At 43.1% G+C, this 243793-nt stretch overlaps 5 protein-coding genes, 1 long non-coding RNA gene and 1 pseudogene across 18 annotated transcripts in view; 1 reads left to right on the top strand and 6 right to left on the bottom strand.

The window, feature by feature from the left end:
- Window positions 1–10500: 10500 nt before the first annotated feature.
- On the bottom strand, window positions 10501–36270 carry SLC19A2 (solute carrier family 19 member 2). 2 transcript variants are annotated; one of them, XM_045453004.1, is made up of 6 exons: window positions 33355–36270; window positions 26721–27308; window positions 16907–17129; window positions 15186–15378; window positions 14699–14840; window positions 10501–12459 (listed from the first exon to the last, which is right to left on the bottom strand). In XM_045453004.1, exons 1-6 carry the CDS (start codon window positions 33550–33552, stop codon window positions 12331–12333), a joined length of 1473 nt encoding a protein of 490 aa, XP_045308960.1. In that variant the 5' UTR covers window positions 33553–36270; the 3' UTR covers window positions 10501–12330. The 2 variants fall into 2 exon arrangements, with proteins under 2 accessions (XP_045308960.1, XP_045308961.1); XM_045453005.1 differs by lacking the exon at window positions 33355–36270 and adding an exon at window positions 31518–33281.
- A 5181-nt stretch (window positions 36271–41451) lies between these two features.
- LOC123586582 lies at window positions 41452–54081 on the bottom strand (annotated as a pseudogene).
- A 9014-nt stretch (window positions 54082–63095) lies between these two features.
- Window positions 63096–138074, bottom strand: F5 (coagulation factor V). The gene is made up of 25 exons (XM_045452992.1): window positions 137796–138074; window positions 133733–133824; window positions 127980–128102; window positions 106724–106936; window positions 105375–105518; window positions 102700–102921; window positions 101035–101200; window positions 96194–96371; window positions 94614–94713; window positions 94027–94238; window positions 92788–92938; window positions 90698–90910; window positions 86696–89150; window positions 83841–84015; window positions 82390–82626; window positions 81324–81540; window positions 78490–78669; window positions 76037–76153; window positions 75104–75175; window positions 73765–73865; window positions 73182–73337; window positions 70601–70745; window positions 68280–68431; window positions 64873–65055; window positions 63096–63517 (listed from the first exon to the last, which is right to left on the bottom strand). The coding sequence occupies exons 1-25, from the start codon at window positions 137951–137953 to the stop codon at window positions 63371–63373; spliced, it is 6309 nt and encodes a 2102-aa protein (XP_045308948.1). The 5' UTR covers window positions 137954–138074; the 3' UTR covers window positions 63096–63370.
- A 2033-nt stretch (window positions 138075–140107) lies between these two features.
- LOC123585148 (selectin P) lies at window positions 140108–181149 on the bottom strand. Of its 11 annotated transcripts, none has more exons than XM_045452995.1 (17): window positions 180511–181149; window positions 171736–171826; window positions 169472–169858; window positions 166977–167084; window positions 166336–166521; window positions 165176–165361; window positions 164382–164567; window positions 162715–162900; window positions 160420–160605; window positions 156613–156798; window positions 150304–150489; window positions 148727–148939; window positions 147269–147454; window positions 145944–146063; window positions 142757–142787; window positions 141439–141494; window positions 140108–140770 (listed from the first exon to the last, which is right to left on the bottom strand). In XM_045452995.1, the coding sequence occupies exons 1-16, from the start codon at window positions 180511–180513 to the stop codon at window positions 141440–141442; spliced, it is 2496 nt and encodes an 831-aa protein (XP_045308951.1). In that variant the 5' UTR covers window positions 180514–181149; the 3' UTR covers window positions 140108–140770; window position 141439. The 11 variants fall into 11 exon arrangements, with proteins under 11 accessions (XP_045308951.1, XP_045308949.1, XP_045308950.1 ...); XM_045452993.1 differs by lacking the exon at window positions 180511–181149 and adding an exon at window positions 173939–174106; XM_045452994.1 differs by lacking the exon at window positions 180511–181149 and adding an exon at window positions 173939–174106 and having other exon boundaries at window positions 148727–148936.
- Window positions 181150–188877: 7728 nt separating this feature from the next.
- On the top strand, window positions 188878–198242 carry LOC123585149. The gene is made up of 2 exons (XR_006705946.1): window positions 188878–189158; window positions 197022–198242. It is a non-coding gene; the product is annotated as an uncharacterized LOC123585149 (long non-coding RNA).
- Window positions 198243–209272: 11030 nt separating this feature from the next.
- Window positions 209273–231360, bottom strand: SELL (selectin L). Its single transcript, XM_045452991.1, has 9 exons — window positions 231212–231360; window positions 230086–230167; window positions 227513–227899; window positions 226477–226584; window positions 222006–222191; window positions 220633–220818; window positions 218702–218830; window positions 214737–214755; window positions 209273–210158 (listed from the first exon to the last, which is right to left on the bottom strand). The coding sequence occupies exons 1-9, from the start codon at window positions 231224–231226 to the stop codon at window positions 210140–210142; spliced, it is 1131 nt and encodes a 376-aa protein (XP_045308947.1). The 5' UTR covers window positions 231227–231360; the 3' UTR covers window positions 209273–210139.
- Window positions 231361–237442: 6082 nt separating this feature from the next.
- The window catches only part of SELE (selectin E), a 9722-nt gene continuing 3371 nt past the window's right edge, over window positions 237443–243793 (bottom strand). For both annotated transcript variants that reach the window (XM_045452989.1, XM_045452990.1), the window contains exons 6-13: window positions 243520–243705; window positions 242678–242866; window positions 242373–242561; window positions 241986–242162; window positions 241382–241492; window positions 240379–240400; window positions 240201–240273; window positions 237443–239322 (exon numbers count right to left, since the gene is read on the bottom strand). In XM_045452989.1, the coding sequence (XP_045308945.1) occupies window positions 240216–240273; window positions 240379–240400; window positions 241382–241492; window positions 241986–242162; window positions 242373–242561; window positions 242678–242866; window positions 243520–243705 (932 nt within the window). In that variant the 3' untranslated portion in view covers window positions 237443–239322; window positions 240201–240215. The remainder of the gene's footprint in view (window positions 239323–240200; window positions 240274–240378; window positions 240401–241381; window positions 241493–241985; window positions 242163–242372; window positions 242562–242677; window positions 242867–243519; window positions 243706–243793) is intronic.

Here is a 243793-nt window from a genome sequence, read left to right as displayed (position 1 = left end):
TAATTTTAAATCTAAAGTTTAGTTTTCAATAAATTAAGAATAAGAAAAGCAAAAGATTTTATCTGAACTTCATATATTCCTTCCTTGAGATTTTCCTTTCTTTATGTAGATCCATGTTTCTGATCTGTATCATTTCCCTTCTCCCTGAGGAACTTCTTTGAATATTTCTTGCAGAGCAGAACATTATAACATTTCTTCCTTGCAGTAAATTATCCCAGGTTTTCTTTTCTGGGAAGGTTTTTATCCTTCACTCATGAAAGATAATTTTGCTGGATATAGAATTCTAAGTTGGTGGGGTTTTTTCTTTCAATACGTTAAATATTCTACTGCATTCTCCTCTTGTTTGTCTGGTTTCTGACAAAAGTCTGCTGTAATTCTCCTTGTTCCTCCATAGGTGGGTTTTTTCCCATCTCTGGCTTCTTTCAAGATTTTAACATTTGTTTTTGATTTTCTGAAGTCTCAACATGATATGATCAGGTAGAGATTTTATATCTATATCTATATATCTATATATCTATATATCTATATATCTATATATCTATATATCTATATCTGTATATCTATATCTGTATCTATATCTATAGATCTATATCTATATCTATATCTATCCTGCTTAGTTTTCTCTGGGGTTTTTGAATCTGTGGTTTGCTGCCAATCATTAATTTTGGAAAGTTCTTGGAACATTATTACTTTGTTATTACTTTAAATATTTCTTTGGCTCCCTTCTCTCCTTCTTGTCCTTTTAATATTCCAATTGCATGTAGGTTATCCTTTGGATATTCTATTTTTCATTTATTTGCATTTCATTTTGAGAGGTTTCCTTTGACTGATATTCAAGCTCACTGGTTCTTTCTTCTGCCATGTCAAGAGTACTGATGATCCCACCAAAGGCAGTCTTCATTTCTGTTACAGTGCTTTTGATTTCTAGCATTTCCTTTTGATTATTTCTTAGAGTTTCCATATCTCTGTTCATGCATGTTGTCTTAAACTTTCCACAAAAGCCCTTAAACATTTTGACCATAGTTAAATTCCCAGTCTGATAATTCTAATATGTGTGTCAACCTGACTTTAGTTGTGATGCTTTGTCTCTTTAGACTGTGTTTTTTCTTGCCTTTTAGTATGACTCGTACACTTCTTTGTTGTTGTCGAAAGCTGGATATGATGCATCATGAAGTAAATAGGACTTTAGTGTGAAATTTTATGTTAATCTGGCTAGGAGTTGGGCTGTGTTTAATGTTTTCTGTAGCTTTCTCTAGACTTTGGGCTTCCATAAGAACTCCTTTTCCGAGAGACTCTGTGTCTTGTCACTCCTTCAGCTGTAATTCAGTGTTATTATACTGGAGACCTATTGGTCCGGTGGTATGGTTTGGTAGAAGAGAATCACTGCATAACCTTATGATTAAATCTCAACCTTTGAGTAGGCCTGTGTCTTCACAAGTGTTTGTTAGCCTCCTCCACCATGCATTTAGGTGAGAAAGAAGCCCTACAGAGGGCTGGAGATGAGAAAATGCCCTTCCCCCCACGTAAGTTAAGGCTCTTATTGTCTTTTTCCCTGAAGAGTAGGTCTTTGTTTTGGAAAAGGCTGTAGGCATATTTCACAATGGTTACTTTCCCCCTTTATCTACAGAACTTTTCCATCTTCCCACATTGGAAAGAAACTTTATATTCATTAAACATTAACTCCCTAGTTTCCTTTTTCTCCAGCCCTGAGCAATCACCGTTCTTTCTGACAATGTGTAGTCTTTTGTTATCTGTCCTCTATCACTTAGCATAATGCTTTTGAATTCATCTATTGTGTAGTATGTATCAGTATTTTGTTCCTTTTTTTCAGACTATAGTATTCACTGTATGGATGTACCACATTTGTTTACCCACCCACCAGTTGATGAACATTGGTGCTGATTCTACTTTTGACTATCACAACTAATGTTGCTATGAAAATCTGTGTACAAGTCTTTGTGTGAACACGTTTTCATTTTCTTGGTTAGATTTCTAAGTGGAATTGTTGCGTTGTAGGTAATTATTGGTAGTTTTCAAAAGTGGCTGTACTGTGTTACATTTCTACCAGTAACATGAGAATTCCAGTTCATTCACATCCTGACCAGTACTTGGTATTTTCTCCTTTTCTAAATTATAACTTCTTCAAGGGTGTGTAGTGGCAACTCATTTGGTATTAATTTTCATTTACCTAATGACTAATGATGTTACACACTTTTCATATATCTGTTAGCCATTAGTATGTCCTCTTTGGTGAAATGTCCATTGAAGTATTTGGCCCATTTTTAAATGGGGTTATTATTTGTTTGTAATTGAGTTGTAAGGATTCTTTATGTATTCTAGGTACAAGTTTTTTATCAGATACATGATTTATAAGTTCTTTCCCCTGGTCTATGACTTGTGTAATCTTACTTTTGGTTCTAATTAATCCACCCACAAGCTCAGCCTTCAGATGGTTTGTAAATCATCATTACCTCTGATCTAATGAGGAAATTTCCAAGGGAGAATTGGACTCCAGTAACTCCTACCCCTAGAGGAGTTGAGCTGAGACTGCTCAGCTGAGCCATAACCCTTCTTACAGGAGTACCTGTTACAACCTGAGGCAGGGTGCTTTTCTAAAGTGTCGATATTCATACATAGCAGACAATTCAGCAGACTTTCCCATCAAACCAGCAGTGATGGGGTGACATATATTAAGAGCTTCACCAGTATATATTTTATTCCTGTAGGTCACAGGCGTATCAGTAATAAAGCCAGAGTTGTCTTTAGTCACTAGGTTTGAAATTGTAAGATCTAGACCATATTTCCCAAAGAAATCCTATCACTAAAGATGTAAACCTTAGAAAAACTTAGAAATCTCCATTTTATTTATTTATTTTTTCAACATTTATTTATTTTTTTTGGGACAGAGAGAGACAGAGCATGAACGGGGGAGGGGCAGAGAGAGAGGGAGACACAGAATCGGAAACAGGCTCCAGGCTCTGAGCCATCAGCCCAGAGCCTGACGCGGGGCTCGAACTCATGGACCGTGAGATCGTGACCTGGCTGAAGTCGGACACTTAACCGACTGCACCACCCAGGCGCCCCAGAAACCTCCATTTTAATCAGTCAATTCAGTGAAATTTTATAGGGTATTGTGCTAGGTAGTAAGAGACAAACAATGAACGAAACACGTTCCTGCCTTCAAATAGATTGAAGTGTATATTTTCATACAAATGACCACAATACATAGCTGAGTGTATGTATGGTCACGAGGAACATTAGGGAAGGCTATCAACAAAAAGTGGCACTTGAGCTAATCTTGATGAATAAGTTGGATACCAGAGGCAGAAATGGGGATGAGAGCATTCTAGAAGCATGTGCAAATATACAGAAGCTGAGGCTGGTAGAGAACGTTAACACCACAAGATGTATTCTGGAACAGTGTAGGATGTGAAACAAAGCTGGAAAATCAGGTAGGGAAGGCTGTAAAGAACCTTAACCACCATCCTTTAAGGTCTGTTGACCATCTTACTGTGCCCACCATTGCTAGCTGGGCAACGGTGGGTTCTGAACTCACGGCCCAGAGATCAAGACCTGAGCCGAGATCAAGAGTCAGACGCTTAACCGACTGAGCCACCCAGGCACCCCTCTAAATGACTTTTTATAAACTGCTGGATTTTTGTACAACCCTTTCCCAGTATAATATGCAGATACACAATCATTCAGCCTCTTCTAGAAGGACACAGAATCTGCCGCTTTCCCAGGGAGCCCCTATTTTTGTTGCTTCCTCTGCATCAACATTATGGCAAAGAGCCGTATGACTGCAAGTGTGGTGCAGAGCCTCTGACCTCAGCAGCACCGCTCCCAAACTCACTCTCCTTTTCGCTCTTCTCCCACCTTTCCCCCAGGGCTCACCTTTTGTTCTCTACAGGCAATCTCCGCTCCCCTCAGGTCCAGCCCCCCACCCCCTAGCTTTCCGGGCTCAAATTTAAAAGAACAAAAACCGTCAGGGAGAAAACGCATTCGTGGAATCATGACTGCCACAATAGGAGCAAGGGGACAAAACACCTGCGTAGCTGATGAATCCCAGTTAAACGAATTTTGAAATGACCTCCACCTGGTAGCCGTGGCCTTTGGTTCCCAAGTGACGCCAGGCTTCTCCATCTGGATGACACCCGTGCATTCTCCATAGCTTTACACAAGTCGTCGCTTTTGGTGTCTCTTCTTGAGGATTCAACAGATGCATTCTTGAAACAGTTTCAAACCCACAGCTGACATTTTCTATTTTCGGAGTGTCTTTTCATTATAAAAGAGCCATTTTTGCAGTAGGCAGACAAAAGCATAACCTCTTTCTTTTAGATGTCTTTTTTTTTTTTTTTTTTTACATTACTACAATGCTTTATAGTACTATAATGCTTTTCATCAGGAAAAAATGGAATCTATATTTCACTGGAGTACAATATAGGTAACATAGGAGGAATGGATTTTTTTTTAATCTCCATTATTCCAAAGAATGAAAATACCCTGACTCATTTGTCTCTTTAAGTAATGTGGATTGTAATAGTTTTGAAGTAACCATACCTCTCTTCCATTCCTTAAAAGTAGACGCTTGGCTTTCACAGTCACCATTTTTGTTTGATACCTTTACTACTTATGTTATATAGATTTAAACAATATGGTTTGTCCGCTTTTGAACAAATAGGATTGCATTGATATATTCTGGTGTGTCTTAGTTTTTTTACTCAAAATTATAGGATTCATTGAAACTGTTGCTTGTGGCAACAATTATTCATTCCTGTAGAGTCACATGCCTAAGTGCCCAGTGGGCACAAGTGTCTGGGACTTACCATATGAGAAAACGCAGCTCTATAGCATATGCGTAGGAGCAGAATTGCTGGGTCACAGCGCATGCACATCTTTGAATTTAAAGATCAATGCCGCAACATGCTATTAAAAGGGGTTGTACCGATTTACACTCCCGCCAGCAATTTCTGAGGCATGACCTATGGAATTTTAACTCAAATGTTTCTATTTTTAATTTCTAAAATCAATCTTTATGGGCTTTTTCAAATCAGTCCTTTCATTTTGGTTAGCCTCTTGTTACTTGCTCATTTTTGTGATCTTGAGTTTTCATATATTTTTCAAATGTTTATTTATTTTGAGGTAGAGAGAGTGCCCGTGTGCGTGCCAGAGAGGGGGGAGGGGCAGAGAGAGAGGGAGAGAGAGGCTCCGAGGCAGGCTCCATGCTGTCAGTGCAGAGCCAGATGCCAGGCTCCATCTTACCAATGACCTGAGCCGAAATCAAGAGCCAGCTGCTTAACCAGATGAGCCACCCAGGTGCTCTGATATCATCTTTTATATTTAGAATTTTATACATATTCATCTTAAACTCTATATCTAATAATCCCAATATCTGAAGACATTGAGACTCTTATCTGTTGTTCATTGTTTCTGCTGACTCTCACTTGTGGTTGCTTTCTGTCTTTGGTTGTTTTCAAAATAAGATATTTAATTTGTAATAACTTAGGAATTTCCAACAGTAAATATTTTATGTATTTGACCCGAGAGGGATCTGCCACCAAGTGTCCTATTAACTGTTCATGCTTTACTGTGGTTTCTTGGGGCTGTGAGAGGATAATAATTGTACATATGGGATTAGAGTGGACAAATTAAAAAAAACACTTTTTTTTTAATGTTTATTTATTTTTGAGACAGAGAAATACAGAGCATGAACGGGGGAGGGTCAGAGAGAGGGAGACACAGAATCTGAAGCAGGCTCCAAGCTGTGAGCACAGAGCCGGATGCGGGGCTCGAACTCACAGACTGTGAGATCATGACCTGAGCCGAAGTCAGATGCTTAACTGACTGAGTCACCCAGGCGCCCCTAGAGTTGACAAATATTAAGAGTAATAACACTTCTTATGCTCTTTTGCTGTTGAGGGAGGTCATTGAGAGGACATGACAACTGGTTGGCCTGTGAGCTGGACCCTGGCAACCGGAGGCTCCACATCCCCTCCCCTGTCCTTGGAATGTGCATTCTGCTTGCCTTTCCTGCTCCCAGCAGCTGTCCAAGTGCCTAGCCTTAAAATAGTGATGTGGTATTGAGATGATACGCACGGTCAGCATGATGAAGGCATCCATATAAACTTACAAGATTTGGTGGGTGGGTGCAAGGATCCACTCATCTTGCAGCAGCCCAAGATAAGCCTTGTACCTGCGTTCCCTTTGCTTATTCAACCTGCCACCTACCAGTCTGGAGTGGCCTCTTTCTTCGGTCTCTCCCTGCTTTCAGTAAGGAGGCCACTTTTACGTTACACCTGGAAGGCTCCCGAGGCGCTTGTAAACCAACACATTTCTCTGTCTCAGATTTCCCACCGTAAACACATAATGCTCTCAAAATCATGAAATGAGGTTAAAATAACCATGGAACCAAAATATTTGCCGACCACAAGTAGACTCAATTAGTAAAATTTTATTGTGCCTTGTGAGGTGGGATTTCCGCTCACCCCTTAGAAGGCTACTTATTGAAGATGAAGGCATCCTTTTCTCTGTGCTTTTCTATTCCACACTGTATAACTCTGTCAGTGCAAGGGGCTTAAGAGGGAATGCTTTTCTCTAGAAATAATTTTAATTTTTTAAATTTTTTAAAGATTTTATTTCAATCCAAGTTCGTTAACATATAGCGTAATAATGATTTCAAGAGCAGAATTTAGTGATTCCAGAGATAACTTTTTAAAGTCCTGCTTCTGCCATAAGCCAAGGGTTTCTTCCCATCCGGGGCCACTTTAACTCCCACTTAGAATCTCTGGTTTAGGCTAGAGTCCCTTCTACCACAAGGCATCTCCAGATCTTTTTTTTTTTTTTTTTTAAATCAAAGAGGATATGGAGGAATGACTTTGGGTATGAAATGGCTCATACCTAAGGAAAGGAGACAAAGGTGAAAAAAAAATCAGGGTGGGGAAGACAGCATCAAAAACTATTACTGGCTCTTAGTTACAAGAGTTGGAGATAAGGACAGATCTTTAAGCTGACTAGGATACTTTCCCACTATGGACACATTCTGACCCATGGCCTCTTAATCTGTCAAGCACAAGACAGGAGCAAGAATTTCTAGGTGGCTGTTTCTGTCCCTCGATCTGTAAATTCTGATCTAGAGTTCAAGGTTTACCCTTGTCAACACTCGCAGAACACTGCAGGTAGGTCCTCCAGGATTTTAGGCATCCTGCAGGGAATGACGGTCAAGGCATACAGTTTGATACTTTAAGGGGGGGGGGGGGGTTGCTGAGAGGAGAAATTGGAACTATATCAAACAGATGAATATGCTCAGGGGTTTTACCTATTTAAGTATTCAATAGTTTCCGTTAACATTTCAGCATTGGGGGCAGGAGGTTGCGTTTTCTGAGCTGCGATTCTTTTGGAGGGTAAGATTCTTCCTCCGGAAAAAGCTATCTCCCCTTCAGTTCACTTATTTTAAAAGAAGGCAATTTGGTAACGAGAAACGATTTCAGAGTGACTTCCAGCAGCCCATACAGATTACCGAAGACGTTTTAAACGTCCTGGACGGCAGGTCGCCCCGCTCAGCACAAGCCCTTCCCCGAGGGTTTCCCTTACGCCCGGGTGGGTGTGGTATGTAGGGCCGCAGTTTCAAACACAGGTCAACCGCAGCGCGTGGCCCGGCCCCACTGAGCCCTGCTCCCGGCCCGCTGCCTGGAGCGGCGGGAACCTGAGGCCCGGCACACCCGCCAGCCGCGCGCAGGGGCCTGCGGCAGGGCGCAGGCACGGGATGGGGAGCGGGGCGGGGGCGGGGGGGGAGGAGCGAGGGAGGTGGTACGCCCCGCCTCCCACAGGCCCGCAGGCCGGCCTCGGGTCTAGAGCCGCCTTTCCTAAGCGAGGCCCGGAGGTCGCGCTTCTTCTGGTCTTGGACAGCTTTGCCTCACCCTGCACCCACAGCTTGTACCCGGGGCCCCTCACTCGTCAGCCCCTCAGTGCGTCCATCCTGCAGCTCCTGGTGCCCTGCCTGGCATTCTTCCCCTCCCGAGCTCACCCCTGCAGACTTGATAGGGATGGGGGGGGGGGGGGCGGCTAGGGAGGGGAGGGCAGAAGTGACCGGTAATTTGCAATGTAGGGTGGGATTCAGAATCCCAAACCAGCTTCTCCACTTTACAGATGCGTGACCTTGTGTGCTTGTTTACACTTTTTAAGCCACCTTTGAAACGGACACACATTCTAGAATGTTGATTTAGTAACCTCAAGTCAGTCCTGTTTCTTACACTGCCAAGTCAAAAAGGCCTTCCTCACCTACACCTAGCCAATTGAAATGGCCATTCGACTAGAAGTTTTAGGTGGTTATCTTCCCGTAAAATACTCCTATATACTGTACTGCCAGATTAACTTTCTTGAATATAATGAATATAAGCTTATAATGAATAGAAGCTTAATCATTACCCCCATGTCCAATTAATAAACAGAAAATGAACCCAAACTGTCCAGCTTTGTCACAACCTCTCTCCGGTCCCTGCTGATCGTACAGTGCACCTACTGGTCTCAAATACATCCCGACGTATTTGGGCCTTCTGAACTATTTATGCCTCTTTCTCCACTACACTGGTTCCCCTTTCCAAATTTCTGTTAAAAATCCTACCCTAAATGCCATCTCCTCCAGGAAGTCACTTAGGGTTTTCCCGATGTCCTTGTTCTCTTGGAGACAAGGCTTTTTCTTACTGGAAAATGGTTAATGGAATCTGCCACTATTTTTTTTAATACAGTTGGACATTTATGTTGGGTTAGGGTCCTACTTTCCCATTTTTAAATTCCTTGAGAGCAGGAATCATGACTTTTTCATCTGTTGTATCCCCTGAAGAGCTTTCCAGAATATAAAAGTAAGGGGAGGGGCGCGTGGGTGGCTCAGCGGATTAAGCATCCAACTTCGGCTGGGGTCATAATCTTGCAGTTCGTGGGTTCGAGCCCCACATCGGGCTCTGTGCTGACAGCTCAGAGCCTGGAGCCTGCTTCCGATTCCGTGTCTCCCTCTCTCTCTGCCCCTCCCCCACTCATGCTCTGTCTCTCCAAAATAAACATCAAAAAAATTAAAAAAAAGGGGAGGAGGTGTTTGAAAGCCTGTGATTGTTTCCATTTTGATTGAAACATTAAAAAAAAAAAAACTTCCCTTGAAAAGTGCAATTTTGAGATTCACGGCTACAAGCTAATTGTAAACACAAAGGATGAAGGAACAGATTTCTCAGTCCCCTACTGTGTCTCCAGTGTGCGGGTGCTTTCGGATATGCTTTCTTGTCTTTGCCGGTCATTCCCACTTACCCATGAGGACACTGAAGGTCAACAGAGTGACTTCCCTACTGTTGCCCTGCTTTGAGTGGCAAACCTAGCAATTTGAACTCCCTTCTATCATACCAGCATCACTTGATGACAAAGTAATCAGTACCTCCACAAGATCCTTTTCCAGAATCAAAGGAGGGGATGTTCACAAATGCCTTTTCCAAGCTAAAACTTGTTACTCAGGTGTAAGGGATTAGTGACAAGGAGGCCACCATAGTAAGTAAAACAAACAGGTGTCCAATCTCGATCATGTTGAGCACAATGCCATGAATAAACCGTCTAGTGGAATGGAGGTCATTGATAAGCATTTTAATCTTAACATTTCCTGTTAAGTACATTTGATGCACTTTAAAAAAAGTAATGGCATTTAGCTGTTACACTGGCAGGTATTAAGTCTGTTACATAGTATTTATGTAGTTGAATATTCATATGGCACTAGGATGTGATTTATACAACAAAAAAGATGAAAATAAGACACGGTCCCAGCTCAGAAGGCTTACAATCCGAAAGGCATCAAGATACAGGGAATAGAACTATAGGGACAGAAAGCTTTATCTTCAAAATATCCTTAAGAAACTTTTTGGCATGAAAATGTATGAATCTTTGATTGATAATCAATGAATTGCTTCAAATGAAGCAGATTTAGGGATGGGATATTAAAGGGAAGGTACTCCTTTGGATACTATGAGAAACGAGTGACTTGGTTTCTGGGACATAATGAACAAGTGATTCTCAACTGATGGCAAGAAGGTGCTTTCCCGGATGTCAGAATATTTGGGGCTGGAACAAAGAGGCTAGGAAGTTGCAAACTACCATGGCACCTTCCGCCCTTGGTTTGACTGAATTTCTTTTATTTTTAAAAGTCAGTTAACGTTGAAGGGAATGTGAGTCTTTTTGGTTTCTCAAAGGACGAGTGCTTTAAAAAGAGGGAGGAGAGGTGCCAAGAGGAAGACCAAGAAAAACAAACAGTGCAGTGTGGTGCTAGAAATAACAGGGAAAATGACAGAAATAAGAGGGAGGAGTCAAGGTAAGGATCACAAAGCAGTGGGAGGAATTAACAGGATAACAAGGTTAAATACCAAGGCCAGGTGAGGGAAGGCTTATAATGAAAAGGTTTCAATACGTAATCCAAAGCTCCCACTAAAGCAAACAAATACATTTAAAATAAGCTGACTAAAAAAGAGAAAATAGGATGTAAAATATTTATTTAATAAAAATAATTTCATAATTTATACAGAGTTGGATAAAATGTACAGATGTTTTTCACTTCTCTGCAAAACTGCACACAGCACAACTTGCACACTGGTCTGGGCGTTCTATAAATATGGTCACGTGCCAGGAGATGACCTTGTTATTGTCTTCAATAAGTCAAGGCTCCAGTGGTGCACCACAAACTTTGAATTGAATTCTAGGGAAATATTGCTTTGGTAACATGAGTGATGTGATTGTACCACCATTTTATTAAAAAACATTAAATAAAATCCCTTGAACATCACTTTTCTACTTGTTTCTGAGTGAACAATTCCCTACGCAGCAAAACCAAAGATAAGGTATAAAATTAGAGTCTGTACTTTCATAATATCGCTTCCCCTTCCCTTAGTGTTCTTTTCCTTCCCTTGATCAGAAGGGAAGGTGAATGGAAAATGACCTATACTCATCTGCATTTACTTCTGGAATTGCCGCTTACACTAAACAAATATGTCAATTCCGGAATCTTGAAACTAGTATTCACACTGTGTACCTGTGTTATTCTAAATAAATTAACCTAGGTTTTTTTTCAAGATAAGGCAACAAAGTTGGCTTTAAAATAGCTATCATGACTCACATACACTAGCAGCCACTTGGTAGACTAATTACAGAATTAAATGTATACACAACATTTTTTCCAAGTACCCTGGAAATGGAACCACTAGCAATTATTATTTTAAGCAGATATTCCAAGATGATCCGCCCTTCGAAACAAAGGCAGATTTAATGTACAAAATGCAGGAATCAGGTCTATCCTAGTTCCTGTCCCATTGAAATAATCAAAAAGAGTCTCAGTTTTTGAAAAGGCCTTGTAATAATCCAACAAATCTAACTCCTAATGACATCTTGATCTTGGATAAGAAGGACAAAGCATACAAAAACTATAAATAGGGATGAAGATATTAAAAAAAAAAAAGACTTCTCATTTTATTCTGGAAATAAAAGGGAGTGCAAATACAAAATGAGCTGGTTGGGCTAGTGGTATCTTTAGCTCATAGATGATCTTCTCCTTATAGGATTAATAGTCCTTCACACGCAAGGCTAAAAGATAGGCAAATAGAACTTAAGTTTTCTGATTAGGTGTCTTCATTTCTATTTATCAGCAGGCCTCAAAACTTGCCTTATTTTCTAACTAAAAGAGCTTCTCTGGGAAGCATATGAATAACGCAAAAGTGTACTTCTAAAGACCATCTACACAAATACGAAATTGTCAAGATGGAAACTGACAACATTCATACAATAAGTGTTTTAAAAATAACTAAAAATTAGAAATGACACACATTCCCAATAGGACAGAACAGCAAACCAGAGCAAATATTGCCGGTGATAAAAACAACTTTCATCTGTAGAAACACAAATGCACATGAGTAACAAAGAGATACGAGTGAAGTTGAACAGACACAGGTGCTGTTGGAACATAGTATCCTGTGGCCCGCAGAGCCCTGGTCCCGAACCAGGCCTCTGAGACACCAGACTCACTGTCAAGTATAAATGCCACGTGTTGCTTGAGTGCTCTTGAGTACCCGGTTTTCAAAATCAAGTTCACTTTTGTTATCAGAAGACAGTAATCCTTAAATTAGCTTCCATAAATAATCCGCGAGATAAACTTCGCCTCTGACTCCCCTAAACAGGATTGTTACTCTAGGAGCACAAGGTAAAGTCAATTGGCTGCTCTGAAGCCTTAAAAAGCACGTTCATAAACATGTCTACATACTAAAAAATTAAATATATCCAGGCACAGTTGCTGTGCAGAGTTTGCTAAGCAGTGTATCACAAAGTGGTTACTCGAGAACTTGATTCCGCGTCTTCTTGCTTTCTGCATTTCTTCATAATACTAACTGAACCACTGGCCAGGAAAACCACAGCGATGAGTGCAAAATAACCGGCGTAGATCAGGAACTAAAAGGGGTAGGGATAATTTAGAGAATTATCGATTACAAGAGGAGACATTGTATTGGATATAGGTGAACACCTCCTATGATTAAAGGTATATTCAGTGTCTCTATAAACCTTCAAAAAACACCGTGTGCTCACACGATGTGCCCGGCACGGGCAGCGCAAGGGGCAGCACAGCGTGGTCGTACTGAAGCCTGACCGCCTCGGCGCAAATCTGGACTCCATCCCCGGCGAGCCGGGTGACTCTGACCGAAATACTTCATCTCTGAGCCTGGGTTTCATTTACAAAACGGGAAGTCACAATATCCCCCATTTTTTTCTGGGTCACTGGGAAGGGATGAAATCATATGTGTTTATCCACACAATGCTAAAGCTGATAATACTACTGCTTTTATTTTTGTTGCTGTTGTTATAATTGAAACTGCTTTTATTTTTGTTGCTGTTGTTACCATTGCATCACGGTCTCTTCCCTCAAGCTGATAGGTTAAAGTACGACCACCAGGCCAAATTCTGAAGATAAAGAACTTCTATTCCTCCCCAGAGGAGGGCAGTAGAGAGTCTACTATATTCCGCCCTAGGATGACTTTTTGTAAGAATCTTCTCTAGGCCAGTATTTTAAGGTGACTATACAGTTTATCAACATCTTCATCACCACCTTCTGAAAATAACTCACGACGTACTTAGAAGCTGGCTCGGTTGTGCGGTAAGAGTGTCACTCTGAGCCAGGTTCTTTACAATTTGGATACATTTTCCTATAGGAAACCTGTTAATTAATCATGGCCGAGTTTCGGCACAGCCTGCAAAATTCTGTAATCCCGTATTTTTAAACCTGCCGCTTCTACAGCAGGAGGACAAGCACTTGGCTTCTCTCCCACCCTCCATTCCAAATCTGAGCGCCTAACCCTTGAGAAGTCCTCTCAAGCTTTTCACTGCTGGTAGTGACTGGGAAACAGAAAGTAATGCGCTCCCGCTCTACTCCCCCCACTCCCCGCCCACCTTTCTGAGGCACCACCATCCAGGGAGAGATAATTAGGCCTTGAAGCTGGTTTAAAGCCTAGCTTTGCCACATTACTACTGACCACGTGACCTTAAACACTGAACGTTACTTAACATCTCTCAGACTCGTTCTCTCAATGTCCAATCCTGCCTGCAGCTCTGTAAAATTCTATAGAGTGCCTGGCACACAGGAAGCACTTAGTGCACATTACCAACTGTGATTACGATTTCTCTTTTAGATTTTTCAGTACAAAGTTCATTACTGCTAATGTGCTGGGTCTTTGTATTGAAAGAAAACTAGTATCTTAAGTGTGGAGGGAATAATGGAGAAGGAATCATTTGGGCTGGGCTGGGCTGGGGGTGAGGGTGGGGTAGGCACTTTTTGATTCAGTTGCCCATTCTGCCAAAGTACAGAGCAAGCCCCACCTACTAACTCACAATGCACGAAGGCATACACGACACACGGTTCCAGAATGAATAAGAGTGTCCACGCTGGCTTTGGGCGTTTGTGCAGGTGTTTTCTCAATGGGTCATATGTTAAGAATCTTACTGCTGTTCATCAGAAGTCATTACCTTGCTATTTGGGCAGGCGGCATTTTTAATAAAGAAGGGAGGAGCCTTCAGAAGGGTGAGTCGAAGCAGGGCATCTCACACACAGGAGCCAGTATTCCACGTACAGAATTAAAAATGGAGGGAAACGGGGGCACCCGGGTGGCTCAGTCAGTTGAGCGTCTGACTTTGGCTCAGGTCATGATCTCGCAGTTCGTGGGTTCAGGCCCCGCGTCGAGCTCTGTGCTGACAGCTCAGAGCCTGGAGCCTGCTTCGGATTCTGTGTCTCCTCCTCTCTCTGCCCCTTCCCCACTCATGCTCTGTCTCTCTCTGTCTCTCAAAAATGAATAAATGTTAAAAAAAAAATTAAAAAAAAAAATGGAGGGAAATGATGGATGAGGCAGCGGAAAAGCTCGGCCTGGAGGGCACCAACATTACTTCTCGCCTCTGTCAGGCTCTCGAGTGACGCTCAAAAACGTTCTAGGTCCTCGCCAAAAAGATGACGGTCCCACCATCCTCCAGGGAGAAAAGAACTCAGGACGGGGGTTGGCCAAAGGAAGGAGGGAACACTCCTACTTTTTATTTTATATCTGTCTGTACTGTTTGAACCGGCTCGCAGTAGGCATGCTCGACTTGGTCACTCTGATCACCTGCCGTTATGACTGGAACACCTTGCGTGTCGAAACACAACTCTTACCTGGGTGGTAATTTCTAAGCCGAGGCCGCTGGCATCCACCACGATGAGAGTAAGCAGGGTCTGCAGGACCAGCGCAATGAAGGTATTGACACCAAACACTAGGGCGTAGCGCTCCATGCTGAGGTTGGCAGCGATCTGAAAACTTCAACAAAACAAAACAAAACAAAACAAAACACAAAAGGATGAGTAGACAGGAATTACTCCCCAGGTAGTTACGACTTTTGCTTCAGTTATGAAGAGCAGCCCCTTCTTTCTGCTGCTGGGTAATTCCCTTCCCAACCAAGTGAAAGGCACTTTGTTGCCAAACGCTGTAAATCTCGTGCAGGCATCTGAACAGAGCGGGACTACGGGACCAAGGACATAAATGAACCTCGCCCTCGAGGCTCCCTCGGGAGGGGAACCTACACTTTTCATGGGTTTGTGAAGAGACCAAGAAGTTTATCCTGTCACAGCTTTTCCTAGCGCTTCCTTGAGGCAGAACACATACGTTGCTATAGTGATTAGTAACATGTAGATGATCCTGAAGACGACGTAGGACGTGTAGCACACCCAGATGTTCTGCACGGTATCCATGATGTAGACCGCGGCGGCGATGAGCAGAGAAAACAGAGACAGCATCATCTCCCCCCAGGTAGACCAGGATATTTTTATGTAGCCGACTACAAACACGGCAACAGCACCTACAAAATGCAGAGAGAAAAGCGCTCTAGTTATTTTGCTCCACAAACGCGATTTCAATCAACTAAAAATTCAGCTCGGGTTATTACATTTTAAAATCTCGTAACTTACAAATAGGGTAGCTCAAGATTATGGAGGGCCTGGAAAGGCAGAGAATTTGGGACTTGACGGAATAAGTAACTTGGAGCCACTGAGAGACCACGAAGAGACCAGATGACAGCAGCTGGCGAGGAGACGGGAGGACGCAGACCCAGGGGTGCCGCCAAGGAACAGGGTGCTGAGGTGGACGCAGAGGCGGGAGTCAAAGAGAGCCGCTGCTTCCGGCCTGACCACACGACACGGCGGGAGGGATCGTCTCTCCTCCTGCCTAAGCAGCAGTCCAGAGCATGGCAAAAGGGCATCTCCTCTCTTTGGGAAAACGATGACGCTGGTAACCATAGCTAAGATGTGCAGAGTGCCTTCTAAGTGCCAGACACAGTCAGAAGTGTTTACAGAAAGCACGGAATGCCGTCTAAAAACCTTATGAGGGGGCGCACCTGGGCGGCTCAGTTGGTTAAGCGTCCAGGCTCTTGATTTCAGGTCATGATCTCACAGTTCGTGAGTTCAAGCCCCGCACTGGGCTCTGCGCTGACAGCGTGGAGCCTGCTTGGGATTCTCTCTTGCCTTTTTTTTTTTTTTTTACGTTTATTTATTTTTGAGAGACAAGAGAGAGACACACACGGCACGAGAGGGGGAGAGGCAGAGAGAGAGGGAGACGCAGAATCCGAAGCAGGCTCCAGGCCCTGAACTGTCAGCACAGAGCTCCATGTGGGGCTCCAACTCACGAGCTGCGAGATCGTGGCCTGGGCCAAAGTCGGATGATGCTCGGCCGACTGAGCCACCCGGGTACCCCTCTCTCTCGCCTTCTGTCTCTCAAAGTAAATAAATAAACATTAAAAAAAAAAAAAAAAAAAAGAACCGTATGAGATAGGCCAACAAATTAGAACGGGACGACAGAATATAATGGTCAAGGACACAGGCTCTGAGTTCAAACCTTAACCTGACTACGTACCATCTGTACTGTCTCAGGCGAGTTATTAACCTATCAGTCTGGGTTTCCTGTAACTATAACTGTCTCAGGAGTTTTGTGAGGACTGAGTTAATATACCTAAAGTCCTTAGGACAGCATTTGGTACATATTACCACTCAACGTGTGCTAGTTATTGTCACAGACTTGTATCATGCCACTCCCAAGCGTCACATTGAGTGACGGAAGCACCCAAAACACCCGGAGATGGCGCAAACCCGCATAGGAGGACAATTCTGCAAACCAGTACACTGGGTTTCCCGACAGGGTATAAAGGACTCCAGTTTGCGAATCACGGCCACCCGCAACTGGAGGACTGCTGAATTTCTCCCTAAATCAGAAAGCCAGAGCTCAAAACAAATAAACCAGGCCTTGGGGGGTCACCTCCAGTTCCCGAGGGCAGAGAAAAATCAGATCGTGGCGGACTTGACCTCCGGGGGAATGTGCCGCCCCACACCGCTTACCCAGGAGGGTGGACACGGCCTCCACACCGCCGTTGTAGATGGCAGCATCGCGAGAGGGCATCACCATCTCCCACAGGCCCTGTGCGTAGTTCACGACCTGGAAGTAGCCGCAGGTGGACAGGGCCCACCACACAGACCAGCAGAGCAGAGGCCGGGAGGAGTAGCACATCAGGAAGTCATCCCACAGGACCTTCAGCACGAGGAGCCGCTCCGGCGTGGGTTCCTTCACAGCAAACGGAGAGAAAGGTGCAAATACTGTGAAGGCGACTACAGAAAGCAACTGTATAGACCCGGTTTTCTATTCGTCTTTTTCCTTGTGAAAGGCAACCGCTTATTTATTTATACACATCTACATTTTTTTTCATGTTTATTTACTTTGGAGAGAGAGAGAGAGAGAGAGAGAGAGAGAGACAGAGCGTGAGCAGGGGAGGGGCAGAGAGAGAGGGAGAGACAGAATCCGAAGCAGGCTCCAGGCTCTGAGCTGTCAGCACAGAGCCCGATGTGGGGCTCGAACCCATGAACTGTGAGATCATGACCTGAGTCGAAGTTGGACACTCAACCGACTGAGCCACCCAGGTGCCCCTATTTTTATGCATATAAATGGTGTATATACAGGCCTACCTCATTTTGTGGTGCTACACTTCACTACACTTTGCAAATTTGTGTGTTTAACAAATGGAAGGTTTGTGGCAACCCTGTGTGGAGCCAGCCTGTCAGAGCCAGGTTTCTTCTAGTATCTGTCACTTCATGTCTCTGCGTCACATTTTGGGAATTCTCACGAGATTTCAAACTTTCTCATTACTATTGCATTGTTTTTAAAGAATTTTTTAACGTTTATTTACCTTTGAGAGAGACAGAGCATGAACAGGGGAGGGTCAGAGAAAGAGGGAGACACAGAGTCTGAAACAGACTCCAGGCTCTGAGCTGTCAGCACAGAGCCCGACGCGGGGCTCGAACTCACAACCTGCAAGGTCACGACCTGAGCCGAAGTCTGACGCTCAACCGACTGAGCCACCCAGGCGCCCCTCATTACTATTACATTTTTTATGGTGACCTGTGAAGTTACTACTGTTGTTGTTCTGGGGAGCCATGAAGCGTACCCACAGAAGACGGCCAACTTAATCAGTGCAAGTTGCGTGTGTTCTGACTGCTCCACCGACTGGCTAGTCTCCCTCCACTTCCCCCTTTCCTGAGACACAACGATATTGAGATGAGGCCAAGGAATAAGCCTACAGTGGCCACGAAGGGTTCAAGTGAAAGGAAAAGGCGTACGTCTGTCACTTTAAATCAAAAGCTAGAAATGGTTAAGCTCAGTGAGGAAGGCAAGCCGAGAGCCTGGACGGGCAGAAAGCTAGGCCTCTTGTGCTCAACAGTAGCCAGTTTGTGAATGCAAGGGAAAAGTTCTTGAAGGAGATCAAAAGTGCTACTACAGGAAACACGCAATTGATAAGAAAGTGAAATGGCCTCATCACTGACATGGAGAAAGTTTCAGTGGCCTGGATAGAAGCTCAAACAGCCACAGTGTTGCACCGAAGCCAAAGCCCAACCCGGAGCAAGGCCCTCACGAGCTCTTCAATTCTGTGAAGGTTCAGGCAGCTGAAGAGGCCGCAGAAGAAAAGCGTGAAGCCAGCAGAGGCTGGCTCACGTGGGTCAAGGAAAGAAGCCGTCTCCACCACGTACAATGCAAGGTGGGGTGGCAGGTGCTGGCGGACAAGTTGCAGCCGGCAAAAAGATCGCAATGTGCTGAAAGCCCAGATGGTGGTTAGTAGTTTTTAGCAAAGTATTTTTACACTAAAGTACATGCATTGTTTGTTTGTTTGTTTTCAGACATACTGCCATTGCACATTTACAGTATAATGTAAACACAACTTGTAGGTGCACTGGGAAATCCAAACATTCATTTGACTGGCTTTATTCCAATGTTTGCTTTATTGCGGTGGTCTGGGACAGGACATGCGAAATCTCTGAGATGTGTGTGTGTGTGTGTGTGTGTGTGTGTGTGCGCGCACGTTTGCGTATATATATAGTACGATTTTTTCTTTTAGTGCTCTATGAACAGTAGCATAGCTGCATGTAATCAACCCAGCAACGATGTACTGTTTACCAAGTGAAGGTAGAAAGATGGTCAAAGACTGCACGTTTCAGCCAAAGTGAGATGCCACCCCACATCTCCCCACACGGTGGCAAGCGACGTTCAGAATAAGCAACCGTTAGTAACCTTATTAAATCACCGGTCAGTTAGGGTTTGTCAGTGAGAACTTCCTATCCTTAAAACTGACCGATTCACTGTAGAGTAATGGTTGAGACAGAAACCTTAGGAAAAACCAGACCCAAATATTAGCAGCAGTTCTCTACTTAGAGGGTAGTAAGGTGATTAGTGACTTTAATTTTCTTTCCTACGCTTTTTATATTTTATATCACCCAATGCTTGTACAACGGGAAATACTACCACTATAATGAAGTAATAAAGCCACCGCGTTTGTAATGGGGCAAACCGAGGCATTACCGAGCTATGTGCCATCCCCACACCATGCCACAAAGACAACGTGAAATCCCAGACACCCCAGGAGAAGTCTCTAACTCCTATCTAAGGTCTAATTTATCCAAGTATGCCCTACTTCCTGAGCGACAGGAACTTACACTTTTGTGGCTAACACGGAAAGGCAAGAGGAGAGAACCCAAATGGAGCAAAGCGGAGCTCATCGTGAAGCAGCACATAAGCGCCAGGATGTGTGACAGGAGCTACGTGCCAGATCTGTAAATACATCGGTGGCAGCCGCACAATTCAACTTGCTCTTGTTGGTTGGAGGCCACATGTCTTGAGGGGCACGAGAACCTGTAAACAGCACCTTCCAGTAGGTAGAGTTAGGTGTTTGCCAGACCAAGTTAAATACCACTGTTTTCTCAGCCCCGTTGTGCAGAGGGAGACTCATCTGTAGCCAAAAACAATGGCTGGGGTAGAAATTTTCAAGCGCATTTGCTTCTTTTATTAAGTGCTTTTGAAGGACACAGTCCCGATACTAACTCTTGCTACAAACAGCAAACGTATTTTCCTGATGACAAGAGGACTATCATTGTTTCCTCTGCTGGTGATGTTCCAATATCCGAAACATAGCAAAAACGTACGGAGTGAGCCTTAACTGATGGGAATAACATACGTCTGTTATTAAGAAACAAGACAAGAAACAAAGTAAAATCTGTATCAAGGAAGAATTGGTGTTTGAGATAGACTTTGGGAGACAGATAAGATGTGAATAGAGAAATAATGAAGAACATTCTAGGCAAAGGAAGTAACAAGAGCACGGGAGAAGATGCCGTTGTAGTATATTTGCAATTTAGCAACAGTAGAGTTCTCGCCACACATCAAAAGCTTCTAGGACACTCTCTCTCCTGCTCTGGCCTGTTGTGCACTTATATTGCTCCAAGAATAGTCATTCTTGCCTTGGCCTGGTAGGCTCACAGAGCCTTAGTTCCTAAACCTGAAGTTAGGGCGTTAACAACCTGCTAAGAGTTGGCTTAGAGGCCTGTCTTTGGCTATTCTTTTTCAGGGGGAGATGACACCTGAAGTTCAAGGGCATTAAGCTGTAACAGGGAGGGGGTGCAGCCATGTACACACTCTCTCCTCCATCCCAACTCAGACATACCCATTGGCAGGGGTCTCACTGGAGACATCCAGAGGGAACGGTTTGTGACCACAAGGGAAAAAGGGAGAGTCGAAAGGCAGACTATGTCCTTCACACAAGTCTCTACACAACAGTTGTGGCTTTGTGCTCAGGGCCAGCCTGGGGGGAGACTACCAGCCCAACACAAACCTCCCACCAGTCACTCGCACCATTATGGTTCCATTTCTTTGGATTCCGAAAGAAAGCTATTTTGCATGAAAAGACATCGGAAAGCAAGTATTACATAACACTGAGTAAAAAAAACAAAAAACAAAAAACCATCAAGTTACAAAACTACATGTAGATTATAATTTCATTTACTATAAAATGTATACCTATGAATACATACACATGTGTATATGGAAAGAGATGTTTAGGAAGAAGGTCACTAAACTATTAAGAGTGGTAATCTTTGGGAGCAGCAGTTCAGAGGATTCTGAATTCTTTTTATGTAGTTTTCTGTTTTGTTTCATTAAAAAAATGAAGTAGGAGTCTTTTTTATAAAATCAGTAAAAATTTTTTTCCTATTCAGATGATATATCTATTAGCTGTATATTGTGTGTGTATATATGTGTGTGTGTGTGTGTGTGTGTGTGTGTGTATATATATATATATATATATATATATATACACACATACATATATAGCGACTCCTGAAATTAAGTAAATAAAGGCCATTTCTCCCTGAAATGCTAGGAAAATCTCAGTGGAATGAGAACCAAGCAATATTCCATAGCTGGGCCTACTCACACCATCCCTAGGCTCAGCTCACTCGTTTATCAAAATGGGCACGTGGTTTCAGATTTCACTCAAAAAAGGGGTTCTGACGCTTAAAAGCAAAATGACAAAACTTGGAGTTATTTCTCTACCAAGGAATAGGAGTCTCTATTATAGTGGATTTTGAAGTCAACTAGATCTGGGTTTATTTTACTGAGAGAGAGAGAGAGCATGTGTGAGAAAGAGAGAGCAAGCAAGCACGCAGGGGCAGAGAGAGAGGAAGAGAGAGAGGAAGAGAGAGAATCCCAACCAGGCTCAGCTCAGCGCAGAGCCCGACGCGGGACTCGAACCCACAAACCGTGAGTTCATTACCTGAGCCAAAATTGGCGCTTAACCGACTGAGCCATCCAGGCGCCCTGATCTGGGTTTATTCTGACTGTGCTGTTTGTAGGTGCCTTTGGGTGAGTTATCTGACATACGCTTCAGTTCCCTCAACTGTAACATGGGGATAGTGACACCTACAACACAGTCTTAGTAAGAATTAAACGAGCTCATGAACCTAAGATTCTTAGCACTGTCCCACAGTGTTAAGTGGGAGTACAGTCCCACTGTACTTAGCACAGCACCCAGGTTAAAATGAAAGACAGCTGAGACGATAATGATGAAGTGCGACAGAAACACACCTGCCTGCCTGCAGATGGAACCAATTTCTAAGTCTTAGGCTTTTTGCTACAAAACGGAAATGAATGTTTACTTCAACAGGCTATTGGAAGAACTAAATGAGGACTGTGCGGTATGCAGCAAGTGCTCAATACATGCTCCTTTCCTCTGTACTCTATCATGACTCACTTATGCAATCAACAAATATTGACGAGTGTCCATACTGCGCGTTTGGCAATGTTCTAGATCCTGGGAATACAGCAGAAAAGTCCCTGTCCTCCTTAAACTGACATTTTGGTAAGGAGGACAGACGATAAACACACAGACAAGACAGCTGACAGTAAGAATGATACCATGAAGAGAATAAACAGGGTAATGGACTGGCAAGTAGTGATTAAAGCTGACTTCTGAGTTGATACCTGAGTTGACATAAGGGAACCAGCCATGAAGATGAGAATGAAGGGCAGTCACAAAGGGTCAGATTGTATGAGGTCTCATAGTCCGTAATGAGAATTTTTGAATTTATTCTACATACAATAGGAAAATATATGGGGGAGAGGGGAGATAGGTAGGGTTTAATGCCTAAACTGTGAAGATTTAAGTCAAGGGCTGATGACTACAATTAAACCACTCCTATGATATTATGTGTTCTTTACCTATCAGAAGAAAGAAAGTGCTTTCAGATCAATCAGTTCATAAAACTCAGTATGCTAGAGCTAAGGAAAGTTTACTGATCATCTGGTTTAACATTCTACATTTAAGAGTAGCCTCAGGGGGGCCCCTGGGTGGCTCAGTCGGTTAAGCCAGCTCAGGTCATGATCTCAGGGTTTGTTATTTCGAGCCCCGCATCAGCACAGAGCCTGCTTCAGATCCTCTGTCTCCCCCCACCTCTCTCTCAAAAAAAAGAGTGGTCTCGGTTAAAGAATTAGTGGTATGGAATCACTACCAGATTCTAGTGACATCTTTCATAAGGTTAAGACCAGAGGTAACCTGGTCATTCCCTCATTTACATTGTGGTATTTAATACTTGAAATAACCCGGTGAGGGAGACGGACAAATGAGGAAATTAAGTCTCAAAGAATTAAGAAACGTGCCCAAGATTACCCTGCTGGTGAGTACGAGAGTCCAGGTTTCAACTTCCCCTCCTTCGAAATCCACTATAGTGTGCTGCTGGAAATGATCTTACTTGCATACAAAGTAGAAACACTAATTTTGCTACAGTCAGTGTTCTATAAAGCTCAAACACACACATACGCCAAGAATGCGAATGCTTACTAACAGCAAAGGGCATCTGTCTACCAATAAAAGTATAGGTATGTTAACAGGTGTCATTTATTAGGTATTCATTACGTGTCATGGGCTGTGCTAAAGAAGTGGCTTAATTTACATCATTTCTAGCGAATGAGCAATTTAAAATAAAGCAAATCCAACTACAAGCCAAGCACAGAAGGAATCCCGTTTCCTATTTAGGAAAGAAAATCACCAGCTCTGCTGTAATGTCAACACGCTGGGCCCCACGGCAACAGGCTCATTCTGAAAAGGACTCACAAACACCTTAAGGTAACTTGCGGACAAGGGCTATCGCTCTGACTCCTACTTCATCTTCCCTTTCCAGAAGATCAAGATCAAACCACCCACCCGTCTACCTACCCCCTTTTTTTTACTGTATTTACTACAGTTATGATTTATGGTTCAGTTATGGGCTTTTTCAACTTCAAATGGCACTATGATCCCCGACAGCCATGTTCTGACTCTCCTTCAGGCTCGTGAAAGAGAAACAGCATCGTCTGGGCCCCGAACAGCTGTCCAGCAGTCACGACTGCCTGTTACGGGGTCAGCAGCGGAACCAAGGATATCATGGAACTGACCTGAGTCTAACTTTTACCACACTGTAGCCAACACGATGGTTCTCACCATGCTGTCACCCCAGGGAAAGACTTCATGGAGTGAAGTACAGATCAAGGGGAGTCTCCTATATGCTCTTTAGTTATGTTTCGGAGTATATCAGCACAGTTCTGCATAAGTCACTAATCTCTGTTCCCTATCCTTATCTCTAAAATGAGAGGGATGATGAGATCTAAAGTCCCTTGTCACTGTAAGATGCTCTGATGGTCCTGTGACCTGTGGGTAGAATCACTTCTAACTCTAGAATTTCATAATTCTTCAGCATGTCAAGTACTGACATCTTGCGTATCTATAAACAACAAACATCAAGTTGGTCTAGGACAGAGTTTTTTGTAAGTGGTAGGTTACAGCTCATTAACAGGTAATAAAGTCAATCCAGTGGGCAGTGATCTGCATGATAAAAAAAATAAACTGAATGGAATGCACCAGAATCAAGTGTTGTAAAACCTCTGCTTCAGTTATATCTAAAATATATACACACCTATGAATGGTACTGGTTCCTAAGTAAAATGTGTTTCTTTCTTACTATGTTTCTTATTCTTTCTTACTATGTTCAAAATGGTTTAAAACTTACTGGTCTATAAAAATCTTTAGAACTATGACCAATGTTAATATTTAAGATATATATGTATACAGGTATTATATGTATGTATATGGATACTAATTTCCACTAAAGCCATTTCACATCTTTGAAACAATTAACAAAGGATCCTTATTCTTTTTTTTTCTACTACACGAGATCTACAGCTTTCTACTTTTTTGTACTCCTCATGATTCTAACTCTTTCCCTCCTCCATCAGCCCTGGGTTGACTTGCCAACATGAAGGAACTGGCAATTCATTCCTACTTAATCCCTGGTCTTTTGACTGAAGCTGCTCACAGGTGACCCAGTAACCCAAGTTTCACAACGAGTGTCACCTAAGCTCAAGCTCTTTGGGATGAATAACCTACGTTTCAACCGGTAACCACAAGTGAATGGTGGGGGTAGGCAGAAGAGAGGTAATTAGATGCCACATTGAAACAATCTGAGTTAACTCCAGGGGAGGAGCCAAAGACTTTCCTCCTGTAGGCTCTCTCCTCTCCTTCAGCCTATAAGGCCCCCAGAGCATGGTTTTAGGACTGACAGAGCCCACCTGCAAAGTGAGAATTTTAACAGGCTTGTTTCCAAACATGTCCCATGAAAACTGAGACCAATTCGGTATGGTTGGAATGAACCTTGCCCCTCACAGCTTACAACCTGTTGGAAAGATAAGAAGCTATAAAGAAGGGTGAGTGATTGGAGGAAGCAATTAACCTTCCCGGCTAGCCAGAGCAGATGGACGGATTATTCAGATGCCATACCTCTCTGAGAGACAATTTCATAGCCACACTTTTAATTAATAGGTATTCCGTCACCCATCTTAGATTTTCCTCTTGTGATTATCTTCTCTGTGGTACTCATTACTACCCCGTTCTGGTGAAATGTCATTTGAAAATGAATTATCAGGGGGCGCCTGGGTGGCTTAGTCGGTTAAGGATTCGACTTCGGCTCAGGTCATGATCTCGTGGTTTTTGAGTTCAAGCCCCACATCGGGCTCTGAACTGATGGCACAGGGCCTGTTTGGGATTCTGTCTCCCTCTCTCTCTGCCCCACCCACCCCCACCAAAATAAATAACGTAAAAAAAAAATAATAATAATAATAAAAAGAAAATGAGTACCAGACATCGCTTCCAGCACAGAAGAGGGAGAAAACTTTCTAACCTTAAATACTTTAGGCGTCAATTCAGAAACTGGAAGATGTTCATCATTTATTGGAATCATTTCAACTATTTATTCAGTAAAAATTTCAGAGGGCTTTCTTTGTATAGCCAGTAAAGATGAGGAAGAGACAACTCCTGCTGTGGCTTGTTTTTTTGTTTTTCTTTAATTAAAAAAAAATTTTTTTTTTAATCTTTTTATTAATTTTTAAAAAAAATTTTTTTTTTTTCAACGTTTATTTATTTTTGGGACAGAGAGAGACAGAGCATGAATGGGGGAGGGGCAGAGAGAGAGGGAGACACAGAATCGGAAACAGGCTCCAGGCTCTGAGCCATCAGCCCAGAGCCTGACGCGGGGCTCGAACTCACGGACCGCGAGATCATGACTTGGCTGAAGCCGGACGCTTAACCGACTGCGCCACCCAGGCGCCCCAAATCTTTTTATTTATTTTTGAGAGAGAGAGACAGTGTGTGAGTAGGGGAGGAGCAGAGAGAGAGGGAGACACAGAATCCGAAGCAGGCTCCAGGCTCTGAGCTGTCAGCACAGAGCCCGACGTGGGGCCCAAACCCACGAACTGTAAGATCATGACCTGAGCCAAAGTCAGATGCTCAACCGACCGAGCCACCCAGGCGCCCCATTTTTTTTTTAATTTTTTAAAAAATGTTTATTTATACTTAAGAGACACAGAGAGAGAGAGAGAGAGAGAGAGAGAGAGAGAGAGAGAAATGGATAGAATCCGAAGCAGGCTCTAGGCTCTGAGCTGTCAACACAGAGTCCAATGAGGGGCTCAAACTCACGAAGGGTGAGATCATGACCTGAGCCGAAGTAAGATGCTTAACTGACTGAGCCCTGCCCCCCCTCCCCCAGGTGCACCTCTCTGACACAAGCAGTGTGATGTGGTGCTGGTCTGACTTTAGAGGTTATTCACCCCAGGACAGAATGTATTGGCCATCCCTAATATAAATCAGCCCTCTCTTTAATCAATAAATGAATGAACCAGTGAACCAACCCAGGATAAAAAACTGAGTCAAGATGAATACAAGGGCTAGCAAGAGGGGTTTTCCTGTCTGTTTTGTCATCGTTGCTCTAACAGCCAGAGCAGCCGCCGCAAGGCGTGTAAGGCCACACTTACCAGCTCCTCCGTATTTAGAGGCATTTTTGACTCCGGGTCCTCCCACCCTGGAAGGTGGTTTGCAGCCGTGGTGTTGGTTACAAAGCCGCCATTCTGTGCCTTGATGCCATTCGTTCTCTGGCAAGTGGAAGGAACGTGGTGAAAGAACAGGCTCTTCTGTGGCATGGGCAGAAACCAGGCCACGGCAAAAGCCACTGAGACACAGGTAAGAGAGATGACATTCAGGCTGAACAGGGACCAGCCTGCCACGGAGACGAGGATCTGCCCGAGGACGGAGCCCACCGTAAAGCCCACCAAGGTGGCACTCCGACAGTAACTCGTGACCTTCTGGTACATGGTCAGGTCTACCACACTGTAGATGTAAGAGTAATAGGCGATTTCAGTGGCTGTGGCGATGCCATAGAAGAACTCCAAGAACTGAATGGCCAGCAGTCCCTGGGCGTAGAGCAGCATGAACCACGTGACAATAAGGCTGAGTCCCTGCAGCAGGATGACGGGTTTGTACCGGAGGTAGTCTGTGGCAAGGAACACAGGAAAAAGCAGCACCAGGTACGAGTAAGTCCATACTGGGTAAATTTCATTGAAGACCTGATAAAAAGAGAAAATTAAAAACCTATTAGCGAGATCAACGGACCGGGAATATTCGTAACAATTTATTCTCATAAAACAACCTACCAGCACCTCTGATAAATCCTTACTGACCAAAGAAGTCTCGACAGCAATTCTGATAATTGGAATATACTTCCCCATTTCCGCCCCATCATCTTTTTTCTTTTTTTAAAGTTTATTTATTTATTTATTTTGAGAGAGAGAGAGAGAGAGAGAGAGAGAGAGAGAGTGCACGCACATGTGCGTGCATGAGTGTGAGGAGGGGAGGTGTGGAAAGAGAGAATCCCAAGCAGGCTCCACGAGGTCAGTGCAGAGCCTGAGGCAGGGCTCAAGCTCATAGACTGGGAGATTGTGACCTGAGCCAACACCAAGAGTCGGATGCTTAACGCTTAATGGAGTGAGGCACCCAGGCACCCAACCCATGATCTTTTTCTGAAAATCCTCCCCATTCATCAAGGCCTAGTTCAAAGCCTTCCTCATCCTGGAAGACTTTGCTGGAGCAGATAATATCTGTACTGTAACATTCAGAGCTCTCCATACTGCTTTGAACGTGTTGTCTCCCCAATTACCACAGAGCGCTGGTTCCTAACCGTGGTTGCACATCTCCCGTGGAGTTTTAAAAAATCTGGATGCCCAGCCAAAGGCAAGTCTTTACGACCTCCCAGGAGATTTTATCTGAGCCAGAGCTGAGGACCACTGCCTTAAAAGGGTGGACTCTTCAAGGGTTGACCTGCCACAGCCTTCCAGTTAGCCTGCTGTGTGGATACGTGGCTCAATAACTGTGTTGGAAATGGATAAATGTTTGGGAATGATCATCAATTCTTACTTCTACCCACAGAATAGGGAGCCTTGATCCCACTGTTTGATTAGGTTTCTCTGATTTTCAGTTTAATTTCTTTGGGGGATCAGGTCAAGAGGATAAGTCTGTCCTACAGTCTTGACAGAATAATTATCTGTGGATGACAGGCTTATAGGCAGCTTTGATGTCCTTCTTTTTGCTTGCCTGAAATATGAAAAAAAAAATAGAAGTTTTTGTTTTCTTTTTAATGTATTTTTAAAGTTGGGATAAAGTAGAGGTATCTTTACAATAAGCGTTCTACCATAAAGACCCCGCTGGAATTTCACTCCCATCGTTTGCTGTGTGATTACAGGCAAGGCTTTTTTTTTTTTTTTTTTTTAAGTTCCCTTTAGCCTTAGTCTCCATTATCAGTAAAAGAAGGGTAAGCCCTGGGGCGCCTAGGTGGCTCTCTACTCAGGTCACGATCTCATTGTTCCTGGGTTCGTGCCCAGCATCGGGCTCTGTGCTGACAGCTCAGAGCCTGGAGCCTGCTTGGGATTCTGTGTCTCCCCCTCTCTCACTCTGTCTCACTCTGTCTCTCAAAAATAAACAATAAAAAAAAAAAAAATTAAGAAGGGTAAGCCCTGCAACCACAGGGTTGTCTGCTGCAAGGACTAAGTGAGAGAATACATGTAAATCATTCATTCTACTTTATTTACAGGTCTCAAGCCTTGAGGACTGAAGCTGAAGCAGACCCTTTGGGACAACATAACTACGTAAATCAACTGAACTGTCATCCCCACCCTTGCAGCATCAATCACCGTAGGAGACTTTCCCCTCTCTTAGGCCTACCCCAGGGTCTAGCAAGGTCCTAGTGTGGATACAGGGAAGCCAGTTTCTCAAATGACCATTTCAAAGTCTGGATCGGTGGCCCCAATTTTTAAGTGCTTTCTGAAAGGCAGGCTTTGCTCAACCAACTGAGCCACCCCGGTGCCCCTCATCCTTTCAAATATCAACCTAAAGTGCTTATATGTGTGGGTCGAATCCACTCCTAACTCGAAACCACGGTTAAGATGATAAAGATGAGGAAAAGTAACATTGCCCAACCTGTAAGGCCGCGTAGTAACGAAATTAAAGGCAAGTGGGGTGAGGTGTGATGGTGGGGGAAGGGATGGGTTCTTGTTTACTCATTCTAAATACAAGACCGATTTCATCTCCAGTGAAAGAGATCAGCCCAAGATGTATGAATGTCCCTCTCACAGTGTTATCAGCATTATAATAGCAACCTCCGCTGACGTGCACACACTACGATACCAGCCTTACCTACATTGCTTCGTTGAATCCAGCCAGCCTAAGTGGTAAATGCTTTTATTATCTCTATTTTACAACTGAGGAAACTGGGCCTTACAGGAAGGTTAAGTGAATTATCCAAAGTTAGCACAGCTAGTAAGTAATTGGTAGAGGGAGGATCAGAACTTTGCTATTCTGAATCTACCATACTGAAAAGCCTCATTTCTTCAAATGGAAACCTGTTACCGATCATGGACTACGTTCCAGGGTTACTTCTATCGCCTGCGCCTTTTTCAACCAGTATGGAGGCGCTTTTATAGGGCATTCACAAAGACCTAAAGACCTAATGACACAATCACCAGAGCTTAGTCACTGGGTCTCCAAAAGATCCTTTCTCTTTCAATGTTGCCACCGACAAACTGTGACACCGGAAAATGTTTCTTCAATGGGTACTTTTAATCTTGAAGGGAAACTTCCTCCGTGCAAAAATGTACAAATTACAGACTCTTATTGTCCATACCCTAGACAATACCTTCTTATCTCGGGTAAAATCTGCCATGTGAGCAAAGGGAACTGATTTTTATCATCAGGTGCCTGCCCCCAGTCTTTGGATCAGAGTTTGCTTGCGTTTTCTCTCTGAGATACAGAAAGTTAAGAGAGAACAGATGTTCATCTTTTTTTTTTTTTTAATTTTTTTTTTTTAACATTTTATTTATTTTTGAGACAGAGCATGAATGGGGGAGGGGCAGAGAGAGAGGGAGACACAGAATCGGAAACAGGCTCCAGGCTCTGAGCCATCAGCCCAGAGCCCGACGCGGGGCTCGAACTCACGGACCGCGAGATCGTGACCTGGCTGAAGTCGGACGCTTAACCGACTGCGCCACCCAGACGCCCCCAGATGTTCATCTTAAGCTCTAATTCGATTTAGACTTTATTTTAGAATCAAGTTTCAAGTAAACAAGTAGCTAATAAGCTCTTCTTTACACAACACTTCAAGCTGTATGGCTATAAAATAAAAAATAAAAAATAAAATAAAATGAAACTTCTGTTCTGAACCTAATTAGGATATATATTCATACGTCATTATAAGAGAGCTAGGAAATATGGACCTTGAAGGAGAAGAAAGGTAGAGGCTAACAGAAAGAGATCAGCAGGTAGGTATGGGAAGCTTATTCCAAGCAGAGATCACAACTTTGAGCACAGGCTAGTAGATGAGAGACTGGATATACTGGATTTTGGACTAGAAGATTAATGTGGACAAAGCTTGGGCACATGGAAGAAGGCAAGAAGAAAGATGTAGCAGAGGCTAAGGCTGTCAAGGAGGTAAGAGCCAAATTCTGTAAGACTCTGAATACCAGACAGAATAGGTAGAATGTTAAAAAAAAAAAAAAAAAAAAATCAAAGAAAGGTGGTGAATGTCGAATCATATGCTAAAAAAGATGAAAGAATAAAAAAGTGCTGGTGACATGGAACTCTATTTTATTAAAAGACTGGCTTTCAACTATTAGAACAGAGTCCATTTTTAACCTGTTTAAAACTTATAAAGTGGTATCAAAAACGGGTTAACATTTTTCCTGAAATCTAATAAGAAAATCCTTCAAGCATGCAAAGATAGAGGAAATTCTGTCCTTCTTCTCCTTCCTTTGCTTTTGGACTTGGTTAACCATAGCTCCTTTTAAGATGATCTAAGTTGGCCCTTCTGAAGTCTTCTAGGGGTAAATACAAACTTCAGAACATCACTGACCATGACCTGACATTCACTGTGCCTAAAAATCATGTAACATTTTTCATTTCACTGCCCACTGGTGAAAGCAAGCATTAAGTCAGGAAGAACAAGTTGTCTATTTATTTCAGTTCTTAGATATTCCAAAAACCCAGGGTTCTGGAGAGGGTGGCCGGAGCCATACTGTGCACCAACAACAGAATCAGCCCAGGTCCAAGGTACTCACGAACAAATGACACTCCTTTCTAGACCACCAGATTTCTCTTCAAACTCTGCCCTCCTCCTTCTCCAATTTGCAGGCACAGGAATGTGCTAGGTGTTTGTTACAAAATCAGCAAATATTTACGGGCCCTAGCACCCCTGTCCGGCCTCAATGCCAGTGAACATATTCTCTCACCCCAGAAGGCTCTGAGTAGACAGGGCACATGATGACACATGACATAACTCTCGGCCCAGGGCATATGACAAAACAGATCAGCTTTCAAATATCAACACAGAGAGCATGTTTCTTCTCCCCATGTGGCCCTCAGTCCAGCAAGGTGAACAGACTGTGCAGATCACATGGCAGTTCACATGAAATTTTCATTATTTGCAGCTCAGGCAGTACTGCTTCAGAGTCAGTAGTAGTTCTGGGCCTCCAGAATCATTCTCTCTCATTTACTGCAGTCATTTTCTCCTTGTAAAATTATTCTGTTCACAATGTTAAAATGTTAACGATGTTAAAATTCAAATAGGGAATGAACAGCTGTCACAGTCCTTCGTGGAGTGGTCCAAAAGACTGAGAAACAGAAGAGGTGAAGTTGGGTAAAAGTCAGTGACACTTGCTGAAGGTAAGACAATATGAGAAATTCAAATGAAACCCTCAATCCAGGATCCAACACCGACTTTCAATTCCCTGCTAAGCATCCTTGAAAACGGAAAGGCAAAGCCAACAACAAACTGGACTGTGAATAATTATATCCTGCTCTGGCCTGTTATGCAGGGACGGTGAGTTGCTACTCAAAAGAGGTGATTACTAACCACAGGAAGAAGAGTAAACTTTAAATGGAAAAGGAATTTCACAGCAACTAGGGCAGGGAGGGGAAGGAAGGAAAAGTAGACATAGGAAAAATAATAAATAGTTACTAATAAATGCTCACTCATCTTTCACCCTTTGTAGTGTTCTAGAAAAGAATACCAGGCTTCAGCTTTCAGGCTTGTGGTTGAAAAGCAAAACTAACATCTGTGAACCAACAATTCACCATGCAAGACAAACTGTAATTAAATGCCAATTATGTGATACCATCTCAGTATCTGCTTTTATCCCAGGAGGTAGGATTTGGGGGCTGGGGGGCAGCATGTCCCTGGACAACGTCTCACTAAATAAAAATCAAAACAAATTAAGGGGACGGATAGTTGTTTGTCGTTCTGCCCTTATTCGAGCACATCCAAAAAGCCTCACCTAATTAAAAGTCAAAACAAATTAAGGTGATAGATTTTTGTTTGCTGTCCTGCCCTTATTTGAGCCCGTCCATCCAGTCAAAGGTAAACAAAGTAAGGTATGGGAAGGAGGAGGGTGCGGCTGGGAGAGGGAAGATCCATTCCGAAAGCAGGGGTCACTCCGCACCTGGTTCTCTACTTCCTTCTTTTTTAAAAACAAAGTTTGAGAGCGCGCGCGCCACGTGAGCAGGGGAGGGGCAGAGATGGAGAATCCCAAGCAGGCTCCCGCCGTCAGGGCAGAGCCCCCGCACGGGGCTGATCCCGCAAACACCAGATCGTAATCGCAGCCGAAATCTAGAGTCTGAGGCTTACCGAGGGAGCCTCTCAGGCACCCCATGGTTCCCTACTTTCATCATTTACTAAACCTTTGTCCAAAGTACAACTGGCGGTTTCCACTTTTTTATCCGAGTACCCCGCAGCGCCCCCTCCCGCCCCCAGCAGGAACTGCTGGACCAATCTGAGCGGAGAGTTGCTGAACCACAGAGCAGCGTGAGGAGCACGCCGCCGGCAGCACACGCGTGCTGGGGCTCCTCACCCCGACACGAGCCATGCCCCACAAATCCAACAGACGACAGAAAAACGGCATGGAGTAGCGCAGCGCCAGCCCCGAGCCTCCTGCCAGCTGCGGAAGGGCAAGAAACCCCTGCCCAGAAAGCCTCCGGGGAGCGAGAGCCGTTCCACTCGCTCTTTTCCTGAGCCGCCTCCCGAGCGCCGGCAGTCGGCCGCGCCGGCCCCCAGCCCGCCGCCGCGCCTACCTCCCTCTCCGTCAGGTTCTTGTCCGGCCCCAGCAGGTAAGGGGTCAGGAAGGGCTCGGACGGCCTGAGGCTGGCGAAGAAGCCGTAGGCGCACAGCAGCGCGGTGGGCAAGAACCAGCACTCGCGGGGCACGCGGGCCGTACGCAGGAGCGCGGTGGCCGCCGCCGCCCGTCGGGACACCGGGCCGGGCACATCCATTCGCGGTGCGGAGGGCGGGGACGCGGCCCGGGCCCTAGCTGTTCCCTTTCCGACGCCCGCCGCGGTGATGCTCGAGCGCTGCCCCGGCGCGGGCACCTGGACCCGCCAGCGGCGCCCCTCGCCCTTCGCGGCGGAGCCAGGTCGCGCTCGCCGAACCGCGGCCTCCGCGGGCAGCACTCCAGTCCTCCGTGGCTGCGGACGCCTCACATGTTAGCACCGGAGCCCCAAAGCGAGACCCGCCCCCGGGTCCGCCCCCCGCCGCCACCGCCCCCGGGCCCGGAGCCAATCGTCGTGGATGCCTGGAATTGGACTCTTCTCCCATTGGTGGTTGGCCCAGCAGAGGAGAATCCGCGCGGGCTGAGCGCGAGTCCGCTGACGTTCCCCGACCTACCCTGCTAGTGCAGAAAGTCATGGAGGACTGCGACTGAGAAAGCGTGCTTCTAGAGCCGGTGCGCGGCAGTCAGGCCGAGAGTAATCGGAGCACGCTCGCGGGCGGCCTGGGGTTCCTCCCCGTGGGCCTAATCCCCACGGAACGGAACGCGCTCCTCCACACACTCACTCTCTCCGGTTCTTAGTCACAGTCCCTCTGGACGCGCGTTTATTCAGACTCTCCTCACCGGAGACTCGGCCAAGATTTAACCTTGGGGCGGGGTGGGAGGAATGCCAAACCTTTCCACCTGCAGCTTTCGTGTTTTAAATTGCATTCGTCTGCCACAGACCCCAGAACCCCAGGATCTAAGCACTCGGGGCGTTTACCAAGACACCGAACGGAAGAAAGCGCGAGCAAGTCACTTAATAGAAGGACCGTAATGGAGTCCTGATGAAAGGGCTTTAGCTTTATCTCGGTCCTCTTTGGAAGCAGGATACAAAGAAAGCAAACGGATCCGTAGCGATAGCCTGTGTTTTAAAAGGAAAGTGGGAAATCCTGAGTCACTAAAGCAATCAAGAAATATCGATCTCTTTATTAAAAATAAAGAGTCTTGGCATAATTTTCAAGGGCAAAGCATGACAAGAATACCCGGTGCTTTCTCTCATCTCTCTCTCAGCCTCTTTCTGCTTGACTCAGCCTGATTCTCTCCCGATAACTTCCACCGCAGACGGAGCTGCACCATTTAAAGCATTCTTTTCCTGTGTGGTATTTGCAAACTAGCAGATCCTGCCAGAAGCTCACAGAGCGCATTTTTGAACTATTTTGCTTTAATACATGTTACTACACATGGAGCTCAATTTCCTCCTGTGACAGCAAAGAACACTTTTTGCAACGAGATACATCAGCCACAAAAATCAGTGGGGGATGGGATGACCTAGCAGGAAAGGGAAAGACTTGTCTTTAAGGCTGCACAAGTGAATACACCAAAATATGTGAGTTGATTAATCTGAAGAAATGCAGTTGGTGGTATTTACATCTGTCGGTGAGCCTCAAAGTGTGATCCAAAAAGCCCTGGGAGTCCTTGGAACCTGTCAGAGTTCCAGAAGGTCAAAACTTACTTTCATAATAATACTAAGACTTTATTTCCTTTTCCACTCTAGAGGCTACCTGATATGCGATGAATCATCACTCCAAAAGCTAAGAGCATGTGTGCTTGTACCGTTTTGTGTTTATTAAACTTTCCAGATTTAATTTCTGATCTGGAAACTAGCAATAGGAATAAGCCACAAAAACAAAAAGTCTTTAGTTTAGGGTCCTCGATAACAGGAATCTTGAGACCAAAAAGTGAGAACATCTGATTCTCTATAACACGATTATCGAGTCCCCTAGACTCCAGCCGTAGTATTTACCTCTCATCATGACTCCAGAGAGAACACCTCTGTCCTCTTGGCAATTGCTTTGTACATTCAGTGCTGTAGCAGAAGAAAAGGAAAGAGAAAGAAAAGCAGTAAAGGCCTCAGAGAAGTCTATCTGTTCAGAACAGCTTTCTGTCCCTTCCGAGGCTTAGACACCTGAACTGTGTTAATCTGTAAATCACTGTTTCTGAAAAATTTCCTTGGCATAAATCACTTAGGCACCTCAAATCCTCTTTGCAATGTTGGGCATGAACAGACAATAATTGTTCTGGAATTGGGTAGAAAATGTCTTCTCTGAGAGGAATATTTCTCTTGGAGAAATGTATTTCTCTTGGAGAAATGTTTTTCTCTAAGAGGTCCCACTAGGCTGAATTCTAAGAATGACCCCCAATGGCCCTTGCCTTTGTATAATCCCCACGCCTTTGAATATGGGGTGGAACCCGTGAATCTGATAAGATAATGCACCTGTGATACATTATACAGCAACATGAGATGATCCAGGTGGGCCCAATGTAATCTCAAGAGCCCTTTAAAAGCGGAGAATTTTTTTCCTGCTGGTAGCAGAAGAGAAAGAACTATTTGAAGAGTGAGAAAGATTCGATGTTCTACTGGTGGAGGGGGCTCCGTGCCAAGCATGTGGGCTCCTTGTAGCGGCTGAGACCGACTCTTGGTTGACAGCCAGCAAGAATTGAGGATTTCAGTCCGTCAACCACAAGTAACTGAATTCTGCTAACAACCTAAAAGAGCTTGGAAGTAGATTCTTCCTTGGAGCGTCCAGGTAAGAGTCCATCCTGTCCAACACCTTAATTTCTCTCTGTGAAACCCTAAGTGAAACTTGGGAATGCACCCAAGCCCACCTGGACTTCTGATCTTTAGAACCGCGAGCTGAATTGTTGTTATTGAAAAAAGAGTAATAAATTAAAAACAAAAATGTAATATTATTACATTTTTATGACATCTTATTACATTAAACTGTTAGGTTTGTGGTAATTTGTTAAGCAACAAGAGGAAACGAATGCAGAGGAAAACAGAATATATTTTGAAATTGAGGTACCAGTCACATAAGATTGTCCATTAACCGTATTTGTGTGAACAGCTCAGTGGCATTAGTACATTCACAGTGTTGTGTAACCATCATCGCACCAAGTTCTAAGACATTTCCCCACTCCAGAATGAAACTTGTAGCCATTAAGCAATTGCTCCCCCTTCCCTTCCCCCTCCCCTGGCAAACACTTAGGTGCTTTCTGTTTCTATAGAATTACCTATTCTGGATGTCTCATACAAAAAGAATCCTACAATATGCGACCTTTTGTATCTGGCTTCTTTCATTTAGCGTAATATTTTGAAGGTTCATCGACGTGGTACCTGTTTTCCACACAGCGGCACCGCTTTCTCAACATCCTTGCCAACACTTGTTTTCTTTTTCTTTTTTTGGAAATACCTCACCTAAGGGATGTGGAGTGGTAGCCCAATATGGTTTTCGTTTGCGTTTTTCTGATGACTAATGCTCAACACAAGCAGCTTTTTCACGCATTTGTTAGCCATTTATATATACCTGTTTTGGAGAAATGTCCATTCAAGCCATTCAGGTCTTTTGATTGGATAGTTTGTCTTTTTGTTGTTGGGTTGTAAGAACTCTTTATATATTCTGTATATTAGGCTCTTGTCAGGTATATGATCTACAAATCTTTTTGCCTATGTTGTAGGTGTAAATAAACTGGTGAGGGACATTTTTTCTCTGTTAATATGTAAAAGCACGTGAGGACATGCGTTTTTCAAAAAGAATTATACTCCATGCTTTTGAATCTTGCTTTTCTCCAGGAATAATTTGTAGAAAACACTCCACTGTGGTAAGGTTAAGCTCTAATTCTTTCTAATGCCCCATTGTGTGGGTGCACTATAATTTATTCAACCATTCCCTATTTATGACCACTGACTCTGTTTCTAGTTTTTTGTTCATTGTTAACAATGCTGTAATTAACATCCATGTACAATATATGTCTATGTATTGTGTGTTTCATTTTTCCAGGATTTATTTCCAGGAGTGGGAGAGCTGGGTCAAAGAGTATATGCATTTTTATTTTAATAGGCATTGTTCAGTTGTTTTGCATAAACCAGCGACATGTGAGCGTATTCCTTTTGCACCGCATCGTTGTCAACAATAGATGTAGTCAAGTTAAAAAAATTTTTTTTTCTAGTCTGATAGTTGGAAAATAAGGTAATGATTTTGTCTCTTTCAGGGGATATTTGGCAAAGTCTGGAGGTATTTTTGATTGTCCTGTTAATCATGGTGTCGGGGGGAGGTGGGGGACTAGGTGTGCTAGCTTCTAGTGGGCAGAGCCAGGGATTCTGCTAAACATCCTCTAATACTCAAAGCAACCCCCACAACAAATGGTCGTCCAGCCTAGGATACCGACAGTGCCACAGGTAAGAAACCCTGGTATAAAGAGATACTTCCTTTTATCTTCAGTTTGAAAATCTTTACGGGTGAGTTTGAACATCTTTCCATATATTTGTAAGCTATTTGGATTTACTTTTCTGTAAATTACCTATTCTTGATCTTTGCTCACTTTCTTTTTAAAAAAAATTTTTTTTTCAATATATGAAATTTATTGTCAAATTGGTTTCCATACAACACCCAGTGCTCATCCCAAAAGGTGCCCTCCTCAATACCCATCACTCACCCTCCCCGCCCTCCCACCCCCCATCAACCCTCAGTTTGTTCTCAGTTTTTAACAGTCTCTTATGCTTTGGCTCTCTCCCACTCTAACCTCTTTTTTTTTTCCTTCCCCTCCTCCATGAGTTTCTGTTAAGTTTCTCAGGATCCACATAAGCGTGAAACCATATGGTATCTGTCTTTCTCTGTATGGCTTATGTCACTTAGCATCACACTCTCCAGTTCCATCCACGTTGCTACAAAGGGCCATATTGCGTTCTTTCTCATTGCCCTGTAGTACTCCATTGTGTATATAAACCACAATTTCTTTATCCATTCATCAGTTGATGGACATTTAGGCTCTTTCCATAATTTGGCTATTGTTGAGAGTGCTGCTATAAACATTGGGGTACAAGTGCCCCTATGCATCAGTACTCCTGTATCCCTTGGGTAAATTCCTAGCAGTGCTATTGCTGGGTCATAGGGTAGGTCTATTTTTAATTTTCTGAGGAACCTCCACGCTGTTTTCCAGAGTGGCTGCACCAATTTGCATTCCCACCAACAGTGCAAGAGGGTTCCCGTTTCTCCACATCCTCTCCAGCATCTATAGTCTCCTGATTTGTTCATTTTGGCCACTCTGACTGGCGTGAGGTGATATCTGAGTGTGGTTTTGATTTGTATTTCCCTGATGAGGAGCGACGTTGAGCATCTTTTCATGTGCCTGTTGGCCATCTGGATGTCTTCTTTAGAGAAGTGTCTATTCATGTTTTCTGCCCATTTCTTCACTGGGTTATTTGTTTTTCGGGTGTGGAGTTTGGTGAGCTCTTTATAGATTTTGGATACTAGCCCTTTGTCCGATATGTCATTTGCAAATATCTTTTCCCATTCCGTTGGTTGCCTTTTAGTTTTGTTGGTTGTTTCCTTTGCTGTGCAGAAGCTTTTTATCTTCATAAAGTCCCAGTAATTCATTTTTGCTTTTAATTCCCTTGCCTTTGGGGATGTGTCGAGTAAGAGATTGCTACGGCTGAGGTCAGAGAGGTCTTTTCGTGCTTTCTCCTCTAGGGTTTTGATGGTTTCCTGTCTCATATTCAGGTCCTTTATCCATTTTGAGTTTATTTTTGTGAATAGTGTGAGAAAGTGGTCTAGTTTCAACCTTCTGCATGTTGCTGTCCAGTTCTCCCAGCACCATTTGTTAAAGAGACTGTCTAAAAAATTTTTTTAATGTTTATTTACTTTTGAGAGAGAGCGTGTGCACACAAGTGGGGGAAGGGCAGAGAGAGAGAGAGAGAGAGAGAGAGAGAGAGAGACAGAATCCAAAGCAGGCTCCAGGCTCTGAGCTGTCAGCACAGAGCCCAACGCGGGGCTCAAATTCACAAACTGTGAGATCATGACCTGAGCCGAAGTTGGCCCCCCAACTGACTGAGCCACCCAGGTGCCCCATTTGCTCATATTTCTGTTGGTTGTTTATCCCTCTTTTATTAATTAATAAGAGCCTTTTATATTTTATAAACCTTTTATTTGTCCTTTCATTGAAAATGTTATTTCTAAAAATATACTTTTTATTGACTTGTCTACAGTTATCTTTTGCCACATAAAATCTTATTGATAAAACAAGGTCTGAACACATGATCAGACATACTATGTCCTTAGATAGGAAAACATCATAAAAATATCCCTTTCCTCAAAATTAATTTATAACTTTAATGCAGTTCCAATTAGAGTTCAAACAATATCCAATTAAGATTCCAAAACTATCTTGAAGCTGATATAGGAAACCCAAATGTACAAGAATGACCAATAAAATTTTGCAAAGAAAGACTAGCAAGGGTATTCTTACATCACCAGATATCAGAACACACTTTAAAGGTGCTGGAATAAAGAAGATTTGGTAATATTATTGGAATAGCCAACTACATAAGCAAAACAGACTAGAGAATCCAGAGATAGACCTATCTATGAACATTTAGTAAATGACAACTATTGTCCAATTAAATGACAAAAGGGGTTGGGGCTCCTGGGTGACTCTGTCGGTTAAGCATCTGATCTTCGGCACAGGTCATAATCTCACGGTTCATGAGTTCAAGCCCCACATCAGGCTCTGAAGTGTCAGCACAGAGCCTGAAGCCTGCTTCAGATTCTGTGTCTCCCTCTCTCTACCCCTTGCCTGCTCACTCTGTCTTCACTCTCAAAAGTAAATATTAAAAAAAAAAGAATTTGGGGTGCTTCCTGAATAAAGCTGGAACTTGTTATTTCTGACTTTGGCTAACCCCTCCATTCTTCACTCCTTGCCCGTAGACTCGCTCTGTTCAGCTGCGAGTTGCTTGCCAATTTCTCAAGAGGCTGCTCAGAAATCATCTCTCTCCCACCCTACAACCTTAGTCCAGTTCGCCTCTGAGCTACCACACTAGAAGTAGAATTCACACAGCCCAGGGTTCAGGGTGTGCCTTTGGAAGGTCCCCGGAGGCTCCGGAGTTTGCCAGAGGCACACTGGGAGCAGACAGTCACTGAGCCATTGGGAGGGAACAGCCCTGGATGTGCTGTCTGTGACTCAGCTATTGAACCTCCTCGTGTCACACAGAATGAATTTCATCGGAGGCCAGAACAGACTAGATTATTTAGCCAAGCCAAGTGGTGAAATAATTTATTTTTGAATACACAGATCTTCCTTTACGTACGTCCCGATAAACCTATCGTCAGTTGAAAATATTTAATACACCTACCAACCATCATAGCTTAGCCTCGCCTCTCTTAAGCATGCTCAGAACCCTTACATTAGCCTACACCTGGGCAAAATCATCTAACACAAAGCCTGTTGTATAATAAAGTGTTGAGTATCTCATGTAATCTATTGAACACTGTACTGGAGATGACAATAAGAATGGCCATGTGGGTACCGAGTGGTTGTGTGTCGTTAGCTTACCCTCATGATCACGAGGCTGAGTGGGAGCCGTACCTTGTTTCCTGTGACCAGCGTCATGAAGGAGGATCATCCCACATATGGCTAGCTGGGGAGAAGCTCCAAATTAAAACTTCAAAGTACACTTTCTACTGAACGTGTGTCGCTTTTGCACCATCGTGAAGCCACAAAACTGTTTTAAGCCCATCAGAAATCGGGAGCTGTCTATACCTTACTGTCTTTAAAGAATGCATGTCACTTGTTAGAAAAATATTTGAAGTCCTGTTTTAGAAACATGTGGAACTTCTTATGGCCACCTCCAAAAACAGCACTCATAATCACAAGACCAATGAGTCATAAGTTAGGAAATCCTAAATGAGTTGAAATAAGGGCGTGCTCATTGCTCTCATCTAATATTCATTTGTGGCACATAATTAACCCAAGGAATAGATCAAGTGCTTTATGAGATTCTCATGGCCACAGAGTCAGGCCACAACTATTCAAATGTTTCTGATGTGTCACTCTCCTCCCTTTTTCTCAACCACGCATCAACACATGCAAACATACAACCACACGCTCATTTCCTCTCCTCTCATTTGCTTATGAATTCTCCACGTGATTTTAGTGAGGTATTTTCAAATGCTCTCCAATCGAAAAATAAAGGTTCAAAAAATTTGATGTTTTGAAGTCCACCCACAGAGAAGAGATTACGAAGGAAATGCCCTTCTCAACTCAACCTGAATACTGATTCGGGACCTTCTGTCCAGGCTCCCGTAGCCCAGACTCCCATGAGCCGTTCAATTTTCCTCTCCCCCATCCTGAGGGTGAGGGTTCCTGCCTGGAATACATCCTAACAAAGGGGAAATTTTCAGATTTTGGTGAGGTATTCAGGTGCTGGGAGCCGTGGCTACTCAAGCCACATTGACTCGTGCCAAGTCCTTGTCACATCCTGCCTGGTAAATGATTTCTGAGGGTTTTACACATGACTTCTCCCCCGCTAACTGTGGGCTTTATGTGCGCAGAAATGGAGTGTGATCTTTATTTTTGTATCCTCTATGTCTATTCTGGCATTTTGAACAGGGGTGTGATACAATAACTGTTTCTTGGCAGACATGTTTCCCACACGTCATGAGTTACACTTCCAACCTTCATTAATCCTTTTTTTTTTTTTTTTACTGCTTATTTATGAGTATTATGACATCATACTTAGCTGTAGTGAAGTCTTCTTGGTTCTAGCCCAGTTCTTCCATTTTTTTTTTTTCTTGTTCCTCGACTTTATCCAGTGGCATGTTCACGGCAGGGACGGGGGTAGACACAAGGTTGGGCCTGATCTCTCCTGGAGCCCTGGGGGCACCACACACCATGCACTATGGATGGGAGGGAGCACAGGGGGGCCTGGTGGCCCCAGCAAAGCCTACATACCCGGGAGGAGGCTGTGAGTGCATGGGTTGTCTTGGACGAGGCCCACAATGGGAGGGGCTGATACCAGGCTGAGGTTGAAGGGTTGGCGTGGGGGACACAAAGTGTCTGCTCCAGAGGGGCCAAGTGGCCAAGTCCTTACCCAGGACACAGGTCCACAGGGTGGACTGGGGGACACTGGATGCAGAGCCATGCCACTCCCCCTTTTCCTCTCTGGTGAGGGAAAGGAGGGTTCTAGGCTGAGCCAAGCAGCTACCCTGTCCTGCCTCATCCCGTCCTGGGCCAGTCAGAATAGCTTCGATGTCTGCTTGAAGACGAGGCCTTGATATGCAAGTGTCTCCATGATGTTGGCAATGTTGTAGTCATCGTGCTACGGTGGGACCGGCCTATGTGTTGCAGGCTGGGGTCCTGGTTCCTGTCTAGAAATCCATTCCTGGGCCAGCAGCCCATGGTGAAGCTGTAAGCCTTTTTCAGATTAATCCACTGCTTGAAGTAATTTGCCACTGGCAAACCCAAGTATGGCCCTGGCCTGGGACTTTCGAGTCCCAGTCTCCACACGTGACAAAAATTGACTTGATATTTGGATCGAAGAGGCTTTCTTTTGCTATCTGCTCATCCACCGTCTCCACCACTTGCTGCAGGCTTAGCTGACCATCCGCCATGGCTTGAATAATCCTGGTGAGCTGGGTACAGAATGGAGAAAGCTGTGGATGGACCACAGGCTGGACATATGTGGGAAAGGCAGACCCAATCTCTGTGTTCTGCACACTGACCCCAGCCAGTGAGACTCAGTTCTTCTATTTTGATGTAAGGATCTTCTGATGACATCAACTTTAGAGTGTGTTAAGAATCACAGGGTGATGGGGTGCTTGGGTGGCTCAGTCAGTAAAGCGTCCGACTTCGGCTCAGGTCGTGATCTCGCGGTTTGTGGGTTTGAGCCCTGTGTCGGGCTCTGTGCTGACAGCTCGGAGCCTGGAGCCTGCTTCGGATTCTGTGTCTCCCTCTCTCTCTGCCGCTCCCCTGCTCGTGCTCTGTCATCTCTCAATAATAAATACACGTTTAAAAAAAATGAAAAAAAACCCCAGAATCACAGGGTGAGAAAAGGCCTACGATGGTAGTAGTGCATGAATACCCTTTAAGGAAAAGCAAAAATATACGAGAGGACGTACGGGTTCGGGATCCTGTGTCCGATGGTTCCCAGAAACCCCTGTGCTTCAGTTCCTTATTCTGGCAAGGATAGTTTGGTTGGTAGCCTTTAGATGTGCCCCCAGCAATGAAGACAGGGAGTTCACACAGGAGAGAGAAGTCCTTGAAACTTGTGAGCAACCAACTGTTCAGATCTCTTACCTCTCTGCTCCCACCCAACCTAAAACCTCATCCCGCAGCTTAATATATGCAGGACTTAGTGGTGAGGCGCATCGGAGGGACACGGGTTGGGGGTCCTGTCCCCACCATGCTGCTGGGAGAACTTGGGCCAGTTATCAACCCCTTCTAAAGGCTCAGTTTTTCTTACGTAAAATGTAAATCGTAGTATTTACCTCTTAGGGTAGTTGAGAGGACTAAATTAGGTTAGACACGTTAAAGGCTTTGCACAGTGCCAGGCACAACACTGATCCAAGAGGATGAGATGTATTATTTGCTAAGTACCATAGTGGGTCAGCTTCCAAGTACTTAGGAGAGACACTGTCACACAGTTGGAGCTCTTTAAACACTTAGGCAGCCAGCAAAGGCAAAGGACATTTCGAATTCAGCTTTTGTTTATTTTGTCAGAAGCTGAAGTGTATTTATGAGCAGAGAAGAAAAGGACAGAAAAGAGTCAGGTTTTTTTTGTTTTGTTTAAATTTTGTCATACGTAATTTTTATCCGAAAAACCCCCATCCATTTAAAATATATGGTTCAGGGGCCCTGGGTGGCTCTAAGACTCCGACTTTGGCTCAGGTCACGGTCTCCCCGTTAGTGGGTTCGAGCCTCGCATCGGGCTCTCTGGTGACAGCTCCGGGCCTGGAGCCTGCTTCGGATTCCGTATCTCCCCCTCCCACCTACTCCACTCGCGACGTGCCTCTCTCTTTCAACAAGAAACATTAAAAACGTTAAAAATGAAATAAAATGTATCGTTCAATCAGTTGAGGCAAAATAGTCCTATAACTACCACTAACTATCCAGGGGTTTTTGAAACAGGCCCCTGAGGTTGGGGGGTGGGGGGAGGGGGAGGCTGCTGGGATCCAGAACCGAAGTGCAAGTTTTGGCCTCGACTAAAAAAAGGAGGCTCTCCCCTCTCCCCCTCAGGGAAGTAGGTAAGGTGGGTGGAAACGCAGGGAAATAGGCCCTGAGTAGAGGTGCAAGTGACCTTGGAAGCATTTCCTAATGTTTATTGCCCCGTATGGCAGGATGCTAGGTGTGCGCTGAGGAGAAGGGAAGCGGGAACGGACAGGCTTGACCACAACGCGCGCGGGAAGCTGAGAGTCGCTCCCTGGGGAGAGACCAGCACGGAGGTGCAAAATGGCGGCCCCGCGGCGCGCACGACTACTTGCGCCTGCACCTGCGCCGGCGCGGTGGCCCCTGGCGGTGGGCCGGCGGCACGAGGAGGCCTGACCGCTCCAAGGCTGGACGGAGGACGCACCCGAGAATGTTCGGAGGGTTTGGAAGCAACGCTGGAGGAGGCGGCCACGCCAGGAGGGAGCCTGTGGAAGACGGAGGTGGGAGAGGCGTGGGCTCGGGAACTGGGAGCCTCGGGGGAATCTCGGGGCGGTGAGCTCTGAGTGCACGAGACCCCCCCCCCCCCCCCCGGGAGGTTCGGGCGGGTAGCGTTTCCCGTTGCCCACGTGGACTCCTCATGAGAGGTGAGGAGGTTCAGGCCACGCTCCCAGCAAGTGGCCGGTGAAATGGAGTGGAAGGCCCAGGGGAAGCTGTTAACAGCGGGCGGAAAACACAAAGAAAGGAGCGTTTGGACAAACGCTAGGCTTTTAAAAGAGCGCTGCTGGTGCTTCACCGGGATGTGGGCGGATGTTTACCGAGGACCTGCGGGAGGACAGCTGTCGTACCGTCCGCCGTCCGGTCCATCAGCAGATAGCGTTGGCTTAAAATCTGTCCGAAGGCCCCACCGCTTTGACCAGCCTCACGGCCACCCCCGACCTGCATGGGTGCCTGCAGTTGCATCTGATGGCCTTCCTGGGACTATCCTTGCACCTTTAGAGAACGCGGCAGCCAGGAAGGTTCTTCTCAAGCAGAGCCCGGGTCAGAACTCTCCTGTTCAAAACGCCTCAGTAAACTTCCCATCTCGTTCAGCAACCCCCCCCCCCCAGGGCTTTCTAGAGCTACAGTGCCCACCCCCCAAGCCCCCAGACCCTCGCCTCTTCCCACCCACCTTACGGTCCCATCTCCGCTTCTACTGATCTCACCTTCTTACCCCCCTCTTGCTCAGTCAGCTTCAGCCTCCACGGTCTCCTTGCTGTTCCTGCACCGCCCCCGAGGTGTGAGCTTTATGGCAAGATGTTTGCACTCACTGGTCTGTCTGCCTGCCTGTTTTTTCTGCCCATCCCTCTGTATTGTTCGCCTCCTCACCCCACCTCCTTCCGGTCTCTGCTTCAATGGTGCCTTTCTCTCTAAGGCCTTCCCTGACCATCCTGCTTAATATTCACCTCCGTTCCACAAACGCCTTGTTCCCTCCCCTGGTTTATTTTTGCCTTAGGACCTAATAATGTCTGACACCCTATATGTTTTCCTTATTGTTCCTCGTCTTTCTTTTTCAACTTGAGGGTAAATGCCATTAGATGACAGATTTTGTCTGCTTTTGCCCTCTTCAGTACTCGTAAAGGTGCCCGGCACTTACAAAATAATCGATAAGTTGAAATGACTGAAGAGATACTTGCTTATGACTGTAAGGTGGAATTTTAATTGAATGCAAGCTTCAATACAAAGGAAAAGGAGAAAGAGACAGGATAAAAAGGTCATTTGCTCTGGAAAGAGGAAAGAGAAAATGGGAAAAGAAGAAAGAAGAAATTAACAAGCTACTAATGTTTTCTAACAGATCCTTATTAGTTCAAAGACTGGGCCAGATCAAAGGTCAGAGACAGAAAATAAAGGGATAGGATAAGGATTTGGAAGGTTTCACACTCCAAGTATATACTTTAGGACAAGTCTGCAACTAAATTTAACATCCCTCCACGTCCACACAGATTTAGATTGTAAGAAACTGCACAACATCAGTAGAAAGGGTGTTTAAAAAAATTTTTTAATGTTTATTTATTTTTGAGAGAGAGAGAGCATAAGCAGGGGAGGGAAGGAGAGAGGGGGAGACAGAATCCGAAGCAGGCTCCAGGCTCTGAGCTGTCATCACAGAGCCCGACACGGGGCTCGAACTCACAGACTAAGAGATCATGACCTGAGCCGCAGTCGGATGCTCAACCGACTGAGCCACCCAGGCGCCCCGAAAGGGTGTTTTCTAAAGTGTGGCATTAGGTTTAGGTAGGCCAGTACTTTAGAGGGGGCTAAACACAGAATGACAAGAAATGTTTTGGTAAAATACGCGATAAAGACGGTTGTTTTCAAAGAAGTTCTCTTAACATGAAAACAGGAAAAACTTGCGTCCTGTGAGCATTGAAAGTACTGTGAGCAAAGTGCTAGGGAATCACCGCTGTGGGGGAGAAAGAATGGGAGAAGGTAGTTAAATATAAACCTGGTTTTATTTGCAAAGCTTAATCTCCATAAGTGGCACCTTCTTAAAGCAAATACCTGGTCCAGGGAGCTCCTAACATTGATGTGTCAAAATCTAGGCTGTAGTCTGAATGATTCCAAATTCTGGGGGAAACAATGTGTTTAGAGTCCATTGTTCTGAGTGTTAACATGGCAGCACTTCATAAAATATTAAGAAGGTAGCTACTAAGAAAAATATTAGTATGTGATTACTAAAACCAGGCTTTAATCGCTAGAAATTTATGAATAAGTCTGTTAGTTCCTTGAGGGCAAGGCATTTCCCTACCGTAACTAAAATTTTGCTTCCCACAAGTGATGAGCGATAAATATTTGTTTAATGGAATCGGATGATGCCAAATATGTTATATTCATTTTCAGGAAAGGTGATCATTAGAAATGATCAGTCTGTACTAAATGAAATTATAAATAAGAATCTGATTTCGCCTCTACATATAATGTTTGCACGTCGATGTGTCGTACCATCGGTATTCTCCTGTGAGCCGCATTCAGGTGTTTCACTACCCAAACAGAAGGGTGCTCTATTCCAAGATTACAGGCAAAAATTAGGTGAACGGAAATAATTTCCTCAATTTACATTTTCTTTCCCATTAGTTGTTCTGAAACATTCAGCTTCTCCTACCGTTTGCTTATAATAGAATCTGGTGCAGGAACATAAGAGTTCTGCAAAAATTAGGGTAGTGTGCAATTCTTGAGCTCATTGCTAACGGAACGGCCATCAAAATCATGACTTAGAGAAGACACTACTTATGATATGAGCTGTTGTCTGAAGGACAACTATTTCCCTTTAGAGACTGTGACATCTACCTTTGGCGTAAGCCAGGCCATCCCGAGAGCGTTGCACTTGGATCACACAGCACTGGACTTTTACTGAGCTGCTTTGGTGGGAGTCCATTCAGCCATTCCTGAGGGATTCAACTGGAAACCGACCTATAAAGTCTACTCTTGCCATAGACGCTCTGCACATTACATGATGGTCTCTTTCTGTGGTCCTTTGAGAGAAATTTTTAATTTTAGCACCAAGAAAAGTGCTTCCTTCGAACATTGGTGGGGGGGGGGGCACTCTATTGTATAACTGATAAGGTTTTTCTTTTTGCATCTGCTCTGAAAACTTCCTGCTAAACCCAAACCCACTCATAGCAAGGCATAGGGGTTTACAGTCCCCATTTCCATGTCCTTCTCTTTCTTGCTTCCCTTTTATGTTCCTGCCTCTGTTTTCGCCTTCTCTCCTGCTTCCAACATAAGTTGTTTGATAGGAGTTTATGTTCTCTTGGAGGCAACCTGACATCTTTTAGGGGACCCAGATGAGAGCTGAATATATTCATTCATATACACATTATGTCCATAGAATGATATGGTGCTTAGTTATTTGAGATTTATTTCCTGCTGAGAGCATGGTGCTTTCTATTACTTTGCCCTCGGAAGAAGTACAAGACTCTTTGATTTAGGAGGTTAGCTGCTAGGAGGACGGAGAAGATTCTTTATAATACGTGGCCAGTATCAAGCCCCACTATGGTCACTGGCGAATTGTTTGTAAAGGCCTTTATAGCTCACTGCAGAAAAGTATCGTCTTCACACAATCTATTATAATGTAACATGCTGAGCTTTCTTCCTAGTTTAGTCTCTGGCACAGCCGATTTACACGTCCATGCTTCTTGCCTCCTTCGTGGGCAACCAGTCCACTGTGCACTCAAAACACTTTTACTTACTTCCTTTAAAATGATCCAATTTGTGTATGGATGATGTACAGTAACTCCTGAATCCCCGATTAGCCGGAGCGTGGACTCCGGACATCATCTAACGTTAAATAGTCCCCACCCCTGAGAAAAACGTAATTAGTCCGGTTAAATCCACCGAAGAAAGTCAGTGCGAGCCATTCAATTCTTTGTTTTGCCTGGATAATTAAGGCTTGACCTCTGAGCGGAAGCCCTCACAACTTTGGCAGTTGAGCCAGAGGCCACCTACTGGGAAGACGTGGGGTTACAGAAAATAGAGCAGGGATGAAAAGTAACAATGGTCGTTGAGCAGTGCGAACGAAGGCACTTAGTGCCACTGGATTGTCTACTTGTAAAAGGTATCGTGTCAACCATTTTTGTTATGTATATTTTACCACATATTAAAAAAAGTAACAAGTGATATAAAACAAGGTGTTCGACACAGCAGAAATTAGTAACAATTGTTCATCATGATACCACTATATTGATGCTATAGTTTATATTTATATATCGTTGTTATTAGTAATAATACATATACATACTGTTTAATATGTGCCATGTACTATTCTAATCGCTACACATAGAAATATAGTCTTTGTCACTATTTCCCCAAGACTACTGAGAAACGTTTTGCATTCTCTTTTAATTTTTTTTTAACATTTACTTATTTTTGAGAGACAGAGAGACAGAGCACAAGTGGGGGAGGGGCAGAGAGAGAAGGAGACACAGAATCCCAAGCAGGCTTCAGGCTCTGAGCTGTCAGCACAGAGCCGGATGCGGGGCTCGAACTCACAAACCGTGAGATCAAGACCCGAGCCCAAGTCGGTTGCCCAACCGACTGAGCCATCCAGGTGCCCCACCTTTTGCATTCTTATCTGTCACATCTGGAAACATGGTTGCCACATTCCATCCAGACTGTCAGAAAGCCTCTTCAGTCAACAAGAAGGAACTTTGATTGAAGGCAGTTGGGATAAACAGAACAGTAAACCCATTACCAAATTTCATGCCCCCAGAAGCAGCTGGGTATATGAAAATATCTGGAACATTGACAAGTTGCCCCTGAAGGTGAAACACGAAAGAGCTGGCGAACCTCAGATGGCTCAAGTGTGGGCGAGTGGTAAAACACAACGAAGCAGAACAATCACCTAAGCATTGAAAACTCTCGTCATTATCCAAATATGCCCATGTGATTGTCTCACCTCTCGGCTGGTCAGTGTCCCACATATGACACTCTTTTGTCCACCTGGCTTCCTACCCCAGTGCCATGCCTTCTGACCAGCATGCCCTGTCCTCTCAGCAAGCCAGAGTCTTGTCTGAGGTTGGCATCCTCCGTCACATCTCCAAAGGTAACCTGCTTTTCATCTGGTTACTACCATCCTATCCATTATCCTAATCCACTGATCTGGCATTCTGCACAGATTGCCTTGATACGCATACAATGTCTTCAAGATCTGAGTCAAATGACCTTCTCCAAGAGCTTTCACAACGTGACTCATCTTACATAGGTACTCTTTTGGTTGACTTTTTAGTACTCGGAGTGTAGTCTGCCCATCGTCTCTCTTTGCTTCTTCTTCCTTTTTTTATGGAAGTACAGTGGACACACAATGTTAGTTTCAGGTGTGCCACATAGTGATTCAACAACTGTACACGCCACAGGCATAGCTGCCATCTGTAGTAATACCATTGACTATATTCCTGAGGCTGTACCTTTCATTCGTGTGACTTATTCATTCCGTAACTGGAAGTCTGCATCCCTCACTTTCCTTCACCCATTTTACGCATCCCCCTCACCCCTCACCCCTCTCCCCTCCAGCAACCACCAGTTTGTTCTCTGTATTTATGGGTCTAATTCTGCTTTGTTTGTTTCCAAATCTAAGTAAAATTATGTGGTATCTGTCTTCCTCTATGTGACTTATTTCACTTGGCATGATAACCCTCTAGGTCCATCCGTGTTGTCACAAATGGCAAGATCTCATTCCTTTTTAAGGATAAGTAATATTCCATTTTGTGTGTGCGTGTGTGTGTGTGTGTGTGTGTGTGTGTATACACACACACACATTACATCGTCTTTATCCATTCATCAGCCTATGGTTTGCCTCCATATCTTGACTATTGTAAATGATACTGCAACACAGGGGTGCATATATGTTTCCAATTTACTGTTTTCATTTTCTTTGCCTAAATACCCAGTAATTCCGTTAATGGATCATATGGGAGTTCTATTTTTAATTTTTTTAAGGAACCTATATACTGTGTTCCACAGTAGCTACACCAATTTACACTCCTACTAACAGTTGCACAAGTGTTCCCTTTTCTCCACATCTTTGTCAACTCTTGTTAATTTGTTGTCTTTTAAAGTTCTGGACACTCTGGGGGCACCTGGGTGGCTCAGTCGGTTAAGTGTCCGACTTCGGCTCAGGTCATGATCTCACGGTCTGTGAGTTCGAGCCCCACGTTGGGCTGTGTGCTGACAGCTCTGAGCTCAGAGCCTGCTTCTGATTCTGTGTCTCCCTCTCTCTCTGACCCTCCCCTGTTCATGCTCTGTCTCTGTGTCAAAAATAAAGTTCTGGACATTCTGACAGGTATGAGGTGATATCTCATTGTGGTTTTGATTTGCATTTCCCTGATGATGAGTGATGTTGAGCATCTTTTCATGTGTCTGTTGGCCATCTGTATGTCTTCTTTGGAAAAATGTCTGTTCAGGTCCTTTGCCCATATATATTTTTTTAAAGTCGGCTCCTCGCCGAGCACAGAGCCCAATGTGGGGCTCAGGCTTACAACCTTGAGATCAAGACATGAGCCGAGATCAAGAGTTGGATGCTTAACTGAGCCACCCAGACGCCCCATTTTGCCCATTTTTTAAATCAGATTTTTTTGTTGAGTTGTGTAAGTTATTTTGGATGTTAACCCCTTCTTGGATATATCATTTTCAAATATTTTCTACCATTTAGTAGGTTGCCTTTTTGTTTTGTTGACCATTTCCTTTGCTATGCAAAAGCTTTTTCTTTTGGTGTTTTATTGTCTTCTTATGTTTGTCTTTTCTATCCAAATAGCTAATACATGTTAAAAGAGCCAGAGCAATGTCTTTTATTTTTTAAAATATACTCTCCCCTATAATTCCTATCATAGTACTTTTTTGTATAAATACAACAACTTTGTTGTGTGCTAAATAAATGTTTTTAAAAAGCAAATTAACATGGTAGTACATCTAGGGATGCTAATACTGTTTTTTTCTTTCCATATACCAAATGCAAAATACATAAGTATCTTTGGTGAGGACAGTTCATACAACCCAGAGATAGCAAATCTTATATCTACAGTACCTAGATGTAAAAAACTTCTTACTACCTGGGCATTGACAATGTAAATGTCACTCCACACAGTCATTTTATCTGCCTGTGTCTTATTGCTTGTCCCATCTCTAGTCTCTGACAACATAAGAACTTAGAAGAATTAGGCATTCTGAATTTTCCATAAAATCACTTTCTATTAGGAAAAAATGCGAAGAAAAAATGGTAGCATAGAAATCACAGATATTTTTAAGTGTGTGTTAGGGCATGTGCCAGTTATAGAAACCAAATCCACTGACCCATGAATTGCGCTTTCTTGGCCTATCTAGAGAAGTAAATGGTAAAACTCTAGAGGATTCAAGCTGTTTCGTTAATGTGTTTTCCCCAAGTTTGCCAGAATGGTCCTGAACTCAAATAATTATGATTATTCAAAGTTATTCTTAAAAACAATGAAGTTTGTAATTTCTTTTAACAGCTTGAAAAAAATTCTAGAGCCTTGATACGCCTTTTCCTCTGACCTTTTCCTATTTGTGATACACTCACAGACCCTCTTTTCTAATTTTCAATTATGATTATTGGTAACATTTAGGATTTTATCTGTTAGTTTCTTCAAGTCATGATTCCACTGTGAGTCACTTAGCTCCTTTGCATAGAAACCAATTATGATACAACAGTGGACAGTGATATGTCAGTGGAGGATATAGTATACAACAAAAGTTGTAATACCATATAAATGACTTCAAAGAGAGGAATAAAAATACAGAAAATGCTTTTTATTTCAAAGAGGGGTTTTCATTTTCCCACAGAGCACCAGATTTAACCCAAACATCTCATTGATCCCCAAACAAGTATTGTTCAGATTAATAGGATTTATTAATTAATATTTATATATTAATAATTAATAATTCATGTCTACCTGTCAGTGGGGGAGGGGATGAATTATAAATGTTACAATTTTTCCATTCTATGGAAGAGAAACCAGACTGAAAAAGAGTCTGGGAGTCTGATCACCTGGTTTTTAGTTTCACCTCTGACACAAACAAGCAGTAGTTTCAGGCAAGTTGTTTAACCTTTGGAGACATTCTTCTCACATATAGGATAACGAAGTTGGAGCTCATGCTCCACCATCATCTCATCCCCTACTTATTATTCCATATGATTTTCTTGTCCCTCTTATATCTTGGTAGAATCTAGATCTGGAGAGATCCTGCCCACTTCTTCAGTAGACAGACCATGACTAGCTACATAATTTGCAAAATAAAAATGGCAGCCTCCTTGTTAAAAAATTATTAAGAATTTCAAGAGCAAGATGATGGAGCATTAAACTAAGCATGGGGGCCCCTCTGAGCATGGGGGCTCTTTGAGCAGATCGCACACCCACGAGGCTGGCCCTGCAGAGACCAAAGGAATTTTTATTTTATATTCAGACACTCTCTTTTGCTCTTAACAGAATGAACATCAGAGAAATACTGGTGGAACACTGACATGCCTCATTAAAAGACAGAAATAATGAACATACAGTATTAGAAAGCCAACGTTTTAGATAGACCAAGGTGACAGGATGGGAGGCTCCTGACTTTCCCTCCTGCCATGGATTTGCCAAAGGTATAGCTACACACGGGTCATTTCCCTCTGAGAGAAATCTAAAAAGCAACTGAGTAATCCCTTCACATCAGCTTATTGAGAAAACACCCACATGAAAGTGGGTAGGAAAGGCTGAGACACACACCATACACCCCACCCCTGGCACAGAGCCTTATGATTGGGAGGGAACCCAGAGCTCCCAGCCTCCCTATGAGTGAAGGGTTTGGACCACACATCGAGTGCTCCAGTTTTAAGGCTACTATGCGAGGCATGGGTCCCCAAGTCTCTTAGCTCAGGGAGCCAACAGGGCTTGGCATTCACGAGTCCCACAGGACCATACCAAACAAAGAAGCAGTTGTTAAACACGCCCCATAGCTCTTCCCGGGGCTCAGCGCACACCGACCAGGCAAAGATTATCATCTCCTCATTTCCCCCTGGAAGGATTTTGAGAGCACAATTTCCTAGCTGCTCCATGATGGTCTGGCTTCTAATCAGTCTGTTTCTGGGTGCTGGCTGGGATCCTCCCAGGAGCCCTAAAAAGCTGGTAGGCACTTGTCCCACATTCTCCCTCTGGCTCATTTCAACAACAATGACAGCAACAAACAAGTTGCCAGCTTCTTCCTGGAAGGAAAGTGCCCACACATAAAGCGCTCCAAGTTTTGCAGCTGTCACCCTAGGAACAGGTTCTGAAGTCACTGACTCTAATAGCCACCAGGGCTCAGCATTTAGAAGTCCCCTAGGACCATATGAAACAAACAAAGCAGTTTTTAAATGGGCACACAAGCACTTTTTGCAGCTCTCCCTTCCCTGGCTCAGTACAGAAGGAAGAGGCAAAAACATTCAACTCCCAGTTTCTCCCTAGAATGCATTGGACTAGATATTTTCCTAGCTGCTGTTTGAGGTTCTGGCTTCTAGTTACACTGCATGGGGGAGCGGACTGGGATCCTCTCAGGAGCCTGAAAGAGCTGGTGGGAATGTCCCCTACCATCTTTCTTCAACTTGTCCAGCAGTAAAACCAAGGCTCCAGCTTCTCCCTGGAAGGAGCATGTCCACTCATGTAGCACCCCAAATGCTATAGTTGCTACATGAGGGACTGGCTCCTGAATGATCTAGCTCTGGGGCTGACAGAGCTTAGCACTCACAAGTCCCCCAGAACCACACAATGCAAAGAGATGACTTTATATGGGTATACAAGCACCTCTACCAACTTTTCTGTTTTTTCTTTTCTTTTTTTTTTTTTTTTAAATTGTTTTTTTCAACGTTTATTTATTTTTGGGACAGAGAGAGACAGAGCATGAACGGGGGAGGGGCAGAGAGAGAGGGAGACACAGAATCAGAAACAGGCTCCAGGCTCTGAGCCATCAGCCCAGAGCCTGACGCGGGGCTCAAACTCACGGACCGCGAGATCGTGACCTGGCTGAAGTCGGACGCTTAACTGACTGCGCCACCCAGGCGTCCCCCAACTTTTCTCTAGCTCAGCACAGAGTAAGCAAAAATACCCGGTTCCCAGTTTCTTCCTGATAGGGACTAGACTGTACATCTAATAACCTGACTCTCCCAGCTTCTGCCTGAAGGTCAGGCTTCCAACTACCCTGAATTGGTGGGATGATGGGGCAGACAATTAATAGTCCATGAAACTGAAAAGGCATGTGGGCATTTCCCATATCTTTGGGACTATAATGGATCACCCCAATCTACTGGGACCCGTAAAAAAGTCAGCAGGATGGACAGTCACAGAGATTTGAGAAGCAACAATAACGTCAGGCTAGGCTGACCTCGCTAATCAACTACACAGTCTAGTCAGTCAAGACTAGGTGGGGTGGCTATTTCATCTAAGGCACAGACAATTCAGAGAGCCAAGGAAAATGAAGAATCAGGGAAATGTATTCCAAACAAAAGAATAAGACCAATTTTTGGAGACCAACCTTAATGAAATAGATATAAGTGATTTACCTGACAGAGTTCAAGCTAATGGTCATAAAGATGTGTGAATTTCAGCAAAGAGATGGAAAATATGAAAAAGTGCCAAACAGTAGTCACAGAGCTAAAGAATACAATAACTTAAGACTTCAATAGAGGGGTTCAATGGCAGACTAGATCAAGTGGAAGAAAGGATCAGTGAGCTCAAAGTCAAGGCAGTGAAAATCGTCCAATCAGAGGAAGAGGAAAAATTAAGAAAGAATTAAGATAGCTTAAGGGACATATTGGACACCATCAAGTGGACCAGTAGATGTATCATAGGTATCTGAGAAGGAGAAGAGAGGGAAAGGGACAGGAAGCTGATTCAAAGAAACAATGGCTTAAGACATCTCAAACATGAGGAGAGAAACATCCAGATCAAGGAAGCTCAAATATTACCAAAGAGACGAATCCAAAAGAGACCCACGCCAAGACACACTATACTTGTATTGTCAAATGTTAAAGAAAATGAGAGAATCTTAAAATCAGCAACATAAAAGTGACTTGTTATGTACAAGGGATCCCCCATAAAACTGTCATCAGGTTGTTCAGCAGAAACCTTATAGGCCAGAGGAGAGTGGGATGATATATTCAGAGTGCTAAACAACAACAAAAACAGCAACAACAAACAAGAAACAGCCAGCCAAGAATACTCAGCCCAGTAAAATGTCCTTCAGAATTGGAGAGAGATTTTCCCAAACAGAAGCTGAAGGAGCTCATCATTACTAGATCGGCCTTACAAGAAATGTTAAGGGTGGTTCTTCAAGTTGAAATGAAGAGATGCCAACTACTAATATGAAAATACAAGAAAGTGTAAAACTCGCTGTCAAAAGTAAATATGGAGCTAAATTTAGGATATGCTAGTATTGTATGAGGATGTGTAAATTGTTACAACAAAGGTATAAGCCCTAAAAGACGAAAGTCTTAAAATAACTATAGCTACAGTAATTTGTTAATGGACACATAGTATTAAAAGATTTAAATTGTGACATCAGTAAAAAAAAGGGGGGGGGACATACAAATGTAGAGACTGCATGTGTTTGTAAGTTGTTATCGGATTAAAATAGACCATTATATATACAAGATGTTATGTATAAGCCTTACGGTAACTACAAAACAAAACCTTTAGTAGATATGCAAAGGATAAAGAGAAAGGAATCAAAGCATACTTCAGAAAACCATCAAATCACAAAGGAAGAAAGCAAGAGTGGAACAAAAGTGGGACACATAAATGGCCAGAAACAATGAACAAAATGGAAATATTAAGCTCATATCTATCAATAATTACTGTAAATATGAATGGACTATAAATTCTCCAGTCAAAAGACATAGAGTTGCCAATGGATATAAAATAAGAGCAAACTAGGGGCAGCTGGATGGCTCATTCGGTTGAGCGTCCAACTTTGGCTCAGGTCATGATCTCACGGTTCGTGAGTTTGAGCCCTGCGTCGGGCTCTGTGCTGACAGCTCAGAGCCTGGAGGCTGCTTTGGATTCTGTGTTGCCCTCTCTATCCGTCCCACCCCTGCTTGTGCTCTGTCTCTCTCTGTCTTTCAAAAATGAATAAACATAAAAAAAAGAGCCAACTACATACTACCTATAAAAGAATAACTTCAGCTTTAAGGACACATGTAGGCTGAAAAAGAAGAGATGAAAAAAGATTTTCCCATGCAAATATAAACAGAGCAGGGTAGCTATATTTATATCAGACTAAATAAACATTAAGCCTAAAACAACAGGAAAAATAAGTATATAATAATAAAGGGGTGAACTCATCCAAAAGATATAATCACCGTAAATACTTACGCACCCAACATTAGGCACCTACAAATAAGAAACAGTTATTAACAGATCTGAAGGGAGAAATAGCAGTACAATAATAGTAGGAGACTTCAGCATCCCACTTTCAACAATGGACAAGTCATCCAGGCATAAAATCAGATGGACCTCACAGACATTTACAGAACATTGTAACCAACAGCAGCAGGCTACACCTTTCTCAAGCACACATGCAACATTTTCTAGGAGAGATCATACGTTAGGCCACAAAACAAGTCTTCGTAAATTTAAGAAGGTCAGAATCATATCTAGCACCTTTTCCAATCATAAGGGCATGAAACTAGAAATCAGTTCCAAGAAGAGAATAAAAATTCACACATAGAGATTAAACAACATGCTCCTGAGGAACTGATGAATAAGAGAAGAAATCAAATGGGAAGTCAAAAAATAACTTGAGACATATGAAAATAGAAACACAACAGACCCAAACTTATGAGATGCAGCAGAAGCAGTTCTAAGAGGGAAATTTATAGTGATAAATGCCTACGTTAAGAAAAAAGAAAGATCTCAAATAAACCTAACGCTACGTCTCAAAGAACTAGAAAGAGAAGAACAAACCAAGCCCAAAGTTAGAAGGAAAGAAGACAGTGGACATAAATAAAATATAGACTAGAATGGCAATAGAAAAGATCAGTGAAACTAAGAGCTGATTTTTTGAAAAGATAAAATTCACAAAACTTTGGCTAAACTAAGACAAAAAGAAGTAAGGCTCAAATAAATATAGGATCGTAAGTGAAAGAAGACACATTACAGCTGATATCACAGATATACTAAAGATTACAAGAAACTATTATGAACAATTACACACCAAGAAATTGGACAACCCAGAAGAAATTAATCAATTTATGGGAACGGGGCATCTGGGTGGTTCAATCTGTTAAACATCTGACTCCTGTTTTGAGTCAGGTCATGATCTCACAATTCATGAGTTCAAGTCCCATGTCAGGCTCTGTGCTGACAGCTCAGAGCCTGGAGCCTGCCTTGGATTCTGTGTCTCCCTTTCTGTCTCTGCCCCTCCCCGGCTTGCACTCTGTCTCTCTCTCAAAAATAAATAAACATTAAAAAATAAAAAATATATATTAAAAAAAATTCCTGGGAACATCTAACCTACCAAGACTGAATCATGAAGAAATAGAAAATCTGAACAGAACAACGAGTGAGGAGATTGAAGCAGTAATCAAAAGCCACCCAACAAAGGGAAGCCCAGGACGAAACAGCTTCATGGACCAAATATTTGAGCAAGAATTAACACCAATCCTTCTCAAACTCTTACAAACAATTAAACAGGATGATATTCTCCCAAACTCATTTTATGAGCCCAGCATTGCCCTCATACCAAAGCCAGACAAAGATGCAAAAAAAGAAAATTACAATCCAATATCCCTGATAAATACAGATGCAAAAATCTTCAACAAAACATTATGAATTTGAGAATACGATATAAGGATCATACACCTTGATCAAGTGGGATTTTCTTGGGATGCAAGGATAGTTCAATGTATGCTTTCAATAAATGTGGTATGCTACATCAACAAAATGAAGAATCCATATTACAATATCACTTAAATAGATGCAGTAAAAGCATTTAACAAAATTCAACATCTTTTCATGATAAAAACTCTCAAGTATGTATGGAAGAAATGTACTTCAACATAAAAAGACCATCCAAATATGGCAAGCCAATAGCTAGCATCATATTCATTGGTGAAAAGCTGAAAGCTTTTCTTTTAAGATCAGGAGCAAGACAAGCATGCCCACACTTGCCTCTTTTATTTAAAATAATACTGATAAGGGTGCCTGGGTGGCTCAGTCGGTTAGGTGGCTGACTTCGGCTCAGGTCATGATCTCGCGGTTTGTGAGTTTGAGCCCCGCGTCGGGCTCTGGGCTGACAGCTCAGGGCCTGGAGCCTGCTTCAGATTCTGTGTCTCCCCCTCCCTCTGCCCCTCCCCTGCTCATGCTCTGTGTCTCTCTGTCTCTCAATCGTAAGTAAATGTTAAAAAAAAATTTTTTTTAATAGTACTAGTAGTCCTGGCCAGGGCAATTAGGCAAGAAAAAGAAATGAAAGGATGAGAAAGGAGGAAGTAAAATTGTCTCTATTTGCAGATGACATGATGTTATATATAGAAAACACTAAAGACAACACAAAAGCACTATTATTATGGTGTTATGTATTTTATATATTATAATTAGAGCTAGTAAATTCATCAGAGTTGCAGGATACAAAATCAATATGCAAAAATCAGTTGCATTTCTATATACTAACAACAAACTATTGGAAAGAGACATTAAGAAAAAAATCCCATTTACAATAGAATTGAAAGAATAAAATACTTAGGAATAAATTTAAGCAAGGTGGTTAAATTTAAGAAAAAAATCCCATTTACAATAGAATTGAAAGAATAAAATACTTAGGAATAAATTTAAGCAAGGTTAACCACCTTGGTTAAATTTATTTAACCTCTCATGGCTTATAAGAATTTGTATTGCTAAAGTGTCCACACCACCCAAAGTGATCTATAGATTCAGTGCAGTCCCTATCAAAGTTCCAATGACATTTTCCACAAAAATAGGGGGAAAATCCTAAAATTCATCTAGAACCACAAAAGATTCCAAATATCCAAAGCAATCATGGGGAAGAAGAGCAAGGCAGAAACATCGCACTAGTTGATTTCAAGCTACATTACAAATTTATAGTAATCAAAGCAGTAGGATATTGGCATAAAAACAGACATAGATCAATGAACAGAATAGAGAGCCCAGAAATAAACCCATGCATGTATGGTCAATTAATTTTTGACAAAGATGCCAGAAATACACAATGGGAGTAGGATAGTCTCTTTAATAAGTGTGTTGGTATCTACATGCAAATGAATGAAATTGGACCATTAGCTTACACCATACAGAAAAACCAACTCAAAATGGGTTAAAGACCCAAATATAAGATCTGATATCATAAAACTCCTAGAGCATTGAAGATAAGGTCTTTGACATTGGCCTTGGCAATGATTTTTTGGATATGACACCAAAAAGCATAAAGTAAACAAGTGGGACTACATCCAACTCAAAGTCTTCTGGGCATAAAAGGAAACTATCAACAAAACGAAAACACGATGTACTGAATTAGAGAAAATATTTGCAAACCACATATCTGATAAGGGATTAATATCCAAAACACATAAGGAATTCATACAACTCAATAGCAAAAAACCCAAATAACCCAAATAAAAAAATGGGCAAAGGATCTGAATATACATTTTTCAAAGAAGACATATAAATGGCCAATAGATGAAATGGCCAGTGAAAATATGCTCAACATCACTAGTCATCAAGGAAATGCAAATTCAGAACCATAATGAGATATAAGCTCATACTTGGTTAGAATGGCTATTATCAAAATGACAAAAGACAACAAATCCTGGTGAAGATGCACACTTTGGGTGGGAATGTGAACTGGTACAGCCTCTATGGAAAACAGTATAGCACTTCCTCAAGAAATTAAAGACAAAACTGTATCATATTATTTAACAATCTCATTTGTAGATATATGTAGAAAGGAAACCAAATCATCTGCTTAAAAGATATGTATATTCCCATGTTCATTGCAGCATTATTCATGATAGTCAAGCTATGGAAACAGCTTAAGTGTATGTCAATAGATGAATGGATAAAAAAAAAATGTGGTATATATACAATGGAATATTATGAAGCCTTAAAAAAGAAGGAAATCTTGCCATTTGTGACAACATGGATGAACCCAGAGGTCATTATGCTAAGTGAAACAAGCTAGACAAAGACCAATACTGCATGGTATCACTATTCAGAATTAAAATAAAAAGCTGAAGTCATAGAAGCAAAGAGTAGAATGGTGATGCCAGGGGCTGGCAAGTGGAAGAAATGGGGGAGAACCTGGTAAAAAGGGTATAAACTTTCAATTATAGGATGAATAAGTTCTGAGGATTTAATATATAGCATGGAGACTATAGTTGATAATACTGTATTTTATATTTGAAATTTGCTAAGATAGTAGATCTTAAGCATTCTGACCAAAACAAAACAAAACAAAACAGTAACTGTGAGGGGATGATGAGTTAATTAACTTGACAATGGGAATCCTTGACAATGGGAATCCTTGACAATGAGAATCATTTACATATGTCAAATCATCAAGTTCTGCACTTAAACATATTATAGTTTTGTCAAATATATTTTAATAAAGGTGGGGGGGGGGAGAAAGCCATATTTTGTGGATGTTTGAAGTTCCCCTATGCATTCACAGGACTCAGCCCACCCATGGATGCAATAGGTAACTCTGATAGTTAGTATCTAAAGATGTTCCCAATGAATTCTACTCTTTGGGATGCACCTGTGACTTGTGTTAACCAATAGGATGCCGCAGAGTGAGGCTGTGCCAGTGCCAGGCCTTACCTTTAAGAGGACTGGCAACTTTTGCTTCCTAAACCATGAACACTTGCTTTGAGGAGCCCGAACCACCTTACATGAAGCCCAGCTCTCCTATCGGAGACAGCAAACGGATGGACCACTTGGCTGCCATGTCATGAGGAAATGACCTGAAACCACTTGAGGAGTGACAGAAGATCAGCTGTTTCAATGTCCTGTTGAGCCTTCTGATGACTCTGCCTCCAGCCCTGCCTATGACCTCACTGGATATCCCCACAATGTAGTCAGGAGTCAAACCACCCAGCCGAGCCCAGTCAACCCACAGAATCATGAGAAAGAATAAACGTGTTGCTTTAAGCATTCAGATTTGGGGTGGTTTGTTCCACAAAAAGATAGTCTTACCAGTGACTGCCTATCCCATGTGGCTGAAGTGGACCAGAGAGCTCCCCAGTCTCATGGTATCTATGGGATCATTGGATGCCAAGTTCCCATGGAAGGGAGCGCTGAAAGGGGAAGTTGTTGAGGAAGGGCGAGGGGGAGGTTGGGGCCCTGGAAGGAAGGGCTCTGAAAAAGAGCCACAATTGCTCACCAGTTTTAGCAGGAACAGCTGCATTTGGGCCAGTGGTTCCAACGCTGCTTTACAGGTTTTAGCTTTCCCTTAGGTGAACCTATGCTTTGAAAAAACAGTATACCATTGTAGTGTCAGCTAGACTGAGGCCAAGGGTTCATTTCTCCCATGGTTACTTGGGTTGTGTTTTGTATCTAAAGACCCCTAACTCTGGACATCATTTTATCTCATAGAGGGTCAGAAAAATCATTGTCACGTAAGGAAGGCAGGGTATTTTAATGACTCATTATTTCATATGGTAAGATATTTTTCTCTTCATGTCAAGAAAAATGAACCATTTAAAATTTTATTTGTTTCCTTTACTCTTAAATCATAGTTTTTTTTTTTTTTTTAAGGTAGGTGTGAAAGCTATCCAGGTCTATAAATGGCTTAAAAAAGTAATATCTCTTTTATTAGTGTGTACAGGTTTAAAAAAAAAAAGTGTTTATTTCTTAGAGAGAAGCACACGCTAGCGGGAAGGGGCAGAAAGAGAGGGAGATAGAGAATCCCAAGCAGGCTCTACTCTGTCAGCAAAGAGCCAGATGCAGGGCTCAAACCCACAAACTGCAAGATCATGACCTGAGCCGAAATCAGGAGTTGGACGCATAAATGACTGAGCCACCCAGGCGCCCCTAGTGTTTTTAGGTTTCAACAGAACTATAATGAAGCATGCTAACTACATAAATATTACTTTCTATAGCATTTTTAATCATTGTGACAGATAAGCCATTTGTTTGTTGGTTCTTGATATTTTCCCATATATCTGAATAAATAATAGCCATCATCTCACTGAATTGTAGCAAGGAATGACATTATGAAAGTTTCATACATAAAATTTTATTCTCTAATAGAGAAAAGGGAAACAATCAAAATTATTATTTAAAATATCTATAAAATACATTGCCCGCTCTAAATGGCTTGATATCTTTAAGAGTCTTTCCTATGTCCTTGAATATTCAATTCTAGTAAATATCACAGCCAAAGAGTTCCAAGCGAAGTGCAATACTTTGGTTCCATGTTTTAGGAATGATGCGGATAAACCTGGAAATAATTGGTGGGTTGAAAAAATTCTTCACATGTCCTTTGACATTATTATTTCCTTCAAAAATCTGAAAGGAAAATATGAGAAGATCTTTGATGATGATGTAACAGATATAAAAATCTTATAGGTGATTTTTGTAAAAACAAAGAACACAGACATCATGATCAGAGATGATCTTCAGTCAATTATGAAATCATGTGCCTAACAGACCTCTTTAGGGATTCTACCTCACCAGTGATCCGAGCTGGGAAAATAAAGAAATCTGACATCTGACGCAGTCCCTTTGTAGCTGTGTGACTTCTGGCAGGTTACTTATATTCCCTGATTCTCTATTTCCTCATTGGCAAAATGGGGATAATAAAAGTTTACCTCACAGAAGGCGTTATAAAGACTTTTTTTAAGTATGTACACATATGACAAGTGCCAGAGAGTAGTGGTCACCAACATTTAAAATAAAATGCAATGATATGTGTTTTTACTTATTCTTTTTGCCAAATGCCTTATATCCTCAATTGAACTGTGTTTTATGCCCCCCCTTTTTCTTTTCCAGTTTTGCATTCCCAGCAGGTTCCCCCCAGATTTACATACACCGGAAGCTAAATCACTATTTGTTTATGACAGTGATGCTTATCAAGCTAGAAAGACATCCTGGTACAGTGACAGATAAAACAAACTGAACCAACCAAGCGACCAAACAACCCAGGAGTTTAAAAAGAGAGAGAGGTTCAAACTCATTTGCTGAGATAAGTGCTGAGCCCAAGCTGAGCAGTCAGTAAATGTCACCCCCTTCTCCTGCGCTGCCCCTCCACCTGGCTCCAGCCTCACTTCCATTTCTGGAATATTAGGCTCATGTCCTTAGTTTTGCCCCAGCAGCATCTTAACACCATATGACAGGGAATTAAGGAGAATAATGGCGTAGTTCATCTTGAAGGAAATTAGTTTCCTCATCAGTGAGGCTAACAATTGTCTCCTGCTTAATAATATGATACAGAAAGCTTTGGGGCATGGGCATTTGCTGGGCATCAGTCAAGAATAACAAGTATACCCAAGGTAATGCCAACATGATGTTATTTCACGGTGGAAAGTTTTCTAGACCCTGTTATGGACTGCATGTTTGCATCCCGCTCAGATTCCTACATCGACACCCTAACCCCCAATGGGATAGTATTAAGAGGCGGGGCCTTTGGGGGGTAATTAGGATTAGAGTAAATCGGGAGGGTGGGGCCGTCACGATGGGATTAATGTACTCATAAAAAGAGGGGGAGACATGGGATCTCTCTCCATACAGAATTCTTAGAGAGGAGGTGCCTGTCTGTGCCTATTTGTCAAATCCCAAAAGCTATGTGCAAATAAATGTAGGGTACTTTTCTCATCACAGCAGCTTTCGAACTGCTTTGTCTTTGCTGGGACACCGGCCGGTACCTTGTCCGCCATGGAGGATTTCTGCCTGTACGATTTCCAATCCACTCCCTGGTCGCTGTAGTGGATGGTGTAGCTCTTCACGTACATTTCCGAGGACAGAGACTTGCAGCCCTGTGTTACAATCGCAGTTATTTTCTTGATTTTGAGTAGGTCAATTTGTAACCACTGCTTGTTGTTGTTTGCCTGTGAAAATGATGAGGACATATGAATGAGGCAATTAAAACCTTTGATTTTTTTTAGACCAAGATACTCAGAAATGTACAGAGCTCGAGAGGATTTCTTTTCTGTCTCATCCCTTAAGATCCTTTCTCTCAGAGGATTTCCCTATTCCTTCGTGTTTGTTGTCACCGACATATATAAACTTTTACTTGAGTATCACAGACACTGTACAATAATGACTTACTTCTTTGTATCCCTTCCTTTTCGAGTGCCGGAATCTGTTTTGTTTCCACGTACTTACCACAATGCATGGCACATGGTTGGTGTTCGACAAATACTTGTTGAATGAACACATAAATGAATCCTACTTGAGAAAGAATATCATATTGCTAAGTTATCTGTAAATATTATTCTCTGAAATAAATTTGTGTAAATGCCATGAGGGTATCAGGGAAAGAATCTCTATTTAACTTATTTTAGAAAAGTCTCACTTTTCTTCCCATTGCTTATATCAACGAGGAGAAGTCCAATTTCTTCTCTTCTGATATTTCAAATAAATGTAATATTTGAGAGGCTTGATAAAGCCATACCTGGGACTTTATGGCATGGTAGCTGTCCTGCCTTCTGGCCTAACAAAATGCCTAATCATATGTTTGCTGATACATACTTGGAGAAAGAGGATCAGAAGGACTGAGTACGAGAGAAATCTAAGAGAAATTTTCACCTTTGGGAGATTTATCATGCCCCATAGTCTCATTCAGTTCTATATGAAATAATGAATATTGACATATTTCTTTATCATCACTTATGTGTACACATATGTATGTGTATATATTTATACACAGATATATGTATATACTCATATACTATGTATTTTTAAAGTAAATTAACTGAATTAAAATTATCATGTTAATTTTTTGTCAAGTTTGTTAACACTCTCTAGGGACTTCGGTGGTTTCTTTTTTAAAAAAATTTTTAATGTTTATGTTTTATTTTATTTTTGAGAGACAGAGAGAAAGAGAGAGAGAGAGAGAGAGAGAGAGAGAGCGCCAGAGCAGGGGAGGGGAAGAGAGAGTGAGACACAGAATCCAAAGCAGGCTCCAGGCTCTGAGCTGTCAGCCCAGAGCCGGACATGGGCTTGTGAACCTTGAGATCATGACCTGAGCCGAAGTTGGACACTTAACCAGTTGAGCCACCCAGGCGCCCCAAGGGAATTTGGTGGTTTCTTAGTGTACCTTTAAACTGTATGGTATCCAATCGAAGTTGTACCGGTGATATAGAATATAGATTGCTAGAGGGTTTTTGAAGGCATGAGAATTTTCGTAGGCATGACAGAGGTAGAGACACCTCAGTCTGTGTGTGTACTTGCGTAGGTCTGGCTTAGATTTTTAGCCTCTCTAAAAAGACCCTTTAAAGACATATGATCCTAATAGAAGATTAAGTGAAACAGTTCTGACCTAGAATTCCAGATTTTAAAATGACAGCATTAAAAATTAAAATCAGCATTTCATCTTTGAAGCCCTTATTATATTACAAAGACTAAGTGCAAATCATATACAGAGCAAAGTATTTCAAAAAGTTGTAAAATACGGAGTAGGGTGACACAGTTATACCATGAACAGATCTAAAGAGTTATCTGGGAAAAAATTGGATGACATCTCTATGTAACTTAATCTTTCATTTTTTATTATTTTATTTATATAATTAGTATAATGTAATACATTATTACTTTTTAAATTTTAACTTCTTCAGGTCTGTTTCCCCCTCCATGAAATTGCATAATAAGGGGTTTGGGTGGCTTTGAATGGCAGAAGGACCACTAAACTGTTTATCGGGAGAATGGGTTTCCTGATTCTGCCACCAGACTAAGCGAAAATGATGCAATCTTCTCTGTGTTTAAACTTAACAGGAAAAGTCTGGACCATATGCTTTGTAACCCCCTCACTGTTCTTCTATTCTGTGAGTCTGTGATGGACTAGAAATGAGTTCTGAGATACAGATGTCAGTTCCCAAGACTATCTGTATGGGGTCCAAGCTGTTCTACTTTCTCTACTCCCACCACAGCTCTCTTTCCATTTCCGACAGCCCAACTTAGGGTTTAGGACCTGGAATTCTATGGAGTCCAGGGAACTAGAGTGTAGGTGTCTTAAGGGAGGGACATAGGAAGATAGAAAATAAGGAAGGGTTAAGTTGACTGATAGAATTATTCTGGTTTCTGATGCCACCGTAATTTTTCAAGTCAGTTGAAAAGTGCAATAAAAATGAGTCAAGGGGCGCCTGGGTGGCGCAGTCGGTTAAGCGTCCGACTTCAGCCAGGTCACGATCTCGCGGTCCGTGAGTTCGAGCCCCGCGTCAGGCTCTGGGCTGATGGCTCAGAGCCTGGAGCCTGTTTCCGATTCTGTGTCTCCCTCTCTCTCTGCCCCTCCCCCGTTCATGCTCTGTCTCTCTCTGTCCCAAAAATAAATAAACGTTGAAAAAAAAATTAAAAAAAAAAAAATGAGTCAATATTAACAGTTACCCTAAAAACTAAGACACTGGAATTACTCAATGGGCTAATATTAGGAGCAATATTACTCTCTGGAAGATGCTTATTAAACTTAGGCCACTGATTTATAACCCTGGTTTTGTAGCATTTTACCGTGCCTCCAATTGTCCAAAGGAATGTCACAAAATTCTAAAAAATGGGAACATAAAACATTTAAATAGCACTATTAAGAAAATGAAAAATATTGCTAAATTGTGAAAAAAGAGAGAAGGTGTTGGAAATCTAAATCATTTATCACTAAGTTGTCTTAATTCAGAGGTGGCAAGCTACAGCCCAAGGGCCATATTTGGCCCCCTGCCTGTTTTTGTAAATAAAGTTTTATTGGAATACAGCCATGCTCATGTACTTACTGTTTATAGCTGCTTTCTTGCTATAGTGGCAGAGTTGAGTAGTTATGACTAGAAATGTATGGCTCACAAAGTCTAAAATATTTATTATCTGGCCCTTTGCAGAAAAAATTTGCCCAGCCTCGTCTAAATCAAGACTAGACCAAAAACCAAGGAGATGGTAACTTCTCTCTGAGCCAAAGTCAGAGCTACAGCTATCAAGTCAACAGACATCCTAGGTCTAAGGACCTAGGATCATAATCTGCAGAAACAGGAGATAATATTCTTGCTTCCCAAGATGCCCATGTTCCTTGTAGTGAGGGCCGTGGTTTTCTTCTAGAAGGCTGAGAGAACTCCACTCATAGGCGTTATTTTACCTTGGCTTGCCAGGCATTCACACGGCCCTGGGCATTGAGACGGGCACGGAAGGGTTCCCAGTAATCTCCCCACCAAGATTTTTTAAATGAGGAAGCTGTGATTTGCTTGTTTTCTATCTTTCCACTTTCCATACCCAGCGGTGTGGAGCATCCTGTCAAGAGAAAAGTAATGTGATTAATTATGCACCACCAGTATTCCCTGTGTGGTGGTTTGCACTACAGAGGAGACAGTATTCATACTCGGTGACAACAAAACAACCATCGCCGACAGTGAACATTATTGCCTATGTGCCAAATCCTATTTTTAGGCTCTCCATGTATTATCTGATGCTGCTAACCACCTCCATTTTACAAATGAGAAGACAAAAGCAGAGCAAGAAAGAGTAACTTGCCTGAAGTAAGACTACCAGAAGAATCAGAAACTAAATTGGGGCGCAGGAAGTCTGACACCAAACACCGCGTTCTAAATATTTAAACTCATTTTCCTCCTTCAGAGAATCATGGAAACTGTCTTTTCTTTGAGGTAGAAAATACTCCTAAACTATCTCTGTATATAAGAATATACTCTATTTCTCTTTCTAAGGAAAAGCTACAAAGAAGAAGATCCCTGGGGAGTCACATTCAATATTTTATTTTTAACCCTTTGAGGGTGGTTCATGTTATGAATTTTGCAAAGACGTGAACTTGAAAGTCAGGCTTCGAGGCTGGGCTGCAAATGTAAGAAACGTAACTAGTGAGTGAGCCCAGCTGACCACGCATCATCATCACCTCTGTGACACTTTGTTCTTGTTAGTAGATCATGCTGACATTTTCTTGAAGTGACATCTTTCTCCATGGAAAAAAAAAGAGTTTTAAAAAAGAAAATCTACTCTAATAATTATATCAAGAAAGTGTAGAGATTTTTATTATTATTATTTTTTAATGTTTGTTTTTGAGCAAGAGCGAGAGAGAGACAGAGTGTGAGCAGGGGGAGGGACAGAGAGAGAGAGGGAGACACAGAATCCGAAGCAGGCTCCAGGCTCCAAGCTGTCAGCACAGAGCCCGACGCGGGGCTCGAACTCACAAACTGAGCCGAAGTCGGATGCTTAACCGACTGAGCCACCCAGGCGCCCCAAGAAAGTGAAGAGATTTTTAAAAAGTAATGCTTCTTGAATAGAATATAAATGTTTTAAATAGATTAACAGAGTTGAATGTCACATTTTAGAGTGGCTTGTCTCTATGATCTGAACAAACTACCATTTACATCATGTGCCAGAGGGAAAGAAAGGCCAGTGATTACGGAGCTGTCTCAAGGACTTCTCCTGCTATACAGAATTAGCATTTTATGTGGGAGGTGTTACATACCACTGCTAACTGCGCTTTGACAAAATGCCCATGTCCATGCCCCTCATGGTATCGGCAGTATAATGGATACCGTTATCTGCCTCGATAAGAAGCGGATTCCAAGTTTCAGCTGCTTTGTCCACTGTGAGCCGTGCGAGACTGAGAAGGTACTGTAGCTCCCCAACAGGTGGAGAAATGCACGTTTCAGGTGCGCTATGTATTGATCTCCCTCCCGCTCAGAGCCCTTGGGCAGCTGAGATGCAACGGAAGATTAGCCAGGGCCTTCTCTTACCCCAGATTGCTAGACAGATATTTTCTAGATGCGCTTTGAAGTGAAAGAATGTGGAGAGCTCTACTTTAAGAGTCACCAAAGGAGCATAGTTGATCAGATTCTTAAACATCTTTGTTCCACATGGTAGAATTTTATTATGGCCATTTGTGAGTACCTGGATTTATTTATACCACAGGTCACATTACATCCCTTGAAAAACAGCAGCTTACAGAGAAAGAGCTTGAGCGCCTACATTGGGTGCCGAAGAGAATGAAGAGTTCAATCAGAGTTTCAGGAGGTTGACAAGGAGTTTAGATTCGTTGAAAACATTCATCGAACATCTAATATATGCCAGTAATGTTGCTATGTTCTTCTACTGCATTAAAATCTGGGTGACCTGGAGAACTATGGAAGAGTCAGGCCTAGTCTGAACCTTAGTTCTTATTGAAATGGGCTGATGCAGTTATTCTAAGCTAGGGCCCTTCCTCGCAGGGTCAGGGCGGTGCCCATGCCATCCTGGCACTGTTCAGAGATGGTGCCTGCCCTTTGGCTGGTAGAACCAGTTTTGGCCCAGATCACAATGAGAGTTCACCTGAGCAGAACCGGTTTCGCCAAGGTTTTTCTAGGCACCCAAGTGATTGAAGAGAACTAAAAGTTCTAGCCATTCTTCCATATCTACTTGATTCTCTGCCTGGTGGTTGGACAGCAATGCATCTTAGTTCCTTACCGTTAACCTCACAGCCTTGTAGCTCCAAGCGAAGGGCAGCTCTATTGTAGGATCTGGTTGGAGAGATCCTAATATATCTAGCCACGATGGGTGGGTCAAACTGATTGTCTTTTATTGTAGAGGCATCTGAATTGCCATCAAAATACTAGAGGAAAAAAAGAGGAAGGCTTAGTTATGTAACAATTCTCTATAAAGTGATTTTGTAATAAAATTCTGGATTAATTTAATATTGTCATTTTCAGTTTTCATGTGACCTGAATTAAGTCTCTTGGTTTTAAAAAAAATAATTGGAGGGGCGCCTGGGTGGCTCAGTCGGTGGAGCGTCCGACTTCAGCTCAGGTCATGATCTCACACTCCGTGAGTTCGAGCCCTGTGTCAGGCTCTGTGCTGACAGCTCAGAGTCTGGAGCCTGCTTCAGATTCTGTGTCTCCCTCTCTCTCTGCCCCTCCCCTGCTCATGCTCTGTCTCTCTCTGTCTCAAAAATAAATAAAAACATTCAAAAAAAATTTTTTAAATAAAAAAATAATTGGAGATCACTTCAGGAAGATGAGGTAGACATATTTTGCCTCGTTCCTTCTGCTGAGTACTACTAAAACATAAGGAGCCTCGGAGAGGGGGAGAGAAGAAGGCAGACTGGCTAGGGTCCTTGGGACCCAAGGAGCAACATGGTGGTGGGCTCCCTGGGTTTTATTGTTGCCTCATATGCCCCAGACTGGGAAGCAAAGAAGCCAGCAACCAAGAAACACCAATGGGTGCAGCCAAAAAAAAAAAAAAAAAAAAAAGCCCCAATGAAAACCTGCTTTCTCTAGCCACAGGCCCAGGAAAGAGCAGCTCAGCAAGACAGAAAATTCTCAGATGATAACTGATCTATGTCCAGCTCAGCATTATAGAAAACATCATGGCCCTTCCTCTACTCACAGCATCAAAGGCCAAGTGGGGAGCCTAGACTTCCATGCTCATGAGATTGTAATGAGGCACCCCAGCACCCTCACTGGGATTGTGTCAGAGAAGGGCAAATAGGAATCCAGGACTTTGATCCCCGCCAGCTCCTAACAAGACTCCCACCACCGTCGTATCAGTGGACACTATCCCATCCCCACCCAACAGCAAAGAGGAGCTCCCCTTTAGTGGAGAACCTGGACTTGGAAAGAGGCTGGAAAGAGCCAGCAAGGAAAGAGCCAGCTAACACAGGAGATAAGAGCCGCAAGACTGAAAACAGAAAAACAGTAGATAAACACAAGGAAACAGAATCAATTCTTTGAAAAGATAAAAAAAAAAGGCAAACATCTAGCAAGACTGACAAAGCAAAAAGAGAAGAGGTGAATATTACCAACATCAAATTCAACAGGCAATATCACTATAGATCTGCAGACATCAAAAGGATAATAAGAGTATACTACAAACAACCCTACACACATAAATTTAACAGCCTAGAGGAAATGGATCAGTTTCTTGAAAAACACTATCTAACTCACCCAATATGAAATAGGTAATTTGAACAGCTTGTAACTACTAAAGAAGTTGGATTTGTAATTTACACGTTCCTGGAAAAAAAATCTCTAGGCCCCTATAGTTTCACTGCTGAATACTACAAATATTTAAAGAATTAACACCAATGCTAGAAAATCTCTCCCAGAAAACAGAACATGCTTCCCAAATTATTTTATGAAGCCAGTATTACTCTGATACCAAAACCAGAAAAAAAGTACAAAAAAAAAATAATACCGCACACCAATGTTCCTCATAAGTATAAGGGCAAAAGTCTTTCAGCTATGAACTCTAACTGTAACCTGTGTTCTCTTTCCAAAACTGATCAGTAGGGACGATAATTTGAGATTTTCATGATCTGTTCTAAGGTATAGTGCAAATAATTTATTACCAGGGATAGCTAATAATAATATACAAACTAGTAAAATGGTAAGTGATTTACAGGAAAAATGAAACAGGTTCAAAGTTATCAGCATAATGACAGACTGACGCCTTACATTCTGATAACTTTCTTTGGCAAGGGGGTTAGGGAGGAAGAGAAGAGTTAGGGCTGGTACATACGGGTTATTGGGAATAATCCCGCTGAGCCTCTGAAAGACCCAGCAGGGGACTGTCACTCCGAAGGCAGGGTAGCAAAAAAAAAAAAAAAAAAAAAAAATCCGAAAAGCACACTGCCTCAGAGCTGCTATTTTCTTCAAGTACACCGAAACAAAGAACAAAATAAAATGTAAAAGTTAGTATTATCAAAACTTGGAGGCCAAACTCCAAGCTTAAGGAGCATGAGCTCCTTAAGGCACAAAACCAGATTAAATGCCCTACACCATGTCCCAATCTGAGAAGCATGGGCATTTAGTTTGATCGAAAAGTGATTTTTTTTGTGTGTGTGAAGTTTTGAAGTTCCATAAATCAGGCTTATCCCTTTAATTTGTATAACAGACCCATGATTTTGCCACTTTCTTTCATAAAGCCCTAAGAAAGCCATTTGTATTTCTACCACCCAGAAAGGTATTTTTTAAAAAGACATAGTCATAGGCATAGTAGCCTAGTAATCCTGGGGTGAGTCTTGAGACTTGGAAAGAAACTGTCCACAGACCATCACGTTCCTTGTGCTGTTCCCTTTGAAGATCTGCCAGTTTGTCTGGTCAGAGCTGTAGGCCACATAGAACTCCATGGTGTAGTAGGACTTCAGATAGTGTTTGGCACCTTGGGTCTGGATCCCTGTGAGGACGACTTCCCTCTGCATGTCAACCTGCAACAGAGCAAAGCCATTAAGCAGATCTGTCCTTGTCGACAACTCACATATCACCTTCCTTAATTCATTGTGTAACCAGCTTTCTTTAGAACTAAAAAGCCAGCACCTAAGTCAGCAAACTAATAAACTGGCTAGATACAATCCATATTTGAGCACAGAGTACCTGGACTTGAATCCAAGTTTGACCACTTACTAGCTGTGTGTGATTTTTGGAAGTTAATCAGTCCCTCCGTTTCTTTGTTTTTTTCATCTGTAAAAAGGATATCTAGGATAATGCTAGAACTAACTTTATAGGGTTCATTTTGAATATGTAAAGCACTTAGAATAGTGCCTAAAACACTGCAAGAACAAGAAAGAAAAATATGAAATCACTGTCATTTTATTATTACAGCACAGTAAATACTATCAGGTTAATAAGATATACCTGGATCCAAGGTTTAAGGTCAACTTCTGAAGGCTTTTCTGTGATCCAAGCATTATATGATCCACCATTGTTTAATCTTGCTAGTTTGGGCTCCCAATAACCTAAATTCAAAAGAGAGAAAAATTTATTCTGAACTTAAAAAAAACCCAAAACATACAACTAGAAATTTCCCAAGTAAGTTTAGTCCCCTTGGAAAACCAGATCTCTACAGGAGCCTCTATTAAAGTTAGGCAACCAGGTGGTTGTCACAGGCCTCAGCTACTAAGTCAGTTCATGATTATGAAATCTCGGCTTCAGGTCTGTGCTTGGTTGGTGTCAACCACCACCCACCCCCTTTCTTGCATGCAGGTTGTGTTTATCTTTTCTCAGCTATGTTGGTGTGGTTGCTGCTGAGTGTGCCTTGCCTAAGCGGAGGACATGGGAGGGATTATGGGAAGCTCGTGATCCCTTGCAACTGACCTCTTCATCTTGGGAAGTGCTTTGAGGCAGAGTGAGGCAATTTAGAAGGAGATCCTGACACAAAGTGGGTGATCAGCAGAGTTTCTGAATAGATGAATGGTTAGCACAGCAAAGGGCCCTATTAGAGGGCAGTATGGCATGTGGCCAATAGACCTTGGGAATCTGGCTGGAATATCTCATTTGTGATCAAATGTGGAATGGGGATGAATGTGGAGAGTTTTGGAAATGGGCATATGGTCACAAGAGTATGGGATCGGAAGGAAAGAAGGAAGGAAGGAAGGAGAAAACAAAAAAAGAAAAGAAAGAAAGAAAAAGAAAACGAAAGAAAGGAAGAAAGAAAGAAATGAAGGAAGAAAAAGAAAGAGAAAAAGAAAGAAAGGAAAAGAAAAAAAAAAGAAAGGGGGTGCTTGGGTGGCTCAGTTGGTTGTATCTAACTCTTGATTTCTGTTCAGGTCATGATCTCACAGTTTGTGGGTATCAAGCCCTGCATCAGGCTCTGTGCTAGGTATGGAACCAGCTTAATATTCTCTCTCTCAGAGAGAGAGAGATCCACTCCTCGCTCAATCCCTGCTGAGAGGCTGTACTGCCTGTGTAGAGATTCTGAGGACCCCTAGCTCTTGGTCTCCCGGGGGAGAGACTCCTTAGGAACATTATACACCAGGGAGGGAGGCAGTGATAAAGGAATGCCAACAGGTTTTTTGCTCCTTCCTCTACCAGATGAGCACCTTAAGATAGAGGTGCTTTCCTGTGGTAGAGAAAAGCCTGGAGACAAGCAATGATCCATAGATTCAACAGGCAGGGTTGTCACGGATGGTTTTTCAGGCTGTATACTGCACAGTTATAGGAGGTGCCTTTCAAAGGCTATGATGCTACTACTTACCCCAATGCCCAGAAGCCCTGATCTGTGAATCAGCTATGATACCAGTGCTTAGTCCCATTGGCATCTTACATTCTACAAAAAAACAGAACAATGAATAATTTTTGCTTAGAAAATACATATTAACAAAGTAAAATTTCGTGGCTAGAGAGTATACCTCTGGTGGGTCAGTGATTCAATAGTTTCACCTACCTTATGTGGCACTGACCTAAATATGTTGGATCATAACAGGTGAATGTACTCGCAAGACTGGTGCTCTAACAGAAATAGTGATACCCTAGAGGAAAACCACTGACGTCCTGAAATGCAGTTAGTCTTAAACTGATTTCCATTTGCTTGTATCTTAAATTAAAGCCATTTTACAACATTGTGTACTACCCTTATAAGTCTATGTTCCCAAAAGTTGGACCAAAAGTTACAGAGCTATTTACATTCTGATCACAAAAGAAAATACCAGCCACTGAGATACCTGGATGTGGACACAGTGCTTGGTATTCGACAGGTACCTAATAAATGCTGGCTGGCTGGCTGCATGGATGGACATATGGGAACTGTTTCTCAAATACTGAAATGCCAAGTTCAGAGACTATCCTAGTCATTGTTTAATTCCTGGTATCTTTTCCCTCCTCTGCTCTAGGAGTCTGGAAAAATTCTTCCACTCACTTTCCCATGAATCACATGTCATGAAGGAAGACGCTTTATACTGGTTTCCCAATTGAAAGGCATGCCTTTGGGCTGAAGCATGTGGTTTAAGGTTCCTAGAAGACTGATGTTTGCAGTATAATCAGACCACGGGTCAGAATACAAGCAGCTACTGCTACAGATTGTACCTCTGTCATGCAGAAGTCCCAGAGTTGAGTGTTTCGAACTTAAAAGTTAATAATATTCTAGCAGGGACTGTCCTTCTAGAAACATCCCATGGAGCTCGGAGTGTACCTCTGTCTATGATGAGAAAAGGTGTTTGCATCCCAGCTCTCTGGTTTTCTCCAACCTCTGTGTCAAGGAGCCACCAACCGGATTTTGATGCCTTCATTTCAAGAGTTTTAAATGAACCTAAAATAGAAAGTGAAGCACGACATTACATACCCAAAGATTAAAAGTTAATATTAGTCGACAGCTGTCAAAGAATCCTAAAATCCCTGCATCACAAGGAGTTTTAGAAAAGAACGTATGAATTATCCATTTCTCTCTAGGCCAGGCTAGAGTTGTAACAAACAGATAAAAACAAAACAAAACAGGGGTGCCTGGGTGGCTCAGTCAGTTAAGTGTCCGATTCGGCTCAGGTCATGATCTCATTGTTCATGAGTTCAAGCCCCACATCAGGCTCTGTGCTGACGGCTCAGAGCCTGGAGCCTGCTTCGGATTCTGTGTCTCCTTCTCTCTCTGCCCTTCCCCTGCTCATGCTCTCTCTCTGTCTCTCAAAAATAAATAAACATTGAAAAAAAAATTTTTTAAATGAAACAAAACAACACACACACATTACTAAAAGTTAATTGGCCCAGACTTTAAAAAATTTCCAGCATGCCTTACTAGAAAGTAACTTTTACTGATCTACATTTAATGTCACAAGCTAACCCACATACAACACAGCATCACAGTCTTAAGTATTAAAGCGGCCTTGAATGACTCATTATTGGGCCTCAGGAATATTGTATGTGTTTCCTTCCTCTCCCTTCATTTCACTAGTGTTTCTTTTTTTACATAAGAAAAATAAAAATAAAACATCTATCTCCCGTGTTTTCAAATTTTCTATTAGGTTTACATAGTTGGATAGAGATACACATAAACTGACTCAGAAAATCACTGAAGGGCGTTTCTGAAACCTCTGATTACCCACCCTATTATTTCAATGCTACTCACTGCCAGTTTACACTTAAATTCTGCTGACTGTAATTCGTGACTATTTCCCAGATGGCGAATAAAAATTAATAGCTGATGGTCCTCCTCTAACACACGAAAAAAGATTCCAGCCTTCCACTCTCCAACGGAGATATTTAGATTTGAAGATTTGGATGGGCCAGCCAATTCCAGCTTCTCAGGCTCAAGGGAAGGATGATGGATCTGGTAATTTACATTTGGTAAAAAGCCAGAAGTTTGACCTAATCGCCTCTGTCCCTGATTTTAATAAAGTGGGTCTTCACAGCTCCATTAGTGAGCCACTGGCTTGAACAAACCAACCAAGAACACTCTTTCCCCCCACCTTTAACCAAACCAGTCCTGTTTGGACTTCTGTGCCTAACTGAGGCTGACCCACATAGGAACTTCCCAACCAAAGTTCTGGCAAAGGACTGACTGCCCTGCCTAGCTTCTCAGAGCATTTGTGGAAGCAAGGCTGCTTGTTAAAAATGCAGAGTCCGGGGCGCCTGGGTGGCGCAGTCGGTAAAGCGTCCGGCTTCAGCCAGGTCACGATCTCGCGGTCCGTGAGTTCGAGCCCCGCGTCAGGCTCTGGGCTGATGGCTCAGAGCCTGGAGCCTGTTTCCCATTCTGTGTCTCCCTCTCTCTCTGTCCCTCCCCCGTTCATGCTCTGTCTCTCTCTGTCCCAAAAATAAATAAACGTTGAAAAAAAAAATTTTTTTTAAATAAAAAAAAAAATGCAGAGTCCTGGGCCCTTGTCTGACATCAAAGTCTCCAGAAGCAAAATCTCTGCCTTAGCATTTATGTTTTAACCGGCTTCCTAGAATTTCACTATGCCTACTGCAGTTTGAGAATCAGGGTCCCTGGCACTCACACCCCTGCAATGCACAGATATGCCTATAAAACAACTCACTGGCACATAAAAATCCTTTGTGATGGTTTGTTTAAGCCTTTTCATTACTTTGTACATGAAAGCTCTAAATACCCCTCTTATTTTTTAGCTTTTATAATCCTTAAAAACACTCCCCCCCCCCCCCACCCCGGCACTGCCCCAACAGCCTCATGAGTCAGTTTAAGATTAAGATTCCTGTAGTCACTTGCCCAAAGGTATCAGGGTCAGAGTGTGCGGAACAGAATTCACAGATGCAAGAATCCCAAAACCCTAGTAAGTTTTTAATCTCCTTCCCGACAGAAAGCTGCTAAAGCAGCCTGAGCCCTGTGGGATTCATTTTGTAATCTGTTTAAGACCTGGCCTACGTGACACAGTGCGGTTTGGAAAAAACTGCGTCAGACGCATCTCCGTAGAACCGAGTTGAGCCTGTGGGGAGCTGCACTCAGTGCCTACACTGGCTGACTTTTTCATACTCTGTCTGCAGTTTGGGGAAATGGCTGTGCCCAGGATCTGTGCCAGAACCCACTCCTGACCCTTAGGAAGCAAATGCACAGGACGGAATGAGGGACAGTTACGTTGCTGAGATCGCCTTCCCTAGCCATTTTTTCCATCCGGGACCTCTTTACAGCATGCAGATCTTTACCAGGCAGAAGGGGCCAGACCCCTAGCTGGTGCTGTTGGGTGCCGTTTTCCAGCAAGGTCTGGCCGTGAAAGTGAACCACATGAATGTCTCGGGAGCCGCCCATGTTCAGCAGGTGCAACCTCACCCACTCTTGCTCATACATTCTCAGGCCAGGCAAGCTGTAAATCATCCCATTAATGGCTGCAAGGACAGAGGTGCAATCGATTAGAAATCCGTGTACACCGGCAGAGGGGCTGGTGAGGAAGTAGGAGGCGTCCTGTTCACCACCCATCTTCTTATCACTCCACCCGTCTGGACCCCTGTGTGTCCTGCTACCAGAGGGAGGCTAAGACGGGCCCTCCAGCTCCTCCTCATGCCAGCCCACAGCAGCTTCTCATGTGGCTTCTCACTCTTCACCCTGGACCTCACACTTCTTCCCTGGGCTCCACTCACTTATCCTTGACATTTTCCTGCACTACCAAAACAGAAAGACTAACACGAGCCAGATGACTGAGAGCACACACAGCACATCACCCTGAGGCCTCCTAAATTCAGAGATAGTTTCAGGCAAAATTAGGAAGGCAGACCATAAGGGTTCATGTCTATTGTCTCATTTGTATGATAGCTCCTCTGCCCTCTTCCCAGCTTAAATGTCTGGGGTTCTCAGGCTTCATCCACTCTCCCTCAGTGGAGAGAGAGAGAGAGAGAGAGAGTGTGTGTGTGTGTGTGTGTGTGTGTGTGTGTGTGTGTGTGTGTTTAAAGCACTTCGCAAATTTGATCACCTTAAAAAATAATACAAAATTTTACTGATAAAGCTCTGGGCTACCATGCATTTAGCTGAGATTGAAGTGAGGGAAGTTTTTATTAGTAGTGTTTTTCCAAAGTAAAAAGAACTATATGGGACTTCAGGAACTGAGCGAGTGAATTTTGGGAGCAAAAGGAGTTGAGGTCATTTTGGCACCCTTAAGGTTACATCAAGTAAAGAGTACCTATCTTCCTACTCCTCACACCAGGCCTAACCCCCTCACCTGTGCAGGAAATAGATCTCCTAAGAGTGAAACGTGTCTCAAGCAATTATTGGGTCAGCATTGCTAAATCATTACATCAGGATGTGGAATGAAGTCTCTCAACATAGCAGGTGCTCAGTAAACGTTTGATAAATTGAACTGAGTAATAGAATTCCTTCATTTACTCCCTATTTCACCACCTAGTTACAAGCACGCACTGCACAGGCCAGGTGCTGAGTCTGAGGCTGGGAACTCGGGCTGTCTGCTTACCAAATACCCTGATCAATACTATGCCATGGGGATTACCAAATTACAGAGTACCTTTCAAACTAAACTATCCCGGATGCATTTTACTCTTTCTTTGAGGAATCGGAAGCAGTGGCTCAAGGGTACTGAACAGGAAAGGGGACAGCCAGCTGACAAGCCTATCTGAGTCTGCAGCCATTGCGTTCCCACCAGCTTGGGAGGTTTTCAGCAGCGTGTGTTTGCCACCCAAAACACCAAGTAGCCTAGGCTGAAAAACCTAGAAATGCTAGAAGAGAAAAGGAAGCTCCGCTCAGAGTTATTGGTCAGCTTTCCATTGACACTCTTCTAGAAAGCTTAAGAGAATCTTTTTAACTTCTTTGTGTGATAAGCAGTCAGAGGGTAGGGTTTTGGAGCAGATCATAAATTATGTTATTCACCTTCCTCTACCTGCAAGCGTTTATACGGGTGAGATCAGATCAGAAGGGCAGCCTGAGTGTGTAAATGGGCTAGGGGAGGCAGAATACACCTACTTAGCCGTGGTGACTGGCTGGGGGAGGGGTGGTGGTGGCACTGAAGTGGATGTGGTATATAAGTCTTTTTTTTATTCCTCAAGCAACCTTCTCCTTTCCTGTTTCATGGAATGACCTACCCATACCCAAAGCACAGATCCATCCTGATGAGAAACCTTACAGCAATTCCCTCCACTCATCAAACTCTAAAAGCAGGGCTTCTCAGTCTTCATTTATTTTTCTAATCCCCAAGTCATTCTCTTTGTTTTTCACCTAATTCTAAATTCTGCCTTTCTCTAAAACTACAGTAAAACCTTGGATTGCGAGTAACTTGCTCTGTGAGTGTTCCGCAAGACGAGCAAACATTTCTAATAAGTTTTAACTTGATAAATGAGTGTTGTCTGGCAATATACGTTGTACGTGATGCCAAATATCACATGACCACAACTGAGCCAATGGTTCTTGAAATTCGCTTTGATATATGAGTGCTCTGGATGACAAGCATGTTTCCGGGACAAATTATGCTCACAGACCAAGGTTTAATTCAGTAACAATTTACAGACAAAATTCCTGAATGGAGTTCAGAGTACATTTGCTTTTCCCACTCACCCCTCACCCCCCCCTCCAAAGATGCTCTCTTGCCATGATTCTCCTGTGACCCAACTACCCAGTTTCCTATCTCATTTTGTTCTAGATGCTTCTGATGCCACCTGGGAAGTGCTGAGGGCTGGAACTGTCATGTTCTTATTTAGAAAGTACACATGAGTGATCACTTCTTCTAGATACATGGTTGTTCCTTTAGATCAAGGAACAGGTTCGTTAACTGTTTACACTGCAGAATAGTGCTAATCCCTAAACTACCATAGACTGACGCACACTGGCTCCTTGTTGGCTGGTTGGGTCAGTTCTGAGGGCTCCTGCACTAGCTTTCAGACTTCTCTGTCCCCTTCACCTGCAGCGCCACCTACCGGGCGACATCGGAAGCACCTCTTTAGAAGCACCTCATGTCTAATCTTATGAAGACAGAGGGCAGGAATCACGTGCACCCAGGGGGATTTAGGTCAGAGATTAGATCAAAGTCAGAAGATGATACCATGAAACTCGTGGGAGGTTTTTTCTTCGGAGGATGACAGTCTCCAAGCCCTGGGAGACTGGGGTTTCTTTTCATAGTACCAGCTCTTCCTTTCGTCAAAGACCATAAAGAGTAAGACAAATTCTCTCATGTCCACGGGCGTGTTGCTCTCCTTATGAAGTACTCCTTTTTGGCAGATCAGAAGGGGACCTATCAAGCCAGAATGGATATCTTTTTCCTGGAAGACAGTAGGGACAAATTGCACATATTTCGCTCTCTTGCAGGATTTCCTCTGATGATACAGAAAAGGAAACTTCAGGGGCTCCGAGTTGGAAGATTATAAAGGAATAGCTTACTAAGCCTAGGTATCATTATCAAATACTGTGGCATTCATATTCCCTTCCTCTGATGAATCCTTTATCTCAGCATGGCAGTCATGATAATGTTGCAATTAGTGACAATATCGACACTATTATAATCACTATTTATTGAGCATCTGCCAATACACAAAACACTTTGCCTGTAGTGTCTTATTTAATTCAGACAACAATCCTGTATATTAAATACAAAGAAACTCATTTACTGAACAAATATTACCAAGTGCCTATTGTGTGCTATCTACTGTTTTCTCATTTTTAACTTTTGGAAACTGAGGCTGAGAGAGGTCAAGTAATTTTCCTAGGCCCACGCAGGAAGTGACAGGAGGGTTGAACTTGAAGTCTGTGCTCTCTCTCTCTCCCATGCCCCAAACAAACGAGTCTTGATTTTGTAGCTGTTTCATAAAGGCAGAGCTAAAGAAAGCTAATACTTGCTCGAGGACATTGCAAATAAATGTCTTCCTCTGCAAATGTAGTCACTCTAACCAGGTTCAACAATTTAAGTAATCCCCACTGCCCTTCCTGAACACTTGCGTCTCTCTCGCTGACCTCTGAACACAAGTGGCTATAGACGACTGGCCACAATCCTCACACATTCCTCATGGAAAACAGGAGAGACATCTAACAGGAGATCAACTTGACCCTTCCATTTGGTGGACTCAAGTTATAGGGTTAGGGGAATGACAGAAATTTTTAATGGATGTACCTACCGGGTTCACTGCTGAATAGTAGGCCCAAGCCCGGCAGGCAGAGCCAGGGTTTTCTGGCCCCGACCTTGGAGTGGCGTGCCATACGTATGTATAACTGCTGTTCGGCTGAACAACATTATCTTCCTTAAACCATTCAGGAGAATCATCTTCATAAGACTTTCCCTCTGACGACTTTTCATAGGAAAGCCCATGGGCATGAAGAGAATATGGTCTGGATGCTAAATTTTTAAAACGAACCTAGAAAAAGGAATGGTCCACAAATGTACTTAAGATCAACAAAAATCCAAATTAAAGAATGTCATTATTATAGGCCCAAGTAGATGGCTATTAAATTAGACCTAGATCTATATACAGTACAATATATTAATTGCATGCAGGTTCAAAGTCACATATGTATTATTTCACCTGATTTTTACAATATCCTATGAGATAGGGCCCAAGTAGTTTACCCTAGAAATACCAAAACATGTTTATTCTTCTGCTAAGCAAAAGTACTGACATTATGTTCGAATGAAATGATCACAATAGGTGCTGCAGATGTGGAGATGAATGACGTTTGGGTCTTGCTAACAATAAGCTTTCAACCTCCTGATGAAGAGACACGTGCACATATGGATTCAAGTTAAAAATCTGGAGACCCAGGGCACAGGGAGGGCCCAGTCAGTTAAGCAACCGAGTCTTGATTTCGACTCAGGTCACGATCTCACGGTTCATTAGATCCAGCTCTGCATTGGGCTCTGCACTGACAGCACAGAACCTACTCGGGATTCTCTCTCTCTCCCTCTCTGTTCCTCTCCCCTGCTCACCCTCTCTCTGTCTCAAAATAAATAACCTAAAAAATCTGGAGATCAAAAGTGTTGTAAACAAAGTATGAATGGGGTTCATGGGAATGCCAGGAAGGAGCTATTCGGTTGAATGTGCAGGAGAGGTTGGGGTGGCAAAAAAAGTTTCTTAGGGAAAACAGAACTGACCCTTGCAGTGATGAATGGGAGATCAGCAGAAGGGGAAATAAAATCATGAGATCATTTTTTTTCTTGAAGATTATCAAACGACAGTAAAACCTTGGTTTGCGAAAATAATTCGTTCTGGAAACATGCTTGTCATCCAAAGCACTCGTATGTCAAAGTGAATTTTAAGAACCATTGGCTCAATTATGATCATGTGACGTTCGGCGTCATGTACTACTCATATTGCAAGATATCACTCATTTATCAAGTTCAAATTTATTAGAAATGTTTGCTCGTCTTGTGGAACGTTCGCAGAACAAGTTACTTGCAATCTAAGGTTTTACTGTACTTGGCAAGCAGTCTCTGAAAAGATGTGTTATTATTTGTTAATTTTGGAAAGTAAATAAATTACCCATAGCCCTCCTGCCCCTTTCACTGTTACAACCCCCTGGTGCTTGTGGAAATTCCTCTGATGATCTTAACAATGCTCAAAAGATGACTTACTTGGATGACATCATCCACTTCAGCTCTAATAACAGGACCAAGAATGCCGAGATGAGCTTCAAGCTCCCCCGTAGGATCACGTTTGGTAAAAGAGCCATCAAGGTACTTTCGAAAGACCACTTTCTTGTATACGGTGTTCTCTGGAACATCGTCAATGTCTTCATTATCTACTTCACTGAAATAATAACAACAACAACAATAATAGCATTTGTTTAAAAGAACAAATGAAAGACCATTGAAGAATTGGAGGAATTATCCCTGCTTCTGAATGTAGTGTCTAGCAGAGATATTTAATAAATACTTAATGTACAAATGAATGAAACTATAAATGAGTAAAAACTTAAGCCAGTAAATATCCTTCTGATCTCAGCTCATGTATCATTTCTTCGGTAAGGGCTCCTATGATCCTTTAGAGTAGGTGAAATCTGTGTATATTATTCTCTAAGTGTTCACAGTATTACCATAGTGTATATAGTATATTCCTGTAGTATTCTTAAATTTCTTTGTTATGTACAGTACAGTATATATCATTTATTTGTGATATTATCTATTAAAATCTGACTCTGACACTAGAGTGAAAGTCCCATGAAGTCAGGGATTGTGCCTAGTCTGCTCATTATTTAATTTCCAGTGCCTGGCAAATCATCTGACACATGACAGGCACTGGATCGACTTTTGTTGAATGTATTAATGAACGAATAATTATAATCATATAGTCACATAGCAGATTTTAATATCAGAAGCAGACAAAGCCATGCAATGGGATTGGCAGCTTGGGGCTGTCAGTTGACAATGGTCACCCCTGGGAATGAAAGTAGCCACCCTTCTCGTGTTCGCTGTTGTTAAATCGCATCATTCCTCACATAGTTCACCAGCTCAGTCTGGGGCCAGAGCACATCAGATTTTCTCACTGACTCTTACATTTCTCAAGCCTATGGAAACAGGCCGAAAGCTCATCCATCAATGTCATAGAATTTGTTATGCACCATAAGCCATCGACAGAGAATCCCACTCTGTCTTCCTCCTGGTCTTCCTACACCACTGACCCCATCCTTCCAGACCCTAAGCATAGTTTCACAGAACACATGGGGATCAGCAAAGCAGCTGTGAGTGCCATAAACATGGGTTGCATATCTGGAATGGGACGTAAGATTTTGAAGGACCTGGTTCCATCCCTTTCTGCTTTGGAAACACCCTAAATCTTACTCTTTCAGGACCTCTCTTAGAAATCCCTAGATAAATTATTCTCATATAGCAGTGGGAGCTACATTTAAATAGGAAGTCATGTGAAAATGTGTTTTAAGCTAACAGAGTTCTAATATGGAAATGCCAGGCATCAGATTAATGAAATCATTTCTGTGAGCCATACCATATATTGTGTTTGCTTACTCTAATTACACTTTGGCTTTTGATTTTCAGTGTAGTTGTTAGCTTTTATAAAATCTGTGAACTATATATTAGACATGGTGTGAGCATGGTCACCAAGCTGTGATTCTCCCACTATTGCTGGCTAAGACTTGCCCCTTGTCCCCCCTGCCCCCAACCTCTTCTTTCTCTATATTGTCATCCCAGAATACAGCCCAAGTCCAGAGTCCAGCCCAATATGGCTTTCCATCCTTAAGCAGAATTGAATTGAAAACCGTTTTAAAAACATATATAGATCCCTTAGGAACCCTCTTTTGTAAGTCAGGCCACTTACATAATTGCATCTCTGGTTGAAGAATGGCTGGAACCTGAAATGTTAAAGCAGAAGAGGATCTTGGGGGACATTTGATGTACCTCCTTCATTTAAAAGATGAAAGTAACAAGGTCCAGGGAAGGAACTGACATAATCTATGAAGCTAAGAATGGCTAAAGCTTTTGAAGGGCTTCTCAACGCTCTTTGGATAAACACCAAAATTCTTCCCAAAGCCTAGTGGCATCTGGTCTTTGTAGAGCGAGCCCAATGTTTTCTTACACTCACTCCCTTCTTGAGCTCCAGCTACAGAGGCTTCAGGCTTCCTCCTTCCTCGTGGCCTCATTATGCTATTCTCTCTATCTAGAATGTTCAGTGTCAGGTTCCTGAATTCTCATATCACCGTATCACCGTGTATCTGCCTTTCCTTTTCGGTCTTTAGCATAGTTGTATTTTACACTTATTTATGTGAGCATTTGATTCTTATCTACCTGCCCAACTAGATGCAAGTTCCATGAGGGCAGGAGTCATGTATGTTTATATTCTATTTTATAGTCTCAACACTTAGCACAATGCTTAGGAGAGAGTAAGCACTCATTCTATAAGCCAAGTTAAAATTCAAATTTAAAGCAAAAGAAATGATTGTTTATGACTGCCTCAGTTGAAGGTATAAAGTTGCCTTTTTGTTTCTAAGCTGGTTTATATCTTTGGCCTCTGCCACTGGAATCTCATGTAATTTGAATTAAACTTCACCAAGATGCTATACACTTTATATTGATCAGCAAACAACTAAAAGATGTGTTTTTCCGTAAACAAATGCAAAAGGAGATTCATTCTGATTAGCCAGATTAGCAGATAGCTATGGATAGGCTGGGCTCTGCACTTGGGCAAGAAAAGGAGGTAGGAACATGAGTGATGAAAGAAGAGAGAGGAGGGAGCTTCTCTAGAGAATATCACAGACTTCTTATAGTGATTGTTCTTATATTGTCCAAATGTCATGTAATACAGAGAGGTTAATCATAGAATTGACAAAGGAAATTGTATAGGACAAATTGCAATAGGGGAATTAAATTTTCCCAGAATTAGCATAATTTGCCCAGAATTATCTCCTCAAGACTATTGTAATCTTTTTAGCAGTAGTGGAAAAATGAGAAAATCAACGGAGAAAATTTGGCCAAACCTTTGAGCAAATTTTGAATAATCCCAGGATAGTTCTTCAGCAGCAATGTAATAATATTTCTTGTTTCCATTGTTGCTGCGGAGATACCATGCTGCAATGTTGTCGGGATTTCTGGAAGAGTTAATGTCTGTCCTAACATCAGTTTGGTAAGGGTCATCATAGGCCACGTAATCAATGTCATCAATGATTTCTTCACTGCTCTCTTCCTTCTGCCTTGGAATAATCTCAATGTAATCTCCATCATTTCCACTGAGGCCTATTACAACTGGTGGGTTAAGTTCCCTTGGTATAAAAGTGTTATTTACTGTAGAAGATAGTGGAGGAGATGGCACCTGACTAAGGTCTGGAGAAGGGGAAGTCTGACCAAATTCTGGAAGAAGCAATGAATGACTAAATTCAGAGGTGTTGGATGTCTGATCAAGGTCTGGAGGAGATGATGTCTGCCTGAGATCAGGAGAAAGGGCTGTTTGACTAATGTCTGGGGAAAGGGGTATCTGACCAAGGTCTTGAGAGAGTGTTGTCTGGCTGGTATCTGGAGAAAGGGTTGTTTGGCCAACATCTGATGAGAGGGTCTCCTGGCCGAGGTCTGGGGAAAGAGGCATCTGGCTGAGGTCTGATGAGAGAGTCTCCTGGCTGAGGTCTGGGAAGAAGGGCATCTGGCTGAGGTCTGGGGGAAGGTTCATTTTTATGAGATCTGGGGAAATGGTTATCTCACTGAGGTCTGGGGAAACATCTGTCTGGCTGAGGTCTGGAGAAAGGGTTGTTTGTCTGTGGTCTGGAGAAAGGGCCATCTGGCTGAGGTCTGATAAGAGAGACTCCTGGCTGAGGTCTGGGGAAAAGGGCATCTGGCCAAGGTCTGGGGTAACAGCTGTCTGGCTGAGGTCTGGGGAAAGGGTTGGTTGACTGAGATCTGCAGAGATGGTTGTCTGCCAGGCTTCAGGCTCCAAGGAAGGGAACATCTGAGCAATGTCAGTAGGGAAGGACTTGTTCCTTAGGTCATAGTTGAGCATCTGGCCGGGCTCTGGGAGAGATCCATGACTAGACTCTGTAGTGGAGTGCATTTGATCAGAGTCTTGAATAGGGAATGTTTGATAGCGTTCTTCTGGGGTTATTGTCTGATAAAGATCTGAAGGGGAGTTTGTCTGACTGGTGTCATTTGGGGGATTCTGATTATGGTTAGGAAGTGAGGCTATCAGGCTAAGATTCACAGAGGGGAATGTCTGATTGAGGTCTGTGGGATAAAAAGGTGTTTCCTTGGATTTATGGAATAACAATGAGTGATTAAGTCTCCTGTCTGCAAATGTGGTATTAGCCTTTCTTAGAGGATGAAAGCCCCTTGGAGATAGAGGAATATGGTGTGCAAGCTTCTCTTCCTTTTTCTTTTTTCGTGTTTTAATGAAAAAAGGGCTTTTCTTCAATCTACCGTTTCCTCCATCCTGTCTTTCTTGCAGAAATTTCTTTCTAATTCCAGAAAATGGGGGGTGGCTACTCTGCTTTCTGTCTTTGTTTGTGAAGGGGCTGCTTTTTCCCAAAGTCCTCGAGGCATTCTGAGGGCTGCTCAGCAGCTTAGTGGCAGCTGTGTCTTCATCAGCATCTTGGACTATTTCATAACTACCTTTCTCAGAAGCCAGATGCCATTTCCCATTCAAAATCTTTGATGGGTTCTTTTGTCTTAAGAGTAACAGATCACCGGGAAGGTCTTCCCAGGCTCCCGTTCTGGAAGGAGAAGAGTTGCCTTGTCTTAAATGTCTCCCAGTTTTATATGCTGAAAGTCCCACCTGGGAGATCCCATGCTTTGTTGTGTGGTCTCTTCCTTTCTTGGATCCATTGTGCTTAGCATGTTTTTGATTCCTGAAACCATCTGCATCGAGCGGAAGAAGGCTTATCCCTGTGATATCTGATGGGAGGGGATCCTCCATGGAGTCTTCAGAATAAGGGCTGGAATGTTCTTCTGTGGAAGAGTTGAGAACTGATTTCTTGTCCAAGCCAATGCGTCCCAAGGGGGGACCAGCTGTGGTGGCTTCTGGGCGAGGAAGTGTTTTGTGAGGTCCTGCAAAGTTATGGACAATAAGCCTGCTAATGCTACTCAGGAAAGAAGAATTTGAACGAATAGCTGGATCAGTACTTGAAGGAATGAACTCAGAGTAGTTCTCCAGAGCTAGGGCAGTAAGATTAAACTCCTCTTCCTCCTGATTCAGTGATGAATTTCTGAATGACCTAATTCCTAACCATGAAGCCAGGTTTTCCTGATAGTCATAGTCAGCATCGTCCTCTTCACCTCTGTTTTCTGAAGAATCACGCATTTTCCGCGTAGTCATGGCTGTAGATGCCAGAGGTTCATATATAATCTCATATGAATCTTCGTCTTCATCCCGGATACACTTAACGTCCCTGAATCGCAGCCTTAGGTTCTTGCTTCTGGGACTGGAATTCACTGTAGTTAATATCCATGTTCCTACAGAAGAGAGACAGAGAAAACAGAGAGCTCTAAGTCCCGAAAAATATAGAAAAACACTGGGATCCATTGTGGCAGATGATTTTCAATGAACTTCAGGCAGGGACAATCCAGCATGGTCTGTGGGCCACCACTGATCCGTGAACTGTTGATTAGTGTTCCACAGTGACAGAAGGAGATAAGTTGGTCTAAGGTGTTTAGAAAGCCCGTTAGCAATTTGACATTGCTGTGACATCCAAGCATGTGATCAGTATCGACCCAAAGGATTGGTCAGTGGAGATTAGGGATAAAAGAGTTAGCATAGAGAGTTTGAGAATCACTATTTTAGAATATATTTAAAAAGGATGAATGAAGAATAAAATGGGCTTTGAATACCATAACCATCCTGTTAGCTGCACATATTGCGAATTGGTGTGAGGGGAGGATGATGATGTTCACCCCAACAAATAAGAGACATATAGATATTTCTAAGCAATAAATGATTTGGGTGGGCCCAGGGAAACTTTGAATCTCTTTGAAATGCTATTAATTGCTGGCGTACAGATTTCCTGGAGAGTCTCCAATAGTTAGCGCTCGTTGGGTATCTGCCGAGTGCTAGGATATTACAATTAATGGTCAGAGCAACTCTGTAAAGTGTTGTTATTGTGTTTTTCAGATGAAAACACGGAGGCTCAGTGAGGTCAAGTCATTTGTCCATACTGAATGCCAGAGTGCACCTGAACAACTCCAAAGCCCATGTGCTTTCCACGGCGCTGCTGGCTTTGAGGCCAGCCTCTAAGGCACTATATCTGATGGTCACTACTGCATGGTGGAATGACTATCTTTAAAAACTAAAAAAGGGAATCACTTTCTCCAACTGCAGACTGAGCCCCTGACCTACCACCACACCCACGCCTGGCTCCCCTCCTCCCCAGGTTGGTGATGGGCATTGAGGAGGGCACCTGTTGGGATGAGTGCTGGGTGTTGTATGGAAACCAATTTGAACAATAAATTATATATATTAAAAAAAAAACTAAACTAAAAAAGGTAGGGGCGCCTGGGTGGCTCAGTCAGTTGAGTATCCAATTTTGGCACAGGCCATGATCTCCCGGTTCGTGGGTTTGAGCTCGGCGTCGGGCTCTGTGCTGATAGCTTGGAGCCTGGAGCCTGCTTCAGATTCTGTGTCTCCCTCTCCTTCTGCCCCTCCCCTGCTCACACTCTGTCTCTCAAAAATGAATAAACATTAAATAAAACCTGAAAAGGGTTTTTTTTTGATAAAAGAAATGCTCTTTTGTGGCTGAATGTTCACACTTCCTCCTCTAAGTCATGGCTTATCTCTTTGCTGTTGTGCCTTTACTTCTCACTTAGCTCAGAGAAGGATAAATGGAACCCACATTAAGCGACTGGACCCTTTAAGTAATTAATTTCACCCAATAGAAATCATGAGAAATACTGAAAGGCAAGCCTGAAAGGGATCAGAAAGATAAACCCAGGAACTGTGGGAGTCTGGAGAGCTGGAGCAGACCTTTAGAGATCAGAGATGCCTCTCCAAATGTCTAGGCTCTTACCAACATTATCCATTGTGACGGTCACAGATTCCCCACACATGGGGAAGAGCGTCAACGTGTCCTCATGTCTCTTTCCATAGACGAATGAGTGCCCAGTGAAGTGAATGGTCAAAATGTCATCCTGGGTCCCTATACTGCAGAAGTGCCACTGGACAGTGTCATCAAAGCAGAATCCTAGCGTGGGTATACTCTCAGGCACATAGCCATTGATAGCTGAAAGAGTAAAATCTGTTAACACGCAGGCCTCTGCCAACAAAAGGACATGTGTCTAATTATACCTGGGATTAATGTCCTAATATTAACTTGGTTGTGTCAAAGCAGTGATCATCTGAGATAAGCTCCACCAGGTCTAACATGTGACTAGAAGATCAAAGTCAGATTTCCCAAATGAGAACTTAATTTCCTAAGTTAGCCAAGGGAGAAATTTCCGATAAAGACAAAGCTTTTCATTCATGTTGACTTCTTCATTGTCAAGTGTGTATCAGATACTTTGTTTTCCATGGTCTGCTTTGAAAGATATTCTAAACATCAATTTAGAATATTATCTAGACTAATTCTACCTGGAAGGAAAGCATAATATAAGAAAGTCGTCTTGACCCATGAGTTAGTGAATAAGAAGTAATGTCCCTAAAAGTCATGCATATTTAGTACATTTGCAACTTGTATTGGGCCCTCTTAGCACTGAGATAACCTATAGTTTTCATGCAGGGATTGAGTTCACACATCTTCATTATCTTCCAAAGGGACACAGCTTTAGGCAGTATCTTTACTCAGATTCTAGGCATGGTAATAAAATCTCAGGCTTGATTTCTTTGAGGACACGGCCCACATCTGCCTGGTTTACCAGCCTAGCCCTGATCCTAGTATGAGGCCTAGCACCAGTGAACCCTTAAATATTTACTGAAGAACTGACACATGTTTTTAGTTTGTATTTCATGCAGGAGGCTCTTCTCAATGGTTGAAAGCTCTATAATATAGTAGCCAGTAGTGACAGGGGCCACTGAGCACTTGAAAGGTGGAAAATCTGGATGGAGATGTGCTCGAAGGGTAAAATATACACCAGATTTCAGAGACTTAGTATATGAAATAAAGAAAGCAAACCTTATCAATTTTTATATTGGTTATATGTTGAAATGATCACATTTGGGATGTATTTCTCTTCAATTTTTCATATGGCCATCAGAAAAGTTTAAATCGCATTTGTGGCTCACGCATAATTTCAAACTGGACAGCGCTGGCCCAGAACTATGACAGATTCGCTGCCAAAATGAAATTATGCAAAGAAAGCAGAGTAACTCCCCATTTTGAATGATTTCCATGGCACCTGGCCGTTCAGATAATCACCAGCTGCCAGTCATCTGAAGCCATATGAACAGACCGCAGAGAAGCCATCCTCCTATCTACGATCACCTATCAGAGAAGGTGGTCATAATGACTCTTGAGTGTAAGGAAATGTGGTGAGGACCCTGACCACTGTGGCAGTGTTTGCTTCCAGCTGGCTTAGTCAAATCTCTCTCAGACTTGTCAGAGCAGTGGCTCTGGGCACTGAAATCGAAAACCGCAGCAAATGCCTGGACTTTGGCTCAGGCCACTCCCTCTGTTCTGAACTTCTTACTGCTCCCTTCAAACTTCTTCGTGGATTGGCTCTTTAAGACGCTTGGCTCCCCATATGCATTTTGCCTTAGTTTGATTGGACAGTCCAGCTTTGGGTTACTTACTCAGTTTCTGCCCTGCTAGCAAGAGCGTTCACCTTGCCCCGCCCTCCGTCTGAAATCCCCATATGCCACTGACCAAGCCTATAGCCCCTCTCCTCACCACCCCCACCCCTCACCCTGCTCCTCCGGAGTGTATGTGCCCAGAGCATGCACATCTGGAGCATGAGACCAAGACTTCCTAAGGGTCACAAGCTTTTGGCCTCATGTCGTAAAGAAGTTTCTGTAATATCATCCACTAATTTCGTCATCAAAGCGAGGAGTGCGAGCGAGGATAAGAGGTGAGTGGATTCTACTCCATGTCTCCACCTTTAGGCACAGTCCTACTTTAAGCACCGGAGTGAAAAACTGACGGACGAAAACAGTGATTTGACTTACTGCTCATGATGTTTGATTCATAAAACTTGGGGTCATCACGTTTCACCTTATCGGGATTTTCGCAGAACTTGTTGATATTGTCCTCAATGTACCAGCTCTTGTTCTCATCAAACACAGCAAACACAGCCTGCTGCTCAATGTCTGCTGCCCTCTGGAGGGTAGAAGTGCTGTGTTCAGTGATTGATGTGCCAGCCCATCACCCGCAACACTGAGCTCTTCTCAGAAACCAAAGAGGCACAGTCCCTGGGGCCACTGAAGCCACAAATGCAGGCATGTATGAAAACCCATTTTGTACAAAGCCCTCATTAGGGCCAAAGGTAGTGTGCAAAGGCAAACTGAGCGGATCAGGAAATTCAGAGACTAAAACATCTTAATAGAAAAATTCCATCTCCTCACGGCCGCTGTAATTGTGTTCTATCTCTATAAGTGAATACCTTTCAACCTGCAAGATTGACCAGATGTGCTCCAAATAGTTGCAAAGGATAAAACAGAAGGTTGCAATAGGAAAACTTTATCCCTCTTCCTATCTGTGTCCTTTCCTAGCTCAATAAGTTAGGGTCTTCCAAATGTCCATTTAAAAAAATTTTCCAAACATATATTTATGGTGTATGCCTTAGGATGAACTTCTTTAATAACAGCTTAGCCTGGTTGGGAATTTTAAGTTACTAATATGAGACTATTAGTCCCTGATGAAGTTCCATATATTTGTTCACATTTTTTTTTGTATAATTTAGTCTCACTAGAGATGGACCATTGTCTGGGTCCAACTTCACCAGATGCTATCTGTCCAAAGTATTATCTCTCTCATCTCTCCCTAGTTCAGGTCTCTAAAAATAACAAGGATTAGTAGAGAGATTTACCCTTTTACCAGGTGGTATCTCAGTGAGCCCCAAAGCAGCCGTGTCAAATTTTTTTAGGAGGGGTATTAGCCATTTCATAAAAGGAAGAAATTGAGAAAGGCGAAGTGACTTGCCGATCACATAGCAAAATATCTGGAATTTCAAACTAAAACAAAATACTGCATCACTCTATAGAATGATTGTCTTCTGCAGTGAGAGTCAGATGAAAATAGACAAAAAAAAAAAAAAGGAATATATGTTGTCACATTTGCACTAAAGAGGACAACTTAGCATTTTCTGTTCTCTAGAAGAAGGCTCATTCTCTAGTGAGAAGACCTAATCTGTGTCAGCCAGAAGAAGTTCCTAGATTTTCTAAAAGTTTACTCCATGGACAGAATACCTGTATGCCTCGTTTATCCAGGGATCTGCTCTTACAAATTAGAAGTAGCCCGATCAGCCCAGAGGCAATGTCCCTGGTGATGTCCACATTACTATAATATGGTCTTGTTAAGCACTGGGCATCATTTTCTGTGGGTTCATCAGACTCTAGGATGTTCCACTTGTAAGTATAGGTTTCCCCTGGCTGAACTGCTCTGATCATAGTGTTATTGCCTGAAAGAAAATGGAGGTAAAATTGTCTTCATTTTCAAAATTATTTCAGTAAGCAAACAGCAAAATTTTTATTAGAGCCAGGTAATATTAGGGAAGGAATATGTGTATACTAAGCTCCACTTGACAGAACCTTGGATTACGTGTGTCGCCGTTAGAAATCGCTCCACTAGAGGCCGCTATGGCACTAACAAAGAACAGCACATTTTAGGGTAAATAAATCCCTGAAGTGAGCAGGGTTTCGTTGTGACTTTTAGGATACCCTTACTTGTATACTGCCTGACTGCACAAGTCATGTTACTGAGCAAAGACGACAGTAGGAAAGCGTGGCAGCCTCTCAGAGGTGAAGAGTTTCATTCAGTAGACTCGGGTTCAAACCTGAAGTGAAGGAAGAGTTGACTTCATCTTCATAAGGAGAGAAGGTCACTCCATGAGGGTAAATGCTGTAGACACGGCTGGCCATATTTTTGAACACGATCTACAAAGTTAACTCAATTAATTATTTCAGGACTTAAGCTCAATCGTGAGAATTGATATGGGATGCTTAGCTTGGCAAACGCACTTGCTGGAGGGCGTGCTTATGTGTGTGTGTTCGCAAACTAGTTCTGTTTCTCTGAGCAGCAACCTCTCCCCATCACCTGAAAGAAACTTTTGAGAGAATTTCACTCACACGGTAGGGTGGAAAATGGAAAGAGAAGTCTGCCCTGTATTTTCCTCACAGTATATCACTCTTTCCAAACCTGTCCCCTTCCCCTCTCCTCTCAACTTGGACCACATCTGTCTTCAGATCTGTTCCTTCTCCTCTCTAGACCATGATTCCCTTCTCCAGCCTGGCAGACCTCCCAGGACACTGTCCTTGACATTATCTTCTTGAGGGGCATACAAATAGCCAGATCCTGAATTTCCAATGAGGTATATTTACACTTGCTAAGAGCACCTAAAAGGGATGAGGGAAATCAGAAATGGCGGAAGGGAAAGAGGAATAGAGAATGGCTGCTTCCTATCCTTTTGTTATCTTTAAATGAACAGAATTGACCTTGTGTGCGGATATGTTAGTTTACCCCCAGGAAGGGGTGAAAGGAGGAGCATTATTTACACAGGAGTGATAGTTAGCCTTCTTAATCTTCAAAAGAGAACCTTAATCTTATCTCCTACTGGTCGATTGCCAAAGCATTTGGCTCATCCTTAATCTGTAGATTACCTGCATTCTAGAACCTTGCCAAAGATGCCAACCTTTAATTTTCTGCTGCCCAGTTCCTATCAAAAGCTTGACTGATGTGGCATATATTTAAGGAAAGCTGCCTGAAGAACACTCGGTGTTCTTGATACATGTCTAAATTTACCTTCATCAGAGACCAGCTTATGGGAGAACTACATACCTAGAGCACAATGATGAATTGTTTATACTCAGTTGTGTTTACTGTTATGTTCTCAGCTATGATGACAACCCTTATATTAAAAAGCTATGCAACTTATTTATTATACCAATTATAGGGATTCTATCAAGGATTCCATCCACTGTATTATACAGCATCCTCTTTTTAAGGATCCATGGGAGAAACTGATCTCACTATCAGGGAAAACGATACTTTCTTTATGAGTACTGCGAATCTTGCCCTGACATATTTCCCTTTTCACTCGGCTGCTGGAAAGCTTTGGACAAAATTTATAGACAACCCGATTGGAACATACGGCATGTGTTCCATTGTATTTATCCATGGCTTTATTTTCTTTGTCCCCACATTATCCTTCACCTCAATGAAATTGGTTCTTTGCTTTATCCTTTTACAATTTGATGAATTGTCTTAGATTCTTTATGTTGTGAGGTAGGCTATAAATCAGAGCAAATACTACATAAAAACTGAAGTTGCATTTGAATCAAAAATTATAATGGACATATTTATACATTGTCTTTCACTATTTAATTTCTTCCATGGTTCCATATTTGTGGTACTTACTTTGAGTGTGTCTCTGACCTGGGCTCTGATAATAGGACCCAAGATCCCATCTTCTTTGATATTGGGATTCTCCATGCGTTTGGTGAAAGACTCATCTTGGTACTGCTTGTAGACAACCTTCTTATAATGTTTTCCAATTTGGTTTGAGAAATTATCCAAATGCAGAGATCTGTATTTTCTTAAAGTGAAATGAAATTTAAAAAAATTAAACCGTTCGCTCAAATAAAGACCCCAAGAGGATGAGGAAACCCTATGCTTAGAAGTTCTGCTCTTGAATTAGTTAAAATGCTAATTTTCTTTTAAAAAAATTCTTAACGTGGTTTGCAAAGTCCCAATATCTGCTCTCTAGTTGGAAAACTGGAAACCTCTCATCTGTCTGTCTTCTCCACCACTGATAAAGTTGTAGGTGTGGTTAGAAAAGGCTACCTAGAACTTCCTGTCACTCTGGTCACTAGAACAGACCTTAGAAATCTCTGGAAAAAGAGCTATCCAAAAGCAATGAGAAGATAAGAGACTCTTGAGAACTGAGAACAAACTAAGGGTAGATGGGTGGTGGGGGAGAGGGGAAAGAGGGCGATGGGCAGGGAGGAGGGCACTTGTTGGGATGAGCACTGGGTGATGTATGGAAACCAATCTGACAATAAATTACATTTTAAAAAAAACAAAGGAATGAGAGGATATACTGTGAATTTTTTTTCTCAAGTCTTCCTTATCACTTAATTTGTGGTACCCTTAGTGACTGGCCAGGTATTTCTCAATCTCTAAAGACATGTTCCCACCCAGGAAGCTCTATTTTTATTAGACGTAGTTCTGTGCTGTTGGGCTATCCCTTTTACCATCCACCCGATCCCAGTGCCAACTAAAAAGCAGTCACTTTCACCCATCTTCTGTAGTTCTTATGATAAAAGATTTGGGGCAGCAACATGAACCACTTTTCCTTTTGGTCCTCTTTATTGCCTTAGTTTGCAAAAACAGAAGCGCCATGATAGAACTGATCCATTTATGCCTTTATTTTGCACAATAAAAAGCACAGACTGTTGCCAGAGTCCTGGAACCTTATTGCAGTTCTGCCAATTATTATTATCTAATTCTTGAGCAAGTTCCTTTTCTGCCCTTCTTTCTCAGTTACATTTTTTGAATAGCAGATTTGAATAGCAAATACATTCAAATGATTTTGATTACAGTGAAAATGCTCACTCACACACTATATCCCGTCAATCCCACGTCTCTGACCATCCCTGAATTTTCTAAATATTCACTTGCATTAATTTCATGTGTATAATTCTAGAGCATCTTTATGCAACTATGAGTTGTAAATATAAATACACTTATATTCTCATTCCTTAGCAAACAGGCAGCTGTTTTATACTTAGTGCTACACCTTGACTTTGTCTTGTATTTTCCCAGCTTTATTGAGGTGATTTTGACAAACAAAAATTGTATATATTTGAGAAGTACAACATGATGATTCATATATGTATATATGTGATTACCATAATTAAGGTAATTAACACTTCCATCACCTCACCTAGTTACTATATTCGTTTTGGGGGGTGAGAATACTTAAGGTCTACTGTCTTAACAAATTTCAAGTATACGATACCAACTATGGTCACCATACTGCTTATTAGGTCCACATTTAAGTGAGATCAGGAGATCATACAGTATTTGTCACTTTGTGTTGGGATGTGTCTTAGCAGTATGTTCTGCAGCTTCATCCATGTTGTTTTAAGTGGCAGGCTTTCCTTCTTTTTTAAGGCTGAGTAATATTTCAGTGTGTGTGTGTGTGTGTGTGTGTGTGTGTGTGTGTGTGTGTGTCTGGAATTTTCTTTCCCCATTCATCCATCACCAGACCCTCAGGTTGTTTCCATATCTTGGCAATTGTGAATAATGATGCAATGAACATGGGGCACAGAGATCTCTTTAAGGTATTGCTTTCATTTCCTTTGGATATATATTCAGCAGTAGGATTGCTGGATCTTGTGGTACTTCTATTTTTTATTTTTGGAGGAGACTTCTTACTATTTTCAATAATGGCTATGCCAAATTACATTCTCACCAACAGTGTACAGAGTTCCATTTTCCTCACATCCTCACCAACTCTTGTCATCTCTTTTTTTGTGGTAGCCATCCTCACAGGTATGAGGTGATAATCTCACTGTGGATATGATTTGCATTTCCCTGATGACTAGTGATGTTGAACATCTTTTCATGTATCGATTTGCCATTTATATGTCTTCTTTGGAAAAATGTCAGCTTAGGTCCTTTGCTCATTTCTAAAAGTTTATTTTTTAAAAGATTTTATTTTTAAGTGATTTCTACACCCAACAAGGCACTTGAACTCACAACCCTGAGATCAAAAGTCCTACCCTCCACTGACTGAGCCAGCCAGGCACCTACCTTCACCCATTTTAAAATTAGGTTGGGTTTTTGTTTGTTTGTTTGTTCTGCCATTGAGTTTTTTATATATTTTAGACATATGGCTCACAAATATTTTCTCCCATTCCATAAATTTCTTTTTCATTTTGCTGATTGTTTCCTTTGCTGTAGAGAAGCTTTTTAGTTTGATGTAGGCCCACTTGTTTTTGTTTTTGTTGCCTGTGCTTTTCGTGTTATACCAAAAAAGAATCATTGTCAAGATCAGTGTCAAAAAGCTTTTCCCTTACCCTTTCTCCTTCCATTTAATTCTTTAATCTATGTTGAGTTAATTTTGTGTATCCTATAAGCTAAGGGTCCAATTTCATTCTTTTGCATGTGGCTATCCGGTTTTTCCAACATTATTTATTAAAGAGACTATCTTGTCCCCATTGTATATTTTAGTGCCCTTGCCAAAGATTCATTGATTATATATGCATGTGTTTATTTCTGGCCTCTATTCTGCTTCATTGGTCTGTACTGTTTGATTAGTATAGCTTTGTAATACAATTTGAAATAAAGAGTGTGATGCCTCTAGCTTTTGGTCTTCTAGTACAATATTGTTTTGGTTATTCAGGGTCTTTGTGGTTCCATATAAATTTTAGGATTGTTTTTTTCTATTTTTATGAAAAATGCCTTTGGAATTTTGATAGGGATTGTATGGAATCTGTACACCACTTTGATTAATATGGATATTTTAACAAATTAATTCTTCCTATCCATTAACATAGAACATCTTTCTATTTGATTGTCTCTTCTTCAATTTCTTTCATCAGTATCTTACAGTTTGTGGTGTATAGATCTTTTACCTCCTTGGGTAAATTTATTCCTAAGCATTTTATTGTTTTTAATTCTATTGAAATGGGATTATTTTCTTAATGTCTTTTTTGTATATATTGCTGTTAGTTTAATAAATGCAACCTATTTTTATACATTGATTTCACATCATGCAATTTACTGCATACTTCTATTAGTTCTAATAGATTTCTGGTGGAGTCTTAAGAGTTATCATCTGCAAAGAGAGACAGTTTTGCTTTTTCTTTACCAAGTTGGATGTCTTTTATTTCTTTTTCTTGCCTGATTGCTCTGGGTAGGATTTCTAGTAATATGTTGAATAAAAATGGTGAGAGTAGTCAGTCTTGTCTAGTTCCTGATCCTACAGAAAAAGCTTTCTTTGAGTATGATGTTAGCTTTGGGTTTATTATGTGGAGGTACATTCCTTCCATAGCTTACTTGTTGAGAGTTTTTATCATGAAAAGATGTTGAGTTTTGTCAACTGCTTGGCAAATGGTGCTCGTGTCAAGACAAAGACCAAGTGGGACTGTGGCTGAGTACAAAATGGGACAAGGCTGTTTCCAAGTTTGTAGAAGGGAGCACAGTCAGAAAACCTACCTCCTAAGCATGAGGTGCCTTCTAAAAATATCTCTCCTTGGTCTTGGCTTCCACTGGGAAGATCCTGGAATTTCTCAAATCCTACCTGGATTCCAAAGCTCTCACAGAAGCACTTTTGTTTGTGACAGCTGTCAAATTACTACTGTTATGGAGGGATACGATCGGGGGACCTCCTAATCTGCCATTTTTTCCTCCCTTGACTTCTTAATCTAAAAAATATATCTTGGACAACTTTTATATTAGTATAGAGAGAGTGACTACAACCTCTTTTGAAAACAGAGGCATAGTATTCCATCATACGGACGTGCCATAATTTATGAAACTAATTTCCTATTGGAGGGCATTTTAGGTGGTTTCCAAACTTTTGCTACTACTAACAGTGCAAATATCCAGTACGTACACCATTTCACAGGTGAACAAGTATATCTATATAGTAAGTTCCCAGAGCAAGATTGCTGGGTCAGAGGGTATGATGCATTTACAATTGTGAGCCTATGCATTTGTAACTGTGATGCGTATTCCCAAATCATCCTCTAGAATGGCTGTACCAATGTACTCTTCCACCAACAATGTGTGCTAGTGCTCGTCTCCCACGGCCTTGCCAACAGATTGTATCATCTGCACTTGTGGGTCTGAGAGGCGGAAGACAGTATCTCAGTGAAGTGTAATCTGCAGTTCTCTTACGGTGAGTGAGACGATTTTTCAAGCGTTTGAGAGCTACTTGTGCTTCTGAATTTCTCCCCTTTCTGACAGCCTTTCTAATCTACAGAATAAAAGCTGTGTCTCACCTGGAGCATTAAAGTAAAACTAACAGAAAATGTTCAACAAGTGATCGCTGCTGTTACTAGCCACTACCGCTGCCACTGCTGAGTTCCCTTGGTGAGTTTAGAGTAATTCCAGGTTGATTTGTACAAAAAGACCTGAATCCAATACATGTATTCCCTTGAGAGATGTCAGTTCATGACAGTTCATGCCATGCCTTTAGGACTCTGGGACCTTTCTTTACACAGTGGTTAAGACCCCCCAAAACTCACTTGTCCATATTCGCTGGTATTATCGGTGCATAGTCCCAAATGACTTCCTCTGCAGCAATGAAGTATTCCCACCTCTTAATGTGCCGCCTCTGGTCGCGAGTTAGTTTCTTAGGATTCCTGGTTTTCTTTGCACAGCTTGCAATGTCTATATGAGCCTGCATCCCAGCTGAATTAGAATGTAAGGGCAGGGAGAGATTTTGAGAGAAGAAACTGAGGCTGGTCAAAATGTAAATCTTTTAAATAATAACAGTAAAAGTAATGCTCAAGCAACTTCTGAACGTTTTGGTCTATAGTTATTTTAGCACAGTAGAGAAAGGAGCAAGAATAAAAAGCAAAGAGAGGATGGGTTAGGGAAGAAATTTGGAAAGATTTCCTTTGCTTCTTTTAGAGGAAAAAAAATGTAACTTCCAGATCCTTAAAATCTTACGACTTAGGTCTTGTTGACTTCTCATTTTCCCTGTCATCTGTCCCTTTATTTGTAAAATGGAGATGATAATAATAGTACATGCTGTATAAAATTGTTGTTAAAAATTAAATAAGTTAATATAAAAAGCACTTAACCTTAATAATGTTAGTTTTGTTGTTTTTTATTATTTGGGACTCTATCTTCTAGGGGTATTATGACATTTCATGATTTCAAATATAATTTTGACTGCTCAGTGTGAACAGGAAACAAAATGACCCCATCAAAGTGTCCCTTTCTTATGCGTCTGGCTTTTGTATACATTGTTTTGGTACCAAAATAATTTTCTATAGCAATATCATTTACTTACATTTTAGTCTCTGTTTATATAGACCTTCTTCCCAACAGCCTTTTTAACATTTATTTATTTTTGAGAGACAGAGAGAGACAGAGTACGAGCAGGATAGGGGCAGAGAGAGAGGGAGACACAGAATCCGTAGCAGGCTCCAGGTTCTGAGCTGTCAGCAAAGAACCTGACTCTGGGCTCAAACTCACAAACCGCGAGATCATGACCTGAGCTGAAGTTGGCTGCTTAACCAACTGAGCCACCCAGGCGCCCTTCTTCCCCAACAGTTTTAAAACAACAATGTGTAATAATAGAACAATTAGTTATTTTGTTTACATGATACCACATAACAACCTGGGCTGATTTTTTTCCCCACCAAAATCAACTGATGTTCTTTAAACTCACTGCTCAGCTGGTTTAATTCTATGTTTTTTCCATTAAACACACATCTATTGGGTTCCTCCTTGTCCCAGGCTTTGTGTTCATCTTGTTATAAAAGATAATCTCTTCATGTTAAATCTTCTGCACTTTCTGTAACTTAGTGCTTCTATATAGTGCTTGCAGATGTGTTATTTGTTCTGGCACCTAGGTTTTTTTTTCTTTAGCTACATACTAAATACCCCCAGGAAGAATATCTCTATGTATGAGTTTATTTCCTTCCTTCTTTTTCCTTTTGAGGAAGTAGAGCCCTCTTTAGTTTTTGCTTCATTTTAAAAAACCTTTGTCAATTTCCCCACTTCCTCCAACTCATGCGTTATATTAAGTCTAAGAGCAGAATAACTAAATTCTGTTCTCAGGACTAAGCATATATGTCTGGGGTGTGGGTGGCTTGAAAGGGCAAAGGAGAATGAGGGAGTTAGTGCCTGGGAAGAAAGGATCCCATGTTCACAAGCAAAACTTTGGAAGAATTTCTTGCCTTGAAAATGACTTGGGACGAGAGAAGATATGATCCACTTTCCCTTTGGGCCCACAGTCATGTTTGCGGTAGTGGACGAAGAACTGACAAGGGTGATGGCTGAGATCTTATGATGATTCTGCTCCAAGACCTGGCCGTTGAAATGAATGGAGAACAGTTCTGGCCCAGAGCTCATTCCAATCAGATGCCAGCTAATGTGGTCATGGGCACAAACAGTGATATCTGAGAGGGAGAGATGGGGAGTGAAACAGGCAGTCAGCACTTTGTAATAAAAAGAAAATCACTCATGAGCTATGTACTGAGCACCTGCTATGCATCAGGCATTGTTTCAGGGGGTATAGACACTCCAGTTGTGGTTCCTGCCCCAGCAAAGCAGACATCTGAGTGACGGGCAAGCAAGTGGTCACAACTTAAGTGGTAAGTAGAGGTAAGAATAGAGCCCATAGATGAGGAAAGTTAGTTCAGAAACACAAGGATTGCTAAGAGATGAGGCCAGGGAGGGAAAGTAGGTCACCAACCACCCTGGTTCACCTGGGCCTGAGGAGTTTCCCAGAATGCAGGACTTTTAGTGTTAAGACTGGGAAAGCCCTGAGAAAGCCTGGGCAGCTGGTCACTCTAGAATCAATCTGGGCTCAATTGGAGGGAGGCACCAGAGCCTCCAATAAGGCTGAGTTCAGGGGCCTAAACTTCTCAACTGGATAAAGGTCGAAGCTCTGCCTAAGGGAGAGATGTGACGATGCTTTAAGAAATTTTTAATCACTTCTTTAACCACTTGTTGATTGCTTAACCGACAAGGCAATGAATTCCTCTGTGGGATATAGGCTCTCCTTAATGCAGTAGGCCACTAGGAGCATTTCATGGATAAAGTAATGAAAACTGAGAATAAAAGCTGAGTTTGGCTCCTTCTTTGTGCTCACGGTGACTGGGAACGTGTTAATATTCTCTGTGGGAGATTCTAAGCCTCCTTCCATCCTTGACTTGGGGTTTAAATTTCAGATCCATAATTACCAGATGCGACATTATGGAGCTGAGAATCAGTCCCTTACCTGCAGAGAGACTGAGGGGCTTGTATTTTTTAGAAGACCATTGTAACCAGGCAAGGATTCCTAGTATCACGGATGAGAACAAGAAGCTAGAAGCTGCAAGCCAGAAGCTAGAAGGTAGGAGGCTTTGATGGAAGTATTTATTTACCCCATAAAAAATGCTTATGCTGAATTAAGCATTTGATAACATCTGTATTAGCATTTATCATATATTTAATTTACCATGCTCCAAAAGACAATTGCACAGCATTAACTTTTCTCAGTTTCTACTAATGGCCCCCTATCTTGCCTCTCCTAAGCCCAAATACTCTCTCTCTCTCTCTCTCTTTTTTTTTTTTTTACTATAAATTCATAAACTCGATGCCCTGACCGAATTACTAATTTTTTTGCATGTAGCTTGCTTTTGTTTGACTTCTATATATTTACACAAATGATTCACTGTTCCAGGACACAGATACAATGTCTCCTTGACCACTCCTCTCTAAGGATTATAGCACTGGAAATGCTACTTTATATGTAAAAAAAGAAAATTCCTCCACACCCCTCTGCACCAGGATAAATGGTTGATCCATTTTTGTAAATAGGCACATTTACAATGACAATGGATTTCCAAGGTCCACACTAAGCTAGAGAAGTGAGCAAGGCTTGAATGCAGACCTCCTAAGATAGAGGGCAATTAACTAAGTTTTGGAACTCTGAATGGAGAAACCACAGTCATCGGAGTATGTTTGTAACAACCTGGGTGGGAAGACAGAGTCAAATGAAACAGAATGCAATTTAAAAGCAATATCCACACCTCCACTCTTGACAAGTTTGACAAGTTTCGTTTTTAGTAAGCAAAGCCACTTGTGATTTTCAGATACAGAAAATGACCTCTGAGAAGTATGGACTTCTTTAATAAAATAATATTCTCATTTTCCATTCTTTTTCCTCAGGATCTTTGGTTCCAAGTCATTTCTATTGGAAGGGGGAAAGAAGTCTGGATGGGAATCAGTTTTGTTGTTTTTCTTTCTCTTAATAGTGGCTATGATTTTGCTTTTCCACAAGAACCTCCATACAGATGGAAAGAGAAAACCTCCTACATGCCATTGACGATTCCTCATCCATCACCTTGTGAAATGCCAGTGGTAGTTTTGTATGTGGGGTCCTTCTCCTAATCTATCAACCTTCATTGTGCATGTATTCCTTGTATTCTTTCTGCTGACCCTTCCTGCCAGGGATTGACCTTGAATTTCTGTTTTGCAAGGCTTCCTTTGTGGAAGAAGGCATGGTCACCATGCAGCAGGGACCACAGAACTCACTGAAGGAGACTGAGCTAATATCTTGGAGGTCTTTCTGGAGGCACAGGCCAAGGTGACGCCTACCCAGAACCTTACATATAATAAGGCTGCACACTCTTCCTCCTAGGTAGCTTCCAATTGTTTGTTGTATTTGTTGTAAAAAAAAAAAAAAAAAAAAAAAAAATGATAGAATCTGGAGAACCACTGATTTCGATTATGTTATCTTTCTGATTAGGAGTTGAAAAACAGCGAATATGAGTATGGTCACCTTCCGTGGGCTTTAAGGAAAACAGCGGGATCAAAGGCGCTAATGGTGCTGCTGTGGCCGGGTAGCGTGCGGCCCGTGGGTTACCTGGCATTGTCCCGTTCACGTAACCATTGACCGTGTACATTAAAGACGATGACTGGCTCCAGCTCTTGCTTTCATCAAACACGGCAAACATCAGCACATGTTGTTTGTCAAACATCTTCTGAATCCCATCCTCAGTCAGGGTGCCTGTGAAAGAAAAGACACGCTTTTTAAGTATCCTAGACACAAGACTCTCGTGAGGTATTCCTACATAGGAAAAAAATCTAAGGCAAGCAATCATAATAGCTTTAAGAAATTCTTTTTTTAAAAAATAGCATCTTTAGCAAGTAATAATGCCTAGAAGCTTATTAAAATTCTGGTGTCCACCTTAAGTATTTTCTTGGATACCTCATAGCCTTGAGGAATGGGGACTTAATGGCAAATTTGATCTGGCACAGAGAAAAAACATTTGGGACTGTCAAGGCTTCAGGAAAAGCGTTTATTTCCTCCAGTATCAACAGGCCCATAAATAGGTATTTTAGCTCAGTTGGCCAAGGACGTTTCAAGTTTAATATAGCCATCTTGCCTGGACGTGTAGTGAGACAGCAGGTCAAGGTTAATCCATTCTCATGTGAGGAGAAACCGCAGCTGAGAGTCAAATAAAAGAAGAGGTTTTCATAAGTTTGAAGTATCTTTTGTCATAGCCATCACGGTGTCTTTGATAGGCAGGCAGTGAAAACATGTGTTTGTGCAGTGAACAAATGAATTAGGAAGGTATGTATATACGGTATGCCTGTATGTATAGACAGACGCTGAATCAATCATATTATTTCCCACAGTGCAGTTCGCTGTGGTAGTTTGTTGTTTTAATGGAAGACGGGCTGAATCCTTTGGGTGTGTAAAATGAAAATTCACGCTGGCTCCTAAGCCCAGCCGATGAAGTTTTGTTATAAAGTCAACTGAATATGTTTGAAACCTGCCACCCAAAGTGTTCAGCTTGTTTATAAGACAGGAAGCTGGTGTTTTGTGTGTTTGTAAACCAAATTACCAACCTAAACCTCAGGTACATTAGTCTAAGTTCTTTCCAAGTACTCTCAGCAACATATAGGCTGCTTTACACTTTCAAAGAGACTTGGCCTTGAGCTAAGTGTTAGGGTCACACAGGGCATTGGAACATGCTCTCAGACAGAGGTTTACTTGGGAGAGTCTCCCAGCACTGAGATGAAGGAAGGATTAGGGGAAACATGAAGATTCCAAACCCTCAGATAACCAATGTCAGGCAAAGAGCTGGCGTCCCACCCCCTTCTCCCTCTGCCTGATTTACAAAAAGGCACCAAGATTCTCTCGAGCCTCATTCTATGAGAGCACTTCTTACCCTTTCAACATCTTAATCGTTGCTGATTTTTCCTTACCTTTCTTACAAATAAGCAGAGGTCCAATCAGCCCGGAGTTGAAGTCCTGTACCAAATTTTCATAGGAGTAATAGGTGTGTGTGAGGCACGGAGGGTCATTGTGCGTGGGCCCGCTGTCCTCACTGATATTCCACACATAGGTATATTCCTGGCCTGGAGCTATAGCATCATCCAGCTTTTCCACAGGGAATGTGTGGTCAGAGTAAGACGCACCTGGAGAAGAAAAGTGTGAAAACATCTGGACAGTTTCTGAGGACTACTTTTTCATCTTCTTCAAATATGGGGGAACGTCCGATCTCTACAGAGATGTATATACCTTTCCACAGTGGACCTTCATTAGTTGGAAAGATTCACATATACCCACTTCTGTGTTTACGCAGTTGTAAGGGTTTTGTATCCATAGTGATCTGAGGTGAATAAAAAATGCTACGAGTATATTTTTGTTAAAGTTTAAGAAGTTAATTTTACAGGGTATCTAAATGATTATTACTTAAATAAAATCAGAGAGCTGAATCACCTTTGATTGGTAAATCATCTCAGAATATAAGAATGGGTTCTATTTCTTAAAAAAAATTTTTTTTTAATGTTTTATTTATTTTTGAGACAGAGACAGAGCATGAGCAGGGGAGGGGCAGAGAGAGAGAGGGAGACACAGAATCGGAAGCAGGCTCCAGGCTCTGAGCTGTCAGCACAGAGCCTGACGCGGGGCTCAAACTCACGGACCGCGAGATCATGACCTGAGCTGAAGTTGGACGCTTAACCGACTGAGCCACCCAGGTGCCCCAAGAGAATGAGTTCTATTTCTATTTTCTCTGTGGTGCTTGACAAGACATCTTCCATTTAACTTCCTATTAGCATGGGATGGGAGTATACCCAGAGCTGTTTCCATATTTTGTGTTTCTTCTGTATTTCGTATCTTCTTCCCAACCTCTGCCACCCTCAGCCCTGTCTGATCGCTGTATCACGCTTCCACCAACTGATCAGTCTCACTTTCCCCAGAGCCTCTGAGTTCAGCTCCTCTGTGCAGTCTAGCTGCCCTTGCGAGTATGAAATGTGTCTACCTTCTGAAGTTCAGATGTCTTACTCCCGTTTTTTGTGTACCTGAAGACCGACTGCTAACATACGTACTTGGCTTTCCGGACTGGTGGGAGATGTAGGAATGGGTCTTCCTTATTGAAGAGAGGGAGCTAGGATTCTGAAGATGAAAACAGGGGCAAAGGCTTGGGTGGGGCGTTCAACAACAAAAGGAAGATGTGGCCAGAGATGAAGCAAAGGAGGTCAGGAAGGGGAGAGGTCAGTGTTGTAGATAGCCAAGTGCCTGAGGTGTGCCGCATTTAATTAGGTGAAAGTTTCACTATCACTATCTGGTGCCAGAATTTCTCTTGTTCAGTGCAGCAGCTTGACAAATTTGAGGCGGAAGGGAGATCATCAGAGTGTAGACATTGGCAGACAATTAGGATCAGGAAAAAGGACTAAAACATTTCACGCGATAGGGTAAAGGGCCAGTGCAAACTATTCTTACGGAAGTGACTGTGCTTTTTGAAAACAAAGGATTGATTTCTTCCCTTCCATTCTCTTTCCTTGTTCCTTTTCGTCTCTTTACTCCTCCTTCTCTCCCTTTCTTCCTCTTTTTCTGCCTTTTATCATCTTTATTGAAGTATAAATTGCATACAATCAAATCCACCAATTTTAAGTAGAACATTTGCTGAATTTTGACAAATGTATATAGTTGTAGAGCTACCTCCACAATCAAGGTACAGAATAGTTCTATCTCAAGGAGGCTCCTTGTGCCATTTCCAGTCAGCACCTTCCCTTACCCTCTGGGCCCAGCAGCTACTGCTCTGCTTTCTGTCATTATAGTTTTCTTTCCCATAAGGACATACAAATGGAAAAACACATTATACACCCCCTTGTGTCTGTTAGTGTTAGTATGGTAGATCTTTTTCCATCTGTTACTTTGTCCTGTCTTTGTCTTTAAAGTGGATTTCTCAAATTCAGCACATAGTAGGGTGTTTCTTTTTACCCAGTCTTACAATTTGTCTCTTAGTTGTACTGTTCTGCCCATTTGCTTATAATGTAATTATTGATATGGTTGAGTGGAAGTCTATGATCTTGCTCTTGTTTTCTATTTATCCATCATGTCTTTATTCCTTATCTTTCTTGCTTTCTTTTGGCTTGAGTATTTTCTTATAGTTTCTTTTTATCTCCACTTATTTTATTAACTTCGCTTTGTTTTCTTAGTGGTGCCCTTCAGTTTACAAGATACAACTTTAACACCGCAGTCTACCATCAGATAATATGGTATCGTTTCACTTATAAGAAATTTGCAATAGAGGGAGGAGCCAAGATGGCGGAACAGCATGGAAGTTTTTGTGCGTCTCTCATCCATGAAATACAGCCAGATCAACAGTAAACCAACCTGCACACCTAGAAAACGGATTTGAGGATTAACACAACAATCTGCACAACCTGAACCGCAGAACTCAGCAGGTACATGGCACGGAGAGGTGAATTGGGGGAGAGAGAAGCCAGAGAGGGTAGGAAGCTGTTTTTGCTTGTGGAGAGAGGATGGAGACGGGGGGAGAGTATGGGAAGGCACCCCTCCCACCCCCCCCACCCCCCAGAAAGCAGCTGGGGAGAAAAGGAAGAGTACGCAAGGGACTGAACAAAAAAAGGGAGAAAGGACAGGGTTTAAATTCCATTAAGACTCTACAAATAGGAGGAGCACAAAGTCTGAAACTCTGTAGCTCGATACCTGGTGGTACTCTGGTGGGAAGGGCAAACCCCTGGGAGCAAAGAGTGAGGTCCAAGGGGTCCTCAGGCCACATGGGAGAGAGGCAGTTCCCCTGCAGGAAGGATACCTGGTAGAGGCTATGTGGCCAACCCACAGGCAAAGGTCCCAGCGAACCCCAGAGAACAACCACATTCGCTGGTGCTAGAACAAGGTCGTTAAAGGTGAAGCCTGGTGCCAGATGTGTGTTGTGATTTTCCATAATCCTTGAAAAGCTGCTGCTACACAATCACATGAACTTTTTCTGGGGGGGGGGGGGCTGGCACTGAGCTGCAGTCTCTGGGCATCAGCAGCAACATGGTCCCATGAACATTCCTGGAGGCAGGCAGCCACCAGGCCATTGCTCAATGAGACCCTCCCCCAGAAGGTCTGAGCAGGTCAAAGTCACGGTCCCACAGAAGTGAGGGGTTGGGAAACAGCACCACATCTGAGATAAAACTCAGGAGGGAGGTGCTGCCTGGCAGGCTGATGGCTTGGTCATGAACAGTGTAAAAGCTGGGAGTGGACAGAAGCCTGAGACAAAGGAGGGGTGCTTGATTGCCGGTAAGGGAGAGCACAGAGTTCTGATACTAGAGACTAGGTAGTTGGGTGACGCCATTTTCACCCCTCCCACACATGTGCATACCTGCCTACGTGAGCCACAACAATCCACCCCAGAAAGCTAAGTAGCGTCATCTAGTGGAGAACAGAGTCATTACACTAAGCCCCACCCAACTGGGCCAACCGTGCTCTTGAGGACCTCTCTGCCTGCCTAGTTTACAGACTATAAAGTACTTCATAGTTTGACTTCCAGGGGAAACCGATGTAATTTCAATCATACTTCAGTCTGTTCGCTGATCCATCTATTCAATTTTTTTTCTTATTCTTGAATAAAGAGAAGATATTTATTTTTATTTTCCATATTTATTAAAAAGATTTTTCTTTAATTTTTCTACTATATTTTTTACCTTTTTGTAAATTTTTTAAATTCTATTTTATTTCTATCATTTCATTTTATTCTATTTCACTGTATTCATTTTTTTCAAAATTTCAAACGTTTTCTTCTTTTTTTCCTTTTTTTTCTTCACCTTTTTTCTCTAATCTACCAAGCTCCTTTCAACAACCAGACCAAAACACACCTAGGATCTAGCATTCTTTATTTGATTTTTTTGTGTTGTTTTTAATTAAATTTGTTTTACTTTATTAACTCATTTTCTTCCTTCAAAATGATGAAACAAAGGAATTCACACCAAAAGAAAGAACAGGAAGAAATGACAGCCAGGGACTTAACACAGATACAAACAAGATGTCTGAATCAGAATTTAGAATCACGATAATAAGAATACTAGCTGGGGTTGAAAATAAATTAGAATCCCTTTCTGCAGAGATAAAAGAAGTAAAAGAAAGTCAGGATGAAATAAAAATGCTATAACTGAGCTGCAGTCTCGAACAGAGGCTACGGTGGCAAAAATGGTTGAAACAGAGCAGTGAATCAGCGATACAGAGGACAAACTTATGGAGAACAATGAAGCAGAAAAAAAGAGGGAGACTAAGGCAAAAGAGCACAATTTAAGAATTAGAGAAATCAGTGACTCATTAAAAAGGAACAACATCAGAATCATAGGGGTCCCAGAAGATGAAGAGAGACAAAAAGGGGTAGAAGTTTTATGTGAGAAAATCATAGCGGAAAACTCTCCTAACTGGGGAAAGACACAGACATCAAAATCTAAGAAGCAAAGAGGACTCCCATTAGATTCAACAAAAACCAACCATCAACAAGACATCATAGTCAAATTCACAAAATACTTAAGCAAAGAAAGAATCATGAAAGCAGTAAGGGAATAAAAGTCCTTAACCTATAAGGGAACACAGATGAGGTTTGCAGCAGATCAATCCACAGAAACCTGGCAGGCTAGAAAAGAGTAGCAGGATATATTCAATGTGCTGAATCAGAAAAATATGCAGCCAAGAATTCATTATCCAGCAAGGCTATCATTCAAATTAGAAGGAGAGATAAAAAGTTTCCCAGACAAGAGTGTGATGCTAAGTGAAATAAGCCATACAGAGAAAGACAGATACCATATGTTTTCACTCTTATGTGGATCCTGAGAAACTTAACAGAAACCCATGGGGGAGGGAAGGAAAAAAAAAAAGAGGTTAGAGTGGGAGAGAGTCAAAGCATAAGAGACTCTTAAAACTGAGAACAAACTGAGGGTTGATGGGGGGGGTGGGTGATGGGTATTGAGGAGGGCACTTTGTGGGATGAGCACTGGGTGTTGTATGGAAACCAATTTGACAATAAATTTCATATATTGAAAAAAAAATTAAAAAAAAGTTTCCCAGACAAACAAAAATTTAAAAAGTTCATGACCACTAAACCAGCCCTACAAGAAATTTTGAGGGGAAATCTCTGAAGGGAGAAAAGACAAACAAAACAAAACAAAACAAACAAACAAACAAAAACCAAAAGCAGCAAAGACTAGAAAGGACCAGAGAATATCACCAGAACTCCAACTCTATAGGCAACATAATGACAATAGATTCATATCTCACTCTAAATGACAAAGGACTAAATGCTCCAATAAAAAGACATAGGGTAACATAATGGATAAGAAAACAAGATCCATCTATATGCTGTTACAAGAGACCCACTTTAGACCTCAAGACACCTTCAGATTGAAAGTAAGGGGATGGAGAACCATCTATCATGCTAATGGTCACCAAAAGAAAGACAGAGTAGTTATACTTATATCAGACAATCTAGACGTTCAAATAAAGACTGTAACAAGAGATGAAGAAGGACATTATATCATAATTAAGGGTTCTATCCACCAACAAGACCTAACAATTGTAAACGTTTATGCTCCAAATGTGAGAGCACCCAAATATATAAATCAATTAATCACAAACATAAAGAAACTCATTGATAATAATACCATAACAGTAGGGGACTTCAACACCCCACTCACAGCAAGGGATAGATCATCTAATCAGAAAATCAACAAGGACACAATGGCTTTGAATGACACACTGGACCGGATGGACTTAACAGATATATTCAGAACATTTCATCCTAAAGCAGTGGAATACACATTCTTCTCCAGTGCACCTACAACGTTCTCCACAATAGATCACATACTGGGAAACAGATCAGCCCTCAACAAGTACAAAAAGATCGAGATCATACCCTGCATATTTTCAGAGCACAACACTATGAAACTCGAAATCAGCCACAAGAAAAAATGTGGAAAGATAACAAATACTTGGAGACAAAAGACCATCCTACTAAAGAATAAATGGGCTCACCAAGAAGTTAAAGAGGAAATTAAAAAGTACAAGGAAGCCAATGAAAATGATAACACCACAGCCCAAAACCTCTGGGACACAGTAAAGGTGGTCATAAGAGGAAGTATATAGCAATCCAGGCCTTCCTAAAGAAGGAAGAAAGGTCTCAGATACACAATGTAATCTTACACCTTAAAGGGCTGGAAAAAGAACAGCAAATAAAACCCAAAACCAGCAGAAGACAGGAAATAATAAAGAATAGAGCAGAAGTCAATGCTATTTAAAGAAAGAAAGAAACAAAAAAACCCCAGTAGAACAGATCAATGAAACCAGTAGCTGGTTCTTTGAAAAAATTAACAACATTGATAAACCACTAGCCAGTTTGATTAAAAAAAAAAAAAAAAGGAAAAGACCCCAATAAGTAAAATCAAGAATGAAAGAGGAGAGATCACAACTAACACTGCAGAAATAAAAACAATAACAGATTATTATGAGCAATTATGTGCCAATAAAATGGGCAATCTGGAAGAAATGAACAAATTCTTAGAAACATATACACTACCAAAACTGAAACGGGAAGAAATAGAAAATTTGAACAGACCCATAACCAGTAAAGAAATCGAATTAGTAATCAAAAGTCTCCCAAAAAACATATGGCCAGTGCCGGATGGCTTTCCAGGGGAATTCTACCAAACATTTAAAAAAGAGGTAACACCTATTCTCTTGAAGCTGTTCCAAAAAATAGAAATGGAAGGAAAACTTCCAAACTCCTTCTATGAAGCCAGCATTACCTTGATTCCAAAACCAGACAAAGACCCCACTAAAAAGGAGAACTATAGACTAGTTTCCCTGACGAACATAGATGCAATTATCCTCAACAAGATATTAGCCAACCGGATCCAAAAATACATTAAAAAAATAGTTCGCCACGACCAAGTGGGATTATACCTGGGATGCAGGACTGGTTCAATATCCGCAAAACAATCAATGTGATACATCACATCAATAAAAGAAAGGACAATAACTACATGATCCTCTCAATAGATGCAGAGAAAGCATTTGACAAAATACAGCATCCTTCCTTGATAAAAACCCTCGAGAAAGTAGGGATAGAAGGATCATAAAAGCCATATATGAAAGACCCAATGCCAATATCATCCTTAATGGGGAAAACCTGAGAGCTTTCCCCCTAAGGTCAGGAACAAGACAGGGATGTCCACTCTCACAACTGTTATTCAACACAGTATTGGAAGTCTTAGCCTCACCAATCAGACAACACAAAGGAATAAAAGGCATCCAAGTTATCCAGGAGTAGGTCAAACTTTCACTCTTCACAGATGACATGATACTCTATATGGAAAACCCAAAAGATTCCACCAAAAAACTGCTAGAACTGACCCATGAATTCAGCAAAGTCGCAGGATAGAAAATCACTGCACAGAAATTGGTTGCATTCCTATACACCAATAATGAAGTAACAGAAAGAGAAATCAAGGAATCGATCCCATTTACATTTGCAACACAAACCATAAAATACCTAGGAATAAATCTAACCAAAGAGGTGAAAAATCTATACGCTGAAAACTATATAAAGCTTATCAAAGAAATGGAAGAAGACACAAAAACATGGAAAAATATTCCATGCTCCTGGATAGGAAGAACAAATATTGTTAAAATGTCAATACTACCCAAAGCAATCTACATATTCAATGCAATACCTCTCAAAATAACACCAGCATTCTTCACAGAGCTAGAACAAATAATCCAAAAATTTGTATGGAACCAGAAAATACCCCGAATAGCCAAAGCAATGTTGAAAAAGAAAACCATACGCTGGAGGCATCCCAATCCCAGACTTACAGCTGTATTACAAAGCTGTAATCATCAAGACAGTACGGTACTGGCACAAGAACAGACACTCAGATCAATGGAATAGAATAGAGAACACAGAAATGGACACACAAATGTATGGCCAACTAATCTTGGGCAAAGCAGGAAAGAACATCCAATGCAATAAAGACAGTCTCTTCAGCAAGTGGTGCTGGGAAAACTTGACAGCAACATGCAGAAAAATTATTCTGGACCACTTTCTTACACCATGCACAAAAATAAACTCAAAATGGATGAAAGACCTAAACATAAGACAGGAAGCCATCAAATCCTCAAGTAGAAAGCAGGCAAAAATCTCTTTGACCTTGGCCACAGCAACTTCCTACTCAACACATCTCTGGAGGCAAGGGAAACAAAAACAAAAATGAACTATTGAGACATCATCAAAATAAAAAGCTTCTGCACAGCAAAGGAAACAATCAGCAAGACTAAAAGGCAACCGACAGAATGGGAGAAGATATTTGCAAATGACATATCAGATAAAGGGTTAGTATCCAAAAGCTATAAAGAACTCAATACCCAAAAAACAAATAATCCAGTGAAGAAATGGGCAAAAGACATGAATATACACTTCTCCAAAGAAGACATCCAGATGGCCAACTGACACATGAAAAAATGCTCAACATCACTCATCATCAGGGAAATACAAATCAAAACTTCAGGAGATACCACCTCACACCTGTCAGAATGGCTAACATTAACAACTCAGGCAACAACAGATGTTGGCAAGGATGTGGAGAAAGAGGAACCCTTTTGCACTGCTGGTGGGAATGCAAACTGGTGCAGCCACTCTGGAAAACAGTATAGAGGTTCCTCAAAAAATTAAAAATAGAACCACCCTACAACCCATCAATTGCACTACTAGGTATTTATCCAAGGGATACAGGTATGCTGTTTCAAAGGGGCACATGCACCCCAATGTGTAGAGCAGCACTATCAACAATAGCCAAAGTATGGAAAGAGCCCAAATGTCCATCGATGGATGAATGGATAAAGAAGATGTGGTATGTATGTATGTGTGTGTGTGTGTGTGTGTGTGTGTGTATAAACGGAGTATTACTTGGCAATCAAAAAGAACAAAATCTTGCCATTTGCAACTACATGGATGGAACTAGAGGGTATTATGCTAAGCAAAATTAGTCAGAGAAAGACAAATACCATATGACTTCACTCATATGAGTACTTTAAGATACAAAACAGATGAACACAAGGTAAGGGAAACAAAAATAATATAAAAACAAGGAGGGGCACAAAACATAATAGACTTTTAAATATAGAAAACAAGTAGGGTTACTGGAGGGGTTATAGGAGGGGGTTGGGCTAAATGGGTAAGGGGCATTAAGGAGGAATCTACTCCTGAAATCATTGTTGCACTATATGCTAACTAACTTGGATGCAAATTAAAAAATAAATGAATTAAAAAATATAAATAAAATTAATGCTTTTGTTAAAAAAAAAGTAATTTTCAATAGTATATTTTCATTTCCTCCCTCCCAGCCTCTGTGCTATTTTGTATTGTACATAAATTTTACTTCTGCATTTATAATATACCCCATAATAAATTGTTATTATTTTTGCTTTAAAGTTTAGGTAATTGATGATCTTTTCAAGAGATTTAAAATGAGGAAGAATTTTCTCTATATTTAGCCATTTCTGGAGCTTTTTATTGCTTCTTGTGGATCCAAATATCCTTTTAACATGATTTTTTTCTGATTAAAAGACTTTCTTTACCATGTTTTTCTGGTCTGCTAGTGAGAAATTATTTCTTCTTTCCGTGCCTAAGACAGTCTTTATTTTGTTTGTTTTAAAAGAGTATTTTTGCTTGGTATGGAATACTAAGTGGGCAAATGGCCCTCTCCTACCCCACACCAGTACTTTAAAGATATCTCTAATTGTCTTCTGGCTTGCATTGTTTCTAATGATGTCTACTATCATTCTTATTTTTGTTTCTGGGGTTTTGTTTTTTTCAGTGCTTGTAACATTTTCTCTCATTCTTTTTCAAAGCTAGTCAAATTTATTAGTGGGGGGTTGTATACCAACTTCAGTGACAACTAATGTTAATAAGCTTGATAACTTATCACTACCATTGGACCAACCAACATTTTCTCTTTATCACAGGTCTTTAGCAACTTGATTATGATGTGCTTTGGAGTGCTTTTCTTCATGTTTCTTCTTCTTGGTTTTGTCAGGCCTTTGTAAGCTTATAGTTTCATTACATTTGGGAATTTTTTATCCACTATTTCTTTAAATATTTCTTCTGTTTCTCCCCATTCTAGAATTCCAATTACATATATGTGATGTCTCTTGATATTGTCCCATAGCTTAGTGATGCTCTGTTCATTTTGTTCAGTCTTTTCTGTCTTCATGATTCATTTGGATAGTTTTTATTGCTATATATAATATTTTCTAATATTTTCTTCTACAGTGCTGTTAATCTCAGTGTACTTCCCATTTCAGCTCTTGTATTCATCTGTAAAGTTTCCACTTATGTGTTTTTATATCTTCTGTCACTCTTCTCATCATGCTCTGGAGCATATGGAGAATATTTATAATAGCCTGTCTTAATGTCTTTGCCTGCAAGTTCTATTATTTCTTTCTCTCTGTATCTGTTTCTTTTGATTAAGTATTTTTTGGTTATGGGTCGTACTTTTCCTGCTTCTTTTAATGCTCGTTAGTTTTTATTAACCTTGTGAGTTTCACATGTTGGTTGCTGGATTTTACTGCATTCCTGTAACTAATATTGAGTTTTATGCTTGTCACCTCCAGAGCAGTCTGAAGCCTAGACTAATGTTACCCAACTCCTGTGCCTTCTGATGATTCTACTCTCCCCAGTGCCCATTAATTAGGCGGTCTTTCCACTTTTGATGATGGGGACATAAACTGTGTTTATGTGTGTGGTCCAGGGAGTGTTCTGGCTGTTTCTGTCTGGTGGTATTTTCCTTACCTTCAATACTTTCCTCACATACACGTGCAGATCAGTATTTAGTTGAAGACTCGACAGGATCGCTGTGTAGATTCTCAAGAACTCTTTCTTTGTGTCTAAACCATCCTCTTCAGGATTCTGCCCTATAAATCACAAGTTCCAGCCACTTTGGCCTACCGAAAGTCTCCGTTTCCTTAACTCCAAGAGACTGTTGAGCTCACCATGAGACCATTCATCCTCTTTGTGCTATGCCCTGGAAACTCACTCAAGGCAGGGAGCTTGAATACTCATAGGGCCCACTTCATTTGTTATTCTTCTCTTATGGAAGATTCTCTTGTGTTGTCTGTTGTTCGATGTCTGAAAACTGCTGTTTCATACATTTTGTCTGCCTGTCTAGTTGGTAAACAAAAGGGTAAATCTGATAGCTCTTTTCCAAAAGCCCAAGTTTGAGATGTTAAATTTCTACATAGAATATTTTACATTGCAGCCATGTCGGCTACCCTTGTTTAACTGCCCATCATCAGGAAAATCTATTCTACTCACAAACACTCATGTGAGCTTGCAAGGCATCGGCATATTTTGGGACTCCCCAGATGGGAGTGGGAAATAGGCACATGCATCCATCATCAGTGAGGCATTCAGGCACAGCAGCAACATGCATTACTGTACAACATAAGGTTCTGAGCATAGAAGCCATAATGTAGAAGAGTTGAGTAGGTGTATCCAGATTTACTTAACGTATCTCCATAGGGCGGAGCATCATCTTTATATGCATGGGAGAGAAAAGAACCAAACTTGAGATAATATTATAGTCATGATATCAGTTTACAGATGGAAAACAAAGATGGATTTTAATGCTCTCAGAAGCTGACAGTTTAATGCTGGGGATTCAGCTGGTGGCACACAGAAAAGAAAACCAGTCACAACTGGACCTCAGCTGTGATTAACTGAATCAAGTTACTGTTCACGCAACACAAATCCAACTGTGTTCACTCATTCTGGAAAACTTCTATGTGTTGTCTTACTCATAGGGAAAAGTCCAAGTGTGTTACCATGGCGGCTGAAGTCATCCGTGAGTTTTCCCAGTCTACCTATCCAGGGTAATCTCCCTCCATACCTCTAAGCTGTGTGCATTTTGTACTCCCACAGCAACCTACTGCCTCCAAAATATATCCCAAGTTTGCACTCTTCTCTGTGTCTTTACTGCCATCACCCCAGGCTAAAGCTATTGACTCCAGAATTAGCCTATTAACTGGGATTCTGGCATAAGAGTACCCTCCCAATCCATCTCCCAACCTGTATCCAGAATGATCCCTCAAAACTCCAGATCTTACTTTGCCATGTTCTTGCTTGAAATCCTGATAATAGCTTCTACTTTCACAAAATTCTTTTTTTTTTTTTTAATTTTTTTTTTCAACGTTTATTTATTTTTGGGACAGAGAGATACAGAGCATGAACGGGGGAGGGGCAGAGAGAGAGAGGGAGACACAGAATCGGAAACAGGCTCCAGGCTCTGAGCCATCAGCCCAGAGCCCGACGCGGGGCTCGAACTCACAGACCGCGAGATCGTGACCTGGCTGAAGTCGGATGCTTAACCGACTGCGCCACCCAGGCGCCCCTCACAAAATTCTTAACATGGACCACAAGTCCCTGTATGACCTACCCCTACTTCTCTCTCCATTCTCATCGTGTGTGACTTTTCCCCTTGCTTACTACATATCACTCTCTTGGGCCGCCTTTTGGTTCCCCAGACAAGCCTTTCCATCCTACCTCAGGGTCTTTGCAGATACTACTCCCTCTGCCTAGAGTGTTCTTCTCTTTCTTCCTTTTGACAAATGCGTGCTCATCCTTTATATGTAAGCTTACTCCTGATCTCTAATTGTGTTACAGATTTTTTTCTTTTACTTCACTCATTATAATTTATAATTAAATGTGTGTGGCATTGCATGATTAATCTCATTTTCTCCGACTAGATAACAACTAGTTGTATCGTGCATATTCGGTCACCAGAATGTAAGCAACTCAAAGGCAGCTGCTGGATTGTATTTGTGTTAGCATGTCTGGTGCCTTTCACAGTGCCTGGCGTGGAGAAGGTGCTCACTGAGTGTTTATGGAACTCTTAAGATATAAGGTCCTGTGGGCTAGAACCAAAGCTATCGAGTGTTAGCTCACAGGTGTTTTGTTAGGATTGCATGGCATTAAAACAAATTAAATGCCAACATTAACACTATGTAGATATCATATAAGAATCTGGATTGCTCTCTTCTCTTAAACAACAGCAACAACTAAAGCATGGACATTTCACGACACTGAACCAAATTCCTGTATCCAGGAATTTGCCTGACCTGATACCTGGTTACCCCCTTTAGATAGGGCAGTGGCTCTGTGATCCCCAGTCCCTAAAGGACACATTTTTTTTTTCATTGAATTAGCCTCCTGACTTCTATAGGCATCTGAATTGTGACCCTCGTGCTAGTGAAAAGCTTAACGTGGCATTCTGTTGTATCTTTTCTTCTCCTCAAAGATAGTTTGACGCCGATAAGCAATATTTACTCTAGGCTGAACTTTCACTCTGATGATAAAAAGGATCTGGATATTAAAATTATTAGGAGTTGAGAAATGTTAAAAGCTTGAATAATTTCCTGAGAGTAGTACTATTATTTCAGTCTAAATCAAAAAGAAAAAAAAAAGAGTTTATGAGAAGTCTCTGCTAATAAACAGGAAGTATTATCTCTGGAAAGTTACAAAATAGCTTTGGTAGAAAAGAACAAACAGGTCTGATAAGGAGAGTTGCCCTCTCAGATCAAACCTTGTCTATTGACTGGAACTGGCATGGCAAGTTAGTGACTAGAACTATCGGGAATCAAGCCTGAGGGCCTTTATTCAATGCTTGATGCCTCTTGGCCTCAGAAGAAGCCAATTTATGTTTCTGGACATGATGCTTCCACTGTCCCAGCTGTTAAAACATCACAGGAAATTCCTATAGTAGAAAGTGGCATTCTCTCTATTGCCTTCATAAGCTCTCAAGAGGACAAATGTGATATTCTTTGTAGGGTGAGAGATAACTATTAAAGTTCTTCATCTCTCTCTCTCTCTCTCTGGATAAATGCATGCTCAACCTTCAGACATCAGCCTGAATGTCAGTTTACTCATTCCCTGATCTCTGATATATATATATATATATATATATATATATATATATACACACACACACATACATATACATATATATACATACATATACATATATATCATATGAAGTGTATATGATATATAAATGGAATATATATATATTTCTAAAAGTATTCATAAATACATATAATATTCATCATAATTTTTAATTAAGTATTTGTGAGATTATATAATTGGTGATAGATTGTGAAAGAAAGTATGTGAGTTTTGAGGCCAGAATTGAAATTTCTTGACTGTATCACTTGTTGACTGGGTGACTTTGGGAGTTTCTTGACCTGCCTTTGGGCCTCACGTTTCCCATTCATAACAATATAATCCTTTCTCTAGTAATAATATTATCATCTTTGGTGGGTTATGAGAACTAAAAACTATGTAAAATGCCTGGTGCCTAACCAATGCTACAGCACTACACTTCACGATGTTGGCTTTTTCGTTCTCAGCCACGTTGCAATGGATACAGCCTCTTTCCTTTGTGTTTTACCTCCGATTAGCTGTATCTTAAGTGTTCACCTTAACACATGTGAGAAAGATTAGAGGTGGTGACGTATCTACTCTAAAGTGGTAAAAACTGGTAATAAGACTGGGCTGTTGATCACAATCACCAGCAAAATTAGTAAATTTCAGAGCACGGGCGAGGCTCTGTGCTAGGTTCCTGGTCGCAAATATAAAGAGGTAAGACCCTGAAGTCTACCCACAGCCCAGTAGGGTACATGCTGATGTCTCGGCTGTGGTGGGTTTCACCTCTAGATTTCTTCTAGGGCCACTTCAGTGGAGAAGCCACAGTGTTCACATTGTGCATCTGTAATTACAATCAAGCAATATAAATATCTAAGAATCACCTAAAAGGTTTTAACACATACTAGAAATGGCAATGAGACTGATTCTCTAATGATATCAAATTTATTTTTAAATGGTCATGGTTTCGTATCCTGCTTTATTTGAACCAACGATGATTTTTAAGTGTCTGTCTAGTGACCAAAGCAAATCATCGAGAACTTCATATTCGTGTGAAAGGAATAGGAATATGAAGTTACATGTAAGATACATTTCAAATAATTGAATGAATGGCTTTAATTAAGTTTGCTATACTACTTAAAAGGTGAGTTATGAGCATCTTAAAATAAATAGTGAACAAAGTTGTACATGGGCATAGCTTCTCCAATTACACTGAGGACTGAGATAATGAGATAACTGGAGCATGATTTTATTGTGGTTTTTGTTCTTTTCACTTCCAAGTATTTTATTTTACCTTTAGCCTAAAATAAACCAGGCATAGTGTATCTTTGATTTCACAACCTACCTAATATGAGGTATGAAGTATTAACAGCTACTTAAAGGAAACATTTATGAAATGCATTTTTTGATGAATCTGATTTTGAGTTTGTCATCAAAATAAAAGCCTAATCTCTTAACAGAAGAGGGGAGAAATGGACAGGAAGGACTATTGTGCTAGAGCAGAAAAAGTCCTTCTTCAGCTTCTTGCGAGAATAAATTCTTTACACAAGGGTAGCCCTTTGTTTTATATTTACTTAAGTCTGTTCACTGCCAGCTCAGTTCATAGTCAGCATTGCAATTTGTTTACTCTTGTCACGATGAACCAATTATTTGCCAAAAGCCCTTGTTTTTTTTTTTTTTTTTTTTTTTTTTTTTTTTTTTTTTTTCAAATGTAAAATGCTGCCTACAAGCTTTGGGAAAGTGAAGATCCAAGAAGACCTGTTTTGGTCACCCAATAGGGTGCTCATTCTTGAGATCCTCCCTTGTTACTTATTTATTTTTAGAACAGCTCTTTTCCTCTCCATTTAATAAACTTAGCAAATGCGTCAGTGTGTATCTGAACACTCAGAATCTTCTTTTTTTGAATATTTTTTTCATGTTTATTTATTTAAGAGAGAGACAGAAACAGAGCACCAGCAGGGGAGGGGCAGAGAGGGAGACACAGAAACTGAAGCAGGCTCCAGGCTCCGAGCTGTCAGCACAGAGCCCCACGCGGGGCCTGAACCCATGGACGGCAAGATCATGACCTGAGCTGAAGTCAGACACTTAACCAACTGAGCCCGCCAGGTACCCCATAGAACCTTCTTTAGAAGCTATAATTTAGGTAATGGGCAAATTAGAATGCTGACATTCTATAAGGAACCTGGTTCCACAGCACAGGATGTGCAAGTCTCTTTTGAAGGGGAGTCCACATTTCTGAGACTTATGAGAATTGTTGTATCAGCCATTACAGTTGTTCGGGTATTTACCATATACCCAAAGAAGGATCTGTATAAGGCCAAAATACTCAGATGAAAAGGGAAAAATATCATTGCTAACATTATGTCAAGTATTGGAATGTTTTGGAAAAACCCTAAGACTAAGTTTTCATATGGAGAATTTGGCAATACTAGATGCAAACCTCTGGTGGAAAATGCCTGCCTGCCTTCCTTCCTTCCTTCCTTCCTTCCTTCCTTCCTTCCTCCCTTCCTTCCTTCCTCTCTTTCTTTGAAAAATTCTGAATCCAAAGCAGACTCCAGGCTCCGAGCTGTCCGCACAGACCCCAACACGGGGCTCGAACTCACGAGCTGTGAGATCATGACCTGAGCCGAAGTCAAACACCCAACCAACTGAGCCACCCAGGTGCCCCTCTTCTTTCTTCCTTTATCCAGAGTTGGCTTACCAGCAGATAGCTGAATATTGTAAAACTAATCTTGTGATCTAATACTCATAACGCAACTCACACATTTAAGTGAGGATATAAAGCAAATAAAAGAATAATATTAAGATTCATTCTGAAACGAACTTTCAAAGTTAATTGACCAAAACAGCTACAAAAATCTTACTGAAGAACAAAATTTGCTCAACGGTGCATCATTACAAACAGTTCGGGGAGTGCAGTCTACAGAGTCTCTGAAATTTTAACCTCAAATCGAAACTCTCAGTGATAGAAACTTTTTAAATGATTTGGTACAGCTAAAGATATTTTATTTCCTGCCTTAAAAATATACTCTTATCAAGGGTGCCTGGGTGGCTTAGTCAGTTGAGAGTTCAACTCTTGGTTTCTGCTCAAGTCATGATCTCACAGTTCATGAGTTTGGGTCCCGCATCGGGCTCTGCACTGACAGTGCAGAGCCTGCTTGGGATTCTTTCTCTCTCCCTTGTTCTCTGCCCCTCCCCCACTAGTTCTTTCTCTCTCTCTCTTTCTACACACACACACACACACACACACACACACACACACACACTCCTTTTAAATACATGTGTAAAGGAAATGTTCTTGTGAGCATTTTTACAAATCATGGCTTGTCCGACCTGTCAAATGGGTTACTCATCCTGCCCTATGTATGACTGAGGTCTCTCTCAGGCACACCTGGGGAGGGGGGTACAACCAGAAGTGTTCGGCAATGCCAACGACAACCTGGCATGTATGTCGGGTGATGCCAGCTTATGGATGAAAGGCCAGGATGAGATTTTCACACCGAGTAGCCTCTTTCCCGGCCAGAACTCAGATTTCCAACCTAACGAAAGCACAGCCAAACATTTCGAAAAGCAACAAGGCTTCTGGCCAACCAAAACAGATGTTACAAAACCCGTGAGTGACAGCTCAGGATCTTTACCTGTAGACAACACCATAGGCGACAATGTAGACTTTCATTTAGAGTCCATTTACTTAGACTGCACATAATTCTAACATTTGTGGGTGTTTGCAAAGTCTCATGGTGGATTGGAAGGAATGGCTTAGAGATAAGAGTTTTACTTCTCATCCTCTGTTTCAAGAGAGTCTGGGGAAGTACAACATATACCCAAAGTGATTTAAAAAAGTATTTATGGGACTCCTGGGAGGCTCAGTCAGTTAGATATCTGACTTTGGCTCAGGTCATGATCTCATGGTTTGTGAGTACGAGCCCCATGTCAGGCTCTGTGCTGACAGCTCAGAGCCTGGAGCTGGCTTTGGATTCTGTGTCTCCCTCTCTCTCTCTGCCCCTCCCCTCCTCAAAAATAAATAAACATTAAAAAAAAAATTTTAACGGATCTTAGACACGTAAAGAAATAAACCCCAAACCATCTGGAAAATGTAATGATTCAAAATGACGTCTCTGTGCTCCGGATAACTGAGGTTTTCTGTGCAATTTTAGTTCATTTTGACATCTAAAATCTGAGTTTTATTTCATTCAAGTGCAGATAAAATGATGAGCACTATTCAAGGTCAAGGCCAAGGCCTTCCTTCATCTAAGCTTCTGGAAACAAACTTTAACACCTGCACTGTGAAAAGCCATGACATAACCACACCAACAATGGCTGACCTTGGGTGTCAAACACGTGCCAAGAACTTTACATATATTATAACTAATCCCCGAAATAACCTTCATTGGGAGGAACTGCTATGCTCATCTCACAGATATAAAACTAAGGGTTAGGGGTAAAGGAAATTGCCCAAATTTAAACATATTTTAATGTCTATTTATTTTGGGGAGAGAGGGAGAGAGAACGCACAGTGGAGGTGCACAGAGACAGCGAGACAGAAAATCTGAAGCAGGCTCCATGGTGTCAGCACAAAGCCCAGTGTGGGGCTCAAACCCATGAACCATGAGATCATGACCTGAGCCAAAGTTGGACACTCAACCGACTGAGCCAGCCAGGCACACAGAAGTTGCCCACATTTAAAACCAGGTCATCCTGGTTCTAAAGCCAGCATTCTTTCCATGGCTATCTTTTCCTTCTAGCTAATGAGAGTAGGTCTCCACATCCTTGGTGGGGCTCAAGGATTAATTCCCAGAGAAGTAGGATTAGTGTCAAGGTGGTGTCATTCCCTGGTTAGATGAGGCGGCCATAGGGGCAAGGATTGAGTCCTCTCTCAAGCCATCTCTCCAGTACCTACTTCTGCGAGAAAGGAATCTGGATTCTCATGTAGCTGACTCAGTATGTAGTTAGTTGATTTCCATACTCCCCAAATTAGTTCAAACCACAGAGGAAGGCTCTGGGCCAGAGTGAGTGTCAGGCAAGAGGATATTTTATTTTAACACGGAGGGTACACTAAAACGAACAGGCTTGTCTTTTACCACGCAGGGCACTCAACCTACTTACTAGATTTGCATCTCACTTCCAAAATAAAAATTCCACATTCCCCACCAATCTGTATTTGCCTTTCTCAGATTTAGGAGACTCGTGGCAGTAATCGGGTGGCCAGTGGAAGGGGTGGGAGCATCTTAAATCGTTGCTCATAAAGGACTGGCTGTGGCGGAGCGTGGGAACAAATAAACAGTAAAGAAACGGGGGCAATGGTGCAAGGTTTGCTCCCTGTGCAAACAGCCCCGCTGGAGGACAAAGTCCACAAACCTTATCTCCTCCCCTATTTGAAATGGAACCTGGATGTGACATTTTGGGGGTTTTCCCCTCTGACATTCCATTGCTGAATTCTTGATGTAGTCATCTGGAAGCCTCATAGGTAGGTTAAATGGTTGTTTGCTACGCTGCCGTATGATTTTAAGAACACAAGAGAGACTCCTGTGCATGCTACCTCACTCAGAGTCTTGCCAAATTGGCTCTTTAAGATGCCTGAAATTTCACAGTTAATCCTTCATTGTTTTTCCCTAATCCAAAGATCAAGCACTAATGCAAATAGTCCTGGGAAGGGTAGTTCATTGACCTATTATCAGTCATATATACCTTAGTTGGAATGAGTTTGACGAATCAATTCACACAAGAAATAATAAATGTAAAAGTCACTTTGTAAGCCATAAATTGTCAGATAAATATGGAGTTATTTGAACATATTTTAAAACTTTTTCACTGAGATATAACATAACTGGAATCCATGTTGATTGAAGACTCAATGTTACCATCATGTCTAATGTTTATCAAGTGTTTACTACATGCTAGACATTGTTCAAGGCTTTCATGACAACAAACCGATATGGGGCAGGTATGATTCTTATTCTCATTTTACAGATGAGAAAGATGAGGCAGAGAAAGATGAGGCTAAGTAACTTTTCAAAAGTCACACAGCTAGTAAGTGTCTGAGCCAGGATTTGTACCAGGCAGTCTACTTCTAGAACCTGCACTACAACCCACTTTCCTACTCAGTTGCTCTCTTCAAAGGTATGATGGCTGGAACACAGGGGAGGAAGAAGATTTGTGAATCATGAAGGGCCTGAAGTTATTTAAAACTCTTATTATACCAATATCTATTACAATATAGATACAATTTTCTTGTATCGGTGCTTATACCAGTATTGTGGTCTGAACGTCAGCATAACGGAAATAACTAGAATGATGTCAACAATAGGTGCTTACTATCATGTATCTGATGTAGTCACTTTTACCACCTTCATCCTCGTGATCTTTGCCCTCATTGTCTTTATCATCACTGTCATTTATTGAGGGCTTCCCATGTTCCAGGAACCATGTGTTGTCCACTACCTAAACGATCTCACTTAATCCTCAAAGCAACCTTATGGCGTTGGTATAACCATTCCCATTTTATAGATGATAAAACTGAGGTTCAGAGATGTTAAGGCCATAGAGTCAAAAGTGATACAGCTGGAATGGGAACCTAAGTCTGCCTTCTAAGCGTACGTTCTTAACCACGTCACTATGTCCAAAATTTGAATCATACTTCTACAAGCACCACCACAAAATACCACGTATTAAGTGTGCTTTCTGTGTTGGCTTGGCCCTCTGTCAGGCTAGTCCTATCTCATGATTTCAAACGACAGTTCATGGGTTAAATCCAGCCAGCTGCCTGTTTCTGTATTAAAGTTTTACTGGGACCCAGACATACTCCTTCGCTTACACGTTGTCTGTGACTGCTTTTGCGTGAAAAGGTATTGTTGAGTAGTTACAAGAGCGATCCGAAGGCCAACGGTATTTGCCATCTGGCTCATCGCAGAAAAGTCTGTGGACCTCCCTGCCTTAAACCATTTTGCAAGGTGCATGTATTACTATTCTCATTTTACAGATGAACATACTGGAATTCAGGAAGATTAGGTAGCTTGTCCATCCAACTATAAGAGCAAGAACCTAGTGAGAACCTGAGGTCTAGATGACCCCAGAATTTGTTCATTTTCCTCTTTGAAACTTACAAAGGCAACAACTTTCATAATTACCAGTTGAAGGAAAGATTTCTCTAACATGTGGTTAACAATCTGCTTTTCAATGTTTGACACTGCTGTTAGAGTTGTACATTTTCCGCTGACAGGGGGATATTAAATTCCTCTTACCTTCTGAGAATTTACTGTATTTAATTCCTTGAGGGTGGATGCTCAAGGGCTTGTCTGCCTTATTCTTGAAGTGGACTTTCATGATATCTCCAACTTCCGCATACAAAGTTGGCCCAAGAAGTCCTATGGAAACAAGGATTTATAATGGGTCTGTGTTCAGGACTACCAAAGACAGAGCTGCTAAGCATGAACCCCATGAGTAATGGCGGTCGTTCCTCCTGGTCCTGAGACTGACCAGCTCATCGCCTCTACATGGCAGGCAGGTAAGGACAGGAAGGCAGAAATGCTTGGCATGTGCCCAAAACAAGTCAAGAGAGAGGGGGAATAGTTCTGACCATGTCCGCCCCATTCAGACCCACCATCATTTCTTGGAGATTACTGTCTTTGTCTTTGGTCAAGAAAAGAAAGATGGTCATTTTCAATTACACAAGATGGTTTGAGGGAAGGTGACTGGCTCCATGAGATCCCCTGAGGTGGGAGACCTCAGAGACCTCAGTGAAGCGAGGGAGCAAATCATGCAGTACTCTGGCCCTGAGGCAAGTTCAAAGTCCCTGAGGCAAGAGTGAGCTTGCTGGATCCAAAGAACTGTAAGAGAAATGGTGAGAGCAGAGTGAGAACAGATGAGGGAGGGGTGGGTCATGTGAGGCTTAGGGGGCATAGTAAGGACTCTGGATTTTCTCCTAAGTGAAATGGGAAATCACTGGGGTTTTGTGAAGAACATGTGCTCCTGACTGATTCTGATGTCCTTTAAATCTTGAGAACTTGTCACCAGAAGTCCTATTTCAGACAAGTGACAAAGAGTTGACCGCTCTCATTGCCAAGCCATCTGTAAACTCTGTGGGGCTGGCTTCTCTCCACTAGGAATCACAGGAGAGCAATATAATATTGATATAATATAATGATCATCACCACTGCCCATGAATGCCAGTTGAAGTCTGTGACCACAGAGCAAATCTTCAAGGAGATATTAACATACCCATTTTACAGATGAGGAAACAGCCTCAGAGAGTTTCAACATCTTGCCCAATAGTATGTAGCTAATTAGAGGCAGCTAACCTATCAGACTCTACATACTGGGCCTTTAACCACCTTTTAATAGTCCACCCCTCACGCTATATGTATTCATTCCCTCAAAACATATTCATTGAGTGCCCACATTGTCCTGTCAGCATTGTAATGGTGAGTAAAATAGGCACTTTCACAGAGCTTACAAAAAAGGTAGGAAAGCCAGATTTTAACAAATAATCCCACCAACATTTGATGACAAACTATGGTAAGTATTATGAAAGCCAAGTACAGAACACCCTCAAGAACATTTTACAGAGGGATTTCGTCCAATCTCGGACGCATGGAGGGGATCAGGGTTGGGAAATACTTCCTTGAGGAAGCGATGTTTTAACTGAAGCCAAAGTGGGATTAGCATGTGCAAAGGGTCCGCGGCACCAGAAAACTTGGCCTCTTTGGAGAACTGACAGATGGCCATGGCGAAGGTGAAGCTTAACAGGCAAGAGAAAGGAGCAGAAAGTGAGGCTGAAGGCATAGTCAGAGGCCCTGTCATGTAGGGCCTTGTGGGCCATTTAGAGTTTTCCTCTAAGAGTATCTGAAAGCCATTAGAGAGTTTTTAGCAGAAGTGAGACATGGACCAGATTTGGGGTTTTAAATCTCTGGCTGTGTTGGTGGAGGATGAGCCGAGGAGAATCGAGAGTGGATGTTGAGAGAGCAGATAGAAGGCTCCAGAGGGGTGATGTTGGTGAGTTACTGTAAAGTTACAGTAGTGGAGGTGATAAGAACATGCTAGAGAGCTCTTAGGAGACCAGACTGCCAGGCCTCAATGGATGGGATATGGGTGGAGGGTGAGGGGTCCAAGTTGCTGTGGATGGTCGGTGACACTCTGGCTGGGCAGCTGGGTGCAGGAAGGTGTCATTCTCTGAAAGGGAGGCCACTGTGGGAAGGTTTTGTTTGGTGGGCGTGGTAGGCAGAATGAAGGCCCTCCCTGAGGTGTCCCCATCTTAACTACTGGGACCTGAGAATATACTACCTTATATGGCCGAAGGGGTTCTGCCCCTTGGGAATGATGAAGATAAGGATGTCGAAATGATAATGGATGTTGAAAGGATGTTTCAATGGATGTTGAAAGATAGGATGTCTACCTATTGGCAAAGAGAAAATGGGACTTCTGAGACAGAGGCCCTACCTTTCTCTACTCCTATCTTTTTACCCACAGTTTTCTTTTTTTTTAAGTTCATTTATTTTTGAGAGAGAGACAGAGAGATAGAGAACGAGCAGAGGAGGGGCAGGATGTGAAGTGGGCTCTGCTCTGACAGCAGGGAGCCCAATGCGGGGCTCAGACCCATGAAGCACGTGATCGTGACTGGAGCCAAACTTGGGAGCTTAACGGACTGAGCCACCCAGCTGCCCCAGGACCCAGTTTTCTTATTCCTTTCGCTGAGCTCCCAGTGCTAGACTTTATGCTGACCATGTGCCTGAAGCTTTTTGTTTGTTTTTGTGTTAGCTCTGCACAGGGCCAATGAGGTCACGTGGTTCAATCCTCGTTTTGGAGACAGTGACAAAGCCCAGGACATGGGGGCAGGGAGGGTGGCTTGCTCAAGGTCAGTCACTGGGTGGCACTGCTGGGGTGAGAACTCAAATCTCCGGACTCTTGAACCTTTCTCTCCCACCTCGCACAGAGCGGGTTCAGAAGCCCCCCTTTCCTGAAATGGTTCCAGTGTCTACACCATTTCTGACTCCTGACCACATCTGGCTCCACTGGCTGACCTCTCTCTTCTGGCTGCTGCCCTCCGTCCTAGCTGCCGACAGAAGCCCCCACTGGCTATTCCCACCCACTGGGATGCCCCGGAGCCCACAAGAGGGCTATAGTGTCACAGCGTGCACCGGTTGCGTTGCCATGGGCGCCTCGCCCTGGCAATTTGTTGGCATCATGGGGCTGCAAATGCCCGGTGCCCAGGATAAGTCTTCTAAGTTATTTAACCTAATAAGACCTCTTGCTGCAGTGAGCGACGTGGAATGTTTATTTGCCTCCCTTTCGGTTTCTTCGGAATTAAGGCAACACAAAGCGATGTGTTCGTAAGTGCACCCCAAATACCTCCCCGCACATGGACAAACACAGGCCTGGACGTTGTCTGAGCCACCGTTCAGCAGCTCCGTCGGCCAGATGGCCCGAGACCCATCCCACCCTCTCCTCAGTGGCCGACAGTGAGGTGGGGGGAAGGAGTTGCCTATCTTGTGGTCCCAAGAAGGTAGCACAGCATGTACCAAATGGTTTTGGACTTGAAAACTATTAGCTGGCTATGAAGCCAGCTAACCCAGCCCCCTGCTCTCAAGGTGAACAACGCACTACAGAAAACAGGAAAGCCCGTCGTGGGGTTGTTTTAAAGCCCCTTCAGGGGCAAACATTTCTTAATCCTCCTGGAAAAAATTCGGAGTCAAAACTAACCATTTTCAAGCCCCAGACAGGATTCCCGAAAATGAGACTGGCCCCTCCACCTGTCCGCGGGTCCTCAAACCTCGCTGGACAGGCATCTTCAGACCTCTGGTCCTACAGCCTAGCCCCCATCCGCAATTCGAATGACTCCTGGGCTCACGCTGCAGAAGTGGCACATGACTGGCTCCAGGTTCGGCTAGAATCGTACCCACCAGATGGGTGGAGGAAACAGGGAAAAGGTACCAATGACACAGGACCAGGCTGGGGGATGGGGCAGGTCACATAGTCAATGGTAGTGTTTAAACCCAGAGCTTCTCAGGCTTTTCCTTTACCCCAAATTTGCCCCACTCTATCAGCTACTGTAGAGATCCAGTGAATAAAACACTACCCTTGCCCTTCAGGGGTTCATCGTTAAGTGACTTGGGGAGTTCAGGAAGGAGCTCCTTTTAAAACAGGTGTTAAAATGCCTCAGAATTCACATAAAACAAATGCGTAATGAGAAATACAGGGGTTGACAGAGAGGTGATGTTGTAAGTGCACAGGGCTTACACATAAATTAATGATCAGGTCTACTTTTATTTTTAAGTTTGTTTATTTATTTAGTTTTAGATGGGGGAGGGGCAGAGAGAGAGGGAGAGAGAGAATCCCAAGCTCCATGCTGTCAGCACAAAGCCCCACTCTGGGCTCGATCCCACGAACCGTGAGATCAAGACCTGAGCTCAAATCAAGAGTTGGATGCTTAAAGTACCGAGTCACCCGGGCGCCCTGATTAAGGTCTACTTCTAATTAATGAGGTTGAATCAGGAAATGTCCACAAAAGTTAATCACCTCAAAGGATTTTGATCACAGCACTCTCCTCTCCAAAACCTATCAATGACTCCTTCGTGGCTAAAAGAGAGTCTCCAGGCTGTCACTGGCCTTTCCATCACTCAGCACAGTGGCTTACACGACCAGAGATTCAATTCAGTCACTTGGCAAAAGCCACACAAGGCAAGGCTCTAAACACCTGCCCAGTTCTTCTTCTCTCCAGGCCTAATGAATATGTTTCCCAGCTCATTTTCCCCTCACCCACCTACAATTTAATTTAATTTAATAGTTCTGAAGTATCTGTCGTACATACAAAGCGTGGAGCCAGAGCTATGAAAGTGAATAGACTCTGTGACAGAGGACGGGGGATCCTTGAGCTTTCTGCCCTCAACTACAAACTTAATTTTATTAGTAACCTTATCGTCTGTTGCCTCGCCAGCCCCCGTGAAGGTGGTATCTCATCTATCTCCAGCTAATTCGGCCCAAGCTTTGAATCTCCTCACTTCCTGTTTCTTCTGAATCTGGTTCCAGCAATTATTCTCTCTCAGATATTGTTATCCTCCCCTTTTCCACTGGATTCTTCCCCTGAGCCCTTAGGTATTTTAAGTTACTGTATTCTTGTTTGTAAAACTCCAAAATTGTTGATTTGTGACTGAAGGGCAGGCTCCAGCCAAGGGAAGACTGAAGGTAAAGGGCGGTCAGAGGAGGCAGGACAGAACGGTTTGCACGGAGAGACAGAAGGAGGAGTTTGGGAAAGTTGACCCTCTTCAGTTGGTTAGTGTGGGAGGATGAGGGAATTATTGACCAGGGGGCCCAGCTGGAGGAAGTTCTCTCTTACCGGCCTCTATCATTCCTGCGGAATATAGTACCATATTCAAGATCCCAAAAACCCACTCAACCCACTTGCCTTGATTAAAGAAGAGAGGAGGGAAAAGGAGAGATTTCTCTTTGAAACTGATAGCTGTTGTACATCTCACACCATAAATAAAACAGGAGAAGAGATGGGAAAACCGATGCAAAAGAATCAGCCATATATGGTTCCTTTGAGTGAGTCTAGGGACCCAGACGGAGGCACCGGATTATTTGTTAAGGTTCATCCACACTCAAGGATAAGAAAGACAAGGTAAGGTTCTGTCTTGTCCACTACCGCCTGCTTCAATGCCCAGCCCATCGTGGGTGCTCAACAGTAGTCTGTTCAATGCGTGAATAAACTCAAAAGTTCAAACACTTCAAAGTTTTGTCGAGCTTTTTGATCAATGTCAAAAACAGTCACCTCATGGGCAAGAAGGGCCCCCTGCCTTGAAGTTCTCAAAAATATGAACCAGGGGCCCCACATTTTCTCTTTGCACTTGGACCCACACATTCTGTAGCCTGAACTGGTTAAAAACAACAAAAGCACGCATTTCTACAAAGATGGTGCTAAATAGACGGTTTACATATATACGAATATCAAATTATTCGTAGAGGTTTATCTTCAAAATTACATAGTATACTTCAGGCTTACCTGAAATTTTGGATCGTGGTTTTTCTTTCTGAAAATATGGTTCATACTCTCTGTAGACAATTTTCTGAAAGGAAGTTGCAAAACGATTCGAACTAGAAATAAAATACAAAAATTAATTTGAAAGGCATATAAGACATCTATATCTCATCACAAGACGGATGGCTTTCTCATGTCCTCAGATATGTGGTAGGAATACCAGTATTCCAATTGTGTTTCAGAAACCCAAGATTTTATAAACATGAATAATACGTGAAGTTAATAAAACAATTATTGATCTCTTTAAGAATATTCTGTTGAAATAACTGTTCTTTCCCAAATTGAGTCTGCCTTAACTAAGATACTCAAAATCCATTTTCTTTTTTTTTTTCTTTTTTGTTTAATCTTTATTCATTTTTGAGAGAGAGAGAGAGAGCACGGGAGGAACAGAGAGAGAGGGAGACACAGAATCCGAAGCAGGCTCCAGGCTCTTGAGTTGTCAGCACAGAGCCCGACGCGGGGCTCGAACCATGAACCACGAGATCACGACCTGAGCTGAAGTCAGATGCTCAACCGACTGAGCCACCCAGGCGCCCCAGAATCCATTTTCTAAAAAAGGACCTAAGATCATCGTGTGAACCCAAACGTTAGGCTTAGATTTTAAATGACTAAACCCACAACCAAATCCTCCATGAATAAATACATGGGCAATTCTTTAACTGATGAATCAAATACATATGTAAATTACCTGAGGAACATGGCAAAAAACCACTGATTTGGTGGACCCTATTTCTAGCTGAGAAGTTGGAGATGGGCTAATGGAGTAAAAGCCCTGGGGATTCACCCTGGAAACAAACAAATGAAATACCCACGTCTCAGAAAATGTTAAGTAACTTGTCCCGACGAGGATCAATGGAAAAGTGGCAGAGCCAAGACTCAAAGAGGTGAAACCCTTGTATTCATGGTAAAGTATCACAGAAGGGGAGTCAGGGAGAGCACTGAGCTTGCTTCTGGCCTTTTTTCCTTCTGCATCGCTAAAGCTGGGCACAGCGTTCCTACTGCGGTCTTCCAGATGAAAGTAAACGGGATGGTAGTTGGGGGAAATTTCTCAAAAATGTCTAAACCCGTTGAACAAACTGGCTTTGTGAGGCTTCCTAATCCAGAGAGGGTGCCCCCCCCCTAAAATCAGGGCCTCACAGAATGGGATACTCACCACGTTTGCTGCAGTATCTATATAGTGCAGTGGTTAAAACAACACGTTGTGGACTCAGTGTCTGGGGTTAAATCCCGTTTCTACCCCTTATTAGCTGTCTAACCTTGAACAATGTATTTAATCCATTTGTGCCTCAGTTTCTACAAGTGTGAGATGAGAATAATAGTAAAATCTTCAAGGGGCTGTTACAAGTATTACATAAACGGCTACCTGCAAAGGGCCTGGAGCCAGCGCGTTGTAAATATCCAATTCGTGCTAACTAGTCATATTTTTAAGAGGTAATAAAAGTTGGTTTTTAGTCTCCATGTTTTCCTACGAAGCAGAAAAATCGTTAACTGCAGTAATTCTTAAACTTTTTAAAATGTGGGATACAAGAATTGTGTTAATGTTTGGGGGCAGAATTTAAGGAAGTAGGAGTAAAGTGTTTTGGAAATGAGTAGTTAGCTATTCAAGGTACTGGGTTCTCAGTCGCTGAAAGCGTTCAGTAGAAACTAGACAACCACTTGGGGGGTGGGATTGGTGCTTAGGGTTGGGGGGGAGTGGAAGGTCAAACATCGATGTTAAAAATGAGCAAAGTTACCTCTGAGAGTTCTTAGAACCCAAGAATCTTAAGATTCCATATGGTAGCTGTGTCCCTCATGTGGGAATCCATTTCGATTTATTTAATTTTTAGTACATTCGGAAACAACCCTCCCCTCCCCCGCCCCCGATCTTGAAATACATGACCACGGATGATGGCATAAAAGCTTTACTAAGCAGAATCAGACTTTTATGTGGGGTGTGTATTTTAATTTTTGTTCAATAAGGGTATACTTTCTACCATATTTCACTGTACATATTGTGTGTACATCCTGAGGTATATCTGTTTTGATTTCGAACTGAATTGCTCTTCAAAACTAATCTAAGTAGAAAGCTGAAAATAATAGGATTTCCAACAACAGGCATGATGAATTTTTCATTTATGAGGATGCTCTAAAACTGATTTGATCATAATAAGAATCATATAAAGCTAGAACCCTAGAGGGGGAAAAAATATATGTTTTCGTTTTCAATACCTGTTACCTACATACATGTAAGTGACTGAACAAGTTTCCTTAGGGAAATTTTCAAAAACATTTACTTCAGACTTCAAACAAGAATAATGGATATATGTCACCTCTCAAAGGCATTCTCCTGCTAATACTGGATGAAGTAAGAGGGGAGATCTTTGCTTTGTCCTAAAATACACTTTGGCAAAGAATGGAATTGTCTAGACCGATCTCCTTAAAGTGAGTGCCATTCAGCTGCGGGTGCAGGCCACTTGAGCACAAGCTCTGAGTTTAGGCAGCCAGATATACGGATTAGATTTTTCACTAGAAAGTGCCAGAGAGAGAAATGACATGATTTGAGGTTCAAAAATATTGACAGTTGGCCTAGGTTATCATTCCATGGTCTGGGCGCAATAATTGGCACCAGGGTTATGACTCTTACGCGAATTCTGGAAACTCAACCACAGGGGAGGGGATCGGATAACCAGTCATGGTGCCCTGTGGACTCACCATGTGACTCAGGCTTTTGCCCTGTGTGGTTCTGCTTGTCATTTTCGGAGTCAACTACAGAAGGAAGAACAAACTTCCAAGCACAAGCACGGGGTGCCCCCGCGAAGGCAGCAAGCTGTTACTGTCTGCCCACGAGCAACAGAGATTAATGTTGGGAAGCCTGTTATTTTCTTCATGGTTTCTGGCAGTTTCCTAAGGCTGTGGGTGCGATCTAGATAGATCATCGACTTGAAAGACAATATTTAAAATAAATTTTTTGAATAAGGATTTCTTCTTATTACAAGACCAAGATAGTATGTAGTACCCTCCAAAATAACCCAGTTACAAAGCAATTCTTTGAAGGATCTAATGCTATACGCTACAAGACTCTTGAAATATTACATTATTTTTTGGCAGATTGCTTTGGTTTTGTAATTGTAAAAGAGGAACATGTCTTTCACAATCACGTAAACTGTGATGTTAAGTTAAAAAAAAAAAAACTTGAGTCACACTGAGAGGTTTACCATTAAAAAGTATAAAAATATAACTGGAAATAGTGAGTAGGTCCTATAATTTGTTTCATTGCTGGGAAGTCTTATTTTTTTAACCTTTCAATTAGGAAAAATAGTTTGCAATTCAAAGATAGAGTTTTATTATTTCAGCCACCTTTTCGTTACATAGGTCTGTTAACAGGGACCCTTCCAAAATAGCCCGGGGTAGACTTTATCCCAGGGACTAAGAATGTGAATAAAACGAACCACATGAAGCGGAAGACAAGGTAAAGGAACAAACATGTTGCACATTTACGGACCGATGATGGTTTGAAAGTCATTTGTAAGAACACAACAAAATTGTGGCAATTTGGCGACCGCGATTGGGCACTCTGCTTGTAATGAAGGCCAAAGCGTGCATCTTTAGTTTTAGAAGAGGAAGCCATGTGGAGGACGAAATAAATAATATGTAACTAGAGGTTCTAGAAAAACACGAGCCTTCCAAAATTCTGGCCTGGGACTTCGCAGGAAGGGCGAATGAGTTGCTTCTGCATCCATCACCGCACTCAACCCCCAATGAGCCGCTCTAACGAAACTGTATTCACCAACTCTTGAAAGCGGCACCTGTGTCTCCCATAACCTCGGAAGGACACACACTGCATCGTGGATACGCTGCCCCGCTAGAAGCAAAACTGGCAATTCTGTTTCCAAACTTAGCGATAAGGTTTTTTGCTTTTTTGTTTTTCCCGCTCTGTTTTGCTGCGCAAGCCCCGCGATTGCAAAGGAAAAGCTCCCTAGAAGAGGTAACTTGATGATCCCCGGGGGTGGGGGGGGGGGAAGCCCAACGGCCACCACAGCCGCCTCACCTCGGGTCTGCGGGCTCGGGGTGGTAGTCCCAGCGGATGCCCTGTGCGGCCACGTAGAACTGCCTCAGCCGCGCCGCCTCGGCCCCCGGGCGCCCCCAGCCTGCGCAGCCGGCGCCCAGGACCACCAGGACCCAGAGGCGCGGGCAGCCCGGGGCCATGGCTGCTTCCCCGCTCCCGCGCGCCGCCGCCGCCGCCAGCCGGGGACCTGGGCCGCGCTCGCGTCCGCCGCCGGTCCGCCGCCGGTCGCGCCCCGCGCAGCAGGCCGGTCCGCCGTCGCGGCTGCAATGCGCCCCGGGAGGCTGTGGGTGGCGGTGTCCTCCCGCCCTTCGGCCGGGGCGCCGAGGCCGCCGCGGCTTCCAGCCGTCCTCCCCTCCTAGCGCCCCTCCAGGCCAAAGGGGGTTGGCTGGGTCCGCGCCCGCGGGGACGGGAGGGAGGAGGCAGGGCGAGGGGTTGGTGAATGTTTTACCGCAGGTTGAGAGAAGGGCAGAAATGGAGGCCCTCGCGGGCGGGGCGGGGCCCAGGGGTTAACGAGCCGCGGGCAAAAGCGGTCCGGCCCTTGCACCTGCTGAGCCCGCTGCCCCTCGCCACCCACCGCGAAAACGTCCACACCTGCTACGCCCTCTGCAGTTCCCAGGGCGGCGTCACCCCACGCCCCTAGCCGCGTCGGTCTCCCGATCTGGGGGAAAGGGTATTCTGCTGTGGTAGGGGCACAGGGACACCTTGCAATTGCAGGGGAGGAAACGGGGGCCTGAACCCAGGCACGGGGCCGGCAGGCCTGGACCACCGCACTGACTGCTGCCCGCGCCCAGCTCTGGCCGGAGGAGGGCCCAAGGCCACGGGGCAGCACCGCAGAGGCAACCAGCAGAGCAGACCTCAGTCCCACTCCCCGCGCCGTGCTGGCTTGGGTCGGCGACGCAACCTCTTTAGAGCTCGGTTTTAACATCGGCCCAAGAGAGGGATGAGAGTCTTTCCCCCATGCAGTTGTTAGCAAGATAAAAGAATACTGTGAGGTGCCCGATTCGCCCGCAGCTGAGAGGAGCCCGCACACGCGTATTACTCCGGTTGTGTTTTTTCCCGCTGCAGGGCGCCCCCTGTGTCTCCCCGAGCACTGGGCTGTTTCACAGGGCCTTAAGATCTTATTTTGCCCTTGCTAGAAAATCGGAGGCTTAGGTTGTCCGAAGCATCACTATCGCTGTCCGAGGTTCCCCGAACCTGCGGGCCTCCAAGCTTCTGTCTCAACGGTTTGTCTCGGTAGATTGGATACCTTGTAATGGGGCACCTCGCACGAGGTGATGTCACGTGACGTCGGGCCCCCTCCAGGCTTCACTCTCCCTCCACGCAGGCTTCTTTCTGTCTGCTGCTTTGCTGATACTACTCTGCCAACTTACAATGCCCATCTCTTCGTCTTTGCTGCCCACTGGTTGAGTTCAAATAGAGTCCTACCCATCTCCCGGTAGGAGAGTATCTCCCGAGTCTCCTTCTGGACTCAAGTTGCCTTTCCCACTTTATGAGCTCCTACAGCAGTATTCAAACAAAACACTCGTATTGCTCGCCCTCTGTTACTTTGCCGGGATGTCTATCGTTTCCCCAATTAGGTGATCAACTGTTACAGCAGGAACAGGGCCTTACTCTTCTGTATCTGTGACAGCAGTGGTTTGAAAGCCGGTCCACCATCAGAATTCCCCAGAGGAGCTTTTACAAATGGCAGATTCTGACTTGAGACACAGGGCCGGTGGCCACCGTCCTGCAACACCCAGCCCAGTGATTGGTCTAAGATAAGCAGTCAGAGATGCTGTCGACAGTATATGAGAAGCTTTTTAAGAGCAGCGAGTCCCTAAATCCGCCAAGGTTACCGCTGAAGCTCTTGCAAAGTTACCGTAACCCTTTAGCTAGATGGTTTTGCCATTTTTATTTGCATATGCACCCACATGTTGTTTGTTCTGCATGACACGTTTACTGCCTCACAGAGACAAGCCAACTGTCCCGTTTGGCTATTTTTTGGCATCAGTTCCGGATAACTACTGTGTAACTATCAACAACCTATGCATTAAACATGTGGTTTAATAAAGAACATCTGTTCTTTCTTACAGAACATTCAGGTGATAAAGATTTTTTTTCTGCCTCTCTGATTTCCTGACTTTGTTTTCTTCTCTGATTTTGTGTTGGGTGGGGAGGTGGTGTGGTATATATTTGCTGACTGAATGAAGGGTCAATCTACCATTGGGACAGCAGTTATTATGCATTACATTGATGTAAACAAAATGATGTACACAGACCTTATTGAACAAAACGTCAAATAATAGAGCGTGGTATTTGGGAAGAATCCTTTTAATTGCACATTTGAATTTTGGTCTTGAGGTCCTTTTGGGCGGACTGACCGGTGGAGGGAAGGCGACACGTGCCTTCCTGTCTTGATTCTTGGTCTTCTGCACCCTCTGGTGCCAACCAGAGGCTTCTTGGAAGGCTTGCAGCCAGGGTGTGATAAGCTTCATGAAGGGCAAGCACTGGAGACCCCAGAAGACCTTCTAGAAGTCCCCTCAAGTCACAGATACCACCTGCCTCCCAACAAAGTAGAGTATGCCTTCCTCCAATCCAAAAATAGAGGCATTTTTTTTATGTTTCCACGGTCTGGTCTTCTGGTAAGTCAGATGCTTCAGTCTCTGGCTAATGAGTCTTTCAAGAAAGGGACAGCTGGGCAAAACCCACAGACCACTGCAGGCATCCAGTCCTGGCTGCTGAGGCTTAAGGAAGAGGTGAAGCAGGAAGGGTGGGTGGAGAGTTCGGGCTTGTGGCACAATCCTTCTGCTGTCATCCAGGACTAATCTACAGGAAACTTCATGCCTTTTTTTTTTTTTACAAGTATTTCCAGAAAGCTGCAGCAAATATGCCACAGTTACAGCCCAGTCTGGCAGGAAGCCTGATGTTCAAAAATAGGATCCTATGGAGTTCAGTGAGGTGACCAGGAGGACAGGTCTCTGAAAATGAGATGAAAGAAATTGAAATAATTACATGTTCCTTCAAAGCAAGCAAGCAAGCAAGCAAGCTAGCTAGCTAGCTAGCTCTTAGCATTTCTGTCCCTGAGGATCAACATAAGCTCTTTCTAGATTCTAGATAATCTGCCATTTAGGCTCCTTTCCTTAGGAAACCCAACTAATCATACTGAGCTTTGGGGGACAGAGAAAGTAACCAATTATTTTTGTGTTCCAGCAGGTCACATAGGGGATTGGCTGCATGAAAGTTTGTAGAATGTTTCCAGGAGTGTGACTTGTGGTTATCAAGCAAGGCCGCGGTGTTTTTTCTGTTTGTTTGTTTCTTGGTTTGTTTTTAATATATGAAATTTAGGTCCACAGTGTTGTTAATACCACCGAGCGGCCATTAATGGGAATGTCACACATCCCGAAAGAAGTTATGTCTTATTAGAGCATTTCTATCCCGGAGGAAATGGGAATCCTCGCATAAACTTACTTTCTATTGTCACTCTACTGACGTACCCTGTCCCCTGCTGCCAACGCAATTTCCTTCAAGACTTAAAAATTTAATACATGCTTAAAATGTAACTCATGATTATATACTAAAAAGTCAAGTTTTAGTATTCTTTCTCTTCCCCCCACTTACTTCAAAAATATCTTCACGGGTGACTTACCTTAAGGGCTTGGGTCAAATGCAGCATTTGTGAAAACTCCGTATGTTCCTAGGTGGCTAAAGGACAGAAACACAAAGATTTGCCATGTGGTGCTGGGGCCTTGATGATGGTGCAGCACAGAGTTCCTGAGACATCATGCATGAACACCCGACCCCGGAATTCTGCTTTGAAACGCTAACAAAATTAGGGCTCCTGGGTGGCTCAGTTGGTTGAGTGTCTGACTTCAGCTCAGGTCATGATTTCACAGCTCCTGAGTTCGAGCCCCCCGTTGGGCTCTGGGCTGATGGCTCGGAGCCTGGAGCCTGCTTCCGATTCTGTGTCTCCCTCTCTCTCTGCCCCTAACCTACTCGCGTTCTGTCTCTGTCTCTCTCAAAAATAAATAAGCATTAAAAAAGGTAACAAAATTAAATGCCTGCAATATTTTGGAGATGCCATTTAACAGCTCTGGGCAATTTGCGTTGCACGTACACCCTCGTTAAGTTATTGTTGAGCTGTAGGTACTGAGTACCCGCTATGCCTCTTCCTGGGGAGAAGAATTCCTTAGAAAATACCCAGGCTTGATATCTGATCATCTGGCAAAAGTTATCAAAGCATGGTAGTACTTCCCCCTATGTTTGTTTGTTTGTTTTCATCTTCACAATGATCAAGAGTTCTACTGACATTTAGTGGGGGAAAGGGCCAGGGGCACTGGATAGCCTAATAGGCATATGACGCAAAAGATTTATCCTTCACTCCATACAGTTTTAGGATATCTACTCAATATTCCTGTAGGTGAATAACCTCTGAGTCTAGAACTTATCTTGCTTTAAATATAATAGCGTATTTTTTGTGTCTTTTAAATTACAATTGCCATGTGAATTGAGAGAAGGTTATAACAGGTTTTCCAATCCTTTCCCAGAGTCATTCATCATTAAAAAAAAATCAGGTTGGTGCTGGCAATGCCTCTGATGCTGTTTGAGTCACTAAAAACTGTTGGTCACTGACTGTTGGTCTTTACGGCTGTTGACCCAAAGGTGCAAGCCTCATCACATCCACTAGAGTAGTCCCTCGGCTTTAGCGTTTTATTTCTATCATGTATCACTTTCCCTTTCATTTCTCCTTTACTTTACAATGAGTAAATCACTGATTTTTTTTTAAAAAACACTGTGTGTAGTTAGGATATATTATCTGTGTATTTGACTTTAGAATTAGTAAGGGGGATTTTGCAAAAGTTTTGTTGCAAAAGGGGGACATTATGTACAGTCATTCTGATATATCACAGTGAGTTAAAAAGTCAAACTAGAAAAATTTACTCAACCATGCAACATGTCTCTCTTACCTTTGAGGGTTCAAGGGGCTTTCTCCATCATCTGGAATAAGCAAGAAGACACAAATGATTGGTTTAAAGGGAAAAAAAACTAGATGAACGAGAAAGGTCATCAATGGTAAGAGTCATTGGGGAAAGTCTGTTACTGATTTTCACACAGGCTCATTATCAGGGGTGCATTGGGAACAAGCTGTGCATTGGGACCCGTGTGGGGCTGAATGAAAACATTTGACAGTATGTAATCCACACTCCACTCATGTTTCCTCTCTTGCTTTTCAGTGACAACCTCTTCTTTGTCCTCTGGTCCTTGCTGTCAGCCTCTCGGCTGTTTTTGGTTGCATTTGACATTGAGATCGCTGGTTCTTGAAACCCATTTGTTTGGCACTTGAGGTCCCCTGTCATTGCAACCTGTGTCACACTCCCCCAGCCACTAGTTGGGAAGCTGATTGTGTAAACAAATCCATACCCACATAACAAAGGCTGTTTTCTTTCTCTGGTAACATGGGTGACCAGGGCCTCCTGTCTTAATCCAAACAATGGGCTTGCAGAGTGGAAACTTTAAATATGGCAGCCGGCCTGCCCATCGTCCCGTGGAGAGTTAAAAGGGGAAAGCATCTTATGGCTAAATAAATTTAGAAAACACTAAGCCAAATGAAGGGGAACAAGTATATTTATTACAGGGCACTATTGAGCCTTCAATGTGATAATGAATGTGCATTTTGAATTTGCAGGAGAGGAACAGAGTACGCAGCATTTTCCTATTATTTGACCATAGAGTCCTATAAAGTTAAAATCACATTGCAGTGGGTCAAGGAAAATTCCCCATCCTCACAAATGAATTTATTTGTTTTTATTTTTAAAAGTTTATTTATTTATTTTGAGAGAGAGAGAGAAAGAGAGAGAGAGAGAGAGCACTCACACAAACAGGGGAGGGGCAGAGAAAGAGGGAGAGAAAGAATCCCAAGCAGACTCTACGCTGTCAGCACAGGGCTTGATCTCATGACTGTAAGATCATGACCTGACCAACGGAGCTACCCAGGCGCCCCAGATTTATTTATTATTAAAGATATTGGAGGATGGGCGGCTGCCGGTCTCTCGTCATGGTCTGGAGGGTTCTTTGGCAACATCTCAAATCTAAAGAAAGAACTGGGGGGGGGGGGAGGCCAAAGGCAGAAATAATGTGATTCCTACATGGTTATGGAGAATAGGTTCTGGGTCTTAGGAACTCTTGCTTCTGCCTTCTGGATTTGGTTAAAGAAACAGAAATGTCGCCCAGAGGGACTGGTTGCAGCTCTTTAAGCAGAGTGATGCTCTTTCTTTGTCTATCATCCTACTCACACATCCACAGGAGAGTATGTGAAGGAACTTTAGAACACCAGCCTCAATGTGATGGTGATTCTGTGATTGGAGAGAACTTACAAGTGCGGAACAAGAGGGTCTGCCCTAGAGCAGTTAATGATCAGAGCTGAAAGTCAATTCCATGAGAGCTCCATCAGGTATGACAGCCATTCTCAGTCACCTGCATTTGAGCATTCCTGACCCCTCTGATGCCCCTTGTTACCTTCCATGAGAAATGATGAAGAGCCCCATTAGTGTGTGAAGAGAGGTTTCTGAACTCATGACTGAGCATCCGGACCAGACAAAGAAAGAATGTTTTAATCCATAAGAGATGGTTCCCTTCTTTCATCCTAGGCCAAGCTCTTTTCTTTTCTTTTCTTTTCTTTTCTTTTCTTTTCTTTTCTTTTCTTTTCTTTTCTTTTCTTTTCTTTTCTTTTCTTTTTTCTTTTCTTTTTCTTTTCTTTTCTCTTTTCTTTCTTTTCTTTTCTTTTCTCTTTTCTTTTCTTTTCTTTTCTTTTCTTTTCAGTTTATTTATTTGGCAGGGGGGGGGAGCAGAGAGAGAGGAGAGAGAGAATCCCAAGCAGGCTCCGCATGGTCAATGCAGAGCCTGATGTAGGGCTCGAACCCACGAACCATGAGATCATGACCTGAGCTGAAGTTGGATGCTTAACCAACTGGGCCACCCAGGCTCCCCTAGAGCTCCTTTTTTGATGAACAGTCTGGTAAGCACAGCCTCCCTCATAGAGCGTCTTCATCCATTGGGTCACTTCCCTGCTTCCATCCTGCATCAGCCCCGCAAGTTTTCAGGAGAACGTACAGATCTCTCAGTGTGCCACCCCAGATCATGACTGAGCAGCTACCCTCCACACCTCCGGCTCTATCTCTCGCTTCCCCCACAGCATTTTTGGTTCAGAGGCACCAAAATGCTGAACGTAGCGCCTGCCTGGCCACTTACCCCTTTCAGGTCTTTCCACACACCATTCTCTCTGCTGGAACTCTATTTCCATTTATTTCCCTTTAGGGAAATCCTTCTTATTCTTCCAAGGTAGAGCTTAAAGAAGCCTTTGCAGACCTATCAGTTTGGTTGGGACACCTCTCTTTTGTGTTCCAGTCATATCCAGGGTGTGTTTTGGCCTCATACAGGTACTACTTCAGCATTAGCTTAGATTTCACGTATCCGTCTCCCTACTGGGCTTGCACAGTCTTTAACATCATGGCCATTACCCTGGGTCCCACTACCAAGCACTGCCGGCCAATAAATGACTATTGCATGAAAGAAAGATGAGGAGGGAAGCATGGTCCTTTCCAGTTGGTCTTGGTGGTAACTAAGGTTACCTAGACCTGAGGCCTCCAAATGCCAATGGGCCAAGGGGCATCATCAGAATTTGGAGGGGAGGGCTTTTGAGAAATTCAGTTTTCCAGACCAATTTCCAGATCTCTCTTTATAAGGATCTGTATTTTTAAAAATTTTTTTAAATGTTTTTATTTATTTTTTTGAGACAGAGAGAGACAGAGCGTGAGCAGGGGAGGGGCAGAGAGAGAGGAAGACACAGAATCAGAAGCAGGATCCAGGCTCCGAGCTGTCAGCCCAGAGCCCGACGCGGGGGTTGAACTCATGGATGGTGAGATCATGACCCTAGCCGAAGTCGGACGCCCAACCGACTGAGCCACTCGGGCGCCCCTGTAATTTTTTTATAAAGGTGATTCTGATGCGAGGTCAGTTCCCAAGATAACTTCTCTTGGGCTTGTTTCCTTTGAACGCAAACATGTTTTCAAACATGAACTCCTGACGCTGTGGTTTCATGGCCCCTCCCTCGTGACACTAAAGGAAAAAAGAAGGAGAAGACTCTTTCTTATTTACCTTTTTGCCTGAAACGCTTTCTTAGGAGAGCCAGGAGGGTCCCACACGTCACCAAACCTATTGTAGAAGCCACTGCCCCGCCAAAGTAAGTCAGGGCTTCCTGGATAGTCAGCGGCCCTGCTGCAAAACAAACATACACACAGGGCATGAGAAGCATGTTGTGCAGAAGACCATCATTCTTCCAGAAGGGCCCCGAGAAGGGCCTCGGAGCTGTGAGATCAAGTCCTGTGCTGACAGCCTGGCACCAGACATCCGGAAGCCATAAGACTACTGCAATAGAATGCTAACCGGGGCCCAGTTCTATTCCTAATGCTTCAACATCAAACATAATTTCCAAGGGAGTCAGGTGAAGGGGCCCTAATAAAGTGGATGAAAGGATTACGGGGGGTGGGGGAGAGGGGCACGTGGGTGATGGGCAGGGAGGAGGGCGCTTGTTGGGATGAGCACTGGGTGTTCTATGGAAACCAATTTGACAATAAATTATACTAAAAAAATAAAAATAAAAATCTAAAAAAATGTGAATTAAATGATTAAAGAAGTAGAAACTTAAGCAAATAAAATAAACCATGGGTAATTTTTTTTCTTTGGCAATCAAAGACTTAGTTATGCAACAAAAGGTGGTCCTGACAAGCCGTAGAGAAAAAAATGAAAAAGAAAAAGGAAGTTGGGTGAGATAAGCCTTACAAACAGATGAAGCTTCATTTAAACAGATCCATGTGTTTTTAGAGGCGTGTGGTACAGAAAATTCTTCTGAGATCATTAATTAGGAATCTTCACGAAATAACCTCCCATTAAAAAAGTTCTGAAACTTCAAGATGTGTTTATTACACACAGGTTATAAAGACATGAGAGGGTGCATCTGACAAATCTGAGCTCCGCACTGGGGTGGGGATTGTCTGTAGAGTCATTGAATTTAATTTCCACTGCTCTGCAGGAGGCAAGGAGATTCTGCTTGATTCATTGTGAAATATTTATTAAACATAGGGGAAACCCAGTGAAAGTGAGACCACTGTCGGAAATACACAGAACAGGGGCACCTGGGTGGCTCCCTTGGCTGAGCATCTGATTCTTGATTTCAGCTCAGGTCATGATCGCAGGGTCATGAGATCAAGCCCCACATCAGGCTCCGTGCTGAGTGTGGAGCCTGCTTGAGATTCTCTCTCTCTCTCTCTCTCTCTCTCTCTCTCTCTCTCGCTGTCCCTCTCCCCCACTCATGCCCTCTCCTCTAACGAAAGAAAAAATAATTAAAGAAATACACAGAAAAGGAATACTGATTTTGTTATGTTCCTTATCAAATGACTTCCTAATCCATATGGAAAATATACCTTGGCAGGTTGGCATGGGGGTTGACCACTGGCCATTCTCTTGGCATGCAGTTCTCGCTGAGCCATTAAGTAACTGGCCTTCTGGACAACGGAAGCTGCAAGTTGAGCCGTAGCTGAAATTTCCCCAGGGGTTGGAGCAGTTCATCGTGCCTGGCTCGGTAACATGCAGCTCAGAGCACTTGACGGCTGCAGAAAGAAGGAATGCGGGAAAAACAAACATTCAGAAGGAAGGTAACAGAGATTCTGGTTTCATTTGTGACCTGGCTAGCGTTGCCAGCAGCTGGCGTAGGAATGTGAAAGATCAGAAAGGAGATGAGCCACTGCTGACATTCACACCAGCTCCTCCAAGATCACACATACTAAGATGTCGGCTCAGAGGATGACAGCTGAAGAACCAGGAGGGAGCATTCAATAAATACCTCCTAGTGGTTCCATCAGTCTTACCTACAAAAATACTATTTTCAGTATTTGGCTTCTCAAAAGCACCGCTGTTCTAAATGTTATTCTTACTGCCATGGGCAATTTGCTGGCATGTCAGCACGTGTTTATTGAGACACTTGGTAAGCGTTCAGCATGGCTGGCCTCTGGAAGTTTGAATGAAGTAGAGAATGTCACCCCCTTTAAACTTTTCTTCAGGGAGGGGCGCCTGGGTGGCTCAGTCGGTTGAGCGTCCGACTTCAGCTCAGGGCATGATCTCATGGTTCATAGGTTCGAGCCCTGCCTCGGGCTCTGGGCTGACAGCTTGGAGCCTGGAGCCTGCTTGGGATTCTGTGTCTCCCTCTCTCTCTCTCCCCCTCCCCTACTTGCACTCTCTCCGTCTCTCTCTCTCTCAAACATAAATAAACGTTAAAAAAAAAAAAAATCAAACTTATCTTCAGGGAACTTCGGGTTATTGTCCCTAATTTGTAGATAGGAAACTAAAGCTCAGCAAATAAAGTTGAACTCAAATAAACATTCTTGAGAAATGGTGACATTTACAAAGCGCTGTTCCAGTGCTTCATGGGGAATACAAAGACGGGAGAGACACGGTACTTCCCGCAGGGGGTGACAGCTCTTCCAGAGGTATCATACATGGCATATCTTTTCATTCAGGTTCCAGCTATGAAAAAACGGCATGTTCACACTATCACATAATTCGTGGAAGGGCAGCGAGTATTTCACAACTCGTACGCTGGGTTTCACGTTCCGCATGCTTGCTGTCCTCATACACTTGGACATTTTACAAGCGTTTCCTCCCTTACGTCTTCGAGAGCAGGCCACTCGCTCGTGACACAGCAAGGGGAGCGGCGACACGCCTGCGGCAGGTTACCTCTCACTGGGATCGGTGGGGACTTCACCGAGGAGCCGACACGTGAAGGGGTCGTTGGGGCTGGATGCGATTTCAACAGGTAGGTGCGACGCTGTGCGTGGGCGCCAGCTGGAAGATAGCACCCGAACCGCCTGCCCCATTGCCATTACCTCTGCACGTGGGAGCTCCCGCCGTCCATTGTCCCGAAGGCCTGCATCTGAGAACACGGCCTCCCGTGAGGGTGAATCCAGCGTGGCATCCAAAGTAACACGTGGTATTCGGGCCAAAGGTTCCCAGACCATGCCTACAGGACACTGTTCCTTGCTCCAGAGTGATGAGGCCTGGGCATCGAACCTCTGAGAGAGGAGCTGATACCACACCTGCTGTGAAAAAGCATTTCCATTCAGAGAGATCCCAGTCACCCGGGGCTTAACGGTGTGAAGACTGACGTGGCGTAAGCGCCTTCCACTCTTTCTGTAGCAACGAAGGCTCTAGCGACAGCTCCTCAAGGACGTTGAGGAAAATTGGCGATCTCAGGTATGGAAAACCAGGTGAGAAAAAAAAGTACTGAAAAATACCCTTGGGGAGGTAATGCTCTAGGCCCCAGGAAGAACGGGGTGTGGGGCATGAGGTCAATGTTACCAATACTGACAAAAGAAAAAAAAAAAGAAAGAAAGAAAGAAAAAGGAAGATTTGGTGCCAAAACGTAGAAATTCAGTAGAAAGCGAAATACGCACAGGCCAATTGCCTGCCCTCGCTGCTTCATTGGGACGTGGCATTGCCTGCTGGTCAAAGGTCAGCACGAAATGTAAGGTATGCACGATGCCACTGGCTTTGTCGCTAACTTTCCATGTCGCAGAAAGATGTTCATGACCTCTCTCTCAGTTCCTCGATTTGAAAAACTGAGTTAGTGACCCCCACGCCTTGTACTTCTCATCACAATGAATACATGGAGAACATGCAATTGACTCAGTAAAGGTCTCTGAGCAAAAGAGGCCAAAATTACGAAAGAAAATTTCTGCTTAAGAATTGGGGTGCCTGAGTGGCTCAGTCGAGAAAGCGTCCGACTTCGGCTCGGGTCACGATCTCACAGCTTGTGAGTTCAAGCCCCTCGTCAGGCTCTGTGCTGAGGGCTCGGAGCCTGGAGCCTGCTTCGGATTCTGTGTCTCCCTCTGTCTGCACCCTGCCCCCCACCTGCCACGTGCACTCTGTCTCTCGTGTTACCTCAAAAAATAAACATTTAACATGAAAAGAATAAATATAACTTCAGGGAGCCTGGATGGCTCAGTCGGTTAAGCGTCATGGCTTAGGTTTTGGCTCAGGTCATGGTCTCACAGTTGTGAGCTTGAGCCCTGCATTGGTCTCTGTGCTGGGCAGGGAGCCTGCTTAAGATTCTCTCTCTCTCTCTCTCTCTCTCTCTCTCTCTCTCTCTCTCTCCCTCTGCTCCTCCCCAGCTCGTGTGTATGTGTGCACGTGCTCTCTCTCTCTCTCTCAAAAGAAGGAAAAAGAAAACAGCACCAATATATCTTTTATTTCACAAAAGTGAGAAGTCCTGTCATTCCTTATAAATTCTTAAATCCATAGGCTATGTTTCCTAGATCCCAACAGATATTTCGTAACAAGAAACAAAGCTTTCACGATAATAATGCAATCACGCATACCTGTCACATAGTAAGAGCTTATATGGGCTTTTGTTACTTTTGAAGAAGTTTCCAGAAGAAGAGTGGTCTCAGTGAGTGTATTTTACCTTTGCAGGTTGGTGGAGGTGCTGTCCATTTTCCGGAAGCTGTGCATTCAACATCATTAGATCCCTCCAGCTTAAAGCCCTTGTTACAGGAGAAATGGCAGGTGTAGCCAACACTGAATTCTCTGCGGGTGTCAGAACAAGCCAGGCTTCCCTGCTCTGGGGCAAATAATTCTGGGCACTTGATGGCTGGAGAGTCAAAGAAATTAGGTCACAATCTTCAAGTTTCCTCAGAAGCCAGTTTTGCACTGAATTCATTCATTCATCTATGGAACAAACACTTATTGAGCACCTACTAGGTCAGGTGTTTTGCTAGGCAGCAGGTGTCCCACAAAAAATAGGACACAGGCCATTTACTACAGAGGCAGGAGGAGGGATGGCGGGTGCACAGAGGGAAGTGTAGGTAGGAGGGACAAAAATGAAGTCAAGGATTTAAGCAGTCACACAGAAGAACCCACAGTTTTATCCTTTTCTCTCTGCGCCTGTGCCTCCCATGGCTCTCCCTATCCAGTCTGGATGGGTTCAGTCCAGGACTCACTTCTGCCCTGCCCGAGGCCGCTTCTTCTTAGGTAGCCTGCCATCTCCTCAAATTCAACATATCTTAAAACACAATGACCGTCCTCTGTCCTAAACTTTTGCCTCCATTTGGATCCTCAGGCTGCTTTTTTTTTTTTTTTTTTTTTTTTTCAAATACCACAGTTCCATAGAACAGGAAAGCGGAAGAGCTCCTGGCTAAGCTAGATTAGTCCCTGGAAATTCCCTGAACTGACTTCATGTGGACTTGCCTCTGGTTCTTGGCTCATGCTGCCCTGGATTTCTTTCCGTTTTCATTGAAAAAAAATCCCACCCATCCTGGAGGATCCGACTGAATGCAGCCTCCGCAGAGCGTCTCCTGATCAGCGCAGCCTAAAGGCTTCTCCTACGAACGCATCAGTTTTTCGTCTGAACTCCTATGTTGTCTTACCACATGCCATGTCTCCCCTCACCTACTGGATGGAACGCTTCTAAAACCCAAGAGCCATAAGACTTTGTGTCTTTCACAGCTCACGCTTCAGGGGCTCAAGAGCTAGTGTTCGCCAATCGTTTGCCAAGTGGATGAATACAGGAATTTTTAATTTAATAACCATTTCCTTCAAAATCATTTTACAAATTATTGCAGTTATATATTTCTGTTAGGATCATGTCTTTTTCTCCATTAAATTCTGACATAAGACTATTATTTATTATCAAATATTTGACAAACTGAGTGACTATTCTTTTCATTTACTTATTTGTTCATTTATTGAGAGAGAGAGAGAGAGTGAGTGAGCATGTAAGGGAGGGGCAGAGAGAGGGGAGGGAGAGAATCCCAAGCGGGCTCTGCACTGACAGTGGGGCTCGAACTCATGAACTGTGAGATCATGACCTGAAGCTGAAATCAAGAGTTGGACGCTTCACCGAGACACCCAGGCGCCCCTACTCTTTCTTTAAATCCAAGCTTTCTGAAAGCAGTGCCTCGGTCAGTCAGGCTCATTTTGCTTAGCACTTTTGCCTTAAAAACAAAAGAAAATAAAACCTCTTGAAGTCCTAGGTAATTACTTCATGGGAATGTGATATTTCTGGCCTTTCCATATCACCCCACGTGTTTTCCGGTGACAGGCTATCCGCCAAAAGATTGTGGAACCTCATTGCCTGAGTCCACTCAAATAACTGAAGTAACACACTGAATTTCAGTTTAGAATGCTCAGATTTTTGAGTAATTAATAAATGTATGTTGGTAGGTCAATTTCATTTACCAAACATTTATTAAATATACCTATTGGTGGGGCGCCTGGGTGACTCATGGGTTAAGCATCCAACTTTCACTCAGGTCATGATCTCGTGGTCCGTGGGTTTGAGCCCCATGTCGGGCTCTGTGCTAACAGCTCAGAGCCTGAAGCCTGCTTGGGATTCTGTGTCTCCCTCTTTCTCTCCGCCCCTCCCCCACTCACGCTCTCTCTCTCTCTCAAAAATAAACATTACAAAAAATTTAAAAAATCTATTAGTGTACGTCACAGACATTAAATCATCTGTGAACATTTTCACTAAAACAACTTTTTCAGACTCTTGGGATTTCATTCTCAAACCCCAGGAAATGCACAATGTCAGCGGCAGGAGAGCAGGGACCTTGTCATCTTTTCAACACCGCATCCACGGGACAGGGTCTGGCACATCGTAGGGGCTCCAGAAACGTTTGTCAAATGAACAAAAAAGCCCATGAGCACAATTTAATTTGGATGCATTCTAACAAGTGTTTTTAGCTGGTCTGAAGAGAAGCGACTGTTTTAAAAAATTGATTCAAGTGACTTTCAGTACACAAAGAGAATTGCCGCAGCATTAAATCCACTTGGGGCTCTTGCTTTGGTCTGCGTTTTGTCAGTCTTGTTCCGCCAAGGTTGTCGTTACAGGTGTGTGTGTGTGTGTGTGTGTGTGTGTGTGTGTGGTTTTTTTGGTTTGTTTTTTGTTTTTGTTTTTGTTTTGTATGTGAAAATCTCTGAACCCTCTTAGGTAAGAATTAACCTCGCCCAAACAAAGGCCTCTAAATAAATTTAAGGATTTGACTTTGAATCAAGTGCGGAAGTAGGTTTTCCTGCCTGAGGCAGCCTTGATGAGGTACACGGGAAGTCTAACTCCCATCTGGAACATCATGGGCTCTCAGCAAACATGGCCGAACTACATCTGTGGAAGAGCTGAGGGCAGACGTAGAGGAAAAGATTTTTACCAAAGAATGACCTCTTGGGTAACTTGAAAAAATAGTCCTATTCTTAAGCCTCCTGTAAAACTGTCCCCAAACCTGAGTGATTACAAGAAGAATAGAAAACAGATAAGGATTGCTTTTATCACGATTAGTGCTCTATCTTCATGGACTTCTGAGACAGCGCTGTCTATCACAACAACCTTCACGGATATCTTCCTGTAACCCATGAAGTAAGTGTATGTGATTGCACGTCAATGCATAAATTGTTGGGTCCACTGGCATTCTGTCGTCACCTGACAGCATACTGGTTTGTATTATTTTAGACAGATTTAGTTAATTCTTCTCTGTTTCTTTGTATTATCTCTTTTGAGTTAGATATCGTTTCTGTCAGGAAACTTTTGGAAAGAAGATACAGTGCAAATAATAAGTTTAACCAAGTTGGCTGTTCTAGACTCAAAGTTTTGAAATGAACACTTGGAACCCCCATGGAGTCAGAGAAATGTTGGAGGAGGGGAGAGAAAAACAGAGACGCAAGCCAGGCCAGAGCTTAGAGGGTACTTGTGTGCTATATTATAGGACTTGGGTGAGCAGGGACATGGCCGAAAGGGCAGAGCTGGGACTGGGACTTGGAACAAGGACCTCCTTTCCCCACTAGGGGGAGGCTGATGATTAGGAGTTGGGTCCAGCGTCCAAATATGGTCTCCAGAGCGTCAATGGCAAAGTGATGAGGAGAGCTGTGGTCTGAATCAAGATAGTGCCCCGACAGTTGGGGACCTGAGGGTCATAGCAACCAGATGTAAGCAATTCCGGAAAGGACTCTGGGTCCCAGAGGACTAAGGCAGTGAGGAGAGTGGGATATCAGGCAGCACCCAAGTCCCAGAAGGCCAGGAACTGGTGTTCTAACTCGAAAGGAAATGTCTGCGGAACCACTCAAGAAGGAAATCTCTCACTGCACTCTGACGTCAGAGACCGAACGTTCCACTGCCACACTGGCCATGCTAACTTGGTGGCCCTCACACCACACCCCTCTGATACAACCTAGGATGCTGCAAAACTGTGCAAAAATCAGGGTTCTGGGGTCAATGTTGAAGGGTTAAAACTTTATGGGTTCAGGCACGTAAGAAAAAAAGAGGGACTCTGGGCCCACATCTAGAGAATGCATTTGGAGAGTGGGGTGCAAACACAGGCCCAAAAACCAGAGCTCAAGATCAGGCTCTGACAAGGCTGAGGAATCGGAGGCCTGCTGTTGGCTAAGGCTGCTGTCCGTGGTCAGGACTGGTTCTAGGCCCCAGGTGGGGCTGGTCTGCATGGTGGGGGGCAAATGCCTCCTCTCGTGGAGGACAGGGGGCTGGCAAGGTGTGTGTATGGGGGGGGGGGGGGACGGGCTTCAGAGAATAGAGTTATAACAACCATAGTGGTTGCATGTATGATTTCAAATTTTAGTGAGATAGTTCTTAGGCGTTTTTTTATTCTTTAGCCTTACCACAGAATGTGGGAAAACAGAACTCACGGTAAATGTCAGTGGAATAGGTGGATGAGCAAATGAAAACCAAGTGAGGAAGCACAAACCCTTAGTGTTAATCCCCCGTAAATGGTCTAGATTCCTCAGGTGCCTGTAGTATAGCGTTCTGACAGCAGATGGCAGCATTCTGCGTCTTTAACCCCAGAATTCTTGACCACAAGAGAGACCTCAGACATGATTGCGTCCACTCCTCTCCTTTTGGAATCCAGAAAACTGAAGCCCACGGGTGTGATGGGACTTTTATGGCACAGGACTTTGGGGAAGAGCGATACAGTTCTTTGGGTATTAATCTAGCATTCATTCCACAAGAAGGAATAAACGATATTTTAGCTTTTTTTTTTTTTTTCCATATAACTGATAGATTTCTATCAACATTCTCTCTTGTCTGATCACCAGGCACTGCCATCTCTGAAGTCCATTTCAACCCTTAGAGTGGCAACCCGGCCAGTGGAAAAGAGCGCCCTTAGGAGACTGACAAGGGACTTCGGAATGCTGCCACAGGGTGGCAGTGCAGGGTAGTGGTGAAAACACCAGCACTTTAATCAGGTGAGACCTGGGTTGGAGTCCAGCTCCATACCGCCCAGCTACTTGGCCTTTGCCTGCTGTGGATCCTCTCAAAGTCTCCGTTTCCTCTTCTTTAAAATGGGGATCGTGGAGCATCTGGGTGGCTCAGTAGGATAAGCATCTGACTTCAGCTCAGGTCACGATCTCACGGTTCATGGGTTCAAGCCCCGCGTCGGTCTCTGTGCTGATAGTCAGAGCCTGGAGCCTGCTTTGGATTCTGTGTCTCCCTCTCTCTCTGTCCCTCCCCCACTCACGCTCTGTTTCTCTCTGCCTCTCAAAAATAAATAAACATTAAAATGGGGATCATAATAACCATGTTCAAGGTTGTCGTGTGGATTGAATGAGATCCTGCCTGTGAAATAGCTGCTACTTATTACGCAAGCAATAAACATTGGCTATTAGTGCTGGTCTTATTATTACCGAGCACACTGAACAATAACTTGGGCCACTGGTGCCTTTGGAAAGTAAATGCGAGCTATGAATTAATTACTTCAGCAAACTCCTATTTTAGAGCACACTACATGCTAGGAACTCGTAGCCAGATGTTTTGGGGGAGACAAAGATAGAGAGGATCCAGCTCCTCCAATCCACTGGCAATAGGGCTTGTGCTTGAGCAAATGTAACCAGTCAATGATAGGCTTCAGCTGAGCGGCATTTGTCACACAGCCACTTTGATTCTAATTGCTGCAGGGACACGAAGACGAAGAAGGCACGGTTCCTGTCCTCAAGGACCTCGTAATCCACATGGAGGCAGAGCCAGGAGAGAGGCGCACGAGTAGACTGAGATCCTCAAGGGGCCAGGATGAAATCATCCGCATCCTTGCATAAGCTCGGTGCCTAGGCGATAGCAGTGCTCACGGACGGTGCATGGAGGAATAAATTAAGTCCGCAGAAAAAGACTTGATAAGGAAGTAAAAGTTCCAAGGACATAGCTGAACTTCATCACTTATGAACCTGTGACTTTCAGCGAGTTACTTAACCTCTCTGAGCCTCTGCTTCTCCTCCGGAAAATGGAGAGGATACTGCCTTTCCTCGTTATATTTCAGAACGGTGGTAAACATCAAGTGTCATGATGACAATTAAAATGCTTTATAAAACTGTGCAATGTTTTAAGTTAGAAGAATATTCAAAGAGAGAGAGACAGGGGCGCCTGGGTGGCGCAGTCAGTTAAGCGTCCGACTTCAGCCAGGTCACGATCTCGTGGTCCGTGAGTTCGAGCCCCGCGTCAGGCTCTGGGCTGATGGCTCAGAGCCTGGAGCCTGTTTCCGATTCTGTGTCTCCCTCTCTCTCTGCCCCTCCCCCGTTCATGCTCTGTCTCTCTCTGTCCCAAAAATAAATAAACGTTGAAAAAAAAAATTAAAAAAAAAAAAAAGAGAGACAGAGATTACCAATGCTCTGTGGAGAGGGTGTTTCCTTTAGCTTAAGAACAGTTTTACATGAATCCCTGGTGATTCTTCATTCTATAATATTATCTGAGAAGCCATAAGAAAGGACACACCCACGATCCTACCTTCACATGTTGGTGGGGGACCTGTCCAATGTCCAGATGGAGTACAATCCAATATTTCTGGTCCAGATAAAGAGAATCCTTCATCACAGGTGAATTGGCATCTGGACTTGTAACTGGAATCTCCAAGAGGCTGGACACAGGTCATTGTTCCATTCCGAAGGCTTAGCAGAGGTGTGCAGGTAAAGGCTACCCAGAACATGGTACAGGAGAGAAGGATCATTTTAGAACATGGCAACCTGACATCAGCGTGTGTGCGTGTGTGTGTGTGCATGTGCGTACTGAATCCACAGGGGCAGCATTCGGTTAGAAATGATCGTTTGAATTTCATGCCGCTTTATCACCAGGTAGAGGTCGTGGCACCAGGTAGAGGTCGTGGTTGTATAAAATAGCGACCGACAGTTGATTGTCATTCTGGAACCTTCACCCACAGGGGGCTTTAGAGGTCATTTTAAAGCTGTTGTTGTTTTTAATGTTATTTGTTTTTGAGAGAGAGACCAAGCATGAGAGAGACCAAGCATGAGGAGCAGAGAGAGAGGGAGACACAGGATCTGAAGAAGTAGGCTCCAGGCTCTGAGTTGTCAGCACAGAGCCGGATGTCCTCTCATCGGGCTTGAACTCATGAACTGTGAGATCATGACCTGAGCCAAAGTCAGATGCTGAACTGACTGAGCCACCCAGGAGTCCCTCAAGGTCATTTGAAAAGGAACTGGTGCTTTGGGAAGATAGTGACACAGCTCATTTCAGTTGTCCCCGCACAGGAGTGGAAGTGGCTGCTTCCTTGACACCTTCAGAAAGGGACCTAGTGACCTTGCCAGAAAACAATGACAAATGACTGGAAGTAGGAAAACAAAAAAATACTTTCTCCTCCCACAAAATCTACTTTCCCCAACCAAGGAGTATAAAGAATCCGGGTCTAAACCCTGGCTCTGTTACTTATTAGCAATGTGTCTCTAGACTTTTCTGAACCTCAGTTGCTTCATCTATGAAGTGGGAAACATAATACTCCTTGCCTTGTAGGGCTCCTCAGTTATAAAATAATAAGCTAGTTAAATCATATGTAAAAATTAAGTTTGAAAATATTTTTTAAGTCATTGACATGTGGTAGGCACATAACGTAACTGGCCACCTGCAAAAGCTCTTTCCACCAATGTCATCCTACAGGGACCAGCCCCAGTGACTGTACATGTTCACCTACAAAGAAAGGTAAATTAGATCTCATGGCTCTTTACCGTAGTTTATGCATATAGAGTTTGAGGCTCCAGGGCATTTGCTTGGGTTGGAGATCATGCTCTGTGACTTTAGGCAAGTCACTTAACCTCTCTGAGCCTCAGTCTCTTCGCTTTAAAAATGTGGAGAATAGGGGCACCTGGGTGGCTCAGTCGGTTGAGCATCCAACTCTTGATATCAGCTCAGGTCATGATCTCGCAGTTACGGGATTGAGCCCTGTGTGCGGCTCTGTGATAAGCGGAGCCTCCTTGGGATTCTCTGTCTGCCCCTCCCAAAATAAAATAAAATAAAATAATAAAATAAAATAAAATATTCAAAAAAGAAAATGTGGAGAATAGCATTGCATACCTTCCAAAATTTTTACAAAAGCAAAAACACTCTGTGTGTAAATGTTAATAGTTGCCAACTGATGAAACTATAACGTCCAGATTCAACGTGGTGACATTTAAAAATGAAGACTGAGAAAACGTATGGTTTAGGGTGTTTCTTTTTCACTGTTTGCTTTGACAGAACCATAGTCAGTGACAGCAGGGCTGAACCTGAGGCCATTCTCCAGCCGCTGACTTTGAACTGCCTGAGGTTCCAAGCGCAGTTTTTATACCTTTCTCTTCCCTTCACCTCTTCCTCTCTCCAGGTACATTCTCCTCGGTCTGATCGACTTTCCCAAAGATCTAGGCATTTTCTGCCACCTGAAACGTCTTTCTGTGTTCAGTGTGTATGTGTGTGGGGTGGGAGAGAGGAGAGGAGACAAGAAGACTGTAAGGACACAAAGGAGGGTCTCGATGACCTGGAGTCCGTGTCCAGCTTTTGTGGCCGTGCCTGCTGATAGCTGGGGTGCATGTCAGAAGGCAACAGGGCAAAGGGGACACTGAAAAGGGAAACTGCCTGATAACACTCTCTCATAAGTCTTACATCAGCCAGTGGATTGCAAGCCTCGTGGTGCCTTCCTGCCCAGCCCACATTCAGGTATTTCACTTGATCTCACCCGGCAATAATAGGAGAAAGTTCAGTTGGAGTAAACAAAGAACTAAAAGCAGAAGGGAACTGGGAGGTCACAGGAAGCTGTGGTGAGTGTCAACCTCGTTGCTGTGAAACACAGGCAGGACAATGTGAGGCAACGAACTCTAATTCGGATTACTGTGATAGAATTCTATGGAAGAATTCTAATCCCTGTGATAACCCTCTTAGGGGACTCCAAGTTCTTCCCCAAAGTTCCATGGACTTTGGAATATATCCAGGCTGCAATGTAGCCAGGATTAAAGCCGAGAAGGCGAAATCACAAGCCTTACTCTGGTCTTTCCAGACCCTGCTGGAAGGTGTATTCAACCCTAGCACCAGTGGCTTGCCTGCTCTCTGATGCCTAGAAGTGCAGGACATCCAACTCTGCTGAGTTCGTTCATTCATTCATTCATTCATTCATTCACTGTTGTCCTAACTTAGCTGTGGTGTGTGTGTGTGTATGTGTGTGCACTTGAGTGTGACCTGAACAGCAAGTGGTTTCCTCTTCATTAAAAACACGTGTCTGCCTGCTTTCACTCAGATGTTGAAAGCCTGTGCAAAGTGACAGGCAAAGGCAAACAATGCAGAATTATCTAGTATCATCCCTATTTGACTTTATTATTAAAATTGAATCTGCATCATGAAAATACTAATTGCATAGAGGGAAAAATGAGTGGGGAAAATTTTGGAAGAAGTCATACGAGAATGCCAACCACGCCTATCTCAGGCTGGGAGTATTTAAGACGATTGTTTTGTGTGTGTTTCTTTATTTCTTACTTTTCCGTAGCTTTAATAAATGAAAAGCCTGCTTCATAAAAGCAATTGCCATAAGCCTGAAAAACTGGATGCACTGAGTGGAAAAAGGCACGAGGGGTATGAAAAGCCTCTATCTGTTCTTCAGTTGGCAAACACAAATGACCAGAGACAGTTCTGGTTCTTAAAATATTGGCAGACTACCCTGGCTTTCTTTTCAGCTCCATACAATGTGGATATACATGCTGAGGCTGAATATGCATGTTTTCTCTACTGAGGATCCTGTAATCTTGCATTTACAGATTAATTGCTTCCTCTCTACATCACTCTTCACTTTACCCTGAGTCTATTTCTCCATTCCTACGCAGATCTTGGAGGATATCTGCAGCACCTGTAGATCCTGCCTCTCCTACTGCACTGTTATACCCAGAGGTCATACTCCATGGTTCCCAGGAGCAGAGTGCTGGGTCAGCCTTGGTACAGCCATCCTGAAGCTTTTCTTTTTCCTTCTGGCCTTTCTAGGCACTGTTTTCAGCCACGTGAGAACAGTCTACCTGGTTCCTGATAGAAACTTCCAGGTCCTAGTAAAGGTTCTGGTAAGGAGTGCACAGGGGCCATTCCCTAGCTCCGATTACCAGACACCCCGCCACTGGTGTCACCTGCCTGGCCCCACATTTGGGATCACTGGGTCACAAGATGAAGAGTGTTTCTTAATTTTCCGGTCCATCTCAAGCTTCTGGCCCCTAGACGGTCACCGTCGCGAAAATATAGCCTTTTAAAATGCAGCCTACCCTGGATTTCCCAGACGCTGGAGAGAACTCAGCTTACCCTGGCATTGTGGGGGAGGAGCACTCCAGGTCCCCGTACCCAAGCACCGCAGCTCGCCTGCTCCCACCAGGAGTAAGCCCTCGTCACAGGAGAAGCTGCAGGTAGATTGGTACCGAAAGGCTCCAAACGGGTGGGAGCAGTTCACCTGGGCCTTGTCTGGAGCCGGAAGATCCTGACACTGCAGCGCTGAGAGGTGAGGAAGTAAGGGAGTGAGGAGAGGGGATCACACAAGCTCTCGTTCATTTTGACCCCTAATCCCGTCTAGCGCCAAGAGCAGGGATTTCTTTTTCTTTTAGTTTTAATTAAATTAAAATTAATTTATGAATTTAATTTAATTTAAAATGAATTTAATTTAAAATTTTTTTAATTTAAAAAAAATTGATTTTTTTTTCAACGTTTATTTATTTTTGGGACAGAGAGAGACAGAGCATGAATGGGGGAGGGGCAGAGAGAGAGGGAGACACAGAATCGGAAACAGGCTCCAGGCTCTGAGCCATCAGCCCAGAGCCCTACGCGGGGCTCGAACTCACGGACCGCGAGATCGTGACCTGGCTGAAGTCGGACGCTTAACCGACTGCGCCACCCAGGCGCCCCAAAAATTGATTTTTTAAAACTTACATCCAAATTAGTTAGGATAGAGTACAACAATGATTTCGGGAGGAGATTCCTTAGCGCCCCTGGCCCATTTAGCCCATCCCCCCCCCCACAACCCCTCCAGTAACCTTCACTTTGTTCTCCCTATTTCTGAGTCTCTTCTGTTTTGTCCCCCTCCCTGTTTTTTTTTTTTTTTTTTTTAATTTTTTTTTCAACGTTTATTTATTTTTGGGACAGAGAGAGACAGAGCATGAACGGGGGAGGGGCAGAGAGAGAGGGAGACACAGAATCGGAAACAGGCTCCAGGCTCTGAGCCATCAGCCCAGAGCCTGACACGGGGCTCGAACTCACAGGACCGCGAGATCGTGACCTGGCTGAAGTCGGACGCTTAACCGACTGCGCCACCCAGGCGCCCCTCCCTCCCTGTTTTTATATGACTTTTGTTTCCCTTCCCTTATAAGAACAGGGATTTCTGAACGGGGCATGTTTAAACTAGAGGATGAGAAATGGCACAATGGCACATGAAGGATTTTATGAAGAAAATTCCGAGGCATCGTAAGCATTTTGGCAATATGCAGGAATAATTTTTTAAACCTCATACTTTTGGACCCACGAGTCTATGCTAAGTATGTAATCAAAATGAATAGCAAAAAATCAATCCACGGGGGCACCTGGTGGCCCAGTCGGTTAAGCATCTGACCTCACCTCAGGTCATGACCTTGCAGTTTGTGAGTTCGAGCCCTGCGTCGGGCTCTGTGCTATCAGCACAGATGCAGGGGATTCACATCAATTGCCCAAAGATCCCAGTAAATAGCAACGTGAAATGCCAACATTGCACTTCTGGGACCTGACTTCTGTGTGGGATACCCCTCATAAAAATAATAATCCTAATGACTTCCCTGTGTCTTTGTTCTCCTATAAGAGCAAAATATTGAAAACATGAACTACTGAAAGAAGATCACTTTGTAAAATCAGATCACAGACATATAATTTATAAGGTAACGTTATTATCATTCTGCATACATTTGTAAAACTCATAGGAGTTTTTAAAGTGAATTTATTTATTTTGAGAGAGAGAGGGAGAGAGAGAGAGTGCATGAGCTGGGTCGTGCCAGAGAGAAAGGGAGAAAGAGAATCCCAAGCAGGCTCCGCTCTGTCAGCACAGAGCCCCACACAGGGCTCGAACTTGCGAACCGTGAGATCGTGACCTGAGCCAAAACCAAGAATTGGATGCTTAACCAACTGAGCCACCGAGGCACCCTCAACTCATAGCAATTTCAAGCTTGCTTTTTACCCACATTCATTCACAACAGTAATGAGGCACGTAGGTGAGGCAGATAATAATACTCCCACTCTACAGAAGACACTGAACTTCTGAGAGACCAAAATCTTGTTGCCGGGGAATGACAGAACTAGACTAAATGCCCTGCCCCTTACTCTTGTACGTTGTTCCTCACGCATCATTCCTTCCTCCCAGTCCCATCTTCTCCATGCCAACCCACTCGGCGGGTTTCAATCGGTGAAACCTTCACCTTGAGTTCCAATATGCTGTAACGAATGGGTGTTTTGCTCACCATTTCGTCCCTAGGGCCAGCACAAAGGGCTGGGTAGTTCTTAGTGAACGTCTGAGGAATAAATCAATGACTGCTAACTGCATAATAAGGTGAGAGACACAGAAGGAACGTGCCGATGTCACATTACCTTCACAGACCGGGGCGGGCGCTGTCCACTGTCCCAAGTCAGTACACTGGGCCATGTCAGCTCCTTTCAGCCTGAAGCCATCAGCACAATGGAAGCTACAGCTGGTATTGTATGGCAGCGGTCCCGAGAGTGGGGAGCAATCTGTGCTTCCATGAACCGGACTCTCCAGTGGCTCACAGGCAATGGCTAAATGGAAAAAGTTGTCGTCTGAAACTGGATCATGGAAGGGCTCAGTTCTTTCTCACAAGAACCACTCAAGAGATGTGTCTTCCTACCCATATTATCAGTACGTTCAGAACCCTGAATCCTCCCTTTTCCAAAAGGGAAACTGCCTGGAACACCTTCCCGTGCCCTCTTTGCCTGGGTTACTCACCTGCCCTTTGATCTCAGCTTAGACTTCACTGTCCCTAGGAAGCCTTCCCTGACTTCCCCCCTCCCAGCAGCTCAGGGGTAGGGACTCCCCTAGTGTGCTCCCCACAGCCCCTGCACTGTGCCGAGACTGCTGTGGTCCTGCCCTTGGACCACAGTCTCCCTGAGGCTGGGCTTAGCCGTTCCTAGTTGCGTCCCACAGCCTGGCCATGTTTGGTACCTCGAAGGTACTCTTTGAATATTTACTGATGATATTTGCAGAACTGGATCAGGCAGGAGGAGATATATAACAGGCTGGACGTTTAAGGAAAAAGCTGAAATAACACGGCTTATTGTTGACATCCTATTAGCTAGGTTTATAAAATGGTCCTGAGTGGGCCATATCTCTGAAACACAGGATGTCAGCGTCATCAGACTTCAATTGCCAAGCGAGTGCAGGCCAAGGACAGTTCCTGCACAGAATTGAGCCCTGAGTGGCCTTAGCTCTGATACAGACCAGTTTCCTCATGTGCTTCCTTGATAAAGCATTTCATTTCCAGGCTATTCCTGGGTTTTTTTTCAGAGTGTGAAGACCACCATCACACCCTGGGCTTAGACCTCTGGTTGTTACAGAATCGGAGCGTCAAAGAACCAAAGACCCTCCAGAGCTTCTGTCTTTACAGATGAGAAAAGGAAGATTCAGGAATGAGTTACTTCCCTGACGTCTTGTATCCGGATGGTAGCAGAGTTGGGCTTGTGATCTCCATCTCCTGGGCGCTCACTAATCCAATCTTCAATTTCCTGCCCCTCTATTCACCCTTTCTGCTTCAGAAGCTGAGGGCAGGAGGCAACTGCACAGAATTCAGCTTTGTGCTGTTGTGTAACCGTCTAGGGTTGCATCACGGCCCCTGTGGACGTAGCGCGCCTCGCTCCTTTGTCAAAGTCACCTCCAAACGCTAATGGGGAATCCCCCTCTTTGTCCTAATAGCCACCATTCTGGCTTCCTCTCAAGTAGAGGACATTGTCCCACAGCTTGTATTGCCAGTGAGGCAGAAATGGAAAAAACAAGGCAGAAATGAAGGTTGATTGAATGCCCAGTCTAACGCTAGCTACTTTCTACATGCTGTTTAACTGTGTGCTTTTTATATACTTCATTCTCACAAAAGCACCTTAGCTCATTTCATGGATGAGAAAACCATGCTTCCTGGAGGCTGAACAACCTGTTCCAATGTCAGAACCTGAAGGAGGCTACCCTGAGCCTTTCTACTGCGCCATGACCCCTTTCTGGGTGGAAGAGGGCTACTAAAGGAAAATCCTACCCTCACAGGCTGGCAAGGGTGCGGTCCACTGGCCAGAGCCAATGCAGCGGAGAGTGGCCCAGCCTCTCACTTGATAGCCAGGTTCACACTCAAATCTGCAGCTGGAGCCATATGCAAAGGCAGTGAGGGGATGAACACAGTCCATGGTTCCTTTGCCAGGGGCTTCCAGGAGCGGACACCGCACAACTAGAGAGAACAACCAAGGACAGAGAGAAAGATACTAAGGAAGGAGAAAACCCAGACCCACAGCTGGAAAGCAATGATAAAACTTCCTCCAGGAAATCCAGGTGGAGCTAGAAATCTGTAAGGGTCAGGAGACCCTAGTGATGATTTGTCCAGACTTGGACAATCCATCCACAGGGTGACCTTAATCTTAAAAAAAAAAAAAAAAAAAAAAAGACTCTTCCAAGGTTTTTAAAATGTCCTCTATTCCTTTATCTCTATAAACCTGTTGTGGTAGGTCTTCTAGTATCTAGAAGACACTAGAAGGATGTAGATGCCATCCTTTCTTTCTTGTGTGAAATTTATGAAAGGAGCCATTCTGAAAACTGCTTGAGGGCTCTGAGTTTGGGCCAAGGGAGGACTTTTTAAATTTGTTTGTAGTCAGATCAGCCTCTTGATTTTTCTGGAGCCTGGCCCTCTTTTCCCATCCTGATGTACTAAGTGGCAGGTGGAAAGGAGAGTCAAGTTGTGGTGATTCAGGCCAGCTTATCCATAGACCCCCACTGTCCTCCGTACTCACAGCAAGGACTGGCACAGTAGACATCGCATATCCCCAACCACCGGAAACTCACCTTCACACCCTGGGGGTGAGGCTGTCCACACCCCCGAGGCTGTGCACTGCAACACCTCTGGCCCAACTAATGCAAATCCCTCTTCACAAGCAAAGTGGCAGCTGGACTGGTATTGGGGCGCTTCCGGAGAGGGAAGACACGTCATGCTTCCTCGCTCAGGAGTCTTTAGGGGTGGGCACTGGGCAGCTACAAACAACCACAGAGCAAAGGTGTGAGCCCTTGGGTTATGCCCAGCACCTGTGAAACCTTAGGATGCCCCAGCAGCCCTCTGCACCTTCCGTAAGTGATGGGCAAGGTGAAACACCTGGTTGGTTCAATGGTACTTTCAGGAGCCATTTGGAAAGATCCAAACATCCCCATTTGGCATTTTTTTTTTTTTTTTAACGTTTTTATTTATTTTTGAGACAGAGAGAGACAGAGCATGAACAGGGGAGGGTCAGAGAGAGAGGGAGACACAGAATCGGAAGCAGGCTCCAGGCTCTGAGCCATCAGCCCAGAGCCTGATGCGGGGCTCGAACTCACGGACCGCGAGATCGTGACCTGGCTGAAGTCGGACGCTTAACCGACTGCGCCACCCAGGCGCCCCCCCATTTGGCATTTAAAGAAGCAAGTTCAAAGTATCAAATTAATAAGACTCAACCCCTAAGTCCTCATTATTATACTGTTCACTTTGCAATTCGCAAAGGGAGAGAGGTCCCTTTGTGATGCTTTTGCCTGAGAATCAAGAGTTAAGGTGATCACCTCACTCTATAGATGCAAAACATCATGAAAATCAAAATCAGTGTCACTCTCATTGATGGGTAGTAGTAAAAATCAGAATTCCCCATCGAATGTAGATGCTCATTATTTCTCACATTTTTCTAAGGTTTTTTTTTTTTTTTTCTTGAGAGAGAGAGAGAAAGAGAGAGAGACAGCATGAGGGGCAGAGAGAGAGGGAGACACAGAATCCGAAGCAGGCTCCAGGCTCTGAGCTGTCAGCACAGAGCCGGACATAGAGCTCGAACCCATGAACCATGAGATCATGACCTGAGCTGAAGTTGGACACTTAACCAACTGAGCCACCCAGGCTCCCCAATCTCTCGTGTTTTTTAATGGGGAAAGCTTATTTTCCCCTTATTTTCTAGTCGTCATCGAGGATGGAAAGAGTAGGGTCCACATACCTATACATTGCGGTGGGTTATTTGTCCACGTTCCAGAAGCCAAACATTCCAGCTTGCTGGGTCCATTCAATTCGTACCCTTCGGCGCAGTGGAAGCTGCACTCTGAATTGAAGGAGAAGTTCCCGAGAGGGTGGCTGCAGTTCATGAGCACATGTTGGGGGAGACCAAATTCCCCACACTCTTGGACTGTGGGGACAAAACATTAATTTTCTTTTCATTGCAGGTTTAAAGACAACGTCAGGTTTGCTGGACGTTGGAACTATTTGTATGACCCTCTTAATCCTGTCTTTCTAACAGGGCTTAGTCTAACCCAACCTTGTCATCTTTACTTGGTTCCTTTGTATTGGCTACATCTTGGGATATAATCAATCTTTCAGTGGTTTTTATTTCAAGCAAGCAAAATCAGCCTTTGTTTTGCTTCCCTTTTACCGTGTAGGTTTTTTTGAACCAATGGTCTACAGATAAAAGGTTTCACCCAGAGGGTGTGTCTTGGGACAATTTGAGTGGGGCTGACTGACTGACCCCAGAGAGGACCAGGATGAGCTTTACCCCCTGGAGAGTCTCCAACATGATTTGCTTCCTGGACCACCTCCAGCACAAGACCAAAGGCCACAATAATATCAACAAAATAGCGCCCTCACCATATTCACATTCTGGTCCATAGAATCCAGGGAAGCAGGAGCAGGTGTAGTTCCCGATGGTCTCAATGCACTCTCCTTGCTTGCTACAGGACATGTCCTGGCAGGACGCTGCACGGATGCAAAAGGGTCAGTATGGTACGCATTCCTGGGAGGTGTGAAGAGAAGTTAGATTCCTTTCCAAGCCACAGACTCAGCCCCTCTTGGTATAAGACTGAGCTAGCCAAGCAACACAAAACTACAGTGTCCTCTGGAGCGCCAGCCTGTTCCCTGCAAAGGGCATTGTGGGAGCCTACCAGAGCATTGCATAGCTTCCATTTTAAGCTGTTGTCTAAGGAGGGATTGCTTTGTGTAGCCCAGAGAGACAAAGAGCCACTGATTGATGTGTAGACAGAGAAACTCCTCTATGTGGTACAAAATAGATTATGGCTTTTTAACCAAGAATATGCATAGAGTTGTATTATTACGGAAACCCCTATGATGGGCATTACAACATAAAGGCTGGGCATCAGATGTGGTGGTGGGGGGGGTCACACATATGTCATCAGAGTCCTGGCTCTGCTGCCTACTATTACAGGATCTAAGGCAAGTGACTTCTCTGAGGCCAGCCTGCCCCGGGTTAGGGCCAAAGCCCTTCCACTGTTTGTTGATTTCAAATCTGTGCCCAGCGCCGCACAATGGAGGGGCAGGGGAACCACATGAGACGCTTAAGACCTCCTCGTGGTACAGGACAAACAATCCCATGGAGAGATGTTTCACGGGCCTAAATATGCCAGGCTTAGGTAGTGCAGAGTACGACTGACTAGCCACACCCTTCTCAGTGAGTCCCAGTGGAGAAGGGCTGAGGTTCCTTTCCTACAAGAGACTCTTTGTGGGCGTGTGCATCATGCACCCGATGGAGGGTTCTGAGAATGTTGTCACTGATGAGGTCATAGCTGGGGGCAAGGCCTGTGGCCATATTTTCTGGTGGCGTTTCCTCTGCACACATTGGGCCACTTTAGGGTTGATTACAAGAGGGAAGTCATATGTCACATTCAGGCTTGTGCTAGATGATGTCTACCTACATTCCCTCTCAACTCTGAGAGGCTCGAATTCTAGAGGTCGTGCCGGTTCTACAAGAGGGCATTCCGGAGGCAGCCGGCAAGTTTGGTGGGGCTGCACGGGGGCCCTGGGAAGGGTCCAAGTAAAGGGAAGATGCGGGAGGCGATAGAGGTCTGGTCCACATCTTCTATCGTATTCACCTTGACCCCACCAATGTCTTACAGCCGTGATACACGTGCCCTATGTTCGTGGAGCACACATGGTTTGTTCTGATCGTAGCTTCCTAAGGATCTCAGAATGATCTCATGTGCTACAGGGGGTGGGAGAAGCCACATCAGAAAGATGCAACCGGTTCCAGCGTAGGCGTGTGACCCCAGGAGGACCATGCTTCCACGCATGTCTGCCTACTCGAGAACTGCTCACTCTGTCGAGAAGCGAACATATTCGCAGGGGCTCTTCACTGTCAGTTCCCTTCCTTCATGCCGCTGGTCCCTACCAGCACACCTGAATACATGCTGCCGTCAAAGGGAATCTGTAAGCATCTGCAATTCTCATCCCTGTTCTGTTGTCTCATGAGAAGGCAGAGTAGAGAGTACCGTAGCATATGCGGCCACAAAACACCAACTTTAGAGTTGTGAGTTTGAAACCGACTCTACCATCAGGTAGCTTTGAACCTTGAGCAGATTCCTTCATAGCCTGGACCTTCCTCTCATCAATGAAATGAGAGGACCTGACTGATGAAGTTCTCACTAGGACTAAATGAAACTAATACGAAACAGGCTTACGACCCATGAACTAATAACATCACAATAACGTAGTGATGTACAATAGCTATCAGTTATAGCTGTGTCTCCTAGGGGCCAAGTTATCTTCCAACGTATACTGCCCATTATATGAGGGCGCCGTGGTGCCAAAAAGCTCTGGATATAAATTTTAGGGGACTAGAAACTCCTGAGCATCTATTTAATCAGTTATACACTGAGGAAGGTGGATCCGATGATTGTAAAATGTCCTTCTAGTTTCAGAAAAACCCAGGTTTCTCTACTCCTGATCTTATATTCTTCAAGGTGCTCCTTAATGCTGCATGATTGTAGTTTTTTCTTTTAATTACTTTATTTTTTTTTAAGTTTATCTATTTATTTTGAGAGAGAGAGAGAGAGAGAGAGAGAGAGAGAGAGAGAGAAGCAGAGGGAGAGAATCCCAAGTAGGCTCCCCGCTGTCAATGTAGAGCCTGATGCAGGGCTCAAACTCACGAACCGTGAGATCATGACCTGAGCAGAAATCAGGACGCTTAACCTACTGAGCCACCCAAGCACTCCAACTGTCATTTATTCTTTGTTTTCACATACCTGACTTTGTGACTTGATGTTACTGACTCAGTGGCTCTATTAGTGAACCAGGGAAGGCTTTTTTTTTTTTTTTGAAACAGATAAACTTCAGAGTACAGAAGCTCCTACCTGTGTAGCATAGTGCCCGCTTCTTTTTCCAGCAGGGCTCATCGTTCCACTTGCCAGGGGCCGACACGCTCTTGATGTAGATCTCCACACAGTCCTGGTTGTTCTTCTTGTTGTTGGGCTCGTTGTCAGCCCAGTTCTCGGCCTCTTTGGTGAGAACCTTTTTGGTTCCCACCCAGGTCCATTTATTATTGATCCTTCGGATCCCAATCCAGTAGTAAGAGTTGAAGTAAGGCATGACATCATTGAGGTAAGCGATCTCTTTTTTATTCTGGATGGCCACTAAATCCGTGTAATGCTTCTGGCAGAACATCCGGGAATAATTCCATGAATATGCTTTGATGCTGTAATTATAGGTCCATGCTGCCACTTCTTTCTGCTTTATTAATTCTGAGTAAAGGAGAGCGAGTGCCAGGTTAGCATCCTTCACCGGGAGTCCGTGAGCATAAATACGCTTCTGTGTAAGTCAGATGGGTTTCTGACTGGAAGACAAAGAGCTAAAATATGACTATGTTGTGTCTAATCTAGTCGTCTTAAGAAGGAAGAGTGGTTTCCATCTTTCACCCAAACACATATATATGTGAAGTCAAAATAAGAAAATGTACTGTTCTGAGGACGCTTGGTGCTAAAAGATTTGGAATCATAAGAGAACAGAGTTGGAAGGGACCTTATGAGGCATCTAGTCTCCTTTGGTAAACAGAAGAGACATAGTAAGTAATTTGTCCTGTTTATTTTTTTTTTTATTTTTTTTTATTTTTATTTTTTTTTTTTTAATTTTTTTTTTCAACGTTTATTTATTTTTGGGACAGAGAGAGACAGAGCATGAACGGGGGAGGGGCAGAGAGAGGGAGACACAGAATCGGAAACAGGCTCCAGGCTCTGAGCCATCAGCCCAGAGCCTGACGCGGGGCTCGAACTCACGGACCGCGAGATCGTGACCTGGCTGAAGTCGGACGCTCAACCGACTGCGCCACCCAGGCGCCCCTAATTTGTCCTGTTTAAAGGACACACAGAATGTCTTGGTGGCTGCCTCATATCTACAGGTTCAACCTCTTCACGTGGAAAATAAGATGCTTTATGATCCAGAGCCTACCTGCTGGGCCAGCCTCATCACCCGCCATATTTACCTTCTTAGCAAAACAGAACTCCCACTTCTGTGCTTTGCACATGCTCCCTGCTAGTCTGGCTGCCCTCCCCACTTATGCCTGGTAAACCTTTCCTCCCCCTGCTTTCCTCGACTTCCCCGGGTAGGCACGTCTCTGCCTCCACTTCCCGTTATCTCCCTCTGGGCATTGGAACGTCTCTTCATATGACACGGTCCACACCGGCCAGATTGTGAATTTTATCTCTGGGTCCTTAACACCAAGCACAGAGCATGGTGCTTAACAGGTGTTCAGTAAATACTTGTTGAGTGAAGCACAACGTGTTTGTGGCAGAGGCAGGTCGCAAACCAGATCTCCTGGCCTGCGATCCTATGCTCATTCCACTGCTCTTGACTGTTCCTCTTTGATAAGTTTACGCTATGCCCTCCATCTCTGCTCACTCACGTGGCAAAGTAGGGCTTAGAACAAGCCGTTTGAAGCAATGCCTGTGGCAGCAAGTAGAAATAAAGTTTGTGCCCTCTGAAAGTGTAAGGGGGACTCTGATGAAAGCTGTTGTTATCGTGGCCAGTGGGAGCTCACCCGGGCCAGAAGAGGCCAGATCCCACACGAAGAGGTGTACAATATAAGCAATCAGGCCTGGAAGTGCCTCTTTTTCCTGTTTATAAAGTCTTGTTCCTATTCAACCCTGTCCTCTGCTGCCCGCACGAGGGTCATTTATGTTTGTCCCTCCCCCACTGACACCTCTACTGCATTGTTTTGCCCTAAGTCTTTATTTTGGCATCACCAGGGCTGCGTTATTGACTTTCATGGACTCTGGGCAGCTTTTCTTTTATAAGCTCCTTGCTCCATAATAAAATACTAAAACCTATATTTTATAATTGCATTAGTAGAAAGACATACATATCAGTACGGTATACTAAGACGTTTTTGTGGGTCCCTGACAGTACTGTGGGACAGGGCCTGCTGTGCCCAGTGGCTAATTGGTCCTGGATATGTCCATTTCGGTTTGTCCCAGAGCCTTTCCACCAATATGATGGTGTTAGGTGCATTTTTCTTTAAGGCATCTGGGCGGGAACAGTTTTCCCATTCCTTGTAACAACTGGCTAGCATCCTTAACTTCCCCTCATTACTCAGGCCTAGATGAAAGGTTAACACCAAGTTTACCAAAGATTAGGGCACTGAAGCAAAGGAGTTGGGCAGTTCTGAAGATCACTGTCTGAAATCTCCAGTTCCAGATGGCTTTTAGGCAGCTGGCCTGAAACAGGAAAGGAAAACTTCCTTTTAGTACCTATGTGAAATCAATGTGGCCCCCCAAATCCCTGTTAGTAATCATTGTATTGAGTTCTAATCCTCCTTGTTTCCAGCAGGGTGGAGGTTCAAGTGCTCTGCTTCCTTCTTGTTTCTCCCTGCTCTGCTCTGAGCCCTGCTCTCCACCCAGGCTGAGGACAGAAGTTGTTTCTTCTTTCATTCAATAAGTATTTATCAAGTAACTACTTTGTGCAACTAAGATTTTTCATTTACGAAACATTTTACAATTTTCGTGTAAGAAGAGTATTGTCATTATTATTATGCAATAATCTCCCTTTAAGAACCAGTATGCCATACCCCAAAATAATAGGAAGTTGCATGCAAACTCCCCGATCCGCACAGATACGTCTGACCTATACTTTGATGCACAGGGCATCGACAAATGGTGCTGGGCTATGCCGTCTGCTCTGTATTATTGACCTATGTCTTGTCTCCTTGCTTTACAATGGCGGCCTATGTCCACAGTACTGTTCAATATTTAATACATATGCGCGGTACCTATATATTTAATATTTATTAATATGTATAATAATCCTATTCCCTTTGGATCAATAGCAAGTACTATATTTAATGGGCTCCCCTTCTGTGGGGACTTCATGAAATCTGTTAACATTTAAAAAAATGTTTCGAGACAAGTAAGTTCCGGGAATGCTCACCTTGGCCAACTCCCTCATGCTACACATGAAAGTACTAAACGCTGGTGAGTCTAAAATCGCATATGCTTTCAAAAAGTTGAACCTTTTATTTATTTATTTATTTATTTTTTTTTTTAATTTTTTTTTTTTCAACGTTTATTTATTTTTGGGACAGAGAGAGACAGAGCATGAACGGGGGAGGGGCAGAGAGAGAGGGAGACACAGAATCGGAAACAGGCTCCAGGCTCTGAGCCATCAGCCCAGAGCCTGACGCGGGGCTCGAACTCACGGACCGCGAGATCGTGACCTGGCTGAAGTCGGACGCTTAACCGACTGCGCCACCCAGGCGCCCCAAAAAGTTGAACCTTTTAAATTTGGATTTATTATTACCTTTTTTGTAAAAAAAAAAGTGAGATTTAGTGATCAAGAAAAGACTTTAAGCTTTTAGTTGTATTATATTAGGTAAAGATTTTGTAGAGGAGGAGAGAAGATGAATAATATAAAATTTCCTATTATTAGGAGCTCGTTTATATATTTTTTTAAGTGATGAGGGCTATCAGATCACTACAGTATTTAATTCCACTGGAATAAAAGACATGATGGGACATTTACTTATTGTAAAAGGCTAATCTTTACTATGTGTTGGAAATCCCATCACTTGTTAATTTTAAAACTGATGATGAAAAATATTAGCTTTCCACTTAGACAGGTGTAAGGGGTTACACAATTTTCCAGAATTCTCTCAGAGGCACAAGGAACAGAAGCATTGCTGCTAAAGAGCACAATAGTGTAGGCTGCATGAAGGGGACCCCAATATTCACCTTTGACCTTGCGCTGGGCTTCTCCAGTAGACTAGAGAGAAGTATAGTATTTTCACTCTAATGGTGCTCTCCCTGTGCCCTTTGGAAGTGGTTTTCTCCCTGTGCAGAGCGTTTCTAGGGGTTTCTCTGGCTTTGGGGCAAGCTCAAGGAAGTGTGTGGGGAGGCTCCTGCTTCCCTATCAGCGTCCAACTCCGGCCACTATCCTAAAAGAGCTGTTTCATGTTGTAACTTCTTTGTTTAAACTTTGAAATATGGTTTGGTTTAAACAGAATTGAGAGAAAGAGAGAGAGAGAGAGAGAGAGATGGTTTTAAACATTTCAAGGTTTTAGAGGACTTGGTAGGTGCTTCTGATCAAGCACAACATGTAAGAAAGGAAAATACTTTACGCATCTCCTACTTTAATCTGATCATATTTTTCCATTAAAAAAAATCACTAAATATTAAGAATGACTCCTCACAGATTATTTGAGAGACGAAGGAGGCCATAAAGATTAATGCCAGGTCAGTTAAGCATTTCTCCAGCATTCTGCAGCAGATCTTTTGGACCGTGAATACTTGAGATGAGTTTCAGTGAGTAAAGATGATTTGCCTAAGCTTGCTCACCTGGATGGATGTTGGGTTAGCATAGTGATTACCCTTGCGGGACTTTTGAACTCCTTTGAAAGCCAGATAAAAGCTATCGTCAGGATTCTTAAAAAAAAAAAAAAAAAAAAAATGCACAGTTGCAATGTTTTTAGACAGTTTCAGAAGACTCATAGATCCACTAAGCCTGTCCGCGTTTAATGGACCGCAAGTTCGAATCTCTGTTAACTGTAAGGCAGCACCTTGGCTCACTGGAAACTGACAAGGGTTTTATGTGGAGAATGGATGACGCCGTTGAGTGGTCGTTTTCCTCTGAGCCTTCCTTGGGGTGGGCAGGCCTTCCACACCTGCCCCTGTTCTACAGTGTCGTCTTCAGATCTAAGATCCTGGAAAGTTAAGGGCCACGTCCTAGTGTTATGAAGCCTGTTTAGTGTTGAAACAAGAGGAAATGACTCTAGGAGAAATGGCCATGCGCTCTGCTAATCTTTAATGTTCTCTGGCAGCCCACTTCAAACTGGAAGTCACCGAGAAGCCGTCTGAGACTGGGTCATTAGAATAACATCCTGTGCCTGCGTAAACCTTCATTAAAGCCACTTCACACCGCGACTGTCTTTAATTTTACCTTTCCTAAGAACTACAAGTATGGGGTGAAGAGAGGGGCAGGGAGAAAGTGGAAGGAGAAAGTGTTTATCCCTTGCCCTCACTTGGCTTGGGTACTGGATGCCAGCAGAAGTCCCATAGCTGCCGGCATCGTGAGCGGCGCACAAAGTTGGGAGAGATGATACCGCGGAAGGGGATTCTGTTCTCCTGTCTCCTGTTCTCCTGTAGACCACAGCTTTGCACTTTTAGAGCAGAACTGACAAAGTCCCTCCCTGGACCCTTTGCCTTCTGCCCTGATGCTATCTGATTTCTCTCCTTCCTCTGGTTCAGCTTCCTTAACTTCCTTGCCTCCCTTTACTCTCTGGCCTCCTCCAAACTCCAGCTTGTGAAATGGCCCTTGCTACCTTTATCACTGAAATCTTAATTACCAAACCCAGTGAACATGTGCCCTTGTTATTTTCCTTGACCTTTCTGCAGCAATAAATACTGCTGAGTGGTTCCTTTTGTTTAAAATGCTTCCGTGGTTCCTTCTCTTGATTCTTCTCTTACATCTTGAGCAATTTTGATGAGTCTCCCTCTGAATCTACTTTGACCCTCTTCTGGCACTTGTAGAGATAGAGATTTCCCTGGGTTCTGGCCTCCATGACCCTATTCTCTTATCACTCATCTGCTGTCCTGAGGTCACCCTCTGGTCATCTCTTTGCCAACGGCCCCAACACTGTATCTCCATCCCTGACTTCCCTCTTGAGCGTGATGTCTGCAATCCAAGTGCAAAGCAAACAAATGATCGCCCAGCTGGAGGAGGATGCTGGCAGAGGCTTCTCAAGGGCAAGGGCTCTGCCTTAGGTCTGAATCTCAGCTATAGTAGAGAGCAGGTGCTTACTGCTTAATAGATATTTTATGAATGGATGAACAAATAAAGAGCAATGGCAGAGAAATGACTGAAAGTGAGACAGAAGGGTGTACTGAGTAGGAAAATGTTGGAAAATATGTGATCATTAGACCTAAGTATTTAAGGGCTACAGCAGTAGTTGTATCACATTTGAAAGTATATTATTAGGCAGAAGAGCATAAGAAATCGGTGCAAAAAAATGATCTTGGCACCTTTTCTCATTCTATTTGGGTGTGAGAGAAGCAAGGGGCATGATGGTTCACATCCCATGTGAGGGAAAAAATGAGTAGGACTCACTCTCTTCACGCCATGCGGGTAAGATAGAGGGATATGTGGAGAAGTGTGGGAATCAAGGATTGTTAACATAGGTCATGTGTTTCAGGAAAGCTGGGAAGGGTATCAAATAGCAGCAGCTCTTAGATGTTGGGGATGAGAAAGCAAATTTCTCTCCTTTGTCCAAACCCTTCACATGAACCTGTCATCAAATCCCACTGGCTTTACCTTCTGACCTGATACCTGGTCGTTCTCTGGATTTCCGCTTACTGCTACAAACTAGTGCACACATCATCCTTTCCTTCCTGGACATCATCTGACTGGTCTCTTATCCTCAAGTTGCCCATCTTCCATTGTTTCTCTATAATGAAGTCAGAGTGATGTTTCTAACACAAAAACCTGACCGCATCACTTCACTACCTAAAATCCATCGGCTGTTCCTACCCCTTGAGCAATACCTACAAACTCCTCGAGATGACACATATAGGACCCCTCAAAATGTGGCCTCTACTTGTCAAGTCTCATCTCCTGCCATTAATTTTCAATTTATTTGTGCCTCTCCCCCCCAACCCCAATTCTACAATGCATTTGTAACGAAACATCTCGTAGTTTCCAGAAGGCACTGTATGTGCCCAATGTTCTTCTTATTGCCCAGAGCACTCTTTCCTTCTATGTGTGCCTGGCTCTATAAGTCCAAACATCTTCCCTTGAAAGGAGCCTTCTCTACGATCGATCCTTCCCCACCGGTCACCAAGACAGGCACTTCCTGGCCCCTTGTCTATTTCAGTAACTACTGATGTGCCAAGTGCCTACAATGTGTCAGGCGCTCTTCTAGGCACTGGCATTAAAATGGTAAAAACAGACATCATTTCTGTCTTACGGAATGTATGATCTATTGAGAAAGACAGGTAATGAAGCACCAATAAATACATGGCAGTTCATGACAAGTAAACGTGAAAACTGGAAGCTAGCGAGAAGTAGGGGGAAATAAGGTGAGGCTATGTGATACAGGGACTTGGGGTCACCTTAGGCAGGGAGTCCAGGGCAGACTTCTCCAAGGAGATGTTGTTGAAACTGAGAGCAGAATGGCCAGAAGAAGCCATCCAGGGAGAAGCAGGAGGAAGAGCATTGAAGACAGAAGGAAAAGCGAATGTGAAGGCTTTGGGTGGCAGCCAGGTGTGTGTGGAGAGTTCAAAGAACATGAAGCCATCAGTGTGGCTGGAATGGAATGAGCAACAAGGGCATGACACGAAGCTGGTTACAGATCACTCCGGGCTTTGGGAACTAAAGCTGGGGGGTGAGATTTGGTTCTAAGTGCAAAGAGGAGTCAGAGGCTGGGGGGTGTGAATTTTAAGAGAGGCAATGATGTGGTCATTTGGTGTCAAGAACTGGGAGGTCCCAGAGGTCAACTGGAAAGGTGAGTTGGGGCCCGATCTTGCGGGTCTGACATAAATGTCAGCAGAAGGGATCCAACCGTCAGTGTTCTGAACAGGTGCACGTAACCATGGTGGCTTTGATGACTCAGAGGTAGAAAGGCTGAGCTGTGGAGAGAGGAGACTACTGTACTAGTCCCAGTGGGAGTAAATGGGGGACGGGCTTGGGCTGGGGTCAATGGGAATGCAAAGTGGGGAGGTAGATATGAGGGTCACTGGGGAGGCAGGACTATGCAAGGTGCTGGTGGCAGAGTCCAGGTTTCACAAGGCATTACAATGGACACAGCACTTCTCTGAGGTTCTGGATGGGAGTGGTGGTGGCATAGCACGGATATCGGTAGCCCCAGCTTAAAGGCAGACCATGAAACACAGTGGAAAAAAGAGGTCTCCAAGCCAACGGCATGTTAGAAATAAAGACAGAAAGGAGCCCGGACATTAACACTAAGAATCAAAGCACGTGTTTACATTAGACTACCGATCACCATTGTTTAGGTTGATATACTAGCATTAAAAATAAAGCAGCATACCTAATTTTGAAAGTCCATCGGAACCTGGCTGAGCTACATCCCTACAAACATAAAAGAATCATTTTGTATTTGACTCTGTAACATTTCTGTTTGCTTTTCAGCCAGAGAAGCGAGACACCTAGCAGACAATGTAATAAATGCCATTCATGAACCCACCACGGCCTACTCTCTAGGGTTAGGTCTAGGGTCTTTTTCTCAGTGTTGCCCATCACGTGGTAGGTCATTTTGACTTCTGAGGATCTGATTAATAAGCCTCTGCTTACAGAATTCTGAAGCTACATATTCTAAGCGCCAGTGGTCAGTCCAGGAGAGTGTGAACCACGTAGTGACATTTTGAAAAACAGGTAATGGAAGGAAGAAATAGAAGCCACAGACCTAAGATGGTTACGGTGTAAAATGGCAGAGAAGCCAGACCTGCTCTTAGCCCACTACATCTCTCCCAACATCAGTGCAACTTAACTGCAAGTTCTCAATCAAAGGCTCTCCTCCCTGAGATCCATCTGATGGAAAATACCCCACCAGCTAACTCTTAACCTCTTTCCTCAGGTCCTAGAGGTTAACTGAAGCCACTCTGAACTTGAAGTCAAATTTACACAGAAAGGGTTGAGGTTCCGGAATCCCAGGGGCCAAATGTGCTCAGGGGCGAAGGAAGAGGTCTAGTCTTTGGAATAATGAAACAGTGTTAGAGGTGGCGCCATCAGGCCTGGATTGCAGAGTTCCAGCCTAGTTTCTTTCCTTTTTTTTTTTTTTTCAAGTCATCTATCAGTTTTCTTTCTTTCTTTCTTTCTTTTCTTTCTTTCTTTCTTTCTTTCTTTCTTTCTTTCTTTCTTCCTTTCTTTTAAAATATGAAATTTATTGTCAAACTGGTTTCCATACAACACCCAGTGCTCATCCCAACAGGTGCCCTCCTCAATACCCATCACCCACCCTCCCCTCCCTCCCACCCCCCATCAACCCTCAGTTTATTCTCAGTCTTTAAGAGTCTCTTATGGTTTGGCTCCCTCCCTCTCCAACTTTTCTTTTCCTTCCCCTCCCCCATGGTCTTCTGTTAAGTTTCTCAGGATCCACATAAGAGTGAAAACATATGGTATCTGTCTTTCTCTGCCTGACTTATTTCACTTAGCATAACACTCTCCAGTTCCACCCACGTTGCTACCAAAGGCCATATTTCATTCTTTCTCATTGCCAAGTAGTATTCCAACCTAGTTTCAAGATGCCAGTGGAGGAGCTTCTGAGCATAAAGCAAAGGAGGCGATAGGGTGGGTTTCCTAACCTGAGACCCATGTGGGGGTTGGGGAACCCCCTGTCCTTGCCCAGAAAGCTTGGTGTTTATGTGGATGTTTGCATTTTCATCTGGGACAGAGAGTTGTACTTTCACCAGAATCTCAAAGAACTCCACAATCCAATGTGTTAATACACTTCCGAAATAGAGGAGGATCCCAAAGAGAATAGAAGGAAGAGATGACTAAGTCCTTGTCCATGTAAGTTGACCAATACTGGGAATGTCTGATATGCAAAAGAGGAGACAAAAGCAATCCACGTTCTTTTGTCACTGGAGTTCAAACTCAGGACAGACTCAAACTCCTTTCCCCTCTCTCCCTAGTCCTCTTATCTCTATTTCTCCCCAACACAGAAAATCCCCATTGCCAATATTTGAAAAGCGAACGATAGTAAAGCAAAGAGGGGGTTGAAATCATGTGTGAGTGCTGCTCTCTTCTGGCATCCCGCAGAAAGGAGCTCAACAACAGAGATGTTCGGTTGGTTCCTTTCTAGCCACGGACTGCAGGGTTTGGGACTGTGGGAGAGACTCCTGGCAAGTTGGGGGTAAAACCGTGTGCATCTTATCTGTTGATAAGTTCATGAATGCCTAGTTTTCCTTGGATCTTCCCTGGATCCCAAACCCCCACGGATTTTTTTCTTTTTCACAACAATAATAGCTGACATTGACAAATCAGTTACCATGTGCCAGCCTCAGATTTACACGCTTTTCAGAGCAAATCCTACTTAATCTTCAAAATGACACCATAAAGTAGAGCACCATAGGGGCACCTGGGTGGCTTGGTCGGTTAAGCGTCAGACTCCTGACTTCGGCTCAGGTCATGATCTCACTGTTCCTTAATTTGAGCCCAGCAACGGGCTCATGCTGACAGCACGGAAACTTCTTGGGTCTCTCTCTCTCTCTCTCTCTCTCTCTCCCCCTCCCCTGCACACACTCTCTCTCACGCACACAAAATAAATAAATAAACAAAAAATAAAGTAGAGCACTGTAAGTATGTCTATTTTACAGATGAGGAAACTGAGTCACTAACAGCACTGAGACTTAAGGCAGCTATAAACCGTGTGGTTACTCTGCAAGAGTCCCAGCTGACTCCTAGGGCTCAGAGAAGGAACTAGGAGAGCCCGGATGAGAGAGCATTTACCCACAGGTGTGCCACAGGGCATTTGCTCAGCCTTGCCCTCAAGCCACAGAGAAGACCCATCCTGGAGAAGGGGGTTGAGGGTTTACCAAGATCTGTGCCCGCGAGAGTTTCTGTAAGTTCTAGTAGGAAAAACAGGCGCCGTGGAGCCAGAGGGCAGAAGTCTAAATGCAGACAACATCAAGCCTAACAGCGGGGCTGTAGGTGCAACACCTCGTCTCCTCAAGGTGCGGCGACTTCATTTGTAACACGGAAATAGCAACCTCACCTCCCAAGGATGTTGGGAGGGTCAAAGCAGACAGCAGGTTTTCAGATGCTCACAGTCTAAAGGGCTACTCAACATAAAGTGCCACGACCACTGCTCTTCTGCACTCTCTAAACCTTTGCCCGCCTGACTCAGCCTCCACGCAGCATCTCGTCCACTTCCCAGAGTACAGAGAAACGAACTTACCATCTCCTCTGCGCCTTGGCTTCCTCTAGGCTGTCTGCCCAACCCAGACTTTATAGCCTCCCTGCCTGCCCTCTGTGTCAGGCTGTTTAGAAAAGCAACTTCCTATTCAAGTTCCAGAATTTCACCACAGCCCTTCACATGAAGTTGGATGTTGATAACACAGGAGTGGTTGATAATAGTTTGCAGTGGTCACCAAGGGGACAGGGGTCACCTACCTCAGTGGGGGGGAGGGTCTGGAGACAGGGGCAAGTGTGATTCACTTCAGGACATCCCGGGCTAAGTGGTGCAGGAATAGTGCCCACACCCCCCCAGGAGTCAGGTTTCCTCTGATTATGCTACGAGCCCCAAATTAAGGTCGTACAACTGGAAAACATGCTTTGTCTGAATCATAATGTCCTAGTGTAAATATTCCAGTTACTGTGAAATCTCAGTGAATGTTGACTATTCCAGAAGCGAGGCAAGGGACCAAAAATTGTAATAAAAATAATTAAGGTGGGAAAGGAAAAAACCACTGAGAAAATCCTGGCTACTGGGGGCGACTGCTAGAAACAGTTTTGACACGAAATAGGAAAGAGACATGGGTCGTTATTAAGAAAGGGTTTCTGCTACTTGTATCAGGAAAAAAAAAAAAAGATGTAAAACTTGAAGGTTTGTGTGTGGGGATAGGAGGCTGTGGGCTCAGGGCTGAAGACCTGGGCTCTGTGGTCCAGCTGCCTGACATCCGTGTTGGCTGCACGGGCGTCTCACCATTAGGCAAATGACCTAAACTCTATACCTGTCTTCCCACCTGTGAAACAGAACGATGGTACCAGAACTCACCCCACAGGGTTGTCGTGAGGTCGGATGCTTGAAGCAATGGCACACGGTCGCGCTCGACAGCCAGCTCTGCTGGCTCAGAGTTATCAGCCAGCAAAATCAAGTCTCCAGGACTCAGCATCAGGTCGGAAAACCCTAACTCTTGATTTATTTTCTTGGGAATCTAGTTGTGCAGTAATGGGTGTGACTCTTTGCCCGCCGGGGGTGTGCCCTAGCAAGTTCCTACCCTCCTTGTGACTCAGTTCCCTCAGCTATCTTAGTAATAAACAAGGACTGTGGTTGCTGCATGGAAGCATCAGGGCCATGGATGGATTTATATGGGAAGGACTTGGAGCATACCTTGTCCACGGTGGGGGCCAAGTACACGGGAGCTTTGGTTTTCACAAGACTTGCTTCCATTTCCCCTGTTTGTACTTTCACTCTCCAGACCCTCTTTTTGGCATTACCTTCCTTTTTTTTTTCTTTTTTTAAGAGAGAGAGGGTGAGCAGGGGAGAGAGAGAGAGAGAGAGAGAGAGAGAGAGAGAGAGAAAACAAGGGAGGAGCAGAGAGAAAGGAGGACAGAGGATCAGAAGAAGCGGGCTCCGTGCTGTCAGCACAGAGCTGGATGTGGGGCTCGAACTCACGGACCTGGAGATCTTGACCTGAGCCGAAGTCAGACGCTCAACCGACTGAGCCAATGCGTTTTAAGTCGGATAATGCTAAGTTTTTAGGGAGTCTGAGGGAAGGAGAGAAGGATTTGGGGGAAGAGGAATGGCAGGACGACTACTTGACTTTGTTGAAAGGCTGTTCAGGCTGAACGCCATTTGCTCACGTGGATATTGTCTGTGTGGAAATTTTAGGTTTTTTCTACTTATGTGGCCATTAACACAAGGAATCCAGACACACAAGGAATATTTGCATCCCTTCAAGGCTCCAGGCAGTGTGCTAGCACTAGGGATTCGGTGAAATCCTCGCGGACCTCACACTTACTTGTTTAAGGGAGGAGGCATTAGGCATTACGTAAAAACCACACAAACGAATGCAGAAAGAAAAAAAATGAGGCACCATGAAAGGGTACGATAGGAACTTGACCTGGGGAAGGCTCCCCAGAGAGAGTGACTCCAGAGCTGGGGTCTCACTTTGAATAAACACTACATCAGGTGGGGAGAATGCTCTAGGCCAGTCAAGGTTTGGAGCAGCCTGGGGGTCTCTGGACAGCCCCGGGGAGGGTGGTACAGGAGGCTGGACAGTAGGGAGCACTGGGACCGTGCCCAGTCTCCGGCCATGTTACAGCTGTCAGCACATGCACCATCTGGCATCAGGTGAGATGGAAGGCAGTTAATTCCTCCTGCACAGCTGGTCCCTCTACTCGGAGAAACGAGGGGACTTTCTACATAATAGGCTGTAGGATGACAGACAAGAACATAAAAAAAGAGCATACAGGTTTTCCCCCTTGTTGTTAATATAATATATTTGCTGTTAACAACAACAAAAAAGAGGCGCACCTGGGTGGCTCAGTCAGTTGACCATCTGACTCCTGATTTCAGCTCAGGTCGTGATCTCACACTTAAGAGACTGATCCCTGCATCGCGCTCTGTGCTGAGCATGGGGCCCGCTTGGGATTCTCTCTCTCCCTCTCTCTGCCCCTTCCCCACTTGTGTTCACGTGTGCCCGCGCACACTCTCTCTGTCTGTCTGTCTCTCTCTCTCTCAAAATAAATATTTAAGGGGCGCCTGGGTGGCTCAGTCGCGGGGGCATCCAGCTTCGGCTCAGGTCATGATCTCATGGGTTCATGGGTTCGAGCCCTGCGTTGGGCTCTGTGCTGACAGCCCGGAGCCCGGAGCCTGCTTCGGATTCTGTGTCTCCCTCTCTCTCTGCCCCTCTCCTGCTTGCGCACTCTATCTCTCCCTCAAAAATAAATAAGGATTTAAAAAATTTTTTTTTAATTTTAAATTTTTTTTTAAATTAAAAAAAGTACTTTAAAAATTTTTTAAAAAGAAAGAAAAAGAAAAGAAAATTCAGAAAAGCACAGGGAAGTGGAAACAAATCACCCGTGATGCCGCAGAATTGGAATATTACGATGCTTTTTCTGTTTTGTTTGATAAACTTTTGCGATGCTTTAAAATATATTTCTGCTGTAGTTACAACTAAAAAAAAAAAAACCCCAATATACAAGTAGATGTAAGTACAGATACACCTACAACATAAAGATGAAAACAAAGGATAAAGTCAATCTTCCCATGGCTTAAATGGACTTTATCAAAACTTCCCAGAAAGGAGGGAACGGGAGAAGAAAAAAAAAAAAAAAACTTATCACACAAGGGGAGACCTTGTGGCCTATACGCCTGAAGTGTCTGTCCCTCCCCTGATAGCTGACGCTGTCCCGAACAAATACGTCGATCTTCCCCGTACAGCTTTCGGAAGACATCCTACGTCAGTTTTTCGAGCTTCTAAATCTTCCTGCTGAAACTCCATTTAAATTGGCCTGTGGTGTTATGATTAAGCATTTCTCTTCTCTATCTTTGCTCTCCAGTTTTTGAAAGGGAAGGAAAGGCAGTGAAATCAGTCATCTTGGCAAAGGTCTCCGAAAGTAAGCATGTTCACCCACATAACCATGTTTATGTCCTCTCAGCCCTACCCAGGGGTTCATTTATTCATCCCATATATTTTTGTGAGGGTGTGCTCTGTGCTATCACATAAATGAATATACGACACAGTCCTGTCCTGAAGGAGTCAAAGACCTTTGAGGGACAGGCATAGAGACAGATAATGACGAACATCACAGAGGAGCCAGTATATACACCCATCCTTGCACAGACCCCATGAGAGGACAGCGAACTAACTGCCTGCTGGGGGCAGTGGAGAGGTGTTTGGAAAAGGTGCTGGAAGGACACGACCTTTCGGCTGGGTGGAATAAGCCGGCTTCTTTTGTTCAAGCTCAGCGGTTGGACACGGACACGCAGAAGAGACTCTAAACTCAGCAGATTAACTAGGAAGTGGTTTTACACATTAAAAGTATTTTTACTGTTCCAAGAGCATACGGTGTCTGGGGCCCTTTGATTACCAGAAGGCTGTGATAACCACAGAGAGGTTATCACCTACAATAGAACACTAGCAACACAATTCAATGGTGACCTGTTTATAAATGAACACCACGAATAGACTATTTAAAAGTCACTGAGGAAGTGGAGCAGAGATACTGTTTTTATGAGCTACCATTACTGAGCACTTAGTCTTAGGCCAGACGTTATGATAAGCTTTTAAAAATCTGTATCTCACTTAAATCCCCACAACGACTTTCTGAGGCAGATTCCATGGCACAGTTGGTCCAACTACTCAGAGATTATTACGATCGGCATTTTATTGAAAAGGATATTGAGATGGGGCGCCTGAGTGGCTCAGTCGGTTCAGCGCCTGATGTGGGCTTGGGTCATTATCTCACAGTTCGTGAGTTTGAGCCCCACATCAGGCTCACTGTAGTCAGCAGCGTGGAGCCTGTTTCAGATCTTCTGACCCCCCCCACCATCTCTCTCTGCCTCTCCCCTGCTCGTGCGTGCATATTCTCTCTCTTTCTCTCTCTCAAAACATTTTTTTTTTCAAAAAAAAAAGGAAATTTTTTTTTTCAAAAAAAAAGGAAACACACTTCTCTTGGTAGTCTGGCGAGTATTCTATGCTCAAAAGCTCTGATAATGAAAGATGAGTCCAGAGTGAAAGGAAATCGAGCTGCTTCTCACATCCATGTCAGGACATGGTGTCACGTCTCAGGTCACCGAGGCTCTGTCACGGAGCCTGCTTGGGTTAAAACTGCCTTGATCACAAAGGGAAACTGTAGCCAACTTGCTGATTGTATTTGTTGTCTGGAAACGTGAGGCAGACGTAAAAGTGCTCCGATTCAGAGGAAAAAAGGCAAGACTGGATGGGAAGTAGAACAGGCTAATTTCTGAGCCTCGCTGTTTTGCATATAATAAAAGATTAAAGAGCTGCTCATATTTGGATCACATAATTTTCTTTCTCTCAATGCACACAAGGGAATGTTACCTCTAATGACAATTATGCCTGCTCTCCGCAGTCAGTTATTTCTTTGGGGATACATCTCCTAAATGGATATCAAACTGAGAGAAACCTACCTGACATTATTTTCATCACACAATTTCATCCAGTAAAGCTGGTTTGATGACCCGAACTGCTCTTGAGACGAATAAGTTTTCTCGTTTCTCACAGTTTCTGTAGGTCTGTTTTTAGCACCTCCAGCATTCTAGAGGCAGGGCAGCCAAATATAGAATTAAAAACACTAATTTGGCATTCAGAGGCACCTCTTGTGGTTCAGAAAAGTGCTCCTCTAGTTAATGAACTTTTTGTTTTTTTTTAAACTGAGAACTAAGCAAATTATGCAGTGAGACCTCTCAGGCAAGCATCGGTCTATGTAACAGCATCATCATCAACAATTTATTGACTGGCTGTTGTGAGTAGGACATTGTTTTAGGGTTTGGACTTGACACAGCTATTGAAAGTCAGTTTGCTGAGTTTGCGCAGAAAGCTGCCTCTGGGTGCCCTTGGTCTGGTTGGAGATGTAGGTCACATGCACAGAAGGGAGAGATGGTGACCTGAGACGGGGCAGACGCACACAGACTGGGAGGGCAGCCTGAGCCCAGAGAGACAGCTCGCTGGGAACCGGCTACACACGAAGTGCATCTCGCACTTGCGACAAGTCTAGACGATGTGAATCTTCCCAGATAGCCAATTCTATTATTTCTGAAAATGCTAATATTTATTAGGTTTTAGAAACTGAGCAGTTTCAGATTAAGCAGAGAGGGATTGCAGGGGAGAAATGCATCTACAGTTCCTTCTGATGCACACGTGCACACACACACACACACACATACATATACATAGGCTTTTTTTAAAAAAAAATATTATTTTCAACTACAATACATTTCTGGAGTGCCTGGGTGGCTCAGTAGGTTCAGCATCCGACTTCGGCTCAGGTCACGATCTCGCAGTTTGTGAGTTCGAGCCCCGCATTGGGCTCTGTGCTGACAGCTCAGAGCCTGGAGCCTGCTTTGGATTCTGTGTCTTCCTCTCTCTCTGCCCCTGCCCCGCTCATGCTCTGTCTCTATCTCAAAAATAAATAAACATTAAAAAAAATTTTTATAATACCTTTCTTATGGGTCTGGTAAATGTTGAACATTTTTTTTCTTTGATGCTTTCCCCTGAATTCCTAAATTCAGAGTCAAAAACATATGACTTCCTTTGAGACCCTTGCCTTACACTGGCAGGAAGGGTCTGAACTCTATTAGGGAGCAGGGTCCGAGCCAGGTTAAGCTGAGGGTTGAGTCCCTAGGAACTAAGTGAGGGAGGCCCTGGAAGGAGTCAAATGGGTGGGGGTGGGACCAAATCCTTAGGAGACCTGACCACGGGGGGGCCACAGACAACATCAAGGCAAAGAGTAGGAGAGGGCGGGATTTTAAAGGGAGAGGAGGCCAACGGACAGTGGAAGGACAGGCTGGGATGAAAGAGAGGAACCCATCCCATCCTCTTTCTTGGTCAGCCTGGCTTCCAGCTGAGGAGGACAATCAGGATGAGTATCAGGAAAGGCAAACATCATCTCCTGCATTGTGAAAGGAAAAGAGTTTGGGGCAGGGTCTCTTCAAGAACTTGCAGGACTTCTCTGTGGAAGAGGAACCGTATTTTCTGCAGAGCCTGACATGGCAGCCGTGAGACGGTCACTTGTGTGGAGGCGGCTGCGGGCTCTGGAAGGGTTCTCCTGGGTTCCTTCAGGCATTGGCTCTGCTGCTTGGGCCTGGGCCTCGTCTCCCTCAGCGGGTGGTCAGTTTCTCCGGTGCAGGAACCGCGTCTCAGTTGTTCCTATATCCTCCCACTCCTAGTATACTCACTAACCATCAACCTGAGCACGTCAGATTCCCTGTCTCTGAGTGAGTCCCTCTCTCCACAAGCCGTGCGCTCAGAGCCGTGATCAGTTCTTGGCCTGTCACCACCACTGCTTCTCCATAGCCCTAGTGGGACTGGTACCTCGTCCGTGTCCGTCACATTCAGTGCTTTCCTGCCACCCACTTAACTTACGCACGACACAGCTTTCTGTCTAAACACAAATATAATAGGGGCACCTCGGTGTCTCAGTCTGTTGAGCCTTTGACTCCGGCTCAGGTCATGATCTCACAGTCTGTGGGTTCGAGCCCCGCGTCAGGCTCTGCGCTGACAGCTCAGAGCCTGGAGCCTGCTTCGGATTCTGTGTCTCCTTCTCTCTCTGCCCCTCCTCCCACTCGCACTCTGTCTCTCTCTCTCAAAAATAAACATTAAAAAAATTAAACATAAATGTAATAAAACTGAAGAAATCCCATTTTTTCCCCCCAGATAGATTTGGAGGTGTGTTTTTGGAATGGCTTCCTGAGCAGTATCTCTGTCCTGAAGGTGGGACTAAGAAGTCTGACCGAGTGGATTCTTACCCAGAGGACGCAGAGCCCCCAGGCCTGAATAGAATGAGGGTAAACTTTAACTGGACATCCCGCTGGCTTGAGTGAGTGAGTCTGTCAAGTGCAGAGGTAATTTTGAACTATGTCCTTGTAAATATCTTGGTTCTCAAAAATGTATTGAAATACATATAAACTAAGACATTAAACAATAGATTAGAATAAAATAAAGAGCCGGAAAAACAGCAGCTGTTATAAAGTCCCTTGGCTGGAAGCAATCAAATCAAGTCCAAAGTTTTAATCTTCAAATAATTTTGCGATTCTGGCTCCTGATAAAAGGGAATTGTTTTACCAAAAGGTACAATAGCCACTTAGGGATTTGCTTTCCTTTTAACAATGAAGAGACAGGAAAAGGCGTAATTTGAGATTTTCACTTGGGTGACAGTTTTGTACTCACACTGTGCTTAATAAGTGTTCTCTTCCTATGGCTGATGTGTTGTTTTGCTCTTTGCTCTTACAAGACAACTAAAATTTTGTAGCTCACCTGTCAATCTAATCAATGAAAGTAAGTTTCCACAATAAAATAGTCTTTTGCTAGAATGCAAACATAAAAGTAATATATTCTCTTATGAAAGATCCATGCCATACAAAAAGGCAGAAAAGAAGACGTGTAAACCATCCATTCTATCAACCATCCTATCCCCCAACCGCTGTATTTTTTAAGACAATCACTGTTAATATGTTGGTAGGCTTTCAGACTTTTTTAAGTTCGTATGTTCACAGATAAATTTGCGGCAAAAATGGATTCAAGTTTTATCTTTGTATATTAGTTTTTAAAACGAAACTGCACACTAAAGGCATCTTTTCATGTTAATAAACACACTTCTACATCAGCCTTTATAATGGCTGTGTAGTATTCTATTTTCTAATGCAGCATAACTTATTTAAACTATCCCATACTGATGAAATCTTGCTATTTTTGTTTCATCTAAAAAAAATTACAGGATGTGATTTCCAGCATATTTTATAAAAGTAATGCCTGTATCAAACATTTATGTCATTATGAATTCCATTGAAGAGCTGCCCTTTTTTTTTTTTTTTTAAGGTACTAACTCCAACTGATGGGACACATGCCCTTAAAATAAAAAGTTTCCATTATGTATCCAAATGTCAAACTTAACGATTATGGAGAAGTTTACTGCTTTAAGGCTGAACACGAGGCTGCTACATTTTAGGTAAATAAAAGTCTTTATTAAAAACTAGGTCAGGGAGCAGCCAAGATGGCGGAACAGCTTGGAAGTTTGTTGTGTGTCTCGTGTCCCTGAAATACAACCAGACCAACTCTAAACCATCCTGCACACCTAGAAAACAGATCTGAGGATTAACACAACAATCTGCACCACCTGAACCACCGAACTCAGCAGGTATGAGGCACAGAGATGGGAACTGGGGGAGAGAACTGCGGGGGACAGGGAGCCGCTTTTGCGTCTGGAGAGAGATGGAGATGGGGGGCGGGGGGGAGGAAATACAGGAAAAGCACCCCCCCAAAAGCAGCTGGAGAGTAAGCGGGAAAGTGGAAACAGCCGCAGGGACTGGACTAAAAAGGGAGAAAGGAGAAAGGAGAGGCTGTAAATTCCTTGAAGATTCTGTAAACAGGGGGAGCAGAGGCTGAAACTCCGCAGCTCCATACCTGGTGGCGCTCGGGTGGGAAGGGCGAATCCCCAGGAGCAGAGTGGAGTCCGGGGGGCTTCAGGCCACACGGGAGAGGCGGTTCCCCCACTGGGAGGACACCTGGTAGAGGCGGCGTGGACCCCGCACAGGCAAAGACCCCGGCGGACCCGGGAGAACGGCCACATTCTCTGGTGCTGGAACAAGGACGCTGGGGGCGGAGCCCGGTGCCAGATGCGTGCTGTGATTTTCCATAATGGCTGAAACGCCGCTGCTACAGGAACTTTCTCTGGGGCGGGCTGGCCCCCGGCTGCAGTCTCGGGGTGTCGGCAGCAGCACGGTCCGCGAAGGCTCCTGGGTGCAGCCAGCACCCGGCCATTGCTCGGTCAGACCCTCCGCAGAGGGGCAGAAAGGGTCAGAGCCGGGGTCCCTCAGAAGTAAGGCGTCGGGAGACACAGCCGCATCTGAGATAAAACTCAGGAGGGAGGTGCTGCCTGGGGCTTGGTCACGGACAGTGTAAGAGCGGGAAGTGGGCAGAAGCCGAAGACAGAAGACAGGTGCGGATTGCTAAACTAATCCGGGAGAAGGGAGTTCGATACTAGAGAGGGGGTAGCTGGGCCACACCGTTGTCACCATTCCCGCGCATGCGCATACGCACCTACAAGCGCCACAACAACCCACCCCAGTAAGCTAAGCAGGCCATCTAGTGGAGAACAGGGCGTTACACTAAGCCCCACCCAACTGGGCTAACCTCGCTCTTCAGGAACACAAATCTCTCTGCTTGCTTAGTTTATGGACTAGAAAGAAGTCATAGTTTGACTTCTTGGGGAAAACGAAGTAATTTCACTTGTATTTCAGTCTGTTCACTGGTCCATCTATTCAATTTTCTTTCTTTTGTTCCCCTCTTTTTCATTTCGTTTCTTTTTCTTGAATACAAAGAGAAAAAATTTATTTTTCTTTTCAATTTTTATTAAAAATTTTTATCTTTAATATTTTTCTACTATATTTTTTACTTTTGTGTAAATTTTTTTCAAATTCTATTTTACTTCCATCATTTCATTTTATTCTACTTCAGTGTATTCATTTTTTTCAAATTTTCAAACAATTTCCTTTTTTTTCTTTTTTACCCTTTTTTCTCTAATCTGTCAAGCCCCTTTCAACACCCAGACCAAAACACACTGAGGATCTCGCATCATGTATTTGATGTGTGTGTGTCTTGTTTTTAATTTTTTAATTTTAATTTTTTTAATTTTAATATTTATTAACTTATTTTTTTACCTCATTAATTCCTTTTCTCCCTTAAAAATTATGAAATGAAGGAATTCACCCCAAAAGAAATAGCAGGAAGAAACTACAGCCTTGGACTTAACCAACACAGATACCAGCAAGATGTCTGAACCAGAATTTAGAATCATGATAATAAGAATACTGCTGGAGTTAAAAATAGATTAGAATCAGATTATCAGATTATTATGCAGAGATAAAAGAAGTAAAAGCTAGTCAGGATGAAATAAAAAATGCTATAACTGAGCTGCAATCTCAAATGGATGCCACAGCAGAAAGGATGGTTGAGGCAGAGCAGAGAATCAGAGATATAGCAGACAAACTTATGGAGAACAATGAAGCAGAAAAAAAGGGCACGATTTAAGAATTAGAGAAATCAGTGATTCATTAAAAAGGAACAACATCAGAATCATAGGGGTCCCAGAAGAGGAAGGGAGAGAAATAGGAGTAGAAGCGTTATGTGAGCAAATCATAGCAGAAAACTTTTGTAACCCAGGGAAAGACAGACATCAAAATCCAGGAAGAACAGAGGACTCCCATTATTCAACAAAAACTGACCATCAACAAGGCATATCATAATCAAATTCACAAAATACTCAGGCAAGGAAAGAATAATGAAAGCAGCAAGGGAAAAAAAAGTCCTTAACCTACAAGGGAAGACAGATCAGGTTTGCAGCAGACAAACCTATCCAAAAAACTTGGCAGGTCAGAAAGGAGTGACAGGATATATTCGATGTGCTGAATCGGAAAAATATGCAGCCAAGAATTCTTTATCCAGCAATGCTGTCATTCAAAATAGAAGGAGAGATTAAAAGTTTCCCAGACAAAAATTAAAGGAGTTTGTGACCACTAAACCAGCCCTGCAAGAAATTTTAAGGGAAACTCTCTGAGGGTAGAAAAGATGAAAATACATACATACATACATACCAAAAGCAACAAAGACTAGAAAGGACAAGAGAACACCACCAGAAACTCCAACTCTACAAACAACATAATGGCAATAAATTATTCTCACTCTAAACATCAATGGACTTAATGCTCCAATCAAAAGACATAGGGTAACAGAATGGATAAGAAAACAAGATCCATCTATATGCTGTTTACAAGAGACCCACTTTATACCTAAAGACACCTTTAGATTGAAAGCAAGGGGATGGAGAACCATCTATCATGCTAATGGTCACCAAAAGAAAGACAGAGTACTCACACTTATATCAGACAATCTAGACATTAAAATAAAGACTGTAACAAGAAATGAAGAAGGGCATTTTATCATAATTAAGGGGTCTATCCACCAACAAGACCTAACAATTATAAACATTTATGCACCAAACTTGAAAGCACCCAAATATATAAATCAATTAATCACAAACACAAAGAAACTCATCAATAGTAATACCATAATAGTAGGAGACTTCAACACCCCATTCACAGCAATGGACAGATCATCTAATCAAAAAATCAACAAGGACACAATGGCTTTGAATGACACACTGGACCGGATGGACTTAACAGATATATTCAGAACATTTCATCCTAAAGCAGTGAAATACACATTCTTCTCCAGTGCACCTACAACGTTCTCCAGAATAGATCACATACTGGGATACAGATCAGCCCTCAACAAGTACAAAAAGATCGAGATCATACCCTGCATATTTTCAGAGCACAACACTATGAAACTCGAAATCAGCCACAAGAAAAAATGTGGAAAAATAACAAATACTTGGAGACCAGAGACCACCCTACTAAAGAATGAATGGGCTCACCAAGAAGTTAAAGAGGAAATTAAAAAATACGAGGAAGCCAATAAAAATGATAACACCACAACCCAAAACCTCTGGGACACAGCAAAGGCGATCAGAAAAGGGAAGTATATAGCAATCCAGACCTTCTTAAAGAAGGAAGAAAGGTCTCAGATACACAATGTAACCTTACACCTTAAAGGGCTGGAAAAAGAACAGCAAATAAAACCCAAAACCAGCAGAAGACAGGAAATAATAAAGAATAGAGCAGAAATCAATGGCATTGAAAGAAAGAAAGAAAGAAACAAACAACAACAACAAAAAAAACCCAGTAGAACAGATCAATGAAATTAGTAGCCGGTTCTTGAAAAACTTAACAACATTGATAAACCACTAGCCACTAGTTGGATCAAAAAAAAAAAAAAAAAAAAAAAAAAAAAAAAAAAAAAGGAAAAGACCCCAATAAGTAAAATCAAGAATGAAAGGGAGAGATCACAACCAACACTGCAGAAATAAAAACAATAATAACAGAATATTACAAGCAATTGTATGCCAATAAAATGGGCAATCTGGAGTAAATGAACAAATTCCTAGAAACATATACGCTACCAAAACTGAAACGGGAAGAAACAGAAAATTTGAACAGACCCATAACAAGTAAAGAAATCGAATTAGTAATCAAAAATTGCCCAGAAAACATCTGGCCAGTGCCAGATGGATGGCTTTCCAGGGGAATTCTACCAAACATTTAAAGAAGAGGTAACACCTATTCTCTTGAAGCTGTTCCAAAAAATAGAAATGGAAGGAAAACTTCCAAACTCCTTCTATGAAGCCAGCATTACCTTGATTCCAAAACCAGACAAAGACCCCACTAAAAAGGAGAGCTATAGACTAGTTTCCCTGACGAACATAGATGCAATTATCCTCAACAAGATATTAGCCAACCAGATCCAAAAATACATTAAAAAAATAGTTCAGGGGCGCCTGGGTGGCGCAGTCGGTTAAGCGCCCGACTTCAGCCAGGTCACGATCTCGCGGTCCGTGAGTTCGAGCCCCGCGTCAGGCTCTGGGCTGATGGCTCAGAGCCTGGAGCCTGTTTCCGATTCTGTGTCTCCCTCTCTCGCTGCCCCTCCCCCGTTCATGCTCTGTCTCTCTCTGTCCCAAAAATGAATAAACGTTGAAAAAAAAATAAAATAAATAAAAAATAAAAAAATAGTTCACCACGACCAAGTGGGATTATACCTGGGATGCAGGACTGGCTCAATATCCACAAAACAATCAATGTGATACATCACATCAATAAAAGAAAGGACAATAACTACATGATCCTCTCAATAGATGCAGAGAAAGCATTTGACAAAATACAGCATCCTTCCTTGATAAAAACCCTCGAGAAAGTAGGGACAGAAGGATCATACCTCAAGATCATAAAAAGGTAGGTGAGGCCTACGGGCCTCAGCCTAGTGGGAGGAACTGACTTAAAAACAGTAATTACTAATATGATATATTGATTGCAGGCTATCGGTGACACTTCACAGATGATAGATGGAAGCTTAAACCAGCTAGTTGCCTTGTCCAGGACTGCAGATCTAGTAAATACTAGAGCCACTGCCTGAATCCAAGGCCACAAAGTCTGACTTCAAAGCTCATGTTCTTTCCATGTCACCAGGCAGGTTTCTAAGACCTCATTTGGCCCAGAGAGAAGCCACTGTACATTACTCTGTGTGCCTCTGTGGCGCCACGAATGCTTCCAGAACACCCACACAGCACGCATTACCTGGGCACAAAGCTGCACAAGTCAGAGCTGCAACAGCAGCAGCAAAGTGCGTTTTGCGTGTTCACGCACGTCGGCACCGTGGGGCTCTGTTCAGGCCAAGTGGCAGCAGCTGTGATGTGATCACAAGGATGCTTCTCTTCTAAAAGCTATCCTCCTTGGGCTATTTCGGTTTCAAAAGATTCCATAATCGGAGGCTCAGGCTGCAGGAATTCTGGGAAGATGATGGGGTAAGTGCAACATCAGCGACCTCCTTGTCTTCAATACCTTGATGTAATTTAACGTGTTTCCGGTGACCGCAACGACAGCACAAAGGCTCCATCCTGCCCCACAAATGAGTAAGATTTTGCCACCGTCTGGCTTCCTCCTCTAAATTGCCTAATCTTGACATGTGGGTGCATCGTGGGGGGGACACACTACATAGTGTGTGTGTGTGTGTGTGTGTGTGTGTGTGTATACACACACACGCTACTCCTCCGAAATGGGACCTGGGATCCCCCGCCTGGTGGCCCACCTACTGGCAGTTCAGGGTTTCCACTCTGTACGTCCTGCTACTTCACCCCTGTCCTAAGAAGCTTCAGTGCGTAAGATGATTACTTAAAACTATCTGTTCGAATTTGTGAATGACAACAGACAATGAAGATCAACAAGTCAAAATCATGGAAACTAAATAGTAGGGAAAATAAATGCTTCAGAATAAAGAGGAACCCATACAACGGGGAAAAGGCAGTTTTTAATAAGTGGTGTTGGGAAAACCGGACAACTATATGCAAAAGAACAAAACCGGACCACTTTCTTACACCATATAAAAAACTAAACTCCGTGTCTCCGAAGGCAAGGACAACAACCATAAAGATAAACACATGGGATCACATCAAACTGAACAGCCTTTGCAACAGCAAAGGAAACTGTGAATAAGATGAAAAGGCAACCCACGGAACGGGAGAAGATATTTGCAGATGATATAACTATGAGGGGTTAATATCCAAAATATATAAATAACTCACACAACTTAATACCAAAAATCCAAACAACTCAATTTGAAAGCAGGCAGAGAATCTAAATAGGCATTTCTTCAAGGAAAACCTACAGATGGCTAACAGACACACACAAAAAAGGTGCTCAATATCACTAATCATCAGGAAAATGCAAATCAAAACCAGATTGAGAGATCACCTCACACCTGTCAGAATGACCATTACCAAAAAGACAAGATATAAGTGTCAGTGAGGATGTGGAGAAAAGGGAACCCTGTGCACTATTGGTGGGAATGCAAACTGGTGCAGCCATTCTGGAAAACAGTATGAAGATTCCTCAAAAATTAAAAGTAGAATTACCATATGATTCAGCAGTTCCACTTCTTGGTATTTACCCAAAGAAAATGAAAGCATTAATTCAAAAAGATGTATGCACCCCATGTTCATTGCAACACTATTTACATAGCCATGAGATGGAAGTAACCTAAGTCTCCATCCATAGATGAGTGGTTAAAGAAGTGGTATATATATACAACAGAACATTACTCCGCTATAAAAAAGAATGAAATCTTGGGGCACCTGGGTGGCTCAGTCCATTAAGCGTCCAACTCTTGGTTTCTGCTAGGTTATGATATTACGACTTGTGAGTTTGAGCCCTGCATCAGGCTCTATGCTGACACCGCGGAGCCTGCTTGGGATTCTCTGTCTCCCTCTCTTTCTGCTCTCCCCCATGCACACTCTCTCTATGTCTCAAGATAAATAAATAAACATTTTTTTAAAAGAATGAAATCTTGCCGATTGCAACAACATAGATGGACCTAAAGGTTTTTATGCTAAGTGAAATAAATCAGAGAAAAAGACAAATAGCATATAATTTCACTTATATGTGGAATCTGAAAAACAAATGAACAACAGCAAAAAAACAAAACAAAACAAAACAAAAAAAACCTAACTAAAAAAAAATAGAAAAAGACTCATCAATACAGAGAATAATCTGATGGTGATGGCCAGAGGGGAGGAATGTGGGAGAATGGGCAAAATAGGGAAAGGGGATTAAAAGGTACTAACTTCTACTTCTAAAATAAAGACGTGGGGATACAATGTACAACATAGGAAATAGAGTTAATAATATGTAACATCGTTGCATAGTGACAGATGGTAGCTAGATTTATGGTAGTGATTACTTGGCAATATATATAAATGTTGTGTCACTATGTTGTACACCTGAAACAAATATAATATTGTATATCAAGTATACTACAATAAAAAGGTCATATGATACAGTTGAAAAGTTATAAAATATTGTCTACAACAGAGAAACCAAGCCATAAGCTAAGCAAAAACCTTCCTCCAGAAAGTGCTTTACTTCATGAATCTGAAAAGTCAGAAGACTATTTCATACAACTTGTTATCTGCTAGATTCAGTGAAAAGAGGAAGTGGCATCAGGAACAGGCATGAGGAAAAAAACAAGTTCACATTATGTGACAGAGCTAACAAAATAATGGCAGAAAGCAGTAAAACGCAGAATTGTTGCTCTAGAAAACGAAATGCAGAATATGAAAGAGTCTCTATGTTGTTATGATTGAGAACTTGGTTCTTGAGTCAGGTGGATTTGGTTTCAACTCAATTACAATTCGGCCCCTTGTCGGCTATATGGCCTTGAGAAAATTACTAGAGCTTTATGCTTCATTCATAAAGTGAGGGGACTAGGATTGAAGAAGGTAATACATTTATCAAGCTTAACACAGCACACGGCACCCAGCAAATGCTCCATACCATAATGCCTATTATTATTTTTGTGTTAACCAATAAACTTGGTATTTGTTCTCTGGATTTAGGCACTCAGGATCTTCTATTAATATGCCATCATCCCTGGGAGAGATACACGTGCACAATACGATCATTACTGTTGAGCAAACACTTCACATAAGGCAAGTTGTTCAAGCAATTGCCTAAGAAAAAGGAAGAGATGACCAATATTTTGAAGAGTGAGGAAAGCTGAATTTCCCCAGTGCGACCATGACAAAGCAGGTAAAGAGAGGCACGAGGGAGGCACCAGATTCTGGGGTCCTCCCAATCTCTTGTGCGCGACAGACCTGACTGCTGGAGAATTCTGATGGTGCTAACAGACCCTACCCCTGAGTATGGAATCATAAACTGTTCCCTATGGCCTGTAGAAGATTCATATTCTCACTAGGGTTCCCTGTGTGACTCGATTGTTCAACTTATATTCTTCTACTTTAGAGATGCTCAATCTTCAAGGATCTCAGGTATACAGACACAATTACACACAAAGCGTCATGGCATGGTCTCGAAAAATTGCCTTACTCATATGATAGCTAAGATCCCAACAGAGGTGATAAGTGGTGGCGAAACAAACAATCAGACCAGCAGATTCCATCGTTCCTAGGTGGTATGTACTATGTACCTGTGGATGAAAAAGACGGTCATAATCACGGCCTCCTTGAGGGGCAATATAAGAGAGCAGGTGGTGACGAGCAGAATAGGTCAGCACCAGAGACTGGTCGTCACAACTGGGCCAGGCCCCCGCTTTGGTTTGGGCACTGCCACAGGAGCCACGTGGGGGCAGCGTCCCTTCCTGTCCTCAAGCAGCTAGAAAATTACACAGGAAGCCGGTTACACTAACCTGGCAAATGTGGATGATGAATAGTGGCTGCCGTTCCCCAGGCATCCTTATACTTCCCCTGTGAGTACCTTCCATTGTAGAAAACTCTAAACAAACCAGAATTAACGGGAATTCGGCGTCTTCCTTTCCATCGTGAAAAGTTTCCTTGACGAACCCTTTTAGGAAACGCCATTTGGGGAGGGAGGGTTAGAAATTGGAAAAAGAAAGCCTTAACATCAGCATGTTAACTATTTTTATGTGTGGAAAGCGAATATCTGATAGGAGAGATTTTACACAGAGAAACAGTTTGCTCTAAAAAGCAGTGATGGTGAACCCTCTCTATACGACATGGGCGAGTCTCATGCTGAGTGAATGAAACCAGACCAAAAAATTAAAAAAAAAAAAAAAAAGTGGAGGTATACTGAAACTGAAAGATTCTATGAAGTTCAAAAACAGGTGGGCCCCACCTATGCTGCTAGAAACCAGGAGAGGGATTACCCTTGGTGGGTGCGGTCAGTTAAGGACTAGAGGAGGTAAGGAGGGAAGCTTCTGGGCTGTGTTTTTTTGAAATGGGTGCTGATTACACAGATGTGTTCAGTTTGGGAAAATTCATCAGGCTGTACATCCTTGACACCTACTCTTTTTTGTGTGCATTTTATATTTCAAACATTTCAAACTGGCAATAACAACTAGCTAAGTTAGTTAGCCTCAGCATTCTGGCTTGATCGTGGTTTCACCTTTCCAGAAAAGAAGCCATCAATCATTTTAAGAATGGGCAAATTTGGGGGGGGGGGGAGCTGGAATACAAAATTCAGAACTTGGGCTTATTAGGTCATTTTTGGGTCGTGGGTTTCTTACATTTATAGGTTTATTCTCCACATAGCACAGCAGCATGGGTTTTTTCCTTGATTCCAGCCCTTAAATAGGGTATTTTCTCTTTTTTTTTCTGAGAAGACAAAATGTGCCTCCAACACCAATACATGCATTTAACCACACTTGGTAAACCAGAGAAAGGTATCGGGAGGAGAAATTTGGTTCTATTTCCTATCAGAGAGAGTAGAGAGTATTTAAAACTTGTCAGGGAGAACAATCTGCGAATAAATGTATGCCACAGAATGGAAGTTTCAGACTTCTCTCTTTGCTCTCGAGATCTGTTCCCCCATCTGCTGCCGTGTCTTCATTTCTCACTCCCAGAGCCAGCTCTGACAAAGGGCAGACTGGGCCAGAGACGGTTCACTTGAAACCTATCACCCAGAGATAATAGTAAAGAATTCACTGTATAACCAGTACATACAGACACGCGTGCACGCACACACATATATACATATATCACCCTAGACTTCTTTCTCTTAATACCTGCTGAGTATTGCTAACACAGTTCACCCAAAAGAAGGTGGGGGAGGGTTGACATGCTTTGGGTTATAAATCTGAGCATTTGTGTTAGAATAAGATGTTTATTTAACTCACTGGAGAAATTAATATTTAATGAGCAAAGAGCCAGGTACCTTACATATATGATGTTTAATCTCTCACAATGAACATTAATCTTATAACAACCCTGCAGCACTGACATATCTATATCAATGTCTCTATCTAGCCTCCGAGAGATTAAATGCTGGGGGCAAGGTCACTTAACTAGGAGTGTAAGAATCAGACAGCTCAGAGCCTGTTTGGGATTCTCTCTTTCTCTCTCTCTGTCTCTTCCTCTCCCCTGGCTCTCTCTCTTTCTCTCTCTCAAAATAAAAAAAAAAAACTACAAAAAAATAAAAATTAGATATTATAAAAATCATAAATAATTTTTAAAAAGTTGCTTGAAATCTTGGGATCCGGAGATAGGTGTGGTTAAGAATTTGATGTAAAATATCTACATACATGCACGCACACACACATATACACACACATCCCTAGATTTTTCTCTATATAAATGCATCAATAGGTTTTAATGAAAACAGATGAATAAAAAATAAATACAGGGGCGCCTGGGTGGCGCAGTCGGTTAAGCGTCCGACTTCAGCTCAGGTCACGATCTCACAGTCTGTGAGTTCGAGCCCCGCATCGGGCTCTGGGCTGATGGCTCAGAGCCTGGGGCCTGTTTCCGATTCTGTGTTTCCCTCTCTCTCTGCCCCTCCCCCGTTCATGCTCTGTCTCTCTCTGTCCCAAAAAAAGTAAATAAACGCTGAAAAAATAAATAAATAAATAAATAAATAAATAAATAAATACATACATACAATGTTATGTGCTTTAACAGCATGCCTTTACTTTACGGCATGTGTCACAGTAGTCACGAAACGGCAATTTACGTGATCATTGCTAGTATTGCCAGGAATTAAGTGCACAAAGCCTGGAGTTAAGCCCCCTGGATTTAAATCCCAGATCTGTCATTGACCAGCTACGTAATCCTGAGCGAGTTACTCTTCTTTCTCAGCTTCTTTGTCTGTAAAAAAGAGACAAAAATAATACCCACTTTCCAGGTTGGTCTAAGGAATAAGTGAACTGTACATAAAACATGTGGGACAATGTGTGTCACATCTTAAGCCCAAACGTAGTAGCTATTGTCTTAGTTGCCCGAAGTTTTCCTTTCCAGTAAACTCCGTGCATGCAAGGACAGTCAGTTTTGTTTCATACTGTATCCTCAGCCCAGTACATAACGTGTGTTCATTATTAATGGTATTCGATACATATCTATTGAATGGGTGAAGGAATACCCATTTACTGCTGAGGTATTTGAGATTGACAGAATAGTGGGAAACATCCACATTTTTGAGTCAGGCAAACAGATTTCAAACCTTATGTCCTCATCCTCAACTGTTGACTTTTTTAGGGGGGAGGGGAGGTCAACTTACAGAGCTTTTCTGAGCCTCTGATTTCCCATCTATAAAATGGAAATAATAATTCCTTCTTGCAACACTGCTGCATGGATTGTGACAGTTTATCGATAAATGGCAGTGATTTTTTTGTACAAATGTTACATTATAGTATCCAGAGTGACTGCTTTCCATGACCCAAGGGGGTGCAATCCATATGGAATCCAACATAAATGGTGTCCCCCTGATAACGCAGCATAGGAGCCCCGAGGCCCCTTCCACAGCCGGTCATGATAATTATGCAGCAGCCCTCCATCAGAGTCTCTCAGGGTTGGGTGTATTTGGGGTCCATAAGAGCAAATTAGGGTTAATATTAGCTGCAGAGACCTTCTACAAGTGATACTCCCTTCTTAAAGCCACGGAAAATGAGGCGCAGCTATAAACTTGGGACCTGGGTTTAAGCTCAACCCTTTGAAATTCCAGGTTCACTATTCTCTAAAGCCCAATAAAACCAGTGGCAGAGGAAGAAGGGTAAGGTAACCTCTGAATGAACAAGTGGGTATTGGTGATTGAGCTATGTGCTGCTTTATTATTCGTCAACACCTGTTATGCTCCAGAGCTGGGTACCACCACCACCATTCTGCACGCCATCTCTCTCTTGCTAACCCACAAGCTCCTCAGCGGGCGCCCACAGTCAGGACAGAGTTACAGAGCACACACAGACCCTCCTCTGCAATCAGATGAACAGGATATTTGGCAATAACAAGTGGCTTGTGAGGAAAAGTGAGTTTCTTGGCATGTTCCTTGTCAGCATTACAAAGCTGAAAGCTAAATTTATCTTCCCTCACTCCGCCGGCACACTCTGCTGCCCGAATGCGTTATTTGTCTGCCTCTGCTATTGTTGCTGCCAGTGTGTGAATCAGGCCCCAGCCTCGGGTTTCCCTAGGGCTTTCTTCTGGGCATCATCTGAAAGTGTCAGATGAGTAGTCACTGAAAGGCCAAGCTGGGGACCGACTAGGGCTCGTCCAGGGAGGCTTTACTTTTCAATAGAGCAGGAAGAGGAAGTGGTGGCCTATAACCTCAGGGAATTTTCCAGATGGCCCACCCAATCTTTCCCCTGCTCTGAGGAAGTGGCTCAGCCTAGAACACCGCCGTACATGGGCGAAATGCAAACCCTAACCAGGAGAAGCAGACCCTGTCCTGCGGCAGTAGTTCAGGACCACCACCAGATTCTGTTAAAACGTTTGAAAGCACTCAAGGAGTGTCAACATGAAAGGATCTCGGGTTAACTGTTGACTAGAACGTTGGCTTTCCCTTTGTGGAAGAGCGGGCCAATCACATCTGTCTCTACCAGTTCCCCCAAAGAAGAGAAAATATACTGAGCTTGCAGCAAGACAATCTGAGCTAGATGTAAAGAACTTTCCGAATACTGGTTTAATCACATGTTGCAGCTGTTTGTTTGTTTGTTTGTCTGTTTTCCAGGGAGGATCTTTTCAGGGTCCTTCCTGGAAAAGGAAAGCTAAGATTATCTTGCAGCTGACCAGAACTCTGTAGGGTCTGGGTCCACCCTGACATTTATTCTATTATCCCTGTAATGAAATATGGTGGAATGAGTGAGAACGTTTTGTGTTCGAATGTTTTAATTTTTTTAGCCTTCTATTTTTTTTATTTTGGGACAGAGAGAGAGAAAGAGAGAGAGGGAGAGCGAGCACAGGCAGGAGAGGGGCAGAGAGAGGAAGACAGGATCCAAAGCAGGCTCTGTGCTGACAGCAGAGAGCCCGATGCAGGGCTCAAACTCATGAACCACAAGATTACGATCTGAGCCACTCGGGTGCCCCAAGATGTCTTTCTTCTTATTTACAAGACATAAATAGATGGATTACATTTGTTTTTAAACCTTGATTTAATTCTCACATTTGTTGAGCACAGCTCAACAGTGAGCAGTTTTCAGGAGTTAATTATCTGGCCAGGGACAATATTTCAGGAGCTAATCATCTGGTAGAAGAATCACACACACACACACACACACACACACACACACACACACACATCAGATATGTGTGACAGACTGTGATCAGTACTATAATCCCACAGAGTGCTGTTGCATGTTAGTAGAGGAAGAGATTACTCCAAAGCGGGGATTTAGGAGAAATCCCCTTTCATGAGCTAGGTCTTGTAGGATGGGCTGGGAGTCAATAAGTGGGGATTGGGGAAGGTATAGGCAACAGCTCCAGTGAAGATCTGGAAACAAGAGACTGTAGAGCCAGTTCAAGGAAAGTCTACTCGTCTAGTGCATCTAGAACTGAGGACCAGAGACGGCACCAGCCAGACCCCAGCACACAGTGCAATGGTGACTAGACGCAGTGATAGCAGGTCAGGTCAGGTTCTCCAAGACACGGGCATTTAGATGGGCAGACAGTTAAATATTTAACTCACCTTCTGGCTCAAGAGCTGTGTTGGAAGGAACCCCCATGGAGGACAAAGGGAGCAAAGCAGAGGTAGAGAGGGAGAGCCTTTGGAGAAGAAGGGGGGAAGGGAGGGAGGATGGGAAGGAGACTCTGCAGCCCTGACACAGGAGGATACTCTGAGCCCCTGACACAGCTTTGGCCAGACCGGCAGGGAATCCTCAAGGCCAAGTCCTGCATAAGAGGAGCCCCACACCCCTACGATGAGCCTGTACTGTATCACAAATGTCATCAGTCATTGGCCGGGAGCAGCTGGAAGGATGTGTAGCCCCAGCGTGAAATTGGTGGTGGATCCAGAGTGGCAGCAGCTGGGATTGCCAGTCAACTCTGCCCTCGAGCAGGAGATCCGAGGGGGGTATGTCCATCCCACAGTTGGTCAGTATCATTGAATGACTCCTGATTAAAGACGCACAGCTTCCAACATTTCATCACAAAGGATAATGCTTGCTGAAGTATCTGCTGAGAATCCTCGTTCTTTTTTGTTGTTGTTGTTGGTTAAGGCAATTCCCATTTCTGGCTTGCCAAACGGCTTTCTTTTCCTTTTTAAAAATCATAAATTCTTTTTTGTGTGTAATTTTGAGACGAGTACGTGGTTTTTCTCTTCTTATCTATTAATCTGGTAATTTATAGTTAAGGATTTTCTAATGTGAATTCTCTCCTTAAATTCCGGAAATAAACCTAAATTGAACATGAGGTTATATTTTTCATTTCTGCTATATTTGGCTTATTAATACTGTGTTTAAAATTTTTTCACGTATATTCGTGAGTGAGATTGGACGATCATTGTTTTATCTTACAAGGTCTTTATCTGGTTTTTGAATCAAGAATATTTTGGCCTTGTGGAATAATTGGGGAATGGTTCTTTAGAGCTCTAGAAATTGTTGAACATATGTGGGAAAATCTGGGATTTCTTTGTTGGTTTGGAAATTGGTAGAACTCACCTGTAAAACTATCTGAGCCTGATATGTATTTTCTCTGTGGCAAGAGTTTTAACTACAGATTCAAATTTTTCAATGATTATGGAAGACCATTCAGTCTTCCTATTTTGGGGGGGGGGGGAGGAAAGTTGAGAAGTAATTTTTTTTCCAGAAAATGTGTTTAGATTGACTATTACCAAATATATTTTTAGTGAGTTGTTCTGCTTTCTTAATTAAAAAAATTATCTGTGATGATCTTTAAATATATATTTTTGTACTCCTAATTTTTTAAATTTATACCATTTTTCTTTTTTTATTAGATTGTCTACTTTTTGATCCTCTTTGATCCTACTTTCCTTTGTTTCTCTATATTAATTTCTGCTCTCAAATATATTATTTCCATCTTTTTACTTTCTTTTTTTTAATGTTTATTTATTTTTGAGAGAGAGACAGAGAGAGACAGAGTGTGAGCAGGGGAGTGGCAGAAAGAGAGGGAGACACAAAATCCAAAGCAAGTTCCAGGCTCTGAGCTGTCAGCACAGAGCATGACGTGGGGCTCAAACCCACGAGCCATGAGATCATGACCTGAGCCGAAGTCTGACACTCAATCAACTGAGCCACAAAGGCACCCCTCATCTTTTTACTTTCTTATGGTTTATGCTATCACTTGCTTTTCTAACTTCTTAAGTTAGATGTTTAATTTTTAGCCTTCTTCACTTTTCTAACATAAACGTCACAATGACAAATTTTCCTTGACATTTCTTTTGCTGCACCCCACAGTTGCTGGTGTGCTTTGTTTTTAATACCATTCAATTGTAATAGTTCAACATTTTCTTTGCGATTTTTTTTTACTTTTGAGTTACTTAAATATATTTAAATTATTAAGCATACTGGGATTTTTTAAAGCTTATTTTCTACTATTAACTTATAACAAATGGAAGAGGCTCTGATCTGTATGATTCTAGTTCCTGAAATTTATTGACACTTGCTTTATAGTACAATATATGATCTACTTCTGTATATATTCCATATATAGTAGAATTGCCTAGTTATTAAGTGAAATGTTCTATATCCATCCATGAAATCAAAGCATAGGTGTTTTTGCATGGGGATTGCAGGTGAATACACAGTCTGAAAAAGATGAGAAGGCTGATTATCTATACAATTGAACTCTTTAAAGAAATTGTAGTGTAGGAACAAGCAGTGGTTTCTAGTCTCTGGGCCTTAACTACCCTCCAGGCAAGAGGTTTTTTTTTTATTTTATTTTTGTTTTTTAATCATCTGTAAATACATCTGTATTTTCTCAACTAATGGGTTTACTACTATCTTGCAATGTTGTAATGTTAATGAGAGTTCCTCATAATAGAAAAGTTTAGAAACTAGTCCTGTGGTTCTATGCTTTCAAAGAGATACTGATTTCTCTAGAAAGTTCATACAATGCTCCAGGAGTATTTAGCACAATTGTGCAAGGCATGTGCACCATCCAACATGTCTTCCGCCTGTTAAGTCTAAATCCACATGAAACTGACCACACAGTCCAAGTGAGACCAACTGACAGGCCTTTTCAGAAACTTCCCTGCACATCGAGTCTGGGTTGGCTGGTCTGCATCAGGGTCTCTATCAAAATTGTGTTTTTGAAACTAAGTTTGCTTTCATTTAAAGAGTGATAACTGATTCACACTATATTTTTTAATAATTTTTTAATGTTTATTTTTGAGAGAGAGATAATGGGGGAGGGGCAGACACACACACACACACACACACACACACACACACACACAATCTGAAGCAGGCTCCGGGCTCTGAGCTCTTAGCACAGAGCCTGATGCAGGACTCGAACTCACAGACTGCAAGATCATGACCTAAGCAGAAGTCAGAAGCTTAACTGACTGAGCCACCCAGGCGCCCCCCACAACCCACATTTTGAAGAACTCTGAGTTCGGGGACTTTTCCTATCCTCAGTCTCCACCATTTGTCTTTGTGAATCCAAAGCCATTTTGACTATATCCTTGACTCAATCCTATATTAACAATAAAGGAGAAATGTTCACGAAGAGGAAATATAACGAAGGAGGGACTTTCCTACAGGGTCTTTGAAAAAAAAAAAAAGGACATTTGCATAAACCATATTTAACCAGAACCTTTGTTTTATGTTTTTCCTTTCTGAATGCTTTGTTGAACTCCCTTGCAGTTCCCCTCCCTGTCCCTCGACCCCAGCTAGTCAGAGACCAAAGCCTTGACAATGTTTCACACTGGAATCTTCCTGGCCCCACCCTAATCATCATGCCTGAATAATTACAGTTTCTGACTTGTCTCCCTGCTTCCGTTTCTGTCCATTCTTAAACCCTTGGACACATTAATCTTCCCAGAATATCACTGTGATTCTGTCCTTCTCTTGCTCAAGGGTTCCCAGAAACTACAGAAAAAACTTTGCAAGCTTTCGTCTGGGATTTAAAGCTGTTCTTTGCCTTTCTCATTGCTGGTTCTCTGCTAAGCCCATAAGACCTATCTGACATCTCTGACTTCAACACTTTTGTCTCGGATACTTAAGTCACCTTCTGTTTCCTAATTAGACTTCATTCAGGGTCTAATTCTATCTATAAATTCTGCTGCCCTTTGCCATGTGGTCCATCCTTCCTCTGAACCGCGGCATCTCTGGCTTGCACTCTTCGGCAGGCCATCGCACGTGCTGCCTTGACTTCCAGTTACACATCTTTTTCTTTCCACTTCTAGATGCTGGGCCCTTCAGGGCAGGGCTCTGCCCCGTGTGGCCACATTGCTTGTAATGTTCTTCCGCCGTAGAGCCTCATCAAGAAGAGACAGTTTTCTCCTGATAGGATACGGATTTGGATATCAGGTAAGATGACTGGATGTCAACTAAGTTCAAGAGAACTAACTTAAAAACTCCCTTACCCCATTATTATCATCATCATGGCAACTCCTGCTATCACAACTATTAGTGCTGGAAACACTACCACCGGATCTGTTGCTTGGACCAAGTTTCACCCAAGATATCAAGTAAAGCTTAATTCCAATTAACCTTTCAGGGTCACACAGGGAAGGCTGTACCTCATGAAATGCTGAGATCTCACTAGATTAAGACAAGACTGCCAAGGCCAAAGAGATGTGAAAATCTCATTCTTTCTGCTAATAATTTCCCTGTTCCTTGTCATGGGTTATGGGTTGTTTCGGTTCTAATGACTTTGCTTTCCTGAGTGGGGTGTGTAAACAGAGGAAAAAATCAAATTGCTAGAGTCAAGGCAGAGAAATTTTCAAAGAACTTTGGGGAAAAGACAAAATGAAGATACAGTCAGCTGGAAGAGAATAAGATCTTTGAGAGGGAAGAGGATAGACATCTAAAGGATAACTTTATTAATTTTCCAAAGTATGATTTGGATATGAAGATTCTTACCTGACTCCTTGTTTCTCATTAAATCATCATGGAGCTAGGTCTGTTTCAGACTGGGCCAAAGAACAGAGCACAGTCTTGGGGAGGTCAAGGGGTGAAAACTAGGGCATACGAGGGAAGTGTGTGACACTCGGGTGACAGATTTTTCTTATCAGAGCTAAGGTCAAAAAATTAAATATCCATTTAATGAAATGTTTCTGCAGGAAACTAAATTAGTATAGCCCAGGCTCAATGAGCTCTGGTGAACAAATCCAGAGGAATGGATAATTCTGTGTCCCTTGGACCCTTGTCAATTTCATAAAAGCTGGTGTTCTGGGTTATGAGAGAAAGGGGTTATTTCATTGAATCTGGGGCACAACTGTGTGAGGAAGATAATGGCAGCCCCATTTCATAAGCAAACCAGAAATTCATTAACCATGACTTGGAGGGTCACACCATAGAGGCAGAGGCAGGGTTCCCACTGACTGGGACTGACTCCCCAACCCGTGCCCTTCCTTCGGTGTCATCCCAGCAAGCGTGCAGGTAGCAGAGCTGAGCTGTTGTGAAATTCGGAGCGCTGGGTTCCTACCTGGACACAAATGAAGGACCCTCTGTTTTCTAATCTCAGGACAAGTTCTCATATCTGCTTCTGCTCAGGGCCTTGCATAAAATCGAGAATCCTACACCATGAAAGCATGACAGGCAAGATCTGGGTGGAAAACAATCTCCATTTAAGGTTCAGTTCAGAAAACAATATCATACCTGACTCAACCGTTGCAATAACCATGCAAGGTAAGCAAGGCATCTTTCATTCTTACGTTATAGGTAAGGAAACAGGAAACCAAGTCTCAGGAAGGTCAAACTCAAGGTTTTCGGGGAAATTTATCTTATGAACCCTTATTTATTTTCTTATGAATGCTATGAATCTTTGTTTAAGGATATAGCACGAGATAATTCCTAAGATCACATCGTAGCCTTAGGGCTTAAATAAAGCACTGTGTTTTTCAACGTACGCACATCTTATCCCCAGGAAGTAACCACCATGTGGGCTCTTTGATCCTGATGTCTTAGACGAAAAAGACCTTGCAATCAGGGCTGCCATGTGAATCTGTGCAGGATGGGCACTGTACAACTCGAGGGGATGTATCTTAAACTACATGAATGTGAATGGGATAGCCTGGATTTATAGCGTACAACATGGAGAATTTTTGCAACAGCCCATGTTATAAAGCAGAGTCTGAGATGGACTTGAGAAAGGAAAACATAATCAGCACCAAAAAAATCATTCTCATAGCGTGTACAAATTTGTATGAAAGTACTATTGGCCATGGGGCAGAAAGGTGTTTCCAACTAGGTTTTACCAGGCCCCCAGTCTCTGCTGAGAAGTTAGCCCTTGACCTTAGATGAGCATCATGCCATGGAGAGAGGGTTTTCTGCAGCTTATATCGACAGTACACCATAAGCTCTTCCTGACTTATGTGAACACACATTTACTGAATGTCAAGGAATAAGGTCGACTGTCCAGGGATGTGACACAATTTCTGCCTTGAAGGAGGGAAGAATTTCACTGGGAGAAAACATACCATGGAAAATTTCTAAATAACAGATTACATAACATTATTTATTTATTATTATTATTATTTGTTTATTTATTTATTTTGGGAGCAAGAGAGAGAGAGAGTACAGGAGAAGCAAAGCGAGAGCAAGAGAGAGAATTCCAAGCAGGCTCCGTGACGGCAGCCCAGAGCCCTACACGGGGCTCGATCTCATGAACACAAGATCATGATCTGAGCTGATATCAAGAGTCGGTCACTTAACCTACTGTGTCACCCAGACGCCCCGTGGTAACATTTTCTTTAGAAAGACTAAGTACAAAACTGTATGTTTAAAAAAAAAAAAAAAAAAGACTATTTAAGCACAAAACCTAGACTAATCTTGCAGCAGGAGGCCACAGGTTTGGACTAGCTGTGACAAGACTAGTATGAAAGACTAGTCTTTCTGGGGATGTTTCTGGGGATGTTTCTTTAATAAAAATATAGTGGTCATTTTTTAAAAGGCACCGAGTATAAGATGTTTCGGTGGATCTAATAAAACGAGTGAAACCAAAAGCCAAAAAAAACAAAAAAACCAGTGCAGTCTTGCTGTCTCTCTCCTCTCTCTTTTCGTTTGGTGCCCATGAGATGCTATGTGTGGAAACCAGCCAACTGGGAAGAGGGGATGGCCGAAGAAGGTGGGGGAGGCCGGAGGCAGTTGAAGAGGATGGCCTCCATTTACAGAGGAGGTGAGGCTACCGTGCACATGGCAGGACCTTTTCTGTTCGGGGCAGAACCCCACTACTTTGCTGCCATTGGAAAGGGAGGACAACATCAATTTGATGAACTTATGTCTAAGGATGTACCCCTACAGGAGACTGGAGATAAAATGTGATTTGCATCAAAACCGAGCCTGTAGGTGCAAGACAGAGAGCAAAACAGGGCATCTTTATATTCCCCAGCAGTCTTCTCCCCCGCTGTGATCTCGTTTCTCCACGAAAAACAGAGTAACAGAATGCGCTATATAAACCACAAGGGGGTAGGGGAGGGGCGCAAAGGGAGCAGAAACTGCTGCCGGTTCCTCAGAGATCTTTCCAGGTGCACTGAGGGCGACACATTCATCTTCAGGGCAGGAGACACCACCGCGCGATAACTTTTCAGGGAGGGATTTGAGGGATCCGGTGACGCGTTAGGATCCCGAGAATTTTCATTTACAGAGGGTGCTTTAATACGGATCGTCCACGCTGAATGGAAAACAAGAGAATGGAAATTAAAACCAGGACCTTAAACATTGCAAAATTTAACAGCGTTCGTAGTAAAGGGCGATATTCGGTGTAAAAGTCGGAAAAGGAGTGAAGAAAATGCCTCTCAGGTGAGTTGGACGAGCACAGGACGTCCAAAGAAGAAAAAGAAGAAGAAAACCCTACAGCAACACCTGTCACACTTGCAGCTGCTTGCCGCCCAGAGGTGGTGTTAAAAGGCAGATTCCTATTCGGTAGATCCGGGCGTTGCCCCGGATTCCGCATCATCGCTGCTCCTGCTGCCGCTGGTCCGTGGGCCACACCTGGAGACATTTCTGGGGGCACAGGCTTTGTCTTTAGATCAAATGAGTACGAAGGGCATTTGGGATAGATTTTGGACGATGGAAGTCAGTGAGCAGTAGAAGACGACAATGCTCAAAAGGAAAGAGAAATTTGAGAAAAATCAAAACTCATGAAAGGTGTGGTGGTAATTCTAAATGCTTGATTCTGGAGGGATGTGATTTAGGGAGACAGTGACAAATCTAGTTTCATGACACAAATGACACTTTGTGTGTGTGTGTGTGTGTGTGTGTGTGTGTGTGTGTGGCACAGTTGTCTCATCCTTGGAGGGGAGGGGGCTAGGGGTAGGGGAAAGGGAACCAAATAGGGCATGTCTTAATAGCACCTTTCAAAGGGAGAAGCAGATTCCGAGACTCTGCTGTCATGATGAACTGCCAGGGTAAACCACAGTTCAGCAGCTGCAAACGTGCTTTTGCCAATACAGAGATAAAAATGTTTCTGAAAACAAAATTTCACATATACCCTCCACTGAGGTTGGCATCGTATCTTCCTGTGTATCTTGGGTGTAGCTTTCACCCAGGCAGAATTTAGACACTAGAAACCAAATGAGGTGGTAAACAGAACCAGTTTGCAGAAGAGTGAAAATAACCCGGCAAGAATTGAAACCACAAATGCCCCAGGAGTTGGTCATTCACCAGCCAAGACCTAAGAAGAATGAACGCAAAAGACTATGAGAGCTGGCTGCAGAGCTTAAAAACAAAAAACAAAACAAACGAACGAACAAAAAGACAAAAAAGAGCTTCAGTGTTTAATGTGATGTTTTTCATTTTTACCTTTGGCTTGTTCTAGAAACACACTCTGCCTCTTCCATCCCACCCTTCCTCGGTGCCATTACACATGGTTTCAGGGTGAAATCATTATCACATCACTACAGAAAGCAGGTGTCTGGGACTTAGAACTCTTAGCATTGGAGTCGAGAGTCCTGAGTTCTAGAAGTGTAAGGATTAAAAGCAAGATCTTTGGATCCACATGGGTACAAATCTCAGCTTTGTCATTTATTCAGTGACCTCAGGCTAGATATTTTACTTCTCTTTGCCTCTCTTCCTTTACCTGTAGAATGAGGATATGAATAGCACCTCCCCCCACCTACAAGCTGGCAGGCGACATTTAATGATTTCAAACATGCAAAGCTCACAGAGAGGTGTGCAACATGGAATTAATGTTTCATAAATGTTTATAATTATTTTAGCTATGTCACTCTCTCAGGGCCCATAGGAAAGTTATTCATTAGCTCAGTTATAAAGAGAGTGAACATCACGTCCGTGAAGATCCTTTCAAGACCTAAAATTTTATAATTCAATGAATTAAAGTCACCTTGATCAATAAATGAGAGGTGTTGCAAGGCATCTGGGCAGATAATACTTCTTTGCTTAGTCCTTCTAGCATCGGGTGATGCATTTGAAGACCTATATGGATGGGGCCAGCCTTCCCTTCCAATTTCTGTTTATACCTCCTGTACACCCTTGGCTCTTGATAGTTCTAGCTGCTGGCACCTGAACATGCTGTCATATCCCTGCGGCCATATCATGCTTCCATCATCTCCTTGTAGTCTGTCCTCCCTGCTTCCCTCCTTACCCACAAACCCCATCCATTCTTCAACCAGGGTCAACCTTCTTTATAAGATCTTCTGTGATCACCAAGCTTCTTCTATATTGACAAAGTCCTTTAACACAGAGTTCGCCAGTCATTACTATACTCTGCCTTATATTTTTCTGAAGATATATAATTTTTTTATTTTTCTGTCTTCGCCACTCAACTAGATGATAATCTCCCTGAGGTCAGGGTCATGGACTTACTCCTCTTGGTGTCTCAGTCAAGCTTAGCATTGTTCCAACACAAGAGTATTTAATAAAAAACTACTGATTGATTCATTGTCAAAATCAGTGAGCCGTTAAACTTCATACGGCAATTAGCCGAATGTGGTAATTCACTTAACGCTAATACTCTTCCTGTCAGCCTCTCTTCCTGTCCCCCAAGGTTTTCTAAAAAAATTGAATTGATCTGCTTCCATCTAGTGGCAATTAAAAAGTAAGTGGTTCCTGTGACCAGAAAACGGCTCGGGGTGGATTGTGCCAAAAAAGACTTTCACTCACTGGGTGTGAGCATGAAAGAAATCTTTACATCTTGTGGATTTCCTGCCCACAGAGATAAGGAGCCCAGCCCAGAGAAGGGTCTAGGACCCCATCTACACTGTCGAATGGAAGATAGGGCACTAAAATAAAATAGAATAAAAGGACATCCACTGACCCGATTGCTTCATCCAGTTACCTTCCTAAGGATCTCATCTCCTAGCCAAGCTTTTTAAAAAGAGATGGCTTACATTTTCTGCCTCAACTTCCTCATCTCCACTGATTCCTCAACACTTGGCCATCAGAGTTCCTCCGTGACCTCGACCCTGACAACAGACTCTGCAGATACCCTTGTTACATCCAGTGGGAACTCACTGGTTCTCCCAAAGTCACTCGAAACCACTTCTGTTTCCTTCTTTCCTTGGCATTCATGACCCAGACTCTCCTCATTTTCCTTCTGCCTCTCTGGCAACCCCTCCCCGTCTCCTTGTCCTTCACTGAGTTGTTTGATATAGATGCTACCCCTGTTCCTGCCCTCTCTCCCACGTCCTCTTCTGTTCTCCCGCTCCTTGCTCCTCACTCTCCCCAGATGACTGTACCTGCTCCCGAAATAGCAGCTAACCTCAAGAGACATGAGAACCCCCAAATCCACTCTCTGGCCCCTGGGTGGCTCCTGTGATACAGATAGGAGCAGTCAACTGGTGAGCCACAGACACCTAAAGCTCAACACCGACACAACTGAACCCATGACCTTCACTTCCAAAACCTCTCATTCTTTTGTGTTCCCTTTTCAGTAAAGAGTATTGTATTGATAGTAACCATCTGCCAGTCCCCGATCGGAACCACAATGACTTCTTTGATTCTTCTCTCTCTCTCTCTCTCTCTCTCTTTCTCTCGCTTAGCCAATTAATAACCATATTCAGTTGATTTCACCTCTACCGCATGAACTAACTCAACCTCACTGCCATTTCTCTAGATAAGCACCATCAGCTTTAACTTAATAACTTTAAATGCCTCCAAAACAATTCTTTACCTCCAGGCTCCCCCTACTCCCCTGTCTGCAGAGTGATCCTCATAAGATGCAAATGTTAGCCTGACATTCTCCTGCTTTACCCCAAAGACCTCAGGATTAAGTCCATACTCCTTCAAATGGCTTATAAATTAGTCTATGATCTGGCTCATGTTGTCTTATGTCTCCCCAGTTTCTCTTTTGCACTCAGAGCTACAGCTCACTGAACTCGTAAGAACTTCTTCACAATTTGTGGTTGGTAGCGTGGTTGTCTGAACAAGCAACCAACCTTCTCAGGGACCATCTCGCTTCTTCCAGCATTTTAAAGGAGCTCGGTTTTCTAACTGGGTGCTCAGTGTGCCGCCAAAGCCCCATCCCCATCATTCTTCTTACTTATACTCTCCTTCTCCAAGTCTCTAAACATCTGAGAAACTAAAGAAATGTTTTGCCCTCTTCACTTCTGCCAGACGGACCATTGCATTTTCACATGTTTGCATCTCTCCTCGGTCTCTTCCTCCAGCTGAAAAAAATCTGAGGTTTAAGACCAAGCTAAAAGAATTGCCTTTTTGGGGAAGCCGCAGGTAGAATCAATGTTCCCCACCTCTTCCACATTTCTGAAGGTCAGTGCTAATCAGAGCAGTAGTCATTTACCTTCTTGTACTAGGCACTGAAGGCCTGGGGTCTAGAATGATACCTTCTCAGGGCCTGGGGCTCATTAATGTCTCAATAAATCCTTGACCAATTGAATGTTTCCTGAATACTGTATTTGGTATTGCCCTTACATTCAACTGGGACAAGAAGAGATATGTCATAATGCTTCCAGTCCTCTAAAAATTTTTCAGGGACAATCAGAAAGAGCTCCCTTCACATAACTGCCCTTTCTCAAGAGGGCTCTACGTGTTCATTCATTCATTCCGATCCACCGGCACTAAAACAAAACGACTCACACACACAGACTTCAAAAACACAGCTTTTAAGGGAGGCCAGTGGATTATCATTCTATACGGAAATTTCATTTGAATGAGACCCCATGTAAATAGTTACTAAGGAGTTAAGGTGTCTAGCTCTAACAGGAAGTATCTCAAGGAAGGTAGAGAAAAGATCAACAGAGGCGGAAACTTCTCACTGATGAAACTTACTTACCTTTCCCGAGACTTTTTACCTAAAAACAGAAGAAACAGAAAAATAGCATCAGCATATGTAGACAATTCTCTTTTTTTTTTTCTTAGTAAGTAAGAGAGAAGGCCAAGTCCCACTCTCAAAACTGTCTTTTGAAATGTATTATACATTCGTTGGGTGGACCCCACCTGTGTAGAAGGGGATTTGAGATGTTGGCTTAGGGTTCTAATTCAAACGGTGGTAGATTCTCAGACGTAATAGACCCACTGGGACAGATGCTTCTCAGGGTTCTGTTCCATCTTCGGTGCTGATCACAAAGACAGGAGCCTAGCTTGACTTGACTGCCTGTCAGTTCCGACACCCCCATACCCGTGTTTATCCTTTCCCCACCTGCCATCTCCTCCCACCTGCGGGTTCCTCCCTAATAGACTTAGCTGGTAGCATCGTAAGAATATGTGTCCCTACGTCTCATACCACCTTGTCGGCAGTGTGCCTCTGATTAGCTACTCACCCTCTGAAGCCACAGTCCCTTCATCTGTGAAAGGGGCATGGTAATTACCTCCCTCTCATTGAGTTGATAAACTAAAATGTATTCAAAGTATTTAGGCCAGGGCCTAGCACGTGGACAGTGCCCAATTACTGTTTTTAAACCTTTCAAATGTTAGAATTTACCATTTTAAACATTTCTTCCCAAATCCAGCCTGCTGATGACATGGGCTGGATGCATTTGAGCAGGGAGGATGAAATCTGAATTAACCTCGCAGGCTGTTTGTTTATCTTAATATTTTCCTTTTAGGAACAACAAAACACATACCAATACATGAGCAAGAGTGTTCTTACTGAGAGTTCTTTTCGAAGAAAAAGGAACTAAGGGCATGTGTTCAGTTTCATGCCCTGTTCTAACCCTGTGGGTTGTTGGTTTAGGTGGGGAATTCTTCCAACCAAGAGAAAAAAAAAAAAAATAGAGCCTCAAAGACCAGTGGTGTTAGGAGGCCTGTGTGAATGGGAGTCTGATCTCTGATTCTGGTCCCTGCTGATAACAGGATTTGGGAGATTTGGCCTAAAATCACTGCTTCAGTTTTATTATTCATTATGTCATTTCTTTCTTTCTTTCTTTCTTTCTTTCTTTCTTTCTTTCTTTCTTTCTTTCTAACAGAGCCAATGGTGATGACTCATCTGAGAATGATTATCTAGGGGAACAGAGTGTTTCTAGATAAGTCTATGCGAGGGCACACATTTCTAGAGCCTGCATTTATTTCTCTTCCAGAAGAAAGGAGCTAAAGTCTGGGTACCAAGACAACTAGGGCAGGGGCCAAAGTACAGGTTCTGAGGACAGGATAAGAGTCAGGATTCTGCTCATTTCCTCAGCTACTGTGTCCTAAATATTCACCTGTCCTCCTTTTTCAGCTTACTGAACCTGAAACACAACACGTAGGAAATTCTCAGAGTTGATGACTACTACATACATGTGGACTTACTGTTCTTAACTTTTTTTTCTTGTAAATGTGTCAGCTACATGGTTAGAAAAGCTCTGAGGGGTTAGCCCAGGAACCTACCCATCACTCTTAACACTGTTTCTATGGGAAAAACATTCTTCATGTTTCAAGGAACTAACTTACAACTAAAATCTTTGGAAGACAGAGCCACTTGGAGGTTGGAAATATCAGAAGATGTTCCACAAATGAAGACCATTGAAATGCTACATTAAAGATACCCTGACTTTCCTACAAAGTCAGTGATCTTTCTGGGGCTTCTGTTCTCTTTGCTGGCATGAATGTACCTAGCCTAACTGCCCGTTATCTGTTTCCTGTTTGCCCCACACTTATTCCCACAGCAGGGGCATGTAGTTTTCAAGTTATCAGTTTGAGATCTTGTACAGAAATGACTCCAAGGTAAAAAATTTAAAAACAACCCCATTGCTTTCTCACCACTGCTTATAGAACCACCTTAGCCAGCTAACCCCCACCCCACACCCTGCAGTTAAATACAAGTGACTGCATTCTATTCTTTTGATTCTACTAACATTTCTTTAAGTTTTGTTTTCATTTATTTTCAGAGGGTGGGGGGAGGCAGAGAGAGGCAAGAGAGAGAGAATCCCAAGCAGGCTCCATGCTGCCATTACAGAGTCCGATGCAGAGCTCGATCCCACAGACCATGAGATCATGATGTGAACCGAAATCAAGAGTCAGAAGCTTAACTGACGGAGCCAGCCAGGTGCCCTCTCTACGAAAATTTATTAAGAGACTGTGGAATTTGGGGATATCCTCCTTATTAAGGTGACTCACAGCCCCAAATCCTCAAAGGTTATTTAGATACCAGCCTCCTATCCCAGAGGCCAGTGCATAAATGCGCACTGCATTCTCTACCCCTCAGTTCTGTCACCATCACCCAAGGCAGGAGGGAAAAAGGGATGACTGGGGTCAGATTTTGAAGTTTCAGTGGAAAGGGTAATCAATGGTGGGAGAAAAATCTCATTCTTCCCTTAGTGGAATACTTAAGTACTTAGTCTCATATTATAAAATGATGGGATCCAATCTTAGCAGAATTTCCAACAACAGGGGCAAAGACATTTTAAACTGCTAATAATGAAGTTCTTGCACATCAACAGTGACCGTTTCCATGGTCTTTCTGGGTTGGTTATAAAACTAACCTAGTATCCCGATTCTTAAATTTGGAATGAAAGATTCCAAAGATAGTAGAAGACCATTAGGGATTGGTAGATTCTACTCCTGCAATTGCCAGTGGGGATGGGTGAGGGGCAGCCTTTATATACCATGTTCATTGAAGAGACTCCATACTAATTAATTGATGGAAGTAAAATTAAAATGTCAGTCAACTGACTCTGGAGAAATGCAACACCGAGCATTTGGTTAGCAGTTGTTTTGAGATCACTGATGGCCTCTGAACTTAAAGCAGGGATGTCTTAAAAGCTGCTTAATGTCCATGAATTTCATAGACTTCAATGTTTCTGCCAGGGGAATTTGGACAAATGTGGCAGTGCACACCCAGGACCTACCACAGACTGTGGATCTGTAACCAGGAAGCTAGTCCCACTCTAAGGTTTGGACATCCTCAGGAGGGAGGTGAGGGGAGTAACACGGTTGTTTTTCCCTGATGGCGTCCCATGTATTGTTCCAGGTATTAGCTTCTCAAACAGCTCTTCTTATACCCTTTTCTTCTCCAGGCCAGAGCGAAGGGAAGCATGAATACACAGTGCATTTATTTAGAGCTGTGACCTCAGTGAATACACACTGGGGAGAAAACCAGGGACAATGCAATTCCCACATGTCAGAAGCCAGACAGGCACATGGCTCAGGTTTTAGAGAATAGTGCCTTAAAAACCTCATTGGACCTTAGATTCATTTCCTAGTGGAACTGTAGCACTGAGATCAAAGGCATGCTGGCTCCTAAGGGGACAGAGATTATGCATCCATTTTGCAGAACTAAATAAGAGCAAAGAACCATTAAAATGTCTCATTTGTCTATTAGTGCACTAGTGAGGTGCCTTGAAGACAGTAGGCGTTTTTAAAAGGTTTGTCAGATGAAAAGCACAGATCAGCCACCTTGTTTTAATGAAAGGGTGTACGGGCCGTTTCCCACATCCCCAGCAATGATGTCTATAGAACACAGCACTTGGTATCCTGCTTCAGTTCAATCTAGCAATCTTAATTTCCTGTGGGTTTCTATACTTTTATCCACTTTGCTTTTGTTTCTAATTATTTTTTCCGTGTTTATTTATTTTTGAGAAAAACAGAGAGAGACAGACAGAGCATGAGCAGGGGAGGGGCAGAGAGAGAGAGAGAGGGAGACACAGAATCCAAAGCAGGCTCCAGGCTCTGAGCTGTCAGCACAGAGCCCCACGGAGGGCTGGAACTCACAAACCGCGAGATCATGACCTGAGTCAAAGTTGGATGCTTAACTGACTGAGGCGCCCCTATTTTTATCCACTTTGAGTTGTATTATTTTCGTATGAAGGCAAACTCACATACCTTTCTTTAATCTTCTTGCCAGCCAAATGATAAATGCCAACCCAGAAAAAGCAGTAACCATGACTGCCACCGGAATGAAGAGAGGGTTATAGTTACCCTCTTTGATCATTGAGAAACTCTGGTCCACTTCTGAAAGAGAGAACAGTAAGGCACATAGCATGAGGTCGCAGCATTATATCCTTCGCGCCATCTCATGGCCTTAGCTTTTGTTCCTCCTTATGTCTCCCGGTAACAGTCCATTTGATGCCAGTTGTTGGATGGGGAAACTGGCATGGGAAGGACCATGATGACTCTGCAGCAGAGGCAAAGGCAGGACAAGTTTCTCTAGCCCAGTGCCTATAAAATTCTTAATCCCTAGATTTGCGATTCACAGAACTCCTGGAAGAAGTACCTAAAAATCTGAGTAAGGGGTCACCATCGTATTTATCTCCATGGTCTTGTTCAACAGTTGGGACTCTGCTGCACAGAGAAGACCTAAAACATAGAATATGACTTCAGGAAAAATAACAGCCGGTCATCTTAACCAGGTGACATAACAGTCAAGGGAACCTATTAATGCTTTCCCTTTGAAGCAGTTGGGCCAACGTATGTACTTGCTGTTTACATGCTGAGGACCTACGCTGAACTGTCTTTCGAATGATGTTGTCCTACTACATCGTCCCACTTCCTTCACAAATAAGTAAATGGATCCACCTGTACCCTCTTGTAAGAGTGAACGTTTGGGAACTTTTATTGAAAAAATACCAATACAAAAAAGTCTATCTTCCAATACCACCAATTAAAGAAACTTATTTTTGCACGTTAGCATAGGGTTTGTGTCCCCCATTCTTTGTGTTACTTTGACAAACCCTTTCAAGGTGCTTCCAACCCCCACACCCAAATATATCATAGGAAAAAGGCTCAAGTTCCCAGACGATCCAAAGAGAGGGCGTCTACAGGCTCCATGAGGATGAGGAAATGGACACTGGCCCAGCCTTAAAAGGAAATGTCCCATAAGCTTGATACACAGTCCTCCCCTACAGATCCCATGCCTCCTCCCCAGTTCCCTCCCACACTCCCTGGCCCTGGGCCATACAGAGATCAGCTTCTCTGGTAGTTTCTACTGATCCTACCACTTAAAAACTTTTCCACTGGTAGAGATGATCTCAGGGGCAGACATGAGTAGCTATTCTTTCATAAGCTAATTTAATGTGCATTTATTTAGCAACTTATTTAGCACAGGTACTGTGTCAAGTGGAGAGTATATGGAAATGAGGAAGACTGTCCTTCTCATACACAGATGAGGGAGGCATCAGCTTAGTGATAATTGGTAAATATACACTATTTGGGGAATTAGGTGGTCACTGGTGACTTTTTTTTTTTAATTTTTTTTTTTAACGTTTATTTATTTTTGAGACAGAGAGAGACACAGCATGAACGGGGGAGGGGCAGAGAGAGAGGGAGACACAGAATCGGAAGCAGGCTCCAGGCTCTGAGCCATCAGCCCAGAGCCCGACGCGGGGCTCGAACTTGCGGACCGCGAGATCGTGACCTGAGCTAAAGTTGGACGCTTAACCGACTGAGCCACCCAGGTGCCCCAACTGGTGACTTTTGTAGAAACGTTTTAATGGACTAACAGAAGTGAGATTTTAGTGGAATGGAAGAATGCATAAGAAGTCAGAAAATAAAAGAAGTCAGAGACAGCGCATTTAGATGTTAAGAGTTGAGATACGATGAGTTAAAAATTGGCTGAAAACAGAAATGACAGTCATCGAAGGAAGAGGCAAGAAGAGCCAAGGATTTTATAGTAAATTAATGTGAACAAATTTGCTTTTAAGCCATATAAATGTAGCAAAATGAAAATTTTAAAGTTTAATCTATCTTTCCCCACCATCTTCCCATCCAGCAGCTCCTTCTTTAAGTTGTCAACACATCGGGGCAAACTTACTCACTTTGGCATATTGGACTAGGGCTTGACCAGATTCCCGATGGTCCACAAATAATTTTTCTCTCCCCGATTAACTCAGTTCCTTCCAAGCAGTTGAAGGTACATGTGGACGTAAAGCTGAAGTTGGCCAGGGGGTGACTACAGTCCATGGTTCCCAGATCGGGTGCCATTAGAGGCTTACAGGAAATCGCTTCCATGAAAAAGAAAAAAGCAATATTTCTGAGTAGAGGCCCTCTTGTCACCAAAGGTTTTTAGCCAAAGCTGCTCCACTCAACTGTGGAACCACCCAATTGAATCTAGACATTTCTAAATTCTAAAAATTAGTTCTGATAATGTTTCCAGATTTTATACTCTTGAGAATGATGGAGATTGTATATCAGAGGTGAAGCCAGGAGCACTGAAAACCCTTGCGGATGGGGAGGTGGGGAGAGGAGGGGAGAGTTGGCTGCTCCAGGTTGCTGCTCCAGTCCTGGTAGCTCTCCAACACTTCCTGGAAGTACTACATGGCCTTGGCCTCAAGAGTGCTTATGGAGTATCCTCAGTGAATGTAGAGAATTCCCACCCTTTCACTTGATCTAAAGCAAGCAGTGGTGAAAAACATCCCAATTCTCTGAAGCAACTCACTCAACTCTTGTAAAATTCAGCAGGTTTGACAATTTAATTCAATGATTTCAGTATGACTTTGATAGTTTTTTTTTAGAATTAAACCACTTAAAATTAGTGCGTCAGATGCATAAATGTAGAAAACGTAACCAGAATTTCACAAGCTCAGATGTCACCAGTTTTCTCCTGTACAGGGATAGTCTTTTTAACAGCTAAGAAGAAAAAACCCACCACATTTCGAATGAAAAAAAAGATCAAGAGACTGTGTTTTTGTTTTTCACAGCAGTTGTTATTCCCCCGAGAGTTTATAGAAGATGAAAAGTAAAAAATGATTTCAAGAATAAACCAAATAAAACAATCAAAAAAATTCTACACCCTGAGAAGGAAATTGGTTGGTGTTAGGTAAGACACCACATAAAATAGGTGTTACTGAGGGGAGAGAACAATCAACATTTAACTGAGGTTCATCTGGACTATGTGTGCAATGACGATGAGAAAACTAAAGTAAAAAGTACACTATAATCACGCCGCATATTACTGAAAATTATGTATGTATCACGAGATGGTTTCAGAGGTATTTGGTTGTTGTTTTTTATTTGTGGTTTTTCTTTTTGATTTGAGTAACAATAATCCTTTCAAAAGCATCATAGTATGATCTAAGTTAGATTAAATTATGTTCCCGAAAGGACAGAGACTCCTTACAAGTCTCTGCTGCATTTTCTCAGTTAACCCAAGTCGGCCATGACAGAGCCTCTAGTCTGAAGACTTACTTACTTTGACAGGTTGGTTCTAGAGATGACCAGTTTCCAAAAGGTCCACAAGTGGTTTCCTCAACCCCAATGAGGTCTGTGCCCTTAGAGCAGTTGAAGGTACACTGAGAGCTGAAGCTGAAGGTTCCCACAGGGTGACTACAGTCCATGGTACCCAGATCAGGGGCCTCCAGAGGCTCACACTGAACCACTGCAGTAAGAAAAAAAAACAGTACTGGCTAGGGGCACCTGGGTGGCTTGTCGGTTAAGCGTCCGACTTCGGCTCAGGTCATGATCTCACAGTCTGTGGGTTCAAGCCCCGCATCGGGCTCTGTGCTGACAGCTCAGAGCCTGGAGTCTGCTTCCGATTCTGTGTCTCCCTCTCTCTCTGGCCCTCCCCTGCTCATGTTCTGTCTCTCTCTGTTGCAAAAATAAATAAAAACATTAAAAAAAAATTAAAAAAAAAAAAACAGTACTGGCTAGTGTGGAGAGCACCTGGTGTCTGGGTTTGAATCCTAGCTTTGGCACTTGGTCACCAAATGCCTTTGCACAAAGTGAACTAAGCCTTCCAGCTTCAGTCTCTTCATCTATGAAAGAGGAGTCATGGTAATTGTAATAACTTCCTAGAGTTGGTGTGGAGGATAAATGATCTAATGTAAGTCAAGGACTTAGAAGTGAACTTGGCTCATAGGAAGTCCTAATTAAACATCAGCTGGTCTTCTTCTTATTGTTGGCATTATCTGAGAAGATAATTGTTTGTGTTTATTTATTTTGAGAATGAGAACAGGGGAGGAGCAGAGAGAGAGAGGAGAGAGAGAATCGTGGGGCTCGATCTCATGAACAATGAGATCATAACCTGAGCTGAAACCAAGAGTCAGATGCTTAACTGACTGAGCCACTCAAGTGCTCCTGAGGAGAGACTTATTAAACCTAGATAGGTTTAAGTGGGAATGACCAGCTCGATTTGGAAATAATTGTGACATCAGAACTCCTAGGTAGAGTAGAATGCTGGGAGCAGGAGGTGTGGGAAAAGTGTGGGGAAGCTTTAGGAAGCATCTTGGCCTTGATCCTGTTTTTACCCTTTCCAGCTCGGCTCCAGACCTTCAGTTCTTCTGATTTTGACAGCCCTCTCCAGAAACTGTATCTATTTCCCTGCTCTGACTGGTGGCATAGGAGATTGAATTGAGCCTTGGAAATGAGTCTTCACATTTTTAGGCCCCACCATGCCATTTGAGCAAATATTTCAACTCTTGTGTCCTATTCTTTATCCAATTTGAGCCATTGTGGTGACCTTGCTTTTGAGATTTCAATGAAGAAAGGACTTTAGGAACTGGAAGAATTTTTATATTTTCCATATACAGTACAAGTCCAAATTAAATTATGTTCTCCAATTCTATTCATGACTACAAGCAAGTGCTTTATATACTTGAGGCATAGTCTCAATCTGACATATTAAACTGTAAACAATACTTACTGACCTCAAGCTGCTGCTCGTCTACCAGGGGATACAGATAAGCAAATAGATGACTTCAACAAATGTGGGATAAACAAGAAAGAAATATGCGGACCTACTGGAACATGGAACAGGGGTACTTAGCCTATCTTAGGGTCCAAAGAAAGCTTTCTGGAAAAAAAAATATCAATCCCTGAACTATGTCTTAAAGATGAACAGGTCTGTTAGCCATGTGCAAAATGAGAGAGAAAGCCACGAGCAAGTCAATGAAATACAAAGCACATATGAAAAGGGTGGAGAACTACAAGCACTTTGTTGTTACACGGAGGAAGGAGGAGGAAGGGAATATGTGAGATGAGATTAGAAAGAAAGGTAGAAGCTAAGAAAAAAATGCTTTTATCTTTTCTCTTTGATTTAATGAGTTCCTACTGTATATCAAGCATTTCTCTATGCCTTGAGGAGTTTCGATTTCATCCTATAGGACAAATGATAGGTAGAAATTGAAGGGTGGATATACGTGTGGTATTTGTTTGATTGTTTTTCATTGATCAGCCTGCCTGTAGCATGAATAGTATATTTAAGGGGAGCTAATTTAAAGCTGTGGAACTCGCCTAAGAAATGAATCCAATAGTCTAGAAGGAATGAGGGCAGTAGTAGCAGAATTGACAAATGGGAAGCAAATGAGAGAAACAGTAAGTTGTTAAAATGAATAGTGTGTTACTTTGCATAAAAGTAAGGGGAGGTGTAAGAATTTCATACCAGAGCACCCATATAAATGGTGGTGCCTCATATTGAGATAAGAAATACAAAAAAAGAAAGCTGGCTGGGACGATTGATTTTACAGTCCTTTGGGCATCCCAAAAGATACACTTAGCATATTTGGAGTTCGGGGCTGGAAATGGATTTGTCAGTCCAAAGCTCACGTGAATCTGTGAGTCCACAGAAGTTGGTAAGAAACCTATGAAGAAACCCAAGGAGAAATGATTATAGGTAGAAAGAAGACCAGAAAAGAGTGAGAGGATGAAAGCTAAGACAGAAAAAAGAGTAAAATGTTCAAAAAGGAGTGAAATGGGCATGCCAATGTTATAAGAATTAAAAAGTTAAAGATCAGGGGCGCCTGGGTGGCTCAGTTGGTTGAACGTCTGACTCTTGATTTCAGCTCAAGTCATGATCCCAGGGTCATAGGATCAAGCCAAACATCGGGCTCTGCACTGAGTGTGGAGCCTACTTGGGATTCTCTCTCTGTCTCTGTCTCTGTCTCTGTCTCTGTCTCCATCTCTGTCTCTGTTTCTCTCTCCCTCTCCTACTCTTTGCCCTTTATTTTGCCCTCCCTCCCTTACTCTTTGCCTTTATTTTATTTTATTTTAGAAAAAGAGTGCACATGAGTGGGGGACTTATGTGCACTCTTCTTCTAAAATAAAATAAAATAAAATAAAATAAAATAAAATAAAATAAAAATACTAAAATATTAAGTATCAATAAAGAAATAATAAAAAAGAAACTTCAGGAGTGGTGTGAAGGAAAGTATTGGGTAGGAATTAAGTGAAATGAGTTAGACTGTCACCAGTTGGTTGACACTTAAATTTATTTTGGCTTTAATTCTTTATTCTTTACAAACATTGCTTTTCTCTTCTTCTAATTTCTACCCTGTGCACCAGATACTTCAACCATAGTTTTGAAACTCAACCAATAACAACGAAATGATTTGATGCTTCTTTCAGTAGTGAGCTGACTGGGTCAAAGACTCCTTGACTTTGAGTCTACGTACTCTTTCCTTTCTGTTTCTACCACCGTGACACTGAATGATTTCAATAGACTCCTACTGATTCTCTCCATATTCTTTCTTTTAAATTTTTCCTTACATTGATTTATTTTTGAGAGACAGAGAGAGACAGAGCACAATGGGGGAGGGGCAGAGAGAGAAGGAGACACGGAATCCGAAGCAGGCTCCAGACTCTGAGCTGTCAGTACAGAGCGCAACCCGGGGCTCGAGCTCACAATCCATGAGATCATGACCTGAGTCGAAGTCAGACGCTTCACCAACTGAGCCACCCAGGTGCCCCTCCATCTTCTTTTTTTGGTTCTCCAATCCATATTATGCATTGCCTCTAGGAAAATTGTCCCAAATGCAGGTGTCAAGATACTAAGTGGGTTCCCATTATCCAATAAAGGCCATATTCTTTCATTAGGCAGTTAATTTTCCAGCTTATACCTTGCTTTCCATCAAAATAAATTATAAGCATATATAATTTCCACTAGCTAATTGCAAATCCTTCATGGACAGAATCTATAATAGATTTGTCATTGTATCCCCCAAAATATACAGCCCAAATAAACGTGTTGGATTTATTACTATATGTCTCTGACCTATATTGTGTATCATTATGTGAACTTCTCTTTTTTCTTTCTTTTTTTTTAATGTTTATTTTATTTTTGAGAGAGAGACAGAGCATGAGCAGGGGAGGGGCAGAGAGAGAGGGAGACAGAATCCGAAGCAGGCTCCAAGCTGTCAGCACAGAGCCCGATGTGGGGCTCAAACCCATGAACCGTGAGATCATGACCCGAGCTTAAGTCGGATACTCAACCGACTGAGCCACCCAGGCAGCCCGTGGACTTTTCTTTTCAGCCATGCCCTGTCATGACTTTGAGGCTTACATACAAAAGCTAGATTACCTAATGGGTAACTCACCCTCCCAACAATAAATGGCAATGTTTCTTTCAGACTTCCGGGTTCTAATGAGTCCAACCAATTTGCTAGATTTGGGTTCCCTAAGAACGGGAATCTACCATGCTTAAAGCTTTTTTCCCAACTCTGTATTGTCTGTGGCACTGAAAAAAGACTTGCTAAGAAGTGAATTGAAACTTCATGCTGACTTATGAAATCTTTCAGGAAAGGCAACAACATTGTGCAAGCTTATCCTTCTGATAAAAACTTCTCATTTCTCAGAATGGCTAGTATTGTTTTGTCCCTATCGACTTCTATAGGCTACAATAACCCCTGTAAGTTCACACAGAAAGAAACAAAGACAGAAAAGGGGCTTACCAAATTGACACTGGGGCCCGTAGTACCCAACATCACAGTTGCAGGTATAATTATTGATGGTTTCCACACATTCTCCATGATTGCTGCATGATGAGGGCTGACAAGAAGCTTTAAAGGTGGGGGATGAAATAAATGATTTGAACATGATTACTTCTTAGTACTCAGAGTCATTTCTTTGGATACAGATAACTCTTTTGGCTGAGACTACTTTAATAAGCAGGAAAGGTTTATTTGTACCTTCATAGCATTTTTGCACCAAAAGATAGGTCAGGATTTTTCTATTTATGTCATATACTGGCCATATAGCCACAGACATATACTGAGAATGAATTTACCGACACTAACACTCTCTAACATTCTGGGGAAACTCACTGATGTACTTTGAACTCTTGGAATTATTTTGTTTTAAATGTCATAAGTACATTAAGTGATGGCCTATCCCCAACCACTTCTGCAGTATATTTGACAATCCCTCTCTTTTTAGAAAGTACTATAGAAAGATTAAGAAGTTCGAACTTGTTAGGTCAGTAGAGAGCCCAATGTACAAGAGATCAAATTAACTATGTTTCACTGATGAAATATGACTTGGAAAAATACCGTTTGGGAACTGAAAACAAATTTTCATCCTCCACAGATAACAAAACATGGCAGTATTTCATTATATAGAATTATGGGAGATTAGGCCAAGCACAAAACATGAGCATAAAGCCCCCCACCATAAGCAGGGAGGAAATGAGGGGGCGTGTGAGCCTGAGCTCTTGGCCAGACCCACATCTCTGTATCTGCTTCCCTGCCTCACTTCTCACATACATTTGTCATATTGATGCAGATTGATTTAAAGATGTCACTTTTGGGTGTTGGACCCAGCCTCCCACACCAAACGTGCACAGAAGTGACATGCTTTTATTCTATTTTTATTTTTGTTTTTTCGAGAACTGGATTTACTTCCAAAGATACCAGAAACTGCTTTCTTCCTAACACCCCCACAACCCCTGGGATCCACGCCACCACTCTCCCCACTCTGGCCACCGCCTACCTGTGTAACAGAGGGCTGTCTTCTGCTTGTGGCAGGAATCATCATTCCATTTTCCCGCGTCTTTGGCCCTCTTGATGTAAATCTCCACACAGTCTTCTTTGGACTTCTTGTTGTTCGGCTCTCCACGTCCCCAGTTCTCCGCTTCTTTGGTAAGAGACTTGTTGGTTCCCACCCAAGTCCATGTTCCCCTTACCTTCCGGATTCCTATCCAGTAGTAATAGCGGCTGAAGGGAAGCGTCTGTTCCAGGTATTCAATCTCCCCCTTGTTTTGGATGGCAACTAAATCTGTGTAATTTTCTTGGCAGAACTTTCTAGCCTTTGCCCAGTTCATGGGTGTTTCAGAATAGTGGTAAGTCCAGCAGTCGGTCCCGTGACGTGCAAGGAAATCTGAAAGACATCAGTGCGAACTATGCGGGCTCACAGTCATGGCTGGAAAGAATCTAGAACGAACCCATGCTGGGCCCGCCACTTAGACGGGAAGAAACCGAGACCTCAAGGGTATATAGGTTACCTTCTCAGGGTCATAGAATCGGTCATTTGCAGATTTGAGGTAGAACCTAGACCTTTGGTTTCTATTTACTTTTCATGGTAACATTCAATACTTTTTGTGCATCGCTCTGTTTTAGATAAATCTGGTGGCTTCCTAGATTTATTTTCAGAATTTTTTTCTCAAAATTCTTCCAAGTGAAATTCAACCAATGTATTTTAGAAATTCTTATTTCCTTTTCTATTTCTATTAATTATATGCACAAGATTTACTATCCACTTTTTTATCCTGGGATAATTTCTTAGAAGCCAACATTTATGTTTCTACTAGAGAAGAAAATAAGGACAGGAATAACAACATACTTTTAGTTATCTCTTCATCTCAAAAAGATAATCTTTTACCACAGGAAGAGCTGCTTCTGGGAAAGCCTTAATACATAGCCCAAGCCTTATATATATAACTATGTCTTTTGGTTTTTTTAAGAAAGAATAATTTACACAACCAAATGATGCAGGATTATGAAATTGATTTAGATCGTGTTCTGTGCGCAAAGATACCCAGCGTGTCTAGTGACCATATGGGTGCTTCGAATCTGAGGACTTTAAAGAAACAACACCAAGAGGTGCCTGGGTGGCTCAGTCAGTTAAGCATCCGATTCTTGATCTCAGCTCAGGTCTTAATCTCAGGGTCATGAGTTCAAGCCCTGAACTGGGCTCCACACTGGGTGTGGAGCCTACTTAAAAAAAAAAGAAGAAACCAAAAACCAAAAACCAAAAAAAACCCGAGAAACACACAATGACTTCGTGGCAGCATATGCCATTCTAAGCACGGTATGATCTATGCAAAACACTGTTCTACCGTTACGGTAAATATTTTCACAGCCATAAACATCTACTGTGTTTCCACTGTGTAGGGCAAAAACCATAGAGAAATATCAAAGAGAACATGGATCCAATTTTTACAGTCTCGTAAGGATTCCTCCTGAACAGATGCAAAGAAAACATAATTAATCTTGATCAAATTAAACATATCAGAAATGAACAGAGAACTGAAAAAAAAAAAACCCAGATATGATTAATGAATAAATAGTGTAATAAAATAAACATTTGGAGTGGAGTTTTGAAGGAGCATTCTACCAGAATATATGTTCGCAGGAGAAGAAATCGTTTTGTTCGGGGGGTCTCCTCGTGCTAGAACAGTGCCTGCTACGTTGCAGGGACTCAGAAAATGTTTGTTGAATGAAGTGAGCACTAGCTTTGCAGGTGACATGAGGCAGATGTGGTGTAAAGAATGTGTGAGGGACAGAGGAAAGCACATTTGTTTGGCCAGAGCTGAAAATCCAAGCTAGGGGGTAAGAAGACATTAGCTTACTTAGGAATGGGAAAGCTCAAAACAATTGCTGGAGAGTCTTCAAGAATCAGACATAAAACTTGTCACACCAATGGGAGAAGAATAAAAAAAGGGGGGGCGTCTGACCTTAAGGAGCTCACCCTTTAATTGTAGAAATGACACTGATGTGCACTACACTAATGATAAAAATAGAAAGTACCGTGCTAAATATTTGGCACAGATTGGGGCGCCTGGGTGGCTCAGTCGGTTAAGCGTCCAACTTCAGCTCAGGTCATGATCTCACGGTTCGTGGGTTCAAGCCCCGCGTCGGGCTCTGTGCTGACAGCTCAGAGCCTGGAGCCTGCTTCAGATTCTGTGTCTCCCTCTCTCTCTGCCCCTCCCCTGTTCACGCTCTGTCTCTCAAAAATAAATAAATGTAAGAAAAAAATTACAAAAATAAATATTTGTACAGATTGCAAATGCGCCATCAAATATTCCTTAATTGACTTTATTTCTTCATAATTAAGACTTTAGTGGTATTATTAGGATTTGGACCCTGCAACAAGAGTGTGGCGGGTTTAGGAAGTTTCTGGGCTGTCACTAAAGGTGACAGGAAGGAAAAGATGCTCACAGAAGGATAGAATTAACAGCTATCTACCTAGTCATCTTCCCTGTGACTGTGTGCTCCCAGTGGATATTTAAGAAAAATAAACGTAAGTGAAAAAGGGCTTAGCAATATATCAATACCGTAACGTACCACAACAGAGCACTGTCCAGACCCACAACCTGAAGACATTCCATGAGTCCCTCTGAGCTCTCTGACATTTCCATGGAAATACCTGCAAAGAAAATTATAGTTAGATTTATATTCTTAACTCCCAAGTTTATAGCACCTTGAGGAGATGGCTACGACTCTCTTAAAGTTCAAAATAAAATACATATTCTTACTAACCTTGCCTGAAGTAAGAGGTTTCTTAGATGAGCATGAAAAGGTAGCATTAAATTTGCTTCAAAACTGACTCAAAGTTCTTTCTTTCTTTCTTTCTTTTCACGTTTTAGCCTCAGGTTGCTGATTGTTACAACTCTGATTTTTTTTCTACATTTAAGTAATTTTTCTACTTCCCTTCTGCTGAGCTATTAGATGAAACTATTTGATATTGAATATGTATATTTTTAAAGTGTTTTTGGATGCTTCATGAACTATTGATGTCTGAGATTTAAATTTTTTTTTTTCAACGTTTATTTATTTTTGGGACAGAGAGATACAGAGCATGAACGGGGGAGGGGCAGAGAGGGAGGGAGACCAGAACCGGAAACAGGCTCCAGGCTCTGAGCCATCAGCCCAGAGCCCGACGCGGGGCTCGAACTCACGGACCGCGAGATCGTGACCTGGCTGAAGTCGGACACTTAACCGACTGCGCCACCCAGGCGCCCCAATGTCTGAGATTTAAATGTTAAAATCTTACACTGGATTATAATGGTTCACTACTTCGAATACTTAAAAGAATTAGATAGCCAGACACCGATAAAGAAAAGCAATTCATTTTCTTTCAAGTAAAAAAGAAATACATTTTGCACAACCCAAACCACAAATGTTCTGCACACCTTAAAACTGTATCTTCTGAACTATATCACTTCTCAGGTAGCCCCTGTGTTTAGCTGCAAAAGTGCTCATTTCAACAAGAGAGTACTTCCTCAAGACTCTCACCAGAAACGAGTCAATGAGGAGAAATCAGCACAGCTGAGAAGGAAAATTCTGGAAGCACTCTTTAACTCAGGATTTTTAATTCTTGGCTTTGTGAGAACCAAAAGTGAACTCTGCCCCTGCAGTCCCAAGGGTTTCTCTCTGAGCATCTGGAAATCTCTGAGGCTGAAAAGCTCACCTTGGCTTTGCTCATCCCTTCTTTAGTTCTTCCGGACTCCAGCCTCTCAACTCAGCACCAGGGCGTCTGGGTCCTTGCCCACGGCTGGGCTGGGCGAGCTGTGCTTCAGGAGGCTGCGTGGAGTGCCACCAAAAAGGCTTGCTTTCTTTCATTTCCCTGACTCAGTCTCACATCCTCCTCCTCCCCTTCCCCTTACCTTCCCCCATCTCTTCTCACTCGTCTTTCCCCACCCCTTTCCTAGTCTGGCCTCTCTCATACCCTGAGAAAAGTAGAGCTGCTGACCATTGTTGATAGATTGTCTTCTCCTTCCCTCCTACCATTTTTTCTTCCATCCCCTCTCCCTTCCTTCCTTCCTTCCTTCCTTCTTTCCCTTTTTCCCTGCCTCCATCCTTCCCTTTTATCTTCCTTTCCTCCCTCCCTCCTTCCCTCCTACTCCTCCTCTTTCTCTCCTCCCCACCCCCCATCTCTCTCTCTCTTCTCTTTTTGAATAAATACTGCACTTAACTCTTGGTCGTCCATGGTAAAGGGCCCCAGATAATTGAAAACATCACGCAATTAAAACAGCATTTCGGACCAAATTTGTTCAAGTTCAAATTCAATTTTTTTTTTCAACGTTTATTTATTTTTGGGACAGAGAGAGACAGAGCATGAACAGGAGAGGGGCGGAGAGAGAGGGAGACACAGAATCGGAAACAGGCTCCAGGCTCTGAGCCATCAGCCCAGAGCCCGACACGGGGCTCGAACTCACGGACCGCGAGATTGTGACCTGGCCGAAGTCGGACGCCCAACCGACTGCGCCACCCAGGCGCCCCAGTTCAAGTTCAAATTCAAGTTAGTTAGCATACAGTGTAGTCTTGGCTTCAGGAGTAGAAGAACCCAGTGATTCAGCTCTAACATATGACACCCAGTGCTCATCCTTAATGCCCATCACCCATTTAGCCCATCCCCCCTCCACCTCCCTTCCAGCAACCCTCAGTTTGTTCTCTGTACTTAAGAGTCTCTTATGGTTTGCCTCCCTCTCTGTTTTTTTTTTCTTATTTTTTCTTCCCTTTTACGATGTCTGTTCAACTTCTGCTCACCTGACAGGTTGACGTCTAGTTCCTTCTCCCTCTTTCCTTGCTCGCCCCCTAGTGGAAGTCCTCGTTAATGGCACCTCCTAAAGTTAAGCTCTAAAGAGAGCAAAGCAGCTCCACCTTTTCACCCTAAGGAGTTTGGGGCCCTAGAGTACTTTTGTGTTTGTTTTGTGTCACATGTGAAGGAACTAGAATTCATATGAAATTAGGACCTATATTATGGAGGGCAATGGAAAGTAAGAGTTATGACGTAATCAGATTTGTTTTTTTTTTTTAATTTTTTTTTTTAACGTTTATTTATTTTTGAGACAGAGAGAGACAGAGCATGAATGGGGAGGGTCAGAGAGAGGGAGACACAGAATCTGAAACAGGCTCCAGGCTCTGAGCTGTCAGCACAGAGCCTGACACGGGGCTCGGACTCATGGACCGCGAGATCATGACCTGAGCCGAAGTCGGCCGCTTAACCGACTGAGCCACCCAGGCGCCCCCAGATTTGTATTTTTTAAAAGACATCAGTAACAACGGCAATAGCCATAGAGCTCAACCCTCCATATGTATCACCTTATTTAACCTTTAGGAAGGTTAAGTACTACTGTTCACCAGCAGGCACTGTCGTCACCCCCATTTTAAAAGAGTCTCAGAGAGCTTAAGAAAGTTGGGCTTAGTCCCAAAGCTAGTAAGAGACACAGCTGGGGTTTGGACCCCAGGCCGGTTGGTTCTGATGCTCATGCTCTTGATTATTAGGCTGCACATCATCTTCTAGGAGCTTGGAAGACAAGCTGAAGTGGGGACAAACCTGGAGCCAAGGAGCCCTGTGAAGTGCCAATATGCCTACTGTTATGCCCGAAGGAACGTCTAGACTTGTGTGTCTAAGTCTTCTTCAATTCTCCCTTGACCCTTGCCCAATCAGATCTTCAATCACAGCGCTTCCCTGAGACTGCTCCCACCAAGGTCCTCCCCTTCACTAAAGCCAGCACAACCGACCCTCTGTTCTCATCTTATTTCACCAGTCAGCCCCTGGTTTTCCTCCTACTTCATGGACTGTTCCTTCTCTGTTTCGTTTGTTGATATGCCCTCATCTCTCCATTTTCCACGCCTTAGCAGTGCTCCAGCTCACTGCTGTTTTCTTCTTTTCTCCCTTCACTGATGTGGTGATCCAAGCCAGCCTCTTAACTTTGAAGAGCCATCTAAATGGTGATGAGTCCCAAATTTGTATTTCCAGCCAGGACTGTTCCCAGCCCAATGCCCACTGGATATCTCCTTTTAGTTGTTGAAAAAGCCTGTCAAATTTTACATGTGCCAAACCGAACTTCTGAATTCCTCTTCCCAAGCCTCTTGCCATCTCTCCAAGTTATAAATCCATTCTTCCGGTTACTTTAGCCAAAGGCTTTGGAGTTAACTGAGCTCTCCCTCTTCTTCTGACCAATCACATCCAATATGTTAGCAAATTTTATTGGCTTTACCATCAAAATATTCAATCGCTTCCATTCTATGATTCATTGAGACCACCATCATCTCTCAGCTATATTATTGCAAAAGCCCCCCACATCAAGACTCCTTGTTTCTACCCCTTTCCTCTTATGGTCTGTTTTCAACAGAACAATTTAAGTGATTCAGTTAAAATGCATATCATTCAGGGTCCCAGCCAGAAACAGAATTCGCCCCTGGTGAGTGAAGCCTTCACCTGCTGAAGAGCCTTTAGTAGAGAGACCACTTACGTAGGCTGGGCAAGACTAAGAAAATAAACAAGAGAAAATGAGGCATCCAGGGACTGGAAGTAGCAGGAAGCGGCTGTATCCCTGGGACTGAAGATTCAAGGGAGGAGACAATGTTTTCAGAACGCAATGAGAATTGCAACCCTACAGGAAAGGCTGCCCATTAGGAGCTGTAGTGGAAGAGAGTTGCAACTGCTTCTAGAGAGAATACCCTAGCAGGGAAAGGCTGAGTAAGACATACGCTGACCACTCTCCCCTCTTTCTCTTTGATCTCCTGGAGGGCCTCTTATTAGTCAAACCAATCAGGCACCAGCCCACCAGTGATGCAGTCTGCGGGAACCAGCCTCCTGGGACATAGGGCAGGAAGGCCTGAGAATGCATGGATGGTGAGGGAGGGTAGCCGAGGGAAAGAAGGTACCCAGCACGAGAGAATACAAATCAGGCCATTGTTCTGCTCAAACCCCTCCGGCAGTTTTCCAGCCTACTCAGAGTAAAATCTAAAGTTCTCACATTGGCTCACAAACTCTTACATTGGTCAGGTGCCTGCTTCCTAATCATTTTTGTCCTCTGGGGTTCCATTCTTTTTTGGAAGCTCAGCTATTCATTTAAACAGGTTATTATAATCCACCTGGAAATGCAAAAGATCAGAGCAGTAGAGTTTTCAGAATATCAATCCTCTACATTTTCAGAAGCAGAAGGCCCAGCATTCAATAAATGTCAATTGAGCCAATGGATAAATAAATGGATAAACGAACCCCTTTTGGGTCATAAGCTACAAGTGTCTTTTTCTTTTACTAAGAAAAGACTTTATATCTCCTTTCTTTTTTTTCCAGTCTTACTCTTTTGTTGGATATCTTTGTTGTTCTACAGTTTGTTGGACATTTTTGTTCTTCTTTGAAAACCATATAGCAATCCAGGGTTTTCTTCAGAAAGCCAGTTTAGGTCATCTGGCACCCAGACACAACTACCTTTAGGCTCCAGATTTGAACCATGTCTACATGGTGTACCAGAATTCCGGGCCCTTGATGGAGAGAAGAAACCTCGGGTCCATCCAATGTTGGTTTCTGAAGTGTAGGGAGAGTTATTTAGTGAAATGGTCAGATAAAAAATGCAGTTTATTCATTCTCCTATACATTTAAATTCTGACCTTATATCAAGTTAGATTTCTAGAGAACTCAGACCACATCACCATGCCCCTCACCAAGTTCCTCTGACTGAGTGCATCCGTGCTGTGGTTTTGGCGTTTATCAAAGAATTTTTCAAATGGATGCTTCTGAGTTCTATGAATGGATTTTGTGTTTGTTGAAAACATTTTTCTTGAGAATACAGTGAGAAATTTGGCTTAAATTGAGTGCGCATTCATCTATACTATGGGATGTAATTCAGTCACAAAATGGAACAGAGTACTAATACAGGTTATGATGAGGATGTACCTTGAATGCATTATGCTTAGTGAAAGATGCCAGATACAAAAGGCCAGATATTGTGTGATCTCATTCATATGAAATATCTAGAATAGGTAAATCAATAGAGGCAGAAAGCAAACTGGTGGTTGCCAGGGGCGGGGGGTGGGGGGGTAATGAGGCCCGACTGCTTAATGGGTACAAGATTTCCTTTTGATGAGAGTATCTTTAACAAGATAGAGGTGGTGACTGCACAACTTTAGGAACGCACTAGATATCACTCTAGATTGTACGCTTTAAAATGGTTGCTTTTATGTTATATAAACTTCACCTCAATAACAATTTTAAAAATTGTGCACCTTCAATCTGAAGAGATTTGGGGTAGGCAAGGTCACAGGACATGTTAGCAGTCACTTGAAGGGTGGCCGGGGGAGGGGGTGGAGAATAGTAGTCATTCAGTTATTCTGTGCTCCCCAAAGGGCAGAACTAGAGTGAGTGGGCGAGCATTATAAGCCATAACAAAACCCTGGAGAGATTGAAACCAATGCTGGGGGACTATTTGCCCACCATGAGATGGCTGAAGGAAAACTCACTGAGTGCCATTGAAAGCAGAAGCCCTAGGTCCATAAAAGGAAGTGCCCTTCCCTTGTGCCTACACCCCCATCACAGATGCCTGCAACCGACCCAGGCTGTGTTCACTGCAGTCTCCAACATGAGTTTATCGTGGGTAGAAGGAATGCACAGTCTCACACAACAACCAGTAACCCCACGACTGGGGGCCTAGATCTCCAATAACATCCTCCCCCACTCAGCTTCAACTACCCTCTTCCCTGGACACAGCCTCAACTTTGACATCACCCAAAACGGTGTCACCTCTACAATCACGTACTCCAGCATCCCACTCTTTAATCGTGGCCACCTCTTCTTGTAAATCTGGTGCTCAAGTATCTCACTGCGACACTTCTTCATCCTACCTCACTGAACCTTCAGGCCATTAACTAGTTCCTCTATTTCTTCTTCTGTTCTTCATTCTGTTCCGTCCTGTTGCCAAACATATCCTGTCTCCCTAACAGGGTTTTAAACCTTGCCTTCTGAGACAACTCATTCCCTTTGAGAAAAGGGGTCCTGCTCCTTATCATGAGCCCAAATCTATATTTGTTCATCCACCGATTGATTCATTCGTTCAAAACATATTTGCTGAGTATCTACCGCGTATCGGAAATCTGCTACATTCTAGGAACACAGCAATGAACAAGGTAATGTGTTCCTACCCTTAAGGAACCTAGAATCTAGTAGAAAAGACAAGTATTCAACAATTACACAGATTATTTAATTGTAATTAAAGGAAGGCAGAAAAATATGGGCTGTGAGAGCATTGAAGAGGTGAGCTACTCTAAGGAGCCAATTGTCACGAAGGGACATGTGAGCAGAGAACCTGAAACCTGAGTAGGACAGCAGGATGGAGTGTGTGTGGCTTGGGGGGAAGGGGGGGAGGTTGTCCTTGATGGGGGTAGGTAACTCCAGGTGAAACAACCCAGTGTGTTCAAAGGCACCAAAGTGGGCAGACGCAGCTCTCCATCCTGGATGGAATGCAATGTCTAAAGAGGCATGGTGTAAAGTGAGGCTGGGAGACAGGAAAAGACGATATTTTGTATGACTTGAGGGCTGTGTCAGTGACTTAGGTCCACAGTCCCTCCCAGCAGCCGATTCAGAGACTGGAGACCAACGAGTTCATGGGGATTTTATCATGTAATCCAGGGATGGTGACAAGGGTCTGTTCCGAGGCTGTCCGTGGGAATAGAACACGGCTGGTTACGGGTTATTAAGAGAAGTGTTGATAGGATTTGGCACCATTGGGAGATTAGGGAGAAGAACAAAATCTCCTGGATTATAGCCACAACTCTCTTGCAGGGATGTTTGTACCATCTTATGAATGTACCAAAACTACCGGACCATCCACTGAAAAAAGGGTGAATTTTACGGCATGCGAATTTTATCCAAATAAAATTGAATTTTTAAGAAAGAACCTACACACAGCACTAAACATAAACACGTTTATTATCAAACTTTGCGCTGGCCACGTCACATACAAAATAGGTATGGCATAAGCTTAAATAAATACATACTTTAAAAAACTGTAAAATATTTTGAATCATAATTTAAAATGCTTTTTAAAACCCGTTTTAAAAACCGTTTAAAACACGGACCATAGTTACACTTCACACAGCTATTTACATCACAGTATAAATATTTACAACATTCGAACAATTTCAGAGAAAATAATAATTCATTCTATAGGTAGTGTGCTGGCAGTAGTTGTTTATTTCTCTCTCCCTTGTTTTCCAGAGTTCTTTTGCCCCTTAAAATTCTCTACCGTTCTGACACTTAGCATACCTCCCTGGTTACTTATGGCTTTGCCTTTACCAACACGCAGCCCGCATTTGTCAGAAACTTTGATTTTCAACACATGCTAAGTGAATGTACGTGTGGGAGAGTTTTGATTCTCATGTAACTTGCAAGACGGAGCGAGAAGCTTGGGCAATGGACTGGCCAAGAATTTCTCACTGCCAACGATCAGTGGGGATCCCTGAGGAATTTTAAACTCCCTGATAAATAAATACATATGCTCATTCATACTGACTTTCCTCTCTTCACGAACACTCTAACACACAGAATAACACAATTAGGGAATAAATATTAAAAGTCTCCACTTTTCAAAAAACCCACCAGACAAATCTTTTACAAGGTGAGTCCCTATCATGGTTTTAAAATCTAATGTAATATATGAGAATTATATGTGGACACGTCACCCCTGACAAACGTCTTTGGAGAAGTGCTAAAGCACATCCGTATGACTACATGTTTTTGTCAACAGAGACATTCAAAGAGTTGTACCTTCGTCTGTCTGCATTTCTGCTTTTAGCAAATCAGAACATTTGGCCCCGTGGAAGCTTTTCATCATGGAAAACCACCTACCTCTGGAAAAAGAGCTGACAGCGTATAAGTGCGTGCCATTCAGATTCTACTGTGCTGATACTAATGTTTTGAAAAGCAACGGGAACAAAAAATTTAGAACTTCACCCTGGTTAACATTATAAACAGTATTTGCCCTTTTTTGAAATAAATTTACTACAGATGGAACATTAGAAACTGTGACTGAACAAAGATCTAGGATAAGTCACTTCTACCCTATCGCAGTGCTAATGTGTACATATTTTAGAGTCTCCACAACACACACACGGAATTAAGAATTAGGGAAGATTGTCCTGTTGTCAATGCAAATAAAGAGAGCACGATCTCTTACGGCACTTTAAAAAGCAGTGAATCCCACAGGGAGAAAAGTGATTAAGACTGTGCTTTAGTCATCCTCGCACAGAGCATTAAGTAGGATTTCCCCATGCACTCGCCTGGGGGCATTACAAAATTGTCATTTTTTTTTCACGTTGGTGATAGAATATCTTTGGCCAAGAGGTTTCCCCCAAACTCTTGACAATATTTCAGCCCCATGACAGCAACCATGTAATCAGCAGAGACACCGTGAGGGGCAAAAGAAAGAAGCAAGGCCACAAAATCCTGTGGTTCTCCACTGAGATCTCACAGTGAGCGGGGCGGAGAGATGGAACAGGAATTCTTGAGATCGTGGAGCCTGGCTCCCTTCACATTTGCCTGGAAGAGAATATGCTTTCCCTCCATCAGCCAGTACTTTCCAGACACAGAGAACAGCAAAGAGAAGGCTGACTCGCTGATGGCAGACTGGCCTTGCTCACTGGAGTTTGGATGGGTGAAGTCCTCATGGGTGCCTCGCTCCCAGCTTAAAGGCAGCGGGTGTGGGAGGTGAGGAGGGCCAGAGACCAGAGGAGGGCTCTCTGTCCTTGCCATCTTCAGGGTATTGCTCTAGTTCCCTGGAGGAAACTGTGTTCCTGCGAACAGAGAGAGCGTGCCATCAGGACGCTTAATATTCTGTATTCATAGCAACAACAAAATTCACCATCTACCACGGACCACCGTGTTCACTATCACAGGGGAGTCCACCTATGAACCTCAAAGCCCTATTCAGTTAGGGCAGCGAAACTATTCTATATGATACTCTAATGGCGGATATAAGTCATTACACACTTGTCAAAACCTGTAAAATATACAAAGCCAAGAGAGAACACTAATATAAAGGGTGAACTTTAGCTAATAATAACGTATCAATATTGGCCCATCAATTGTAACAAAATGCCACACTAATACAGGATGTTGATAACAAAGGAAATTGGAGGGTGAAGGAGTATGTTGGGAGTCCAGTTTCTGCTAATTTTTTTTGTAAACCTAAAACTGCCTTAAAAAATAGACTATTAATTAACAAAATATATTCGTGGGGGTGGGGGGACTTGACCCTTCACAATTCTCACAAAGCAGAGCACAGATTCTAGAACCAGACTGCCTAGGTTTGAATTCTGGCTATGTCACTCACTAGCTTTGAGATTTTAGGCAAGTTATTTAACTTGTCTGTCTCTCGTGTTCTTCATCTGTATAACAGGAAATACAGCAACAAGTCTCTATCTCCTAGAATTCCCAACTCAGAACAGTTTCTGGAAGATACTAAGTGCCACATAAAGGTTAGCTGTCATTTTTATTAATAACTTTCACAAGTGAAATGACTCAATAAAGCCCAGATCCTTGTTCCTGTCCTTCTACAAAGAAATGAAACAGTTTTCCATCCAACACCGTGAAGGTGGTGATTTTCCCCCCAGAAACTGGCAGATTTGGAGGATATGCTCTCTCAAAATCATATGTGGTTTTCAAGTCTTACCTGATTCCTTTAGCCTTAAAGGGACTCCGAAGGTATCTGGTAGGATCCATCTGATTGGAGGCTTTGGCAGCTGCTGTGGAGTACATAAAAACACTAAGTAAAGCACCGTTTTCCGACATGAACAGGGAAAAATATGTAGAATGTTCAAAGGCATGCTTTGGACAAGAATGCAACTTACCTGGCAGGAACAAATTTCTTTGCTGCAAGAGAAAGAAAACCATTCAGTTGGACTAAAAGACTCTCAGGGCCGTATTAAATTCAGAAACAATCTGACTCTATCCTCTAGGGATTGCAAACCCAATGCCTTCAGGGCCCCTGTAATAATCAGAGTGCAAACACAGCTTGGGGGCAGTGGGCGTGAAATGCACATTCATTCTAGGGGCCCAGCAGCTTTCTAATGCTGGCCAATAGCTACCCGCTCAGCTTGCCAAGTTCATCTGCCCGTTTTTCATGAGAAGTCCCAAATCTAGATTTTACGTGAAGGTTCCTATTTTATAAATGTCAAAACTTAATTTTAAAAAATGTCAAATATTCTGTAGAGCCAAACTGTGAGTGTGGCTACACGCGTTGGCATATTCCCTAGGAGATTTCCCACATTGAAGCCTGTATTCCAAATAAATGTTTCGGAGCCGTTTTAGCCACTTCCTGGGAGCACCCATCATGGCAGGCTCACTGCACCCACTCCGAGGGGAACCACAGAATTCCATGTGAATGGCACCCCCTGGAGTTGTCTGCTGTGAACACAACTAACATTTTTATTTCCTAAAACCCCTCCCCACTTCAAGCTGTACTGTAAACTCTTTCCCTAGGACCACTGCTCATTTACACTGCAGTTTATTAGTGTTTTGTAACTAGAGTCTAATTACTGCCGAGATGTGCAAGAGAGGGGACACCAGCGTGGCTCGATCGGTTAAATGTCTGACTCTTGATTTCAGCTCGGGTCATGACCTCACAGTTTGCGAGTTCGAGCCCTACATCAGGCTCCATGCTCGGGATTCTCTCTCCCTCTCCCCTCTCTCTCTGCCCCCCTCCCCTGCTTGTGCCCTCTTTCTCTCAAAATAAATAAATAAACATTAAAGAAAATGTTAGAAACGTGCAAGAGAGAACATGACTCACCAATGAGGAAAAAAAAAATACATTTTTCAAAAACATTTTTGGAGTACGTTCCCAAGCTCCCTTACCTCTCTTCCGCAGGCGTTTCAGAAGCCAGAGGACAAATGATGCTACTGTCATGAGGGAGGTCCCAGCGGCGGTGAGTCCAACAGCCAAGGGAATGCTGGACTCAGTGGGAGCTAGGGAGACAGAGGAGGGAAGAACTTTCACGAGAAGGAACTGAACGTAAAGTCTTTCCGTGCCCTTTTCTTGGCACATGGATAAGCCGTCTACTTCAATGCATGAGGGAGAGACAGGGCACTACAGGCCTCTGAGATCGACCCAAGCCACCTGCGCGGGCCTGTCTGCGGCCACGGCCAGGAGCGCCGTCACCTGCCAGGCTTGAAGAACAGAACCCACTGCGCCTGGGTCCCTACTGCGCTCCCTTCTCCCTCCCTTGCTCTCCTTTCCCCCCTACTTTTACCTCTGGCTCCCCTTTTCGCCCTCGTCACAGTTGTACCTATTCCGCCCACGCGTCACCTCCTCGGTTCTCCCTCCATGCCCATAAAATGAAATGGTCACCAGCTTTTTCACCTTGGCAACCCCCCTGGCCTGAACGTAATGAATGGTTCCTCGCTTTCCCCTTCTTCCGTCTAGTCCCCCCCAGGCAACCACCACCAATCAATGCTTCACCTTCGCAGGTAGGCGGCGTCCCGGACCAGTGTCCCGTGGCATCGCACGTCAGAGCTGCGGAGCCGTTGAGGGTCCACCCCTCAGGACACGCAAACGCACACACAGCGCCAAACGCGGGCTCCCCGTCACAGCTCACGTTCATTTTTCCCGACGCTGCCAGTCCCGAACATCGTACGGCTGCAAACGACAGGCACACGCGCGGCGGTTAATAAAGATCTACTGGAAAACGTCTAACCCTGATTGAAAAGCCATCAGCAGGCGTAACTTAGACGCACTACTTAGTTTTCAGCTCGTAGCAAGTTAGGATCAAGGCCCGCGGGGCAATCGAGGTTCAGATACATGTGAAGTTTTTGACCTGGGCCCCTTAAGGTCTAAATTCAGTCCTACCTTGGCAGGAGGGGACTTCCTGCGTCCACTGGCCCTGAGATGTGCACTCGACTTGAGCTGACCCACGCAATTTGAAGCCTTCCTCACAGCTGAAGGCGCAGGAGGACTTGTAGGTGAACTCTCCAGCGGGGGAATGGGTACATGTCACAGAGCCACGCTGGGGCTGCCGGACGGCATCACACTTCACAGCTGGAACACAGAGCGAGCACATTAAAAATTTGTATCGGGCAGCGGCAGGTTTCGCACGTAGTCACGTCTCCAGCCCTCCCATGGTTTTTGTGTTAAAATAAAGACAAAAACTGTACCTTCACACGTGGGCTCCTCACTGTCCCATTCGCCTGTAGGGCCACACTGGAGCTTTTTGGATCCCTTCAAGACAAATCCCTGTTCGCAGAAGAACTCACAGCTGGACCCCTTTTGGAAACTTCCAGAAGCAGCAGGAAGACAGCTCACGTAGCCTCTCTCTGGGCGGGACAAGGCTTTGCACTGAAAAGCTGAAACACCAAAATCATGGTCAGAAAACATTGCGGAGGAACTGGAGGGCCCTTGGCGTTTGATGAATGAACCCGGTTCATCATAGACGAAGCAACACTCAGAGGTCTCAAGGCTCTTCATGACTCCCTGGACAACTGGGAAGATGCCTGTGTTTTCTCCGAACGCCAGTCCCTTCACGGACAATGGCATTCAGTGAAGGGAGGCCTTTCACGGAACCAGTGGTTCCTGAGCACTGCTCTGACACTCGAAGGAGTTACCGTCAGGACGAAAAGGTTATGTAGCCAGAAAGCAACTGATGGGTCCTGGATGCTTACAGATGATGCCAAAATGCAAAGAAGGTAAGAAGGTAGCACATGAAATGTGTCTGCTTTGCAGCTTGATTCGGGTCTTGTGGCTTCGTGCCACTGGAAATCATTCTGTGCTGTTTCTGGCTACAAGAATACCGGTACCCGACAGCGAAAACTGCTTGCTTTCCACATTGTTGCTCTTGCTTTAAAGTGAATTAAGTTTTAGTGCTTATCCGGGTATTAAGTGTGCCTCTACGTATGACGCCATCCTCGGCACATTCTCATCCCTGCCAGTCATGGGCAATTTCAAGTACAGGTTGAGAAAAAGAATGTTTATGGTCAATCTTGATGTGGAGCGACTCTACCTTTACACGTTGGCTTCTCGTCGTCCCATTTCCCGGATGAGGTACACTGGAGGCGCTGGGATCCCATTAGTTCAAATCCTGCTTCACACTCAAAGGCACAAGTTGTGTTCCATGGGAAGTTTCCAGAGCTTTGGGAACAGTCCATGACTCCGTTGGCAGGATTTGTCAGAGCATCGCACTCGACCACTGGGGATTTGAAAGAGCACCATGAAATTTACAGATATGTTCGCTGCCTATTGAATTGGAGTTTATAACAGGGCGAGGAAGCAGCCTT

This window comes from Leopardus geoffroyi, chromosome C3, assembly GCF_018350155.1.
Source record: "Leopardus geoffroyi isolate Oge1 chromosome C3, O.geoffroyi_Oge1_pat1.0, whole genome shotgun sequence".
Classification (NCBI taxonomy): domain Eukaryota; kingdom Metazoa; phylum Chordata; class Mammalia; order Carnivora; family Felidae; genus Leopardus; species Leopardus geoffroyi.
The sequence above is the reverse complement of the archived record's forward strand: the minus strand, read 5'-3'. Positions and strand labels throughout refer to the sequence as shown.

Coding starts and splice junctions, on each gene's coding strand:
- SLC19A2 (XM_045453004.1), bottom strand. CDS start 33,552: ATGGATGTGCCCGGCCCGGTGTCCCGACGGGCGGCGGCGGCCACCGCG. Junction 17,130..26,720: donor CTCTAAATACGGAGGAGCTG/GTAAGTGTGGCC, acceptor TTTGCTGTGAAG/GAACCCACGCCGGAGCGGCT. Junction 12,460..14,698: donor GCTTAGAAATTACCACCCAG/GTAAGAGTTGTG, acceptor TACCCCTTTTAG/TTCCTGATCTACGCCGGTTA.
- F5 (XM_045452992.1), bottom strand. CDS start 137,953: ATGGCCCCGGGCTGCCCGCGCCTCTGGGTCCTGGTGGTCCTGGGCGCC. Junction 75,176..76,036: donor TTTTCTCATCATAGACAGAG/GTACACTCCGAG, acceptor GTTTTTTTGTAG/AATGTAAGATGCCAATGGGA. Junction 68,432..70,600: donor ACAAGGCTGTGAGGTTAACG/GTAAGGAACTAA, acceptor TTCTCTTGACAG/GATGCTCCACACCGCTGGGT.
- LOC123585148 (XM_045452993.1), bottom strand. CDS start 174,091: ATGAGTCTTCTGAAACTGTCTAAAAACATTGCAACTGTGCATTTTTTT. Junction 160,606..162,714: donor GCCCGCCCCGGTCTGTGAAG/GTAATGTGACAT, acceptor CTCACCTCTCAG/CGCTGCAGTGTCAGGATCTT. Junction 150,490..156,612: donor TCCCCCACCAACATGTGAAG/GTAGGATCGTGG, acceptor TTGACTCTCCAG/CCATCAAGTGCCCAGAATTA.
- SELL (XM_045452991.1), bottom strand. Junction 227,900..230,085: donor CTGGACAGTGCTCTGTTGTG/GTACGTTACGGT, acceptor GATGTCTTTCAG/ATTTCCTTGCACGTCACGGG. Junction 222,192..226,476: donor CGGGCCCCAGTGTCAATTTG/GTAAGCCCCTTT, acceptor TTCTTACTGCAG/TGGTTCAGTGTGAGCCTCTG.